This window comes from Sciurus carolinensis, chromosome 2 (assembly GCF_902686445.1).
Source record: "Sciurus carolinensis chromosome 2, mSciCar1.2, whole genome shotgun sequence".
Classification (NCBI taxonomy): Eukaryota; Metazoa; Chordata; class Mammalia; order Rodentia; family Sciuridae; genus Sciurus; species Sciurus carolinensis.
The window spans coordinates 45,684,167-45,972,524 of NC_062214.1; the positions used below are offsets into that span (position 1 = coordinate 45,684,167).

A 288,358-nucleotide genomic window follows, 5' to 3' on the forward strand; every position below is an offset into this window, starting at 1 on the left:
CATTTTACAGTTATATCTGAAGAACTTGGTCTTGTTTCTGTGGCTTCCAATTATCTGCAAACCAACAAAGCTGCTTCTTTTTGAACCTAGTATCAGGGATAGAGATGCTAGAAGGCTAAGTCCTGTTCATTTAAATATTAAAACAAAGGAAAATGAGAGCAGACAAGTTCATCTAAGTGAACCCGATCCATAACTTTTACTTGCTAACCTGTTTTTCTAATTCAATATTTTATAGAGTTGGATTTAAACTGGCTACATATGTAGTAATTGTATTTTCTTTAAGGACAATAGGAGTAAATGAATTGGTAGAATTTGTTTAATAGCTCTGCACTGTTCATATCTATCAAATTTAAAATAAAATATCCAGACTGGGGGTGTAGCTTATGGTAGAGCACTTAGGACCCTGGCTTTAATCTCCAGTACCAGGGAAGGGAATAGGAGAGAAACTTTATCCCACAAGAGATTACACTGAGTCTTTAGATCATTATTCTGTCCTGTGACCCTTCTTTAACTTTCCCCAAAATAAAAGGATGTATCTTTTCCAGGTGGGTCAGAAATCACCAAGGGTTATGTCATTATTGAATATTACCTATTATTATATTCTCATGTGTTTAGCGCATGTGAACATGAATAGCAGTTTCCTCTTATTTGAACCCTGTATGCAAACACAGGACTCTGGATGTTTTTTTAATCCAACAATTTCTGGTTATATTCAATAAATGAGTATACTCAATAAATGAGTATAACCAGAATATTCCTTGCAAATGTAGACCTTAGTCCCAGTTAGCAGATTGTTTTGAAAATATGTGTCTAATCACCAAAAAGCCAAGCATTTATCAGGATAATCTTTCTAAACTCATCAACTTTAATGGTATCCAGACGGCTTTTCTGGAGAGGGCTCATTAGTAGAAAAAAAAAATTCTCAAAATTTTCATGTTCTGTGGTTTTACTTACACAGTCAAAAATAAAACCAGAGTTCCCTGCCTTCTTGTTTAATAGCCATTTTCTGCCCATATACTGCTTTGAAAAATAGTCAAACAAATGTAAAGAAGATAAATATGGCGCATAAACGAACTACTGCCAAAGGGGGTAGGTTGTGTGCATAAAAATGAGTAACACCAGAGTTGCAGATTAAGAAACTGAATATGTTGGTGTTTAAAATTAGAATGGCTCCCAAAAGAATTGATAATGTTCCATTTAAGAAAAGAAATGTTTTCAAATCACTCTGCTGACTACAGAAGTCTGAATCAAAGTCAGAAATTAATAAAAGGGTGCAGACAGACCCCCCCATCATAAATAACAAAGATGATTTGTATGCATATAAAAGCCTACAAGGCCTGGCGGTATCTATAGTTCTATGGGGGGAAAATCTAATGAAATGCAAGAAGAAAATGTTAAATATAGAAATGAATATGCCTGGTAGAAATGCTATTGTCCTATTTGTGTCACACAATGAGTTGTTTTCTGGAAAAGCAATTCCTCAATTGAGCCCAGGCAAGCATTGTATTCATTGTAAAGTTGTATATTTAGACCTATAGACCGAAGGGTTTGCCTGTCTTTAAAGCTTGATGCTACCAAGGCTCATTAGAGTACAAGGACAAAACTCTATCATATTACTGGTTCAACCTTACTCAGAACTTCTGGGTAGTTTTCAGTAGCTTCAAGTACTTAGATTGTCAGCAGTATAGGAAATAGTAGAATATTGAATGCATGAGGTGTGTACATCAAACATGTAAGAATGTATAGACAGGGAGATAAAGACCCTCTTCCAACATCCTGTTATATTGAAGTCGCTGCAGAACAATTCCAGAGTAAACACAGATTTGCAGTCAACAGAGCTAAAATGTGCAGGTTGCAAGAATTAGAGCAGTCTGAGTCTCATTCAAGATCAAAGGGTTCCTTTCTAGACTTTATTTATATTAGGAATGGGCTCTGCTACTGGTGGCAGAAATATAAAAGACCATAATCACAGTCATGAAATCTTCAGTGCTAGAGACAGGGACAGCAAGGGGGATGTGTCTAAATTTGGGCCTGTTTGGACACAGGACAGCATCATTATATAAGTGCTCCTTCCCTATTTGGGACAACACAATATTTTGGCTGAAGTGTAGGAAAATGTATGCCCTCTCCACATGTCTTCCCACATATTTATGCTGTGTGGGAAGCTGCTTTCAGGATGAAGGTGCATCATCTGGGGGTGAAGGTAGGAAGGAAGGGAGTATGGCCAAAGAGGAGAATGGGCACAAATCAGTTAAGGACTACACCTAATGAAAATAACTTACCCCTGTTTTCTGGTCATTCAACTTATTTTTACATATTTATTCTTGGAATAAATAATACCTGCATATAGGGAGAAAAGTGAAAGGTACGGGAAGCAATACAGTGGAAAGTTTGTCTCCCTCTAGCCCACTAACTTGGTTCCATTCCAGTAGCTACCCCCAGAGCCCTTTCTTGCAGATTTTTCCAAGCACAGGTCTAGTCACTCAATTTCAAGAGTTAAAGAAAACATAAAACATCACCCCCACACACACACACTCGTTCCAACCAGTTCCTCCCCCCAACATCCAGGTCTTCCCTTCCTGGCAGGTTGTTCATACAGTTCACAACCCAGCCAATTTATTCATCTCAGAGTCTCTAACAGAGGACCTGCGACACCTTGATGACCCTGGTGGATTTTTTTTTAAGGGTTAGGGTTATTACTTAATGATAATGACTTATTTTACACATTGTGTCTGTTGATGTTTAAAAGATAAGAAGACATTTGTTAGGGCGGGTGCCTGAGACCCTCAGAGGACTCCTGGAGACCCTGCCAAAACGTTTCCAAACTGAATAGTCATTGGGCTGCCAGATAATTCAGAAACTATTTGTATGAGCTGTTTATCAAATTATTAACCGCACAGATGTTGTTTGGTTGAAGAGCAGCTGAATCCCCTCTCTGGCAGCCGTGGAGACAAAGGTCTCCAGGAATAATTGGAGATGTGCACGGAATATTAAATTAATTTACTGCTCTTAATTCTTATGCAAATTCTGACCTCTGATGGCGCCTATCAATTACCCCGCGCTCAGTGAAAGCGAAGGCGACAGTTTCTTTTCTTCGCTTTGCTTTCTTTTTTTTTTTTTTTAAGAACTCGAAAAAGGAAATATTTGCAATAAGCAGGCAGTAGGAGCACCGTGTAACTGGAATTGTTTAATTGAATCTCCTAGTTTTCTGGCATGTTCGTGGAGGATAAAACTCCAGGGTACTCGGGAGAAGGCGGGAGGGGTGCAGGGGGCAGAGGAATTTGTTAGTTTGACAGAACACCTGCAGTTTGCCGGAAAATACAGCCGAGAGCAGCGAATGGTGAAGTCAAATAAACATCGGTTTACCGGCGGACTCGCGTCTTAGTGATCGCGCGAGTTTGGTGTTAGCTGTGGGTTTCAGGGCGGCTGGCTATACCTATAAATTCTGAGCGTTTTGGCAAACCGAAAAGCTCAAGGTCCAACTTGGTAGCAAGCACCTTTGAGCAGCTTCCCTCTGTCGATGCCTACGAAGTCTCTATCTGAACACTGGCTTCCATTTACTTTTCTTTTAAGGGTTTTAACCTGTCTTTAAACCCCGAACCAACAAAAAATTTTGTTGTTGTTCTTGGAAACACAAACCACTACTCTGCAACCTCATGTTCAATTCTACTGAAATCCCGGGTGAGCCGAAATAAGATTTAATTGTCTCCTGCGTGGAGAAGTAACACCCACTCGTTTCCCTAAATTGAGCAAACGCCTGGCTTTGTCTGAGCTTGTGGCTTAACGCTATGCGGTTTCTGCGCCCGGGTGGTGGGTTCTAAGACTGGGGTTTCCAAGTCTTTCATCATTTTTCTAATAAGGGAAACCAAATCGGGCGCATAATGTCATCAGTCCCGGACCGACCTCGTCGGGACCTCAGCAGCCCGATGATGTCGCCAGCGGCCCCCAGCGCAGTCACGACGCGCCGCCTTTCAGCTCCGAGCAGTCTCCACAAAAGCCAGACAACAATATCAATTAATCATGCAGCGGGCAAACAAGGAGATTTATCCCGCGACAAACAGCCCCACCGAGAGCCGCTGAATGGGCGTGATTAGCATGTGAAAAGGCGAGCAAAACTCCGCGGTTCAACAGCTAAAGAGCAATTTGATGGGGCTGGAATGGGGAAATTACTTGATTAGCGTCCGTCGGAGAACAGCGCGGTTACTGCCCCTCGGCCAGGAATCCGACACGGGAACAAAACGCGCTGGTGAACTCGGCGACGTGGAGGGAGCGCGGGCGAAGGAGGGTAACTTGGGGGCCGGCACCGCGACGTGATCGAGGGTGGGCGCAAAATAATGGGCAAAGGGGCTGACCTGCTAGCCACCGCCGCCTATGCTGGTGGCTGGAGCAGACAGAACTGAGACAACTGGCTTCATTGCCCTCACTTAGGATTCCCAGGCCTGGACGGGGCGGACACAAGATTCTCCCACCCAGTGCTGGAGTTCGACCCTAATTTAAAGCGCTGCCCGGGTTCTGGCCCTGAAAGAGAGCGACAGAGACGCGCGCGGAGGGAAAGGCCCACCCACGCCGTTCTGGAGTCTCCTCTGGTGTCCTCAAGGGCGCAGCCCTCTGCCGCAACAGCCTCTGCCAACCCGCGGGCTCCGGACCCAAGTCAGAGTCGCTACGCTGGCGGTGCGGCCATTCAATCAGTAGTTCTGCGGTTTGGTTCCCAAGGGCAGTGAACTTTTGGAGCCCGGCAAGTCCCGATTTTCCCGAACTTCCGAATTTAACCATTCTGTTCCTGGCCTCTTGGAATAGTAGCCTTGTTTGGGCAAGAAAGGGTTCTTCGGTTGAGCCATCCACCAGGAGGAGATTGGGAATTAGAAGGAAGCGCCCTCACTGCATGCGGGTGCGGATGGAGGCACGCAGGTGGCAGAGTGTGGCGCTAGGTGAGGGCACCATAGCCTTGGGCTATCGACGAATGGAGCAGGCTCCGGGGCTCTCCCTGGGTTCCGTTGGGCAGTCAGTCACAGGCCTGCCTTGGATCTGGACAGGAGAGTCAGCTCTGGTGGCGTGGGAAGTTGGGCATCGTGTCGTTCTCCCCAGACCTAGGGTGCAACGCCAAAGTCCCGTGGCCCAGATTTTGGTTTGAGTACACTTGGGCCTTGTGGATAGGCTCTTATCTACCGGGTTTAAGAGTGTCTCGGAGAACCTCTACGGAGCGATGTAGCTAAGGGTCCGCAGGACAAGGACAAGAGTTGAATGAGGTCATGCTGAAACCTTCTGCTCATCACCCCCCCTCCCCTGTTGGAAGGGTGCCTAGGTCTGCCCAACAACCTTCGACCTTGTCCCAGGGCCAATGCCTGTCTGTGCCCATCCAAGAAAGGGGAACTTGGTTTCCTACTCTCGACGCTCCTGGACTCTTCCCTCTGTGCCTAGAACTCCCTGCTCCCTGGCTCCTCCCAGTGTCAAAGAAGCGGAAAAACCTCCCCCCCCCCACCCCCGCACAGCCCACCCCACCTCCGCCACCTTGTCCCCAAAGGCCCAGACTGACAAGCTCCAGTTCTCTAGACCAGCTAAAAGGGTTCTTCCAGCTCATGCCTCGAATAGGGGTACACCGGCGAGGCTCCGGCATCCGGCTTTCAGTTTGCTTAGGAGAGGGAGTTTCTTATTTGGCCTTCCTGAAGTGCATTAACACAAATGTAATAAAGACTTAACGGAAAGGGTGGGGGGCACTTCAATGGACAGATTTGGCTGTCTTAAATACATCCCGCCCCTTGGCACAAAAGAACCAAGAACCAAGGCGTCAAATCTTATTTTATGTATTAAAAAAAAAAGTGGGGAGTGGATCGCCCCCATCCAGCTGAACAATTGTCACTCAGTTGAACAGTGTCAATTAAACCACAGTAAGTGGTCGACTTCAAAAGGCTTAATTCTTTCTGAAATGTCTCTGGTGGCGGGTGTGCAGCAAACTGCAGCTTGCTGCTCGCCCTCTCCTCTTTCCGTCTTGGCGCTAATACCGCAATGCTGCTACCTCCTCCTTCTGCCCCCTGGTCCGACCCTCCGAGCCATGGCCCTCGACTTGGCGCCAGTTGTGAGAAGAAAAATGGGTGCCACGTCTGGTAGACCTTGAGGGCGCACCAGTAAGCAGAGCGCGACGACGGGACCCAGACGGTTCTGTGACCACCGCACACTCTGCTCTAGGAACCCGATACCCTGGAACTGAACTCTGGGGTCGCTGCTCCCCAGATCCGCGGCGCGGTCTCCGAATACGCAAACCCTGCAGGCAACTTAGCAAAACACAGAAATTTGTGTCTTTTGCGCATCTGCCTATCTTACTTAGCTCTACACGAATGCGACTTCTGGCTCGAAGCGCTTCCTCCGGGTGGCTGGTATTGTGCGTTTTAATGCCAAAGCCAAGTGGTTGAACCATCTCACAGTTCACGGGTGGAGGGGGCGGTGGCAGAGAACTGAGTAGCTGGATGCCTTTGCCTGCGGGGTGGCAGAGCTATTCCCACCAATAGTGACAGCTCGGGAGTGAGTTTGTAGTTATTTTTACAAGTTCTGCCCGGTGCCCATCGTATTGCCCTGAAAAAGCAAGAGAGGCCGCTGCAATTTATTCCAATGGGCGGTTTTTAAGAAGCTGGCAATTTGAACCGGCTGGGTGTTATTTAGTGCAATATGAAATCAAATGATCCTATTTCTCAAATAACAGTGTCTGTGAGGAGAAGTGAATCCTCTGAAAGGGTAATTGTCTGCTGATGGTGTTTCCCATTATACCCGATCTTGGCCTAAATGGTGTTCGGCTGCCCGGCGGAGAGTGAGGGGTGAAATCAATGCGCGCCAATTCCCGCAACTCTTTCGTCCTGGCAACGTCGAACAATGCCACCCAACGCACCACTGATTTCGATGTCATTTTACAGGTGTCCAAAATCATGAGAAGCAAATGTTAATGTGAATGACAAAATAAATCTCGGTCTTCCTCCTTTGCCAACTTTGGGAATCGTTAGTATCCCGGTCTCGATTAATCAGATTGACGATGATCTGGGAAATAAAAACCCTATTTTGGTGCCCCACACCTCCTCTACCCTCCACCCCCAGGTTTATTGAGAACTCGCAATCCTGCCTTGCAGGGGCACACTTAAGTCTACGACCTTCCTGGTCTGGTTTCTGGAACCCAAATTTAATTCCTGGAAAAGGTACTGTGTCCACCAGACGCACCTTATTTATGCTAAAGTGTGTGTGGGAGAAAAATATTAGCCTTGAACTTTTAAAATTGTCCGACATGGGTCCAGCACTGTTTTTCGTGGAACCAGGTATGGAGATCAGCTTGTGTCTGAGAGAAACACGGGTAAGGAGCAAATTGAAGGAATTACTTTAATAACAGGGACAAAAGTGGCACGCTGGAACCCGCTTTCGACCTTGGGGAGTGTGAGTTTCTCCGGGTCGAACACCAGCAGCCGGCACTCAGGAAATACCCCCAAGCGCCTCTCCTGAAAATTAGTTTTGGCTACAGAGGCGGGTGCCCGCAACAGCCTTGCGGGTAAATCCCACTTATTATTACTATCATACCTTGAGGGGAGTGGCCTCTTTAGATCCTGTGGACCAGGGCAGACGCGGTAAGGGTGGTGGCCTGGAAGAAAGGCACATCCAGGTTTTAAACCACCCCTTCTAGGAACGCAACACGGCTTCCGGGCACTTACCCTTTTGTCCCCTTTTGATTCCCCCCCCCCCCAGTAGAGTTTTCTGTGTGCCGAATATCCTGAAATTATAGTCACAGACTATATCCTGGATTTACTAATTTGGAGCATTTCAAGCTAAGCCTCTTAGAATCAATGTGGCTTGTTTCTGCTCTAGCTAGGCAAGTTTACTCAATTCTCTTTGGATATTTTGGGCGGTGTGTGTGTTTCTCCATACAGTGACCTCTATATTACAAGCCCATTCGGTTGTTCATGATTTTCCTCCTTCCTTGGTGCTATTTCCAAATATTTGAAGAAACTGACAAAGAAATGGTCATTCCTGCATACCCAAAGAGCTGGTCCTAGGAAGTTGCCATTCCCTTCCTTTCTCGGAAGAAGGTTTGGTCCATGGCACTTGGAGCGGAGGCCCAGGACTCCGGGAGCACTGTTCCTGACATTTTCTCCGGCCTCTGACTGAAGGAAAGCGCGCAGCCTGATCTTAGTCCGGGTGCATCTCCTTTTGGACACCATATCCCGGCTGGAAGTCCAACCAGGGGACGACCTGGACTCAGGGTACTCTGGGGCCCTAGTGATGAAGCTTTAATTTTCACCCTCTAGCTCCGGGTCTGGAGAAATCCCCAGGGTTCAATTTCTATGAACCCTACTGCTGGAAGGCCTACCGGTTCCCGGCTGGAGGTTAAGCCCTAAAATGGAATCAGAGTGTTCCCAGTGTCCCACAGTGGCCCCTCAGGTGCCACTCTGAGGCTGGGGTCCCCCGCGAACAGCCGGCGGCACAGTACACAGCCACCTACCTCGCTGGAGGTGAAACTGCGCGGTGGCAGCGGGGACCTGTGAGTGCAGCCGGTGGTTTACCTGATGCGGTTCTGCGTTCACATTTTTTCCCGGGGAAGGAATGGCCACGCCCGAGTCTCTCCTGGACCCGTACAGGAGGAAAGAGCGACGACCAGGAGTCCCTCCAGTAACATCAGTTTGCATGGGATTCCCGTGCCTCTGCCCCAGTGAGTTGAGCTAGAAACCGCGAAGCCTGCATCTAGTGTAGTCTTTTCTCTTCTGGGCAGCTTCGAGCTCTTGTGCTGCTTTATACGCTCCAGTTTTCCCCACAACGTGCCTGAACCCCGGCTGGAGTGAACCGCGTGCCACTAGATAGGGTTGGGGGTCCGCGGACTGCGGAATAGACGCGGCTTCGGGTGACCCAATCTGACCACCACCTGGGCCCTGTCTGCAAGAAAACCCTCTCTTAGTCAAGATAAGTGGGGACCAGGAAGAGACCGAGCTCGGCCAAGCCACGCGCCCCCTCTTCCTGGGGATTTAGGTGTCCCTGAAACTCTTTTAAGCCTCTGTGGCGGAGAGAAGTGGGATTTAAAAATCAGCTCTCCCCCTGCCTGGGGCCATTTTCCAGTCCATTCGGCTCCTTTGCCTGGAGAAAAGCCGGCAGCTCGTCCTGTCCTGTGGCTCAAACCCAAGCTGCCGGGTGCCTTACCCCTCCCCTCCCCCTGGCAAATCCCCCTTCTCCCATCACCCACCCCATGCACCCTCCCCTCCCCAGACCCACTGACCTTGGGAAGGCGCAGACTCGCGGTTGCCGAGTCTCGCCAGGCACTGTGCACAAGAAGAGCGCGTCTCCCTGCGCAGCCCAGACAAGCTCGCTGGTCGGCTTCCGCCGGGGCGGTCGAAGAGTGCAGAGCTCCCCTCCCCCACGCCTTATAATTTAATCACATGTGATATTAAATGATCAAATCGCTCATTAATCATCACGCGAGTTATTGGGACGGAACACGCCGCCCCGTGTTTTGACAGCCCAGAATTGTTCGCGGGACTCGGGGTGTGTCTGGGTTTTGGGGGTGGGGGGGCTCTCTAACCACTCCTGAGAAACACTGCGAGCCCCACGCAGGCTGATGGGGCCTGTTGCCTGGAAAAAGATTGGGAGAAGCACAGGCTAGGCTTTAGAGTTTGGTGGAGGGTTTGACAAAAGCCCAAACGCATCCCTCTCTGGCCCCTTTTCTTAATATTTGGATTTTGATCACGATCATTAAGACAGAGGTGGCGTATAATCAACATCTTAATTTGCAGTTTCTCAGGAAGGTGAATTTGACCCGAATCGGGTGCATCTTTATTACCCACTGTGGATGGTATGTTAATGCATTTGAAATACAGATGGAACCAGATCTCTGAAGTCATTTCGAAATATAACTTTTCCCGAATTCAAATGGGTCTGTCTTTCGCATACTACAAATGCGAAGAAAGGAAAATAAAGACCTTTTTCAGTTAAATGCTTAGTTTGGGTTTTTTATTTTATAAATAGTCGATGAGTTTTCCTCTAAAGTCGCTAGAAACTGGCTTTATTTTCTAGGATTTTCCCCCTCTCCCTGTTTCCATTAGATTGATCTTTTTCAGTGAATATACTAATTAAAATTATGTTTCTATTCCACAAAATACAAGAAGTGAGTGCTCATAAAAAGCTCTTGCTGATGGTACAAAGAAGGGTGATTAGCTCTCAGCATTCAGACACACACCAGCAGAATAAACAAAAAGGAAAGCATTCCCCACCTCTGGAAGAGGTAGTGTAGATATGAATCTGCCAACAAACATTTTTTTAAATACCTAATTTGAAATTGATCTTTGGAAGAAATGTTACTCCCATATTCAGTCTCTTCCCATCTTAGCATAAGCCTAGGCTGGATGTATCAGAAGGCCAGTTTCCATATGAAAAGGCCACAAATTTAGCTAAGTTAGTAAGCAAAGTTTTCTGAGAAAATCATAGTTCTAAATTGTTTTCCCTTTTTTTAAACTATAAAAAACAGATATCAACCCAGGTCATGTTCAAAATCTTTAGCAGTTAAATTGCATCTAATTTTCCTACCAGAAGGTGTGATCAATTTAGTAAATAAGTACATAAATCCTGGCCCCATGGTCATGTTTTATCACAGAAAATCATCAATAATATTAAACATGCCCCAGAGTATTCATGAGATGTTTTCTCTCCTATTAGTCTGTTGTCTGCATTTTTCTACTCTGTTCACTAACACACAAAGAGATAGGTATCAAAACTCAACATACACACAGAGGTAGGTAAAATGCATAAATCCTACAAAGCTAGTGTGGGGGAGAGTCATAATATGTCATGATATTTTTTCTTATGAAAAAATGAAGAAATAAATACCTTGACTACCTTTATCCAGGCAGTTCATGCCTACGTATGTTCTACAATGACAGGAATATTTGTTATCAGGGACTGACAGATCACTTTCCACCTTATGATCTATTTCTAGTTAAAATGGGCCATTGGCAACTGACTGCTTTTTTTTTTTTAAAGCATATGAACACTTTGTTTTAAAACTGAGAACTCTGAACACATCTGAATTATCCAGATGAGTTAGTGGAATTTTAATTGTCTGATTCTGAAATGTAGAATGAGGGTCATGACTGGATAAGAAACTCTCAAAAAATTTTTCAAACGAAGTTTCATTGACTGGAGTCACCAAAATGAGAAAAATTAATTCTTTCCATTCATTTGCCTATTTTTCTTCATCATATTGCTTTTACATACATCATCTCATTTGACTCTTGCTGGATTGGTAGAGGTATGAATGGGGGATGAGAATTTAATTTCTCTTCCTGAGGCTCAGGGAAGTTATGGCACTTGTTCACAACTCACAGAAGAGCAAGAACCTAAATTTCTTTACTCCTAGTCCAATGCTCCTTCCAAACAACGCTACTTAAAATAGCCTACATATGAACTTAGGAATAATTCTTTTTTGTAAGCCCTTCCCCATTAGTCTAGCTGAACACTTGGTTTTCTGGACCTCTTTCAGGCAAGTGCTCTACAATTGAGTTATACTCCCAGTCCCAGGGAAAAATACTTTTGACTTGGGGGTCATCTCATCTCAGTCCCAAGTCTTATTAGGTCTGTGACCTTGGAGAGGTCACTCACCAACTTGAATTGGATTCTCCCAGAAGACAGCCCTAAGCCAAAGATTTGAACACAGGTAGATGTTTTAAGATTCCATCTCAGGAAGCAGGAGAAGTAAAGAAACCAGGAAGGGAAAACAGCAATACACGGTGAATTATAAAGCAAGTTACCATTTTCTGCTTTGGAACTTAATCCTACTAGAGGAACTCTGGAAGGCAGTGTAGACACTTAGCTTGAGGGATAAGGAATTATATCCATCTCTTATCAGTCATTGGTTGAACACTACTGCAGGTAGGTGTTAATTTATTCTGCTCAGATTGGCACCACAGGAGGCAGAGCCAACTCTGGCCAAAGAAAGCCCTTTAAGCAAAGAACTGCAGGTACTGGATGGCAAACCAGTGTGCAAGGAAATTGCAAAAATCATTGTATTTTCCCCAAATGACCACATCTTTATCTCCCAGCCCATATGGTCTACAATGTAGCCTTGCCACTCTCCTTGAGAGGTGGAAACTACTTCTCTACGCACTGGAGTGTTTTAGCTTTTCTGCTACTGTGACTAAAAGAACCACCCAGAACAATTGTAGAAGAGGAAAAGTTTATTTGAGGGTTCATAGTTTCAGAGGTCTTAGTCCATAGAAGGCCGATTTCATTCCTCAGGCTTGAGGTGAGGCTGAACATCATGGCAGAAGAGTGTGGAAGAGGGAAATAGCTCACAGGTTGATCAGAAAGCAGAGAAAGAGGTCTCCACATGCAGATACATATATATACCCCAAAGCCATACCCTACCACTTCAGTTACACTCAGTTAATCCTTATCAGAGAATTCATTCACTAATTAGGTTAAGACTCTCACAACCCAGTCATTTCTCCTCTGAACCTTCTTGCATTGTCTCACATGTGAGATTTTTGGGGGACACCTCACCTACAAACCATAACAATGAGTGGGCCCAGTGATTGCTTCCACCAATAGAGCACAGTGGAAATGACATGGTGTGAATTCTAGGTGCAGGCATTAACTGGCTTCATAGCCTCCATTTCCTGTTTCTTGAAATACTGGCTCTTTAGACACACCCTTTCAGAACCTAGCACCATGCTAAGAGAACTCCAAACCAGTGGAGAGGGAACCCATAAGCATGCATGCAGTGCAGTAGCCCCAGTGAACTCTCAGAAAATAGTTAGTAGCAACCAGCAGCTTTTTGAGTGAGTCATCTTGGACTTTTAGTCCCCTTGAGCCTTTGGAAGACTGCAATTCAGCCCACATCAGACTAACCACAAGAAGAGTCACAGTAATATTTGATTTCATGTATCAATTTGGTTAAATTATAGCACCCAGTCACTTAATCAAATATTAATCTAGGTGTTGCTGTAAAGGTATTTAATGGATGTAGTTAACATCTAAAATCAATTGATTTTTTTTTTCTGGGGATTGAACACAAGAGTGCTCCACCACTGAATTACATATTCACCCATTTTATTTTTTATTTTGAGACAGGGTCTCACTAAGTTGCCTAGGCTAACTTTGAACTTGTGATCCTCCTGCCTCAGCCTCCTGAGTTGCTGGAATTTAAAATCAGTTGACTTTAAACAAAGGACACTATCCTTGATAAATGTGGGTGGGCTATATGGAATTAGTTGAAAGTTAAGAGAGGAAAATGGATTTCCTGGAGAAGAAATTCTGCCTCAACTGCAGGCAGCATGGATTCCTGCCTGAGTTTCCAGTCTGTCATATGGATTTGTCAACCCTTGCAATCACGTGAGTCAATTCCTCTACACAAACACACACAAACAGACACAATCATTTCTTGGTAGGGATGGTTCCTAGATCCTCCAAGGATACCAAAATTTGCACATACTCAAATCCCTTGTATAAATGGAATAGTATTTACATATAAATAATAATTTATATCCTCCCATAAATTTTTCTTTATATTTTGCACTAGAGATGGAATGGAGGGCTTTGCTTGTCCAGCTTCCCTCCAATATACTTTAAATCATCTCTAGATTACTTAGAATACCTAAAAAATAGAAAAGCTCTATAAATAGTTGATATACTATATTGCTTATGGAATAATGACAAAAAAAGTATGTATAAGTCCAGTATAGTTGCAACCTTTGTAGGCCTAATTACATAATATATGTAAGCAACAATGTCACATTTCTCCCCTCAAAATTTTTAATCCCCAACTGGTTGAATCCATGGATGCAATGTGAAACCCAGGAATTCAGAGGACTATGTTCGTGTATGTATACATATGTATTCATGTGTGTGTGTGTGTGTGTGTGTTTGTATAATTACTCTTGAGAACTTGATAAAGGCCCCAAATAAGAACCAGCAGAACCCAGAAAACCCCAAAAACCATAAAAAGTAATTTAAAATAGTTTATCATGCAGCAATAGATAGAACAGGAGGTGCCTCAGTTTCACCATCTTTGTAGTGAGTACATTGTCCTATACTGACCTTTTGAAACAATGGACATCTGTTGTGTGGATGAACAAGAGTTAACTTTGATTTCTCTGTCTTCTATGGGACTTTGTACAAGAGAATAAACTGTCTGAGTCTCAGGATAAAAGCGCTTATTTTGTGCTATCGTTAGGATTGATGGGATCCTGAATGTTAAAGGCCCATCTGGGAGCTGAATCTGGAGCTGAATCACAGCACTCAGTACACATCAGTGTCCTTTGACTCATATTTTAAGCTGCCTGTGAAACCTTTTTTTCATGTCCCCAAGTGCTAAGTAGTACCCTTTAGGCCCAAGTGCTCAAAAAGTCCATACTTATTGACCTATCATAAAGTGTTCCATTAAGGAGATAAGGGCTTGATTCTTAGCTAATGTATATTGTGTTTCTAAACAGCAGATTCTGTCAGAGTCCATTTTCTCTTGGCCCTCCCTGGAGGTTTCATTCATAGTTTCTGTGCAGTTAAGGGCATCCTGCATTCTTTGCTTTAGAGTATTCTTTGGGGCTAGAACTGCTTGACAGGAATACTTAGAAGACTGGAAATACCAAGAAGTTGTCTTAGTCCATTCAAGCGGCTAAAACAAAATACCTCAGATTGGGTAATTTATCAACAACAGAAATATCACTCATAGGTCTAGAGATCTGGAAGTCCAAGATCAAGGTGTCAGCAGATTCAGTACCTGGTGAGGGCTTCCCACTTCACAGATGGTGTCTTCTTGCTGGGTCTTTATGTGGCAGAAGGGCAAAAGGGACAAATGGTCTACCTCAGATCTCTTTTGTAAGGCATTAACCCCATTCATAAAAGTTCTACCATCATGACCTAAACTTCCCAAATGCCACACCTCTAAATACCAACACAGTGGGTGCTAGATTTTAACATGTGGATTTGGGAGGGACTCAGACATTCACACTGTAGTTGAAGTTAACACCCCAGGAACAACACAACATTGATGAGTGATGGGAGTGGGCGGAGAAAGCTTACTTTCTCATACTCAATCAGGATGATTCTTTTCCATTCTACATAGTTCCTTAGGGGTCCCCAGTTGAATTGATCCACAGCTGTGGTAATCTGCTCACTCAGGTCCCTGATATCTGCTTCTGTTTATAGGCGTTACTGTCAATTATAGATTAGTGGGCATTGTGCTACCATTGTTTCAAGGGTATTATTACACATCTGGTAAGACTAAAGGATATAGTCTACAGTCAGAATACCTGACTTCTTTTTAGTATACCTTTGTTATGAACTAGTTTGATCATTTGTCAAATGAGCTATCTTGGTTTCAATTCTCAAAAGTAGATCCAACACAATTATTATTTAGTACAATTAGTTCATTTAGGACACAATCCCAGGAAGTGATTGAGAGAGAGAGGGCATGAGACAGGGAAAGGAAGGAAGCCAGATACCAGGGACCTGAATTAGCAGGTTATCACTGTGAGCTGCTGAGACTTAGTTAATCTGAGGACCAATAAGGTACCATGTAGAATGGAACAGAAGCATCTTGATTGAGGGTAAGAAAGTAGATTTTTAAATCTACCTGCTCATCAATGTTGGGCATCTCACTGGCATATGTTTTACATAAAATGTATGTGTGTATGGCTGGTGGTAGGGGGATGGAACCCAGGATATTGTGCATGCTGGGCAGTGAGCTACAACCCAGTTCATTTATATTTTTAAATTATATAATAACTAGATATTGAAATGCACACACATACACGTGTATACACATAGATACAATACAGATATATGCTTAGAATAACTCAGGAAGGCCACATAAAAGAAGGAAGCCAGGCATGGTGACACACATCTGCAATCCCAGTGGCTTGGGAGGCTGAAGCAGGAGGAACACAAATTCAAACCAGCCTCAGCAAGTTAGCAAGACCCTGTCTCAAAATAAAACATAAAAAGGGCTGCGGATATAGCTCAGTGGTTAAGCGCTCCTGGGTTCAATCCCCAGCACCAGGAAAAAAAAAAAAAGTGGAAAAGAAGGGCTTGAGATGTAGCTCAGTGATACAGTGCTTGTTTAGAATGCTTAAGGCCCTGGGATTGATCCCCAGTAACACACACACTCACACACAAGTGGGAAAGGATACTGGACTGATAACAGGAATAATAAAAGGGACATTTTTTCATGGTGTTATCCTTTTCACAATTAAATTTTGCATGTTTTGCTTTAAAAAATAATAATGAACACATATATGTGAGCTCTTGGAAGCCACCACCAGAGAGAAGCTAAACCACAGAATGATACGGGACTATGTGGAAAGGCAGGTCAAGGCCTCTGACCATAACCTCTACCAACATATTCTACCAAGATCCCAAAGGGATATCCTTCTTGCTTCCTGACAAAGCAATGCTTGCTTGTGCTGATGAGGAGTAATTCTACTGGGTGTGATTCCAACAGCATCACACAGCTCACTCCATTTAAACCTCTCAACAACCCTGAGTGGAAGAGTACTGTTACTACCATTGATTTATAGGTGAGGAAATTGAGGTATAGCTAGGGTCATACAACTTGTGAGAGGAGGTAGTAGTATACCATATCACTGAGGCTCCTCAGTCAAAATTGTCAACCCCTGAATTCAAGCACTTCTCAAGGACATAATGGGTAAGTGTTCCTTTGAGCAAGGAGGGTGTTCTGTGCTGCTTCACCAGAGATGCCCAGGAATGAATGAAGCCAACATTTCTATAAAGACACATGAATAACTGTAGACAATGAGAAGTGGAACATTCTACACCCAGTGCCTTGACACTTTGTAAACATAAACATATCACTGTTGAATGAAATGGCATTTATTAAAAGTCCTTGGTTTTAACTTGCTTGTGAGTGAATCATAAGAGAATGGTCTAGAGTATCCCTTTGTTTCCAACCTTTGTAGTTAGGAGTACTTGTTGAACCCTGATGAGAAGTTCATCCAAGTGGCAATTATGAAATCTATCAAATGATTTTTGAGGAGAATCTTGGCACTGAAAGATTATTGATGTGTGAGATCAGCACCTACAGCCTGCCACTCATGTACCTAGGGATGCAAGTTTGCAGAGATGTACCTGCATGGCACATCAAGGGTCCAGTCCTGCAGGGAGAAACGGGTATAAGTATTTGGTGCTTTAAATCTAATCAAAAAGGCCAATTCCTCTTTGTCTACAAAGGGGTAATCCTGGAGATCTCAGGGAAGCACAATTCAAGGACTTGAGTAGAAATCATAGGTATACAAAGTCTTGAGACACAATGAGCCCATTTCATGTAAGCAGTGTTTCTAGTTAGCACAGGCATTAAACTATAACTGTTTTCTACTACTACTCTATTATTCTGTATTTGGGTTGTTATTTGACTTTCATATCATTGAAGTATTTTTAGAAATCCATTTATTAGCTGCTGGTTTATATGATTTGAAATAAAATGAGGAAATCTATGTTTTTATTTATTATTATTATTATTATTAGTGTTGAGAAAACTTATGCATGAGTTTTCATTTTATTTATTGAAATGTGCACTTCTTATCCTCATAAATTAGCTATTACAAATGTCACTAAACAAAATGGTCTCAGTAACCTCATGCCTTCCTATATTAGTCAGGGTTCACCAGAGAAAAAAGAACCAAAAGGAAATACACACACACACACACACACACACACACACACACACACAGATTTTGGGGATTGGTTCATGAGATCAAAGGGAATATCAGGCTTTTCTCTTCAATCCTCAATTTACTGAATGAAGGCCTACCACATAAGAGAAGGTGCTATGGTTTGGATGTGATCTGAGTGTGTCCCTCAATGGTTCATGTGTGGGAAGCTTGGTCCTCAATTCGGTGGTATAGAAGTGGTGGAACCTTTAAAAAGTAGGGCTTAGTGCAAGGTAATTAGGTCACTGCTGGTAGTCCCCTCAGAAGAGTTCAATATAGTTTTCATGGGACCCCAGTTAGTTTCTACAAGAGTGGGTTATTATAAAAGTGTGAGCCTGACCCCTGATTATCTCTCTGGTTTCCTGTCTCACCATGTGATTGCTCTCACATGTGCTCTACCATTCTGATGGCATCCTCTATTAGGCCCTAATTAGAGGCCCAAACAGTGGGACCACCTGATCTTGAATTTCCATGTCCAAAACTGTGTGCTAAATAACCTCTTGTATTTACCAAGTATCCAATTCCAGGTGTTTTGTTATAACAATGGAAAATGGACTAATATGGACTATAATCTGCTTTAAAGTCTACTGATTTAAATGTTAAACACATCTCAAAAATACTTCATAGAAACATCTAGACTGGTATTCAATAAAATGACCTATACAGGTTGATGCATAAAATTGACCATGTTTCCCTTCTTGACTCCATCACCTCCCATCAAGGATAGCATTACCCCTTCTAAATCCTGCTTTTTCACTTCCCAGTGAGTTATGTCCTCCCTATCTCCCTACCATGTTTATCCATCTTTCCATTTTAGATCTACACTGTCCAACACAGTAGATACTAGCTACATGTGGCCCTTTAAATTTAAATGTTAATTATTAAAATTAAGTTAAATTAAAAATTCAATTCCTCAGTTGCACTAGCTACATTCAGTTGCATAAAAGCCACATGTGGCTAGTGACTACCAAATTCATAAAGCAGAATGGAATATTTCTATCATTCTAGAAAGTACCATTAGATAGAGCTGCTCTAGATGGTTCTTCATTATATCTTGCCTTCATTATCTAAGCTTCTCCTCTCAATCTCATGATTTGTGGTCTCTCTTTTCATCTGCACAGTCACATAAATCCTCACTGAGAATTCTATGAAAAGACAGTTTGATGTGTTTTCATACTCTCCACAGACTGTTGTTTGTGTATGAGTCAGGATAAGCAATGCAAACTTCTGAAACGAAACTCCAAAATACCAGTGGTTCAACACAACTAAGGTTTATTTCTTGCTCAAGAGACACTCAGATCTTGTTTGCACTCTTCTTCCAGTGCCTGAGTTCTCCACTGGATCCTCTGCATTTAACCATCCAACTAATGGAAAACTGGTAAATTGTGCAGGATGTTTTGGGACCTGGCCTGAAAGTGTCTACATCATTTCTGCTCATATTTCATCGGCCAAACTTGATCACATAGACCCACTTAACTGCTATAGATAATGAAAAAGTGTAATCTTTCTGAGATACAAGGAGAAAAATTAAGCAGAATGTTGAACACATAATGTTGTATCATAGCATGTAGAAAAATGCATTCTAAGTTAATGCATATTATTCTCCAAATAATAAATCATATACATGTAAAACCTTAAGGGTCACATAGTATATATTTTATATATCTAATATGCAACTATTTGGATAAAGTTTGAATTTGTCCTCCCAGATTGAAAGTTCATCCTCACTGTGCAATAGTAAGAGGATGGAAACTTAATCTGACTAAGGTGTTTAGATGTAGGACCTTTGGGAGGTGCTCAGTATTAGAGAAAATCATTAGGGTGGAGTCCCTGTGATTGAATCCTGGTGGCTTTATAAGAAGAAAGAGAGACCAGAACAGACACACTTTCACATATGTGCTCCTTCTCTCTTGCCACTTGATGCTGTGTGCTACTTTGGGACCCTGCCCGAAAGAAGGCCATCACCAAAGACCAAACCAATGGGGATGGCTAAACTTGGGTTTTGAGTCTCTAGAACCATAGTCTAAAAGAAAACTCTTTTCTCTAAAACTTACCCTTGTTTGTGGTTCTTTGTTATTAGCAATAGAAGACTGATTAATATATCATACAAATAAATTTAAAATGTCAATGAGTTTCAAGGCCATACAAAGAAGGATAAGAGAGGGCTGGGGTTTTGGTGCAGTGGTTTAGTACTTGCCTAGCATGTGTGAGGCACTAGGTTCGATCCTCAACACCACATATAGATAAATAAAAATAAAGGTTCATTGACAAATAATTTTTTTTTTAAATAAAAGAAGGATGAGACAGATGGACTCTGGAGTAGGATTAAGCCTGTGTCCAAATACTACCACTAGCATTAGCTTGACAAACTACACTCACAGTGTGATCTTAGGCAGTTGTTTAATAGTGTGATCCTTAAAAGGCATGTCATAGGTTTAAATGAAGCAATAAATGCTTGCATCAGTTAAGTCCTCAATGCAGAAAGGGTTACACCTTTTATAAGTAGGGTTATACCTCTACTTATAAAACACAGAATGCAATGAATAATATTTCTACATAGTGATTACAAGATGAAATATTTTCCCATATCTCCTATGAGTTCAGTTGTATCACCTCTAAAATACATATGTCGAAGTCCTAACTCCCAATATCTCAGAATATGACCTTATTTGGAAACAGAGTTATTGCAGATGTAATTAGTTAAAATGAGGTCATAATGGAGAAGGGTGGGCCCTTAATCTGATTGATGCCTTTATACAAAGGAAGAACACTATGTGAACATCAAGGTAGGAGTTGGGGTCTATAAGCCAAGGGAACACCAAAGATTGCCTGAAAACTACCAGCAGATAGATAAGAGGTATGGAGCCTCTTCACAGCCTTCAGAAAGAACCAACCCTGAAGATATCTGGATCTTGCTTTCTAGCCTCCAGAACAGTGACACAATAAATCTTCTTGTTTAAGTCATCTAGTCTGTGGTGCTCTGATATGGCAACACTAATACAATAGAAAACTAATACAATATCCAATTAGTTGTTGATTCAGATATACAGGATTTATTGTGGGGAGAAAAGTATGTGGTAAATGCATTTTAAAATGTGTATTTCTAAAGTCAACTTTTTCATTCATTAATTCAATTGTTTCTGAGCTTCAAAAATGACAACTTCATGTGGTTTATCATAAGATCACATGATTACTGGGCTGAACCAAGGGTTTCCCTTTCTGTTTGCTTAATAGGGCTAATAGGGACACATATTTTAAACTAGAATTGTTACACAAATTACTAACTACATGACACTGGTCAACTCCCTCACCCTCCCAGAACTTTTTTCTCCTCTTTAAAATAAGGGGGTGAGGCTAGACTCCTCCTCCTCTCTGGCTAAGACATTCTGAGTCTTATAGAAAGCCTTGACAATCCAGCAGACTATGGCTCACAGTTCAGGTAGGTTAAAAGCAGAGCTGCTGACAGTAATCAACTCTGATAATATAAAGGAACCGAAGAAAACTATTAAAAGAGATTGTTCCAGCAAATTAAATATTCAAAGTGAAGAACTCTGAATTATTAAAGTCTTCACCATTTAGAATGCATATTAACATAGGCATTTAACATATTTTCAATTTCAATTAAAATTTGCATTCTATTTATTATTGAATTACACTTAATTTTAGATTCTCCTAAAAATGGCCTAATAAATGACTATTATCATCCTAATACATGATACTAAATTTGTATCATCTGCTTCCTCTATGCTATTTGCTGAAAATAATTAAAATAGTTACATTGTTTGTGGATTCCACCTCCCATTAAATAGCTAATCTAAGTGGGGGTGGACCTAAATAAAATATCCTAAAAATGTAATGCATATTTTTTTTTTTAGCAAGGGTTATAGTAAAATTTGGTCACACTAAAATCAGTAAACAGTTGTATACTACTACTCAATTTGATACAATGATTTGATATAGCAACTAAATAAAAGTCACATTAGTGCTACCCTTAGACTTGGGCAAGAGGATCTTGCCCCTAGCTTCTGTATATTATTAGCCTGTTCTGACCCTCCTCTGGCCACTTATATGAACAAGGCAAGGAGGCCCCAGGGACAGGGGACATGCCCATCAGGAGCTCACACTCACATATCCCCTTGTAGGACACATTAGAGGTCTCCATTCCCTGACATGTCCTGCTTGAAGAGGCTACTTTTCAAGGCCTTCAAAAACCTCTTTCCTGGTTCACTGAAGTGAACTTCAACCGAAAGTTCACCCTTAGGTGAAGAGAAGGTTGGTATCTAGACATCTGGGATTTGTGGGTAGGTGGAGCGGGAAAGGCACACATATCTTTTCCCCTTTGTGAGATCCTTCATGGTGCAAGACTGACCCTGGGGTGGGAAATTAGGGAGGAGACTGGGTAAGGAGTCAGAGAACAAAATTCCATCCTGGATTTCCAGGTTCTTATGAGAGCATATTGGTCAAGGAATGAGAAGAGGTAATCTTTTACTTAGTTTGTAATCTTGATTTGTAACCATTCATATTTAGGCAGATAGTAGGAGGACCTCCATCCCTATTCTTGCTCTGGACCCCAGGAGTGTGAAAGGAAGGCTAGCTAAGTAACATAATTTTATATTGTTTACTGTTGAGTTCCATTGTTCTAATGATCAATTTACTAGCTTAAGTCACACCTTGCACATAAGTGAAATTAATGACTGAGAAAAGACACCAAAAGAAGTGAACAATAAGGGATTAAAGTTTTTTTTTTTTTCTGCTCTGTTTTAGAATTGGTTGCCTTTCTTCAGAAAGCTTTTGTCACGTTGGTGATGGGTGATGATAAAAGCCAATGCTTCCTATGTGCTGGGCCCTCTTATAAACAATAACATATTAACTAATCTAATATCAAATTAGTCTTACTGTTACAGCCTCCCCATTTTACTATGAGGAAACCTGGGCTTCAGTAGGGTAATCTGCAGGTGACCACAGCTGGGCAGTGGAAGAGATGTGAGTCCAGGCCCTTCTGGGTCCACAGCTTCTGCTGGAGGATTCTACAGGTTGTCCGGAATATTGTCCATCAGAGCTATGTCTGCACAAATAAATGTCTGTTTCCCAAGCAACTAGTTAACAACCTTCCCCTCTCCACCCATGAGCTACAGCACCTGAAGCATTAAACACATCCTTGGAGACAGCACGGATTTTCAAATAAGGGGCAGAACACAGCTGTTTAGTGTTTGGTGTTCTGTCCTTTGTGTGGCATACTGATTTGCTTTTAAGTGCTGGTAAGAAAACAAGCTTACCACAGTGCTTGGCACTCAGCAAATCCTGAAAAGAAAAGAGGGAGCGGAAAGGGAAGGAAGCAAGAGAATGCATTTTGTAAAATTAATAACAATTTGTGAGAAGTCTGAAGGATGAAGGCAAGTGAGACACAGTGGAGATGAGGGAAGGGCACCTAGTGCTCAAGGCCGCTTACCCAGCCACCTACACTTAGTTTCCGCCCGCCGGCCCAGAGGCCGCGGGCCCAACACTCACCACGCCCGCGCTTGCCTGGCTCTCTGAAGACCTTCGCCCCGCCTTTCCGCGACGTCCCGCCTTCGCCCGCCACGGCACCCCGCCCCGCCGGGCGTCTTGCCACGCCCTCCACGGCGCCCCGCCCCCTGCGGACGGCCTGGCCGCGTGTTTACCCGCAGTGCATGGTGGGGCGGTCTCCTTGGGCAACCGAGACCCACCGGCTGCCCAGCGGCGAGGCGGAGAGGGCGGGCGGAGAGGCGGCAACATGCACCGCGCCCCCGCCTCGTCCGCACCCCTGGCGAGCCCCGACTACTACGAGAGGGTGGGCCACCTCCAGCACGGGCTACGGGACAGGTAGGGGACCAGGGGCAAGGGCGGGGAGTGGGCCGCGCCTCTGAGGGTCTTCTGAATGCCCTGCCCTCCTCCGTTCTTTCCCATTTCCCCCTGCCTCACCTGGGCCGGGGTCCGCCTGCGACGCCCCACAAGCTCCGGGTGGAGGCTGGAGTTCAAAGTTTGCCAAAAATACCCCTTATGTTAGAGGTGCGCGCGCGAAGAAGGTGAGATTCCCCTCCCCCTACAGCAACTAAAGCCGGGTACCCAGCTTGAGGATGCGACCGCGTCTCTGGATTTGCCCAGAAGTGAGAGTGGGAGTTCTCCTGCCTGTCACTCTCCATCAAGTCTTATGAATTTCTCTAGCCCCCTCTACATGCCCCCTCCTCACTCTCTCTTCAAATTGTCATCCCACCTTGACAGCTGCACTGCATCAATGATGACAAGTCTAGGAACGCAGGCGGGAGAGAGAGAGAGTGTTTGTCAAACATATGGCCTATTCAAATGCTGGAGACTTTTTTGGGGAGTAGCTGACCTGGCTAGATATCCAGGAAAAGGATGAAATTTCCAGCAAGAGAAGTTCAGCTTCCAAAGGATTCCTGTTGCCTTTGATTAAGACATGAAAGATGAGAACCACTGAAAACAGCTAGATCTAAGAAGCATAAAGAGGGAAAATTATAAAGCAATTGACTATTAATAACCAAATGAAAGATAAGTTGTTGGAACTCTTATTTAGCTACTAAATTAATTGGAGTTAGAAATCTCATTAGTTGACAAGAAAGGAAATAGATTTTTGGATCTCTTGATAAACAAAACGTTTAATGAGTATTAAAAGTTACAAAATCATTCTAGTGAACAGGAGAGCTGTATATGTCACAATTCTAAAATGATAACAGTACAGTCATTACATGTAAGGTAAAGGCAGAAGTGATTTTGAAAAGGAATTGCATTCATCTTATGCTGGATTTAATTTTTGTCAATTACAGAGCATCTACAGCAGGCTTCCTTAATTGTCCTCATCATATTTTATCTTCTTTTGAACATCCTAGTTTCTCTCTAACATACTGCTATTCACCTACTCCAAAATCCTCTTCATCACCAAGTTAAAAAAAAAAAAAAAAACTCATTCCCTATAGAGCCTTCCTGGCCCAAATTCATTTTTTGTACCCTCAGCATTCCTATAGCACTCTCCATAGAGGCTTAAGTGGCTTGCTTTTTGCCTAGACTGAGAATTCTAGAGACACAGCAAGCATATCTAGCTGAATTTTCAGCTGACAGTAGAGTACCTGTGGTGAAGGAGGTCCTTGATAAATATTTGTTGTATTTGTTGAATTTCATACTCATCCAGCTATGTCTCGGAGTTGTGAATATCTTATATAGAACTGAGCAGCCACATATTGTGACTAAATAATGACCATTTTCCGACCAGTCAGGTAGAGTGGTTCCTATGATATTTCCAAGATAATCTTGAGTGTTTGCATATACCCAATAATTAAAAAACAAGATAATTTATTTCAGTACAGTATTACAGTATTTTTTTTAAACTTGATATCTCTTCTATTAGAAGAGTGGCTTAGTTATCCCAGGCCTTAAGTTATTTGTGCCTCTCAGCCAAAGATCTGATCTTAAAAATGTTACTGATTTAAATAGCATTCTTTCTGAACTAAGTTAATTGTGAATTATTTTTGCTTCCTATGCTAGGAACACCTGGCTGTTTGTAGTATTTATGGTACAATAACTGTGAAATGATTGCCCACTTTTTGTTTAACGCTTATTCCTTTAATTATTAAGGTGAGACTGTTGAAATTAAGAAATTCAAGTTAAATTTTATGTCTTTATTCACAGTTCTGGTTTTAGAGATTTGTTTACTTTTAATTCAGTACAGATCTCATTTTTCATTTTAAGAATCCATAACTAATTCTAATTAATGCACATTACACACAAGATAGAGGCAAATAACTTTAAATACATAGAAAGCTACAGTAAAAGCATGGAAATCCAAGTTCTAGTCCATGACCAGTTGTGAGATATTGAGCAGGTCATTTGGCCTTTCTGAACCTTGGTTCTACCCCAGAAATAAGGGAACTTGACTAATAAAGTCACAGATTTTTTTTCTACCAGAGTAATGAGTCTGAAAGTTTTTTTTTTTATTGAAAACTATAATTTTACAGAACAATACATAAAGAATATCATTGTTCATGTCCTATTTGAATGTTTGGGTATACCTTTTTTTAAAAACCAATCCCAATGACCACAGGATTCACTCTGTCGCAAAATTTCCCAAAATTCTAATCATTTCAAAGGTTGCAACCTAGGTAGTAGTCACAGATACTTAAAATCAGAAACTTCTGGTAAGTGGGAGTTTAAAAATAAGACAAAAACAAATGAACAGCAATAACAAAACACCTTTTATCCTTTCTTAGCCCTGTTAGAGGTGGTCAGTGAAATGTTAGCTTATCTAATAATCATGCCTTTCCCTTTAACTTCCATGTTTCAAGCCCAGGTCATCTTATCTGTATCCTCCCATAGATGGTATCTTATAGTCTGAATGTTTTCCTGTGTGTATATACTATTTTCTTTGCCGTGTGATAACAGTCAGTAATTGAATTTAGAAGAGTCTAATGGAGTGACTTGTTATAGTATGTATGGTGCATACAATCATGGTAGAAACATAAGTGGAATTGACTATTAGGATTATTGTAAGTAAAAACATCCTTTTAAAGGGCCCATTAACCAGTTCATTTCTTTTCAATGCCAATATTGATTCAAGGCGGCATATTGTAGTCTAGAAATTGACACAGATCTTAGTTGAATAAAGCTGAAAACGATGGAGAATTGTGTTGTTGAAGCAAAAACAGGATAATGGGTGACTTGAAAGGATGAAATTCAGCCATATAGGACCACCCAGCTGTATAAAACTTCATACATGAGGAAGGTGTATAGGGGACTGAAAACGTGGACTATGTAAGTATCCCAGAGCAGGATGTTTCAAGATTCTGAAGTAGAAACTTAGTATGTAGGAATTATAAGGTAATCCAACAACAGACCTTTCCCTGCCTTTTCATTGGATTAAGTATCCAGTTTTAAGTCTTACATCTGAAACAGATGTAAAGGACTTAGCATTCAGAGGTGCTGCAGCACAGATGAGGGAGTTAGAAAATGGGTCATTGATAAAATTAGTAACATTTTGCCTAAAATAGAGAACAAGAGGGTTTGATTTTGTTTTTTTAGTATATGAAATGTTCTGATAGAGTGTGACCAGCAGATGTGTGCATCTACTGAAGAGACAACAGGAACAAAAGTTTTGCTTTCATTATTACAAAGAACTTGCTGCTTGGGAGCAAGTCTTGGATTTTCAGAGACTGTGATCATTTTTCACTCAATGCCATAGATTAATTTTTTAGAATTACTTTAAAGTAAGTTCAGGTTACAGAAAAGTAGCAAATGTGGGACAGAGACCTCCAGTATTCCCCTTACCCAGATTCTTCAACTACTGTTTTATTACATTTTCTTTTTTTAAATTTATTTTTATGTAAACAAATGGGATACATCTTGTTTCTGTTTGTACATGAAGTAGAGGAATACCATTTGTTACATTTTCATTTCTCTGTCTACCTATCTGAAATCATTAGTCTTTTTGGAACCATTGACAGATAGGATACCCCATTACTCCTAAAATCTCTAGTGTGTATTTCCATAAAACAATGATACTTTTATATATAATCACCATACAACCCCCCCAACCAGTATTCATCCATAGAGTACCAATCCATAGATTACCAGCAGATTTTACCAGTGTTCCTGACAATGTACATTTTTCTTTTCCAGCCCAGGATTTTATCCAGAAACCCAGACTGCATTTTGTTTACCACCTCTCTTCAGCCTCCCCCAGTCTGAAATGATTCCTCAGTTTTTCACCTTTCAAGTTTTTGATAGTTTCATAGAGTTCAATATTTGTTCTAAAGAGTGACCCTCAAACTGAATCCCTCTAATGGCTCCTCATGAGCAGACTCCAGTCATGCATTCTTAGCAAGAATACCACAGAAGTGAAGCATTGCATCAGAGGCACAGAGTCATACATAGATGCACTTAAAAGTCTCTTTGTCCTACTAATTTAATAACAAATTGCCCATACTACCCATTCATTCTTTTTTTGTTATCATTGTTCTTTTTAGTTATACATGACAGTTCATTCTTCATGAACTAAGTATTCAATTGATTTATGAAATCTTTGAAGGGGGAAGAGTGACTAATAAAAATTTCTAATGCTGAATTTGTTTTCACAGTCTTTAGTTAATGTTAACTTAGGTTAGCAATTTGTATTCAGTTAGGTGAGATTGAAGCTCAGACTTTGGTGGTAGTTGGATGGAACCCTCTATGGCTGAACCTGCCAAGAACCCTTCTTAGGAATGAATTACTTCCCATTCATAGTTTTGTCCTCCAGCCTCTTGGTTTTGGCTACTATTGCCTTCTTTGCTGCCCGTTTTCTCTAACTTCTTTCCTAGGCTTTCTCCTTTAGCTCACAGCCAGCACTCACCTGAACATCACAGGTTGAGTCTTTATTAGTAGTGGCTGACAAGTAAGAGTGGACATTAGAAAATTATAAAAAGAAATTTCCTCAAATTTGAAGTGATTATATTAAGTGACTCATCAACTATGAGGCCAGATTTGTTTTTCAGAATCCTCTTCTAAACTCAGCTATTTGGCTGTGCTCCAGCTTGTCTGGTTGGGAGCAGAGGAAGCTACCAATCTACAGTCCACAATGGATTTGGAGAAGAATCATGTCCAGGCCTATGTTCAAATGCTGCTGACTTGGAGAAAACTGACCATATTTTATTTTATTGATTTATCTTCATTGTTGTCTGTCCTTCCCCTGGAATGTCATCTGCCTTAGGGCAGGACTTTTGGCTGACCATGTTAGTCTCGAGACTTAGAACAGTACCTAACTCAGCATAGGCATGCAAGAAATGCTTGTCAAATTAATGAAATTGCTTCTCAGCCTTTCCTTGGTGCATTTTTCCCCGACTTTGGAGAATCTTGTTTTTGCTTCATATTGGTGTCTATTTGTTTTTTAGTCTTTCAAAACCATGTGATTTTTGAAGGAGATCATAGTCTAAATTTGTCAGTTTATTACTTATCAATATAATAATTTATAAGGTGTTTTCTTTTTGTATAATAGTGAAAAGAAGAGGTTGGACCTGGAAAAGAAACTTTGTGAATATAATCAGTCCGATATATGCAGGTAAGAGATGCAGTGGTGACAGTTTTCAAGCCAGTTTTCATATGTTAATCATTTATGTCATAAATTCTGTAGTTGAAATATTTTTACCATTTTTGTGTATGTAGCATGTAATTATTTGAAGTAAATGCTGCAATTTAATATGATCACTATCAGTAAAATTATTTTACTCTTTTAGTATTTGTGTTATTTTAAGACCATTTTGCTTAAGTATTTTAATGTGAGATACAGTATATAGTCTTATCTTTTTGGTTACAATTTAAACATACTGAGCTTCCATAGTGATTAAGGCATATAACGATTATAGCCAATCTTTGAAGAAAATTGCCATAGGCAGGATTACCTGGTGTCTCATTTGTTTATGTATATATGAGAATGACTATTAAAAGTATTATAAGCAGTAGGTAACATGTATATGTGTATTTATATACATATACATGTAATATATGTTATGAATAGATTTTTAATATTCTTATTTTATTAAACTTCATCCTTAAGCCAAATGGATAGCATTGCCTCCTATATAATTCATATGAAGAATTTCAGCTTTTTGAGCTTTTCAACATGCTGTTGCCCCTGTCTGGAATGTTTTCTCTATATCTCTTCATTGTTGCTTTTCCTCAGTTTGGGTTAACTTTATTCATCTTTCAGGTCTTAGCTGAAAACTTATCTCCACTGGGAAGGCCTCCCTGCCCCTTTCAACTAGGTCAGATTGCTTGGTCTAAAAAGTTTCTTTAGTTTGCCTCATAGCATTTATTGCAATGTTTTTACTTATTTTTTTTTTTGTTTTCCTGTTGACTATAACTGGATATGTGAATGATTATATGGATAAATGGATTATTTACTTATGTAATCAGTTTTGAAGGTTAATGAATAGCAGAAGGCATGGTTACTATTGTACCTACTCCAGGTAGATTCTGAATACTACCACCAGCTTACTGAAGTTCTTGAGTATGAAAGACAATATGTCTGGTTCTACCTCCATTACTGTCATTTGTGTCAAAAATACATGGGCAGCAATAGAACCAGTCTTAAATTTTTTGTTCAGTAAGAAAAGTGGAGACAGCCAACCATAGCCAGAGCACAGCATTATTAGCCCTATAATTTCTTGAAAATTGTTGGCTTAGTGTTAGAAGATTAAGGTCTGTCATTAATTTTGGAAACCTCCAGCATCTTTGCAAATTTGTGTTTTGAGAATGAATTTGTTTGTGACTTTTTAAACTATTTTGCTTGGTGAAAGAATATTGAATAATTTTTTGAAGCAACAGCATAAATGCTGCACAACAGGCACTCTTACAGTTTAAATATTTGTGAAGTATTAAGAATCAGAATTGGCAGTGTTGGTACCATGAAGAGTAGGCTGTGCAACTTGAGCTATCCAGTATGTCTTTTGATATTAAACTTTGAATAAAAGTCACTAAAAGTTTTTTTCACAGTTTAAGTAGCTTTATAATCCCTATATTATTATAAAATATTTAAAAATATTGTAATGTCTAAAAATATTTTTTACATTATCTAAATGAAACTTTTCTGGTATTTCAAGATTTCTTAATTTTTTTGGATTGTGTTTATAGTTTGATTCTATTTCCATATGACCAAGTAATTTTCAAATTGTTTTATAAAAAATGTCAGTGGGCTGTGCATCTGAAAATGACCCATAGACACCACTCTTGAAATCACATTTAATTTTGAGAAATAAATCCATATAAATCTTTGACTGTTATCGTATACTCTTATATACATTTCTCAGGAGAGTTTTGCCATGATGTAGCCTACATGAAATCTTAGTGATATAATATTCATTTTTTCTAAAAAATATACACATTCTATCCTTTGGATCTTAATGTTTGGGTAAAATATCTTAGAGTTCATTTTTTCATTAACAATTTTGTTAAAGAATACTCTTCTGCTTAGGTTTGTCAGAGTCTAACTCCCTTGTTAAAAACTTTTTATTTCAGAGTTAAGCTGAAATATGTAAAACTGAAAAAATACCTGAAGGAAATATGTGACTCTGAAAAGAAGGCTCGTACTCGAAACCAAGAATATTTAAAGCGATTTGAGCGTGTTCAAGCTCATGTTGGACACTTTTCCACAAATACAGAGAAGCTTCAAAAACTGAAGGTGATATTTTGTTTTGTTTTTTTTGTTTTGTTTTTGGTACTGGGGATCAAACCCAGGGATGCTTAACCACTAAGCTACATCCCCAGCCCTTTTATTATTTTATTTTATTTTTTTATTTTGATACAGGGTTTTGCTAACTTATTTTGGGCCTCACTAAGTTGCTGAGGCTGACTTTGAACTTATAATCCTCCTATCTCAGCCTCCCGAGCCTCTGAGATTACAGATGTGCACCATTGCACTCAATTAAAAAATAAAAAATAAATAAATAATTACAAAATTTAAAAAAAGTTTTTTCATATTGGTGGCAGTCACTAATATTCAGTTGTTTGTGTATAAGACTAAGTATCAGCTTTTTTTTGTAAATTATCACATGACCAATATTGATCAGAAACCTTTAAGTTGCATTTTCTAATATTCCTATTATAGTTGAAGAATTAATGGAATATTTCAACACAGGCAAGATCTCTAGTCAGTACAAGGTATAGGGTCTGACGTGCTATTTATTGAAGGAATGATTGAATGTGAGCAGCATTAGGGTTTCCTTTAGAAATTGCTTCCTTCTTTAAAGAATCCTATTTATGTGGTCTGGGCTCCTTCAGGTTAAGCATGCACTGGGGTAGTCCTGAGGGGTAGAAAAGGCCCTGGGGGTTCTTTGATACTCCTGGGCTATGTGGTCCAGAGGGACTGCTTTCTGAGACCATCTCAGATTCTGGCACCTTATTCCCCTCTGGTACTTGACTTCCTGCTGCTCTACAAATTAAGCTAAGTGTGGCAGGCCAAGAAAGAGACATTCTTCGTTAGTATTTGCCCTGATTAGGTTTGTTGCCCAAATTAACCAAATAAACACTAGTTACAGGAAGAATTGGCTTGTGTATTGCCCTTTCTTTTTGCTCCACCAGTTTTTCCGTAGCTTAATTTTATTGCAGAAATTTCAGATACCCTGAAAAATTGTAAGAATTCTTATAATGAGCATTTATATGTTCTCTACTTAGATGCAACAGTTTAAGTAGTTTGCCGTGTTGCTTTTTGTGTGCCATTTTTATTTTTTTCCCTGAGCCATTGCAAGTCTGTTGCATATATCATGGCACTTTTCTCCTGAGCACATGAGTGTGGATCTCCTGAAAATAAAAGTTGACTCCTACATAATCATAATGCATTGTCATATCCAAGAAAATTAATAATTCCATAATATGATTTAATATACAGCTCACATTCAAATTTCCCCAGTTCTCTCAAAAAGTATCTTGTATTTCCAGACCATGAGCCCACTATTGTTTGTTGTATTGTGTTGTTATTGTCCTTTTTAAGTTTCTTTTAATCTGATTTCACCTCCTGTGGCCTACCATTCCTCCTTTTTTTCTTTTTGCATGACACTGGGTGTTTCGAAGGTAGGCTAACTGTTGACCATTGTGTATTTCCCCATTTTCCTGTAAATTGGAAATGTGGTTTAGACCAGCATTGCCCAAAAGAAATTTCTACAGATAGAAATGTTCTATATCTTTGCTAAAGCTAATACAATGGCTACTACTCATGTATGACTACTGAATCATTAAAATGTGAATTGTGACACTGAGGACTGTATTTTTATTTCTGTTAACTTTAATTAATTTAAATAGTCACAGACAATATTATACTTACCACAGGATCCCATCAGGAGGCCCATCATATAAGGTCCTACCTGAGTGATACTGACTTTGGTCCCCTGATTAAGGTAGTGATCTCTAAATGTCTTTATCGCAAGTTATCTTTGTTCCCCTTTCTAAGTAGTAAATTATTTACGGAATGATGTTTTGGCACCACTGGACTGTCATGTTCCTCACTAGACTTTACCTAGTGGTTTTGGGATCTGTTGATGAATCTTGCCTGAATCAATTATTACAGTGGAGATTGTGAAATGGTGATTTTTCTGTTTTATCTTCTGGTAGCTTACTTTCATCTGTAACAAAGAGCATTTTCTTCCCTACCCTACTTATTCTCTTTCTTTTTTTTTTAATATCACAGTGGACTTGTGAATTCTTATTTAGTCAGCACATTATCAATTACTGTAATTATTTTTTGTTGTTCCTGTTGTCCCAAACTTGGCCAGTGGGAGTCTATTTTAGGGTGCTGGGTATGGTACCAGGGCTTTGTGCATGCTAAGCTTGTGTTCTACCACTAAGCTATACCACTAGCATGGAGAGTCTCTTTAGATTGGCTCCTGTGTCCTTTTGACACAGCCCCTTTACTTCTGAGCCTTCTTTGCTTTGGATATAACAACATATTCCAAGTTTGCCTAATATTTTCTCTGCCTTAGAAATATATCTAGCCTTTTGCCCAAGGAGCTATGGTTGCTCTAAGCAGGGAATGGTGTTTAGCAACCAAGCTTGGAGGCTAACTATGCTCAGTCCTTAGCAAGTTTTGACTATAGCACTCCAATTTTGTCTCTTAGTAATATTCAAGTTTAATGTTTAAATTTCAAAAGCCACTTTTTGGAGATTTCACAGAGAAAATAAAAGTGGTAGACAAAGCAGGGAAGTTTGCCTTCCCAACAGAATACAGGACAGAGTAGAAAATATCCTCTTAAACTTTCATATTGAGACTTGTTTAAATATTGATTTCTCATTACAACCAAATGTGAATCAAGGAATTTCAAAGATCATCATTTGTGTGAATCAAGGAATTTCAAAGATCATCATTTGCAAATTTTTTATAGTGAGAATATTAGTTGTGAATCATAGGCTAGATAAAAAAAGAACATATATGATGAGCTACTAAAGGATATGGGCGTAGGACACAATTTTAAAGAAAAGAATGACAAATGATATTTATAGAAATATGAAAAGCTTTATTCATAAACATGGTTCAAAAATTGCATAAATTTTTTGAATTTTGGATAGCAAATGCCTTTTTAAAATGATTCTGCCAATGGCATAAAAGAGCAGATTATGTAGCTACAGTTGTGAAAGACATGAGTTCCACGAAGAACTGTTCTTTAGCCATCACCCTGATTCCAAAGCCAAGTGCTTATTGTGGATATCTATAAAACCAGACAGTGGTGTCAGCAACGCAGCCAGTGATACCATTAGTTCAGTAGGCTGGACACTAAGCAGAGGTTCAGAGAAGGGGATGTTGGTCCTTTGTGTCTTCTCATTTCTTTCTGCTGCTTTCTTTTGTGCCGGTGTCTGTTGATGACCTTAGATATGATGGAACCACTTGTCTCCTGTTAATGTTTCTGCACTCAGGTATCAGATCTTCACCTCCTTTGTTGACCAACCTCAGATAAATCTTAGGAGAATGGTGTCCATAGTGCATTGCCTACACACTTGAAATGCCAAAGGTATTTCCTCTTGAGTAGTGTACACTTAATGCAAATGAACTTCAAATGAGAATTTGAGAAAGTGAAACAAAATGAAGCAGTGTGGGAAAGGTGGGTATTTTGCCCAAATTATACTAAGATTTCTCCCTCTTTGAACCCTCCTTATTATATGTGTAATGTTAAAATATTTTAAAATGGGGTAAAAGCTGAAAAGAATTTCAACTGATTTTATGAATCATAATATGTTTTCTGAGGGCCCAAAATAATTTTTAGGGCTTGCTAAGGATATTGATCTTTTAAATAGTTTTAAGAATATTGTGTGACTGTGTTGCTACTTGTCAGACAGTTGAAGAGACTGAATAAACTCAATACAAGGTTGTAAATTTTAGTATTAATAGCGCTATATGAAGATTGCATTTTTCATTCCCTCATTCTGCCCCCAGCTCCCAGCAATAGCTGTTTTTGTAGAGGCGACCCCAGTTGGTCTTAAGTTGGAGCAGTTTTTCCCAGGTGCCCTTTGTCCTTGTCTTAGGTTGGGTTCTTCCTAGGTAAACCCTGATATAAGGATTTGACTCTAAGTTGTTTATTTGTCAGATGAAGGCACATTAGTAGGCAAATGGGGAAATGAGGGCACAGGGCGTGTTATTGAGCCAACTTCTGCAGTAGGCACTGAAGCTTAAGCATACAGGGAAACTCTTTGGCAAGTGGTTAGAAGCATTTGGGATATGTATACAGTGATTCCTGAGCAGCATGGATTGAGAACTGATAAGTGGAGGTACAGGTGGTAGGGAGCCAACTGTATGCTCCTGTGGGCAGAGCAGCCTCCCTGGGTTCTGAGGAGCCTTAGGCACAGAGACCCAAATACTGGAATTTGGAAACACCCAGAAAGCTCCCAGGGACATATGTACAGCATTGCCAACATGCACATAACTCCCCTCACAGCAGCAATGCCATGCATGGAGCTGGCATATCAGGGCATTCAAGGAGGGTCCCTATACTAGGTGAGAGTCATCACCTGGGTGTATCTCTCCTCTGCCTGAAGTGCTATGCCAGTATTTTCAGGACAAACCCCAGATGCTGGTCTCTGCCTGCATACAGCCCATCTAGCCTCAGTCTTACATATAGTTTCTCCCTCTCTCTCTCTCTCTCTCTCTCTCTCTCTGCCTCTCCCTGCCTCTCCCTGTTTCTCTCTCACACGCAAATATACAGATGTGTACATTTTTTCTACCCCATCTCTCACTGACCTGTCACCATCTATTTATTCCCATTTTTGTGTCTCCTTCTCATTTCTTTCCCCTTCCCTATTTCTGTCTCCTTGACTCTCCCTGTCCACAATTCCCCACCTCTTTCTCCCCTACATCCTCTAGCTTCTTCACCTTCATATCTTCCCACTCTTTCTCTACATATTTTATCCCCTGTACACATGTGTACTTGCTTTCTCTCATGTGCTTTCCCTCTAATATATAGATACTTACATACTCATACTTACTCTCATGCATCCTCAGTATTTTAAACCTGTTGAGCAATTTAGATTTCTTTGAAATTTTCACATTATCTTATAACCTTTTTCAACTAGAAGACCTTTCTCCCCTGACCTGCCTTAGGTCTGTGTCATAATTAGTAAGCACTTCCTTCATGGTATTATAATTATTTACATGTCTGTTTTCCCACTTCGATGTGAGTTCCTTGTCTTGTTATTTCAGTGCTCTCAAATGTCTGACCCAGAATATGGCATACAGTAAGCACTCAGTAAGCATTGAGATTCCCTCCTTGACTGAAAATTAATTCCACCATATTTTTTGTCTCCTTCTCTTATAAACCATGAACAGCTGTGAGAGAACTAATGTGGAATTGGTTATACCAAATGTTATACCTTCCCAGGAAGCATTTGTGCTATTTTAATAGCAGAGGCATCCTGAAAAGATGTCACTATTAAAAAATGTGATTCTCCTTGACAATTCTGTCATTAGATTATGTGTGCTGAAAGGGGATAAAATTAAAGAACAGTTCTCTTGAGCTCTCATTCAGACCCCATATCTTTTGCTTAAAGTTCACCATTTGGAAGGAAGCACATATATTGGTAAAAATAAAGGAAGAAAAAAACTGAATTATAGTCTCAGGTTTTGTATTCACCCAAGAATCAAATTTACTTAATTATACCCATTTCTTCAACTGTAATATGAGGAGGCAAAGCCACCTGATCTTAAATATCTGTTCAGTTCAACTATTTACGTTTCTATAATTGAGAATTAACTGTGCAATCCCAAAGACCAAGTGAAAAAGGAAGCTTGTGAAAAAAAGGTACTGGTGGCGCCATCAGGCAAACAGCAGTGTGACAGAAAAAACTGGAAGGAGGGAAAGTGAAAATATGGAAGAAGGAAGCATAAAGGAAAATGGGAGTATGATGCTCATGGAGAGGTATCTCAATGATCTGAAACATCTGCAAGAACTTTCTTCTCCTCTTCCCAGCTCATTGTTAACAGATTTTTGTGATTAAGCTGAAATAAATTGTGCAGTGAGGAACTGAATGGGAATATCCTCTTAACATTTAGGTGGGCAGCATCAAGCCAAAACCATAAAGCAATACAGTAATGAGAAGAGTGAGTTACCAGGTGGGCTAATTCTATGCTCTTGTGTTTATTAAAACAGATTTTATTTCCCAGGTTGGAGCAAAAATGAGGGCATTATCCTTAGAGAAACCAGGCAATGCTACTGGGGCATGAGTTGTTTATCCCATGAAGCAACAAATCTGACCATGAAAAGTCTAGGTCACATGGCAGGAAGGGAACAGGAATACATTCCAAACCCTGATGTATTGTGAAAACAGGAGAAACACAAGAGGGGCCTAATTGGAGAAGAAATTAGGAATGGAACACGAAAGACTGACAATTGTTGATGGAGGTGCAAATAAAGTCATGTACTCTGATTTTGCATCAGACGTTTTTAACTGGGAAAGTCTTAGCAAGATTCATCTACATAGTATTTTCCAAACTTAAAAAAAGCTGTAAAGTAGTAGAATCCTTTGTTTATAATGCAGTTAGAGGAAAATGGGACTTGGTAACCTCTGGGCCCCGTACAGCCTAGTTGAAAACTCCGTCTCTCCAGCTTTTAGAAGGCAGATTTCATTGTTAATAACCAAGTAAAAATAAAATAAATATGTAAAAATAAAAGGCAAAAAAGAGAACAAAGTACTTTTAGGTAGTTATGTGTCTTCCTGGTGGATGCAGAGTTACAGTTTTATCAATTTGTCAGTAGTACAACTCTGGTTTCAAAATGCATTGTACAGTTTTTCTGTGCACCAGTAATTTAGAAAAAGAGTAATCTATAGTTCAGTAAAATTTTCAGATATATTAAGAACAATCTAAATTGGGTTCTTTAAGATACTTTTCTTACTCTTTTCCTTGGTACTGGGAATTGAACTCAGTAATGCCCTCCTACTGAGCTTCATCCCAGCTGTCTTTAATTTTTATTTTGAGATGATCTCACTAAGTTGCCCAGGCTGGCTTTGAACTTGTGATCCTCCCGCCTCAGCTTCTGGGATAGCTAGGGTAGCTAGGATTTTAGGCATGCGCCAAAATACCCAACCTTTTTTTTTTTAAACTATTCTTTAGGAAGCCTTTATGCTATTATCACTTCTATTTTTCTTCAATATAATGAATTGAATAAAACTCATGTTTCCATAAGAAAATGTTCTGTCTTTGGAAGGTATGACTTAAATGATCCCATAATGACAATATCAGGTACAAAGCCCACTGATCTCAAAGAGCAAAAGGAAAATTTTGTAGACAAAAGAAAAAATTTTTGTTTAATTTCTAATTAGATATCATAATCCATTTCCTCTCCATTTTTAAGGATACTTTCCTTTGAAATTTGTAAAGTATACCTGTTTAAGACTCTTGAAGTTAAAACTAAACATCTCTAAATTCAAAGGAGTAGATGTTTTACAATGTAAATTGTATTTTCATAATTGCCTTTTTTCTTTACCTTTTATTGGTTTATTGTATAATTTGTACTGACCTTATAAAACTTCAGTTAAATATCTGTTTTATCTATTTAGATTATTACTGCCCTCTATCATGTTTTTTTTGTGTGTGTTTGTTTTTGTTTTTTTTGCGTTGCTGGGGATTGAACTCAGGGCCTTGTGCTTGCAAGGCAAGCACTCTACCAACTGAACTGTACCCCAGCCCCCTCTATCATGTTAATAGCATTTTGCTACAGAAAAAAATCCCTGTTATTTAAAATGGGACAGCATATAATATCTTTTAAAATATTTTGAGAAAAACAAATCAGTTTTGGCTATTATTGCCTATGCATTTTTTATGTGTCAAAACAAAGCTCGAGCCTATTTACCATTTTGACTGAGAACTGAAGAAATAGCTTTCTAATTTAATTATCTCATAGGTGTGTTTCTTAATTTTTTAAAAAATTTATTGGTTCTTTTTTATTATCATGTGTGTTTCTAATTACAGTGAATAACTGCCTTATTTAGAAAATAAGTCTGATAGTTATCTGTGGTGGACCACAACTAGTGACTTTTTTAAGTCTTTGATTACTAGTGTACTGAATCAAAGTGCTTTTTTTATGCCTCGCATTTAAGAAACGTCATTTGATGATCGAATCATTTTCATCAATTACAGTGTGGTAATGATGCAGATGTTCTTTATGTAGTTATTAGTACCAGAACAAACTTGATTCTTATGATACTGATGACCATCTACAGTATATTTCTAATCCTAGAAAATGGAATTTAAGTTGATGTCTAGCAAATAATATGCATAATTGTTGTGATCATTAGGACTGTGATATGATGTAGATATCATGTAGATAAAAATCAGTATGATTTTTTTTCCCCTTTAAGATATAACTTTTCAAACACCGCACTGTCAAATGTTTTACTTTCATAATCAATAACTAGATTTTCATGATAGCATAATGAAGTATCAAGCTGTTAAATATATCAAGATTTTATCCCCTAAATAGATTTTAAAAACTAAGTAAAACTGCATTAAACCTTGTTTTATTTAAAAATATATGTAACATTTTATTGAATTCAACTTTTGGTGTATGTTACTTTTGAAATTATCTATTTTCTAAGAGATGTTGAATTTTTTGACAGCTTCAGCCTTTACTTTTTACTTCCCTGTTCTTTTATGTTGTTAAGACTGCAAGATATGAATAAGTTGTTGTTAATAATATCCAGCACAAAATCAATCTTTGTTTTTATTCAGATTGAATATGAGTCTCAAATTAAGAAGATGCAGCTACTCTCAAAAGATAGCCTGGGAATAAAGGGTGAACTGAAAGATGAAGACAGAGGAAAGGTAATAAATTAAAATGATAAAATTTCTGTTTGTAGATGATTTCGAGAATGTTCATATTTAAGATGTTATTTTAAATAAATAAGATCTTTTTTATTAAACTTTAAGTCATTAAAGATTTTTGCTTATATCATGTTGCTCTAATGTCTAATTTAATTACATGGGCTGAAAGGCAGTCACTTTGGGGTTAAGAATTAGATTCCCAAGAAAACCTCAGTGTTGTTAGTAAGTAAAATTGTGTTTTTCTAAATAATGCTTTGTAGCTACTTTTTTCTATTTGAGAAATGTTTTAAATGAAAATGTGGCATTTTGATTCTTTCCTTTGTGTATATAATTTTGTACATTTTAACCTTCTCACAGAGGAAGTGGCAAGAAAAGATTGCATATCTAAGCAATAGACAAAAAGACCGGCGAGGAATACTTAAATAAATTCTGCTATGTATCTGCCATAATGCAGGCTTCTAATCCTCCTGCCTATCTCCATATAAATGATTCTGTTCAAGACCATAGATGTTTTCTTCACTAAAAGCAGTAAAGCTCTTTTAGATGAAATGTCTAAAAACATCTTGTAATAACTTGGAGCATGCTGGCAAGAGTAGTCACTTGTGACTATATGTGAAACCCCCTCAGCCAGTCGATATTGTAATAAGCAAAAATGGTAGCATCACTCCATTATTCAGAAAAGCCAACAGCGTGCTTGTTCCTTAGGCTGCAGCATTCATTAAGAAAAGCTTACTGGGCTGAAAGCTGGAAACAGATGATAACGGGATATGATTTTCATATTTAATGCTTTCCTTGGAAGAGTATGTGTGCTACAGATTGATAGAAGAATCAACTGCTACTTTACTAAAAGACTTTCAGGTTTGCCCTATAGCTACCGATGGAATCATTCAGCCAAGAAATTAACTTTTTCTCCTTTTACCTGCTTTATATATCTGCTAAGCAGGCTGCCTGGCTGCCAGTGAATGTTATTATGCAGTTAACTGTTTGGTATTTAAGACTCTTATCAGAAAAGAAACAGAGGCCACACTATTTTGTTTTTATAGTAGGAGGAAGGTTTTAGTTTTTCTTTCTTCCGTGCATTAGCAGCATTAATCTGAGTTTATAGGAAGTTTTAGTTTTCTTTTCCCATAGATTAAAAAGTTAAAAAAACCTAGAATTTAGGGCATTCTTTAAACTGTAAGATACAAAATACCAAGCTCCAGCAACCTTGACCTATATAAAAAGGCCTTTAATGATAAATGATTTATATGCCATTAGATGTAGGCCAAATGTGGTGTGATGTGATAGACTTCTAAACCATTCAGGCAGTTTTCCTGTTTGACATTCAGTCATGAAATAATTGACATGTTTTTAATCTACAAACCAGCATGTTCTTTCTATGCCATTCCTGATAGACACATTCTTAGTATGGCAGTGTCAATGGTACTTAAGTAATGTGGGAGACTTTTTCTATTTGCACTACTGATTCCCTACCTTGCACAAAGTTATGGAGTTGTCTTTTAAATTATATTTAAACAGACAACAGACATAGTGCTGATAACTCCATAAAATGTTTAATAACTAGAATAGAAGTTTTTTCCTTTATATTGAAAGTTATCATCTTTGATTATTTAATCTTGGACTATTTGACTGTAAGAATCAATCAGGTAACATTTTGAGAAATTTATATCTTGCCTTTTCCAATTTTCCATTGATGTTCAGTCAATTAAAAGGTAAATACATTGCAACAAAATCATGACTTAGTCAATCCTTACTATATGCTAATTCCAAGATTCTTTAGAATATGAGTTATGTTGTATTTTTATTGGAAATTCAAGCTCTTTTTCTTTTGGTAGTCATATGAATTATCCTCTGAGTTCAGTGTGGTCTCCAGGGACTTACCTAATGCACATACAATCTCACTGATTGAATTCAGTATATAGTTGTTGAGCAACTGTTCTGTTTGAGAAGCCACAGTAGGCCCCTCTATAAATGTCAAAACTCTTGCTTGCAAGAGTTGGTGCTTTCTCACAAGGCAATACTCTTTCTAAGGCACAGGATAGTGTGTGATAAGTGAAAATTACAGGGAACAGGCATGAGCTACATGGAGAAAGGTGAAACTACTCTCTCTGCAGTGAGTAACTCAAGCCTTGGTTGAGGGGTTGGTATTTGAGCAAGAATTGAAGGATGAGTAGAGCAATGCCAGTGGAAGTGTGTAGATACTCTAGGAGTAGGAGATATTTTAAGTAAAGGAGTAGAAGCAGGAATGACTGGAGAGTAGTTGTCCAGTCTGGCTGAAATCTAAAGAGCTTGTGGAGATAATGGACAGATAAATCTTGAGACTTGGTACCTGGAACTAAGGCCCCTGGCTCAGGCACTAGAATTATCATTGTGCCTGTGGATGTGTGTGTGTTGGGGCAGATGAAGGAAGGAATTGTGAGCACAGTGATTTCATCATGTGGACTGCAGCTGAAGGAAGATTGAGGTTGGCAGTACAGTGCAGTATGAACCTGGGGAAGGACTGCATGGAGCTGAGGAAATCAGGAACAGTGAGAACATGAGGAACTAACCAAGGGCCTGGATTCTGGGTGGTTGTTGCAGAGGAAAGCACTAATAAAGGGAAAGGCTCTATCAAATTAGTGATGATTCTGAGTCATAAAAAGATAGTTTTAAAAATTCAACAATAAGTAGTGTCTTGCATGCCGGGAAAAATCATCAATTAGTGGTTGTCAGTTTTTTAAATGTAAAACTCTGACTGAGTTTTGTTGTAATGTGACATTCATTGTTTATCTGCATCCAGTGGCTACTCTTAAGAGTTGTGAATTCTCTTAAAAGGGTGAATAACTAGTCTAGGGAGCTGGGGAGATAGCTCAGTCGGTAGAGTGCTTGCCTTGTAAGTACAAGGCCCTGGGTTCGATCCCCAGCTCCCCCCCCAAAAAAAAAATAACTAGTCTATTCATCCCCTGAGTTTATTTCCACTCTTATAAATTTTTTTTTGTCCTTTTCAGTTATACATGACAGTAGAATGTATTTTGACATATCACAAATACATGAAGTAAGTATAACTTCCCATTTTTGTGGTTGTACATGATGTGGAGTTACACTGATCATGTATTCATATATGAAGATAGGAAAGTCATGTACAATTCATTTTACTGTTTTTTCCATTCCCCCTCCCTTCCCTTCATTTCCCTTTGTTCACTCTTAATTTAGTTAAAAACTTGAAAAAATAGTGAAAAGACTAAGTCACGGCCTCATTTGAATCCTCACAGATTTAACTATAATTTAATAATCCTTTCCTCTATTATATATTGTCAATTTTTATTTTGGGATAACCTTTAATTCTGTTTGTCTCTGGGCATGTTCTGATTGTTGAGTTTTTTGGATGAGCAGTGATTAGAGAATATATATAAAAATACATTGAAATGTTATGTTCTCATGGCCTTTTCAAATGAGAGTATAAATTTTCTATTGTGCTGTGAAAAATATTCTATTAGAAGTGAACTGATGATACTCTGTCAGGGTTGGAGAACAGTGCAGGATCAGGGAATCTTTCACAGGACTAAAGTCTCCTTGGGGAGTGTCCCCTCCATTATTGTAATCCTACCTACAGAGATTACAGGGAGAATGGCTATGCAGATTTTTACTTCTGATACCAGTACAAGCAAGGTTAATAGCCATTGTACTTTTCTGTGTGCCAGGTGCTGCATTCACATTTTCTGTGCATCAAATCTAACCCTTTCAACAATCCTGAAAGTAGATGCTATAGTTATTCTCATTTCATAAGGCTCGGAAAGGTTAGTTAACTTGCCCAAGGCTACACAGCTTAGCAGAGCAAAAATCAAATCCAGAACATCTGGCTTCAGTGTTTGTGCTATTAGCCATCTTGCCACAATGTCTTCAAGGTAGTATGAGGGAAATGTTTTCCAAAGTTTGGAGAAATTCCTATTGTGATAAAAACAATTTTAGGTGCTGCATTTTAACCTAACCATGGGAGGGAATGAAATTGACTCCCTTGGTGCTGTAAGATTCCATTTGAATCAGATGAACCGTGGCAAGCAGACTGCCCATCTCTAAACTGCCCACGTTTGCAATAAGAGGAGCATCCATCTAAGTTGACCCTGTCAAGCAGAAGAAGTACCTTCAGCTCAACTGAAGAACTTGAAGGAAGAAAGCCTGAATAGCCACCAGAAACAGATGTGTGCCTGCTGTGCAGGGATGAGCCATGCAGTAACTTTAGCCATGGATTTTAACTTGTCAGTAGAGTTGACTGAGCTATAACCAGGATTAGTCCTACTGCAGGAAAGGCATCAGACAGAAGGTGACACCCCAGTGTTAGATGGCGAGAAGCATTCTTCCATTCCTAATGGATCAGACTGCCTCTCTCAGGATCTGAGCACTATATATAAGATCAGGGCAGCCACTGTAGGGCCAGGGCCATTGCCTAGGGATGGAGGAACAGACACCTTTGTGTAAATATCAAGATAGATACCTGACTGATATAAATATCATTCATTGCAAAGGATAAAGATATCCTTAAACTGTACTGAAGTGTCCCCATTTAAAAAGCAATGACTTAGGTTGGAAGGTTGGAATTCCCTGAAAGTAGATCCCAAGACAAGAATTTGAGTGCAAGTAGTTTTTTTAGGAGGTGATCCCAGTAAGTACATACAGTGGAGGAGGGAGGAAAGTTGACACCAGGAAGGGAAAGCAGCCAGTGAGAGTTTGTGATTGAGTAGATTACCAGTCTGAGTACCTGACACGCAGACCCACTGGGGAACCTTGGAAGACTGTATAGAATGTGTTCCAGAAGTATCCTATCTATGAGGAAGGGAAGAAAGTTGTTTCCCTTGTAACTCAACCACCAGGTGATGCATCTGGCTCCACTACCAGCTGCTTCATGGCTACTGACAAAAGTGCTCAGGACAAGAGACACAGATGCTTGCAGGACACTGGGCATGTATTATAATGATGAGGGGCCAGGAATATGGGCCAGTCCCTCTCACACCTGCAGTGGGAAATAACTGAGTGGAGGAGGTAGAGATGAATTATTAGAATTAATCTATACAAGGCCAGTTTCTTGTGCTGCCCTCACAAACAGCCTCCTTGAATCATTGCTCAATTTTGAACAATACTAAAGCTCCCAAGTAAAGTTCTGAGCTGCTGCCTTCATGGGGATGGCAACCCTCAGCCCTCAAAGTTATGACTGTATTTGATTTTGAGCCATGACAAGAAAAAAGGGTATTCTTTTTTGTATTCAGCAAGATGTCTTCTACATTAATAGCATTTTTATTTGTATGTTTCTATTCAGAAAAAAGTGAAAAATTAAACTGAATTACACACATTGTTCCTCAAGTCCTTGCCTTAAAACTAGATGCAACCTTTTTTCTGGGAGAGAGTAGAAAATGTTTTTCTTGAAGTTCTCTAGATCGTGAGCAGCTGCAGGGCAGGGCAGGGCCTGGGCTGTTTCACCACTGCACCAACATGACCTACCAATTTGAAAGGAAGAGGAACTGAGAACTGTTTTCTTTGAACAAAGTTTGTGGTTTCAGTGGAACTAGAGAATAAATGAAGTTTGGACTCTTTTTACCTTGGTTCCTTTTGGGGATACCTTCCAAGTGGCTGTTGGGGAGTGTGACTCAAATGAGCAGGTAATATTTATATCAGTCTTCCTTTGTTTTGAGATATATATATCTCAAATATATATATATATATATATATATATATATATATTCCCTACAACAGTACCTAAATATGTATACCTGTATATATTATACATATATGTATATATACCTGTATATATATGTGTATATATTCTCTACAACAGTACCTGTATATATATACCTCCACGTCTATTCCAACAACTTTACAAAATATATACTATTTTAATACTCATTTTACAGATTAGGAAATGGGTGCTCAATGAAGTTAAGCAACTTGTCCCTAAGTCACACAACTGGTAAGTGGTAGAGTTAGCATTCAGATTTCAGCAAACTGGTTTGGAGGCTTTTGTTGTTGTTTATTTGTTTTCTACTTTTTGTCTTTTAAAAAAGTTTTTGTTTTGGTCCATGGCCTTAATTAATAAATTTGTTGGGGCCGGGGATGTCATGTGGTGGCAGAGTACTTGCCTTGCACACGCAGGCCCTGGATTCAAGCCCCAGCACCACAAAACAAACAAACAAACATCAACCCACTTTTCAGTTACTGGTTGAAATAATTTACTTTGGAAAATAGTAGGAGAGGGCATTTCTTGAAGGAATTTGTCTTCTGTCATAGTCTCAAATGAAAGAATAACAAATGTTTTAACAGCTTTTGTGGGAACATTTGGCTAGGCAACTATCTTCTTTTGCTCTACTCTGTTGTAAAATATGTGACATGTATGTTATATAACAGAAGCTCTCACAAGTGAGAAAGTTGTATTCACAGATATAAGTACATACCTTGTCCTGGAGTGACAGGGAAAGGAGAGGAAATGAATGAGAAGGTGAAAATAAACATAAGTAAGTTTAGCAAGAGGAAGATGCATGCTGTGGAAAATACTGTTTCTTCTTTTGATAGTACAAGGGATTAGAGAAGCTCCTCAGGAGAACAAATATTGATTTCTTGTTCTTCAGAAAACTTTCCAAATTTCATATGCTTATAATTTTTCACTCTATTTTTAGAAAGAAGTGTTCTTCATGAAATCTGGAAAAAAAAAAAGTATTAAACTGCCTAGAACTTTTTTGGGAGTAATCTGGCAATGACCATCATAATTAATATACACAAATTTTGTCCAAGTGTTCTGCTTTTGATCATCTGTTCTTTAGAAATAAAAGCTTTAGTTCAAAATGGCAACATATCCTTTGTTGTAGTGTTAGTCAGTCTCAGAAACTGGAAACATCTGAATGACCAGCCATAGAAGGTTGGCTGTGCTGAGGGTGGGGATGGTACGTCCTCATTTTCAAGTACTCTGCATATTATTAAACAGAATCAAGTGTATTCCTCTTGATCAGGGCAGAGCAGATGTCCAGGGTACATTGTTAAGAGAGAAAAGCAAGTTGCAGAGGGCTGTGAATGGTTGGTTGTTCATGCTCTCTCTTTTGCACAAATACCCAAACCCCTATCTGTGGGGAATTAGGTTCATGTGAATTTGAAGAAAAATATGAAGGACATGGTAAGTGGTTTGGCTTAATTACCTCATGGAGAGGGGGAGAGAGATAAATAATAAAGTAGAACTTGTTCTTTACATACCTTTGCATTGAGCCTTATTTCTATAACTATTAATGCTAATACAATTTGTAAAATTTGAGTAAGAAACGGGTAAGTTGGTTAATCCCTTTTAGGGAAAAAGAGCCTGCCTGAGGATAAACCTGCTCTTTTAATTGTGGTAAAGTATGAGTTGCTTATCTCCTTACTCAAATCTTCCTGAATTATAGAAAATGAAATTGGCATTCTGTCCTTCTGATGTAGTTCTGCACTTTTATTTCATGAACAGGGAACTCAAAGAGACATTTTTATATCCTGAGTTACCCTCTTTGGGACTCATGGTGCATATACATACAGGCCACATTGAATTTTATTGTTTTTAAAAAGGACTATTGATTTGACATTTTTAGATACTTCTTGAGTTTCTGTTGAAAACTGTGACTTTTGTTTTGGCCAAGGCAGTTGGTTAGACCTAAAGATGTTAGGCAAAAGATTAGTTCTGAGGTGTGTGATTGTTTTTTGAAAATCACCTACTGGTTCAATTTAGGAATGCTTAATCTACTTTTCTCCTACTCTTCCTGATTACCCCACATGGACCCAGTTTTAATGGTCAGATACAAGTTCCACTCAGAGTCTATAATAGAGAGATCTAATTTTTGAACTCACTGAATTTAGGAGGAAATTAGGCACAGATTTCTGATTCATTATTAGGTATTTTTTATGTTTGTTTTTCAAAGCTGTAGTTCAGTAGCACAATTTGAATTTAACTGAATATTGTAACACAAGAAAAAGGCATTGAAGTCCTAGTGGTAGGGTTTGAATGCTGTGACCACAGGCAAGTCACTCAACCTGGCTAATTCTTTTAAGAGAAGGGATAATAATAATGGTTATTTCAAGGATTAGAAAAACTGATTAGTGTAAATCTCTTAGCTTGTGCCTGGCACCTTTTAAGTACCTGAAAAATGGTCACTGATTCTGCTACCATGCTCATCATCTTTACCATCCCCACTGTCCTATCATCATGACTGCTGTTCTTTCTTTGGTCCTGGCTTCTTACCCCTTACCTGTGATAGTGGAGAGGCCACTGTAGGGGTAGAGAGTCTGTCTGTGAATTAAAGAGATGGGAGATAACACCACCTGAATGTAACAACTCATTGATTTTAAACTGACCTATTCTGTAAAATAATTCACAGAACATACCATTAAATCTGAATTTAACAGAAACATTTAAAAATTTTGGATAGTTCCAACAACTGTTGGATTTAATGGCCAGAGACATTGCTTTGAGATCTCAGTTGTAAGAATTTGGTGGTGACTAATCTACCATCGTGGCAAGATGGAAGAGGACTTACAAATCACAATGCCATGGTACATTAGTTCTCTTGATAGCAGATAGGTTGAATAAGTTATGGAAAATCTGTATAATATGCTGCTGTTAAAATTATAAGTATGCTACCCTTTACACACAGAGAGACTTATGATATATACATAGAATGTGTCTAGAAAGATCTGTAAGAAACATTAGAGTTACTACCTCTGGGGGAAATTCAAAGGGGTCGTGGAGAGAGAATTTCCTTCTTCCTCTACAGCTTCTGTCCTCTTGAATCTTTATATTCCCTTACTTTCCCCATAAGCACAGATAGACTATTCCTGATCATAAATTAGCCACATAATTATAATTTCTTTTGAAGATTTTTCATTCATTTGTTCCTTTATTTGTTCTTTGTGGGTTTTAATGTGTTCCACATAGTTGCATAACCATCATTATAATCAATTTTAGAATATTTTTGCTGCTTAAAAAGAAATCCTTTAGCAATCCCTCTACTTCCCTTGACTATTCCCACCCTTGCCATCCAGCCTCCAAGCCCTGGGCAACCATTTATCTACTTTCTGTATCTAAAAATTTGCTTATTGTAAACATTTCCTATGAATGGTATCTTATAATATGTCAGTTTTGGGTGGCTGCTTCTTTTACATAGCATAATGTTTTCAAAGTTCACCATAATGTAGCAGGTGTTGGTGTTTCATTTCTTTTCATGGCTAAATAATACTCCATTACATAGATGTATTAAATAGATATATCATATTTTGTTTATTTAGTTATTTCGTGATGGACTTTGGAGTTGTTTCCACTTTGGGGCTATTATGAATAGTGTTATAAACATTCTTGTACAAGATTGCTGTACCATTTTGTATTCCCCACAGCAATGGTATGGTGAGTCTAATGTCTCCAGATCCTCAGAAACATTTGTTATTGCCTATCTTTGTTTTGTTTTGGTTTTGCTTTAGGATTTTTTCTGGTACCAGGGATTGAACCCAGGGGTGCTTAACCACTGAGCCACATCCCCAACTCTTTTGCATAATTTAGGATCTCACAAAGTTGCTTAGGGCCTCGCTAAATTGCTGAGGTTGGCTTTGAACTCAAAATTCTCCTACCTCAGCCTCCCGAGCTGCTGAGATTAGAGACATGTGCTTCTGCACCTAGCTGCCCATGTTTGTTATTGCATTGTTATGACCTGAATATTTGTGATCCCTCCCCAAATTAGTATATTGAAATCCTAAACCCCAAGGTAATGATATTAAGAAAGGTAGGCATTGAAAAGTGATTGTGGAATTAGTGTCTTATAAAAAGGGCCAGGGAGTTTGTTTGCCCCTTTCATCATATGAGAACACAGCAAAAAGATACCATCTGTGGTAAAAGGGGTTCTTGCCAGACCCTAAATCTGCCCTTGTCTTTATCTTGTACTTCTCAGCCTCTGTAACTGTGAGAAATAAACTTCTATTGTTTGTAAGCAACCCGATATATAGTATTTCATTATAGCAGCTTGAATGGACTAAGACAACCATCCTATTGGGTAAAGTGGTATAATATTGCAGTGGGTTTTGTGTGTGTGTGTGTGTGTGTGTGTGTGTGTGTGTGTGTGTGTGTTTTGTGTTTTTGTTTTGTTTTGGGTACTGGGGAATTGACATTTTTGGTAAATTTATATATGGTATGAAGGAGGGATACGATTTTTTTCTTTAGTATGTGACTCTCCTTACATTTTTTGTTCAAAGGGACTGTTTTCCCCTTGAATTATCTTGACTTCTTATCAAAAATCAGTTGACTGTAGACACATTTATTTCTAAACAAACAATTCTGTTCCACTGTCTGTATATGTCTGTCCTTATGCCAGTACCACATAGTACAGAATTACTCTAATAAGTAAGTTTTGTGGTAAATTTTGAAATTGGGAAATGTGAGTACTCCAACTTTTTTCTTCTTTGGAAGATTGTTTTGGGCATTCTGTATTCATTGAATTTCCATATGAATATTAGTATCAGCTTGTCGATTTCTAAAAATGGCAACTGGGATTTTGTTAGACCTCTCCTACTGAATCTGTAGATAAATTTGGGTAATATTGTCATCTTAATAATATTAAGTTATGAATTTGGTGAACAGAGAATTCTATCTATTTAGCTTTTTAATTTCTTTCATCTCTGTTTCGTGGTTTTCATTGTACAAATCTTAGACTTCTTTGTTAAATTTATTCCAATGTGTTTTATTCTCTTTGGTGCTATTGGAAACAAAATTGTTTATTGACTTCTGTTACAGATTATCTATTGCTAATGTCAAGAAATAAATTATTTCTACTTGTATATTGGTATTTACATGTTTGTCTTGTATCCTGTAACCTTGCTGAATTTTTTTTTTTTTACTTCTAATAGTTTTTTTGTGTGTGTAGATTCCTGTGAATTTTCTTTATACAAGATCATGTCATCTTCAAATAAAGGTAGTTTTACTTCTTTCCAATTTAGATGTCTTTCTTTTTCTTCTTGCCTTCTGCTACTAGGATCTGCAAGTACATCGTTAAGTAAAAGTGATAAGAGGGGTCGGCATTCTTGTGTCAATTCTGATCTTCAGGGGAAAGCTTTCCATCTTTTACTATTGACTGTGACTGTGGTTTTTTTTCATAGATGCATTTTATCAGATTAATAGAGCTCCCTTCTATTTCTAATTTGTTGAGGAATTTTCATCATGAATATGCGTTAAGACTTTGTTAAATGTTTTCTCTGTGTATAGAGGTAATCATATTTATTCTCTTTATCCAATTAATAGAATATATTTCTTTAACTGATTTTTTTTAATCTGAGAAATGTTTTTTCTACTTTATCACCAGATTTATTTTGTTATTTTTTTTTTTTACATTGACAGGTGAAATTGTATGTGTTTGCCATGTACAAAATGCTGTTTTTGAAGTATATGTGCATTGTGGAGTTAATTGATTTTTGTATGTTGAATAAAGATTGCATTCCTGGGTAATTCCTATTTAGTATTAGTGTATAATCCTGTTTACATGTTGCATGATTTGGTTTGCTTTATTTCGTTGAGAACTTTTTATCCCTATGCATAAGAAATATTGGCCTGTAGTCTTGTAACAACTTTTGAGTTTGGTGTCAAGAACCAGCACGATAAAATGGGCAAGAAATGTTTTTTTCTTATCTATTTTTGGAATAGTTTGTGAACAATTGACTGTAATCCTTTAAAATATGGGTAGAATTATCAGTGAGCCCCTTTACTCCTGGATGTACTTTGTGAAAAGTTTTTGATTACTAATTAAGTTGCTTAACCTTTTATGAGTTAAGCATATCAGATTTTCTTTTTCTTGAGTCAGTTTTGATAGGAACTTTGTAAGATTTTGTCTAATTCGTTTAGGTGGCCCAATATGTTGGCATATACCTATTCAAGATTTCCCTTATAGTTTTGGCGGTGCTGGGGATTGAACCCAGGGCCTTGTGCTTACAAGGCAAGCACTCCACCAACTGAGCTATATCACCAGCCACCTTATAATCTCTTTTATTTCTGAAAAGTTGGTAACAAAGTGTCCCGACCCGCGGGACATCAACACGGGACCGCAAACCTGAGAGAGAAGGAATGAAGGGACAAGAGACGCAGGGAGAGGCAGCAAGACAGGAATTCTGATCAAGCTGCAAATTTTTATTGTTCACACAGGGGTATTTATACTGAGGGAAGGAGGGGTGTGACAAGGTGCAGGCTGGTTGGCTGTGTTCTTCTGCTGAGTTCCTGATAGGGTGCAAATTCGCGCCGGCCGGGAGGTGAGGTTCGCGCCGCCGGGAAGGTGAAGTTTGCGCCGGCGGGAAGGGAGGGGCGCTGCTGCTTATTGTAAAGATCAGAATGTTCTCAGAATAAGAACTTCTTGGTCCCTGACAACAAAGTACCCACTTTTAATTGATTTTAAAAAGTTCAGTCTTCTCTTTTTCTTGGTTGAGTCTAAATGTTCACCTGTTTGTATATCTTTTCAAAGAATTGACTTTTGCTTTTATAGGTTTTCCTCTATTGCATTTCTCTTCTCTAAATTGTTCATCTCTACTCTAATCATTATTTTTTTCCTTCTCCTACTTTGCATTTAGTTTTCTTTTTGAAAAGTTTCTTAACATGGACGATTAGGTTACTGACTTGAAATCTTTCCTTTTTATAAAATTTTAAAAATTTGTTCTAATTAGTTAATACATGACAGTATAATACATTTGTGCATTTTGATAAACCATACATAAATGGAGTATAATTTCTCATTTTTCTGATTGTACCTATTGTAGGATCACATTGGTCATGCCTTCTTTTTTTTAATTCTTTTTTTTTTTTATTATTGTAAACAAATGGGATACATGTTGTTTCTCTGTACCTGGAGTAAAGGCATACCATTTGTGTAATCATATATTTACATAGGGTAATGTTGTTTGATTCATTCTGTTATTTTTTCCCTTCCCCCACCCCTTTTCCCTCTATACAGTCCATCCTTCCTCCATTCTTGCCCCCCTCCCTAACCCTAACACTAACACTAACCCCTCCCACCCCCCATTATGTGTCATCATCCGCTTATCAGAGAGATCATTTGACCTTTGGTTTTTTGAGATTGGCTTATCTCACTTAGCATGATATTCTCCAATTTCATCCATTTGCCTGCAAATGCCATAATTTTATCATTCTTTATGGCTGAGTAATATTCCATTGTATGTATATGTATGTATGTGTATATATATATATATATATCACAGTTTCTTTATCCATTCATCAATTGAAGGGCATCTAGGTTGGTTCCACAATCTGGTTATTGTGAATTGAGCAGCTATGAACATTGATGTGGCTGCATCTCTGTAGTATGTGGATTTTAAGTCCTTTGGGTATAGGCCAAGGAGTGGGATAACTGGGTCAAATGGTGGTTCCATGCCAACTTTTCTAAGGAGTCTCCACACTGCTTTCCAGAGTGGCTGCACTAATTTACAGCCCCACCACCAATGTAGGAGTGTACCTTTTTCCCCACATCCTCGCCAACACCTGTTGTTGCTTGTATTCTTGATAATCACCATTCTAATTGGGGTAAGATGGAATCTTAGGGTGGTTTTGATTTGTATTTCTCTTATTACTAGAGATGTGGAACATTTTTTCATATGTTAGTTGATTGCTTGTAGATCTTCTTCTGTGAAGTGTCCGTTCATTTCCTTAGCCCATTTGTCGATTGGGTTATTTGTATTCTTGGTGTTGAGTTTTTTGAGTTCTTTATAGATTCTGGAGATTAGTGCTCTATCTGAAGTATGATTGGCAAAGATTTTCTCCCACTCTGTAGGCTCTTTCTTCGCATTGCTGATAGTTTCCTTTGCTGAGAGAAAGGTTTTTAGTTTGAATCTATCCCAGTTATTGATTCTTGCTTTTATTTCTTGTGCTATGGGAGTCCTGTTGAGGAAGTCTGGTCCTAAGATCAGACTTCAACATGTTGAAGATCTGGACCTACTTTTTCTTCTATAATCTGCAGGGTCTCTGGTCTGATTCTGTCCTTAATCCATTTTGAGTTGAGTTTCATGCACAGTGAGAGATATGGGTTTAGTTTCATTCTGTTGCATATGGATTTCCAATTCTCCCAGCACCATTTGTTGAAGTGGCTATCTTTTCTCCATTGCATATTTTTAGCACCTTTGTCTAGTATGAGAAAATTGTATTTATTTGGGTTTGTGTCTGTGTCCTCTATTCTGTACCATTGATCTACCTTTCTATCTTGGTACCAATACCATGCTGTTTTTGTTACTATTGCTTTGTAGTATAGTTGAAGTTCTGGTATTGCGATACCCCCAGCTTCATTTTTCCTGTGAAGGATTGCTTTAGCTATTCTGGGTTTCTTATTCTTCCACATGAATTTCATGATTGCTTGCTCTATTTCTGTAAGGTACATCATTGGGATTTTAATTGGAATTGCATTGAAACTGTATAGCACTTTTGGTAGTATGGCCATTTTGACAATATTAAATCTGCCTATCCAAGAACATGGGAGATCTTTCCATCTTCTAAGGTTTTCTTTAATTTCTTTCTTTACTGTTCTGTAGTTCTCATTGTAGAGGTCTTTCACCTCTTTTGTTAGATTGATTCCCAAGTATTTTATTTTTTTCGAAGCTATTGTGAATGGGGTAGTTTTCCTAATTTGTCTTTCCAAAGATTCATCACTTATGTATAAAAATGCATTAGATTTATGAGCATTGATCTTATATCCTGCTACTTTACTGAATTCCCTTATGAGTTCTAAAAGTTTTCTGGTGGAATTTCCTGGTTCCTGTAAGTATATAATCATATCATCAGCAAATAGGGGTAGTTTGAGTTCTTCTTTTCCTATTCGTATCCCTTTAATTTCTTTGGTCTGTCTAATTGCTCTGGCTAGACCTTCAAGGACAATATTGAATAGGAGTGGTGAAAGAGGGCATCCCTGCCTTGTTTCACTTTTTAGGGGGAATGCTTTCAGTTTTTCACCATTTAGAATGATATTGGCCATGGGCTTAGCGTAGATAGCCTTTACAACGTTAAGGAATGTTCCCACTATCCCTGTTTTTTCTAGTGTTTTGAGCATGAAGGGGTGCTGTATTTTATCAAATGCTTTTTCTGCATCTATTGAAATAATCATGTGATTCTTGACTTTAAGTCTGTTGATATGGTGAATTACATTTATTGATTTCCTGATGTTGAACCAACCTTGCATCCCTGGGATGAAACCCACTTGATCATGGTGCGCTATCTTTTTAATATGTTTTTGTATGCGATTTGCTAAAATTTTGTTCAGAATTTTTGCGTCTATGTTCATTAAGGATATTGGTCTGAAATTTTCTTTCCTCGATGTGTCTCTGTCTGGTTTAGGTATCAGGGTGATATTGGCTTCATAGAATGAGTTTGGGAGGGTTCCCTCCTCTTCTATTTTATGGAATACTTTGAGAAGTATTGGAATGAGCTTTTCTTTCAAGGTTTTGTAGAACTTGGCTGAGAACCCATCTGGTCCTGGACTTTTCTTTGTTGGTAGGCTTTTGATGACTTCTTCTATTTCATTACTTGAAATTGGTGTATTTAAATTGTGTCTGTCCTCCTCATTCAGTTTAGGCAATTCATATATCTCTAGAAATTTGTTGATGTCTTCGAAATTTTCTATTTTGTTGGAGTAGAGATTTTCAAAATAACTTCTAATTATGTTTTGTATTTCAGTTGTGTCTGTAGTAATATTTCCTTGTTCATTCTGAATATTAGTAATTTGGGTCTTCTCTCTTCTTCTCTTTCTTAGTGTAGCTAAGGTTTATCAATTTTGTTTATTTTTTCAAAGAACCAACTATTTATTTTGTCAATTTTTTCTATTGCTTCAATTTCATTGATTTCAGCTCTGATTTTTAACTATTTTCTGTCTTCTACTACTTTTGGTGTTGGTCTGTTCTTCTTTTTCTAGGGCTTTGAGCTGTAGTGTTAGGTCATTTATTTGTTGATTTTTTTTCTTTTATTGAATGTGCTCCATGAAATAAATTTTCCTCTGAGTACTGCTTTCATAGTGTCCCAGAGATTTTGATATGATGTTTCTTTGTTCTCATTTACCTCTAAGAATTTTTTAATTTCCTTCCTGATATCTTCTGTTATCCATTCATCATATAATAGCATATTGTTTAATCTCCAGGTGTTAGAGTAGTTTCTTTGTTTTACTCTTTCATTTATTTCTAATTTCAAACCATTATGATCTGATAGAATACAAGGTAGTGTCTCTATCTTCTTGTATTTGGTAACAGTAGCTTTGTGGCATAAAATATGGTCTATTTTAGAGAAGGATCTATGTGCTTCTGAGAAGAAAGTGTATTCGCTCTTGGTTGGATGGTATATTCTATAAATGTCTGTTAAGTCTAAATTATTGATTGTGTTATTGAGATTTATGGTTTCTTTGTTCAATTTTTGTTTGGAAGATCTGTCCAGTGGTGAGAGAGTCATGTTAAAATCACCTAGTATTATTGTGTTATGGGCTATTTGGTTTCTGTAATTGAGAAGGATTTGTTTGACATACATGGATGAGCCACTGTTTGGGGCATAGATATTTATGATTGTTATGTCTTGCTGATTTATGCTTCCCCTAAGTAGTATAAAATGTCCTTCTTTATCCCTTCTGACTAACTTTGGCTTGAAGTACACATTATCTGAAATGAGGATGGATACTCCAGCTTTTTTGCTGAGTCCATGTGCATGGTATGTTTTTCCCCATCCTTTCACCTTTAGTCTATGGGTATCTCTTTCTATGAGGTGAGTCTCTTGCAGGCAACATATTGTTGGATCTTTCTTTTTAATCCAATCTGCCAGTCTAAATCTTTTAATTGATGAGTTTAGGCCATTAATATTCAGGGTTATTATTGAGATATGATTTGTATTCCCAGTCATTTGGCTCAGTTTTTTTGTTTTTTTTTTTTTTTGTTTTTTTGACACGACTTGGTTTCTCCTTTATTTGACAATTCCTTTAGGATAGTTCCTCCCTTTGCTGATTTGCTTCTTTGTTTTTCATCTCTTCCTCATGGAATATTTTGCTGAGAATGTTCTATAATGCTGGCTTTCTTTTTGTAAATTCTTTTAGCTTTTGTTTATCGTGGAAGGATTTTATTTCATCGTCAAATCTGAAGGTAAGCTTTGTTGGGTGTAAGATTCTTGGTTGGCATCCATTTTCTTTTAGCACTTGAAAAATGTTGTTCCAGGCCCTTCTAGCTTTTAGGGTCTGGATTGAAAAATCTGCTGATATTCTTATTGGTTTCCCCCTGAATGTAATTTGGTTCTTTTCTCTCACAGCCTTTAAAATTCTCTCTTTATTTTCTGTGTTAGGTATTTTCATTATAATGTGCCTTGGTGTGGGCCTGTTGTAATTTTGTATATTTGGAGTCCTGTAAGCCTCTTGTACTTGATTTTCCATTTCATTCAGATTTGGGAAATTTTCTGATATTATTTGATTGAATAGATTGTTCATTCCTTTGGTTTGTTTCTCTAATCCTTCCTCAGTCCCAATAATTCTTAAATTTGACCTTTTCGTGATATCCCATAATTCTTGTAGATTCTGTTCATGATTTCTTACCATCTTCTCTGTTTGTTCAACTTTGTTTTCAAGATTAAATATTTTTTCCTCAGTATCTGAGGTTCTGTCTTCCAGGTGTTCTATTGGTTATGCTTTCTATGGAGTTCTTAATTTGGTTTATTGTTTCCTTCATTTCAAGGATTTCTGTTTGTTTTTTTTTTCAATATCTCTAACTCTTTATTGAAATGATCTTTTGCTTCCTGAATTTGCTCTGTTAACTGTCGATTGGTGCGATCATTCAATGCCTGCATTTGCTCTTTCATCTCCTCCTTCAATGCCTGCATTTGCTCTTTCATCTCCTTGTTTGCTTCTCTGATCATTTTAATTATGTACATTCTGAACTCCCTTTCTGTCATTTCTTCTGCCATGCTGTCATTGGATTTTATTGATGTAACATCTATATTTGTTTGGGCATTTTCTTCACTTGTTTTCTCATATTGTTCAGGTATCAGTGGATCACTGAGATATTGCAGATTTCCTCTATTGACTTATAGTGTCCCTGAAAAGTTTTAGTATATCCCCTCTTATCCTTCAGTAGCCTGAAGTCTTGGAGGAAATTGATAATGCAGTGCTCCACAAGGAAGCTGCCTCTCTAGGGGTGGTGGTCTTCAGGTGGGATATATCCCCTGCTAGTGGGCAGAGGTGCCTCCACTTGTTAACCAATGGTCATCCAAAGGGGAACTAGGCTGCGGGCTGAGGCAAGGCCTGTTGGTGCCTGTGTCTCTGGTTTTACTATCCTTGTTGGAAAACCTCACCCGGCAGGGAAGACTCACCCGGTGGGGAGGTCTCGCTGGTCAGTTCCCCTCCTAGAGGTTCCCCTGAATCCACAACTACCGCCTGGGCTGGGCAGCCTTCCTCTGCAACGTTCCCAGGGGCCCAGACCTACCTCCTGGGCCTGGGAGCCTCGCCCTTCACAGACGAGTCTCCTTAGGCTGCCCCTCCTCAGAGAACCTGACCTCAGTCCTGGAACCTTCGTTCCACCCCTAAACTTGTCTCTGTGCGGCTCTTCCACCAAGAAACCGCCTAGGTCCTGGGACCATGCTCTGCACCTAATCACCTGGCTGTGCAGCCCTCCTCTGAGCAGCCACCTGGAGCCCCGGTGCAGTTGCTCCGAGTCCAAGCGACCCACCGTACACCTCCTCCTCCGGGCAGCTGCCTGGAGTTCCGGTGCGGTCGCTCTGAGTCCAAGCTACTCGCCATGCGCCTCCTCCTCTGGGCAGCCGCCTGGGTTGCTCTGAGTCCTAGCGTTGTGCTGAGCGACCTCCTCTACAATGCTCCCAGTTGTCCAAGTTCACTGCTCCAGCAGGGGGAGGAGTGTCTCGTTGGGCAACTCTACTTCACAAATTCCCTGCGTTCTGGGACTACCGCCCCATCCGGGACGCCTCCCCAACAGGAGAGACTCACCCGGCAGCTTTGAGTTGGTCCCAAGTCTCTCAATATCTCCTCTTCTTGAATCCTGAGTCCTGGAGCAACATGAAATGCAGCCACCCTCTAGTCCTCCATCTTGAAACCCCCATTCCTTCTTTTTAAGATAGACTTCAACTATGAACTCCCTAAGTACTGTTTTCACTGCTTTCCATGGGTTTTTGTTTGTTGTGATTTCCATTTCATCTATCTCAAAATATTTTTTAATTCCACTTGTGATTTTTTTTTTTCTTTGACTCCTTGGTTATTTAGGAGTGTGCTAATTTTCACATATTTGTGAATTTTAAATTACCCCCTTACTGCATTCTAATTTTATTCCATTGTGGTCACAGAACATACTTCCAGTAATTTGAAGTTTATTAAGACTTGATTTATGGCCTACCTAAAACCCTAATGTTTCTGGATTAGAAATTTAGTTAGTTGTTTTATAATTATTTTTTCCTAGTCCTGAATCAATATCACATTGTCTTCTTTATGATAAATGCTAATATATGGTAATGTAGGTCTCCTTTTTTTCTTACAGAAGTTGCTTTCCCATTTTTTCACATTTCTTGATCCTTAGCTCTTCCCTCTGAATCTTAAAATTGGTGTGCTTTGCACATTCTTTATGAATTTTTTATTCAAGTTTCATTGGATTTATATTTTGAATTGATCAGAATGTCATTTAAAAATATTTAATATCCTAATCCATAAATATAAAATCAGTCAGGTGTCAATTCAGAAAGAAAAAACTCTGTAGGTATCTATTTCAACAGAAAGGAATTTGATACATGGAATTGACAGATGGTTGAGCTCCTGGAGTAAGCATATATTTACTTTTTAGTTTTCAATTTGTGTCAAATTCTTTTTGGTTTTTGACACTTTAATCAGAGAAATGAAAATAAATAACTAATATTTTCCTTGTGGCTTAAAAAATGCATATTTTGCTGGTGAGTGAAGGAATCTACTGTATATGTCTGTTAGGTCAGTTCACATTCTCTTTTTCCTTTTTGATCTTTGTCTAATTCTTTCCATTACTAAAAGTTGTATATAAAAGTCATCAGCTATTATTGAATTTTGTGTTTCTCTCTTGAGTTATCTCAGTTGTTGCTTCATGTATTTTAGGGCTCTGTTATTAGTTGTACACATTTCTAATAGTTATATTCTCTTCACAGGTTTATCCTATCATTATAAATTGTCCTTTGTCCCCAGTAACAGTTTTTGTCTTAAAGTCTATTTTGTCTGGTATTAGTATAGCCATTCCAGCTTTCTTTTGGTCACTGTTTCCGTAGTATATTTTTTCACAAGGCACTGTTTATATCTTTTTCCATCCCTTTACTTTCAACCTATTTGTTTTTGAATCAAAAATTAGTGTTTTGTAGATAACATATAGTTTGGTCATATTTGTGTGTGTGTGTGTGTGTCTGTGATTTGAACCTGGGAATGCTCTACTACTGAGCCACATACCCAGCACCACCCTGCTTTGTGGCTTTTTTTTTTTTTTTTTTTTTTTTTTTTTCTGTACCAGGGATTGAACACAGGGCTCTTAACTACTGAGCCACATACCCTTTTTATATTTTATTTTGAGACTGGTTCTTGCTGAGTTGCTTAGGACCTCACTAAGTTGCTGAGGTTGGCTGTGAACTCATGATCCTCCTGTCTCAGACTCCTGAGCCACTGGGATTACAGGCATGCACCATCATGTCTGGCTATTCCCCTGTTGTTTTTATTTATTTAATTTTTGGGGGAAAAGTTCTCACTACGCTGCTCAGGCTGACCTCAAATTTCTGATCCTTCAGCCTTCCGAGTCTCTTGGATTGTGGGTCAATCATATTCTTTTAAAACACATTCTTTTAATCTCTGTCTTTAATTGAAGTGTTTAATTCATTTACATTTAATAGAAATACTGATAAAATCTTTATCTGATATTTTATCTGATATTTAATAGAAATACTGATAAAATCTTTATCTGATAAAATCTTTATCTGTTTTCTGTATGTACCTCTTTTGTTCCTTTATTTCTCCAACACTACTTCCTTTTCTGTTAAACAGAATATTCTAATGTGCAATTTTAATTCTCTTGATGTTTCTTTTCCTATTAGTGCCCTCATAGTTCAATTAGCATGTTTTATAGTTTGGATATGTTTGAGTGTGTTCCCCAAAAGTTCACTTGCCTGGAAGGTTGGTCTTCAGCATTATGGTATTGAAGTGATGAGATCTTTAAGAGGTGGGACCTAATGGAAAGCAGTTAGAACATTGAGAGTACTGTCCTTAGAAGGGATTAATTGTCACTCTTGTAGAACCCTGGTTAATTCCTGTAAGAATGAGTTGTTATTTATAAAAGCAAGCATGACTCCTGGATCTTTCTCATTTCCTGACTCACCATGTGATCTCTCCCTCTTATACATGCTCTCACCATAATGCCATTTACCATGTAATGAAGCCAGTCTTCACAAGAGCCAACCAGATGGTAACACCATGATCTTGGGTTTTTAGAACTTCGATATATAAATAAACCTCTATTCTTTATAAAGTGTACAGCCTCAGATACTTTGTTATGGCAGTTTAAAATGGACTAAGACTACATTTCTAATAATCTAGTTTGTATTAATATCAACTTAATTTCAGTAGCATATAAAAACTTTGTATAACTCCATTCTCTTTCTACTCCTTTGTCATATTGTTATAATATAAGCCATAGTTTTGTGTCTTATATGTTGCATATTTTTTAAAAGTATTTTTTAGTTGTTGATGGACCTTTATTTATTTATTTGTTTGTTTATGGTGCTGAGAATTGAACCCAGTGCCTCACACATGCTAGGCAAGCGCTGTACCACTGGGTTACAACGCCAGCCCTTTACATGTTAAATATTAATACAGATTTCTAATTATTGTTTTGCAAAGTTGTCTTTAAATCATGTAGTAGAAAAAAGTTGTAAACAAAAAATACATATATGCCATCTTTTGTTTTTACCAGTTTAGTTCCTTTACTAGTATTCTTTATTTCTTAACGTAGATTTGGGTTACTCTTGAATGTTCTTTTATTTCGTCCTGATGTGTTTTCTCTAGTATTTCACATATGGCAGGTATGGTAGTAACAGATTCTGTCTTTGTTTATTTAGGACTATCTTAATTTCTCCTTCACTTTTGAAGGAAAGTGTTGGTAGCTATAGAATTCTTGATTGACAGTCTTTTACTTACAGTACTTTGAATGTGCCTACTGACTTCCATGGTTTCTGATGAGAAATCAGCTTTTAATCTTACTGAGGATTCCTTGGATGTGAGCATATCACTTCTCTATATTTGCTGTCAAGATTCTTTGGGGTTGGAGTGTAACTCAGTAGTAGAGCACTTTTCTGGCATGTACAAGGCTCTTCGTTGGATCACCGGCATCACACATACACCAAAAGATTCTTTGTCTTCAATTATGATTTGTCTAGATGTGGATCTTTATGAGTTTCTCCCACTTTGACTCCATTTAGCTTCTTTGATGTATAACTTAATTTTCATCTAATTTAAAAGTTTTATTCCATTATTTCTTCAAAACTTTCTGTCTTTCTTTCTAAGACTTTTAGTTTATGCTTATGCGTCCCACAGTTCTCTTGAGGCTCTATTCATTTTTCTTCGTTCTCTTTTGTTTCCTCAGACTGAATAAGCTCAATGGACCTATATTCAAGATGGCTAATTCTTTCTTCTGCCTAGTCAAATCTGCTCCTGTGGCCCTGTAGTTAACTTTTCATTCTGGCAATTGTACTTTGTGTGTGTGTGTGTGTGTGTGTGTGTGTGGTGCAGGGAATTGAACCCAGGGCCTTGTGCTTGCGAGGCAAGCACTCTACCAACTGAGCTATATCCCCAGCCTGCAATTGTACTTTTTAACTGCATAAATTCCACATTTATATTCAGTTCTGTTTTTTATAACTTATATTTCTTGTATTGATTTTTTTGGGATGTTTGTATGTGGTGCTGGAGAGGGAACCTAGGATCTTGTGCATGGTAGGCAAGCACTTTTAATACTGTGCTACCCCCAAACCCTATAATTAATATTTTTTTATTAATGATTTCTATTTGGACATTATTCTTATACTTTATGTTAGTTCTTTAGATGTGATTTCTTTTAGTTCTTGAACATATCTAATATAACTTAATGCCTTGAGTTAATTTAATTCCATACTTGGGCTTCCTTAGAAACAGTTTCTATTGGCTGCTTTTTTTTTCCTCCTTGTAAGACCCATAGTTTTTATTTATTTATTTATTATTATTATTTTTTTAATTTCTCATCCTTTTTTGTTGAAACAGATATTTTAAATAATAAAATGTGGCAGTTCTCCCCCTCCCAGAGTTGTTTTTGTGTTTTCTGTTTAAGTGACTTTCCGAATTAATTATGTAAAGTCTGTACTACTTTTTATGTGTGTTCACTGATGTTTGTGTTAAGTTTATTTAGTGAGTGTGGGTAATGATTAGAGCTTTCTTTAAATACTCAGAATTAGAATTCTCATAGTCTTTGCCAGGAGGCTCTGGTGTGTGTTGGGACATGCTTTTCACACTCATCCAGGAAGTTTACAGTCTCACCTTAGTCTTTACTTCCTGCTTGTACAGTGCTTCAAGGTGAGCCAGAGGTGAGAGTTTAGGAACTTCTTGAAACACTTCCTGAGCATACCTACATCCCTGAGCTTGTAGGTAACTGTCCAGATTCCCAGAAATAGGCTCAAGCTTTTCAGACCCACCTGCTGGCAGCTCTTTCACCAGCTTTTCCTTTAAATTTTTAAGCTTGTTATTGTTTGCAGCTGGTTTTCATTGTCAGTACAGGTTTTCAAATTTACTACAGACCTCTGGGAGAAGGGATGGGAATAAGATAAGTTAAAACACCATAAAGCTCTCTGTTCTTATTAAGATACAGCTGTTTTTCTTAAATAAATGCTCCCCCAGGTTGTTGCAAGCCTGGTTAATTTCCAGATTTCTGAAAAGTCATTCGGAAAATTTTTTCCCAGTGTTAACTCTTGAGGAGCAGAGAAATTAAAAGGTCCTGATTCTACCACTTTCTCTGACATCCCTGTCATTGGTTCACTTCAGAGTTACTTCTTTTACTTTGGAATAGAAAAGACAGTGCATTTGAAAAGAAGCAAGGTCTGGATTCTGTTTCAACTATGTGTATGACATTTTCTGTCTTAATATTTGGCCCTTGGTTTTTTCATCTACAGAGGGGTGCAGATACATCCCCCCATATACTCTATTTGTCTCTGTGAAATAAATGTTCTTATATGTGCAGAAGTGTTTTGGGCCCTTTGGAAGAAAAGCACTGAAACTTTCTCAGGGCTTCATGCTTCTTACCTCTAGTTTCTCTTCCCTCTGTGCATCCTTGATGAAGCCATCGAACCAGCTGCTTCAGTATCTGCTTGTGCTCTCTTTCTCTGTCTCTGTAAGATCATACTCATTCTTCCTATACATATGCCAATAAATGGAAACTGCTTTAAATTTCTTTAAAATTACTTGAAAAGATGGTCAGGAAAAACTGGTATTATTTACAGTTGGACTATAAATTATCAATGTTTTGTACATGATGCAATATATTCTAATGCTATCCTTAAAGTAATTATCAGAAATTTTTATATTACATTTACTAGAAATAGAGTTTTGAAACCTCCAAAAGTCTTTTGTATACCCCCTCCCTTGATGTTTTTTCCCTTTGGTCAAGTTACTCTGTAGCTCCATTGAATCTGAGCTTCTCCATGAAGTCCTTTTAGAATTCATAACTTTTTTTTGGTTTTTATTGCAAAAGCTATACATAACATAAAATTTCCATTTTAATTTAATTTTAAGCATGCAGCTTAATTATGTGAAATACCTGAATTTCTTTCTTTTTTTTTTTTGCATTTATAGTTCCTTGGCAAAAGTCGCTTTGTAAAGCACCATTGTTATTAAAATTGAATAGCATGGACTGTACTGTTTTTTCTTCATTCATTATGTAGGAAGGAGCAAGTTTTATAAATCATGATAAGTGGTGATTTCTACAGTTGTGCTTCCTTTCATTTTTAAAAACAACCTAATTGTTTATACATGATGTTTAACTCACATCTCTTTGCAGGTTACAGTGCAAGCAGGAATTAACTTGGGGACAACTATGTCAAAAGGATTGTATCAACCAGCAACAATGTTCATGGGCCGCCAAATGTCAGCCATCTCAAGCCTTGGAGATTTCAGTACAGAGCAGAAATCTCCCCAACCCACAAAGAACTTTTCAATTCTTGACCCACATTCACACCAACAGACAGCCCAGAGAAGCAATGTGACAGACAGCTATGTAGTACAAACTAATAGTGACACAGAGTGCTTAAATAAGTCTGACAAAATAGATGGAAAGACATCTCTTCAGATTGGTGAGAAAATGCCAGTCACAGCCAGTGTATTGTCTGAGGAGGAACAAACTCATTGCTTGGAGATAGGAAGCAACATACATCACAGCAAGAGTAATTTATCTGAAGGCAAAAAGTCTGCTGAACTTCATTCCTCGTTACAGGAAAGATTAAGTCCAGAGAACAGAACCACTGATTTAAAGTGTGACAGTTCCAGCAGATCAGAAGGATCAGAGGGAGAAATACTGACACGAGAACATATTGAAGTTGAGGAAGAAAGAGCCAGCCCGCCTGTCTCTGCGATATCAGTTTCAGAACACTGTGCATCTGAAAATAAGTGGTCTCAAGAGAAGCATTCTGCTTGGGAAGGTTTCTCAGGTGGGATGAGAGGCTGAGTGAGTCTGTAGATTTTTGTTAGTGTTTAGTTTTTCTGGGTGTTAGTGATCTTACATAAGGATAAAATATACTCTAATTTTGTTTCTTTATCAAAAACTCAAATAGTAATTATGTTAAGGAATTCCGTTTCATTGAATTCATAAATGTGTACCTTTTTTTTACAGTTAATTTTCTGATTTTCAAACTCACTGATTTTCTAAAAAATACTTTAAATTATTTTTTGAGGGCAGTAGTAGAATTCATGTTTAGCATACATGAGGTCCTGGATTTGCTCAAATCCAGCCCAAAAATAAAAAAAAAAATTAAATAAAAAGTAAGGTAAAATATTTTTGAGTTTTTAAATACTATAATTAGTTGTGGATTATTTCTACATATTTTTAACTGTTGAGTAATGCTGCTCCATGTTACCTTGATTCTCCCTGAAATTTGTGATCAGTAACCTATTTATATCCCCTTTTACAGATCATCTTGCCCATGAAGACCCACAGTTACAAAAAATGCAGGAAGAACAGGAGGAGGAAAGTTTGTGCAGTAGCAATGACCTCACAGTCTCTATAAGTGAAGATGATCTGATTTTAAGGAGTCCAGAACCACAACCAAATCCAAGTAACAAGATAGAGGGAAAAAATGGAACAGAGACCTTAAAATTAATCTACTCTGAGCAAAAAAGAGATGCCCTTTCCACTGAAAAAAATAATCATATTTTGCAAACCCTAAGCTTTCCTGATTCAGAAGAGGAGTCCTCTGCTAACTCACCAAGAAAGTAAGTCTTTTTTGAAAAAAACTATTCTGTATTTAATTATACATATTTTAGAATATCTATAATTAGATAGTCTAATGTTTTATTCAGCACTCAACCATGAATGTGTAAATTACTTAAGTTTCATAATTAGTCCTTTAGGTGAGATCTGATTTTCTTCCTTTTTTTTTTTAAAACAAAATAGCTTTTTAAAGTCTAAGTATCATTGAATTGTGGTGATTTGCAATTTATAATCATATCCAAACAATCTCTGGTTTGTTCATAAATCATTTCACCCACTTCCTGCCTTTAGGCCTTTTAAAATAAATCCATTTTGAAGTTTTGCTATGATAAAAGGTGACAAATGGGTAAACTTACTAGGTATTCAGCTGTAGAGACTAAAAACTTTAAAGATTTAGAGACTAAATTAATTACTTTATCCTCAAATTAATTGTCATTTTTTATCGTAAGATTAAATAAGCTAGTAAGTTTTTGCCATTGTATATCTAAGGTATATTTCCTCTTAGGAGTATAAATATGAGGATATTGGAGTCTCTAAGACAAGAACACAATTATATATTTTGTGCACTTACAATATCAATCTCATAATCAAATCTCTTTCAAGAGCAAAAGGAACCTAAGGTAAAGCTCACCTTCTACAGGTGTCACATAGATCACTGGAGCAGAACCCTCCATAGCCTTCCAATCCCCATGCCACCCCCAGAACTTTCAGTTACACCGTGATGCTGGTCACCTTTCATCCCAACCATCCTGACAACAGTGGAAAACTAAGTAACCATTCTTTTATATGAGGGTATATGTTATGTTTCAGAGCACCCTTGTACCTTTTAATACATTGCCTCTTGCTGGATATGGTGGCACATGCCCATAATCCAAGCTACTCAGAAGACTGAGGTAGGAGGATCCAAATTTGAGACCTACCTAGGCAACTTAGTGAGACCTTGTCTCAGAATTTTAAAAAAATAAAGAAATATAAAGAGCTGGGGATATAACTCAGTGTTAGAACACCCCTAGGTTCAATCTGTAGTACCACTTAAAAAAAATTTCCTCTTATTATTCATTGTACACTTACCACAAAAAGTTTATAGTCTGGCTTGGATGTTCAGGATATATTTATTAAGAGCATGTCCAAGTACAAAGCACATGTACTATGGATGAAAGAACTAATGTGGTTTCTGCTACTGGGAAATTTGATTCTTTGGAGAGGCAAGCCAAATGGATTTTTTTCTAGTAATAATACATCTCATCAAAGAGGTACAAGTATTACATCACAAATCATTACACCAGAAACTATTACTAGAAATAGAATTTATCTGTTTTGCATTTTGTGTTTGTAGGCTTATTTTTATGGCAACATATTGGAAAAGTTAGTACTGTGGTAGGCTAACTAAGGGACTACCATATTTACCCAAGAATTGGTGGTTAAAAAATCCTTGTGTAAGTATGTGGAATTACTGTTTAACATTTCTCTAAATGTCAAAAATGTTCTATCTCCCATTCTCCTCTATGAATGACCTTTTTCTATGACCTTAAATCCAAGGTCTTTGAATTTTGGAATGTAGTTTCAAATATGTATTAGAAAATACTGGCATTTGGTAAAATTTTGAATACTTGTGTTAATAAGACACACTGCAGATGAAAAGGTCAGTCAATAATGGTTGTGTCACTCTCATCATATTTGATTTTTTGTGGTGAAATAGGTTGAACATGGTTTTAAATAATGCTGGTTAACTTGCTCCTCACTGCTTTTAAAGATACATATTCTCTTAATTTACTTTTTAGCATGATCTCTTATTTTCTTTTGCTTTGAGAGTTATTAGTCTGGGACTATAGTATCATATTTACAGAGTTAATGCCATAATCTCAGAAGTTTAGAATCTCAGTTTACTTTAGAGTCTACCAGGGGCCTGGTTAAAAATCATGTGAATGAATTTTAGTTAGCAAAGATGAAGAAATGGGGCAAAGAAAAACAAAGAGGATGTAAACAGGAATGTGGAACCTCTGATTTGGTGATAGTGATAAAAACAATCATGATGGCTATTATGGGTTAGCACATCTGTGTGCCATCTGAGTTACTATGCTTGAACTTGGTCTTTCATTTCCTAGCAGCTAATGTGAGAAGGGATGTGCAATATTGTTGGATAATTCCCATCTAAGGAGACAGTTGAAACCAAGTGTTGTCTTGTTTTTTGCTTGTATTTTTAAATTTTTTAAAACAGCTTTACTGAGGTATAGTTCACATGCTATTCAACTCACCCATTTACAGTGTACAGTTTAAGGCAATTGAATATATCACATTAATTTTAAATGTTACAGTAAAGTATATGTTACACAGAACTTGCCATCTTTAAATACACAATTTGGTGGTGTTAGTTATACTCTAGTCCCTGGCAAGTGCTAATTTACTGCTCTGTGAATTTTCCTATTCTAAGTACTGATTATAAGTAGAATCATACAATATTTTTCCTTTTTATGTCTAATTTCAGTTAGCATAATGTCTTCAGGATTCATCCATGTTGTAATATATATCAGACCCTCATTTCTTTTTTATGTTGAACAGTATTTCATTATATGTATATACCACATTTCATTTGTCTATTCATCTGTTAATGGACATTTGGGTTATTTAAACCTTAAAAGTCAGGTTTGTTTGTTTTTGTTTTTTAAGTTTCATGATCCATTCCAAAGCATGCTTCCAGACATTGAAAACCAGACTGTAGTTCATGTGCCCTCCATCACAAGCTATATTGAACTCTTTTCACAAGAAAGCATACTAGAATTAAACTGAGTAAAATAAATGTTACTAAAAAGGATGACCTCGAATCTCTATTCTTTTCTTTGTGCAAATGTTGGTACAGAGCTGCATAACTTGAAGTACTAAGGTTTGTTATTTTTCATGTGACAGTTGGCCCAGTGTTAGTTGAGGCCACTAGGATGACTTGACTTAATGGCTGTCATCATCTGAGAAGGCTAGTCCGGCCTCTAATCTAGTGGTAGTAGCAAGGTTCCCAAGACAGCAAGAGAGCAAGCCCAAGCACACAAGTGCCTTTTAGTGTCTTCTTGCATCATATTTGCTAATATCCCTCTTTGTGAACAAAGTCGCAGGACCCAGCTCAGGAGAAATCCAGTTAATCTTTTTGGAGGAGGAGTAAAATTGCATTGCAAAAGGGTGCACACACAGGGATGGGAAGTTTATGGTTGTTTTTGGAAATCTACCATAGTGATCCAGGACAAATGCAAATGAAGAAAAGATTAGTGTGAGTCCAAAGAACCAGAAAAGGTTTTATGGGAGGGCCAGTGCAGCATCTGGAAGGCTGGGTGAGTTTTAAATAATGATGGAAATGGCAATTTAGGTCTGGAGGAAGAACACATGAAGGAATGCAGACACAGAGGACATGGGGGCATGGATTGACCAGAGCAAAGGGACCCTATGACTGAGGGCTTATTGAGGGGTCCTGTGGGAGTTGGGCTTTAGTGTCACCTGAGGAAATTTTGAGAAAGGCCTTGAATATCAGGTTTATGAATTTAGACTTCCTTTTTGTGTGTGTTTTGTAGAACTGTTGAAGGTTATTTTAAGAGAAAGTCAGATAATGAGTAGCCTGATTTAGAAGGATTAGTCTGACAATATTAGTTACATCAGGATTAATTCTCCATGTGGTAGGCAGAATTCTGAGATGGCCTCAAGATACCTGCCCCGTTTTGCATGTTCTGTATAATCCCCTCACTTTGAATGTCAGGGAATTGGATGGATTTCACTCCTGTGATTATAGCATTTTATATAACAGGTAAAGGTTTTATAGACATAATAAAAGTTCTGAATCAGTTGACCTTAAACTAATCAAAATGAAGATTATCTGGGTGGGTCTGACCTAATCAGATGAGACTTTAAAAGAGAATGGGCCCTTACTAAAATCAGATTGAAAGCAGCTGAGATAGTCTGAAAGAAGCCAAATGCCATTTTGTAGAAAAACTACATGGCAGGGAATGTTTTTTACAGTCTTGAAGGACTGAGTCCTCAGTCCTACATCTGCAAGAAAATGAATTCTGCAGTAACCATTGAGCTTAGAATTGAACCCCAAGCCTTAGATGAGTTTATGGCCCCAGCTAACACCTTAATTTCAGCCTGATGAGACCCTGAGTAAAAGACCCCACTAACTCATATCCAAATTCCTGTCCCATAACAGTTATAATGTTTGTACTAAGTGCCAAATTTGTGATAACTCATTATGCAGTAATAGAAAATTAATACAATCCAGTTGAAGAATTGGAAGCAAAGATTTTATCTTTGAAAGGACTGTATGGTTTATAATTGCCTACCCATAACAACCAGAAGCAGGCTCAGTCAGATGTGTTCAGGGCCCAGTGTGTGAATACATGGTAACAGGGAGTCAAGCAACAAGCAACCCAGCAGCCAAGGGAACCTGAGCTTTCCCTTGGTCTGTACTCTCATCATTTTAGCAAGTGTGTTTCCATTCATGACCACTTTCAGGTAAGCAGGGATAGAACATGGTAGGGAGATTAATAGGAAACTAGGAAAGTAGCTGTGCACATCTGCATTAACCAACAAGCAGTTTCTCATGCTAACATATTTCTCTGGCTCTTCTCTAGTGAATGCAGTAATATATTCAGGATTTTTGTTTGTTTTGTTTTGTTTACAAATGCATAATAACATATATCTGACTTTATAGCAGTATACAAAATAGTATAGAATAGTTTTACTGCCTAAAAATCCCTCATGCTCCATCTGTTTATCCTCTTCTCTTTCCTCAACCTGTCTCTGTAGCTTTGGCTTTCCCAGAGTGTCATATAGGTGGAATTGAGTCTTTCAGATTTAACTTTTTCACTAAGCAATATTTTTTTAGGTTCCTCCATGTCTTTTCATGGCTTGCTAGTTCATTTCTTTTTAGCTCTGAAAAGTATTTCATTTTCTAGATATAAAATGATTTATTTATCCTATTCACTTATTGAAGGACTTCACTTATTGGTGGCTTCCAAGTTTTGTCAATTATTTAAAAAGCCACAATCAACATCCATGTACAGGTATGTGGACTTAAATTTTCAACAAATTTCAAAATTTTCAACAAATTTCAAAAATTTTCAATTTTTGGGTGTATATCAGGAGCACAATTGCTGAATCATATGACAAGCTTCTGTTTAGCTTTGAAACTTACAAACTTCCTTCTGGATTGTTATACCATTGTACTAACAATAGTACTGGATGAGAGTTCTTGGTCCACATACTTGTGAACATTTGGTATTCTCAGTTGTTTTTTTAAATTTTAGCCATTTTTATGAGTGTGTAATATCTCACTGTTGTTTTAATTTGTAATTTCCTAGTATGGTGTTAACATTCTTTTCATATGCTCTTTGCTGTCTTTTTATCTTCTTGGATGAGAAATCCATTCGTATCTCTTGCCCATTTTTAATTCAGTTGTGTATTTTCTGATTGCATTTTAATAGCTTTTTCTGTATTTTGATTATAAGTCCTTTATCAGAAGTATAATATGTTTTGCAAAGACTTTCTCCGGGTCTGTGGCTTGTCTTTTCCTTCTTTTATCTGTGTCTTTTACACAGCAGAGATGGTAGAGAATTGACATAATTTATTCCTTAAATGTTTGATAGAATTCACTAATGCTTGAGGCTGGAGGATCACAATTTCAAGGCCAGCGTCAGCAACTTACCGAGGCCGTAAGCAACATAGGGAGATACTGTCTCCAGGAACTTGGGATGTAACTCCTCAGTGTTAGAACACCTCTGAGCTCAGTCCTCAGCATCAAAAAAAAATAATAATAATTAACTAATGAACCCATTTGAGCTTAGCTTTGGAAGGTTAAATATTGATTCAATTTATTAAATACATACAGATATTCAGATTATCTAGTTTTCTTTGTATGAAATTTGGTAAATTATGCCCTTCAAAGAAGTATCAAGCATAAGTTGTTTGTACTGTTCCTTTATTATCCTTTTAATATCTGTGGAATAACTAATAATGGTCTCTTTCATTTCTGATTTTTACATCTTCTGATATTTGTCTTTTTTCCTTGGTTAGCTTAATGTAATGGACTGTATAGTTGTGTCTCCACTAAATTGCTGTGTTGAAAACCTAACTTTCAGTGTGGCTATATTTGGAAATAGGTCCTGTGAGGAGGTAATAAAGGTTATATAAGGTCATAAAGATGGTCCCCTAATCCCTCAGGCTCTTGCCTTTATCAGTGGAAGAAGCACCAGAGTTCACTCTTCCCTACCATGTGAAGAAATAAAAAGATGGACACCTGCGAGCCTTATTAGGAACTGAGCTGGCTGATACCTTGATCTTAAACTTCCCAACCTCCAGAACTGTAAGAAATAAATTTTGGTTGTTTAAGCATTTTGTATTTTGTTTGCTCTGAAAGCATACTTCTATTCACAGTAATGATTTCATTATTTTAAATGTGTCAAGGTATGTTTTTGTTGTCCAGAACATGATCTTTCTTCATGTATGCTCCTTGTGAGCTTGAGAAGAATCTATATTTTGCTGTTGTTGGATGAAGTATCCTATAAATGTCACTTAGATCTAATTGACTGATGTTGCTATTCAGTTTGTCTCTTTCATTACTAAATGCTTGCTGGATCTGTCAGTTAGTGATAGAGGTATGTGCAAGTCTTCAACTATAATAGTGGATTTATCTCTTTCTACAGTTCTACCAGTTTTTGCCTGTGTATTTTGATGCCCTGTTGTCAGGCATATACACACTAAGAATTTTAATGATATTTACAGATACAATTTTTTGATATTTGTTTTCCTTGGTGTTCTCTGAGCTTTCCAGATTATGGTTTGGTCTGTCATTAGTTATGGAAAATTCTCAGCCATCGTTACTGCAGCTATTTCTTCTGCTCCTTTCTCTATTCATTCTTCTTCTGGTATTCCCATCGCATGTATATTATATCCTTAGTAGTTCTCCAACAGTAGTTCTTGGATATTCTATTCTATTTTTCTATTCCTTCTTTTTCTTTACACTTTAATTTTGGAGGTTTATTTTGACATGATCTTCAAGCCCACCAGGTCTTTATTTTTTTAAGAGAGGGAATCTGGCTACATTGCCCAGGCTGACTTTTCACTCCTGGGCTCAAGGAGGATAAAGGGATCCTTCTGCCTGATCCTCCTGAGTAGCTGAGACTATAGGCCCGTGTCACCATATCTGGTTACTTATTCTTTTCCTGATTATGTCTGTCTACCAGATGTTATGTATTAAATATTGATGTTTACCTTTTTTGTTTTGAAAGTATATAATTCTTCTTTTTAAGGCCCCATATTAAAGAATTAAGACAGTCTCCCTTACAAATATAGTACCTTAATGAATAAAATCCATCCTTTAATTCCATTTTGATTCAACCAAAATTTCCTGAATACTATTAGGCCCAAAGCTCTGTAGTGTAAGCTATGAGTTCTGGTAATTTAAAATATGATTGAAAATTCTTTAGCATTCCTCTTCACCTTCCTTTGAATCTGGGTGGACTTATAACTGTTTCAAACAAATTGAGCATGAGTAGAAGTTAATACTATGACTTCTGAAGTTGAGTTATAAAAAGTCATATAGTTTTTACCCCTGTTTGCTGGAACACTCACTCTTAGAACCAAGAGTTATCATACAAGAAGTCTGGTCATGCCATGGCTATTGTTGCTAAAGAAATTATGCTTAGATATTCTGGTCTGTAGTCCCAGTTGAGTCTTCTTCTTCTGTCCCCACCAAGGTTTAAGATGCATAGATGACTTTCCAGACTAGTCCATCTTCATTATCACCAAATGAACTCTCCTGATAACATGTGAAACAGGAGTATTGCCCAGTCAAGCCCTGCCTGATTTCCTAATCTACAAAACCATGAACTACTAATAAATTGGTTATTGTTTTAAGCTACTAAATTTTTTGTTTTTGTTTTGTTTTATTTTTTAAAAAATATTTTTAAGTGATCCAGGCGAGAGGTGCTGTTGTTTTGGACTAGGATGGTAGCAGTGGAATGATAAGTGAATAGATCCTGGGTATATTTTTACAAATACCAGGAGAATTCGATACAGATATAGATGTACATTGTGAGCAAAAGGGAGCAGAAGGATGACCCCAGTTTGGGGGCAGAGTTACCAGGTGAATAACCATTGAGTTATTTATTGAGATAAGGAGCATATAGGAGACATAGGTTTGAGGGAAAGACAACTAAGATGGAAGTTTGGGTTATGTTAACTTGAGATGCCTTCTTATCATTGAAGTGGAAATCCTGAGTAGACAGATGGATTTTATGAATCTGAAATTTAAAGAGAAGTCAGAACTAGAGAAATAAATTTTTAAATCATCTGACTATAAATGTATTTTAAAGCCATGTACCCTGAGAAGATTGCTAGAGAGTGAACCTAAATAAAAAAGAGGCCCAAGGCCTAACTACACAATCAAGGTCAGGAAGATCAAAAAGAACTAATGAAGAGTCTGAGGAACTATAGGGAAGTACAAGGAGAATCAAGTTGTTGCAGATGCCAAGTAGTGTTTCAGGTGGAATTTAGAAAGAGTAAATAACCTTAAAAAAACTGGTCAGTGGTACTGCCAGGGTCCAAACTGACATGTAATGTCCAAATTCATGCTCTTAATCTTTTATGCTCTACCACCCAAATCCCAGTCATAATGGTGATATACCCTTTAAAACACCAACCCTGCCAGGCAGTCTTGTAAGAGTTTTTGTTTTGTTTTTAATGATTAGTTTAATCCTGTCATCATCATCACTGTTTTACAGATGAAGAAACTGAAGCGCAGAGAGTTAGGTAACATACCCAGAGTCACAGAGTGTCTCAGTGCACTTTAAACTTGACCAACTGGGTCCAGAGTTGGCATTCTTAATTGTTATCAGTAACTCTCTACTCCTAGTGTACTGTCTCCCAGTAACACTCATAGCTGGTTTATCATCAAGGATATTTTGTAAGGTTAAATATGGAAGTTCAATAAACAATTTAGATTCTTTAATTAGAAAAAAAAAAAAAAAACTAAGCAGTGACAATTTGACCTTTTGCTCCATCCATACTGATTTTTGTGCCTTCTAGCCTCACATATGTGCCTTTCTTCAAGCTTAACAAAGTAATTACAAAGTTGCTTTGTTCTTTCTCTGCCTGGAGTGTGACTGAAAGCAGAATATAATGCTGCCTTTTAAACTAAGTGAAATGAAAGCCTTGGTTTCTCAAGGTCATAAAAATGTGATCACATAGATGGAATCCCATTCCAGTGATTTTAATTTAACCCCTCTTCAAAGGTAAATATAGGTAAGAAGTTATTGCATCTAGAAAGATTTGCTGCTGGAAATCATATCACCTAGAATAATAGGTTAGAATGATGTTCTCTTACAACTTAAACTTATAAGGAACTGGAAGCATATTTAAAAATTCAGTATTTCTTCAGATATGATGATGTGTTTGTATGTTCTTAGGTGGCTCGTTTCTTCAATATGTGTATGTATGTATGTATACACACACACACACACACACACACACACACATGAACACCTCTGCCTCCTCAATACAGGTGACCCCTGCCACCATACAGATTCTGGCCATTGTTCCCAAAGTTAGGTGGTTATGTGCTATACTTTTGGAAAAACAACCCAGTGCTGTTAGGTGCGGCCATCAGGATATTCCCTTTGTGTTCTGCCTGGCACTTCATTTTTCCCAGTCTGGCCTGTTCTCTCCTGTTAGCTGACCTATTTTCATTTGAAAAATCTAAGACTTCCCTTATCCTGATTTTGGTTTAAATATTCAAAATTTCAGAACTAGGTTTCCTGGAAAGGAGTACTGAGACCTGATCATTAACAAAGTACGTGATAATTACAGTTATTGTCACCAAGTGTCTATACAAGAGATGTTAAAAGAAGTCTCCATTATCCAACTTGAACCCAGTTCCCTGGCCTTTGTCAGCTGTCTCACCAAAGGCTGCTGGCCTTCGTTAGAGTAAGGGTGACTTAGAGCAAAAGGGATCAGGGGACTGAGAGGTACTTGTAAAAGTGCCAGGAGCATAGGTCACTAATCATTAGACTATAGAACACTCCTCTCTCGTTCCCCACCACCAACCCTCTTGCATACACACACCTGTGGGCACAGACACACTTTATCACCATGTCAGTAGGATTCCTATATAATAACCAGAATACAGCTAAAAGAATTGTCTGTCCAGATCTTATTTTAGAGTCTTGGCTGTTTCTCCCTCAAGATGACCTGCATTCTCCCTTGAATGTGTATTCTGTGCTCTCCTAAATAAATTTCTGTGCCTCTAAAATAAGTTTTTTTTATTAAAAGAAGACTCTCTAGGGAAACCAGAAGACAATAGGGAGACAAAAACAAGGGCATACAAACAAGTTTTAGCTCCTGGTTCCTACCTTTACAACTATAGCAAACAGTAAATACAGTTTTATTGCTAACCAGAGAACATAAAATCTCTTTCTGAAGGCCTGTTTACCCTAAAGACCTATTTACTTAGTATATCATGTCTGATTTTTAACAGAAAATTAAAAGGTGTACTAGAAAACATAAACTACAGTTGAAATAGACAAAGGAAGCATCAGAACTAGACTCAGACATGGCAGATTTGGGGAATCAGACTGGGAATTTAACAGTGGTAGAGGTAGAATAGAAAAAGTTGGACAGCATGAAAAACAGTTGAGTGATGTAAGCAGAAGGACAGAAAATAGGTTAGGGCTGTAGCTCATGGGTAGAGGTCATGCTTAGCATGTGTAAGGCCCTGGGTTCAATTTCCAGTATCAAAACGAAAAGAATCTAAATAAAATGCTAGATGTGAAACACAGTAACAGAAATTAAGAATATCTGATGGGCTTGTCATTGATTTGAACATGATAGAGGAACCACTAGGTTTCTATTGGAAGATAGAGTGTTTAGATTAGTTCTTCCAGCAGTGTCTTCAGGGTTCATCTGTGTTATGGCTCAGTAATACTCCAAAGTAGGTACTGCATTTTCTTTAATCTTTCATCAGTTGATGGGCATTTAGATTGTTCCTTACATCTTTACTGTTTTGCATAGCGCTGCAATGAGCGTTGGAATGCTGATTTGGTTTTTGGGTTTTTTTTGTTTTGTCTGTTTGAGATCCTGATTTATCCTTTTCTGGATAAATACTGGAAGTGGGATTGCAAGATCATATTGTAGTTTTATTTTTATTTTTTAATTAATTAATTAATTTTTAAAATTAGCTCAATTAATTAACCAGAGATTACACTCAGGCCTGCATAACCACTGAGCTACATCCCCAGCCCTTTTAATTTTTTATTTTAAGACGAGATCTTGCTAAGTTGCTTAGGGCCTCACCAAGTGCTAAAACTAGTTTGAACTTGGGATCCTCCTACCTTAGCCTCCCAAACTGCTGGGATTACAGGCATGTGCCAACACGCCCGGCTGAGATGTAATACTAGTTTATTCAAAGTGGAACAGGTTTCAGAACTTAGATCTGGGAGTCAGAACCTGGTTGTTCCAACGCAAATAGTGTAGAAGAGAGCAAAACATGGGCATTCCAAGAAAATGAGCTTAATCACAAACAGGCCTCAGACATGACCTTTTGTCCCATTGAACCTACAGTCATCCCAGATCAGGCCTCAGATGTGAGAGCAGGAACCTCCAATAATTCCTGACTCTGCATTTCAAGTCACACCAAGATTTTTAAAACTGAGAGTTCAGACATTATGAAACAAAAGACCAGCCACCTACACTGTGCCCTGCCCTTATCCAAATTCTTGACCCACCAAAGCCATGCACATTTAAAAAAAAAAAAAACCTTGTTGATTGCTTATACCACTGAATTTGTGTTATTTTTTTTATTATTATTATTTTTTATTATTGTAAACAAATGGGATACATGTTGTTTCTCTGTACATGGCGTAAAGGCATACCATTTATGTAATCATAAATTTACATAGGGTAATGTTGTTTGATTCATTCTGTTATTTTTTTCCCTTCCCCCCCACCCCTCCCACCCCTCTTTTCCCTCTATACAGTCCTTCCTTCCTCCATTCTTGCCCCCCTCCCTAACCCTAACTCTAACCCTAACACTAACCCCTCCCGCCCCCCATTATGTGTCATCATCCACTTATTAGCGATATCATTCTTCCTTTGGTTTTTTGAGATTGGCTTATCTCACTTAGCATGATATTCTCCAGTTTCATCCATTTGCCTGCAAATGCCATAATTTTATCATTCTTTATGGCTGAGTAATATTCCATTGTATATATATACCACATTTTCTTTATCCATTCATCAATTGAAGGACATCTAGGTTGGTTCCACAATCTGGCTATTGTGAACTGAGCAGCTATGAACATTGATGTGGCTGTATCTCTGTAATATGCTGATTTTAAGTCCTTTGGGTATAGGCCAAGGAGTGGGATAGCTGGGTCAAATGGTGATTCCATTCCAAGTTTTCTAAGGAGTCTCCACACTGCTTTCCAGAGTGGCTGCACTAATTTGCAACCCCACCACCAATGTAGGAGTGTACCTTTCTCCCCACATCCTCACCAACACGTGTTGTTGCTTGTATTCTTGATAATCGCCATTCTAATTGGGGTGAGATGGAATCTTAGGGTGGTTTTGATTTGCATTTCTCTTATTACTAGAGATGTTGAACATTTTTCCATATGTTTGTTGATTGCTTGTAGATCTTCTTCTGTGAAGTGTCTATTCATTTCCTTAGCCCATTTGTTGATTGGATTATTTGCATTCTTGGTGTAGAGTTTTTTGAGTTCTTTATAGATTCTGGAGATTAGCGCTCTATCTGAAATATGATTGGCAAAGATTTTCTCCCACTCTGTAGGCTCTTTCTTCGCATTGCTGATAGTTTCCTTTGCTGAGAGAAAGCTTTTTAGTTTGAATCTATCCCAGTTATTAATTCTTGCTTTTATTTCTTGTGCTATGGGAGTCCTGTTGAGGAAGTCTGGTCCTAAGCCGACATGTTGAAGCTCTAGACCTACTTTTTCTTCTATAAGATGCAAGGTCTCTGGTCTGATTCCAAGATCCTTAATCCATTTTGAGTTTATTTTCGTGCATGGTGAGAGATATGGGTTTAGTTTCATTCTGTTGCATATGGATTTCCAATTCTCCCAGCACCATTTGTTGAAGAGGCTATCTTTTCTCCATTGCATATTTTTGGCCCCTTTTGTCTAGTATGAGAAAATTGTATTTATTTGGGTTTGTGTCTGTGTCCTCTATTCTGTGCCATTGATCCACATTTCTATTTTGGTACCAATACCATGCCGTTTTTGTTATTATTGCTTTGTAGTATAGTTGAAGATCTGGTATTGCGATACCTCCTGCTTCACTCTTCTGCCAAGGATTGCTTTAGCTATTCTGGGTTTTTTATTCTTCCAGATGAATTTCATAATTTCTTGCTCTATTTCTGTAAGGTACATCATTGGGATTTTAATTGGAATTGCATTGAATCTGTATAGCACTTTTGGTAGTATGGCCATTTTGACAATATTAATTTTTCCTATCCAAGAACATGGGAGATCTTTCCATCTTCTAAGGTTTTCTTTAATTTCTTTCTTTACTGTTCTGTAGTTCTCATTGCAGAGGTCTTTCACCTCTTTTGTTAGATTGATTCCCAAGTATTTTATTTTTTTCGAAGCTATTGTGAATGGGGTAGTTTTCCTAATTTCTCTTTCTGAGGATTCATCGCTTATGTATAAAAAATGCCTTAGTTTTATGTGCATTGATCTTATATCCCGCTACTTTACTGAATTCACTTATGAGATCTAAAAGTTTTCTGGTGGAATTTCCTGGTTCCTCTAAGTATACAATCATATCATCAGCAAATAGGGATAGTTTGAGTTCTTCTTTTCCTTTTCGTATCCCTTTAATTTCTTTGGTCTGTCTAATTGCTCTGGCTAGACTTTCAAGGACAATATTGAAAAGAAGTGGGAAAGAGGGCGTCCCTGCCTTGTTCCAGTTTTTAGGGGGAATGCTTTCAGTTTTTCACCATTTAGAATGATATTAGCCATGGGCTTAGCATAGATGGCCTTTACAATGTTAAGGAATGTTCCCACTATCCCTGTTTTTTCTAGTGTTTTGAGCATGAAGGAGTGCTGTATTTTATCAAATGCTTTTTCTGCATCTATTGAAATAATCATGTGATTCTTGACTTTAAGTCTATCGATATGGTGAATTACTTTTATTGATTTCCTGATGTTGAACCAACCTTGCATCCCTGGGATGAAACCCACTTGATCATGGTGCGCTATCTTTTTAATATGTTTTTGTACGCGATTTGCTAAAATTTTGTTCAGAATTTTTGCGTCTATGTTCATTAAGGATATTGGTCTGAAATTTTCTTTCCTCGATGTGTCTCTGTCTGGTTTAGGTATCAGGGTGATATTGGCTTCATAGAATGAGTTTGGGAGGGTTCCCTCCTCTTCTATTTTATGGAATACTTTGAGAAGTATTGGAATGAGCTCTTCTTTCAAGGTTTTGTAGAACTCGGCTGAGAACCCATCTGGATCTGGACTTTTCTTTGTTGGTAGGCTTTTGATGACTTCTTCTATTTCATTACTTGAAATTGGTCTATTTAAATTGTGTATGTCCTCCTCGTTCAGTTTAGGCAATTCATATGTCTCTAGAAACCTGTTAATGTCTTCGAAATTTTCTATTTTGTTGGGGTATAGATTTTCATAATAGCTTCTAATTATGTTTGTATTTCATTCGTGTCTGTTGTGATATTTCCTTGTTCATTCCGAATTTTAGTGATTTGGGTTTTCTCTCGTCTTTGTTAGTGTGGCTAAAGGTTTATCAATTTTGTTTATTTTTTCGAAGAACCAACTATTTATTTTGTCAATTTTTTGTATTGTTTCTTTTGTTTCAATTTTGTTGATTTCAGCTCTGAGTTTGACTATTTCCTGTCTTCTACTACTTTTGGTGTTGGTCTGTTCTTCTTTTTCTAGGGCTTTGAGCTGTAGTGTTAGGTCGTTTATTTGTTGAGTTTTACTTCTTTTATTGAATGCGCTCCATGAAATAAATTTTCCTCTAAGTACTGCTCATAGTGTCCCAGAGATTTTGATATGATGTTTCTTTGTTCTCATTTACCTCTAAGAATTTTTTAATTTCCTTCCTGATATCTTCTGTCATCCATTCATCATATAATAGCATATTGTTTAATCTCCAGGTGTTGGAGTAATTTCTGTTTTTTACTCTTTCATTTATTTCTAACTTCAATCCATTATGATCTGATAGAATACAAGGTAGTGTCTCTGTCTTCTTGTATTTGCTGACATTAGCTTTGTGGCATAATATATGGTCTATTTTAGAGAAGGTTCCATGTGCTGCTGAGAAGAAAGTGTATTTGCTCTTGGTTGGATGGTATATTCTATAAATGTCTGTTAAGTCTAAATTATTGATTGTGTTATTGAGATCTATGGTTTCTTTGTTTGGAAGATCTGTCCAGTGGTGAGAGAGGCGTGTTAAAATCACCTAGTATTATTGTGTTATGGTCTATTTGGTTTCTAAAATTGAGAAGGATTTAACATACATGGATGAGCCACTGTTTGGGGCATAGATGTTTATGATTGTTATATCTTGCTGATTTATGCTTCCCTTAAGCAGTATGAAATGTCGTTCTTTATCCCTTCTGACTAACATTGGCTTGAAGTCCACATTATCTGAAATGAGGATGGATACTCCAGCTTTTTTGCTGAGTCCATGTGCATGGTATGTTTTTCCCCATCCTTTCACCTTTAGTCTATGGATGTCTCTTTCTATGAGGTGAGTCTCTTGCAGGCAACATATTGTTGGATCTTTCTTTTTAATCCATTCTGCCAGTCTATGTCTTTTGATTGATGAATTCAGGCCATTAACATTCAGGGTTATTATTGAGATATGATTTGTATTCCCGGTCATTTGGTTCATATTTAAAATTTTATTTATTTACTTATTTCTTTTTTGACACATCTTGGTTCCTCCTTTATTTGACAGTTCCTTCAGGATAATTTCTCCCTTTGCTGATTTGCTTCTTTGTTTTTTATCTCTTCCTCATGAAATATTTTGCTGAGAATGTTCTATAATGCTGGCTTTCTTTTTGTAAATTCTTTTAGCTTTTGTTTATCATGGAATGATCTTATTTCATCGTCAAATTTGAAGGTAAGTTTTGCTGGGTATAAGATTCTTGGTTGGCATCCATTTTCTTTCAGAGCTTGAAAAATGTTGTTCCAGGCCCTTCTAGCTTTTAGGGTCTGGATTGAAAAATCTGCTGATATCCATATTGGCTTCCCCCTGAATGTAATTTGGTTCTTTTCTCTCACAGCCTTTAAAATTCTGTCTTTATTTTTGTTAGGTATTTTCATTATAATGTGCTTTGGTGTGGGTCTGTTGTAATTTTGTGTATTTGGAGTCCTATAAGCCTCTTGGACTTGATTTTCCATTTTACTCTTCAGATTTGGGAAATTTTCTGATATTATTTGATTGAATAGATTGTTCATTCCTTTTGTTTGTTTCTCTAAGCCTTCCTCAATCTCAATAATTCTCAAATTTGGCCTTTTCATGATATCCCATAGTTCTTGCAGATTCTGTTCATGATTTCTTACCATCTTCTCTGTTTGTTCAACTTTGTTTTCGAGGTTAAATATTTTGTCTTCAATATCTGAAGTTCTGTCTTCCAGGTGTTCTATCCTATTGGTTATGCTTTCTATGGAGTTCTTAATTTGGTTTATTGTTTCCTTCATTTCAAGGATTTCTGTTTGGTTTTTTTTCAATATCTCTAACTCTTTATTGAAATGATCTTTTGCTTCCTGAATTTGCTCTGTTAACTGTCGATTGGTGTGATCATTCAATGCCTGCATTTGCTCTTTCATCTCATCGTTTGCTTCCCTAATCATTTTAATTATGTGCATTCTGAACTGCCTTTCTGTCTTTTCTTCTGCCATGCTGTCGTTGGATTTTATTGATGTAACATCTAGATTTGTTTGGGGCATTTTCTTCCCTTGTTTTCTCATATTGTTCAGGAATCAGTGGGTCATTAAGATATTGCAGATTTCCTCTATTGACTTATAATGTCCCTGAAGATTGCTAGTATATCCCCTCTTATCCTTCAGTAGCCTGAAGTTTTGGAGGAAGTCAATAATGCAGAGCTCCACGAAGAAGCTGCCTCTCTAGGGGTGGTGACCCTCAGGTGGGGTATATTCCCTGCTAGTGGGCAGAGGTGACTCCACTTGTTGACCAATGGTCATCCAACAGGGAACTAGGCTGCAGGCTGAGGCAAGGCCCGTTTGGGGCTGTGTCTCTGGTTTTACCATCCCTGTGGGAAAACCTCACCCGGCAGGGAGGACTCACCCGGTAGGGACGTCTCGCTGGTCAGTTCCCCTCCTAGAGGTTCCCCTCAATCTACAAGTACCGCCTGGGCTGGGCTGTCTTACTCTGCAACGTTCCCAGGGGCCCAGACCTACCTCCTGGGTCTGGGAGCCTCACCCTTCGCAGGCGAGTCTCCTTAGGCTGCCTCTCCCAGAGAATCTGCCCGCAGTCCTGGAAACTTCGCTCCGCCCCTAGGCGTTTCTCTGTGCGGCTCTTCCAGCAAGAAGCCACCTAGCTCCTGGGACCCTGCTCTGCACCTAATCGCCTGACCATGCGGCCCCTCTGGGCCGCCACCTGGAGCCCCGTACAATAGCTCCGAGACCCAGAGACCCGCCACACAGCTCCTCCTCCGGACAGTCGTCCGGTTTCCGACGCAGTCACTAGGAGTCCAAGCAACTCACTTCGCCTCTCATCCTCCCGCCAACCGCCCGTAGCCCTACACAGTCACTCCAAGTCCAAGTGACCCGCCCTGTTCCTCCTCCTCCTCCTCGGGGTATCCCCCTGGGTGTTCAGGAGCGGTGGCTCCAAGATCAAGTGACCCACCGTGCTCCTCCTCCAGGCAGGCCACCGGTGTTCAGGAGCGGTCGCTTTTAGTCCAATCAACTCACCACTCGCCTCCTCCCCTGGCAACCACCTGTGGCTCTGATGCAGTCACTCCTAGACCAAGCGACCCGCCGCACTTCTCCTCTTCCTCTGGGCAACCCCCCGTGTTCAGAAGCGGTCGTTCTGAGTCCAAACAGCTCACCACGCAGCTCCTCCTCAGACAGCTGCCCGGAGCCCCAGTGGTTGCTATGAGTCCAAGCGCTGTGCTGAGCCGCCTCCTCTACGATGATCCCAGTGGTCCGTGTTTACCGCTCCTGTGGGGGGAGGGGCGTCTCGCCGAGCAACTCTACTTCACAAAGTTCCCTGCGTTCCGGGGCTACCGCCCCATCCAGGACACCTCCCCAACGGGAGAGACTCACCCAGCGGCTTTGAGTTGGTCCCAAGTCTCTCACTATCTCCTCTTTTGAATCTTGCGTCCTGGATCAACGTGAAATGCAGCCGCCCTCTAGTCCGCCATCTTGAAAAACCTGAATTTGTGTTATTTTGTTACATAATAATAGACAAGTAGAATAGCCATGATGGTTAATTTGGCTGGTTGAAGGAAATCAGTCTTTCCAGATTATGTGGGAGTCTGCAATATGGCAAAGACCTGAAGACAAGCCAGTTTGGCCTTTGTCTAGGACTGTTGGCTGCTCCAGCCAAAGTGGTAGCTTATAAATCAACATATAGCACTACTGCAGGCCAATTGCGTTCAGGATCTGCACAGTCTTTTCCTCCTTTCTCTAGTCCCATGATGTAAGCAGTCACATAGTCCAGATTCATACTGGTCAAGTCACACCAAGGGCAAGAATTCTGCTCATTTTTTTTTTTCCAGAGAGGAGATACGGTAGGGGAACAGGAGGACAGAGATAGGTTGCCTATCTGTCATTTTAAGATAACCCCTACATTCCACTGAAAAAAGTGAAACATAAATTTGAATGACTGAAAAGCCTGCATCAGAGTTTTTTTCCAAACTCAGCCTTCTGGCCTTATTGAACATTCAGCTATTAATTATCTTGATGTCTCTGGATATGACTACAAATAACAGGAAAACTGCCTCAAATAATAAGCATATTTGTTATGTTTTATTTCTGTAAATCCAAAGGTAAAGCAGCCCTTTAGTTGGTTTCCTCACTTTTGTCATCAAAAGTTGACCTCATCCTAAGGCTATGAGCAAAATGGTAGCAGGAGTGCTATTATGAATGGTAACCTTAACTCCTAGTATGATGGTGTTTGGAGATGGGACCTTTGAGAGGTAATTAAGGTTGGATGAGGTCAAAATGGTGGGTCCTCATGCTGGGTATAAGTGCTTTTATGAAAGGAGATACATAAGAGAGCTCTCCCTTTCTCCACCATGGGAGTACACAGCAGGAAGGCAGCCATTTGCAAGCCTAGAAGTGGGCCGTCACAGGAACAAAATGGGTTGACTCTTGATTTTATTCTTTCTAACCTCCAAAAGTGTGAGCAATAGATTTGTGTTGTTTAAGTTCCTTGGTCTATCATGTTTTGTTGTAATATCCTGAGCGGACATACATGCCATGAATTTTGTCTGGATACCACAGCTTCCAAAGATAGAAAGAGAGTCTCATCTTGAGAGAGAACAAAAAAGAAAGCCTTCCATAGACTTTCTTTCATGTCATATTGACTAAAATTTGATCACAGGCCCGTTCCAAATATAATTATTGGCAATATGTATTATAATTGGCTTAGAGTAGAGAAGCCTTTTCTGTAAAAGTCTGGAATAATAAATAATTTAGGCTTCTCTCTCCTCCTCCTCCTTATTATTCCCCCTTTAAGTCTTACCTCAAGGGCTGTATAAAACAGGCTGAGGCTGGATATGTCACCTCTAACTTAGATTAATCATGATCTACTCCTGAACCAAGCACAGAATAACTTTGCCTGTAGAAGCAAGGGCACCTCTGGTTGTGTAGCTGGTATCACAACTTTCATTGATGGCCTTCAAGATCTTCCTGTAATGGGAATGCTTTTAATCCCCATTTTTAAAAACATCTGTACCCAGTATTCTTCATGCCATACAAAATATTTTATATTTTATAGTCAAATCCTTTGTATACTTACAATAAAAAATAAAACTGATACAGAAGTAGTAAATCATTGGATATTTTTATCCTTTTCATCTCTTTGTAAAATTTAATTTCATCTTTAGGTTCATTAGGACTCTGTTGTAAATAATATAGAACCAGATTTCAATAAGTTTAAGTCAAAGGAGACTCCACTAGCACATGTTAATGAAACCCAGTGGTCAAAAGTCTGCAAGGTGGCATTGCCTAAAGCTCAGTTGTTGCCAGTAGGCTCTGATTTCTGTTTCTTGGCTTTTCTCCTTCTAGATTGGCTCAGTTCTCAGATACAGTAACCAGAGGTCTTTGTCCTATCATTCTGAATCAAAATCTCTCAATGACTGTGACCATGTCATGTGCCCAGCCCCTATACAATCACTGTAGCAAGAGGAATTTATCATTGGTTTATACCTGGACCCTATGCTTCGTGCCCCATCCAGCGTGTATGGGTTCAGTTGGGGGAGTTGTGATTGATTCATCAGAGCAGCTGGCTTGTGTTTCTGGGGCTGGATGGCAAATCATAGCCCTGTCTTTCTCTCCATCCTTGGCTTCATTTCTCAGCCATACCCTAATGCCCTCAGTCAACCTGTAGATACTGATTTAAAAGAAATCCAGAAAAGCACAAATAAATTTTTCCAATCTTTATTTACCCTCCCAACCAAGAGAATTTTTATCAATGTACTGGTTAAGTGTAGGATGGTAGAGTTATCAGAGAATGGACAGAGAACACTTATCCATTTTAAGGGCATCTGCAGCTGTCACTAATGATTCTTAGCTACTAGAAACACATGACGGGTTCAGGCTGGTTATCCCTTTATGGGTGGAGGGAAGCATCCATTATAAATTCTCCCAGGCCTTCCAGCTCCTCATTAAGGAACTTAAAAAATAAATAAATAACTAAAAGGTGGTTCAGGCAGGGGCTAGTTCTGAGAATGAAAATGGAGCAGAATGATGAGCTCTGTTTGGAGGCCAAGGTGAGGGAAAGCCAAGGGTTTTGCTTGTGCAGTCACTGCTACAATGAAGAGGACTTCAGCAAAGACAGACAGTACCCTGCAAAATGTAACCCATAATTCAAGCTGTCAGCTTAATCACACTGTTTCCAGGTAAAGAGAAGGAGTCCTTGTTTCCTGAGTAAAGAGAAGCAGTGTTGTTTGCTGACCCCTGGTCCACAGCCTGCTACAGACCGCCCTGCTCTTTTGGCCTTTGTATCACTGTCCCCTCCTTCCCCCCTTTTGGGCATTGTACTCCCTTCAAGTGGCCCCCTGGAAGGGACCACCCAGGGAACTGCACAATGGGGACCGAGGTAGCCACCAAAACATAGGTTTTGTAAGACAGCCTGTTAAAAGGAAAATACTGTTTAACTATGTATGTGTTTGTCCTTTCTACAACCGTTTTGTGTGGCAAACAAAACCCTATATATAAACTTCACTGTGGCCTCACATACAGCTGTTCCAGCCATCAGGTATCAGGCTTGAGACAGTTGCCTCCAGTTTATTTTCCCAGGGCACTAATTCTTAATGTGGTTTATATTCACATGCTTGGATTTATGGCCAGGAAATTTGATATCAAAATGAATAAGTTGCATTGGCTTTATCAAGCTGTTTTATCAGTAGGTCTCAGAGTTGGAGTCTGGGCATTACTCTTGAGCGAAATTTGTCTGTAATACTACTTAACAAAAGCTAGCAGCCCAGAATTTTTTCTCAATAGCCATTTACACCTCTGTAAAAGGATTAGCTCCAGCCAATTGTTACACTGTTTAAATCTTAATTTGCATCCTTATTGGAGGTAGCATTTCTACAGACCTCTCTGTGGTCTGGGTTATATTTGTATACCTGAGGGTGAGAGGTCACTAGAGGGTTTCTCTTACTGGTGAAGGTACTAAATGGTTTCAGATGACCAGTTTGCCACACACAAATTGCATTAGTGTCTCAGGTTTTGACTGATAAGTCTACTTTGGTCCATTAGTTATACTTTATAGCAGTTGTGGTCCTAGTGTGTTTGGTACATGAATGTTTAAATCTAAAAATCTTTATGGGTCTTAGGAGTTTATAGTGTTAAGAAATCAACAGATTTCTTTCAAAATTAAATATAAAAAAATAGCCAGAACATAATAAAGTGATAGTCTCATTGGTAAAGTAATTAAAATAATTTCTCTCTCAGACCATATATTCTTATTTAAAACTCAGAGCCACCTTTCATATGATTGCTCTGTGGCAATATATGATATTGTCTTTTCACTAGTACAGCTGGAACAACATGTCAGAGTTTCAGATGCCTAGCCCTGGCCTGCATGAGTTCTAAATACAGCATAAGATAGCAAAATGTCAAGGGATAGAGGGCAAAGCAGTGGACACTAGAAGGTCATGACTATAGTTCAGAAGAAAGAGTTATGATTCAACTGTATTAAATAAATGAAAACTGAGTCAGGCATGATGGTGGATGCCTGCAATCCCAGCTACTCAGGAGTATGGCAAGTTTGAGGTCAGCCTCAACAACTTAGACCTGTCTCAAAATACAAAATAAAAAGGTGAAGTAGTAGTAATTCATTGGTAAATCTTCCCTGGGTTTAATCCCTATTACAAAAAGAAGGTGCAGGGGAAGGAGGAGTGAGGAGGGGAGGGAAAATTTATAAAATGCCTGGTTGGTATGGAAATAGAAAATTTGGGACATTTGAATGACCATTTCCACCATTTTTTCATCATGAAGTGTTTGTCCATTCATTTACCAGATATTTATTATTTCCATGCCAAACTTTGTGCTAGCCACTAAAATTAGTGATGTTGTGCATGGAGCAAAAAGAATTATTTGGTTACTGAGAATGGTCGACTTGGAAAATAAAATTTAAAAGGACCCTATAGTCTACACACTTTCTATGTAACAGACATGTGGACAGAGGGAAGATAGATGCATTTGTCTATTAGTAAATATCAACCTTTTAAGAAGTCTTAAAGAGAATTGAATGCATGGGGCTGGCGGGTATTTGAGGGCTCCCCAGGAAATGAAAGCAACATCTTGGTGTTTTCAGACCTGTGAGGAAAGACACTGTGACCATGCGTTGGGGGCAGGAGGTGGTGGATAGATGGGGAAGGTGGGCAACAGCAGGGCCTTTGGTATTCCAGGGAAACAACCACAATTGGATTATTTTTTGTTTTATAACTCTCAAAAATGTTGAGACAGTGACTGGACCTCACAGAGGCAAAAAGAAAGTATTATGATTTAAAATTGTAAATAATTATGAAGTAGGGAGACCTGTTTATTTTGCTTTTATGTGTCTGTGCACACATGCCAAAAGAGAACAAAGCGGGGGGGAAATCCAGAAAAGAACTCACTTTTGATTTGCACCTGAAAAGAAATTTTTAGTATAAGAGCTTGACCAGCAAGTTAATTTTAATTTATTTCTTTGTTAGAAAAAACAAAAAGCATGGAGCCACAGACCAAAGGAGTTAACTGTGAGAAAGCAGTAAAGCTGCCCAACACTTACTTTTGGAGAGCATTCCAATTTTTACATTCCTCTTCTTGCCAACCTGTGTTCCTACTGAGAGCAGACAGTCCTCCCATTCCCCCTCAACCTTACCCATTAGTAATCATGGCAGCAATATGGAATAAGGGGAGGAACACTGGCATTGGAAGAAGGGAAGCCAGAATTCTTGGGAACTGGCCCAGGAAGATAGGGCCAAATCTGTAAGAATGGCAAGTGAGTTTCCCAACCAGTTTTCAGCAAGAACTAGAATTGGAAACATGTCAGTTGTCTTGCCCCTTTCCCATCTCTGGATATGGGTGGTTCCTAAATTAAATGTTCTTCACATATGGGCCACCTCTCTAATGTTACCTTTTGTGTGTGTGTTCTTCATTTTGAAATAGTTTCCTTCCTTAAAACTTTGTTCTGGACGTGACCAACTATGCTTCTTACTGAAAATTCACCCACTTTATGATTCTTTGGTCTCATTAAAAACCTAGTAAAAATATTTTAGAAGTAACATGTAAATTATGCATTTGAACTTGTCACTATTTATAATCAGTAGTTACCACACTGTTTTGAGACTGTTGACCCTAGAGAAAATAATATCTGCAAGTCAAGCTTATTGTGCTGCAGTTGAAGCATGGAGTTTAATTCCCTAAAAGGTAACATTCCAGAAATATGCAGAAATTATCTGGTAGGGTTAAGGACAAGTTAAGTTTCTGTAACTCTTATCAGGTTATTTTTGCCATGATGTAATTCCCAATTGGCAATATCAAAAGAAAAAGCATAGAACCTTTTTCCTTTTCTGTTATTTTTTAAAAATAATTCCTTAATTTGAGTGTTCACAATGGCCTGGAGTGGAGCTGTTTTCTTTTAAGTTATCACCTAAATTATGTGTGACTAAAAGATGAATATAGTGAGAAAACAATTATTTTAAATTTGGCCAAAAATTTTAAATATATACTTTGATTGCTGCTGAATAAAAGAAAATATCCCTCTTTAAAGTGTCATTGGTGTTTCTAGGAATTGCTCACCATTCAGCAGCTTTGTTCACTTGCTAGACTTTATAGAGAACAAGTGGATGGCATATTGGTGACAGGCCAGTTCACATATTCCCGTAAAAGACAGGACACAGGTTCCTCAGGTCAGTTCCCTTCCAACTGGGATTATTTTGTAGGAATGCACATAGGAGATGAAAGAAATTGAGGTCTTGAGTTCTAAAGTAGTTATAGTGTTTTTATTACACATAATCTTTAATATTTAGCTCCGTTCAGTGTTGAAATTCTTTAGTAGAGTTATTTTCAACAAAAGAACTACAGAATATTTTACAATTAAAGTCTGGTGTAAAGGTTTGGTAGAAAAAATAGAAAGAAGACACAAGGAAGGACAAGGAGATTATAACCTTAATCTGAAAGCTTTTTATTAAATTCCTCATACCTTCATTCCCAAAGCCAGTTTTTCCCCAGGCCTGTCTACCATCAAATTTCTGGGAAATCTGCAGACCTTTACTCACCATCTTAAAAGTACACTGTTTATGAAAATTTCCCCATGCACCATTCATTATACCACTAATATATATATTTTAGAATAGATTGAGCAAAGGAAGATACAAAACCTATACTAGAAGATATTTTCTCAATGTTATCTATTGGTCAGAAAATGGAGAAGACATCAACCTAAGGATCCTGAGCTCTTCAGACCACCATAAACCTTCTCCTGATTACCAGACTGTCTTCCCCACATACATTCCCATGCCCAGCTTTCATCAATTTCCTTTAAAAGAAGGACGTAAAACCTCCAAAGTGCATCTCACTATCAAGATAGTCCACAATTTCCCTTATTTATGTACTCCTTGTTTTCCTAAACAAATCTCCATGCCTCAGCATCTGAAGTATGCTGAAATTCTTTTTTGTCATGTACCTTTTCTCTCAAGGACCACATTGTCCTGAATTGTGGTTTTCCTTTCTGGAACCTCCTTGGACCCCCTTGGGGGACAGTATCACTTGTAGAGAACTCTGTTAGAATTCCTCAGCACAGACCAAGTCATTTTTAGCTAGAAAAAATTCTAAGTTAATCTGCAGTAGATCATAAGCTTTGTACAGACAATTCTTATGGCCGTTTTATTGATCACCCAGTGCCAACACCGTAGGAAGCACTGAACCAATAGAATAACCGTAAAAAAAGGATTACTGTAAAAACAGATGTGTCATTCAATTCGTTTTATCTGGGTTTACATTTGGTCTGTCTTTCAACACATAGTGTTATTGTGTGTTCAGCCTTGTGCTGAGTTATGTGAGAAACTTAAAAATTCAGAAATTTCTGTTCTCAACAACTTTTTGGTCTTGTTGAAGAGATTAGGCAGACATGATACAACCAGAGAACCGTGCAGTATGGGATGTTGTCTACATTGTGCTAAAGGAATTCAGGGATAAGGAGATCCCTATGCATGAGGTAGTCAGGGAAACTTCTAGAGGGGCATCAGCCAGTCCAAGTAAGCCTGACAATGGAGTGATTAGATTGGAAAAGAACAAAGGTTATCTGACACTTGCCCTGGAGAGGCTGTTAGGTGTTACTGAGCACAGCATGCTGTGGTGGTGGTGAGAGGGAATCGGGGCAATTCAGATGCCTACAATAAGGGGATGCATTTTCTGTGGAGAATTTTAAAACGGTAACTAAACCACTAAAAATCAGACTGTATATTCTTACCACCGTTACTAAGAATGCCAGATAAAATTGTCCCCCATGGAAGAGACTGAACCCACTGCAACACTCACATTTCCCCCAGCATTATCGCAAGCCTGCCAAGTTCCACCATTGCATTCACATTTTAGAGGATGTGCAAAGATCCAGCCTGGGTGGAGAAGTGAACCTAAAGGCTGTTTAACCTGAAGATCGCAGCCAGTGATCCACAGGCCTGCCATGGGCTTCCATTTATCCAGTGCAGTTTTTATCCTTTTGAATTTGTTGCCACAGTTAAAAAATTAGGAGATTTTACATAAAAATAAAATTTGCAGTTGTTAATTTCTAGCTCCTCTTAAGAAATAGGAAGATCTCGCCTTACTGGGACACACAGTAGGAGCTGAGGGTGATTGACCCTTTGATGGGGGCACTTGCCCCAGCTCTCTGTAGCCCCAGCCCCACCAGCAGCCAGCCCGAGCTCCAACTCTAGCCTTCTCCATTATCTTCCCAATAGGCAGTGATCACCTGCCTCCTTCTCACACTTAACCTACTTACCTCTGCAAACTATCTGACTGCCAAACCAGAAAACCTGCCTGGATCCTGGTTGGTGGTAGGGTTCAGCCTCCACCCACACTAAGGAATAGGCAAACAATATGAAAAGGAAAATTGAATTTAATGCAGTTTTATCCCACTGGGGAGAAGCAGTCAGATCTCAGCCAGTCTTACAGAAGCAGTTTTAATTTATGGAAACAAAAACCAGGAGATATATGCATATGTAGATTTGACTAGGCTTTGTTAGTGAACATGTCAGATTTAGCTTCCTAGATGCCCGCTCCAAATGGGGTTGTTTTAGTTTTCATTCTCAGTATAAGGAAATTCAGGAGCTGAAACACTTGGGAGCTTTTAATTTCAAAAGGACTTTGTTTCATCTCCTCACCAACTCTGTCTGTGTAAGACTGCTAGGCTAAACCCTCTCAAAAACACTGCTTTCGAGAATCAAGAATTGGATCAGAAATCCGTGAATTTATTGCTATATTCTGTCAAAGTTTCATGTTAAAATTATTTCTGATACTATCCTATACCACCAACAGCAACTCCCACCCAGTCAAACTTTTCTCTCTGACTGGTCTTCACACCCCCTTACCCTGACATTTCCTGTCACTTTGCTTCACTTTACCTGTGTCATTCCTTGGCCTCAAATATTACCCCCCCTACTCTCCACTCTAAAATCTGACTGGCATAAAGTTCCTCCCTTTTAGTCAGATACTTTGGACTCCAGGGATCTTTTTTTTTTGTGTGTGTGTGTGTGTGTGTGTGTGGTGCTGGGATTGAACTCAGGATCTTGTACTTGCAAGGCAAGCACTCTACCAACTGAGCTATCTCCCCAGCCACTCCAGGGATCTTGACCTCTCTCTCTCTTATTTCATAACTCCTGCTAGTCTGATGGTCTCTTACCACTGATGATATGCTGTCATTAACTACTCTGAAATTGGTTTACCTCTTGGGAGGTAAGGGTAGGTATTCTTCTGGGAATTTAAGTTTTCCAGGAAGACTAAAGATGGCAGTTATCAAGGATATAAGCAATAGTAAGTGCTGGCGAGGATGTGGGGGGAAAGGCACACTTATGCATTGCTGGTAGAACTGCAAATTGGTGCAACCACTATGGAAAGCAGTATGGAGATTCCTCAGAAAACTTGGAATGGAACCACCATTTGACCCAGCTATCCCACTCCTCCGTTTATACCCAAAGGACGTAAAATCAGCATATTACAGTGACACAGCCATATCAGTGTTTATTGCTGCTCAATTCACAGTAGCTAAACTATGGAACCAACCTTGATATCCTTCAACAAATGAATGGATAAAGAAAATGTGGTACACAATGGAATATTATTCAGCCTTGAAGAAGAATGAAATTATGTCATTTGCCAATAAATGGATGGAGCTGGGGAATATCATGCTAAGTGAAATAAGCCACTCCCAAAAAACCAAAGCCAAATGTTTTCTTTGATAAACAACAGATGCTGATCCATAGTGCAGGGCAGCTGGCGGGGAGGGCAGGGAAGAATGAAGGAACTTTGGATTGTGCAGGGGGAGTAAATGGAGGTGTGGGGCAGTGGGGATGGAAAGGATATAGAATGAAACAGATATTATTACCTTATATACATGTATGATTAGAGTACTGGTGTGATTGCACCATGTACAGCTAGAGGAAAGAGAAGTTGTGCTCCATTTGTGTACAAGGTGCCAGATGCATTCTGTCATGTAGAATTCTACTGTTCTAATTAGAATAAATTAAATTTTTTAAAAAATCTAGATTTTACCAAAGTAGCAAGAGATTTTCATATGTAAAATAAGTCAGATGGGACTGGAGTCAGAAAGTTTTAGGGCAGCAAAACTCACAGGCAGAGGATCCATCACAGGGTCTGAGTCCACAATTGTACCTCACCCTCTTAGCAGATGGACCACATCTCCTCTGTCCTTTTTGTGGTATCAGACATATGACCATTAAATAGATTCAGTAACTTATGCAACTGTAATACTAATTAGCAATGAGGAATATTTTGTAAATTACTATATTGCTTTATAAGCTGATTTGTAAATAATCTTTTTGCAGCACATGTTGAATATTCCCAACTATGTGTATGTGTATAATCCTATATATTTTTAAAAAAATTTTTTTAGTTGTTTGTGGACTTTTATTTTATTTATTTATTTATATATGGTGCTGAGGCTCAAACACAGTGCCTCATGCATGCCAGGCAAGCGCTCTACCACTGAGCCACAAATCCTAGGTTCCAACTGTATATTGTTATATCATGTACAAATATGTAACAACAACTGTCACTATTATGCATAATTATAATGCACCAAGCCAAGTGTGGTGACACATGCCTGTAACCTCAACTAGTCTAGAGTCTTGTAGCAGGAGGATCACAAGTTCATGGCCAACCTGAGCTATTTAACAAGACACTGTCTCAAAATAAAAGATAAAAAGGGGCTGGAGAAGATGTAGCATAGTGGTAGAGCACCCCTGGTTCAATCCCTAGTACTGCAAAAACATAATTATAATGCACCAGTAGAAAATATGGAAAAATATTCCCAATGTGATCAACTCCTCTAAAGTAAAAACACTGTGTTGGTTTTTTGTTTTGTTTTGTTTTGTTTTGTTTTGTTTTGGGGGTTTTTTGTATGTGTTGTGTGTGTGTGTATTTCATACCAGGGATTGAGCCCAGGGGCACTTAACCATTGAACCACATCCCCTTTTTAATTTTTATTTTGAGACAGGGTCGTTAAGTTGCTTAGGGCCTCCCTAAATTAGTTAGGCTGGTCTCAGACTTTCAATCCTCCTGCCTCAGCCTCCTTGAGCCACTGGGATTACAGGCATGCACCACCATGCCTGACTCATTGTGTTGTTTTTGATACCTTTTCCCATAGTGTTTTAGAATCATGCTTCCCTCCATCAATACAGACCTATTTTATTTTATTTTATTTTATTTTTTATTCATTGTACACGAATGGGGTACAGCTTTTCATTTCTCTGGTTGTACACAATGTAGAGTCACACTGTGTAATCACACACGTACATAGGGTAATGATGTTTGTCTCATTCCATTATCTTTCCTTCCCTTTCCCCACCCCTCATTTCCCTCTACAGAATCCAACCTTCCTCCATTCTTCCCTTACCCCCTACCCCCAGTTATGTATCATCATCCACTTATCAAATAAAACGTATTCAACCTTTGTTTTTTGGGGGATTGGATTACTTAGCCTAGCATAATATTCTCCAGCTCCATCCATTTATCTGCAAATGCTATAATTTTATTATTCTTTATGGCTGAATAATATTCCATTGTGTAAATATACAACAGTTTTCTTTATCCATTCATCTGTTGAAGGGCATCTAGGTTGTTTCCCCAATCTAGCTATTGTGAATTGAACAGCTATGAACATTGATGTGACCGTGTCACTGTAGTATGTTGATTTTAAGTTCTTTGGTTATAGGTCAAGGAGTGGGATAGGTGAGTCAAATGGTGGTTCCACTCCAGGTTTTCTAAGGAATCTCCATACTGCTTTCCAGAGTGGCTGCACAAAATTTGCAACTCCACTAGCAATGTATGAGTGTACCTTTCCCCCGCATCCATGCCAACGCTTTTTGTTGCTTATGTTCTTGATAATAACCATTCTAATTGGAGTTAGATGAAACCTTGCGGGGGGGGGGGTTGATTTGCATTTCTCTAATTACTAGAAATGATGAGCACTTTTTCATGTATTTGTTGATCACCTATATATCTTCTTCTGTGAAGCATCTGCCCAGTTCCTTACTCCATTTATTGATTGGGTTCTTTGTATTTTTGGTGTAAAGTTTTGTAAGTTCTTTATAAATTTTGGAGATTAGTGCTCTATCTGAAGTGCATGTGGTAAAGATTTTTTCCAACACTGAAGACTCTCTTTTCACATTATTGATTGTTTCCTGTGCTGAAAAAAAGCTTTTTATTGTGAAGCCATCCCATTTATTGATTCTTGTTTTTATTTCTTGCACTCTGGGAGTCTTGTCAAGGAAGTCTGGTCCTAAGCCAACATGATGAAGACTTGGGCCTACTTTTTCTTCTATTTGGTGCAGTGTTTCCAGTCTAATTCCTAGGCCCTTGATCCATTTTGAGTTTTGTGCAGGGTGCGAGATAGGGGTTTCATTTCCTTTTACTGCATATGGATTTCCAGTTTTGCCAGCACCATTTGTTGAAGAGGCCATCTTTTCTCCATTGTATGTTTTTGGCACCTTTGTCTAGTATGAGATAACTGTATTTATGTGGGTTTGTCTCTGTATCCTTTATTCCATACCATTGGTCTACCTATTTTGGTGCCAGTACCATGCCATTTTTGTTACTGTTGCTCTGTAGTATAGTTGAAGGTCTGGTATTGTGATACCTGCTGCTGCTTCATTCTTCCTGTTGAGGATTGCTTTGACTATTCTGGGTCTCTTATTCTTCCAAATGAATTTCATGATTGTTTTCTCTATTTCTATGAAGTATATCATTGGAATTTTAATTGGAATTGCATTGAATCTGTATAGCACTTTTGGTGGTATATCCATTTTGACGTATTAATTCTGCCTATACAAGAACATGGGAGATCTTCCCATCTTCTAAGGTTTTCTTCAATTTCTTTCTTTAGTGGTGTGTGGTTTTCATTGGAGAGGTCCTTCACCTCTTTTGTTAGATTGATTCCTAAGTATTTTTTATTTTTTATTTTTTATTTTGAGGCTATTGTGAATGAAGTAATTTACCTAATTTCTCTTTCAGGAAATTCATCACTTATGACTAGTAATGCATAGATTTATGAGTGTTGTTTTTATATCCTGCTACTACTTTGCTGAATTCATTTATGAGTTCTAGAAGCTTTCTGTAGAATTTTTTGGATCCTCTAAATGAAGAATCATGTCATCTGCAATAGTGATAGTTTGATTTCTTCTTTTCCTATTCATATCTCTTTAATATCTTTGATCTATCTGATTGCTCTGGCTAGAGTTTCCAGGATGATGTTGAATATAAGTGGTGAAAGAGGGCATTCCTGTCTTGTTCCAGGTTTTAGAGGGAATACTTTCAGTTTTTCTCCATTTAGAATGATGTCTGCCTTGGTCTTAGCATAGATAGTCTTTACCTTGTTGAGGTATGTTCCTACTATCCTTATTTTTTCTAGTGTTTTGAACATGAAGGGGTGCTGTATTTTATCAAATGCTTTTTCTGCATCTATTGAAATAATCATATGATTCTTTAAGTCTGTCGATGGGGTGAATTACATTTATTGATTTCCGGATGTTGAACCAGCCTTGCATCCCCAGGATGAACCCCACTTGATCATGATGCACTATCTTTTTTAATATTTTTTTATGCAATTTGCCAGAATTTTGTTAAGAATTTTTGCATCTGTGTTCATCAGGGATATTGATCTGAAGTTTTCTTTCCTTGATGTGTCTTTGTCTGCTTTTGGTATCAGGGTGATACTGGCTTCATAAAATGAATTTGGATGGGTTCCCTCCTTTTCTATTTCATGAAATACTTTGAGGAGTATTGGTATAAATTCTGCTTTGAAGGTCTTGTAGAATTCAGCATATAGACCTATTTTAAAAGGTAGTCACAACCCAATCTGTTTGGAGACTACTATGATATAGTGGTACACCTAACCTAAAACAGTGACCAAATTATAAGGTTCTCTCACTTGTCAGTGGTTACCTTTCCTCTTAGCCTTACTTTTCTTTCTGAGTTCATGGAAAATCTGCCAGGTACAGTGGCAGACACTTTTAATCCTAGCTACTTGGGAGGCTGAGGCAGGAGATTTGTGAGTTTAAAGCCAGTCTCAGTAACTTAGCAAGGCCCTAAAGCAACTCAGCAAGACCCTGCCTCTAAATAAAATATAAAAAGCGCTGGGGTGTACCTCAGTGGTTAAGCACCCCTGGGGTCAGTCCCCAGTAACCCCCCCCCCAAAAAAGAATGTTACTGCAGTGGCATCTAGAAATAGAGTGTGTAACCTATACTTCAGCCATGTTTTCAATTTCTTAGTAGTGACAATTTAAGTAAATTTCATGTGAGTTGTAGAGATCTAACTTTGTTATGATTGACAATATGAAATTAACCTTTTATGCTGTTAAGATTATCTAGCATTCCTATCAGTTGTGGCATGTGAAATGAGATTGCCCAGCTATGGATTTGAACATCATTAAAGTCTTCAAAGGGTTAAAAGTTACTTCTTCAGATGGATTTAAAACTGCCACAGACAAACAAGTTTTTCAAACTGCCCTATTTTACATCTTTGTTGAGAGACAGTATAGTTGCTGCATTTTTATGTCTAGATTATATTACAGATATATTTCAATAAACCACAGCAAACCACCATAGATTCTAGAAGCTGGCAGTTTGTGCTTAAATAAACTCCTCCTAGCAGCACCTGTTTTATTTTATAGGCCCTGTAATCACAGTGACATTCTGAAAGAAGACCTTGAAGCTCACAGGGCAGCTGTCCTTCACTAGCTTTCCAGACTCTTAACTGAGGGCAGCAGCAATGAAAAGCAAGTCAGGTATTACTGGCATGTTATTGCTGCTGTGGTAGGATAGCCAGCCATTCTTGTTCCCAATGCTTCAAAATCAAAAGGATCACAAAGTGGCAGAATACTAGTCCACACTGCCTGCTGGGGGATACATACTTGTAGTCATCAATATAACGTTTTCATGGACTTCCCTATCCATTTATTTGTAAATGTATTTGTTTCTAATTGTTAACTGGACTTATCCACTCAGTGCCTGCTAGTAGCAGTGTTTGATTTAGATTTGTACTTAAACTAAGGGATACAGAAAAGCGCTTGCTTTGACTGGAGAAGCAGGGAGGCTTTTAGTGTATTTGTATGTCCTGGTAAATAACACATAGCTAGATGGAAGTCCTTAGCAAGTCCAAGTCCCAGATGTTTTCCCAGATTCTCAAGGTCAGCCTAGCTGATTCAAGTGTGATCTCTGGGCCAGCAGCATCAACAAGATCTGAGAGCTTGTTACAAATATTGAGTTCTTAGACCCCCATCCCAAAACACTGACTCAGGAACTTTGACTGTGGGACTTAGCCATCTGGACTTTAATGAACTCGTCAGAGGATTCTGCTTGCTCCAGTTTGAGAGCCACCACCCTAAGGGTGTACCTTAAATAACCATAAGACTGGATGAGATAGAGGGATAATGGTTTCCAGGGTAGCAGGCACGTATTAGGTCAAGATTCTTAGACCTCCTTTCTGTGTCAGTCAGAAATCTATTCCATACCTTCCACCCACTGTTTAGATAGTCTTGAGTTTCTATTCATGGCCTCAAAACTTTGTGGCATCTGGGCCATTTCGTGCATAGTATCACAAATGTGTCTGGGCACAGTGGCACAAAACTATAATCTCAGCTATTTGGGAATCTGAGGCAGGAGGATCACAAGTTCAAGACAAGCCTGGTGTAACCCTAACTCAAAATAAAAAGAACTGGGGTTGTAGCTCAATAGTAGAGCATAAATGTTATCAATGTCCTACTCCTGTTTTTGGTGGGAGGACTGACTATATTTTCTCTTATTAAAATATATGTACACTGCTTACTAGCAGAGAACAAATTATTACCCAGGAGTAGTCAGTAAATGCTTATCTCTGAAAACCCATCCTATGTGTTTGGCTAAGAGAACCAATGACTTTGGGTCTGCTCAGCTCTCATCTAACACCATCTCCACCTTTCATGTAAAACTTTGTTTTATGCTCATGGTACAAATAGGGCTGGACAACTGCATTTTCTTTACAGAAAGAAAAGTGATCTTAAAATGCTCTTCCACAAAGTGGTGGAAGAAGCTGTCATGGGAGGAGCTCCACAGTTGTTTGGGGATGATGCATTGCAAGGCTCTTTAACTGATCTCCTGCTTCTTTCTCTCTGCCTTTTATATCTGTTTATGTATTATTTGGCATAAACCAAATAGTGTGGTATGTGTCATAGAAAGCCTATTTGCATTCATAATTCTCTGTGGAAACTGACTTTTTATCCTAAATGATTCATCATGTGACTCTTTTAACTCAGGCTGCCAAACTGAGATTGTGGGTGATAAGATGACTAGACTAACAATTGTTCAAGTTTTTCAACATTCATTGTACAGCCTTGATTTCCATTATAGAAGGTTGCATTTTACAGGACTATTGATCTATAGTTACATATAAATCAGCCTTCCATAAGAAGCAATACTTCTTTATGACCAACACAAATTAAAATTAATATCTGGAGACTTCAGAACTGTTTTTTTACCACAGTAATTTTTTAAAGCCAGATAAAGAAGTCAGAAATGGTGTCTGCTGTCAGCATTATGTTCTGTTACGATTAGAATTGCCACATATGTTGTCTCTAGAGATGCTGTTTTATTCTGCACCCTGATTTTCACTTGTTCACTCCCTGGCCTTGGAATAAGTACCAACTGTGTTTGACCTATGAAAGATAATCAGTCAGGTTTTGAAATACAGATTCTTTCTAACAGACTTTAATCAGCAAGTGACCTCTTTCCCCCTCTCCCCATCCTCCTTATACTAGCTACTTGCTGAATCCCCTAACATCCAGGAGTTCTTGCTGGAAACTGCCCTAAGTGAAATATTCCTCTCTGGTTTGTGATCTTATCCTGAGTCCAGATAGTCAACCAGCCAATTTAATCAACTATTCCAGAAACACTGATTTGGGGAGAATGATCTATTTTTTATTTTGTCCCATTCTGGAGATTGAACCCATGGCCTCAGGCATGCTAGGCAGGTACTCTAGTGTTAAGCTAAATCACCAGCCATACTTTGATTTGTTAATAGTCTCTGATGTCATAGAATTCTAATCCAGGCAAGATGGAAAGGCTCTAGCAGGTAATGAAATCCTTAAAGCCTGTCAGATAGAGCCATGTTCAATGTGGCAGTGGCCCTGCCAAGCCCCTGACCAAACAACAGCAGTTGCATCTTTCTTTATCTTTACTGTAAAGTGGGGCATACTCTAGAATATAATGTGAAGATTTCTGAATTCATGCTCACAGAATGAAGAAGAAAAAAGTTCAAAACCACCGCTATCATTATTATTGATTTATGTTATGTCAAGGATTAAATGTTCAAAGACCTTCATATGAAAACCTTTTTACTGTCAGGTGGAGGACCATTATTACTTTAGACAGTTAAGAATTATTAAAATATGACCCATGTCATTTGGGTAATTGATTAAAAATTTTGTTCATTATAACTTCCAGGAAAACTTATTTTAACATTAGTTTTATCATGTGTGAAAAACATGAGACTACCCACCATCTGTTCATTTTTTTCCAGGTGCAACTAATTGTCTCTACTAGTGGCTACTTTCAGATATATTATGCTCTTAAACTCAGGCTTAAAATGAGTCTGCCTATGTTCAGAATAAAATTCAAAATATTTGCTACTTTTCATTAAAAACCTTGGTAAAATTATCAATATTATAAAACACTCGTAATTAGAAAATGCTGATATATTTAACTTGTAGTTTTCTGATTAGAAGCCGTATTAAGAATATGAAACTAATTATACATAATTTACAGTTCTTTTATTATATTTTAAATTAGAGGAGGACTGTAGCTAGAACTCAGTGGCAGAGCACTTGCCTAGCATGAAGCACTGGGTTTGATCCTTAGCACCACATTAAAAAAAATAAAATAAAGGAAGTCTTTAGATTTTTAAAAATTTAAAGAAGTACATCAATACCTAACATAAAACTTTTTTTATGGGGCATTCATGGCATTTTTTCCTGTTTTTTTTTGTGGTGGTGGTGTTGGTGGTGGTGGTGGTTGTCGTTTTGTTTTGTTTTTCTGTGAGGCATAAGTGTTACACATTTTCCAATTGTAAAATAAAAAAGAAAAGATCATTTAAATTCTTTGTACCACATTGCAGTTCCCGATTTGGTGTGTTTATGTAGAGTGATAGGCAAGACTCCATTCAAGGATAGCCATGATTCTTACACTTCTTGCCTACTGTGTATTGAAATAAATCTGCAGGAAAACTTGGTTTGGGGCTTTAAGGGTTGGTTTAGCTGTGCAGAAATCACAAATCCTAGATGTTGTATGTTCTTCTTTTTTATTTTTTTAATTTTTTTTTTACAGACTGCATTTTGATTCATTGTACACAAATGGGGTACAACTTTTCATTTCTGTGGTTATACACGATGTAGCTAGATTCACACCATTCATGTAATCATACATGCACATGGGGTAATAATGTCTGTCACAGTTCACTATCCTTCCCCCCTTTCTTTCCTTTCCTATGTTTATCAGAGATATTGGTCTGAAGTTTTCTTTCCTTGATGGATCTTTGTCTGGCTTGGGTATCAGGGTGAGTTTGGAAGAGTTCCCTCCTTCTTTATTTCATGGAATACTTTGAGGAGTCTTGGTATAAGTTCTTCTTTGAAGGACTTGTAGAACTCAGCTAAGAATCCGTCTGGTCCGGGGCTTTTCTTGGTTGGTAGGCTTTTGATGGTTTCTTCTATTTCATTGCTTGAAATTGATGTGTTTAATTGTGTATGTTGTCCTGGTTCAGTTTGGGAGGATCATGTGTCTCTAAAAATTTGTCAATATCTTTGAAATTTTTCTATTTTGTTGGAGTATAGATTTTCAAAGTAGCTTCTAATTATGTTATGTATTTCAGTGGTGTCTATCATATTTCCTTTTTTCATCACGAATTTTAGTAATTTGAGTTTTCTCTCTCTTTGTTAGTGTGGCTAAGGGTTTATCTATTTTATTTACTTTTAAAAGCCAATTTTTTGTTTTGTCAATTTTTTTATTTCTTTTGTTTTAATTTCATTGATTTCAGCTCTGATTTTAATTATTTCCTATCTTCTACTTTTGGTGTTTTTCCGTTCTTTTTCTAGAGTTTTGAGATGTAGTGTTAGGTCATTTAGTTGTTGACTTTTTATTCTTTTCTTGAATGCACTCCATGCAATGAATTTTCCTCTTAGTACTGCTTTCACAGTGTCCCATAGATTTTGATACGTTGTATCGTCATTCTCATTTACCTCTAAGAATTTTAAAAAAAAATTCTCCTCCCTGCTGTCTTCTGTTATCCATGCTTCATTCAATAGCATATTATTTAGTCTCCAGGTGTTGGAGTAGTTTCTATTTTTTATTTTATCATTGATTTCTAATTTCATTCCATTATGATCTGATAGAGTACAAGGTAGTATCACTATTTTTTTGTTTTTACTAAGGGCTGCTTTGTGGCATAACACATGGTCTATTTTAGAGAAGAATCCATGTGCTGCTGAGAAGAAAGTGTATTAGTTCGTTGATGGATGGAATATTGTATATATGTCTGTTAGGTCTAAATTATTGATTGTGTTATTGAGTTCTATAGTTTCTTTGTTCAGTTTTTGTTTGGAAGATGTGTTCAGTGATGGGAACCGTATGTTAAAGTCACCCAGAATTATTGTGTTGTATTCTGTTTGGTTCCTGGAATTGAGGAGGATTTGTTGGACATACATGGATACCCCGTTGTTTGGGGCATAAATATTTATGATCATTATGTCTTCCTGATTTATGGTTCCCTTAAGCAGTATGAAATGTCCTTCTTTATCACTTCTGGCTAGCTTTGGCTTGAAGTTCACTTTATCTGATGTAAGGATGGAAACCCCTGCTTTTTTACTGATATGTGTGCGTGATATGTTTTTTCCCATCCTTTCACCTTTAGTCTGTAGATGTCTTTGTCTACGAGATGAGTCTCTTAAAGGCAGCATATTGTTGGGTCTTTCTTTTTAATCCAGTCTGCCAGTCTATGTCTTTTGATGGATGAGTTTAGACCATTAACATTCAGGGTTATGTTGAGATATGATTTGTTTTCCTGGTCATTCTGGCTTATTTTTGGTTTTTAACTTGGCTTGGTTTCTCCTTTGATTGGCTTTACCTTTAGGGTAGTTCCTCCCTTTGCTGATTTACATTGTTGTATTTCATTTTGTTCTCATGGAATATTTTGTTTTTGTTGAGAATGTTCTGTAGCACAGGCTTTCTATTTGCAAAGTCTTTTTTTTTTTTTTTTTTTTTTTTTTTTTTTTTGTGGTCTTGGGGATTGAACCAGGGCTTTGTGCATGTGAGGCAGGCACTCTTATCAGCTGAGCTATATCCCTAGCCCTATTTGCAAAGTCTTTTAACTTTTATCATGGAAGGATTTTATTTCATTCTAAAATCTGAAAGTTAGTCTTACTGGATATAAGATTCTTGGTTAGCAATCATGTTCTTTCAGAGCTTGAAATATGTTGTTCCAGGTCCTTCTAGCTTTTCGGATCTGGGCTGAGGAATCTGCTGATATCTGTATTGGTTTCCCCCTATATGTAATCTGATGCTTTTTTCTCATAGCCTTTAAAATTCTATCTTTATTTTGAATGTTAGGCATTTTCATTATAATGTGCCTTGGTGTAGATCTGTTGTAATTTTGTACTTTTGGTGTTCTGTAAGCCTCTGGTATTTGATTTTCCATTTCATTATTCAGGTTTGGGAAATTTTCTGATATTATTTCATTGAGTAGGTTGTTCCTTCCTTTGTATCTCTGTGTCTTCCTCAGTCCTCATAATTCTTCAGTTTGGTCTTTTCACAATGTCTCATAGTTCTTGGATGTTCCATTCATGATTTCTTACCATCTTCTCTGTTTGGTCAATTTTATTTTCAAGGTGAAATATTTTGTCTTCATTGTCTGGGATTTTGTCTTCCAAATTATCAAGTCTTTTGGTGATGCTTTCTATTGAGTTTTTTTATTTGGTTTATTGTTTCCTTCATTTCAGGGATTTCTGTTTGTTTTTTTCAGAATCTCTCTTTATTGAAATGATCTTTTGCTTCCTGCAGTTGCTTTTTCAACTGTTTATTGGAGTGATCATTCATTGCCTGCATTTGCTCTCATATCTCATCCTTTGCTTCACAGATCATTTTAATTATGATGTATATTATGAACTCCTTTTTTGACATTTCTTCTACCATGCTGTCATTGGATTCTATTAATATAGAATCTTGGTTTGTTTGGAACACTTTCTTCCCTTGTTTTTTCATTGATCATGTATCTTTCCCTCTAGCAGTGCAGATCCAGGGGTATTGCAGATTCCCCCATAGGTTTACAGTAACCCTGCAGGTTTCCAAAACCTCTTCTTTAAGGGGAAGATCAATATTAGCACCACCCAGTACAGACAATATGCACCCCTAAACCAAATAGCCCCTAAGAAGACATTAATAGTATTGTCATAATAAACAGAGAGGATGAGTTTGATTATTATCCGTAGTATAACAAATAGATATGCAGTGAGGTCTACAGTTTCTAATGGTGGACAAAGAGGATGCAGAGGGTTGTAGGATATAACTGTTAATGGGATAAGAAAAGAGTATATAGCAGTGCTAGACTGTAGGAAGTGTGCAAGTAGAATCAAAAGAAGTTGGTTTTTAGCATGAGAAAAGTGAGAAAAAGACTGTGAGGAAACAGGTAAACAAAAGGAAAATAGCAAGAAAAATAAAGAAATAAAAACTAAAAATCTTTCAAAATGATGAACAAAAAAAAAATCTACATTATAACAGTCATATACTATTCAAACCTTCCAGTCTTCAGTAGCCTGATGCATGAGAGGTACCTGACAATGAGCTTCCAGTCTCCAGCAGGCTCTCAGGATAGGATTTGCCCCACCTAAAGCTGGCGGCTTCTGCTTCCAGTATAATCTGAGATGGCTGCATTGGCTTCCAAATGTTTTGGCAAATGGGGAGCCACAGCACGGGATGCAGATTCCAAGTCTGCAAGGGGCACAGACAGTCAGGCCAGGGACCTTGAGGGTGGGGTGCATTCGTCAGGCTGGGGGTCCTGGAGGCTGGCCCCTGTCAGTCAAACCAGGGGTCCTGCAGGTCCTGGCTGTTGTCCCCAAATGGCGGCAGCCACATGTAACCAAACCTGCAGGTACTGTGACAATGGACTTCAAGGCAGCAACAGGCAGCAGGTAATCCTCTGGCTATCTTCAGGCAGCCTGCAGCTAATGGTGGACCATCGGCAGTGGGCCTTGGGTGGTGGGTGATGGATAGGTGAAAGGCAGGCAATGGTCAGGCAAGAGGCAGGCAGATGAGCCAATAGTGTATGATAGGCGGCAGTCAGTGAGAGATCTGCACTCAAAAAGTAGGCGATATGCTGGCAGCAGCAGGTTATCTTGGTGGACGAATTGTGTGAACAGCAGGGGATGGATGAGCTGCAAAGATTGCCTCACAGAGCAACAGATTTTCCTCTGCTTGAATCCCAAGTTAAGGAACACAACCTCTCTCTTGTCCACCATCTTGGTTCTGTTATACATACTTTAACAGCTCATTTGCTATTTGACCATGAGCAAATCAGTTGATTAGTTTTGTCCTTTTGTGGGAAATAAGTATAATAATTGAAGACCTTAACTAGTTCTTGGATGCTGGCATCCAAAGGGCAGTTGCAGTTGGCTAGAGTGATAGTAAGCCAGAGTCTCACCTTGGTTTGCTTCTGCAGAAAACCACAATTTAAATTTGCTTTCAGAAACGTAAGTGACTTATGAGAAATATAACTGCTGAATAGACTAGCATTTGCTAGAGACTAGTCAGTGCATTTTCTCAGTAGTGGAATCTAGTGAGAAACTAAATATAGATGTAAAGCTGTCTTCATCTCTTGCATGGAGTCAGAACAAAGGAATTGAATGTTATTTTTTATTTATTTATTTATTTTTACATCATTGAGGTATAGTAGGAACCAGGAAAGGCAAGTTGCTGAAAGGGCTTTCTATCAAATGAGAATCCTTAGAATCATCTTTGGAAGCTTTTCCATAAGTTAAAGGATTCCATTGATTTATCCCACTTTTTTCAAACCTTGGTAAAAACTAGAGTGGGGTCAGGCAAATGTTATAAGAAGATATATTTTTTTAAAAATTTGAATTGTACCTATCCTTACTTTTTTTCCCCATTTAATTAATTTTTTAAATTGATTTTTCTTGGTGTTGGGGATCAAACCCAGGGCCTTACACATACTAGACACATGTTATACTACTGAGCTATACCTCCAGCCCTTCTAAACATTTTTTTTGAACTTTATTTCTGTTCCAAGGAAGCTGATATTAATTATAATAGTAAAATAAGGGAAAGGGTCTCTGACACTTGGTTTTCAGAGCATGTGTGAGACTGGGACCTTAATCTTGATGAGGGCAGAGCCCAGCATGGCCCTGTGGTGACAGGAAAACCATAACCCTCCCCATTAGAGGGCAGTGAGGACAAAGGAGTCAACATACCCTCGAGGAGCATAGGCAGTGATACCAAATGACAATGAAGCAACTTAAAACATTTTACTGTGAAAAATTGCAAGCATACTGAAAAGTGAACATCTACCACTCTGATTCTGCATTGATGTTTTAATGCACCCTCATATGTATCTTTCTATCCATCATTCTGTCCATTTATCAGTCTCTTACTTCTGTGTATTTCAGAGTAAGTGTCAGATATTAGTACCCTTTTTTAAACTTTTTACTTGGAAATTTTTTAAACATTTGAAGCCCCACATACCTGTCACTCAGCCCCATCAACTGTCCGCAGTTCACCAGTCTTGTTTTATTTCTTCCCTCACCTCCATTCTTCTCTTGAGTAATTTAAAATAGACATCATATCACTTCACTTACAAATACTTATATTGCTAGCATATAAGGACTTGATATAAACAAAATTCTTTAGTTATCCAAAGACTAGATATTAATTTAGTTATCTAATTAGATTTCAATTAGTTTACCTAATCCGTGTCTTTTTACATTTGTTTTGTTTGAATCAGATACCCAAATAAGGTCCTCTTGTTACAATTTGTTGGTAGGTCTCTTAAAATCTCTTTTTAAAAATTTTGTAATATTCTCTTCTTCTGTTTTTTTCATACCCTCAGTTTGTTAAAGGAGTTTGGTCATTTATCCTGGAAAATTCACATGCTAGATTTGGCTGGTTACGTTTTTGTGGTATTGTTTATTAACCAGTTCCTCTCTCTCCCACTATTACCTCTAAACTGATGGTTAGATCCAGAAATGTTATTATGTTCCAGACTAAGTGTTTTGACAAAAGGATGTTGTAGGTGACACTGATACTTATCATTCTATCTCCTCAGGCAGCATATGACTTCTGATTATCACATTGTTAGTGATGTTGAGACTGTGTTGGCAGATTGTCTCTTCCAGTATAAAAGTGTACTGTTATATAATTTTCACAAAATGTGATCCTTTCCTAGATGCACTTCATTTGGGCTTAAAAATTGGTGACTTTTCTAACTTGAACCTTCTTTTGCGTTTATTGGAGGAACTTTTCCTCATCAACTACTTAGTAACTTTGAACTGCATTTTTTACTAGAGAGTCAGGATTAATGCTTGATTCAATCCTTTTTTAGACCAATTTCCAGAATAATAAGTTGCTGCTTTCACAGCCTCCAGAAGTTTTTATTATTTCTTTGGTTCTGATTTCATTGCTAAACAAGCATTCTCAAAAATTTTAACTCTGTAATTTGGTAGTTTTAAGCGCGTGTGTTTGTGTGTGCGTTTGTCGTTGTTGTTGAGCAGTTTTCCAGATCTTATAAAATTCAATGTCTATTAAACAACTCTCCATTTCCCCTCTCCTCAGGTCTGATTTCTCCTTTTTCACTCTACAAATTTGACTACTCTAGGTGTCTCATATATGTGGATCATATGGTCTTTGTCTTTTTTTTTTGTCTCAGTTTATTTCTTAAAACATAATGTCCTCAGGATTCATGTATGTCATACATGTGACAAGATTTTTTAGGGCTGAATCCAAAGGTTTATTATTTTTTAAAGTTTTATTTTTATTTATTTTAAAATGAACTTGTGGATTTTTATGAACACACTATGTTTCAGTTATTATTCTTTTTATGGCTCAGATTGTCCCATCTTTGCCCAGCGAGAGCCCCTTCAAGATGATAGCTCCTAAGTCTTTTTGACATGACTCAGTAATCTTTGAGAGCTTCTTTATTTGCTGGTACAGCAGGGTGTTCCAGGTTCATCTTGTACATTTCCTGCAACCATAGAATGGGACATTTCTTTAAAGGATACTGGTTGCTTTTAGTTTAATAATATCACTGGCTGCATAGCAAAATATAACTTTATGCTAATAGTATCTCAATTTTTTTCTTAAATTGTAAGCAGCCCATAGTGAAAGTGTAACAAATGTGTTCTAGTTCTCTTAAAAACACTTAGGAGATTGGCCATTCACACAGTACTTCCTACACTGCTTATAGGAATGTGTGAAATACTTAAAAAAAAAAAAAAAAAAAAAAAAAAAAAAGTCTTTCTACTTTCTTTTAATTATAGGGGCTTCCAAAGTTCATGGCTACACTTTAGAATCACCCCATGAGTTTAAAAACCCAATGGTCAGGCCACACCATAGGCCAATTCCATTAGACTCTGTTTTAAGAATATTAGGCATCAGATTTTATAAAGCTTCCCAGGTGGTTCTGTGTTTAGCCAAAGTTGAGAATGCTCATTTAGCAATGAAATCAGAACCAAAAACTTTAAAATAAAAAAAAAAGATACTTGAACTTAAAGCTCAAAGTTTCTTTAGTCCATGACTGGGGATATAGCTCAGTTGGTAGAGTGCTTACCTAGCATGAAAATGGCCCTGGATTCAATCCTAGCACCACCAAAAAAAAAAAAAAAGAAAAAAGTTTCTTTAATCCAGAATTTGTTTGGTTCCAGACTTTTCTGGATAAACTTTCTCCTGCTAACTTGACTTTAAAAATATGGGAATATCACCATTTGACCCAACTATCCCACTCCTCAGTTTATACCCAAAGGACTTAAAATCAGCATACTACAGTAAAGCAGACACATTAATTGTTTATAGCTGCTCAATTCACAATAACTAGATTGTGGAACCAACCTAGATGCCCTTCAGTTGTTGAATGGATAAAGAAACTGTGGTATATATACACAATGGAATACTAGTCCGCCACACAGAAGAATAAAATTATGGCATTTGCTGGTAAATGGATGGAGTTGGAGAATATCATGCTAAGTGAAATAAGCCAACCCCCAAAACCCAAAGGCCAAATGTTTTCTCTGATAAGTGAATGATGATACATAATGGGGGGTGGGGTGTAAGAGAAGAGTGGAGGAACTTTGGATTATGTAGAGGGAAGTGGGTTGGGAGGGGTTGGGGGAAGGAAAGATAGTGGACTGTGACAAACATTATTACCTTATGTACATGTATGATTACATGAATTGTGTGAATCTACATCGTGTTCAACCATAGAAACGAAAAGTCGTACCCATTTGTGTACAATGAATTGATATGCAGTCTGTAAAAATAAGAAAATAAATAAATAAATGTGGAAATACAATGCTACAAATCTATGGTGTATCTTCTATTTCTGTTTTACAGATCTGAACAAGTCCCAGACTCAGACTTACTGAGGGCGCATTTGGGTCAGTATATTACCACCTTGAAAGAACATGATAATCCTCTGGAAGAAGAGGTGAGTAACCTGTTTTCTTCATCAAAATTGTGGACCAGAGGAAAAGGGTTAGTCATTTTTTTTAAGTTTCAAGATTATACAGTTACACACTTGAGGAAATATTATTTTCTTAAGAATGGTTGACATATTTGAAACAATAAAGAAAAGTAGCAAATGAAGTTTTGTGCTTGATGGTGCATTTTTAAATTTTCTTATCCAAGACCTTTTGCATGATATTTTGTGGAGTAATTCCCAACTTCTGACATGTTAATTTAGGTCATAGAGGTAACCTAGTACACATATTTACATAACATTTTCCAAGGAATTTAGAGGTATCTTATAACCTTTTGGTTTTCTGTCTTTATTCCAAACTTAAAAAACTATAAAGTCATTCATGTTAATTCAGCAAACACATATTGATCCATTAAAATACAAAGAAACCAGCCCAGATCCTAGAAAATATAGCCCCCTCCTAGGGGATGACCTAGCAGGGTATGTGTAATAAGAAAATGGCAAAGAATATGGGCCTTCAGATAAAGGAGCCAAACCACTTGGAGAAGCAGTGAGGCCAGATTTTAAGATGGATGAACAAGTGAGGTGACCCTTAAAAGAGACAGCCTTTTGATAGGATAAGAGTAGGAGAGGATGACTGGGGCAACAGAGAAGAAATATTAGGAGCCAAAGATTAAACAGGAAATCCAATACATATGCAGGTAGTATAGCCATGTTTGTGGCTGCATGTAGGCTCAAGGTTGGAGATGGTGGAAAGGAGTCAAACATGTTGTTGTGGGCCATATTGTGCACCACTGTGGCCCCAGGCTAGAGAGACTTTGTTCAGTTAGTAGATTTTAGAGAGCTACTGGAAGTGTTTGGGCAGTGCTATAAAATGATTTCTGTAGTCCGTTAGGGAATTTTATCTAATTATTTTGGGATTGAGGCAGTAAAAGAGGGAGCCCTGCCATGGTTTGGGCAAGAGAAAGGAAAAGCCTTACTTATGAGCTGGTGCAGAGGGAGAGTTTGAGCGTGCTAAATAGAAAATGGAGCAATGAGCAAATTCCTGAGGAAAGCACAAGAAGAGGAACAAGAAACCCAGATTGAGTGTTTCCATCATAGTATATATCATTCCCTGAAAAGTCTCATTCAGGAAAACGCCTTTCTTCTCCAAAGTTGAATGTCATATGACTAGGTCTTGTTTCAGTGTATGATTTTTTCCATTATATATAACACAAGATTTTCTGATTTCTAAATTGGTTGTTTGGTTTGTTTTTTGTATTGTTTTGTTTGTTTTTATCATCCATATAGTTCAAGGATCCTACATGTGTCCCTCCCAGAGCAAGCCTTGCTACCCCTTATCTCGAAGTCACATACCCATGTGACTATGCCTTCTAAAGCATCTGGGATCACTCCTCAAGCCTTTCAGAGCACCTTCTGTCCTCCTCAAGCCCCTCCTTTCCTTACCCTCCAATTAAAAGAAAGTAGAAGGACTTTTCTTTAAGCATTTTCACACACATCTGTATACAGAATAGGATGCACCCACCAATCCATGCCCATAACCCACCAGTCCTTCCCCCATTTCTTCTGCCCTCCAACTTTCACTCATCATTTGTTCTTTTCTCCTGTTCTTTTTCTAGTCTGACCCCTCCCCTCTGCTAATCCTTCCCCCTACCTTTTCCTTAGGGGGAAAGAAATAAATTATTGCAGATATAGATAGAGCCCCCTGTGTGCCCTTTAATAGATTACATGCCCATCTTCAGAGATAATCTTGTGCATATCCTTCCTGTGAGTTTTCATTTACTGCATTGTATGCAACTAAGTAAATAACCTATCAACTTACTGAGTTACCAAGACTGGCCTCAAATTTGCAGTCCTCCTGCTTCAGCCTCCTGAGTTGCTAGGGTTACAGACTTGACTCCACTGTGCACAGCTGATTTAAGAATATTGTTTCCATTTTTCATTTTAGCACTCTTTTGTAACAACGTTGCTTTCCATTTTTGTTCATTCTAAGTAAATCATATCTCAGCCATGTTAAGGTTGACTTCCCTTTATTATCTAATTTTTTAAAAGGCATTGTTTATATTAGAAAACATGCTCCAACTTCTAAACAACCAACCTACTCATAATTTTTTCAAATAATACCTTCATTATTAGTGGGAAAGAAGGCTGCCCAACTAATAACTAATGAATCAAATAATATTCTGTCTCCCCCAGTAGATTTTTATTCCTTTTTGAATTATTGTGATCTCATCTTAGTGACAATCATAAAATGTACTAACAAATTCATCCAAAACCTATCTTTAAAAGTGGAAAAGGCAGTGGATGGAGTTGCAGCTCAGTGGTAGAGCCCTTGCCTGGCATGTGTGAGATCCTGGGATCGATAGCACCACATATAAATAGATGAAATTTAAAAAATCCATTGAAAACTGTGTGTGTGTGTGTGTGTGTGTGTGTGTGTGTGTGTGTTTATATGTATGCATATATATATATATATATATATTTTTTTAATGGAAAAGACAGTTTCTCAAACATTTAAACCTTTAGAGGTGGCTGAAGAAATGCACAGCCCCAAAGAAACAATGTTACCAAAATGATAGAAGCAAGGCAAGCCTTGTGAACTTCAGAAATTTTAAAAATGTTTTTCTGGGGCTGGAGTTGTGGCTCAGTGGCAGAGCTTGCATAGCTTGTGTGAGGCACTGGGTTTGATTCTCATCACTACATATACATGAATGAATAGAATGAAGGTGTATTAACAACTAAAAAAAATATTTTAAAATGTTTTTGTGAACTCTCAAACTGTTTAGGTTTACACTGTGTGTGTGTGTGTGTGTGTGTGTGTGTGTGTGTGGTGCTGGGAATCAAACTCAGGGCCTCACACATGCTAAGCAGGAGTTCTACTACTGAGCTGCATCCCCAACCCTCACCATCCTTTTATGAGTAGCAAAATAAAGTATCTTTTAGTTGTTTTGTGTATTGAAACAATATACAAATTTAGTAAATACTTTGGGTGAAATATCTCTCTTTTAGATAAAATCTTAAAAGTAAGTGATTTTCAAAATTTAAGAAAGCTCTGTTAGAAATTACTTGATTCAGAGTTTAGTAAAGATTAAAAATATTTACTCTGATCTCTTGGGTAAATGACTAATTAAACAGCCACATGTAAATGATGTTTACTTGTGGGTCCCTGTGCTGTCAGCTCCAGTCAGTTCCTTCTCTTGAGTAAATACATCATCACAGCCACAGAAACTCAGGATTATGTCCCCTTGAGACCAGATAAGATCCAACAGTGCCCACATAAACTGTTAGGCAATTACATAATTGAGCTGCATGCTTTCAATTCAGAAATACATGTAATTACTTTATTTGGAAAAAAAAATGTGAGTTGGATGCTTTATTAAAATACAAATTGGCTTAGTATTCCTTTTTTTCCCAAGTGATATTTATTTCCAATCAGGAGAACTTTAACAAGGCAGAGCAACTCAGAATAGGTGAAGTCCTTTCCCCCATCATACACATACCAGTTTTATTCATCAGTAAGATTTGATCCGTAAATGATGGACTGTTTTCTTGTTCTTATTTCCTAAATATTCATTTGCAGACTTCTATGAATATTTTCCCCTTTCTTTTAATCACTAAGTGCACAAAATACTTTCCACTCCTTTCACTTAAGTATAATTTAAGTGATGATGTTGTTTTCCTTTTAAACATTAAATAATTCACTTCTGATGTCCAGGAAGAAGGTTCTTGAGGAAAAGTCAATTTAATCTGTGTGCCAGGGGAAAATGTCATCTACTGTTTATAGCCATGGATTTTAATTTCCTTGCTTTTTTGCAGCTGTGTTAGTAGCACTGGTTTACATATGGAATGGAATTTAATTTTATTAGATACTTTCATATTCAGTTTCTCTTTATATTTGTGTCACCCTTACTGAAATCAGATTCCTTAGGACTATCATGTGTTTTCTTTAAAAAACAAGCAGGTACAAGAAAAGAAAAAAAAAGACTTTGAAATACCAACATAAACAAATATAATCCACATATAACTCTGTTAACATTGAGGTATATGGCCTTTAACATTTAATATTATTGGCAAACATGCATTCCATTTTTTGTATACATAACCTCCTTTATTCCCAACTCACTTCAAAGTGAATTTTCTTTCTTACTGTTCTAAATAATTTCAAATGAATTTACCCAGGCTCTCTGTTCACTCTCTCTTTAATTACCTGTTGTTGAACAAATAAATTTATTATAATATTTCCTCTAGTAAGAAAACTTCAGAGAACATCTGTACAATTCAGTTTCTTCAAATATCTATGATATTTCCCTAAAATGAATTCCTAAGTATAGATTGTTAGGTCAAAAGACAGGTATATCCTTTAGACTTTTGCTATGCATTGCTAGATCTCACTCTAAAAGCGTTGTAGAATTAGCCATAATAAGTGAAAATATCATTTCTCTGAGTTCGTTATACATACTAAGTACTATCAATTTTTTGGAACCAATTTGAGAAGTGAAAATGACATTCTTTTTTTTTTTTTTTTTTTTTTTTTTTGTTCATTTGCCCTTTTTATTACAATTGAGGTCAGATTTTTTTCTGACCTAATTGTAAGCCATTTGTATTTCTCCTTTCATAATTTGCCAGTTCATGCTCTTTGCTCATTTGCCCATTAGATGAGTAATACTTTTTCTTACTGATTTATAAGAACTTTTTAAAATATAAATTTATATATTTCGTTGAAATATTTTAGCAGTCTTTCATTTTTCTTAATGGCCTTAGGATACAATGTCCTTTCCATTAATAGCTTCATCTATTTATTTATGCATTTGAATATCAATTGGTAGGTTGTTTCTGGGTATAAGTTAAGTCAGCCTAGATGACCCTTGTGGTTCTAAACATTATAGGATCCATATTTAAACTGAACTTTGAGGAAAGTTCTAATAGAATTGAGTCAATAATTCTAGAAATATTACTAAGTATAGTTCATATAGTGACTTACTTGCTACAAGATCTGAAATATGGAGGTGTCAGCATCAGTCATTCATAGATGTATGCCCTGGCAATTGATTTCCTAGTCTTGTTTCCTGCTCCTGGAAAGGCAGAAAGGTGAGGAACTTATTTGTTGGTATTGACTTAGGCTTGAGGATACTGAGAACAGTAAAACACTCTTCAGTTTCCCTTCCTGGAATCCAAAAGTATTTAATTCAAAGAGAGCCTTTATTAGTAGCAGACAAGTTTAAAAGCTATGCATAGTTCATTCATAAGCACTATCAGAAGGCCCTTGGTAGATTGGCAGTATTTTTTCAGAGGGAGCTCTAATTTGAAAAATTTATTCAGTCCCAGCGTGAGACGTGTAAAGCAGCTTGCTAACCCTTTTCTGGGCTTTTGTCCCTTTGCAGGCATGAGTTTGTTTCATTCTTAGATAAGCTCCTTCAAATTGGGGCTTCCTCAGAAATACCTATTTTTGAGACATCTGCAAGCATTGCATGTGTTACAGATGTTTTTCCTGACTCTGCAGAAGTTGTTTTTAACTAGAATCCTTATAACTTATGTCTGAGACTGACTTTTGTTTCTGTCCCTTCCCTTATTATTTCTTGCTTGTTAGGGACTTGTATTGTGGATTCCTTTACAGATGACCAATTGGGCAGATCCATGGCTCTCTCTGTTTTGGTTCCATGGTCTAGTAGAGTCAAATCATTCATTCTTATGTTGCAACTTGACCATCCACCAAAATCTTTATGGATATAAATGACTCATTGAGAAATTTTCTATAGAAGTATCTTAAAAGATGACTGCTTTTATAAATGTTTCTATAAAAAAAAAAAAAAAAAAGAGAGACATCCTGGAGATGAACATTGAGTAGTGAACATAAATGGGATAAAATAGATAAAATCAATTAACCTATTAAGTCCCATCATCCCAGATGAGCAAAACCAATGAAAGAAATTGGGCAGTAAATACACCACTTATGGTAACTTTTGAAATAACATTATGCTTTTACAGTTCTGTTCTCTTGAGAAAAGTAATAAATAGGTGAGTGATTTGAGCATTTGGAAAAATATATTTATTTCATATATATATATGAAAAATTCATAGGATAAATAAGGATATATAAACTTTAGATTATGATTTTCAACCTATTTTAAGTGTCAATTTTATTGAAATAGTCACAGAATTGAAAACTTGGGATTATAATGTGTTAAACTGGTGGAGTGGTATGCCCACCACATTACTTACCTCACCATGGAGTAGAGATCTCACCATGGAGAAGAGATCTCAGCACAGAACTAGTGGCAGTGGTGGTATTCTCATCTAGCATATGAGGACATATTAGAAAGATATGTACAGTATTTTTACAGCATTTTATTCTGTATTCTTTTGAAGTCCAGTTCAAATCCACTTAAAACAAGAAAGGGTCTGTATGAAACAGACACATAAAACAGTGAGATCAATTTTGTGTCATTGAGAGTATCAGCCTAAAATGCCTAACATGTTCCAGCTCTCCAAAGCAGGGTTTATTTGTAACTAGCAGGTACATGCAATCCTGAATGTACATGCTGTGGTGAACCATAGGTGCTTCCAAAGTGGTTAAGGCAAAGGGGAAGTTTTAAAAGAGTAGAAGTGTTAGAAAATGGAGAAGTCCACATAAGCTATCTTGAAACAAAGACCTTGATTACAGGAGCTGGTGTTAATGCATTGATGGAGACAGCCATTGTTATGCAAATGTCCTTGTGTAAACAGCATACCAGGATTATTGCAACTGGCTTGTGTGGAATAGTACAGTTTTAAGGAATTCCTTGCATAGATTCTGTCATAAGCATGTGTATGAGGACTTTTCCTTCATGGCCTTCTGGTTCCAAATTTGTTAATTTGATGTGACTCCATTTTGATTCTGATAACTTACATGGGGATGAGAGATATAATCTTGAGTCATTGATAATTTAAAACATTTTCAGGATTAAGGGGAGGAGAACGATGATAAAGTTGTTTTATTTTAAATTACTTAAAAATGTACGAATCTGGGCTAGGCACAGTGGTGCACACCTGTCATCTGAGCAGCTCAGGAGGCTGAGGCAGGAGGATCCTGAGTTCAAAGCCAGCAATTTAGTGAGGCCCTAAGCATCTCAGTGAGACCCTATCTCAAAAACTAAAAAGGACTGGGGATGTGGTTCAGTGGTTAAGCACCCTTGGTTTCAATCCTCAGTACCAAAAAATCAAAACCAAAAAACAAAAGGGATGGGGGTTGTAGCTCAGTGGTGAAGTCCCTGGGTTCAATCCCCAGTACTAGGGGGAGGAAAAAAAAGAACTATGAATCTTTACAAATTCTATAGGGAAAAAAATTCAAAAAATTTCAACATACTTTTAACAATTTATTCTTAAAATGTGTGCTAAGACAGTGATTACTGCCAGGCATGGTGGCACAGGCCTATAATCCCAGCTACTCAGAAAACTGAAGCAAGAGGATCACAAGTTCAAGAGGCCAAGCCTGGGTAATTTAGTGAGATCCTGTCTCCAAAAAATAGGGGTGGAGGTACTGGGGATGTAGCTCAGTGGTAAAGTGCCTCTGGGTTCAGTCCTCCAATCTGTTAAAAAAGTGATTAAGAGGTCATGTCAATAAATTTTATTAGTTATAGCTATTATATAAGGTAATATAATTTAGAAATACAGATTTGAAGGTCTCTGAAAATACATCAATTTTTTTTTTAACCCTCAGCAAATGAAAATTACAGCTTTTACTACAGGATTTAGGCCAGTTCTTTTTGTTCATATTTTTAAATGCTTTTCATATGCCCAGGATTACTAGGCATATGAAAGACTATATCAGGATGGGTGGAGACCCCTCAGGACAGTTCAGAGGGCACATTGACAGTTGAGTGATGGCAATTCAAAGAGGCAGTATCTACCCTTTCCCTTTCTTTTTCTGGGCAGATTTTGGAAGCAGGGCCATATATGCTGCTGAGAGGGAGGCAGTATGACATTTAGTGGTGGGAACCAGCCTGAGCTTCAAGGGCCCAGTATCCCAGTCTTCAAAAATGAGAATACTGAGCAGGCTATTCCACAGAGATTTATCTCAATTAGAATAAAATCTAGGAACTAGTTTATACAAACAGAGTAAAAGCCTCTGGTCACTAGAACTGTACTGCAGCAAGGTCCTGCCTACAAGGTTAACTTGACCCCAAGTCCTTTGACCAATGATTAGATTTCCTTTACCCTAACTCCCAAACCAGCCATTCCTTCTCTGGGTCCAGGAAACCAGTCAGTTCTAGGAGAGCAGAGGGCAAGAACCTTGAAGGGATGTCAGGACCAAAGACAGTGGTTTAAAATATCTTCAGAGCCAAATGAGCAAGACTAGGTCTCCCATGCTCTGCCTCAGTGATTCTCCCTGCCAGAGCATCTCTGTCTTCTTCCATGTTAATTACAAGTAAAGATTATTCTTTTCCTCATTGTTTGCTGAATAATTGCTTTGTTACTCATACACTCATGGACTAAAGATGACCTGTGAGGCTTTGGCCAGTTCTTTTTTTCATACTGTAAAGTCTTATGTCCATTCCTCACATGTTGAGTTGGACACTGTCCTGTCTTTTTGTCATTTTCAAATAGCAGTGAAAGGTCACCATCATCACCCAAATTTCCTCTTCAACTACTGGAGCAAATTGCCACTTGTTAATAGGATGTGGGATGATGTGATCAGTGGTTGTGTACCAAACTTTAACCTTTGTTACCAGCATATTTATATGTCTTTGGGGGAAGGTGCTGACTGCGAAATTGGGAGATGTGGGTTCTAACCCAGGTCCTTTTTTTTTTTAATTTATTTTTATTGTAAACAAATGGGATACATGTTGTTTCTCTGTACATGAAGTAGAGGCATAACATTTGTGTAATCATACATTTAAATAGGGTAATAGTTTTTGATTCATTCTGTATTTTTTCCTTCCCCCCACCCCTCCCACTCCTCTTTTCCCTCTATACAGTCCCTCCTTCCTCCATTCTTGCCCCCCCTCCCACCGCCCATTATGTATCATCATCTGCTTATCAGCAAGATCATTTGTCCTTTAGTTTTTTGAGATCAGCTTATCTCACTTAGCATGATATTCTCCAATTTCATTCATTTGCCTGCAAATGCCATAATTTTATTATTCTTTATGGCAGAGTAATATTCCATTGTATACATATACACCACAGTTTCTTTATTCATTCATCAATTGAAGAACATCTAGGTTGGTTCCACAATCTGGCTATTGTGAATTGAGCAGCTATGAACATTGATGTGGCTGTATCTCTGTAGTATGCTGATTTTAAGTCCTTTGGGTATAGGCCAAGGAGTGAGATAGCTGGGTCAAATGGTGGTTCCATTCCAAGTTTTCTAAGGAATCTCCACACTGCTTTCCAGAATGGCTGCACTAATTTGCAACCCCACCAGCAATGTATGAGTGTACCTTTCTCCCCACATCTTCACCAACACCTGTTGTTGCTTGTATTCTTGATAATTGCCATTCTAATTGGGGTGAGATGGAATCTAAGGGTAGTTTTAATTTGCATTTCTCTTATTACTAAAGATGTTGAACATTTTTTCATATATCTGTTGATTGCTTGTAGATCTTCTGTGAAGTGTCTGTTCATTTCCTTAGCCCATTTGTTGATTGGATTATTTGTATTCTTGGTGTAGAGTTTTTTGAATTCTTTATATGTTCTGGAAATTAGTGCTCTATCTGAAGTATGAGTGGTGAAGATTTTCTCCCACTCTGTAGGCTTTCTCTTCACATTGCTGATAGCTACCCAAGTCCTCTTTATTGCCACTTTTTGTTCATCTCTCAAGCTGGCTGTGATAAAATCTGTGACCCCCTACTTAAGCAAGACAGTCAAGTGCACTTTGAAAAAACATAGGCAGTATGGCAGTTAAGTTTCCCCATCTCACCAGCAGACTTAAAGGCAAAGTGCAGATCTTCTTTATCCTTGATTGAAGATCAGAATTTAGAATCAGGTCACTTATCTTTTTGCTCAATGTTTCTTCCTTGGCCACAAAGTTTTTCTGCCATCTTCCTATTTGGAGGGAGTTCAGGGGTCACTTCTAGGAGGTTGGGGAATACTACAAGATCATGTTTTTTTTTTCCAGATCTCTTTCTCAGTCCAGACCAACTCTGTGTTACATGCCTGGAAAATAGGATTTGTGCAATGGAAGTGTAAATCTTTTCTTCAGAAAGGAGGTCAGGCACTCTGACTTTTGTATATTTTGAAGAAAGGATAAAACCGCTCAGATTAACAGAAGTGATCATATCTCATACACATACTTCACAAGTAAAACGCTTCTATACTACAGAAGATTCATTCCTCAGAAAATATATTATTATAAGTGTAAATTGTTGTAAAGAATTAAGTTATGCTGGAAAATAACAGATGTTATTTTAACTTGAGGATATTTTAATTTCAGTTAATGTCAGAAAGCAAGCTAAATCCTAAGTAAAGCGTAATCCAAATTATATTTGAAGGCTAGGTCTTTGAGACCAAGGAGAATGTGGTTACAATTTGTTTTGATTTCTTTGTGCTTTCTTTGAAACACTGTAGGCAACAGCATTATTGAAAAAAGCCCTTACAGAAGAGTGTGGCCATAGGTCAGCTATTCATAGTAATGAATCATCTTGCAGCTTGCCATGTACTCTGAATGACAATAGTGGAATAAAGGAAGCAAAACCCGTTCTGTGGCTCAACAGTGTTTGTACAAGGAAGCAAGGTAATTATTGTTAGTCTGTCCACAGCAAAAAGACATTCAAAGTGGATGCAGCATTGTCTTTCTCAAGGTATACTTATAAAATACCACTAGCGGCTCTCTCTGACTTTAAGATGCAAAATGTTCTTTGTTTTATTTTACCTTACAGTAGATATATACATTTTTGTTTAGTCTAACAGGACTGGGAAACTTAATTGTATGTCTGTAGCTCTGTTGAATTTCTAATGAAATAAGAGTTTATAAGTTATGGAATCTTAGCAGTCAATTGGCAGTGGATAATTTTGATCCCACAAAGATAAGATGATTCCATTAAAATGATTCTATAAAGTAGTATGAAGTTTTTGATACCACTTAATAGAATTTACTCATAATTTTAAACATGCTTTTAAATTGTATAGAACCTTATCAAGGTCTATACAGATGATTAGAAATCAGTGAATTTATGCCCCAAAATTTAATAACCAATTGTTACTACCCAGAAATTGTGATTATTTTAGCATTACTGGTAAGGCATACTAGTAAACCACTTTAATGATATTTCTAAGACAGGTGTTAGTTGCTTAGAAAATATTCAGAACTCAATTTACATGCAGAGAGTTTGAGACTCACTTGTTTTAAGTCCCAAATTTGATAGATGTCAGGCTAAATTATTTTGCATGAAATCAGCAGAGACACCTTAGTTTTAGAATAAGTTTCTTCTTACAAGCAGTGCGATTTTAGACAAGAAATAAACTAACCAAAAATAGGAATGAAGAGGCAATGAAAATAAAAGAAATAGAATTTAAAAGCCCAAAATGGAGCTGGGAGATAGCTTAGTGGTAGAGCACTTGCCTAGCATGTGCAAAACCCTCTCTGTTCCATCCCTAGCACAATAAAAACAGGAAGGAAGGAAGAGAGGGAGGGATGGAAGAAACAAAGATCTGTTCCATAACTTCAAAATACATTTCTATTATCTTGTGTTCAACTTTTAGAAGCTTCAAGTGGCAGCAGAGATGAGAGAAAGGAAGAAAGCCTGACTGCAAAGGTCCCAATCACAGGTAAAATTATGGTTGCCTGACATTTTCAAACATAAACTGTAGTGTTTTTGTATAACCAGAACATTCTAATTAGTGGTTTTTGAATCCTGCTAGGACCAAGTATATTCAGCTACTGCATGCTGGAGCATTAATTTTAAGACTATAACCAAGTTTACATTAGCCTAGACTAGGGTGGCAGATGACCGTGTCCATTGAACTCTTCATCATGATGTTATACATTTACGCATGTAAGCATCCTCCATCATGCAGCCTTTTAGCACCTGCATCTGCGTGAGAACGATTAGACTCCCAGAGGAACACCCAGTCATTCCATGGTGAACTACATACGTTTCTGATTTTACTCTTTTCTTTCCTATTATAATTGTAGGAGTACCAGATGGAAAACTTGCTTGTGCCTTAGTTACAAATCCCACCTGGTAATTTAAAAATTTCACCTGTCAGCCTTCATCAGGACCTATTAAGATTTCTGCACATGTTTTAGGTGTGTTTAGATGGAATCTGAATGATATAATTACTGTTTTTAGGTTTAGAATATCAACAGCAGCAATTAGTATTCTGAACAGAGTTCCATTTGTTGTACATCTAAATTTACTAGTACCTTATTTTGTAAAGTGGCACACTACTTCATTATAAATTCAAAGGTCTGACTTTAAATATTTATACGAGTAAATACACCACTGCACGGAGGTACTGAGGCATGCATTTGCATATGTGGTAGTTTTGTTCTTGTTTATAAGCAGAAAAGAATGGTTTGTTTTTATGGCAGTACAATTCATGGCATGATGATTAATTTTTAAACTCACGTTTCTGTGATGAACTGTGGTTTTCAAAAAAGGAGCTTATTATAGAGCAATTATTATTTATTTTGTGTATCAGATAGTATTTCACTCCAAAATACAGAGATTTTCTTTTCTTTTAATTTTTTTTCTTTTAATTTTTTTTCCAATGATGTTTATTGTTTTGAGAAAACCAGTATGGTCCCCACTTGATTATTTTTATTAATAGGAGAAAAGTAGAAGATCCTAAACTGCAAATAACCAGAAAATCATTTGTATGCCTTTTCCTTGTATTTACCTTTGAATGTAGAAGTATGTAAGGAATGGTCTCTGGATTTATTTCAGTTCAAATTATTCAGGCTTGTTGAGGAGAAACCAGAAAATGACCTCATTGCCCATTCTTATTTCTCTTTCCTGTACTTTTTCCTATCTCCCTTGCTTCAAGTAGGTAATGCCCCAAAATTAATGCAAATATTGTTATCTCACAGACTTTCTTTTTAAAAATTTTTATTGGTACATTATAATTATGCATAATAGTGAGGTTCATTATGCCATATCCTACATGTACATAACATAATTTGATCAGTCCCATTCCCCAGTACCTACCCTTTCTCTACCTCTTCCCTCCCCCAACTCTCTTGCTCTGCTCTACTGATCTCCTTTCTGTAATCATTATTATTTTAACTAGTGCATTATAGTTATGTAAGCAGGATTCATTGTGGTATATTCATACATCGGCACAGCATTGTTTGGTAGATTTTGTACTTTCAGTGCTTCCCCATGCCCTCCCCTCCTTCCTCCCTCTTGGTCCCCTTCCTGTTGTGAGGTCTCTTTTTTTAGATATCACTCTCCCTCCCTCCCCCACCCCTCTCAGTTCCACATATGAGAGAAAACATTCAATTCTAAGTCAAGCTTAGTTCCATCCATTTACCAACAAATGACATAATTTCATTCTTTGTTTTGTCTATATCTCATAGACTTTCTTTCTCAGGGAAGAGATGGTTAAGTACAGTGTTTTAAATCTTTTCTTCTTTTCATGCAGAAAGAAGCATGATATGCCTAGAACTAATCAAGGCTATTTGTCATTAAGACTTTAAAAGAAACCATAATTCCAATAATCTCCCAGACATGAAAAATTTTTGGAAAGCCACTTACTTGTTAGAGCATTACTGTTCTGACCTTGCCACCACACTTTCATTCTTCTGTGCCCCGCACCCTTGAATTTCCCACAGAGTTCATATTTGAGGGCCTCTTGCATTTTGGCTCTGCTTAATACTGTTGCTATGTCTGTCGTTGCAGCCACTTTGGTCTCTCAAGTTCCTGTCCATTATTAAATTTTTGTGGTTTTGGCATAATTATTTAGAGATTTGTCTTTTAGCAGAGTAAGGCAAGGTATATAGTTTGATTTAAGACAGAGTCTACCTACCACTTTATAATAGTTGTATTGGAGTTTTATGTTTGTGTAGGTGCTTACTGGTTATGTTTGTATGGTCTCAATTCCTTCTAAAATATTCCAAAGAAAAGGAATATCAGAGACTCTCCTCTCGAAGTTGAGGCAGTGTAGCAGTTGAGCCTGGGCTTTGGCATCAGCCATCAATGTCTTTCACTCCCTCCTCTGTTTCTCCACCCACTGAGCCTTTGTATAGAGAAAGCAGACTTAAAATGATTGTCTTCAAGTTCAAATGCTGCCATATATATCTGCCAAGTGGATACTAGATGCTCAATGCATATTATCTCTGATGTGTAGTAATAGAATAATAGTAGTGTTGTTGGTCTTCTTTCCCTGAGTAATAGTAGCCTCTTGAGACCAAGACTAGCTCAAACATCGTTCTATTGTGATTTAATACTACTAAATTAGTTCTTGCAAAACATTTCCACTTGAGAACATAGTTGATGATTTGAATCGAGAAGGATGTTTAACTTATCAAAAAGGAATCTTAAAGAGAGTTTTATGTTACTTTGGGACTTCTAATTAGTCCCATGAGGAAACCTGTAGAGAAGAATCTTAGAAAGCTGATGGAGTAGCTCCTGGGTTCTCATTGATCAAAACTGGATCTCTGTCCATGAATGCCTGCCTGCCTCCCCAGCAACCCTCATGTGCTCACAGTTGAGGGCATTGCAGAGCACCTGATCACCAGGCAGCAGGCCTCCCCTGATATGCAGCTTCATAAGTGTTTATGGACAATGCAGCATTTTCCAAAATGTCTCCTATGCAATGCTCTACCTAGAAAACACTCCAATAATGTGTCATTTTTTTGTGGCCAAATCCTGCATAATCTGGCTCCCTCTGCATTATACAGAATGCAGAGGCATACTGAAGATGTGCAGAAAACCTTCAGTGGAGAAACTATTTTAAAAGTATGAACCTAGAGTTTACACTAAGTTATCTATTTGAAAATGGAATCCTTCCTATTAACAGCCAATAGAATTAATGTTTCATGGAACATGGAGTGGGAAGTACATACACATGTGTGGAATTTTTTTGAAAACAACCAATCTAATGGGGGCAGTTTTTGTCAGTAAAGTTATCTTTGTTGTTTTCTTGTGGTTCTGTTTTGTGGGAACCTCCCTGGTGGACAAGATTGCTTTCTAATGAGACTTTGGATTATTCTAGTATAACTACACCCAAGCATTTGAGTTCAAAGCTACTTGTTAAAGCAATTCCTCAAATTTGACCAGAAGGTTACAGTAGTAACTTTTTTTTTTTTTTTTTTTTTTTTTTTTTTTTTTAATTAGGCATTGAACTTTAGGGCAGTCTACCACTAAACTACAATCCAGCCCTTTTTATTTTTTATTCTGAGACAGGGTCTCTCTAAGTTGCCAAGGCTGGCCTTGAACTTGCTATCCTCTGCTCTCAGCCTCTGAATACCAAGATTACAGGCATTCAGCATCGCACCTAATACTAGTAACTTCGAATAGTCCAGAAGTGCTTTTCTTCAGTGTGAGTCCCTCTGTCTGTGTCTGTTAGCTTTGCAGCCATTACACAAGACATGTAGTAAAGAAAGAGGCTGACGTGGGATCCAGGGCAAGTACAAGAGGTTCGGGTATGAAACTCTGCAGTTATACCATTTTCACAATGATGAAACATCCTGCTGTGTTTAACCTGGGAAGTGCACAATTGCTATCTTTAAATATTTGAGAGACTGCCATATACAAGGCAGAACATTTAGAGCACAATTATAGAGTGTAGTTCTGAACAAAAAAACTTTTAAGCTCTTCAGTTCAGCAACAACTAAGCTATGTCTTCCAGGTGTTAAGATTCTGTGCTGGTTATTTAACCATGACAGGAATCATGGCTTTCTAAAGCGGGCAATGAGGAACAAATTCCTGTTTCTGGAAACTTTGGTATCATTCTAATGCTGAGATCATAATTCTCATTCTATACTAAAGGAATCAATATGCCAACATTCTTTTATATTTATTTCCCCTTCTTATTTCCTGATCACCCCAAAACTTGAGTCTTCTTGGCAGAGGGGCTCATTCTTAAGGATTTTGCTGTCATTCCAAAGGCATCTGCTTTGTTAATCACCATTGTGGAAAGCCTGAGTTTTCTATCCTAAGATGTACATAGAAACCCTCCTGTACACAGATCCATACACAAAACCAGAGTAAACATTCCCATAGTCTGAATGATCCAATATTGTTAACACAATCTACATCTTTTATTTGTCTGGTTTTTCTCATTAAAGAATCCAGGTAGAAATTAAAGATGAATTTTGATATCTACATGTAGTTTTCTATTTATAATAAATAGTATCATTTGCTTTTATATTACATCTTTTGCTGAATTCTAGGATACCAAGGACAGCAAAGACTAGGCCCCTGTCCTCAGTAAGCCTCCATCATTTCTAATCTTCATAATAATCCTGTAAGGTAAATATTAGTAACTCATCCTACAGTGGTCAAACAGAAACTTAGAAAGGATGTCTTACTCAGGGCTATGTAACTAGTGTGTTGGATCAGGAATCAAACTGACTTTAGGATCTGAATCTCAAATTCCTTTTGTTCTGTCACCCTGTCTCTTGTTTTACTGAAAAGGCAATTGCAACAGGATATCTGGTTCAATCAAATATCAGTGTATATCATAACAAAGGTGAGCTTCACAAGAATGCTTTTGAAAGCAATGATGAACAAAGCCACACCTTTTCTTTCTCTTGGGCTATGTCTAGAGAAGTGAGCAGCTCCCAACAGTTTCCAAATACAGGTTATACTGAGAGGAATGCCCTTTCCAAAGTGGGGCAAGTCAGCACAGATAGGCCTCTGAGATCGTGTGCAGGTAAAAGGAAATTCTGAACGGTGTTTCCCAGAAATACTCATACCAGGAGGAAAGTGAGGGTTATCAAGATTTTGAGAGAATATCACCTTTTGAACTATTTATACTCTCCAAATTCCCCGTGTTGGCAATTTTATATGTACACTAAATTGACTTTTTAGCAATGAGTTTTCGTTGTAGCTTACACTAAATGTCATAAAAATCCAGCACCCAACACAATGTTTCCCACATAGTGGGCACTTCATTTGTCAAACAAATGAATAAAAATGGGGATATTAAGGAGTTTCCTTAAATGCTTGTTGATTCAAGCCAGAATACTATCTCTTTCAGTCATTTACTCCACCAACACTTTTCCCACCCCACGTGCCCATCCTGGCAAAACTCATCTCCTTAAGCTCCATGTGAAAAGCCCTCTCAGCTTTTATCTCAAGAGGATTAAGCCTCTAAGAATGTCCATTCAGCCTCTCATTCTTTTGACACCAGTTCTCTTGGTCAAGCTGTGTTGAAAGTGATTGCCTCACTGTGCTATTCCTCACTGATATTCTTTAGCAAGCTGAAATATTTCAGGTCATACTAACACATCCATTTAGCATCTTTCCAGGGGATCAGCATAGATTTGCAGGGTGCCACTTGGAGTTCTGGAAAACTACCTCCCCAAACATTGTTATTTGAGTTTTATACAAATTTGAAAAGAGTTGGAAACGTACAATGGCCAGGTTGTCATCGGTGACTAGATCTATCTTGGAAGAAGAGACTTCACTGACAACTTTGGTCCTCCAAAGTATAGTGGCATATCATCTCCAGTACCAAGATTTTGCTAAGAATGTACTTCCCCTGTTTTGTCCCAGAAGTACTTTGCTAATTAGAATCAGTGGAGACATATTACCTGCTGTGCCTGGGACAGGGAATCCACAACATCTATAAAACCAGGGCAGCCATCATATGCTGTGGGTTTGTCCCTTGCTGTCCATATGGCCCTATCTCTTGGGCAGGAGTCAGCCTGCTAGGGCTTCTCCCATGGGACCTTCTCTCTGCTACTTCCAATAACCAACATTCCTTATTTCATTGTTGGGTGGTGGTATTTAGTTAATGGGGTCATTAAAGAAGAAGACACCTTTCTGAGGAGTACTGTTAATTGGATGCTTCTGCATTTAAAGAAATTAACTTCTAAGTGCTTCTGTGGAGAGATGCTCCACAGTGGTTGCACAGTAGAATTCCATGTGGAATTCCCATGACATACCCTTGACCAATTACATCAGAACCTTTGGGTTGTGGAACCCAGGCATATGCATTTTCTAACACATCCAGATGAATTCCTAGGTTTGGGAATACAGCAGATGTCTCAAAGCTATCATAGTCCCTTGTAGGTTTTTTGTCCCTTATGGGTGTTTTGAATCACCCACATTTTGCACAGGAGACAAATTAAAAGACAAAGGAAGTCACAGTTTAGATATTTTGATAAAATCAGGGGTCAGAGGGTGTATTATTTGCCTAGAGCTGCTATAACAAAGTACCACAAACATAGTGAGGCATAGTGGCACAAACTTGTAGTTTCAGTTGCTCAGGAGACTGAGGCAGGAGGATCTCTTGAGTTCCAGAAGTTTGAAACCAGCCTGGGCAACTCTACCTTGAAAACAAAACATAAACTTGAAACAACAGGAATTTATTCTCTTGCAGTTCTGGATGCAGAAGTCTGAAATCAAGGTGTCAGCACAGTTGTGCCCCTTCTAGAGACTTCCAGAGACAGGGGTGGGGGAGCATTCTTCCTTGCCTTTTTCAGCCTCTGATGGCTCCTGGCTTGTGGTGGCATAACTTCAGTGTTTGCCCCCATCTTCACATTATATTCTTTTCTGTCTCTGGGTCATTTCTTCTTATTAAAGGGACATCAACCATTGGATTTAAGACCCACTCTAAGTGCATGATGATTTCATCTTGACCTTCTAGCTAGTACATCTGCAAGAACCTATTTCCTAATAAGAACACATTCTGAGTTTCTGGGTGGACATGAATTGAGGTGGGTGAGTAGGGGTGGCTACAGCCAGTGGAGGGGGTGGTCCGTATTTGACATTTCTAACATCTAGATTATCCCATACAGATTATTCCTGGTCTTCCTTTAGATTATAAAGATAATACTGGTGTTGTCATTATTTCTGATTCATCTTATGAATTATTGAATATAAATTGATTAAAATATTGTTTTTAAAAAGTTATTTAGGACTGGGAGCATAGCTCAGTGGTATAGCACATGCTTTTCTTGCATGAGGCCCTGAGTTCAACCTTAGCCCCAGAAAAAAAGTTTTAGCTTCTGATCAAGATTACTCCAGCTTTGAAAAGTTAAGGGTTCCATGAGTTTGAGAGATGAAAAATCACCTCCCATGAACAGTGTTGGAAGTATATTCCTTGATACACATAGGGCATCAGTTCCAGAATTCTCTTGAATACCAGAATCCACAAAGACTGCAAGTCCCATATATAAAATGACTTGGTATTTGCATATAACCCACACACATACTTTAAGGTATCTCTAGATGTCCTTGGATATATAATACAGTGTAAATATTATGTAAATAGTTGTTATACTGTCTTGTTTAGGAAAAAATAATAAGAAAAAAGTCTACATATTCAGTACATATGCATTTTTTCCCCAAATATTTTCAATCTGTGTTTGAATCTGGTTGCAGAACTCGAGGATAGAGAAGGCTTAATGTAATATCCCCCAAACTGTCTCAGATCATCTTGGGAATGTTCATTAGAGATCAGTTACAAGCCTGGCATATATTTTCAAGTTTCAGTGTTGAGTTGCTCCATAGAAATTAAGGCTGTAATGTAAATCTCTGTTTTGTGGGGCATCCCCAGCCAGCTCCTATGAATTAGGAGTTTCTCATCTCATGCATCAGCTCTCTTGGTGAAACCGCAGAGAGAAACCTCCACACTAAATTTGCAGGCACAGGTCTACTAGAGGAATTGAGTTTATCGTAGAAAGTCTATATGTGAAAAATAATTTCTGTTTTGGACCAAAACTTCTATATCTCACACTCACATAGACTTAGTTTTATTTAAAGTCCTAAATATAGGTGAATTTTCTAGATTTTAAGAACTGAAAAGGCACTATAGCCTAATATTTTATCATTTTCTTTTGAGCAGATTATAAAATAATTTCTGGATTTTCAGTGATGATGTTTGTCTTTTAAATTAATTTAAGAAATATATCTTAGATGTTTTACTTTATTTTGCAAAAGCAAGTAATAGCACTATGGAATCCAGTAGACGAAAAGTATTTTTCAAGTTTAATTTTAAAATTTCTACCCACTTCATGTAGGAATAGTGCTTATTCTTACTCGAAAATGCCCAGTTCTTCGTGGGTTCCAGGTCATTTTTTTCTTGTAATAGTAATAGTAATAGTAATTGTAGTAGTATTGTTTACATTTCCCTTTGTTATTCCTTTCTGGGCCCAACTTTTCTTTTTTTCATTAAGGATTTCTGCAAAAGCAATGGGCAGATTCTCTACCTCCAGACACCCCTTAGAGGCTGATGAACCACGCCTTTATCTGGCTCTTGTAATGGGTTGCAAAAAGCACTTGTTCATCAGATATTTTATTCTTCTTTTTATTTGTAGATTTAGAAGTATTTTAGCAGGTGTACATTTGCATATAAAAGAGAATAAAAGATAAGTTAGGCTTTTTCTTTCTCCTCTCTTCAACATCATCTCTCTCCTACGTCTCTTTATTCAGCAGGTTTTTACTTTCTTTTTCTAGCTGTTTCTATTTTCTAGGCACAAAATGCATATCAAAAAGGAAAAAGAAAATAGTATAAGTGATCCTTTAGCACTGTGCAGGAAGGTAGAAGATTGGCTTCAGTCAGCTTATGTAACAAAGTTGGGGACAATATATTTATCTTATTGTGCATCAGTCTGGAATAGACAACGATAGATTTTAATCTCCTGGAGCTAGGTACTGCACAGGATGGAACTCCTTGCCTTGTTTTAGGATTGAAACTGCTGTATTTTCCACTTTCTAAACTAAATCTTGACACTGATTCAAGTATATAATAGATGCTTAACTGTGATTCAGAACTGCAGGCTTGAGCACATGTGTATTTGTTTCTGTGTATATGAGAATATTCCTTCTGAAAATAATTGAATCCTCTAGAAATGTTTGTTTTATCTCATTATTTTCACTACTTAATAGTTTTTGATAGTTTAATATTATTCATGGGAGAAAATCTTTTCCTGGAGTTCTAAGTCACAGGCCATGAGAAGTGAAGCCTTTAATGATCACCCTGTTCTCAAATTTTCAGACTTATGATTTACTTGGAGCTCATGTGTATTTTACATCACGAAGTTGGCATCCTGGCTGGTCTTCTAGGCTGTTTGAGGATGTCTGAATTGTTTGAGAACCCCTAGCAAAAAGTATTCTCTTCAATCCAAAGAATCTGCAACCTGGTCCCTTTAATATTGATAGCTACTTTAAAATCTTCATACTGCTGTTGTAGCCTCCCTTGAATAATATTCTACGGTTTCAACCCTTCCAACAGGAAAGCTTTTCTCAGCATCTAGCTAATATCCTTTGGCTGCAATTTTCCTAAGTGTTCTTGTGCCACTTTTAGAAAACATAAAATTTGTTCACTAACATCTAGTTTCTAGGTTGCTAATATGTTTCTTGTATCCCATGCAGTGTTTCATGTAAAGGGGGGCGTGGGGGGAAAGGCCCAAATCTGGCAAAGCTAGGCCCACTTTCCCACTTGGCAACAATAGGCTATAGCCAGGGACCAGCTAACCCTGTGGACAGAGGTGTGCCATTCAGCCTGCTACTCTCCCTTTTCATTGTGTCCACCTGACTAGAGTCACTTCTTTGTGTACTTGCTTGGCCCCAAAAGGTATCTGCAATCATAGAACCCTTCCTGTCTACTCCATTTGCAATATCTATGTCTTTGAGCTCTCCCTCCCTTACCCAACCTTGTTTCTATGCGGGCTGTTTATCCTTTAACTTTTCCTGATTTTTAAAAATCAAACCTTACTAATTTTGGTTTTCTTCTTTGGATCATCTCCTGATCCTTTATATGTTGTTTTGTGCAGCAGTTATGACTAAAATAAGTGATACATGCCTTGGGGAGAACTGTTTTAGTTCTGATACATCTAACTCTCCATACAGAATGTCCTGTTCCTGCAGCTGGTTTGTGTCTGTGGTCCTGCCTCAGTTCATGTTAATTCCTCCAAGTGTTTGCACTTCATCTTTGTTCCTTTTAAACTTCACTTTGTCCTTAAATCATCAGAAGAAGCATGCACTGAGCAGGTAATAAGTGACATGCCCAGTCCTCAGCCTGATTTTATCAGCCTTTTATTCAGGTCAGGGCCACTGCATCCTAGATGAAAATTTTCTCCAGGCAACTGTCAATGACTCTCTGATTGGAGAAGGGGCACAGTAGGCTTATAGATGCAATACCAGAGAATCATGGTTGAGAAAGGGTAGTCCTGGTGGGATGTGATAGGAGAGTGAGCCTTCTTCCCCCACGGCTGTAGGTCAGCAGATAGCAGACTTGGGCAGCCTTGAGGGGAAAACCTGATGACAGAACCTAAGTCCTTCAAGAAGGAAAGGAAAGCAACCAGATAGAAAGTGTGAGGAAAATGAATAGGGCCCATCTTTTTTAGAGTGTTGTTTAAAGTCATTTCACTTTACACTGATAATCTTCTCCCTTCTCAGACCAGTAATAACATCAGCATTGACTTATGTTTGGGCAGAATGCTTAATTCCCCCCAGTCTGAAATTATTTCATGAGCCTGGTATTTCTCCCAGAAATCCTCTTCTGAAAGTCAGTGACACAATCCAGTTTCTGAAAAGCAGAAGAGTCTCCCTGGAGTCAGATGATTATTACCTTGAAATAGTAAAAAGGAATTGACATTGACTTAGCTTCCAGGGGCCAGGAACCAGGAACCTTTTTTAAAATAGCTACTTCATTTTTTATTCTTTTTTTAAAATTTTAATTTTTGCTGTCTTTTTTTTTTTTTTTATTGAATAAATTTAATTGAATACTGTAATAAACTTGTGGTCATTAAGATCTGAACTGGTATCCTAAAAGCTGAAAAACTTTCTGGTTGATTTTTATAAAATAAAACACCTTTTTTTAAATTCCTTTTATATTGATTTTTTACCTTTAAATTCAGACACTCTGATTTTCCCCCTCCCCAAATCACTTAGCAACATATAGGCAGTAATACAAATATTAGGATTGCAGAACCATCCCATTGGAGCCATTCTTCCACCAGGAAATACTTTCTGCCCTAGGCCAACACACATGCACACTATAAAGCACAAAGCAATATTTTCCCTAAATCTCATGGTTTCTTGATTAATGTTTTCAAAATGCTAGTTCCATCACATCAAATTAATTTCATAATCCAGTAGCCTAAAAAAGTGTTGCCTTAGGATTTCTTATCTTCAGAGTTAAGAGTACCAGATCTGTACATATTTTAATTATGTGACATTTAATATTTCCAAGTATGGTGCTCATTTCAAAGACTTGTTTTTTAACTTGAATGATTCTCATTAAAGCATGATTGTTATACTTTATTCTTCAGTGTAATAGTAGTTTTTATTTAGTAATAAAGAGACTGCACTTAAGTTCTTAAATTGAGCCAACAAAAGCAGGAATACAACTGATTCCTGACCCTGTCAGCAGTGGCCATGTTGAAGATGTGGACAAGGATGCTGCTTGTCTTGTCTGTGCTAAAACGCTTAACTTTCTGTTCTCCATTTCATGCAGATGTCCTCAAGAGGTAAGGTAATGGAAAAGGTTATATCACTGGGGTCCTTTACATAATTTTTGTTTTCTGTTTTTCCCAACAACCTTCAATGTAACTTGCAGGAAATGCTGTTAGAAACCCTGCATGACCAAGGGCATCCTGTGAACCTGAACCAGGTTTAGACTGCTACTGATCCCTTGGAACATCTGGTTTTGCTCTCTTCAGATATTTCTTTCTTCTACCACATGGGGTTAGATTTCCTCAGCTGTGGAACTCTGAGCTTACCCTGCTATCACTGTCCTTCCTGACCCTCTCACCACTCACCCAGCCCTCTCCCAGAACTTCCCAGCTCCTGGGCAAGAACCTGAGATCTGGAGCAGGGAGCATTCCTAGTGATCTGACCACCTAGGAAGTCAGTGCTGTCTCTTCTAGTTCATTCCTGGGGGTGCTTCTGCAAGGTCTGGTTGAAAGAGATCTATTTTAGTGTGATGTTTAACCTTTCCATAGACCCACCCCCCAAATAACTGTCATTTGCTGCCTCAGATGTTCTCTTACAACTCATCTTTGAGTCTTGAAACCTGGATTCAACTAAATTGTGTTTGTTGTTCTTTTCAGAATTTCTAAAAAGGTAACATTTCAAAAAAAGTAATTTTTATGCATTTGAAAAACTAACATTATGGGAAGCATTTAAGAAACTTCTCTGTGCAGTAGAAAATTTAGTATTTCTGTGCTTTTCTTAAATTATAGAAACAAAAGCCTACAAGTTACTGAAGAAGTCTACCCTTCAAGATAATACAAATCAAACTGAAGACAGATTTCCAAAGGCGCGTGCTTCTACATCACAATTTTCAGGTAAATAAGGGCAGAATCAGCATTCAAAGCCACAGGGTCCTAGGGCAGCAGCCAGTACTGGATTCAGGGAAGGGTGGTCATTCTTTGAAGGTTTCTAGAACTTACTTTGTAGCAGTCTGTCCCTGGATCGGAGTGAATGAGCACCTTTTCATCTTAGAGAAGTAGTCATTTGGAAGTGTTCCCTTTTGAATGTGCACTGACCCAGTGTGGCAGTACCCCATACAGACCTTGGATTCTGCCTGCCGTGTCATGGTGGTAGCTTGTCACTAACCACTAGAGGAGATGCCCCAAATTCCTTCTCTACCTCTTCTCATTCTTTAATCATCAAATGGGCAATGTGCTGGGCTGCCCTCCATCACTAGAATGTTTGCAGGTTTTGAGTTCTTTTAACGAAAAGACTATAAATCTTGCTTCGAGCATGACAGCTGCTTAGCAAACACACATAGTGACTCCACAAATATTTTTGGTCAGTGTATTTTGGTACCTAATTGTACAGGTACAAAAGATGAATAAATTTGGCATAATTGTAGTCCCTTGGATATGTATCAAAAAGTATAGTACTATTAATATACTAATAATTAACATTTTATTAATATATTTATAAGTAAAATGATACTTTACAAATCAGTTCCCTCACTCCACACTGCAAATTATACTACATACTTTGCAAAATTCCAAATGTTCCAGCATTGGAATCACAAGTGCAGCCAGGTTCCTAGCAATTTGGGAGGTTGAGGCAGGAAGATCACAATTTTGAGGTCAGCCTTTGCAACTTAGACTCACAGCAACTGAGTGAGACCCTGTCTCAAAAAGTATAAATGATTGGAACTCAGAGGCAAAATGCCAATGGGATCAATCCCCAGTATGTATGGAAAGAAGGGATGAAGGAAGGTGGGCAGGCAGACACAAGTGCTTCTGGTGGCCTTAGCAGTCATTATAGTTAGATAGGGCCTCTGGTATTCGTTTTTACGTGTGGTCAGGAACTACCTTTTTATCCCTCCTCTCCTCTGAGCTCCAATGGGAAGCAGAAGGCCAGTTGGGAAGGTAAAGGGGAACTTCACAGCACTGTTACAGGTAGTAATGGAAATGTGTGCTCTGAATTTAGATCCTACCTCCAAATCTAACTGTGAAAGAAGCAGTGTATTTTTCAGTTACTTTCTGAATCAGATATTTTAGGTCTCTGTCTCAACGTGTCACTGTGGAAAGCCACTTAAACTTTGAGCCTAGGTTTTCATTTCCAAAAGTCCATCTCCTATTAAGCTTGTTGGAAACTCTGATCAGGCTTAATGTGGACAACTTGGTTCAGAGAAATGCTTTGCTACTGAGGTTACATAAAGGCAAACAGGTTACAGACTAGAAACTTAGCAAATCCTTTGCTAAGATGCCCATGCACTATCAATCTGGGATCTCAAGTGACTGCCATCTAAGAACCAGACATGTAGCAAAATATCCAAGGCTGAAGACACCCAGGAAGCAGAGATCAGGGATGCTGGGAACAGTGGAGACAGTTCAGTTCCTCCAGCCCTAGGAAAGAGGTGGATTGTGCATCTTCTTCCTCCACCTTTTCGGACTGGGAAGAGTGGCCTTGATGGTTTTCAATGGAGATTCATTCTCCTCTGTGGTGTGAAAAATAGAGGATTTGGCAGAGGGGCTTAAAAGTGGATGGGGTAGGTAACTGTCATCCAGGACTGTCGATTATTTCTGAACCCTGGCTCCCAGCACACGATACTTTGGTGAGTTGTCACTGCCTGTTTGTCATAACATTTTGAATTATCCAGTACTCCATCCCATCATAGAGACTTTTGTGCTTATACCTACATTCATCTTTGTCATTTAAAATAGAGTTCTTTGGGTGGCTTTATTTTTTACATTTTGTGGCTTCTGTTTGAGTATCATTTCTTTTCAGTATGTTAGCAACATTTCAGTCCGCCCCAGAATCTCCCATGACTTCTTTGGCTTGAACAACATTTTTCTCTGTTGGTGTTTGTTTTACCTAAATTAGTGGGAGGCCGCTCATCATTCATTTGTTCCATTGCTGCATAGCCACTAAGGCTTGCTCTCCATGTTTTGTGCTTACCACAGGTTTGAATATTGGCAGCAGTACACTCAAGACAAAGACAACTCACAAAATCGCTTCACAAGCTAGTTTTTCATCTAGTGAAGGAAGTCTTTTGTCAAGGTAAAGTCGTGAAAGCCTCTTTGAATAGCAGCAACAAGATGAGAAATGTCACCGTGCAATGAATTAAACTCTGGCCACATATTATTTTGTTTTGTGACTTGATGGAGGGGTGATGGTTTGGGGTTTTGTTCATCTAAAATAACAGTTGAAACTTTAGTCTACCTTTGAAAATATTTGCACCAGAGCCAAGTATTGTTTTGCAGCTGTTGTTTCCTTGGTTTAAGACTCAATTGACACCTCAGTGAACCACAAATTAGCGTCTACAGCTGCTCGCAGTAGGACTGCTTAGAGACCACACAATGGAGGTTGTCAGAAAAAGGGCAGAGAGAAAACATCAGGCCTTAAAAGAAATAAAGTGACATGTTTCTTCTTTCTGAGACCGCTGATATATAAACTAGCAATTGTTGGATATTAGATTTTGTATTCTTCTTTTATGTCAAGTATTTAGGCTACAGTACTCTTGCCTTTACTGGCACTTTCTTATTTTACTTAAAGAACAAAATTTTTCTTTTTACATTTGTTAAACAATGGCACATCTTGTGTAAGTTTTTTGAACAATGATAAGTGAGTTGTGTGCTGAATTTGTCATCAGGATAAATATTAAGCATTCAGTGCCTTCAAGTCATAGAAAGAATTTATAGATGGGAATATAAGCAATTATCTGCCCTTTTACTTAGGCTAAATGCCATTAAAACAGCATAGCAAGTTTCCTTTTGTAATAGCATTGCTCATTAAAAAGATGACCTTTAGATGATTGCATTACATTTGAATTTTGTACTTGACCCTAGTGAAATTTTAAAACAGGGACTTTACATTTCTAATGTTATATAGTATGTCCCGTAATATAAAATGATCTGATCCAGAAATGTCATATTGAAATAAAGTGAAAATGAAAATTTTTAAAAATCTGACTTCCATTTATATTTTGTAAAAACATAATATTTTAGAACTTGAAATATAATAAAATGAGGGAGTTTTTCTAAAATTCTTGTTTTTTAAACTTGACAGGCATCCAGATTGCTCATTTAATTATCAGAAATTATTGTCTTTAATATTCAAGTTTTTATCCATATTGTTAAAGTGGGAGATAACTGGGTCAGGAAAAGTGTTAAAGTATTATATTGTTATGACTATATTATAAATTCAGGTTGTTAAAGGACAATAAATTTATAGATAGCTTTCAGAGTTAATGATACAGTTTGGCTTAAAGACACTAAAAACCCAAATTCTTCTTAAACTTACTTTATATATGATCTTTGGGTAATTTTTAATATATTCAAAAGCAATTGGGTTTTACAGAACATTTTCTCAGCTTGATAATTTCACATCATGTCTATATTTCACAAAACTAAAATTGAACTTCTTTGTCCTACAAATTAAGGCAGGGATCTTTTCTTATTACTATTGCTTCTTCATAAAATTATTTTCAAAATGAATTACAAGTAATATCATCACCTTTAAGAAAAAAAAAAAAAAAAACTCAAAAAGACCTTCAATGAACCCTTGGTTTTAGACACTTGATAATAATCCAGTGATGAAAAGACTTGGCCATCAAGTGCCTGGGTTTGGTATTCTGTTTGTCACAGTTTGGTTCTTGTGCTGGGTTTGGTATTGTTAATACCCCACCCTGGGCTTTGGAGAGCTCTGGTTTTGCTGTTTGTGCCTGGGTTCACTGAAATTTCTTAAAAGCTTACATTTAAGGATCCCACTTACTGCAGTCACTCCTTGTGCTTTATTGCTTTTACAAGTGGTCTCGAAACCTAGTACTTGAGAATAAACATAACAGTGCAGCGCTGCTGTAGCACTTTTAAAAATTCTTCTTTGCTCTATTTTGTCAGTGAGCTGATGAGCAACCTCAAAAAAAAAAAGACCCTGCTGGACCTAAAAAAAAAAAAAAAAAAAAAAAAAAAAATGGCTTCCTCTGATGTCCTAGAGACAATAATTATGATGTGCTAGTTAAGCCCAAACTACAGCTGAGGGATTTTACTTTAAAGCAGCAGCTTGGGTGCAAAAATGCATTTATAGCTCTTTGTCTGCACCTCATTATGTGTGGGCCTGATTCATTAAGTAATTGGTTTGCAGTTGTTTACATGAGTATTAAGGCCTTCTTTTCAGCCGCCTTTGAGAGATACATTGTGCAAATGTTGCCTGTGATGAATGCAGAATGAAGGCCAGAGGGTCCGTCCTATTGGCTAAACAGTGCACTCTGTTGAAAAGCCAGAGAAAGGGATTGGGTGCTGCTTTGCATAGCAATGACTTTCTTAATAAGCGTTACAGATTAATACACACAAGCTATAAAAGATGCAAAGAGATACTCTTAGCACATTTATACATGCTCATTTCATTGTGATGGTGGTGGGGTCTGGGTGCTTTCATATTCCGTTTTCAGAGCAGCAGCTTCAGTGCATGAGCCGTAATAGAATCCGATGTTTATTGTATTATAAATCACGGGCAAGTAGGCAGATCGGCAACAGTTTATTATTAAAGATTCTTTCAGTGTAAATCTTTTTCTACCATTGTATTTGCTTCAGCAAATCATTTTGTGGTTGAGTGGGGATGAAAGGCATAATGTACGAAGGAGTGAGTCCTAATAGGAAGCTGTTCTCCAAGTAAAGACCACTTGTTCCCTTTTGTTCAGGGGTGCATGCCAGAGCTTCCTCTCTTCTGCAAACATTGTCTCGCTTTACCTTCCCCAGGAAGCGGTTTTCACTCTCCCGGATCCATTTATTCAATGAAGAGTACATCTTAACTGCCTGCCTTGTAACTTCAGCTTACTGGTTCCTGCCTTGTAACTTCAGCTTACTGGTTGGTTAGAAATGCCAGGTTTTGCCCAAAGAAAAGGGGTTTGTGCTTGCAACATAATTGCCTGGGGGAAAGGTAGCAGAAGTCACCCAGCCAGTGCACACTGGCAGGGCCGCTGTGGGTGGCATTCTATGCCAGCCCTGCAGCAATGGGAGCGGCCAGTGGAGGGCGCCAGCCTGCTGCTGATGCTCCATTCTCCAATAGGGGCCATGGATTCCTCTTGCCTGGTCATTGTGCTGTTTTCCCTGGGATAATATAAAGATCACAAAGAACCAAATTTTCCAGTAAAATAAAAATAAGTTTTTTCCTGGAAGTCCTTTAGTTTCTCTTATAAAAAGAAGTGCCCATCTCTGTCTCTGGCTTAGCAAATTTGCATTCTCTTTAAATTCTACTGAATTAGTAGCTTCCAAAATATCCCACACTTCTTATCATAAACCCATATACTTTGATTTTTTTAATACACACAGCACTTCTGTAATAAGAACAGTTCACTCCATTATTTGAAGGGAAGAAGTTAACAAGTTGTCCCCAGGCAGCTGAAAATGGTATCTGTTGTAGGATCCTCAATTAACCATCAGGGGGCACTCAGAGTTTTCAAATCAAAACTGCCTCCAACTTGAATGGGTCTTTAAAACTTAAAATTAGTATTTACAGAAATTTGTTGGCATGGTCACTGGAATTTTTTTCTTTCTATATTATTTTCTTCCTTCTGTTTTCAGAAACATATGTCTGCTTTAGGAATATTCTAACTGAAGATGCTATTTAAGAAATTTAATATTGATTTCAGCTAGCAGTCATTAAATTTTTAGAATTCAAAGCCTAGAGACCACAACATGAGTTAGTTATTTTCGGTCATCATTATACTAAGTCCCTAGAACTAGAAGGACACTTTCTACTTGGAGCCATTCCTTGTCCCCAGCACAAACTACAGACTGTTCTCTTGGCAGAACCCTCAATTTCATTGCCAAACGCAACTGACATGTCCTCAAAGTGGCAGTAACTTGGGTATGTTTATTAATAGACTTGGGGTATATTTTTCTGTTCCAAAAAAAAGAAAAAGAAGATAGTGTTCATGCAATTGAGAGTCAATGTGTTATTAACAGAACTTTCCCCAGAGAAATTTCCAAATTCCCCCTCCCCTGAGAGCCAGAAACAAGAATCTGAGTCCCCATCCCAATATCTTCACCTCTGTTGCTGCATGTCTTTCAGGAAGCCCTTGTCACCTGAACCCCTTCCAGTATAGAGCAGCCATACATGGTATGCCCTTGCCAGCCTATCTTCTATGTCCCTTGCTCCCAGAATATGCTGCACAGCACCAGGCTACTTGTCATACCGGGATACAACTTGTGGTTCCATGTCCATGGCTTTTATACCTGTTCTCTTGCTGAAATGCTCTTCACCAGGTTTCGTTCAACCTTCTCAAAGTTTCTTGAGCAAAGGATCTGGCTGTACAGGATGCCCTTCCTATGGCCCCTGGGGCTGTTCCTACCATCATCTAATACAGGCATCTTCTGCTCCCTCCCCCCTGTGTGAGCTTTCCATTGGGGTGGCAGGTTTCTGAATCTCCAATACATCCTGAGACAGTGAGCATCAGTATAGAGCTTCACCATTTACTCAAGTGTTATTCCTTCCAAGAGTCAATTGTATAAAGTGCCCTCATCTCCATATGGTATCACATGTAGAGATACAGAGAGTTGTGTATTCTGTACAATTATCTGCATATGTTTGCATGCACATGTGTGCATGTACACATGTTTAAAGAGAAATAATCATGGTCAGTTTTGAATAGTTTCTCTCTGCTCTGCAATACATTTTCACAGTTTCAGGAAGCAGAACCTGGAAGAATATACTTACAGAGAGCCTTATTGGGTTCCTTCCTGACTGCTGTCCTGTTGATGGAAAGGTTATCTGCCTTCTGGCCCTGACCTTGGCAGGGGTGTACAGACTTTTGGCACATGTCTGGGACCTGAAATGTCATCCTCTAGTTCCATTGCCCTAAATTATCTGCCAGCCCCATAGTTTGCCTGTATCACAGTTAGTATTTTGGTATCTGTCTTCCCCAATGGAGCATGAGCTCCTTGAGGGCAGAGATCAAGTCAGTTTTGTTCACTGTTGCCTCAGCACAGAGCCTGGCTCATGATGTCCTATTTATCATTTTTTTTTTCATTTGCTCAGAGAGGAAATGAATGAAAGAGTGCATGAACTCAAACTAGATACTCTGCCCACCCTTGTTTTAAGGCCCAGGTAAGGCACGTCTCCTCCTCTAGGAACCTAACAAGTCATCCTCAGTGTTCCCACCTGTCAGGCCCCTCAGGAAAACATACATATAGGCTTGTCTCCTCTCAGTCTGCCCCAAACCTTAATTTTCGTTGGCCCTGTGCCTGATGGCTGATCACCACCACCTGCACATCACCAGCCAATTATGTGCCTTTGTTCATGCAAATCCTCTGATAGTGCAGCACCTCTGTACTGAAGTCTACTGCTCCGTGCTCTCATATGGCATTCTTTTAACTACTCAGAACATGTTAAGAAAGAAATTACTATTCCCATTTTGAGACAAGAAGACTGATGCTCAAAGAGGTAGGGAATCTGCCCATAACCACAAAGTGAGCAGAGTTGGGCATTAGAAGCCAAGACCATCTGTCACAGAGCAGATACATCCCAGTTCCTGAAAGCAACTCACACAATCAGTTCCACATTGGGGTAGGGGCCCAATGGAACTGACACAAGGTTCTCCTTCACCTTGGTATTTTATTGCTTCTCACAAGGCTGGTGGAACAGGTGCTTGCAACTTGTACATATATCTTATAAGAGTCAGTATACCAGAAGAACTTTTTGTTCCATTTCTATTCTACTGTTGGCTAACTTCATTCTGGGACATATCCCTCAACCCCTTTGGACTCAGTATGCCCATACATTGAAGGATCTGGATTTGTAGAACATAAATGCTCTGTTTTACTTTAATGTGGATTTCTTACCTTTAGGTTTTCTGCATCTCATTTTGTATTCCATTTGCCAGCTCCACAAAGCAAAACCTAGTACTTGAAATAATTTTTACCATCTAATTTTGTGTTTATGTTGATTGTGTAGACTTTTTCTAGCTATGTTAGCCTTTTGCTCATATAAAATGAACACCTGATGCATATAATTTCTCCTATTTCATTAGTATGCTGTGATACTGTGATTACTTAAGTAGGGGTGTTCATCTGTGCCAGGGTTGCGTTTAAAGAAAACTGTTACAAGATCATGACTGACCTTAACTTCTTAAACTTAACAAGGGTTGAGCACAAAGAAAGTGGCTTTGAATTACAGTCCTTCTAATCTGATTTATCAATAGCAGAAGAACTCAAATAGTTACCAAAAGTCATCAGAAAATGGAAAAGTATGGCAAGATGTTAATTATTGAATATCCCCCTGATGAGTATGTGGTTGTTCATGATACAGCTGGGGGAAAATTACCAAACCTACTGAGAAATTCTGCAGATAAGTGTCTAATATAATGCAGTTATATTATAATTTACTCAGTTGTCTGTGGTTTGTTTTGAAATGGGACCACTGGTCTAATTGTAAACTTTTAAGGAAAAAAAATTCAAGTGGTCTGTTTTAGGTTCCAAGAGTTACCCTTGAGAGAACATGAAGGGGAAAGATGGGCTCTCTGTTTTGCTGCACATGTGTCACGCATTGGCAGTGCTGGTAACAGGTTCAGCAAATAACAGCCCTTGAACCAAGACCAGACTTGGTTTTGTATGGCCTACAAGCTAAAATTGATTTTTATACTCTGAAGTGATTAAAGTAAAAGTCCAAAGAAGAATGTTTCATGATACCTGAAAGTATATGAAATTCAAATTTCAGTATCTGTAAAATGAAGTTTCTTCGGAAAACAGCCACTTCTATCAGTTTAGGTATTGTCCATGGCTGATTTCTTACTACGACCACAGAATTGAGTAGCTATGACAGGCCACATGTTCCACAAAGCCTGAATTGTTTACTATCTGGTGCTTGCTTTCTTCTTTAATTAACAGCAACAATTGTACAAATCGATGAGTTTCACTGTGACATTTCTACACATATATATGTCATGCACTTATCACATCCACCCTCCTTTTTACCTTTTCTTGCCCTCTTCTTTCCCCTTCCTCTGCCCCCATTCCCAGACCCTAACAGTCCCTCTTCTACTTCTACTTTTGTTGTTGTTGTTGTTAATGCCTATGATAGAAAATATGGATACTCTTCTTTGTGTCTGACTTACTGTACTTGATATGATGTCCTCCAGTTCCATCCATTTTCCTGCAAATGATAGATTTCATTCTTTTTATGGCTTAAGAATTCTCATGTTTGTGTGCACGCCATATTTTTTTTTATCTGTTCATCTGTTGCTGGGCACCTTGGCTGATTCCATATCTTGACTACTGTGAACAGTGCCACAATAAACATGGGTATGCAAGTGTCTCTTTTGTATGCAAACTCCATTTTCTTCTGATGTAAACCAAGGAGTGGTATAGCTGGTATAGTGGAATCTCAGTGTAGTTCTTTTGTTTTGTTTGTTATTGTTTTGAGATGGGGTCTCACTGGGTTGCTCAGGCTAGTAACTCATCTTCCCACTTCAGCCTCCAGAGTTGCTGGTGTTACAGCTGTTACAGATGCATGCCACCACACCTGGCCTCGATGTAGGTTTTTTTGTTTGTTTGTTTGTTTTGTTTTGTGTTTTGCGGTACTGGGGATCAAACTCAGGGCCTTGTGCTTGCAAGGCAAGCACTCTACCAACTGAGCTATCTCCCTAGCCCCGATGTAGTTTTAATTTGCATTTCTCCGATGGCTAAATTAGAGCATTTTTTCCTAAATGTATTGGCCAGTCATACTTCTTATTTTGAGAAGTGTCTATTTAGGTCATATAACCATTTAAAAATTGAATTACTTGGTTTTTCTTGTTAAGTTTTATAGTCCTTTACATATTCTGGATATTAATCCTTTGTCAGATGAATTGCTGGTTAAGATTTTCTCCCATTTAATAGGTTATCTTCTTCATCCTCTTGTTTCCTTAGTTTAATTTGATGTAATTTCACTTGTTAATTCATTTTTCATATTTTTTCCTGAACTATTGGAGCCCTATACAAGAAATTATTACAAGAAATTCAGTATCTTGAAGTGTTTCCTCAAGCGTTTATATCTCTGGTTCACTTTAAGTTTTGTATAGGGTGAGAGGTGTCTAATTTCATTCTTCTTTGTGTGGATATCATATCATCAGCAAATAGGGATAATTTGACTTCTTTCTTACCTATTTGTATACGTTTTCTGTCTTTCTCTTGCCTGATTGCTCTAGCTAAAATTTCTAGTACAATATTGAATGAGAGTTTTTGAGAGTGGTCTTTTTCCCCATTTGGTAAGATGTTGGCTATGGATTGTTGAGATAAGATCCTTCTGTACCTAATTTATTCAGAGCTTTTGTCATGAAGGGATGTTAAATTTTATTAAAGACTTTCCATATCTATTGAGATGATCATGTGATTTTTATCCTTGAATCTATTTATGTGGTGTATTACATTTTTTGATATGCATATGTTGCACCATCCTTACATCCTTGGAATGAAATGAACTTGATAGTGGTGAGTGATCTTTTGAATGTGCCATTGAATTGGAATTGCAAGTGTTTTAGTAAGAATTATTGTTACCTGTATTCATCAGGGATATTGGTCTATAGTTCTCTTTTTGTTGTATCCTTATCAGATTTTGGTAGCAAGGTAATACTGGCTTTATAGAATGAAATTGGAAAGTTTCCTTTCCCTTCTATTTTATGGAATAGTTTGAGGTACATTGGTGTCAGTTCTTAAATATGGTAAAATTCAGCCTTGAATCCACCTAGTCCTGGGGCTTTTCATTGTTGGGAGACTTTTTATTACTGTTTCAGTCACATTACTTGTTGACCTAGTCATCTGTTTAGATTATTTATATCCTCTTTGATTCAATCTTGACAGGTCTGTGTATCAAGAAATTTGTTTCTTCTAGATTTTCCAATTTATTGCCATATAATTTTTCAAGGTATTCCCTAATGACCCTTTGAATTTCAGTGATACCTGTTGTAATACCTTCCTTTTCATTTATAATTTTATTTATTTGGGTCTTAATCTCTCTTTTAGTTAGTTTAGCTAAAGGTTTGTCAATTTTGTTTATCTTTTCAAAGAACCAACTCTTTGTTTCATTGATGCTTTGTATTGTTCTTTTAGTCTCTTTATTTCTGCTCTGATCTTTATTATTTCTTTCCTTTTATCAATTAGGGATTTGAGGTTTTTCTTGTTTTCCCAATTTCAAATATGTCATTAGGTTATTTATTTGAGATATCTATCTCTTCCCCTACCCCATGTCTCTCTGTCTATCTGTCTGTCTATCTGCCAAGGTTGGGCAGGGCTGGATCATGACTGGAGTTAGATGCAATTCCTCTCACTCAGTGGCATAGCACCCACCCTATGTGTTCAGATTTCTGGTCTTGATCCCCAGTTGCTGTTTTGACTTTCTCACATGGGAAAACAGGAGAATACTAGGTGCCTCTGATCTACCATCTTGACTCCTTACTATGTGATTCTTTACAGAAAATCTTTGCCAACCTCTGCCATATGAAACAGACATATTACTTTCACCCTCTCAGAGATTAGGCAGTCAGATTCCAAGCACATATGATGGAGTATGGTGATCATATCCCCTAGCCTGTAACTTTAACTCTTCCATTTCTTTTGCTTTCAGAAGTGAATTTGGTTTTGTTTTTCTCTCATTGACTGTGGCAGCTAACAAGTTGGCTCTATCCAACACTCCAAGGGAAAGTTTCCCTCTTTTCTATTCATCCTTTCCATAGCTTTACTTATTAGGTATGACCCAGAGAAAGAAATGTTGACCCTAAGAATTGTGTTTAATAAAAATTGACCTTGAATTGCAGTGTCACATTGAGTCTTAAAGATGGATTCCCAAAAGAAAAAATAATTGCTGCTTAGGTGAGGGTGGAGTAGAAAACACTTAAAAAGTGTCCTCCACCTTTCTCAGTGGGTGAACTGTGGTGCATTGTGGTTCTAAAATATATTTCTTCTGAAAAATCTAATAAAGCAGACAATTAGGAACCTTTGCACAATTAATTCACATTTCACTGAGATGTTCACTGGATCCCTGTGACTTAAATGTTCTCAAAGTCACATTGTGTAACTACAGGACAAACAGAAAATGTAAGTTCAAGTGGCCTCACAGACACATGGTAAACTTAGAATGCCCTGTGCAGAATGAGAGTCCCTGACATACTCTGTGGGTCACCTCTGTGGTAGCACTCAGCATTGCTAGCTCAGTTGCTTTTGATGAACTGTGTGATTATGAACAGTTACTTACATAGATGATTTCCACTTAGCCATGATGTGGCATTGTGCAAGACTTTTTCTTTTTTGTCTTCTCTGGGTCCCCCCTACCCCCACATGTCACCACTTGCCAGCATATAAGCCAAAAAAGGTGAACAAAATTTAATTAATATGTAGCTTTACTGATTCTAAAGCTACATATTAGTTTAAAACATGCAAATCAAATATTATATCATTGATATTATATCATTAAACATTGATCATGTGCCTTCAAGCAGGGCCCAGTGCTAAGTGAGGTTCATTTATTCATTCCATCCTGAGCACCTACTAAGTGCTAAGCACCAGATTACCCAGGTGAACTGAGCAGATATGGTTGCTACCATCATGGAGCTTATAGTCTAGTGGGGAAGCAATCAGTGACACAAACGGGTATAAAGCAGCAACTCTGATGAGGACTTGGTAGTGGGATAGGGTAGGGCAAAGAATAGGAAAGTCTGTAGTGGGAGAACTCAATGTCATTAGGGAGATCAATCTTGGAAGCACTGCTCAGCATTTAGGTCTTTGTGCCAAAAGCATTGTAGAGGCATTTGAAGAGTTTTATGCAAGAAAGTGAATGATCAGATTTATGTTTCAAAAGAGCTCACTCCTTGCTACTGAGTAGAAAGTGGATGACAGTAGGACAAGGTAAATGTGACCAGCAGTGAAGAGGTTTTTGCAGATATCCAGGGAGGAGATATTGATTCATTTACCAGTATGGTGGCAGTATACACGGAAATGATGAAGACCTGAAAAGTATTGGGAGGTCAGCTTGGCAGGACAAACAGGCTTGGGATTAAGTGTATGTCCTGGTGTGGCTTGGGAAGAAATGGAAAGTTGTGGATCATTTACCAAGATGAGATGAAAGCTCTGGCTTGACAAGGGAGGGGACCACACTGGAAGGATGGTGAGTTTGTTCATGATGGAAGTATTGACCACAAGGTGCTTTGGAGGAGACCAAATGGTAATACCAGATGGACACTGGACATGTTTCTGGAGCTCAGAAAAGTGGCCTAAATTCTAGGAACCTGACCTGAGCTTGCCTGTCTCTGTGCCCTTGCTCCTGTATCAAGGCTCCTTACTGCCTCCTCCTCCCACATCCTATCTTGTGACATCCTCTCCATCTTTAAAATCTCAGTCCAGAGGCATCTTGCCTCCTTGGGGACTCTGTAATCACCTACCCATCACTCACCACTGAGCACAAAGTTCTCCCAGCCAGCAGCAAACTTGCCTTTTCCCCATGAGGCTTATTATTTGAACCATACCTGGCAAATTTGCATCCTTGAATGCCTACCAGTATTTTTATAATCCACCCCTCCCCTTGAACACTTAGCCCAATATCTTCAGTTGGGTAAGTAGTAACTCAACCCCCAGTTACATTTACTGTCTACATGTACACACACATATGTTTATACTTTATGTAATATGAATTCTTTTAAACTCCCTTCATTGGTGCCCACTTTCATAGTAGCTTGACTACTGGTTAGCTTCTAGGTCTTTGCTGAGGGTCATAGGGGTTTTCTGCTCTTCATGGAGAAATGACACAGGCAGTATTTGATTATGGCAAATAATAGGCACTAAATTTCAAGGGAATATTGACAGTTACTGAACCTAGAAAATTTTACCTCATTGGAACTTATTTTACTGAAGGAAAAACATAAGCAAATTATGGCAGCTATGGCAAAAGGCAGATTTTTAAGCCATAAGTTAACCAGGCTTGGCCCAAGGGAAAAGAAACTATGAATTTTTAGGGTTTTCTGCATCAAGAGGAAAAGGGTCCCAGCCATGAGAAGAGCAGTGGTGGCCCCATGTGGGGAGAATAACTCACCCTTTCCTAATACCTCCTTTGAGCACTTGTCCATTCTATTGAAATTGCAAAAGCTCCTGAAAAGGCACACTAAGCTCCTGTTGTCTTCAGTTAGTGGGTACTAACTAGATGCCACCAACTCTAGCATTTTTATGTATTTGATACATAGAAACCTAAGCATGTAAGTATCCATGATGCTTGTGTTTTTCTATTATGTTTGTTGGTGACCTCCTTTGTTAAACTGTTAGTTTTGCTGTCACTGGCAGTAGGGAGATACATATTTTAACTCCCTCACTAACATCTCTTTACATTTTAACGTCTTGAATTCCCTACTTCAGGTAGTTCACTTTATGCTTGCCTAAAAGCAATAAAACTTTATACATCAGTGTTTCCAGAGAACTGTTGGATAGAAACCTTCCTCTGCCTCCCTTCCCATGTAACCACCCTCCAGCAAGAACTTACAGTGCCCAGTACACACATGGCACTAGGGCAGATGGGATGCGGGCAGAGCCTGCTGAGGGAAAAACACAGAGGTCACTGGTGATGCTGTTAGAGTAGCAGTATACACCAAAACACCAACAAATACCTATAGCCACAAAGAGTCTTGACATTTTCTTTGTGCTTTCTTTGTGCTTTTAAAAATCTGGGAAGTATACCAAGTTGCAGGCCTTCTAGTGAATAACAGTGCTTCTTCCCCAATGTACTCTGTAAAACTATTAGTCTGTAATTTTTTCAGGCTCTTTCTTTATTTTACAGGCATGAAAACAAAAAGAAAATAATGACCAATTTAAAGTCAAATGGTAAGAGAAATAACTAGACATGAATTTTCATTTTTAATTTTAATCAAAACAGTTGTATGTGACATGTATTAGTCTTGTACATCCTTATGTGAGGACTGTGAAGTGTGCCTGCATCCTTGTAGTACCCATAGGGTGGGATCTGAGGACTTCTCAAGACATGGTTTTTCAAATCCATTGCTTATGGTGTGGCAGGGCTCTTGCAGTAACTCTAACTGGTTTCTTCACATTCAGTCCTCTCCTCAGCCCCAGGTATCATCTACCTGATTACCAAGAATCCAAAACCTGATTTCCCCTTTTTACCTTCCTAAGAATTGTCAGTGTTTCCCCCTACCTGCAGGATAGAGTCTAACCTTTCTCCATTTGTGGTGTGGCCAATCCCACTTTCCAGCTCAATTCCTCCCAATTTCTGTTCTCTTTGGGTCAGCCACAACCAGCCTCTGTGCCTTTGCTCATGCTGTTCTTTCTGTGAAGTTTCTTTCCCCTCCTCTCAGCCTCATGAGCTCCTGTTTATCCTTTAGTGCCAACATGCAGTGAGAGTCTAATTCTCTTCTTACTCTAGCACTGTGTGTGGCACCTCCCCTGCCAACCTTGGACTCTCTCTCCTCTTGTCTCCTTAACCCCCATTCCCAACAGGTGGTAATGGAACGTATGGGTTTGAGTCATGACCCGGGTGGGACATTCAGCTTGACACCCACAGCCTCAGCTTAGTAAAATGGAGATATTAATACTTCCTTACCAGGTTGATGCAAAATTAAAACGGAATCATCTATAAGAAGTCAGCAAAAAGCTGCCAGGCCATGTCATATAGATATCAGTAGTCATGCAGTTGTCAGGGTAGTAGTCACTATTGATGACCCTACCACATCCTAACAACTGTCCAGAGGTTACCTCAGCTCCAGTTCATGGACATGCCTGCTGCCTTCTTTATCAGGCAGTTGTGAATCTCTGTCTAAAGGCTTTCTCTGGCCACAGGATGCCCCATGTCCAGCCTTCACAAGGCAGCCCAAGTGCAAAGAGTTGATACCCTGAGTTGAGAACTCTCAACCAGGAGATGGGAGTTGATAGATCAATAACTCTACCTCTTTACTCTTCACTGGAATAATGTAATAAAGAGAGTTCTAGTTATTTTACACAGGCTTTCAGAGCAGAATTGAGTCCTTTTTGTGCCCTGCCAGCACCCACTTGTTAATATAATTTTTACTGGCTTCCTCTCTTCCCTGTGGCACTCCCCCACTCTCCTCCACATGGCTCATAAGATCACCCCTCAAATAAGTGATGTGTTTCCAAGTCCTCTCTTAGGCTTAGCTTCACTGCTTATTCCTCTACCATGCCTTTTCCTTCTCTCTGCTCTTAGAAAGAACAGAAGAAGGTAGTTAGTATCAGACCTGATGAAAACCCCTGGCAGCCCTGCGTCCTTGTTAAGCCTATCCTTGTTAAATCCCTATCCTATAGTAAAAAATTGGGCACAAGAGAAGGGAGAAGGAAAAGAATTTCCTGCAAAAGAATTTTCATAACAATGCATAGAACATAGTGTGAAATATCTAGATTTTTACAGTACCAACATCCATTCTGGGTGTATCTGTAAGGTACATTATGTGGTATACTTATTAGACCTCTTGCAGGCCAGTGCTCTAATTAACCAGTCCCACTGTGCTGTTTCATAAACTTTTTTAATTTGTTCTTTTTAGATATACATGACATAGAGTGCTGTTTCATAAACTCTTAATCAGAATGCAGAAAACATTGCATAACTGCCTGCTTTTCTTTTCCAGCCTTCTGGGGAGAGTCTGATGACAGTAACTCAGAAATTGAAGCTGCTTTGCGTCCTAAAAACTACAACACATCCGCTGATGATTTTGATGATTTTTACGACTAGTAAGCTGTAACATCTGTTGGAAATAAAGGCTTTAAATAAACTGAAACCCTGTATTTATATGTGGTATCCAAAATAAACACATCCTTTTAAATTTGTTCAAGAGGAAAACATGGGAACACATTTGCTATTCAAGTGAAATTTCATGATAGAAATATGAACCAGGGTATTCATTTATAAGTGTCATCAAGAAGCAAAGTGATGAGTTCAATGCCCATTAAACTCAAGTTGGCCACTGTTTCTCCCTCTGGAGATGGCCCATATTCTCCATTGAATGTCTGTTCCTTGCTTTACTGCCAAAGCTTCTTACTCTCACGATAGCCCACGTTTTTCCTTGAATGTATCTTTGCTTTCCTAAATAAATCTTTGTGTTTCTGAAAATAAGAATTCAATTTTGTTTCTCTGTAGAAATTGACAAGATGAAATTCAAAGGACCTAGAATAACCAAAAACAATCTTGAAAAAGAAAACGTTGAAACACCTGCACTTCCTGATTTTAACATTTATAAAAACCTACAGTAATTAAGATGGTCTGGTCCTGAATAGACCCGGATCAATGGAATATTGATTCCACTGATGTATAAGTAATCTAGAATTGAAAATTCAGAAATAAACCCTCACATTTATGGTCAAATAATTTTCAACAAGCGTGTCAAAATTATTCAGTGTGGAAAGAACAGGCTTTTCAACAAATGATGAGGGAACAACTGGACAGCCACATGCAAAAAAAGGAAGTTGGATCTCTACCTTATGTTATACACAAAAGTTAACTTTAGACTGGACATGTTGGTGCACACTTATAGTCACAGCTACTTGGGAGGCATACCTTCAGTGACCTACCTCCTTTAGCCACACCCCACCTGCTTACTCATTTAATTCATATCCGTGGATTAATGCACTGATCATTGTAACCTTACAACTCTCACAATCTATTTTACCTCAGAACATTCTTCTGGTGTCTCACATGAGCTTTTGGGGAAGAACTCATATTTAAACCATATATAACAAGGTTCACATGTAGTAAAGGTAAGAACATGCATAAGGGATTCATGAGATCTTCAAGAAAGTGATTAGCTCTGAGGAAGAAAAGAGAAAAGGATGAGCAAAAGTCTGGAGTACAGTTTAGTGATATGGTGCTTGCTTAGCAAGCCCTGGATTTGATCATAAAAATGAATGAATGCAAAGAAGGGGCAGGAGGGTGGGTGGGATAAGAATTATTTCAGTGCATCAGTAGCAACTTATTTCTTTTATATATATATATATATATATATATATATATATATATATATATATATATTACACACACACACACACACACACTGGTCAAAATATTCCCTCAACTTCATGTACTTGTGAGTATAAAAAGACAAGGCCATATTCTTCACTCATTGATAACCACTCATTTCCTAACAATTTTCCAAAGATTGATTACTATAAAAATGTACATTTGCATTTTGTCATTTTCCTGTAGGATCATCCAGCCTACCCACTAATGAAAGTCAAGAAAAGCATTACCATGTTTCTTTGCTTCTGCCACATTTTTTTCTTTATATTTTAACAACCCTGAAATAAAGACAGCACTCATAACATGGTTATTGCAGAATGATGTTAGCTGCTCAGGTGAAGTCCCAGAGACAGTGGAGGAGTCAAAGGCTTTAGAATATATTACACGGTAATTTTCGGTTTTGTCTTTCTAGAATTTACTAGTATACATTGGAAAATTTATATTTTTCAGGATTATTTGGGGGGAGGTGGTGCCAAGCATTGAACTCAGGAGCACTTAGCCACTGAGCCACATCCCCAGCCCTATTTTGTATTTTGTTTAGAGACAGCATCTCTCTGAGTTACTTAGCACCTCACTTTTGCTGAGTCTGGCTTTGAACTCCTCCTGCCTCAGCCTCTGGAGCTGCTAGGATTGTAGGCACATGCCACAGCACCCAACTGGAATGGTTTTATTATTATCATTTATCCTGAATTTTAAGATCTATTATAAATGTTATTTATGTTTACCATACAAAAATATATATTCTAGGCAAATATGGCAAAATGTCAAAATTTATCAAATATTTGTCAAATCTGAATGGTGTCTACATGTTTTATGTTCTCTGCATTTTTCTGTTTTTAAAATAATTCATAATTTTAAAAAGATAGGTCATGAAGTGCTTTGTGATAATAAGAATTTGGACTTTATTCTGGAAGCCATTAAAGGATTTTTTTAAATTGGAGATTTCCATTTTGAGAGCACATTTGCATTTTGTCATTTTCCTGTAGGATCATCCAGCCTACCCACTAATGAAAGTCAAGAAAAGCATGTTTCTTTGCTTCTGCCACATTTTTTTCTTTATATTTTAACAACCCTGAAATAAAGATGTGTCCTTTTGGTCAGACAGCACTCATAACATGGTTATTGCAGAATGATGTTAGCTGCTCAAGTGAAGTCCCAGAGGCAGTGGAAGAGCATGCTACATCACCAAATGCACTTAAGGGTGCCATGGAAGACATGGTGTGGCAAATAGTGACATCAGCCACTTGGAATTCAAAAGTTATTTATGAGAGGCAGCTTCTACATGTGGAGGAGTTTGGGGAAAGCATTAACTTGTTTAGTGGTGTGAATATTCTTTTCTATAGGTGCACAAGACAGATTTTTTTAATTGTTTTTTAAAAATTTGGTAAAATACACAAAATTTACCATCTAACCGTAAGTAAATGTACAGTTTGATGGCACATTCACATCGTTGTGCCACCATCCACCTCCACAAGTTTTCATCTTGTAAAACTGAAACTATACCGTTAAACACCAACTTCCATACTTCCCCATATTTCCATTCCTCTCTTCTCCAGTGCCAGGCAACTATGTTTTAACTTTTTTTTTTTTTTTTTAACAGTACTAGAGATTGAACCCAGTGGTGCTGTACCACTGAATTACATCCCCAGCCCTTTTTTATTTTTTTTATTTTGAGACAGGGTCTTTCTACATTGCTCAGGCTGGCCTCAAACTTACAATCTTCATTCTTCAGTCTCTTGAATAACTGATATTATAGGTGTGTGCCACTGTGACTGGATAACTTTCTGTCTTCATGAATTTGCTTACTCTAGGTATCTCACATAAATGGAATCATACCATCTCTTGTCTTTTTGTGTCTGGCTTATTTCACTTTGCATAATGTGTTCCAGTTTATTTATGTTGTAGCATATTAGAACTTCCTTCCTTTCTAAATTAACTGAAGAATTTTCCATATTCCATTGTGTATATGTATTACATGTGTGTGGATATATTTATAGACACAAATGCAGGACTTAAAATATATTTAAATAATTATTTAATTATTTGGATTATTTCGAATCCAAATATTATAGTAAGTGAACTAGAATAATTGAATTGGCAACAAATTATCATAATTTTACTTAGGCAAATCTGGGTTTGCCAAAAAAGAGAAAGAGAAATAAAAGGAGACGGTATGTCAGTGTGTGTTTGTTTTAATGTTATTTCCTTCACAGGAAAAGAATGGGGGGTTGCCATCTCCTTAGTGACAGGAGACCACTTAGAGTCACACAGAAAACTCTACTTCTCTTCTAAAAGAACCAAATCAGATCTATCAGAATTGGTCTCAGGAATACAATTGTTGGTTGCTATTGTAGAAAATCCTTAGATTGCTCCTCTCTCTTCTACTCCTTTGTCACTAATTCCTTTCATTGAATAAAAAGTCTCAATTTTGATTCACAATGAGAGACATTTAAAATACGATTGCCTGATTGCAGTAATCACTCCCAATGGTCAGAGTCTTTAATTGTGGGCAATGGTGTCCACTCTCACTGAGATTAGGCAGGAAGGGATTTACTGAGGAACAGTTGATAGCTTCTAAAACTTCAGGACACTTGTGTCCTGAAGTGTCCAGCCACTACAAGGAAAACAGGAAAAATGTCCAAGTTACTGTTGTAGTGAAAATGCTTCCACTTCCATTGCCTGATAACTGTGATATCACCACTCTACCTGAACTCTTGGGGAACCTGTTGCCTCTGCTACCATGTTCTCTAGAAGGCCTTGCTTTCACACCAAGCTGCAGGGTTACCCCATGGTTTACTTCTGCATCAGAGTTTGTAGGGTTATGTCTGATTGTAAGGTCCTAGGTCATCTGCCTGCCTCACAGCTGCAAGGGAATCTAAGAAAGTTCATTTTTCACATTCTCACCTTCATGACATAGGAAGGCAAATAAAAGGGGTTGGAATAGGAAATGTGGGTTAGGTTGATAAATTTAACAGTAGCTGCCAAACCCCTGGACTGAAACTCAAGTTGAAATATAAATAATCAATGATAAATAGTTAATTTCATATCTTTACCAAATGCAATAAAACAGGAGCTTGGGACCTATGGGGCATATGAAGTAGACAAGGTGTCAACATCAGAAGAAGAAAAGCAATCAGATAAGGCAGATGAACAAGACTGGAACAGGCAAAACCCCAATCCATCATTTGTAACCAGTAAGTCCTATTTATCTTTAATAGGACAAATAGGAGTTATCATCAGTCTCAAATGCTTGCTACGTTGCTGAGTTTTTATTATGAAAGTTTTTTCCCTCTGTCTTTGAGGGGAAAATGTATTGACTCCATTCCAAGGAATTTGTTGAATGAATACCACACAAATATAGTATGCGGGACTGGAGTTGTGACTCAGTGGTAGAGCATGTGCCTAGCATGTGTGAGGCACTGTGTTCAACTCTCAGCACTGCCTATAAATAATTAGTTAATTAAAGGTCCATCAACTAAAAAAAAAATTTAAAAAGAGTATATGATCATAATAAAACAGGTTGAAAGATTTTTTCCCTAATTTCTGATAATGTACAATATCTGGGTTCCACGAAGCCAGGTATCAGACACATCTGTAGAGGTCACCCCCTTACCTACCTTTTAAGACCTGGGGCATGGATAGATCTCCAGAGAGCTGACAACTTCATTCAAATCAACTTTATTGAGGTATAATTTATATCCAATAAAATCCTCCAATATTAAGTAGAGTTTTGATAAATGTGTACACTCATATTATCACCAGTACAATGAAAAGTAATTAACATGGGCTCTTTGGAAGGACACCCAAAAGGCAAGTATTTGTGACGTGACACTTCCATTTTCCCATCCAGTACATAACATAGATTCATGGGGCATGGAAGTGAGCTTCAGTGAAGAAGAGCACATCAGACCATCGCAGAAATATCATCCACTCACTCCCCTTGCTCTCCTTCTTGCTCAGCAAGTTATCTCCTGACCATAGTTGGCTTCCCATGTGGTTATCTTGGTCTTCTTCAAAGCATGACAGTCTTAAGCAAGACTCAAGCCAAGTTGGATTCCCTACATAGAAGCTCAGTTCTTTAAAATTGAGCATTCCAAGAGACCCAGGAAGAAACTACAATGAATGCTTCTTGTGACCTACCCCCAAAAGTCCCAGAACATCACTTCCACTGCATCCTATCCATCAAGCAAGTTACTAATGCCAGAAAGGGGAACGGGGATTAGATTTCACCTCCTACTAGGTGGAGTTGCCTTTGTATATGAGAAGGGAAACAATTGATGAAGCCCATCTTTGGAAACTCTCTGATACAATAGACTATTGAATGGTTTAAGGAAGTGGTAAGAAGACTGAAAAAACAGACAAAGCCACACACCACAGAAACTGGGACCATCAAAGGATCTGTTGATTGCCTTTTGTTCAGAGGAAGCCACTCACCAAACTAGAAAGCTTCTCTACAGCTTCCAGTTTCAAAAAACATCCCCTTTGCCACAATGAGAATGCCACAGTGATCAGAAAACTGCCCAAATCAGGAAACCACCATGATCATAAATCCCCATTAAAACTGCCAGTTTCTGAGAATCAAGTTCCCTTTCTACCATCTACAACAGCAAAATGGATGTCTTGTGCTGTGCCTCAACACCCTGGGACCTCCACTGATATCTCCACAAGCAAGTTTGCAACCCAAGAAGCTGTAGCACAGCCCTGCCTGCTTCTCATTCTCCAAATCATCTGCAAGTACATCTGATTAGTGAGGCCTACCTAAATCACAATAGAACTCTAGCTACCAGAGTCTAGAAAATACAGTATTTAGTTGGGCATGGTGGCACACGCCTATAATCCCAGCAGCTCGGGAGGCTGAGGCAGGAGGATCATGAGTTCAAAACCAGCCTCAGCAACTTAGCAAGGCCCTAAGTAACTCAGTGAGACCCTGTCTCTAAATAAAATACAAAAAAGGACTGGGGAGGTGGCTTGATGGTTAAGTACCCCTGGGTTGAATCCCCAGTACAAAAGAAAAAAAAAAAAGAAAATAGTCTTTAGCTTTCAGGCTCTGCAAAATAACCAGACATACCACATAAGGCTAGAATGGATGTTAAGTGTTTTTCTACCATAACTTTTGTAAATATCCACCAGTCCTGGCCTAGAAATGCAATTTAGAAAGATTGCTCTCAACAGGGAAACCAAATTCCAGAGGTAAATTATCAGAGCTACTAAAATCAACTGTGCTAAATCCCTATCCTAGGAATCCACCCCTGTGATTTCCCACACTTCATCCAGACATAAACCCTAACAAGGCAAGTCTTGACTGAAAACTTTACACAGATAAGCCCCATAAAACTTCCTGCATTTGCTGTGACTGGGACTTGGCTGTCCTTTAATTTTTTTTCATTTCAATGAATTATTTTTCTAATTTCACATTTTTTAAATTATTTTAATGGATTGATTGTTTGATACAGTTCTGGGGATTAAACCCAGGAGCACTCTATTACTGAGCTACATCCTCAGCCTTTCTTATTTAGTTTTTGTTTGTTTATTTTGAGAAAGGTTGTCCTTGAATTTGCAGTCTTCCTGCCTTGAAGTTGCTGGGATTACAGGTGTGCACCACTATGCCCAGCTAATTTCACATTTGTTTTTTTTTGTTGTTGTTGCGGGGGGGCTGGGAATTGAGCCCAGGGGCACTTAACCACCAAGCCACATTGTGTTTTATTTAGAGACAGGGTCTTGCAAAGTTATTTAGGGCCTTGCTAAGTTGCTGAGGCTGGCTTTGAACTCATGATCCTCCTGCCTCAGCCTCCTGAGCTGCAACTCAGACATGTGCCACCACATCTGGCTAATTTCACACTTTTAAAAATGATCAACATACTGTCACTGACTTTACCAGTTACCATGTGGTTTGATATGCTTAGCATTTAGCTGTGTTATTGATTGATGAGCTTTTATTAAGACTCTGTTTTAAGACCTTGGTTTTCATATTTGTGACAGTTTTGTGAACTTCTTCCTTCTTTCCCTCAACATCCCCCAGAAAAAGAGAAAATCAAACAACTACAAATCCTAACAGCTTTTATCTGATTCTGAAGCTTTCGTCCACTTTCAATATTCCTGTCACTGATGACTGTGTCCTCAGCACAGTGCTTCAGTGACGGTCAGATTTCAATGGATCAAACTAGCAAAAATACATTAAAGATGGTCACAATAATTCCAGCCCCAAATCCAAGCAGATAAAGACGATATGACTGAAGAACTTGCCTCAAGTGACAGGAACTGAACTTGTCCAATGGAAAGACTTATTAGCATTCAGCAGCTAAGATTTCAAGTCTAACTGCTTTTGGTAATAGTTGCAAATACTTATTTCAAAATCATCTGGAAATCTCTGGCTCCTTAAGGTAGCTCCCTTTAAATCTTTTTGAACAACTCGGTGTCATCATTTCCTTTCCTCCACTGATGTTTTCCATTTCCTCCATCCAGTCCAGCCATTGACACAAAGACTAATATTTGATGACAGATGGCTCTGTGAGCTTCTGTTAAGGCCATATCTCACTTTTGGAATGCAAGTGATAACTGAGTTCCTCTAGAGCCTTATTTATTATACTATTATTGCACACAAACTCATTAGATGTAAAACATTCTGCCAGTCAACTTGATCCTACTCTTCCCCAGCTGTCACATTGGCAGCTCAAAGATGACAACAGATGACACCATTGGACAGTACCACACCATCTCTTGCCTTCCCAAATTTAAAGCTGGGTGCTACTCAACCCAGGGAATGTGCTAGAGAAAAGAGCTAGGGAGCCATTCTGTGGCATCCTGCAGTTTAATCACCATGGTAGTTTACTAAATGGCATTTGTAGGGTACTGCTGGCTGGGTTTTCCTAGCCCTTGCAAGCACACTTAGAGCCACTGTCTGAAATCAACTGAATCAGAGTGCATCCCTCCCTGCATTCACATAAGAATGCTGTCAGTTCTGCATGTGGACTGGATTCTTGCTTAGACCAGTCTTTCTCCTTTTTCAGATATACCTCCATCCGGTCTCAATGCACAAAGTTCTCCTAAGCATTTTTGCTATGATATTAGAAGTAGCCTGTGTTAGTCAGTTTTTTGTAGTTGTGACCAATATACCCAACAAGAACCACTTGAAGAAGGAAAAAATTTATTTGGGCTTTATGTGTTCAGAGGTTTAGTCTGACTCCTCCATTGCTCAGGGCCCAAGGTGAGGTAGAACATCACAATGAAAGAGAGAGAAAGAAAAGGAAGGTGCTGCAAGAAAGATGAATGGATCCTTTTAGGGCATGCGCCCAGTGACCCACCTCCTCCAACCTTGTCTCATCTACCTATAGTTAGTACCCAGTTTGTCCATCTTACTATAGTTGCCTTTTTTTTTTTTTTTTTTAAGTCATTGATTTGGGACATCAGGACCAGAAAGGCTCCAGTCTAGATTCTTATCCTCCAGATATGAAGTACTAGTTTCTCATTGGATTATAGTCCTGGCTGTTTTGCTGCCTGTCCTTAGTGTCACCATGACACCTGTGATTCTCAAAATGTGTGTTGATAATCTCTCTTTTCCCACATCCTCCCAAGGGATCTTCTGAGGTTCAGTGTCACCAAGGGCCAGAATGTGAATCTTGGGAGTCTGATACAAGCTCCCTTGGTATGAGAAAATTCTAATTGCTTCACAGAGAAAAGTGATGTCCTGATTATGCACTTGCTTTACCCAGGCAGAGAATTACTAAACCCCTAGAGGTCACATTGATGAACTTCTGTTGGGCTTTTGAGACTCGGCTCAAATGTTATCTTCATATCCAAGCCTATTAGACTACCTCACAGGCAGTCTCTCTAATGCATTAAGTGCAGTTTGATGGAATGGCAAATAATGCTATTGTCAGCTAATATTTACTGGATTTGCTATATGTATATAATATTTAAGTACTGGGATTCAAGTATAGGCTTGCTAACTACTGAACTTAAATGTTTAACCATTGCATGGTTCAGTTTCTCTTTGAATATTCCTCTATATTTAGCATATAGTACTGGGGAGCAAAGACTTTCAGTTTTTCATCAAAATTGACTTTCCTCTTCTCTCTAGGAACATGGTTGCCTAGTTGGCAAATGTTTTCCTACCTACTTTATGGCTAGGTGTGGTCAAGTAACTAAGTATTCACCAATGACATGTAAGAAATTCCCAGGTCACTCCTGAAAGAGAAATCTTTCTTAGGATTTCTACTCTCTTCATCTTCCAAAGCCTGGAACGAAGCATGACCACACATACCAGGATGGTACTCTGGGCGATAGTGGAGGAACCAAAGGGAAAGGATCTGGGCTTCTGAATACAAGGAACAGAGTCATCTGCTAATTCTGGGGCTATTGCTGTTGCGGAACAAATGTTCATATTCCCTAAGCCACTGTATTTTGGGGCCTGTTTTTCATAGCAGCTGAAACTTCACCCTAAACAATTCATATTGAAATGGTCTTTTTATATTTTTCCTTTGATATAAAAAAGTCCTTGAGGGCAGAGACCAAGCCAAATTCATCTTTCTATATATCTGACCTGGCATAGTGCCTAGCAGTTCCTCAAGAATTAATGTACCTATAATGAGGGTTTACATAAATGACTTTGCTATGGTTTAGATATAAGGTGTCCCTCAAAAGTTCCTGGGTCAATACAGGAAAGTTCAGAAGTAAAATGATTGGATTATGAGAACTGTAACCCACTCAGTTAATCCTAGTTTGAATGGACTAACTGGGTGGTAACTATAGGTAGGTGGGACAAGGCCGGAAGAGGTAGGTCATCGGGGACATGCCCTGGATGGGAACTGCTTTTCATTATATCCCCAAGCACATTAGCTGAAGTTCCTGGAAAGTTCCTGCAATAAGGAAACTCTTATTTTCCCTTTTTGTCATGTAATGCTTTGACCAGTGCTTTTCAACTGAAGTACACTGGTACAGACAAAGAGATGAAGAATTTTGAAATTCTCCCTTTGGGTACCCTATTCCTGTGGTTGCTGACCTCCAAGAAATTTGCACTAACCACAGCTTCTCTTTCCTACATGTGGTAACAGTCCCTTCAGTGGTCTACCATGAGCCTTTTCACCTGGTATTAAAGTCCTTTGAAGCTGACCTGGCCCTGTGACCTGCAGCAGAATTGACATTGTGCCCCTTTTAGGCCTTAGCCTCATGAAGGTCTGGCAACTTCCTCTTTTGCACATTATGGGAAGCCAGCTGTCATGCAAGAAGTCTGATCTCTGATACCACCATGCTGTGAGGAAGTCCAAGCCAACCACCTGGAGAGGGCACCTGGAGGAAACCAAGGAATCCAGTCAATGGCAGGTTATCCCATTCAGCCACAACCTTTTGAGCATCACAGGAGATGCCACATAAAGAAGAGATGAGTGTCTGTTCAAAGTGCAGACCAGGAGCAGCAAATAAGCTTATGTTGATTTAGGCCTCCACTACACTCAAAACAGTGTATTTTCCTTCTGACTGAGTGAACTCCTGAACTAATATGCTGGGTCCTCTGACGCCTTCAATCTCCATTCTTTTATGGTGTCTGCTTCTTTCCTGGTAGCCTAAACGTTCCAGCAGGCATCTTCAAAGAAAAAGAACGTCTCCTACCTGATTACAATACTAATATCCCATTTAAGACCATATCACCAATTCAATAAAGCCATCCAAAAGATAGTTCTTATTCACATTTTCTTATTTGTACAAAAAAATGTTCTCTCAGAGTATTTTTTTTTTAACTAAAGGAGTCTCTTAAGACTCATTCATTGCATTTGTTTTTTATGGACATGAAGAATTATTCCTCCTTGAAGAATTATTGAAAGGAATTTTATCAAAGAAATAGGTTATAGCTAGAAATTCCTGTGCAGTTATTACCTAGGCAATTCTTTGTTCACCTCAATTGGGAATTCCTGTTCTACATACTTCTCGGGTTATAGATTCCAGTAAAAGCAATCATTTATGGTGAACCCTATTCCAAACTAGACCTTTCTTGGTTATAAGTGCTTTCACATATGTTATTTTCATTTATAGTCACATCTAAACACCTAATGTACTTACTATTTTCACATATTGGCTTCTTCATGGGACCTTATCCATGTTCTTACTTTATTTCCTGATGGATCATTTATTTCTCTATAGAGTAATTCCATCTGCGCATCTCCCTATGGAAATATCTAACTCATTCAATGTACCATTTTGGAGTTAGAAATACATCACTCTGAAGAAGGTTACTTAGAGAGAGTGAGACCTGGGACTAGGACTGTAGCTCAGTGGTAGAGTGCTTGCCTAGCACCTGCGAGGCACTGGATTTGATCCTCAGCATATAAAAATAAATAAATAAAATAAAGGTAGTGTTTCCATCTACAACTAAAAATATTTTTAAAAAAGAAAAAGAAAAAAGAAAGAAAGAAAGAGTGAAACCTGGTCCTAGGAACTCAGGAGGCTCACATAGCAGGATCACAGGTTTGAGGCCAGCCTTACAACTTAATGAGAACCTCTCCCAAAATAAAAACTACAATGACTGGGATGCAGCTCAGTGATAAAGCATCCCTGGGTTCCTTCCCCAATGCCAAAAGGAAAAAAGAAAAAAAAAAGTGAGCCCTGGGGGTAAAGAACAAAGAGGAAGGCACCCCAGCAGTCTTTGCAGTGTGGTGTTGAGAGAAGAAAAATAAACCCATGGTATTCCAGTCTCTCTTGGTAGAAGAGGTGACAGGACATCTCTAGAAATAGAACCATCAAGATATAGGAGACTATAAACCTTAGTCACAACATTCAAACTCAAAATATTTTTGCATGAAAAATCATACACGCACCAATTCTTCTTCGTTGGTACCTTAACTGCTCCAGAACCAAATGAATTCACACACTTCATATTCATGTTGCATGAAAGGATCCTGAAGGCTCCTAGTGAGTTGATCCAGACTTTATATCAAGTGAAGGAGTCATAATTTTATTTTAATACAAGTTGTTTACAAGGATGTTCAAAGGTTCTCTTTGGTCTCAGGCCCTTTTGGTGTGAGCCCTTTACCGTGAGTACTCTGCCTGGTGAGAAAGGGACCATATCCTCGTGCAGACAGTTCCCCATGTCCGCCTCTTCCTTTGGAAGCTAAGAAAGCAGAATTCTGTAGTGAACCCCCACAGGCTATAACTGGGATCTTGGGAGTCAGGTGTAAATGTTTACCCATTTCTTTTTAAAGCTCTCTGCCAGATTGAGAAAGGACTTCAGAGAGAGAAGGCAAAAGGACAGATTGCAGTCTCTATCTTCTGTGTAACCTCTAGGGAAGAACCACTGATTAAAAACAGAAGGTCAATATTATTCCTGATGGGCAAACTTGAGATCCTTGAAGAGCCTCTCAGCCCACTAGGACTCTCAAACCCTGCTCTGGAGTGAGGAGAAAAGAGACTTAGTAGGTTTTCCCTCTGTGGTTAATCTTGGCCTGAGTTCATCATTAAATAAAAAGCATTTGGGGACTGGGGTTGTGGCTCAGTGGTGGAGCGTTTGCCTGGCATGTGTGAGGCACTGGGTTTGATTCTCAGAACCACATATAAATATATAAAATAAAGGTCCGTCAACAACCAAAACAAACAAACAAAAAAGCATTTGGATCTCAATTTGCCGGTGCTGCCCTGGTCCAAACAGCACTCGTCATAGGTAGTTCCTGGCTTTATAATTTCCTGAAGGAGCACAAGGTTGAAGAAGCACAAGGTTAAAGTCACTCCTGTCCTCCCTTTTCAGAAAATGGAAGATGACCTTTGAACTGCCTTGGAACAGCTCCTCCACAAGGCTTGTCTGTGACCTCTCCTGACCCTTCCATCCTAACTGCATTCATTTGCTAAATGCAATGATCTACCTCTTTTCTAGGGCAGCAGAAAGTTTTATCCAGAGATGTTAAAGTAGGTGTCAAATATTATTATAGCTGTGCTTTAGGATCAGAGCCACCTTCTCCCATCCCAGCAACTATAAAAGGGAACTCTGAGGTGACCATATTACCAGTGCAGGATGGGAATAAGGAATTGATCCCTGGCCCTCAAGAGGCAAAACAGATAAGAAGGTCAGAGGAAATTTCTCTGACCTTTGCTCCCACCCACCCATCAGCCTTAAGCCCTGGCCTTGACCTCTCTGTTAAGAATATCCTAGTATAGCCAGGAATAATGGCACATGCCTTAAATCACAGGGACTTGGGAGGCTGAGACTGGAGGATTGCATATTTGAGACTAGCCTTAACAATTTAACAAGACACTGTCTCAAAATAAGACAGGAATGTGGCTCAATGGTAGAAAGTCACTGGGTTCAATCTCCAGCACTTGAGCTTTTGTAAGAAAGCTGGGCACAGTGGTATATGCCTGTAAACCCAGGGGCTCAGGAGGCTGACTGGAGGATCATGAGTTAGAAGCCAGACTCAGCAATTTAGCAAGGCGCTAAGCAACTCAGGGAGACCCTGTCTCTAAACAAAATATGAAAAGGACTGGGGATGTGACTCAGTGGTTAAGCACCCCTGGGTTCAATCTCTGGCACCCCCCAAACCCCAAAATAAAGAAAAGAAAAGAAAGACGAGCTCTGCATTGATTTACAGGGAAAGGTAATCCTAGATGAATAGAGGCAATGAAATTTCAGGAGTGGAGGAGAATTTAAACTTCATCAGCTAGTTCAACTACCTTTGATTAAATTTTACAAATATTCTTTCAAAGTTAATTCACAAATTGGTTGTTTCACCCTCAACGCATTTTCTCATGACAAGTATTCTTTGTGGTGGCTAAGTTCAGATCAGCCTATCAAAGCTTATGTGAGTGGCTTAGGTGTGGCTGCAATTGCTCATTTTACACAAAAACTAAAGGTAGCAAATCATGTTATATTTTCTCCTAAATTTCATACAGCATATAAACATAGAGTACACCAAAAGACTCTTATTTATTTGTTTTTATTTTTGGATGCTAATTTTTATTTCCTTTTAATTTTCATTATGGAGAATTTCAAATGTACACAAAATCTTGCTTCACTTATATTTCCTTTCATTACTCCATAACCCCCTATATTATTTTAGAACAAATGCAAGGTATCACATTATTTTATTGGTAAGTAGTTTTACATGCATATATAAGCAATAAGCATTCTTTTTAAAAATTTGTTCTAATTAGTTATACATGACAGTAGAATACATTTTTACACAACATACATAAATGGAGTATAACTTCTCATTCTTCTGGTTGTACATGATGTAGAGTTACACAGGTCATGTAGTCATAAATGCACATACGGTAATGTCTGATTCATTCTACTATCATTCCTAACCCCACAACCCCTCCCCTCCCTTCATCCCCCTCTGTCTAATCCAAAGTACCTATATTCTTCCCTAGTCTCCCTCTTTATTGTGTATTAGCATTCATATATCAGAGAACACATTCAGCATTTGGTTCTTTGGGATTGGCTTATTTTGCGTAGCATGATATTATCCAGCTCTATCCATTTACTGGCAAATGACATAATTTCATTCTTCTGAGTAATATTTCATTGTGAATATATCCCACATTTTCTTCATCCATTCATCTGTTGAAGGGCACCTAGGTTGGTTCCATAGCTTAGCTATTGTGAATTCAGCTGCTATAAACATTGATGTGGCTGTGTCACTATAGTATGCTGATTTTAAGTCCTCTGAGTATAAACCTAGGAGTGGGATAGCTGGGTCAAATGGTGTTTCCATTCCAAGTTTTCTGAGGAGCACTTGGCTGAGAATTCACTTGGTCCTGGGTTTTTCTTAATTAGTAGACTTTTGAAGGTGTCTTCTATTTCATTGCTTGAAATTGATCTGTTTAAATTGTTTATGTCCTCCTGATTCAGTTTGGGTAGGTCATATGTCTCCTGAAATTTGTCAATGTCTTTAAGATGTTCTGTTTTATTGGAGTATACGTTTTCAAAATAGTTTCTGATTATGTTCCATATTTCAGTGGTGTCTGTTGTGATATTTCCTTTTTCATTACAAATTTTAGTACTTTGGGTTTTCTCTCTCATTCTTTGTTAGCATGGCTAAAGGTTTATCAATTTTATTTATATTTTCAAAGAACCAACTTTCTGTCAATTTTTTGAATTGTTTCTTTCGTTTCAATTTCATTGATTTCAACTGTGATTTTAATTATTTCCTGTCTTCTATGCCTTTTTGGTGCCATTTTCTAGGACTTTGAGATGAAATGTAAGGTCATTTATTCATTGACTTTCTATTCTTTTAATGAATGAGCTCAATGCAATGAACTTCGTCTTAGCACTGCCTTTATAGTGTCCCAGAGATTTTGATGTTGTGTCACTATTTTCATTTAACTCTAAGTATTCTTTTTTTTTCATCCCTAATTTCTTCTGCTATTCATTCATCATTCAGTAGCTTATTATTTAGTCTCCAGGTGTTAGAGTAGCTTCTACTTTTTATTCTATCATTGATTTCTAATTTTATTCTATTATGATCTGATAGAATGCAGTGTATTATCTCTATTTTTTTTTGTATTTGCTAAGAGGTGCTTTGTGGCATAAGACATAGTCTATTTTAGAGAAGGATCCATATACTGCTGAGAAGAAAGTGTATTCAGTCATTGATGAATGAAATATTTTATATATGTCTGTTGTCTAAATTATTGATTGTATTATTTAGTTATATAGTTAATTCGTTTAGTTTTTGTTTGTAGTGAGAGAGGTGTGTCACCCAGTATTATTGTGTTGTGGTCTATTTGATTCTTGAAATTGAGAAGGGTTTGTTTGATGTACATAGATGCTCCATTGTTTGGGGCATAAATATTTACGATTGTTATGTGTCATTGATGTATAATTCCCATAAGCAGTACAAAATGTCCTTCTTTGTCCCTTCTGATTAACTTTGGCTTGAAGTCCACTTTATCTGACATGAGAATAGAAACCCCTGCTTGTTTATGCAATCCACGTGAGTGATACGTTTTTTCCCATCCTTTCACCTGAAGTCTAAGGATGTCTTTGCCTATGAGGTGAGTCTCTTGGAGATAGCACATTGTTGGTTCTTGTTTTTTTTTTTTTTTTCCTTTCTTTCTTTCTTTTTAGTTTAATATATTTTAATAGCAAACTTACAGGAACAGCACAGAAGACAGACAACATTAAAAACATGTACTTGCATATAGGACAACTCAGAAAAGTATAGTGAATGGATGGAATCTACTGTATGATAAAAATGCTACAAAAACCATTTAGTTGCCATCAATAAGAAATTTACTTGTTTAAAAAAATTCAAATGCTGGCATTGTCCAGAAAAATTTAACAGTTTTATTTATAATTGTTATAAAGTTGAACTGCTGAAACTTGTTCACTGAAACATTTTGACTTGCATTAATGCTTTACATCCCCGAACTTATATTAAAAATTCACACACAAATGAAAATGGGAAAACGGACAATACCTGATTTCTGTCTCCTATTTTTCCACTTGCAATCATATACTTAGGTACCTTTTGACCCCATGGGACAAAATATCTAACTTTCAGAACTACCAATAATAGGAAGAAGAGAAAAAAAAATTTTTTTTTGAGAATGAAATGTTTCATAGTGAATTCATAGTGAATTCTTAAGCACGTTCTCCACGTATGCGGCGTGCTAGTTGGATGTCTTTTGCCATAATTGTTACGCGTTTGGCATGGATAGCACACAGATTGGTGTCTTCAAAAAGGCCAACCAGATAGGCCTCACTTGCCTCCTGCAAATCACTAATAGCTGCGCTGTGGAAGCACAGATCTGTTTTGAAGTTCTGAGCAATTTCTCACACCAGACTCTGGAAGGGGAGTTTGCAAATCAAAAGTTCAGTGGACTTCTGATAATGTCTAATTTCACAAAGCACCACAGTACCAGGCCTGTAACAAAATGAGGTTCCTTCACCCCTCCAGTAGAGGGCGCACTCTTGCAAGCAACTTTTGTTTCCTGGGTGCTTTACCACCGGTTGATTTGCGGGCAGTCTGCTTTGTTTGAGCCATGGTAGAAAGACCTTCTTACTTACCCCTCTTCTCCTTCTGCTGGAGCTCGGAGCTAGAGGCAGTACTGGCCTTAGAGGCGAGCACTCTACCAACCCCTTTAGTACTGGCCTTAGAGAGGGACAGCTGCTGTGAACACAATTCTCTCTCTCTTTTTTTTTTTTTTTTTGGTGGTGCTGGGGATCGAATCCAGGGACTTGTGCTTGCCAGGCAAGCACTCTACCAACTGAGCTACCTCCCCAGCCCTCTCTTTTTTTAATTAAATTCTTTTTTGTTTTTACAGACTGTATTTTGATTCAATCTGCCAGTCTCTGTCTTTTGACTGATGAGTTTAGGTCATTAACTTCAAGGTAATTATTGAGATATGATTTGACTTCCCAGTCATTTTGGTTTATTTCTAGTTTTTAATTTGAATTAGTCTCTCCTTTGATTAACTATTCCTTTAATGTAGTTCCTCACTTGACTTGTGCTCACTTTTTTTTTTTTTTCATTTCATCTTCTTGGAATATTTTGTCAAGAATAATCTGTAGTGCAGGCTTTCTAGTTGCAAATTCTTTTAACTTTTATCATGGAAGGTTTTTATTTCATCATCAAATCTGAAGTTTAATTTTGCTGGATTTAAAATTTCTGGTTGGGGGCTGGGGAGATAGCTCAGCTGGTAGAGTGCTTGCAAGCACAAGGCCCTGAGTTCGATCCCCAGTACCACAAAAAAATAAATAAATAAAAATTCTGGTTGGCATTCATTTTCTTTCAGAGATTTGTATGTTATTCCAGGACCTCCTGGTGTTGAGGGTCTAGGTTGAGAAATCAGCTGAGATCTGAATTGGTTTCTCCGTATAGGTAATCTGGTATTTTTCTATCATAGTCTTTAAAATGCTATTCTTATTCTGTATGCTAGGCATTTTCATTATAATGTAACCTGATGTGGGTCTGTTGTAATTTTGTACATTTGGGGTCCTGTAAACCTCTTCTATTTGATTTTCCATTTCATTCTTTAGATTTGGGAAATTTTTTGATATTATTTCATTGAAAAGATTGCACATCCCTTTGGTTTGTATCTCTGTGCCTTCATCTATCCCAATCAATCTTAAATTTGGTCTTTTCATGTTATCCCATAATTCTTGGAAGTTCTGTTCATCGTTTTTTGACATCTTCTCTCTGTGGTCAAATCTGTTTTCAAGATTATATATTTTGTCTTCATTGCCTGAGGTTCTGTCTTCCAAGTGGTCTAGTCTATTAGTGGTGCTTTCTATTGAATTTTTAATTTGGTTTGTTTCCTTCATTTCAAGGATATTTGCTTGGGTTTTTTTTGTTTTGTTTTGTTTTTTTCAGAATCTTGGCCTCTTTATTGAAGTAATCTTTCATTTCCTGTATTTCCTCTCTGGTTTCATTCTTTATGCCATCCTTTACTTTGCAAATCAGTTTAACTATGTACATTCGAAACTCCTTCTTTGATATTTCTTCCGCTGTAGTGTTGATGCATTCTGTTATTGGAGTATCTTGGTTTGTTTGGGACAGTTTGTTCCCTTGATTTTTCATGTTGTTTGTGTGTCTACCCATCTAACAGTATGGATCTGAGACAGTAGAGTTTCTATCCTGGGGACTTATAGTGTCCCTGAATGTTTCTAGTACCTCACTCTTTAGGTGGAGACAAATAATAACAACAATTGATGCAAACAATACACAGCATTAAACCAATAGTTCCTACTATGACATCTACAATGTTAATTATCACAATAAACAAATGATATGATCAGTTATTATCTAGAATAAAAGCAGCAAGTTTGTCAAAGGGTTTATAATTTCAAATGGTGGACAGGGAAAGAACAGAAGTGACACAGGATGTGATAATTATGAGGGAGTAGTAGAGAAGACAGAAATAAACGATTAAAGGCAGAGTGAAAGAGCAATAGAGATTGGCTGTTGGTGGAAGAAAAGAGAGAATCAAGGGAAACAGGTAGAAGAAAAAATATATAAAGTAAAAATTTTTTTAAAATTATAAATAGAAATAAAGGGATACAAAACAAAACCAAAATATACTAATCAAATATCCTAGTTCACAAAAAACTAATCCATGAAACATAACTGGCTTCAAAAATGCTAGAAATGAGAAAAAAAAATACAAAAATGTATAAATGTCCATGTACTATCAAGGTCACAATTAAATGGAAAAAAATAATTTTTAAAAAAGAAAGAAAGAAAGAGAAAAAAGAAAACAAAATATTGATGAAAAGTTAAAGAATTCTTTCCATTGGAGTTAAAAATATCCTCAGCTTCTCTTCTCAGAAGTTTAGATGGGGTCATCAGGAGCATGATACTCCACCCTCTGGATTGCTGGAGTGAGACAGGTAATCCCGTAAACTGAATTCCTGGAGGCAGGGTTTAGGCTTAGGTGAGCTCCAGGTTATTTGCTGAATGCCAATGGGTCTGGAGATTTTAAATTAGCACACCTCCAGCACCCAGTACTTGCTGATCCAAGCTGGATCTCCCCTGGTTCCACTCATATGTTTGTGGGGGGCGGTGTAAGAACCCAGAAAACACTTGCCGGACACGGGAAATTGACATAAGGGGTTTTATTAAGCAAATAGAGTGTCTCCCTGCAGGGTAAGAGAGAAAATGAGTGAAAATGAGAAAGGGCGTGCTCAAGAAAGAGTATGTAAGACAAGGAGGGAAAGAGAAAAGTGAGTACGAGAGGGAAAGCAAGAGAAAAGATGGCCTCCAAGCTGTAATTCCGTGGGGCTAACAGGGGACCAATAACGGAGAAGGATACTTGCAAACTGACTGATGAACCAATAGCTAGCTAGGATGTTCACAGACTGACAGGAAGTTGGGAGGCTGGAAAGTGAATGCAAGTGAAGGGCAGGGGAGCAGCTTTATCTTTAGGGGGTCAATTCTTAGTCTCTTATGTCCCCTATGTCACCTGTAGGCCCCAAATTTCCTAGTCTCAGGTTCAGTCTCCCATCTCTCCTGCCCCTCAACTCATTCCAAGTTCCTGGCCAGATGTCCCAGCAATTCCTGCAAGCTTTCAGATTGGAGGGGGAGGAATAGAGCCAGGTGGATTTCTGTGACCAGTTGTTCCCTGTGTAAACCTCTCTCCATGTTTGATTTTCTCCTGCTCACTTAAGCTCACTCTATGTGGTGTGGTGTGTGTTTACTGGGCCTGTATTTCAGGCCAAACTAGGATTTGCCAAGAATCGGCTCCCTCCATTGTTGGCCCCTGTGCTGAGGCTGCAGAATGGTTCCTTCCTTTGTCCTCTGCACACCCACCTGGAGAGATGGCGGTTTCTTTCCCTGTACATGGATATCATGCAGCACATCTTTCAGGTTTGTTGGGCAATGTTCTTGATCTCCTTACCCAGACAAGCCTCAGGCCTCCCCACAATGTAGGTTCCTTTAATTTCCTTATCCCTCTACTATGCTCTTGCAGGGACTGCTCTGACTGGTGCTTGTGGCCTGGCTGTGGAGTGGCTGTGCCACTGGGGATTTTTTCCTCATTTTATTATATCCAGCCTCCTGTGTCCCCTGTCTGCTTTGAATGTCCAGTTTTAAATTCCAGTAAAGTCTCCCCCACAACCTTTTTTATGTTCACCCGCCTCACAAGAAGCTGCCTATTTGCTTTTTTGGTTTCATACCATGGAGCAGCCAGGAACTTGACCTCCTCTATTCCACCATCTTGAAAAAAAACAAAGCCTTCTTTTTTTTAAAGTAATGTTCTTATAATTATTTCGCCCCCCAAATGTTGGCATATTCCAATTTCTCTTTGTGTTATTGATTTGTAGTTAAATTTTATTGTAATCTGAGAGCAGATATTGTGTGATTTGTATTCTTTGTTATTGGTTAAGATGTGTTTAGGACCCAGAGTATGGTATATGTTGGTAAAAGCTCCATGTGAGCCTGAAAAGAACGTGTTTTCTGCTCTTTCAGATGAAGTAATCTACAGAGGTCAATTATAGCCAGGTGATTGATAGTGTTATAAGTTCAACTCTGTCCTTACTGGTTTTATACCTGCTGGATATGTCTATTTCATTTTTAAATTTTCTTTATTTTTTATTAACACACATTGTACAATATTAATAGGATTCACTGTGATATTTTCACATATGCATACAGATCATATCCATCTAGTCTTCTTGCACCTTCAATCTCCACCTGCTGAACCCTTTCCAGTCCCTAATAATCATTATTCTAAAAAGTTTTCCCTTTTAATAAACAGCCATTTTGCAATGTGTGGTATTACAATAGGTCATTGCCACTGATGAGACATATCAGCATATGACACACTAAGAAGAGAATAGCTTTGTGTCTGTGATATTGCTCCCAAATGTGTGATCTAAAATGAATCAGGAAGAAATATCAGACAAGCTTATAAAGGGGGACCCTTTATAAGAGAACTGGCTTGTGCTTCTTAAAAAATTGTAAGAAAGCCTGTTGCAAGTGCGCACCTGTAATCCCAGCAGTTTGGGAGGCTAAGGCAAGAGGATCACGAGTTCAAGGCCAGCCTCAGCAAATTAGCAATGCCCTAAGTAACTTAGGGAGACCCTATCTCAAGGAAAATACAAAAAAAGGGATAGGGATGTGACTCAGTGGATAAGAGGCCCTGGGTTCAATCACCAGTACCAAAACCAAAACGGAAAAAAAAAAAAAAAAGGTAAGGTCAAGAAAGATAAAAACCAGTACCAATTGAAAGAGGTTAAACTAGAATCATGGAAACTCAGTGCAAATGTGTGATCATTGGTGGACCCTGGACTGGAAAAAAATGCTTTTGAAGATGCCATTAGGACACCTGACAACATTTGAATGTGAAATATTTAATAATGACATTGTGCTGGTAATTTTCTGAATCTTGATAATTGAACAGAAGTTGTGAGAGTGAGTTTCTTTGTTCTTACAAAATGTACTCAAATATTTATGGATAAAGGAGCATTGTATCTTTCACTTTACCCAAATGGTTCAAAAAAATTGTGTGTGTGTGTGTGTATGAAAGAGAGATTGAAAGAGAATGATGATGAAAGAAGGCAAAATGTTTACAATTCCTGAAATCTGAATAAATAGCATACAGGGGTTCTTTGTACTATTCATACAATTTTTCTGAGAGGAGTTTGAAAATATTTAAAAATAAAACAAGTGTCTGAAATCATCAGTTGTCTTCTTTCCTAATGTAGGGCACCAGTAATCCTTGTTGGTACCTGTAGGTTATGTCACTACTGTCTCACTCCAGAATGTACAAAGAATTTTATTTAGACAGTAAAGCAATTTCCTTGCTTCCCCCTACAGCATTATTTGTGCTCTTGTCTTAAAGCTTTCTAGTCTTGAGTACCAAATCTTTTCTAATCTCTTAGGATCTCTTTCTCATGTTCACAGTCTTTGGCCTGAAATAGGAATCAGGTCCTAACAAATGTTAATGTTCAACCTCATGTTTTGTTTATACTTCCCAGAGACACACCACACTCAGGTTTCACACCTGACCTCTGAGCTCTGCCAAGATTCAAGGTCCTTGGTCAATTAACATGCAACTAGGACCAGCAGAATCCAGAGGATGAAGAAACCAGAGATGGGAATGGGAAAGTGTGGACCCTAAACTAGTGCTAGTGGTTAAGTGAGCAACCTTTGCTCAAGGGAGGACTATGGTCTTAGAATATCAGCACTATGGGAGAGAAAAAGGGAGACATCCTTGAGCAGGGGCAGGCAGTCTTTTGGCTGGCAAACCACCCCTACCAGTTTGCTGCCATTTGAGCAGACCAGCAGAAGTAGAGGCAGAGGGAGAATGAAGGGAAATTTCAGTGTCTGGCAGTTGGTAGGAATGCAATTCCATCCAGTGAAGAAGATATGCATGGTGGGGTTGCTGGCTCTGCCTATGGCAAACAGCTTTGCCTGGTAGTCATGCAAAGCTTGTCTGTGGAATCTGTTTTCTCTCTGGAGCAAGAAAACTGTGCCCACAGAGATGCCCCTACTACCTGGTCACAATAGGCTTCTGTTCCAATTATGAGTCTCTAAAAAAGAGTGATTCCAGAAGTTTATCAACCTTTCTCCATCCCCACTGCTATATTCAGTCCTCCCTGGGGAGGTTTAGGCCCAATGGGGAGAAGATTCCTGAATATACTCACTGTGTAATTTCAAACATCCTTTAATGAGCACATTCTATGTGTGTGTGTGTGAGGGTCAGGGAGAAGGTATCTCTTTTCTGAATTCTATTATTATTTCAACATTGTCTTTTTTTCCCAAATAATACCCATTCTAAAAATGTAATAAATATAAGAATGAAAATGCAAGGAGATAAACATCAATCTTACTCTCCTAAGAAAGCACTAAAATATTTAGCTTCATTCACTTCTAATTTCTCTATAAAGTTTTGTTTTTAATGTCCAAGTAATTCATCTATAATACTGAAACCATAAATAGTTAAGTATCCTTAGGAGTGTTTTGCTGTGTATTTACAAACATATACTTACATTTAGAAATCCAAATTTTTATGGTTTTGATTACAAAAGTGCTATGAATTATAAAATATGACTAACCTATAGTTTTACCTTGGTATTTTAAAATTTCTACAAGCCAGATACAATGGCACATGCTTATAATCCTTGTGCCTCAGAAGATTGAGGCAGGAGGATCACAAGTCTGAGACCAGCCCCAGCAACCTAGCAAGACCCTGTCTTAAAATAAAAAATAAAAAGAGCTGGAGATGTAGCTCAGTGGTAGAGTGCCCTGAGTTCAATCCCCAGTATAGAAAAAGAAGAAGGAGGAGGAGGAGGAAGAGGAGGAGGAGGAAGAAGAAGAAGAGGAGGAGGAAAAGGAGGAGGAAGAAAAAGAGGAGAGGAGGAAGAGAAATAGGAAGGAAAAAATGGTAATTTTCCATTTGCATTGTAAGCATCCAAATATGAAATTGGTTAAAGGAAAAGTTTCAAAAATAATATATCTGAAAGGTATCAAAAGAAAGCTAATATAGTTATTTTAACATCATATGAAATTAATTTCTACAACAAAAACATTTCTTGAGATAGTCACTTTATAAAGATGTGACAATTGTAAATATGAATACCTCTAATAACATAACCTAAAATATGCTAAGAAGAAATCGATGAACTTCAAAGAGAAATATATGAAATCATTGATATTGTGGGCAAATTTAACATGTCATTTAGTAATGGCTAGATCAAACAGACAAAAAAATCATGAAAGAGAGTATGTGAACACAATTAGCAGGGACATAGATAGACATAGACAATTATCTGACATACACAGAGTATCACACCCCACTGTTACAGACAACACCTTAATAAGTCAATTGCCTATTTAGCCACAGACCAAGTTTCAGCAAATATCAAATAATTGGTATGAATAGTGATTGAATAGTGCATTCAAGGAGTGGGTCAGCTATATTAGACACAGTTGTTTACTCCCTCCTTGAAATATGTTCTTCTCTTGGCCTCCAGGACACTCTTGACTTCTTTCCCATCTCAGTGGAAGCTCCTACTCAGTCTCCTTTGAGATTTTTCCCCATTATTTTGAGTTCTAAATATTGGAACACTGTATTAGTCAGCTTTCTGTTACTGTAACAAATATCTGAAATAAATAGACTTACAAAGAGAAAAGATTTATTTTGGTTCACTATTTCAGAGATTCCAGTCTCTGGTTCTCTGGTTGCTTGACCCCATTGCTTTTGGATCTGAAGCAAGGCAGTACAACATAGTGGAAGTATGTGGCATAAGAAGCTGCTAATTGCTGGGTGCAGAGGCACACTCCTGTAATCTCAGCAGCTCAGGAGACTGAGGCAGGAGGATTGTGAGTTAAAAACCAGCCTTAGTAAAAACAAGGTGCTAGGCAACTCAGTGAGATGCTGTCTCTAAATAAAATACAGAATAGGGATGGGGATGTGACTCAGTGGCTGAGTGCCCCTGAATTCAATCCCTAGTACCAAAAATAAAAAGAAGAAGCTGCTAACCTCATGGCAGCAAGGATGTAATGAGAGAGAAAGATGAGGGACCAAACTCCCACTATTCCTTAAGGGCACACCCCCATACGACTTAATTTCCTCCCACTGGGTCCCATCTCTTAAAGTTTCCACCATCACTCAGTAATGTCACAGGCTGGGGACCAAGGCTTTTTTAAAAAATATATTTTTAGATGTTGATGGACCCTTATTTCATTATTTATATGTGGTGCTGAGGGTTGAACCCAGTACCTCAAACATGCTAGGCAAGCGCTCTGTACCACTGAGCCACAACCCCAACTCCAGACCAAGGTTTTTGAGGGACATTTATCCAAATCATAGTGAGTACCCTTGGACTCAGTCCTCATAACTCTCCTCTTCCTTTTTTAAAACTAAGTAATCACATCCCTTGGTAACTTTAAATACCTCTTCTATGCTGCTGTCTTCCAAATTTAAGTCTCCAGCCCAAATTCTTTCTGGATTTCAGATTCACATATCGACCTAATTACTCAACCTCTCCACTTAAAAATCTAGCCAGGGGGCTGGGGATATAGCCCAGTTGTTAGAGTGCTTGTCTTTCAAGCACAAGGCCCTGGGTTCAATCCCCAACGCTGTAGATTATCAGATTTAATATGTCCAAGTCTGAATTCCTATTTCTCCCCCAATCCTGTTTTTGAGTTATTTTTACTGACTCAGTAAATGACAATTCCATTCCTTTAAGTACTAGGCCTTAAATTCTTGGTATCATCCTGTTTTTTCTTTCTTTCTTATGACACAGTAACAAATCCTGTCATTTCTCTTTCCCTGCTTTTCTTCTGCTATCCTAGACAAAGCCACCTTTATCTCCCATCTAGAATAAAGAATAGTTTTCTAACAGATTTTTTTCAATTATCTATTGATATATGACAAACAACCCCAAAATTTGGTAACTTAAAGCAACAACAGTTTATAATTTTCCATGATTCTGTGGGTTGATCAAGTGGTTCCACAACTTCACACAATGTCAGTGGGGTTCGAGGGTGGCTAGAAGGATCAATACAGCCTCACTCCCATAGCTGATAGTTGGTGACAGCTACCCTGTCAGAGCCCCACTGGAGCCATTGGCCAGGGTCCTGGTTTTTCTTCCATCTAGCCTCACCTCTCCACATAACTGCCTGGGCTTCCTTACAGCATGGTGGCTAGGTTTCAAGAGGGAACACTCCAAGCACTGAAAGGCAAGCTGAAGATTTCTTTAATCACAGTTGTGAAAGTTAAATAGAACCACTTCTGTGCATTGTGTTGGTTGAAACAGTCATAAAACCTGCCCAGATTCAAGTAGTGAGAAATATAATCTACTTCTCAAGAGTGGCAATGAACTTGTGGTCATCTTTAGTCAGTTATACAAGTCTTCTTGCTTCTACCCTTGCCACCTCAAAATTTCCCACATAACTTCCAGAAATCTCCTTTAAAAAGATAAGTCCTAAAAACTCTCCAACATTGCTCCCTTGTTTCCAGAAAAAACATTTTAATTCTGCACAGACTGCTTATTCTGACCCTTTATCTTTCCCCCAGCTCCTTTCTCTGCTCACTCTATTCAGGTCACATAAGTCTCTGTCGTTTCCCAAACTCACCAGTGCCTTTCCTGTCTGGGGCCTTTGGATTGGATGTTCTCTCTGCTTAGACCCTGCTGCTAGATGGGATTTCAGAAATGAAATTGATTCTGTGAATTGGACCATCAAAGTCAAGTTCACACTTTACTGGTTCTCCTTGTGCTAGACAGAAGGGAAATGCATTTGCTTTGGAGTTTGGGATCATTTCGTTTACCTTTGGTGGTGGAATCAACCACCCAGAAAATATTCCTGGTCTTTTGATGTCACTGAATCCCCTATTTTTTTTTTTTTTTTAAACCATAGGCTAAAGTTTTCTCTGTAAAAGGTAGTTCTCTCTAGTTCTCCTTAAGCAGGTGATTCCATGATAGAACTATGTTCCTGCCATTCACTGGAAGAAAATGTTTGTTTCATTTTTGAGAGTACTAATTAATTTAAGGCATTCTCCTATTGTGCTGTGCTAAATCCTGGAGTGTGCGCAGTTCCCAAATTGTGTAGCTACAAGCCAGATAATGACTCATTTTTGTGTAACACAAGTGCCCAATTCTGTGTTTCAGTGCTTTTTTTTTTTTTTTTTTTTTTTTCCAATACTAGGGATTGAACCCAGGGCCTCTCACATGCTAGGTAAACTCTCTACCACTGAGCAGCATCCTTAGTCCCATGTTTTAGTTTTTATTCAAGTTTCTTGAATGACCCTATTTGAACAACCTGTGTTAGGACAAAGAAACACACTACTAGTTCAGGTGGAAGATTCATTTCAGAAAAAAAAAATATATGGATTTGCAGAACAGTGCAAATCAGGTTTGAAAAATAGAAAAAATGAGAAAGGGGGCTTATACACTCTGAACACCAAATTACTAATGCATTTTCTCCTTCAAATTGCTATCACCTTACTGAGAAAAACTGGCTAGTAGTGACTTTTAAAATGCATAATTTTCTACCCCCATTCCTCTCCCATCTCTGTTTTCATCTTTATGATTAGCATTACCTTGAAGAAATGACAAACTGAACCCAGGAGACATTATGGGTTCAAATCTTGCCTGATGAGGCTTCTAATAGTCTGTAGACTTAATTCAAATTCAGCATCACCAAATGGATGATTTACTTTTATTTGCTTAAGTAATGAGTGAATAATGAGGCAGGATGGGTTGCATTTTTCTTTATTTTTTCTTCCTCTTTGTAATTGTCACAAACCTACATTCCAATTTTCCAGTTTGTGCTTCAGTTAAAATCTCATCAGTCCCCTTAGTCACTTCGGGTTCTCTAAGAGCCATCTGCTAGTGTCCCCACTCTTTGATGGCTGCAGTGACTTTCATCTTACAAAGACATTATATTACTTGTATCTCTGTAAAGCTTTGCTCATAGTAGATGCTTATTAAAAGTTTATTGACTGAATCTGTGAAGAGAGAATGCTCTTTGTATTTCCTTCCCTTCAAAAACAGGATTTCTAAAATCCTAGAAACAGGTTTGGTATGGTTTTCCTTAGAGACAAATTAAACATCAAGATTAATAATGTCTGGCCAGGCACAGTAGCAAATGTGTGTAATCCCAGTGACTTGGGAGACTGAGGCAGGAGAATCACAAATTTGGGACCAGTCTCAGCAAGTTAGTGAGATTCTGTCTCAAAATTTAAAAAAAAAGAAAATCAAAGTTCTGGGGATGCAGCTCTAGAGGTAAAGCACCTCTGGGTTCAGTCAAACATTAACATTGGTGCCTAACCAAGTAGGACTGTTGAGCCCTAGCCCTGAACCTTTTGGTTGGTAACTGTGTTTCATCAGCCACATAGACAACTGCATGGTTAATGTAAATCCATTTGTAGTCCTGGAAGAACTGCCACTCAGGTATGGCTCAGTTATGGATGGGCAAGTAGTTTAATGTTGCATGATATAAGCACATAAAAGAAACAGTGGAAGGTGCAATCTGAAAAGAAAATGAAGGCAGATAGATGGTGGAGAGCAGAGATGATAGACTCAGGACTGTGAATCCCATTCTGTAGGAATCAGGGATAGTGGTATAGCTCAATAGTAGAGTGCTTGCTAGCATGTGCAAGGACCTTGGTTTGATCCCCAGCAACACACAAACACACATCAAAAACTCCCGCAGTTTTTGACGAGGCCATTAAAATGCTCATAAGGCCATTTCTATAATCATCAAACATTATATTTAGGTAAAATAGTACAAGCCCATTTGTACACTACTTCGCAATTTCTTACAAAGTTAAACATTCGCCTATCATGCAACCCTTATTCCTAGGCATTTGCTTCAAAGACATGAAGACATGTTTTCACAAAAAGACATATATGTGAATGTTCGTAGCACCTTTTTTCCAAAAAACTAGGAAGAGTCCAAATATGCATCAACAGGTGAATGGGTAAACAAGTTGTGGTATATCCATGTGAGATACCACGCAGCAATTAAAACAAAACAAAAAAACTGGACTGAGAGTATATCTTAGTTGTAGACACTTGGTGAGATCCTGAGCTGGATCCCCAGCACTGAAAACAAAACAAAACAAAACAAACAAACAAACAAACAACCCTAAAACCCAAAACTAATGATTGACACAGCATGGATGCATTTAAAAAAACAACAACAACAACATTGTTCTAAGATAAAAGAAGCCAGACAAAAGACCATGAATGGAATGATTTTGTTTATAAGAAATTCTTGAAAAAAAACTGAAGGACAAAAACCAGATCAATGATTACTCAGGGTCAGGGGTAGGGAGGAAGCTTCTCCCACAAGCTGTAGATTATCAGATTGAATATGTCCAAGTCTGAATTCTTATTTAGACTATATTTTGATTATACTGGTGATTCCCAAGTATATACATTTATCAAAACTTATTGAACCCTACAGTTAAAATGGATGAATTTTAATGTGTGCAAATTATACCTCAATAAAATTGGTTTTATTGTTTTAAAAGGACTATAGCTAGGAACAGCTATATACAAGGTAAAGGGGAGAAAACAGAAGAGACTCTCCACACTATGATCTAGGGTGAGGCCAAGGGCAGAACCATGACACAGGGCCCTTAACTGAACAGAAGGCAGAATGAATTATGTGGTCAAAGAAGCATATGGACAAGAAGTAGAGATGGAAGTGGGGCAGGAAGGAGGGGAGAGAGGGAGAGGGAGGGAAAGAAGAAGAAGGAGGAGGAGAAGGAGGAGAGGAAGAAGAAGAGAAGGAGAAAGAGAAGAGGAAAAGAGGAGAGGAGAAGAGAGGAGAAGAGGAAGGAGAGAGGGAGAGAGAAAAAGGGGGAGGGAGGGGAGTGGGACCACTATGCCCTTCAGTTAATGACCCATCATTTTAGTGAAGGTTTTCTCTCTCTCTTCCATCAAGTCCTGTTTCAAGTCCTCACTTCTTTCATAAGTTCTTGCTTGACTCCTACCCACATTAAACTTTTCTTTCCTTTGAACTCTTATAGTAAATTCTGTTTATTTGTGAATAGCTGTGGCCTCCCCCACCTTGAACTGCTATTTGACTTAATAATTTTAGATGTGTTTATCCTTCATCATCCAAGACTAAGCTCATCAAGAAAGTATTGGACCCTGGATTCCCATAGTTTCCTTTACTATGGACTGTTTTGTAGATGGTTTTTGATTTGTCTTGATTTTCAGTTCCTGAAATTGGATTGGGTTACAATTTGGGGTAAGGAAGGAGCACCTGCAATTCTATTAGGATTCTATTCAGAGAATTGGTAGGGCGATATTGAGTCTTACGAATCCCTCAGTAATTCATTCCACTCCTACTTTAATTGACAAACCATAATTTCTATCATAAAGTCAAGACCCACTTCAGAGATTGTCCCCTCTGAGGCAAAATTAAAAGGAGTTACACAGTTAGTTACCTGATGATTTCATATCTCAATGATTTCTTTTTTTCCAATCAGGAATTTCAGCCAAGGCAGTCACATTTGTATTCGAAGCCTGCCAACTATGACCAGAAATCAGGTCTCCATTTAAGACACACCTTGACAAGTGGATTAGATGTTCTAGTGAAGGCAGATAAATGTCACTCATGTCACTATAAATAAAAGTCTGGGTCTGCTTATCAGCTTGTAGGGTTGAGGTCTTACCTTCGACACTTCTCAGAGTGCTTTATACTTTATTATCCTTTAAACAAGGTCTTTTCCATCCAGCTTCTTCCATTTATATTACCAGAGGGAATTATTACTGTTCAACTCTTTGAAACATATGGCTTCTGTCAACTTCCTGTCTTTTCCTTTAAGAGACAATACAACCTGTGGCCTTAAATGTAAATCTGCCAGATTTCCTCAAATGTCATATTAAGTTATGAAATGTAGCGGGATCCTTTCACAGTGCTGGATACAGGATGTCTTATACCTGTTTTACAAGTGAATCAGGTTCTAGAAGCTTTGATTGATTGGGGTTATGTTTTAGAGCACAGAATATGTAGTCTAAGTCCATGTTATAACAAATATGGATTTAGTTCTGTAGTTTTCATCACATTGTGTTCCCTTCAGCTGTATGTATACAGCTGGAGCTTGTTAAACATGTCAGTAGCAGCATGCAGACATTTCTACATGTGATCATCATTTCCTAATACATCTACAGCACCATTTCTTAAAGTATCTGAAGGATACGAGGTTTATCATTTTGCAAAAAACGGATTCTCCCAGTTAAGAAATTTAGAGTTGGGATAACCAAAAAGGATCTAAGATGGTCACAGAAATGCAGTCAGCTCAGCTCAACTGCAGAATTCCTAAAGTCACTTGACTGCAAAATCTCTTTCTCAAACATTTTTGGGTACACTACTCATTGTTATGTTTTGAGTACTGAGAATGTTATGTTTTTGGTAGACTTAAGATGTGGCCACAAGCCGGGCATGGTGGCGCATGCCTGTAATCTCAGCGACTTGGGAGGCTGAGGCAGGAGGATCACAAGTTCAAAGTCAGCCTCAGCAAAAGTGAGGTGCTAAGCAATTCAATGAGATCCTGTCTCTATATAAAATACAAAATAGGACTAGGGATGTGGCTCAGTGGTCAAGTGCCCCTGAGTATCAAAAAAAAAAAAAAAAAAAAATGTGACCAGACTGAGAATGTTTAGAATTAAATAATCTTTCTGACTTTATCAGTTTATACTTATTGATGCCTTAAAAATTCATCTTTAAAGTCTTGGGATATATAGCTCAGTGGAGTGCTTGTTTGGCATGTGTGAGGCCCTGGGTTGGATCCCAGCATCGCGTACCAAAAAGTCTTTCAGTTATCTGCATTTCTGTATCTACATTTTGAGCTAGATATAAAGCATGTTTGCTTATCAATGCCATGTTCATTTGTATTTGTGAATTACATTTCCTGATAATTACTGCAGATGGTTTCAGGTAGCAAGAAGCATTCGAGGTCTCAATATATCAAAATTCTAGAAACTTGAAAATTAGTTTTGAATGGGTTCTAGGAACAGAAACTTGTAGACTCTGTCTAGTTTAATGTTCTAAAATAGGTTCTTGAATTTTTTTGGTCTCAAAATTCCTTTATACTCTTAAAAATTATTAAAGATTCCAAGGAGCTTTTATTTCAATGAATTAGAACTATTAATATTACTATGCTAGAAATCAAACCTGAGAAAACTTAAAAATACTAACTTAAGGGCTGGGGTGTAGCTCAATGGTAGATCATATGCTTAGCACGCATGAATGGATTCAATACCCAGTGCTACCACTATAAAACAAAAAACAGAAAACTCCACTAAATTGTTGATTCACTTAATAATAACACACAAATAACAATAAGAGGTTCATAACATGTTAATACAACAAGACATTTTTATGAAAATAACTGCACTTTCTCAAACAAAAAACATTAGTGAAAAGATTGACATTATTTTGCATTTTTGGAAAGCTTGTCCATATCTGGCTTGACAGAAGATAACTGGATTGTCATATCTTCCTCCAATTCAATTTGTTGCAATATCAAATATCACAGAGCCTCTGAAAAATTTCACCATACTCTCTCTTAAAGAATGAGTACAAAAGGTAAGTATAAACCTAATAGTGCTATGAAAATATTTTGACCTCATGGTCCCCACTAAAGAATGTCCAGAACATTCTTGAGTACCACTGCTCTAAGAATTCAATTCAGTAAAAACATTGAGAATATACCAAAAACCCACCATAAGATGAATAAAAAGACATGTCCCTGACTCCAAAGTCTTCAGTTTCTTTCCACACAAGTTTCACAGGCTGGCCTCAAATTTGCAATCTTCTTGCTTCATCCTCCTGAGGAGCTGGGATTATAGGTATGTGCCACTATGTCCACCTTTGACAAAATCTTTTTATTGGTACATTATAATTATACATAATAGTGGAATTCATTATGCCATATTCTTGCATGCACATAATTTGATCAATCTCATTTCCCAGTTTCTTCCCTTTCCCTGCCCTCCCCCCTCCCCAACCCTCTTGCTCTACTCTGTCAACTAAATTTTTTTTTTTTTTTTTGTACCAGAAATTGAACCCAGGGGCACTTACTACTGAGTCACATCCCCAGTCTGATTTATTTTTTATTATTATTTTTAATTTTTAATTTTTAAATTTTTAACTAGTTTTACATGACAGTAGAATGCATTTATACATTTTGATAAATCATACAAAAGTGGAGTGTAATTTCTCTTTTTTCTGATTGTTCATATTGGATCACATCAGTGTTGCAGTCATATATGTAAATGAGGTAATAATGTCTTTTTCACTCTATCCTTCCTACCCCCTCCCCTCGCCCCTCCCTTCACTTCCCTCTATCTAATATAAACCATTTGACCCAGTTATCCCACTCCTTGGTTTATACCCAAAGGACTTAAAATCAGCATACTACAGTGACACAGCCTAATCAATGTTTATAGCAGCTCAATTCACAATAGCTAAACTATGGAACCAACTTCCATGCCCTTCAACAGATGACTGGATAAAGAAAATGTGGTGTATATTATATACACACGCGCGCGCGCGCGCGCACACACACACACACACACACACACAATGCAATATTACTCAGATTTAAAGAAGATTGAAATTATAGCATTTGCTGGAAAATGGATGGAGTTGGAGAATATCATGCTAAAGGAAATCAAGCCCAAAAGGCCAAAGGCCAAATGTTTTCTCTGATATATGGAAGAATAGAGTTACTTTTTTTATTTTGAGACTGGGTCTTGCTAAGTTGCTCAGAACCTGGTTAAATTGCTGAAGCTGGCTTTGAACTTGCAATCCTATTGCCTCAACTTCCCATGCCAGTGGGATTACAGGTGTGTGCCACTGTGCCTGGCCCTTGACTAAATCTAATATAAATATATATATATATATATATATATATATATATATATTTTAGTTGTAGATGTACACAATAACTTTATTTTTTTATGTGATGCTGAGGATCAAATCCAGTGCCTCCATGTGCTAGGCAAGCCCTTTACCACTAAGCTACAACCTCAGTCCAACTAAATCTTAATACTATTCCAAGATTCAGTGAATATTTCCTCCTCCCTATCATTTTTATGATCCCTTTGAATAACAAAATCTCTACTTTTCCTAAATGTCTGTACCAATTATTATTTGTGTGGTTCATTTGGAATTTTAATCAGATACTGTGCTGGAAGGTGGAAGACTTTTTTTTTTTTACTGTCAATTAAACTGATATGTAATTATTGATATTTCATTCTGTGGTTGTATCATGTTCTTGTTACTGATTGTAGGCTCTTGAGGGCAATAACTTTTTTTTTTCCTTATGGTGCCCAAGATATGTAGCAAAGATTATGGATCTCATTTAGTAATTTGTTTTACCACTAATTAAATGTGACATAGATGGTGCTCACTAATCCTATTTTCTTTTCCAATTCTTGAGCACTTAGGAAGAATTTATTTCCCTGTCTCTTCTGCAGTTGGTCTGGGACCATGTGACAGGGATTGGGCTACCACCAAGCCTTCTCCTTGAAAAGAATCAGTGTAGCTCTTCTTCCCTGTCTCCCTTTTGGTAGTGACTGTGGTGGTCATGTGTTAAGCTGGAAGAACCAAAGATGAAAGCAGCAAGATCCCTGAGTCACCATGTGGAGGACAGCCCTACAGTCTGACTTTGTAAGCTTTCAAGCATGACTTGTTACTACAGTAACATCATAATAGCATACCTTATCCTGATAGATTTCAGTGAAGAGAATGTACACAAATGAAATAGAAAATAAGGTGAGACATAATACCATGCGTAGAAGAGTTGAAGTGATATGGAAGATGAGCATGGGTAGGAACCAGGAGAGAGGAAGAGAGAATGAATAGAAATACAATTGGCAGAAAGGTGGTGGGAACACTAGCAGGGCATATCCAGTAAGGTGGGAATGAGCAGGAAATACAAGTGAGAGAGGATGAAGTCAGACCTGACATTAGAACATTTCCAGTCACATATGCTGCTGGAAAAATAAGGTTCTGCTAGATTATTAAATTGTTCAAACTCTTTAAAAGTGGAACATACTAATTAAATTATGAGGTTTCTTCAAGGCAAATTATGCAGAACAGGTAAGCACAAAATGGTTGACACGTGCTTGTGTTTAGCAGGTTTGGGACTGTTCCCTAAGCACCGTATCACTGAATTGTCACAGAAATTCTATGATGTCTCTAATCCTCATTTTACAGTTGAAGAAACTGAGGCTTGGAGAGGTTAAACATCTTGCCAATGTATTAGTCAGGGTTCTGAATAGAAACAGAACCAAGGACATAAAAGAATGATTTATTTTAAGAAATTGGCTCACATAGTTGTGGAGGGTTGGCTTACCAAGTCTACTGTCTCCCTTCCCTGGAAACCAAGGGAAGGGTTGCTGTCAGAGTTCAAGGGCAATCTGCTGGTAGAATTTTTGCTCAGAGGAAGTCAGTATTTGTTCTACCTAGACCTTTGACTGGATGAGGCCCACCCACATTATGGAGGGTAGTTTATTTAAATGTATACCAATTTAAATGTTAATTTCATTTAAAAAACCACTTTCACAGAAACTTATGGAATAATATTTGAACATCTGGGCACTGTGAACCAGCCAAGTTGACATGTAAAATTAAGCATCACGTTCAAGACTCCAAGACTAGGCCCTGAATTTCTCTAATTCCAAAGCTGAGACCAAAGCTCATTTGTATTTGAATTGAGATCATGTTCCCAAATGTTAGGTCGGAATTTAGGCGACTGTAGGGGGCAGAGCTCAGCAGCTGGAACAAAGGCCAGTCCGCCAAAAGGTGACTGATCAAGTGGGCTAGAAGATTCCACTGACCTTAACATCCACCTGTCACTCAGCCAGACCCCCTCCCACTCCGGCCTATAAAAACCCTGGGCAGCCGGGGCCACTTGCAATTTTCTCTGGGTCCCTACTTGAGCTGTACCCTGGGGGTCTGAGAATTTCACCCGAGAGCCAAATTCCAATAAAGCTTGCTCCTGCTGCTTTCTGTCTGGTTTTATTTGGCTGCTAACTGTGCCTGCCGAGCTTACACCAAATTTCTCAACTTTGAAAGAAGACAATGCCACAGAATTCTGCTCCTCACTCTAGGCCCAAGTGTGCAGATTTTTTTTTTTTCCTGAAATATATTCATCATAAAGACAAAGTACTATTGATACCGTGTTTATCAGTGATGAGTTCTGCTTCCTCAGATGTTGAAGCATAACACCAGAGAAGCACGCCAAAGCAAGCAAGCATGTTAAGCAGGTTTTATTTAAAGGTAGTAACATAGACTTCTGGGAGGGAGAAGGGGACTTTGACTGGTGTTCTGAAATCCCAAGAAGTGAGTGCACCTGCATCTTTTATACATTAGAATCTCCTTTGTTCTCCTTCTCTCTCCCCCCTTTATCTTTCTCCTTCCTGCCTACATGACTAGGCCCAGGAGATGCCAGTGAGATGGCCAAAGGTGAGAAGCAGATGGGGGATGGGGGAAGGGTCACAAGGAGACATTCAGGCAGGCAGGGGCCCAGGGGGCATTAATTAGCAATTCCCTGCCTGCAGCTTTTGGGGAGCATAGTATAGGCAGGTATCCTTGATGATCAAAATAGCTCTGGAGACATTGACATTCCAATCTCCCAGGAGTGGTCTCCATTACACTAACTGACTGTCCTCAATTCTGGCTTCATTATCACTAAGAAGTTGAAACTAAGAAAAATGATGTAACTATGGTTACTTCAGCAGTATACTGAAGAGGTATTTAACTGGTAAAATAGAAACAGAACTTTTTTATTTAATCATCTAAATCTGGACTTTTCTAGGAGATGAAATTTTTACTAAAATGTTGTAAGAGATTGACATTAGGTTTTCATAGTGTGACTCAAAAAGGGCAGCTTTCAAAATTGATAGGCCTTTATACAAAAGAATGAAAACCATCAATATATTTCAGAACAAAGTTAAGATTCTTACTTTTCTGGGTATTTTTGTGAGAGAAGCTGAGATAAGGCCAAATAATCTATAAATATTAGTTAATAAACTCTCTTGAGGTAGGGTAGAGAGATGGAAAAGCAAGAATGATGCCAGTCCTGGGCCAGAGCATGGTGGTGAAAGTATGGAGAGGCATCCTGGGAGGTGTAATCCCCTCCCCTCCTTATAAAAAAAAAATCTTTGCATTTCCAGTGGCACACAGTAGATACTCAACAAATGTTCATCAAGGAATGACTGAGTAGCAGTTTATTTTTTTAAATTTATTTTTATTGTACACAAATGGGATACATCTTGTTTCTCTGTACATGAAGTAAAGGCATACCATTTGTGTAGTCCTACTTTTACACAGGATAATAGTGTTTGATTCATTTCGTTATTTTTTCCTTCCCCCCCACCCCTCCCACCCCTCTTTTCCCTCTACACAGTTCCTCTTTCCTCCATTCTTACCTCCTTCCCACCCACCCATCATCCACTGATCAGGGAGATCATTCGTCCTTTGGTATTTTGAGATTGGCTTATCTCACTTAGCATGATATTCTCCAATTTCATCCATTTGCCTGCAAATGCCAGAATTTTATCATTCTTTATGGCCGAGTAATATTCCATTGTATATATATATACCACATTTTCTTTATCCATTCATCAATTGAAGGGCATCTAGGTTGGTTCCACAATCTGGTTATTGTGAATTGAGCAGCAATGAACATTGATGTGGCTAAATCTCTGTAGTATGCTGATTTTAAAGTCCTTTAGGTATAGGCCAAGTAGTGGGATAGCTGGGTCAAATGGCGGTTCCATTCCAAGTTTTCTAAGGAATCTCCACACTGCTTCCAGAGTGGCTGCACTAATTTGCAGCCCCACCAGCAACGTATGAGTATACCTTTTTCCCCACATCCTGTTGTTGCTTGTATTCTTGATAATCGCCATTCTAATTGGGGTGAGATGGAATCTTAGGGTGGTTTTGATTTGCATTGAGTAGCAGTTTACGTGCTGAGAAAAATTCAAGACAACACGTACAGCCAGCCCTGCATGTCTGAATCTGTGTGAAGAATTGGAATTCACATTTTTTGTGTACTTCAGTTCATTGTGGTATTCTTCTTTAGAATTTTGGTTCATTTATCCATTCTACTGTTGAACAGTAGGGTGATTTTGTTTTAGCCTTGCCAGAGCAATGGTGCTATGAATAGTCTTGTATGCCTATCTGGGAGTAAATTGCTGGGTACTAGAGTAAGTATATCCTTAACTTTAGCATATTACATTAAACTTTTTCAGAGATTCCATCAATTTTCATTCCCACCAGCAGATGAAAATTTCATTTCTTCATTGTTAGCCGACAAGATTTAAGACTCAGGAAAGCCAATGGATAGATGACTCTGAAGGCAATTGTTTGGCAAAATCTTTCTTGCTTGGGGGCTATTACTTTTGTTCTATTCTGATCTTTCACTTATTCCAAGAGGCCCACCCACATTATGGAGACCATCTGCTTTACTAATTACAATTTTTAATCGTATTTTTAAAATGCCTTTCCAGAAATACCAAGAATGTTTGATCCAATATCTGGGCACTCCATGGTCTAGTCAAGTTGACCCATGAAATTAGCCTTTGGTACTACTACTTTTGTTTTTCTTTTTTTTTTCTTGTAAACAAATGGGATACATGTTGGTTCTCTGTTTGTACATGGAGTCAAGGCATATCATTTGTGTAATCATAAATTTACATAGAGTAATGTTGTTTGATTCATTCTGTTATTTTTTTTCCTTCCCCCCAACCCCTCCCACCCCAGTACTACTACTTTAAATACAACAGGTTATATGAATTTTGTGAGGATCAGGAGGAAAAAGAGGAACTTGATAATTCAGGTCAATAGTAGGCAAGAAAATTTCAAAATTTCTTTTCTAATATGTTAATAGTGCTTAAATGAATTTATAGAAGTTTATGAATATTGTTTTCTATATATTATGCATTTTTCATATTATTCTTTACATTAATATAATCCTGATATCAGCTGGAGCCTTCTTTTGCCTCCTTTAAGTGTAGGCGAAAATGTCCCAAAATCTCTGGGTTCCCAACCTGCAGAAGCTCAAGGTCTGGTTCAATATTAGTAATTCCCAACACTCTTTCTCCTCTCTTCTGCTTCTTGAATTTTCTATTGGCTAGTCCTGTGATTCTAGACCACAGTCACCTCAACATTAGACTTACTCTCTTTTTCAATTTCTTCCAGTCACCTCAACATTAGACTTACTCTCTTTTTCAATTTCTTCCATTCTGAATATAAGAGTAGGATTTATTGAAGAATAGAAACAGGAAAAGAACTCTCAGAGTGCAAGAGGGACATAGCAGGTTTTCTCCCTTCTTTAATTATTATAATAAGAAAAAAAACCATCCTAGGCCTGAGTCTGACAGACTTTTACAGGACACACAAGAGCTAGGGAAGGCATCACAATACTTGGTCCATATACTCCTACCACCTTTGTTTGGTCTTCTCTCCAACTTTTACCCTTCCCTTTTCTGAGCACTAATAACTCCAATTTTTGTACCTATTCAATTTTACTACCTGGGTGAATTGGATGTGCACGCCCCAAATATGATTAATGGTTTGTTAGGAATTGAAACTTAGTTCAAATCAGCTTAGGGCAAAAGGAGATTTTTGAGTTTTTTTTTTTTTGCTCATGGAATCAAGGGACAGACTTATCAACCACACTGCTGAAAGAGAGGGATTTAGCAAGACCTCAAAAACCACTGATACCAGGGAATTAAACCTACTGGTAACAAGTCCCAATTCTTATCTTACAGCTTTTGACCAGCTGGGAGGGGCTGTCTTACAATGTTTATAGTTCTAAGTTCAAAAATGCAGGCAAGAACTTCAAATGGTTAAATTTGGTCACTGCCTTAACCAGTGCCTGTGATGTGTGTGTTCTTATAAGAACAAAGCACCTCTCAGGGAAACCAAATACTTGAGGAGGGATCTTTTCCAAGTAAAATGAAGAATTTCACCATAGACATAATACTCTGGAGTAGTTTTGACTATCCTTAAGTAAAACACAAGATAACCACTTCTCTAAGTTCCATACCAGCAGTTTAAACAAAGTGTCATCAGACCACAGAGGAGGGGGCAATGATTGACTGCCGGGGAGTGGAAGTGAAACACTTCCACTGAGGCCTCTTGAGGAGAGCCTTTAGGATTGAGTGTGATTTGTCAAGCCAAGAGGGGATTCAGTGGAGACAGACATCCAGGCTTGAACAAATGGACATAAATACATAAATACCGCCTCTTCCAGACCCTCTCCTTTCATATGCTTGAAAAAAAAATGTTATTTTAAGTCATCAGAAAACAAGGATAAAAGCATCATGTTAATGCAAGGATAGGAGATTCAATGATCATTGCTTGAAGTTAAAGAGAAGTTGTGTGAACAAGTAAGTGATTTAACCCTTCTAAAACTTGACTTTCTAATATGTTACACAGGATGGTATGGTATCCTGAGAAGGCTCAAATGATGATTAAATGGGACAAACCTTTAGCCAACGCCTTAAAACAGTCTAAGTGCTCAATAAACACTAGAGTGATATTAGGCATTTTTAATACACTTTTTAATACAGTCGGATGGTTGTATTGGATCCTATATGCTGGCTAGATTCTATACCTATTTAAAGTGAGTTATTAATGAAGACCAGTCATGATTATTATGAAAATACTTTAAAAAGCTCCCTTCTAGAGTCCGGATATGTACTGTGGGCACAAAACCAAAAGAAGCCACGAAATGGAAATGAGCGTTTAAATGCTTCAATTCAACTGTAGATTAAGACGAATGAAGGAGGGTAAAAATAAGGCACGCTTTTCCAAAGAAGTGTTCAAAAGGGCAAGGAAGAGGTCCTACGAGGCCTGCAGAGCGCGGGGATACCGTCCCAGGGGAACCCAGGTCAGGGAAAGTGAAATCTCCGCGGAGCCACCGCAAAAGCGTCACCAAGAAGCCCCCGCGACTCAGACGAGCTACACCTCGCGCTCCGGGGCTGTGAACACCAAAAGCAAGCTCGCCAAGCGAGGCCAGCTACAGACTTCACCACTTGGTCAGCCACCGGATGCGGCGTTCCCAAACCGCCGTCACCAACAGAGCCAGTCAGTTCCTTCACCTAGCCTGGTCCCCTTCCCGGCTTCCTCGGCGCGGCGCCGTGACGTCACTTCCGGTCTCCGGAGCGCACGTGGGAGGAAGTGCCGGTGCCCGCGGCTGCCGCTCCTGTCTCTCTGGTTACGCTGGTCCGCTGGCCCAGCCGCTGACTCCAGGTGCGCTGCCGCTATGGGAGTCCCAGCGTTCTTCCGCTGGCTTAGCCGCAAGTACCCTTCCATCATTGTCAACTGCGTGGAAGAGAAGGTGAGCAGGCGCCAGGCTGCCGCCGCGGTGGAACCCGAAGCCTTGGCTTCTCTAGGCCGCGGTCCACGGGTCCAGCCGCCGGGCCAGGAGCAGCCGTCTGGAGCTCGTGCCCCGCTGCCAGTCCCGCAGGCAGCCGCTGTCCGACGCGCTGTTGGTCGCGGGCTCAGGGATTCGGGATCCCTGGGAACGGCCCGAGAGGGGCGGGGGCGGAGCTGGGTCAGAACTCGCGGGAGGGCCGCTCCTCCCCTGTCGGCTTTTCCCGGCACCGGAAGGCTCCGCCCACGGCTTTGTTTCCTCCCGGGACCGCGCATTTTGGGTCTCCGTACAGTCTCAACAGCTAGCCTGTTGAGCAGTACTTGCCATTGGTAAGGCGTGCGCGGATGCCAATTCTTGCTTTTAACAATCTTTAAAGTAATTCTGGCGGCGAGCCTTCTGTTGTTTACTATCCGAGAGAGGCCATTTGTTGCTGTTGTTAAATCTTAGGCGAAAGTAGTATGTGAGAAAGGTCTTGGACGAGACAGAGGTCTTATGAGTGCTACTTTCTCGGTGTGTGCCAGCTGCTGGACAGCTTGCTCGTTGAAATTTTCAAGATTCTTAGATGCATCCGAGCAATACATTTTTTGTTGTTGGTTTGTTAATATTTGGGTAGATTTGAAGCCTTTCTTGAATTCTGTGTTTAGCGATTCTTTCCGAGTTCGATTTTGTACTCTTAATCAGAATTTATGGACTGGGAAGGCTCAGGTTCACGGCTGTCTCTCCCCCTCCTTGATTTTTGAAGTCAGTACCTGTTTGTTACTGTGAGCTTATTTATTTTCCTTAGATTGCTGAGATCTTGGATTTTTACTTTCTTAACCCACTAGAAACCAAAAGCTTTGTTTTGGTGACATTCCCAGTATTTCTCGTGTTATTTTTTCAAAAGAGAAACTGCTAAACTAAATGCTTGTTTCCTTTGTAAAATTTTCATCAGACTTTACATTCTCGTGGGCTAAAACGACGACGACAACAACCACAACAACCAGTTCCTTGTTCAACTGTTCCCATCCTATTCTCTCCAGAGGCAGACAGTTACTATCTCAGTTTGTTTATACTCTATCAGTTTTAGCCACATCTAATTAGTTCTGGCTAAGATAGGAGAGGATTTAGTCACTTATGCAGCCTCCCTTACTATCCTCCTAATGTAGTAAAGCACTATCTTTATTTTTTTCTGCTGGCAAAGTTTGTAACTTCAAGTAATACACGTTAAAAACAAAAAGTCCATCACCTGTGTAAAGTGTCCTTGACTGACTGGTTTCTAAGATTAGTATTAGCTTTTCTGCTCCTACTTCTCTTACCCTTCACCTCAAGTTTATCAGAAGCACTTTTTTGTTTTTGACTTTAGCTATACAAGTTTGTTTCTAAAAACTGATGGTATTGTTGATTGTTGTCATGTTGTGTGTTGTGTACTGCGATTCTGGTTTTTATGCTCCTTTTGTCTTTTTCATATTGCTGCTTTTCTTTTTTTTTTCTACTTTACACCTTTCTTCACCCAAACTGTATTTTTTTTTTTTTTTTTTGGTTCACTCAAGTGCTAATGCTTTTTTTCTTGGAAAAAGAAGTTTAAGTTTTATTTCGGTTGCATTCAGACCTGGTTTTCCTTTTTAATAGATGCAAAATTATTTACATATAATTTTTATTAACAAATAGCAATTACACATTTTTATGGGCTTCCATGTTGTATGTTAGTACTTGTATACAGTTTATAATCAGATCAGGGCAACTGGTATATCAACCCCCTCAAATATTTTGTTTTCATATGTTTACCATTTCTTTTTTTGGGAACATTCAGAATCTTCTCATTCTGGAATGTCTATCAGTTGTTGTGAACTCTAGTTATTCTACTTTGCTATAGAACTTTGGAAGTCATTGCTTATATCCCACTGTACCTTTGTACCTGTTAACCCTCCCCTTTATCCCACATCTTCTGAAACTCTCTTTGCTACTTTCTGCTCTCTCCTCCTATGAGATCAGCATTAGCACCCACATGTAAGTCAGACTCATACCTGGTTTTTCTGTAGGCTTGCTGGAAAGCTGCTTCCTGAAATTTTTAGTGGAAGGTCTGTTTTCTCGATTATCTGTGTTTCTTGGATTAAATCCTTCCTTGGTTTTTATTCTCAATTGAATTCTTAGGAAAAGCTTTGTAGGATGTGATTTTTCAGTCATTTTAGTCTCCCCATTCTACCCCATGCATGTGCATGATCTTAAACTGGGTCTAGAGTTCAAGTTTGCAAACTAGTTTTCCTCAAACTTTGAAAGCATTTTTTGGTCACTCAATATTGTTGATGACAAGTTCAATGTTAAAGTGATTTTTATTTATTTAACCAATGCTTATGTAGCATTTACCATATATCAAGTACTATTCTGAGCACTTTACAGATATTAATGCTGTATATATTAATATATGACTGCTGCTATTACATATAACAAGGTAAGAAAACTGAAATGGAAGGGATGAGTAACATATTTTAAGATCAGTCAGCTAATACATGTCAGAACCAGTGTATGGAAACCAGAAAGGCATATTCTTAATTTTTATGTGCTTCAGCTTTCATTCTCTTTTGTTCATCAGTTTTTCTTTCTGAATTCTATTTGATTTGATTTTTTGGGGGAGGGATACTGGAGATTCAACCTAAGGATGCTTTGCCATTGAGTTACATCCCCAGCTCTTTTATTTTGAGACAGGGTCTCACTAAGTTGCTTAGGACCTTGCTAAATTACTGAGGCTGGCCTTGAATTTGTGATCCTCTTGCCTCAGCCTCCCAAGTTGCTGGGATTACAGACCTGCTCCACTGGTCCTGCTTCTTTCTTTCTTTCTTTCTTTCTTCCTTTCTCTCTCTCTCTCTTTCTTTCTTTCTTTCTTTTTTTCTTTCCTTTCTTTATTTGTTTCCTTTCTTTTCTTTTCTTTCTTTCATTTTTTTTTAGATAGCATCTGTCTATGTTACCCAGGTTCACCTCAAACTCCTGGGTTCAAGCAATTCTCCTGCTTCAGCCTCCCAAGTAGTTGGTACTGTAGGCACACCCCACTCACCTGCTGTTTTCTGAATTTTAAACTTCCATGATTATGTACATAGGTACAGATTTCATTTAAAATTTAAATTCATTTAGATCAGTACGTGGTAGAATCTTTGAGTCTGAAGTCTCTTGTGTTCTTTAGTTTTCGGGAGTGCTTTGATTATTTTTTGACCTTTTTTTTTTTCCCTTCACCAAACTCTGTGTATTAGTCCTCGTAAACAGATTTTTCCTTTTCTGTCTCTTCTGTAGCTACACTCCTCTCTCTTTGCAACTTTGTTGAAGTATAATTGACATAAAATAAATATGTATTAAGGTGTACAATTTAGTACAATGTATATATCCATAAAACCATCACCACAATCAAGATGGCAAACATTACCTCTAAAGCATTCCTTCTGTTCCACTGTAGTTCCTCTCTACCCTCCTGGTGGCCCATCTTTTGTCAATCACTGATTTGTTTTCTAACCTTATACAGATAAGCTTTCATTTTCTAAAATTTTGTATAACTTTTATACAGCATATACTCTTTTTTACCTGGTTTACTCACTTTCATGTAGTATAATTATTTTGAGATTCCTTCATGTTGTTAAATGTAGTTCATTTCTTTTTATTTTGGGATAGTAGTCTAGGCTGTGAAATATACCACAGTTTGATTATTCATTCTTTCCATTGATGAACATTTATTGTCTGTCGTCTATAAAAACCTGTGAACATCTGCATACAAGTCTGTGTGAACATATGCTTTTATTTCTTTAGGAGAAAAAATAAGAGTGATATAATTGGTGTAATGTACAAAGCTGCTCTCCCCACCCTTTCCGATGCAGCCATTTCCCTGCCTCCCACCTACTATCAGTCTGTGAACATCTTAACTAGCTATTGGTTCATCAGTCAGCAAGTATCCTTCTCCGTTATTGGTCCCCTTAGCCCTGCGGGATTCTTAAAGATAACTTCACTGCCATCTTTTCTCTCTTGCCTTTCTCTCCCCGACTCGCTTTCTTTCTCCTCCTTGCTTTCCACTCTCTCTAGCGTGCCCTTTCTCTTTCCTTTCTCTTTCCCCCCTCATTTTCTCTCTTACCCTGCAGGGAGACAACTCTGTTTGCTTAATAAACTCCCTTATGTGATTTCCTGTGTCCGGTGTGGTTTTCGTGGGATTCCTTACAATTGGGTTGTATGGTAGATGTATAATTATTTAAAAAGAAAAACCTACAGGACTCTTTTTCAGATTGTTTATGCCATTTTATTTTGACGTTAGCAGCACGTGAGAGTTCCAGTTGCTTCACTTGCTTGCTTGTTATAACAGTTAGTGTTTCTAGTTTTAGATATTCCAGTGTGGTGTTAGCTTTTTGTGATTTTAAACTCGCATTTCCCTTATGACGAGATTTGAGCATCATTTCAGGTGCTTATTTGTCTTCCATATATCTTCTTGGGTGAGGAATCTGTTCCAATTTTTTGTTCATTTTTAAATTGGGTTGTTAGTGTTATTGTTGAATTGTAGAAGTTTGTTGTATATTCTAGATTGAAATCCTTAAACTGATGTAGTTTTTTGCAGATATTTTCACTTTATCTTTAGTTTGCAGTTTTACTTCTAAATAGCATATTAAATTTTAAAAATTTAATGAAGTCTGATTTATTAACTTTTTTCTTTTATATTCCTGCTTTATTGTGTTGTATTTAATGTCAGCCACAGCCAAAGACACTAAGGCTTCTGTTTTCTTAGAGAAGTTTTATGGTTTTAGTTCATTTTAATGGTTTCTGTTTTTAGTCTTTTAATATGGTAAGTTACCTCGATTTTAAAATGTAAAGCCTACTTTGCATAGATTAAACCCCATGTGGTCATATTGTATTGCTTTTATATATTGTTGGATTCAGTTCACCAAAGTTTTCTTGAGAATTTTTACATCTTGTTCACAGAAACATTCGCGTTGCAATATTTTTCTTCTTCAGTTTTCTGAGTTAGAATTTTTATTGTTTCTTCCTTAAATCTTTAGTAGAATTCACCAGTGTATCCTCCTGGACCTGGGGTTATGTGGGAAGGTTTTTAGTAGATATAGAACTATCCAGGTTATCCATTTCTTTTTGAATGAGCTTTTGTAGTTTGTATGTTTCATGGATTTTGTCCATTTCATCTAAGTAATCGAATTTATTGACATAAGGTCATTCATAGTATTTATTTATCCTTTTAATATCATTAGAATCTGTAACAATAGCACCACTCATTCCTGATATTGGTAGTTTTATCTTCTCTCTTTTTTGTTCCATCTTCAGTCTGACTAGACTGTTTCTCAAATAACTAGGTTTTTGTTTCATCAATTTTTCTTCATTGTTTTACTGTTTTATGTTTCTCTGACTTCTGGTCTTTTTATTTTCTTGTTATGCTCACTTGGGATTTAGCTTGCTTTTCAAGCTGAGGTCATTGATTTGAGACTTATTATGTGTGGAGTGTTATAAAGTACCCTTCTAATGTTGTTTAAACTATTGCCACAATTATGGGCATGTTTTCATTTCCCTTGTGTATATACCTAGAAGTAGAATTCCTGGGTCTTGGGGAAATTCTGTGTTCAATCATCTGAAGAACTTCTAGACTACTTTTCAAAGTGGCTGCACCATTTTATGTTCCCTCCAACAGTATATAAGGGTTCCAATTTTTCCACATTCTTGGTGTGAAGCAGTTATACTGTGTAGTGGTTACCAGCTTACTTGAGTCTGGTGAAATAGAGCATCCTATACAATAAGTTACATGAAGCAAATTTATTATTTACAGACAGGCAGTGAAGGACAACATATAAGCAGGCATAGGAAAGACTTAAGTCTTGATGTTGATTAATTGTGGGCTGTTCACCTGAGGCTCCCCTAAACTGCCTAGGGCAAATAAAATCTCAGCTGCCCTACATGCACTGCAGCTGAGGGACCCCCTAAAGGCAGCCCACCTGGGTCATATATCTCTGAGGCAATGCGATTCACTATGTTAAAAACTTGGACATCAGGCTTCTGAGAGAAAAAGGAACAAAACCCAGATTGTCCCCGGCAGTTCCCCCTATCTCAAGATGTTACATTCCCTGGGAGGGACAGGAAAAATGCCTGGGCAGTTTCAGACAGTTCTTTCCTATTTTAGGATGTTGCATGCCCAACATGTATATTCTCCAGTTACTCTTGAGAACTCATAAGCAAGAAAAAGTAGGAGCAGCGGGGGTGGTGTGGGAATAGAGCTGTATTGGTCTAAGGCCACCCAGAGAACTGTCATGCACTTGCAGACACTTGTTGACATTTTGATTCTAGCCTTCCTACTGGGTGTGTGAAATAGTACCTTCTAGTTTTGACTTATAGTTTCCTGATGACAAATGATGTTGAATATCTTTTTGTATGCTTATTATCCATTTCTTTTTTTTGAGTAATGAACGTGGGAGAGAGAATATTTTTTTTCTTCTGGATATAAGATCCTTACTGGATATATGATTTGCAGTGTTTTGACTTTCTCTCAGTGGTGGCCTTTGATGAGTAAAAGTTTTAAATTTTGGCAATGAAATTCATTTAATATATTTTTATTTTAGACTTTTGATGACATATCTAAAAATTCATTGTCAAATCTAAGGTGACAAAAATTTGTTTTCCTAAGAGTTTTACAGTATTAGCTTTTAAATTTACGTTCATGGGTTAAGGGTTCAATTTTATTCTTTTGTATATGGCTAATTGTACTATACCATTTCTTTTTCTTTCTTTTTTTTTTTTTTAGATTTTTAAATAAATTCAATTTTTTTAAAATTTATTTTTATTTCTTGAAAAGATAATTCTTTCCCCCATTCGGTGGTCTTGACACCTTTTGTAAGAAGTCATTTGACCACAGGGATGTTGGTTTATTTCTGGACCCTAAATTCTCTTGCATTGATCTGTATGTTTATCTTTGTGCCAGTACCACACTGTTCTGATTTATGATAACTTTGTAGTAAGTTTTGAAGTCAGGAGATACAAATCTTTTTATTTTATTTTTTTCAGGATTATATTAGGTATTCTCTTTCCCTTTCAATTCTGTTTGAATTTTAAGATGAGTTTGTTAGTTTCTATAGAGAAGTCAGGGGGATTCTGTTAAGGATTTCATTGAATTTGTGAATCAGTTTATGGAGTATTACCATTTTAATGTAGAGTTTTCTGTTCCATGAATATAGGATGTTTTCCATTTATTTAGAACTTCTTTGATTTATTTCAACAATGTTTTGTAGTTTCTAGAATATAGGATTTGAATTTTTTTGTTAAATTCATTTCCCCCTTTTTTGAATACTATTGTAAGTGGAGTTTTTTTTTTTTTTTTGAATGTTCATTGCAAGTGTGTAGAAATTCAGTTGATTTTTTTTTTATATGTTGATCTTATTTCTTGCAACCTTGTTGAACTCAGATTTATTCTGATAGTTTTCTAGTGTACTCTTTAGTATTTTCTGTAGACAGAATCACATCATCTGCGAATATAGTTTCATTTCCTTTCCAACATGGATGCCTTTTATTTCTTTTTCTTGACCAGTTGCCTTGCAAAATGTGGAATACAAGTAGCAAGACTGACATCCTTATCTTGTTCCTGTTCTTAAAAATAAAACATTCAGACTTTTACCATTAAGTAAGATGTTAACTGAGGGTTTAGGATTAGATGCCCTTTCTGTTTAGGGACTTCACTTCTATTCATAGATTGCTGAGTAGTTTTTCTTTTTAATCATGAAATAATATAGGATTTTATCAAATACTTTTTCTACATGTATTGAGATGATTATATCATTTTTGCTTATAATTTACTAGTGTGCTATATTGCATTAATTGCATTTTGGATTTTAAACCATATTTGCATTTTTTAAAACCATACTTGGGATAAATCCCACTTGGTCATGGTATATAATTCTTTTTTTATTTTTCTGACTTTGAGTTGCTAGTATTTTGTCAAGGATATTTTTATATATTGCTGGCTTTGAGTTGTTAATATTCTGTCAAGGCTTTTTATATTCATATTCATAAAAGATATGGTCTGTAGTTTTTGTTTTCTTTTTTGTTATGCCTTTGTCTGGTTTTGTACCCTGGTAATATAGGCCTTAAAAATGATTTGGGAAGCCAGTTGTGGTGGCGCATGCCTATAATCCCAGCAGCTCCAGAGACCGAGGCAGGAGGATCGAAAGTTCAAAACCAGCCTCTGCATCTTATCGAGGCCCTAAGCAACTTAGTGAGACTCTGTCTCCAAAAATAAAAAAGGGTTGGGGATGTGGCTCAGTAGTTAAGTGCCCCTGGGTTCAATCACTGATAGCAAAAAAATGAGAAGTGTTGAAAGAGTTTGTGAAGAATTGATATGAATTTGTTCTTTTGTATGTTTGTAAAATTCAGCACCGAGGCCATCTGGGCCTGGATTTATCTAATTTGTTGGTGTATGATTATTCATAATTTTTTTTTGTAATTCTTTCTGTTTCTGTAAGGTTGGCCATAATGTACTCACTTTTGTACCTGATTCTAATAATGGGAATTTTTGCTGTTTTCTTGGTCAAACTCTTTTTTTTAGTTATAGATGGAGACAATACCTTTATTTATGTGGTGCCGAGGATCGAACCCAGTGCCTCACGCATGTGAGGCGAGTGCTCTACAACTGAGCTACAAAATTTATTCCTTTTTTTTTTTTTTTTTTATTATAAAATTGTAAACAAATGGGATACATGTTGTTTCTCTGTCTGTACATGGCGTAAAGGCATACCATTTGTGTAATCATAAATTTACATAGGGTAATGTTGTTTGATTCATTCTGCCATTTTTTCCCTTCCCCCCCTCCCCTCCCACCCTTCCCCTCCATCTATACAGTCCTTCCTTCCTCCATTCCTGCCCCCCTCCCTTCCTTTTTTTTTCTTTTTTCTTTTTTCTTTTTTTGCGATGCTGGGGATTAAACCCAGGGCCTTGTGCTTACAAGGCAAGCACTCTACCAACTGAGCTATATCCCCAGCCCCAAAATTTTATTCTTTTTAAAGAACTTGTTTTTGGTTCATTGAGTCTTCTCTTTTTAAAAATTATTTCATTAATTTTTGCTGTAATCTTGATTTTCTTCTTTCTGCTTAACTTAGGTTTAGTTTATTCCTTTTTTGATATCTTAAAATAGAAGAGTTAGGATATTGATATGAGGGTTTTGTTTTGTTTTGGTGGTACTGGAATTAAACCAGGATGCTCTATCACTGAGCCCCCAGCCCTTTTATTCTTTCTTTTTTTTCTAAGACAGGGTCTTTTTAAATTATACAGGCTGGACTAAACCTGAGCTCCTGCTTCAGCTTCCTGAGTTTGCAATTATAGGTGTACACCACCACTCCTGGCTGAGATATTTCTTAATTTAGGGATTTGCAGCTATAAGTTTCCCTCTGGAGTATGTGTCTTCATTCTCATTGATCTCAAAGTAAGTAAGTAATTTTTGATTTCCCTTTTGATTTCTTTTTTTGACCCATTGGTTATTTAGGAGTATGTTGTTTAATTTCCACATTATCAAATTTCCTTCTGTTGATTTTTTTAATTTAATTTCATTGTGGTTGAAGAATATACTTTGTATTATTATTATGCTTTGAAGTGAGAGACTGTCTCACGTGCACTTGAGAATGTACATTGTTCTATTGATAGATGTCTGTTAGGTCTAGTTGTTGTGATGCTGTTCAAGTCATTTATTTCCATATTGATCTCCTGTATAGTTGTGCTACCCATTATTGATAGTGGATTACTGTCTTCAGTTGTCACTTGTTGAATTGTCTCACTCATTTTTTATTTCATGTATTTTGGTGCACTGTTATTAGGTGCAAAAATACTTCCAATATCATTTTCTTGATGGTTTGTCCTTTTATCATCATAATATATCCTTCATTATCTCTAATAATAATTTTGTTTTAAAGTTTATTTTGTCTGATCTCAGTATAGCCATTTCAGCGCTCTCATGGTTGCTCTTTGCATAATTATCTTTTTCCATCCATTTACTTTTACTTCAGGTCTTTTAATTTCAAGAGTGTGTTCTGTAGATAATATGTAATTGGGTCATTTTTTAAAATCCGTTTTGATAATCTGCCATTTTGTTGGATTATGTAATCCATTCACAATTAGTGTAATTACTGATGTAGTTTGTTTTACATCTGCATATTGCTTTTTGTTTTCTCTGTCTTGGTCATTTTTCTTTCTCTATTCCTCCTACTTTCTTTTGCATTGAGGGAATATTTTCCAATATAGCTTTCTAATTTCAGTAGTAATTTTCTTCACTGTTTTTTGAGTGTTTTTCAAAGTTATTGCTCTGGAGTTACCATATATACTTATCAGAATCAACTTCAGATTTATATTATCTTAAATCTAGCAATTTGTAGAACCTTTACTATTACATAGCTTGATTCCCACTCCCCCTTTTGGTATTGTTGTTTTATATATAATAAGATTATAATCCAGCAAATACATAAAATTATTACCCTCTAGAATCATTTCCTTAGCACATTGCAATTTTACTTCCTTCCACCTCCTTTTGTGCTGTTATTGGCAAATACATTACACATAGATTACATTTTATTGGTAAACCTAACAATGTAGTGTACAATATTTTATGTTTACAATATTCTATACAGTTTTTTTTTTTTTTTTTCAGTTAAGAGAAGTAAAGAGGAAAATACATAAAATTACTGGAGTTCTTTGAATGTGAATTATCAAATGTGTCACCACCTCCTCTCGGCGTAAAGAACTTCCTTTAGGACTTCTTGGAAGTTCAGTCTGTTGGCAACATATTTTGTCCTCTCATTGAAAAGCCTTTATTTCACCTTCGTTTTTGAGTGATACCTTTCCTCCGTTTCTTGGTTAACAGTTTTTGTTTCTTTTTTCTTCATTGCTTTTTGTCATCTACTGCCTTCTGGCCTCCCCACCACTACCCCCATCCTTGCCCTTAGTTAGCTGTTGATTGATTTGTTGATTGATTTTTGGTACCAGGGATTGAACCCAGGAGCACTTAACACTGAGCCATATCCCCAGCCTTTTTAAATATTTTATTTAGAGACAGGGTCTTGCTAAGTTGCTGAGGCCAGATTTGAACTCACAGTCTTCCTGCCTTGGCCTCATGAGCTGCTGGGAAGCTGTTAATCTTATTGGGGTTCTCTTGTAAGTGCTCATCATATTTTCCTTGGTTCTCTCAGTATATTCTCTTTGTATTTTAGTTTCAGCATTTTTACTGTGTTGTGTCTGTCTGTGTGTCTCATTGTATTCATCTTACTTGGAGTTCATAGAGCTTCCTGGATATGGTGATTTTCTTTTAATAAATTTGGGGGGTTTTCAGCTTCTCTTTCTTTGAGTGTTTTTTTGTTGTTGTTGTTTATTTTTTCTACTCTTTTCTCTTTCTCCTTTCCTGGTGGACTTAATTGTGTCCTGTATTTCTTTTCAGTTGTGTTTATTTTTCTTCATTCTTTTTCCTCTTGTTTTTTGACTTGCATAATCTTCTAATCTACAAGTTTGCTATTTCTTTTGGCAGTTCAAATCTACTGTTGAACCCTTCTAGTGAACTTTTTATTGTTCAGTTATTTACTTTTAACTCCAATTTCCATTTGGTTCTTTTTGTATATAATTTTTAAATCTGTTGACATTCTCTACTTGATGTGAATTTTCGTCGTACCTTTGTTTTTACCTTTAGTCATCCTTTAGTTCTATATCTCACTAAATGACTTACAGGTAATAATGGCTAATTTTAAATATCTTTCTGTTAAACCTAACATCTGCTCATGCTCACAGGCAGCTGCTTTTGCTTCCCTCCCCACCCCCCCAGTGTATTGTTCATACTTTCTGCGTACTTTTGGTTGCAAACTGAATATTATAGCATCCTTGGGGTATTGGGCTACCTCCAAACCCTTCCAGGGTTTGTTATTACCGTTCGCTTATTTGTTTATTGACTGCCTGGATTATTAAAGTGAACTGTGTTCCTCCCTATTCTATTATGCCTTCGGTTTTACTTTTTATGGAGGTGTGATTTTCTATATACCTGTAGTTACCCTTGGAAAACAGTGGCACAGGTAGGGTTTCCTTCTGCTCTGGTCATATCCCATTATTGCCCTGTTATTTTTAACAATGTACTGGGGCATAAATTTCTCTACAAACTAATGAGGTTGAATTATGGCTTGGCATGAGTTTCTGAGGTCAGTGTTTGGTGTTTGTGCTAAATCTAGGAGGGCTCCTTCCAGTTCTCTATTCCCCAATTTTCTTCTGCAAACTAGCTGCCCTGTGATCTAGGTTATTTCTTCAGTAGACCCATGGATCTCCTCCCAGTAACTTTTTACAACTTTCATCATTCTTGAGAGCACCTTTAAGTTTAACTTTACTGTACTCTTCTGCAATTGAAGTAATTTTCAATATTTTCATAGGTTTTCTTGATTATATTGCTGTCTTCCCTTAGGAACATTTCCAAAATTTTAGATGTTTTTGTTTTTAAAATAATTTTCACCAGCTTCACTGGGGAGTAGGTAAGTGGACCTTTTCACTCTTGTGTTGCAAGTTGATCTCTCCCATATGTTTTAATGTCTAGAGAGCAAGAATCAGTTTTACACATCTTAACATTTTGTGTTTTCCATAGTATTGTCTTTAGTCTTTGGCACACATCCTGTTGAATCTAGTGAAATTACAGTTAATCATTTTAGCATAGTGGCAAAGATAACAGGTTCTAAGGTCAAACTATCAGGTTAAAATCCTGGTTCCTAAATCTGGTACAGTGTAACTTTGGAAAAGCTACCTAATTATAAGCATAAGCATTTGTAAGTGGAATGCCTCAGATCTCACAGGATTGTTGTGAGGGTAGAATGGGATAATCCATGAGTAAAGGCCTTTAGAACAGTACTTATCATATTTTAAGTGCTCTATAAATGTTAGTAATAATTATTAGTCTTTGTTCACTAACGTTGTATAAAAATGAAGCTCTAACACAACTTGAAAAAATAGTAAGCACCTACAAGTGTTCAAATGCCCCATTTGGCAATAAAATCAAAATGTATAGCTTAGGACTTGACTGGGAGAGTGCTTGCCCAGCTTATGTGAGGCACTGGGTTATATCCCTAGTACAGCAAAACAAAATCAAACACACACATGCACACACACAAATACACAAATTTATAGCCTCGTTTTCTAAGGCATACTAAATTTGACATTTTCATTAGCCCTTTGTATATTTCTCCCCAAAATATAACCCACATTTTATATTTCTTTCCTATAGTTTCAAGCTGCTTTAAGGGAAATCAAAAACTGAGTCATATAGTTTGGTGTGTGACTTTCATCTTGGAGACACACTCATTACTTTAAACGTGATTCATGATTTTTCTAATGCCGTCGTTAAATCTCATGTAGGCTTACACAAAAATGCATCTACTTAGCTGTTACCAGCAGAAGTTTCTGTTATAAAGTTGATTGTAACAGTGAGTTTTCATGAAATTGATTTTAGGGGCTTACTTCAAATCCTGTGGAATGCATTTTTATACAGTAGCCCTCCTTATTTGCAATTTCCCTTTCCAAGGTTTCAGTTACCTGTGGTCAGCTGTGGTTCTAAGATGTTAATAGAAAATAAACTTCATAATTTTTAAATTGTGTGCTGTTCTTAGTAGTGTGATGAAATCTTGCATGGTTCTGCATCAGCCAGTCTGGGATGTGAGTCATCCTTTGTCTAGTGGTATTTACTCTGTACACGCTACCTGCCTGTTAGTCACTCAGTAGCCATATCAGTCATCACATTGACATATTATTGCAGCATTATTGCAGTGTTTATCAACTGCTTATTTCTGGAATTGTCTGTTAACATTTTAGAACCACAGTTGACCATGGGTAAGTGAAATCTTGAAGAGTGAAACTGAATAAGGGGGAACTGCTGGATAAGAATACATTCCACACTGCATCGCCACTGTCAAGTAACCCTTAGTTTACTTAATAAGGGCCCCAGAATATAAGAGTAGTGATGCAGGCAATTTTGACATGCTGAAGAATAACTGTAAAATGCTTCTTTTAATTGAAAAGGTGAAAGTTCTCAACTTGAAAGACTACCCCCCCATTGTGTTCTGAAGTTGCTCAGATCTATAATAATGAAACATGGTATATATAGTGTTCAGTACTATACACAGTTTCAGGCAGGCACTGGAGACCTTAGAACATACTCTCTTTGTATAAGGAGGAAAATTACTGTGCAGACATCATTATTTACATATTTGTATTATCTTTCTTTAAATGCCTTCTTTATCTTAATTTATTGGCAATTTTGTGCCCAGATACATTGATATTTGAATTTTTGGTTTGGGATACATGTATCCCTTCCTTTTTCCATGAAGTAGAGGAGTTGTCATCATCCTTCTTAAGGCAGAGCTACCTTGACTGCCAGCCTTCTGGTTAGGGATGCTCCATGTTTCTCCAGGGAATTGTTAGTTATTCAGGCATTGCCCTACTTACCCAATCTCCCATATTCTCTGGGAATGCATGTCTCAGGTTGTCTTAGACAGTGGGTCCTGATGGGAAGGAGAAGAGCAGGAGAGAACAGGGGTTGGCCTTCGCAACTGGTTCTGTTCTGATGGGTCTTCCAGAAGCTGTGAATTAGCGTCCACATGTCAGAGAAAATACTCAGCCTTTGGTTTTTGGGGATTGGCTTATTTCGCTTAGCATGATATTCTCCAACTCCATCCCTTTACCAGCAAATGCCATAGTCTCATTCTTCTTTAGGGCTGAGTAATATTCCATTGTGTATATATACCACAATCTCTTTTTCATCTGTTGAAGGACAGATGTGATCCCACAACATGTACAGTCAGAAAAATGAGGAATTACACTCCATTTATGTATGATTTATCAGAATGCATAAATGCATTCTACTGTTGTGTATAACTAATTAGAACAAATTTAAAAAATCTTAAAAAAAGAAATTAATTGGTTTTAGGATTCAGAGTGACTCTTATTTTAGATGCCCAATGATTAAGGATATCTTTTTAACCCAACAGGAAGCATGTTGATACTGTATTTGACCAGGTTTTTGAGTAGTCAGTTCCTTTATTGAACATCAAAATCTTTTCACGAAAAAAGGAGTTATAAATTTATGTAGTATGTGTTGAATATGTCTGCAGTTCTCTTGAGGGAAAAAATATATTCAGTTTTCTTTTTGGGCTCTGTTTCTCAAGATCGAGATCCTTATATACCATGTTCCCCATATTGTGTTTTTTTCCTAGGTAGTGGAGATAGAAATTCTCGTGCAGCTATGTTCAGTATTCATTGAAGAGCTACAATACCTAGTGCTCTGCTAGCACTAGGGTAGGAATTAACCTGACAGTGACCTGTTTTGTGACTAAAGTTTTATTGGAATGTTAATATCCCAAATAAAAACTCTAGGTCCTTCTGAAGCAAAAGACAAAGGATTTATTCTTGCCAGGACTGGGGAAGCAGAAAGCAAACAGTTCTGCAGACTCCCTGCAGTTCTGCACCCACCTGGGGGTTGTCTGCTGCTTAAAAGCTGGAAAACCACAAGGAAAGGGGGAGAGAGGGTGGCAGTTAAAACCACAGGTTATATAAACAAGTTTCTCAGAATTATCAGTACCTGTTCAGAGGGGCAAACTTACATTCTACAAGTTCAGAATATTGTGGGGATGCAAGTGGGGGAAGATGGAGGTGTTAGCTGCTATGCAAGTGGGTTCACAAAGAAAGAAAAGGGAGGCTGATTTTTACACAGGGTGAAATGTGTGAACAAAATGGAGTTAGCTTAGCTTAGCTCAGCTTAGTTCAGCTTAATCTTTAAATCAGCCCCTAACAGGAACACAACCACACCCATTCATGTATATCTCATTTTTGGCTGCTTTCACTCCATGAAGGCAGAGATAAGAGTTTGCATCTGAGATCATATGGCCAAGAATAAAATATTTACTTTGTGAGGCTCAAAAGATGAGTATTAGTTTTCCTGAGTGTGGTGACTGCTTGGTGCAGGAGAAAGGAATATGTGGATTCTGAAGTGTAGGGGTTAGGTAGAGAGGCAGATAGCCTCTTGACTGAACAGAGGTTGTTTTTGTTGGGTGGTCAGGTTTTTTTTTTTTTTCCACAGACTGCCAAGAATTAACTTCCTACTTTCCTTGCCACTTACCCCCCATGCATGTGCATGTATGCATGTATGGGCGCGCGCGCACACACACACACACACACACACACACACACAGTTTCTTATCAAGCTCCTCTTCATTCACAGCATTTATGTACCAAACACTGATTAACAACTTCTTCTCTGTTCTATCCTTAAATTCCTTTCACATATCCTTTTTTTCTTTTTTCTTTCTTTCTTTTTTTATTGTAAACAAATGGGATACATGTTGTTTCTCTGTTTGTACATGGAGTCAAGGCATACCATTTGTGTAATCATAAATTTACGTAGGGTAATGTTGTTTGATTCATTCTGTTATTTTTTTTCCTCCCCCCCACCCCTCCCAACCCTCTTTTCCCTCTATACAGTCCTTCTTCCTCCATTCTTGTCACCCTCCTTAACCCTAACCCTAAACCTAACCCTAACCCTAACGCTAACCCGTCCCACCCCCCATTATATGTCATCATCCGCTTATCAGTGAGATCATTCGACCTTTGGTTTTTTGAGATTGGCTTATCTCACTTAGCATGATATTCTCCAATTTCATCCATTTACCTCCAAATGCCATAATTTTATCATTCTTTATGGCAGAGTAATATTCCATTGTATATATATATATATATATAACACAGTTTCTTTATCCATTCATCAATTGAAGGACATCTGGGTTGGTTCCACAATCTGGCTATGGTGAATTGAGCAGCAGTGAACACTGATGTGGCTGTATCTCTGTAGTATACTGATTTTTAAGTCCTTTGGGTGTAGGCCGAGGAGTGGGATAGCTGGGTCAAATGGTGGTTCCATTCCAAGCTTTCTGAGGAATCTCCATACTGCTTTCCAGAGTGGCTGCACTAATTTGCAACCCCACCAGCAATGTATGAGTGTACCTTTTTCCCCACATCCTCGCCAACACCTGTTGTTGCTTGTTTTCTTGATAATCGCCATTCTGATTGGGTGAGATGGAATCTTAGGGTAGGTTTGATTTGCATTTCTCTTATTACTAAAGATGTTGAACATTTTTTCATATATCTGTTGATTGCTTGTACATCATCTTCTGTGAAGTGTCTATTCATTTCCTTAGCCCATTTGTTGATTGGATTGTTTGTATTCTTGATGTAGAGTTTCTTGAGTTCTTTATAGATTCTGGAAATTAGCGCTCTATCTGAAGTATGAGTGGCAAAGATGTTCTCCCATTCTGTAGGCTCTCTCTTCACATTACTGATAGTTTCCTTTGCTGAGAGAAAGGTTTTTAGTTTGAATCTATCCCAGTTGTTGATTCTTGCTTTTATTTCTTGTGCTATGGGGGTCCTGTTAAGGAAGTCTGATCCTAAGCCAACAAGTTGAACATTTGGACCTACTTTTTCTTCTTTAAGATGCAGGGTCTCTGGTCTGATTCCGAGGTCCTTGATCCATTTTGAGTTGAGTTTTGTGCAGGGTGAGAGATAGGGGTTTGATTTCATTCTGTTGCATATGGTTTTCCAGTTTTCCCAGCACCATTTGTTGAAGAGGCTATCTTTTCTCCATTGCATATTTTTGGCCCCTTTGTCTAGTATGAGAAAATTGTATTTATTTGGATTTGTGTCCATGTCCTCTATTCTGTACCATTGATCTACCTGTCTATTTTGGTACCAATACCATGCATTTTTGTTAACTATTGCTTTGTAGTAGAGTTGAAGATCTGGTATTGCGATACCCCCTGCTTCACTCTTTCTGCTGAGGATTGCTTTAGCTATTCTGGGTTTCTTATTCTTCCAGATGAATTTCATAATTGCTTGCTCTATTTCTGTAAGGTACATCATTGGGATTTTAATTGGAATTGCATTGAATCTGTATAGCACTTTAGATAGTATAATGGTATGTAATTTCATAATGGATTGAAATTAGAAATAAATGACAGAATAAAAAACAGAAACTTCTCCAATGCCTGGAGATTAAATAACACACTATTATATGATGAATGGATAACAGAAGACATCAGGAGGGAAATAAAAAAATTCTTAGAATTAAACGAGAACAAAGATACGTCATATCAAAATCTCTGGGACACTATGAAAGCACTACTTAGAGGAAGATTTATTTCATGGGGTGCATTCAACAAAAGAAGTAAAAATCAACAAATAAACAACTTAACACTATAGCTCAAAGCCCTAGAAAAAGAAGAGCAGACCAACACCAAAGTAGTAGAAGACAGGAAATAGTTAAAATCAGAGCCGAAATCAACGAAATTGAAACAAAAGAAATAATCGGAAAAATTAACAAAATAGTTGGTTCTTTGAGAAAATAAACAAAATTGATAAACCCTTAGCCATACTAACAAAGAGAAAGAGGGAGAAAACTCAAATTACTAAAATTTGGAATGAACAAGGAAATATCCCTACAGACACGAGTGAAATACAAAACATAATTAGAAGCTATTTTGAAAATCTATATTCCAACAAAACAGAAAACCTCGAAGACATCAACAAATTTCTAGAGACATATGAATTACCTAAACTGAACAAGGAGGACATGCACAACTTAAATAAATCAATTTCAAGCAATGAAATAGAAGAGGTCATCAAAAGCCTACCAACAAAGAAAAGTCCGGGACCAGATGGGTTCTCAGCCGAGTTCTACAAAACCTTTAAAGAAGAGCTCATTCCAATACTCCTCAAAGTATTCCATGAAGTAGAAGAGGAGGGAACCCTCCCAAACTCATTCTATGAAGCCAATATCACCCTGATACCTAAACCAGACAGAGACACATCGAGGAAAGAAAATTTCAGACCAATATCCTTAATGAACATCGACGCAAAAATTCTCAACAAAATTTTAGCAAATCGCATACAAAAACATATTAAAAAGATAGTGCACCATGATCAAGTGGGTTTTATCCCAGGGATGCAAGGTTGGTTCAACATCCGGAAATCAATAAATGTCATTCACCATATCAACAGAATTAAAGTTAAGAATCACATGATTATTTCAATAGATGCAGAGAAAGCATTCGATAAAATACAGCATCCCTTCATGCTCAAAACACTAGAAAAAATTGGGGTAGTGGGAACATTCCTTAACATTATAAAGTCCATCTATGCTAAGCCCATGGCCAATATCATTCTAAATGGTGAAAAACTGAAAGCATTCCCCCTCAAAACTGGAACAAGGCAGGGATGCCCTCTTTCACCACTTCTATTCAACAGCATCCTTGAAACTCTAGCCAGAGCAATTAGACAGACCAAAGAAATTAAAGGGATACGAATAGGAAAAGAAGAACTCAAACTATCCCTGTTCGCTGATGACATGATTATATATTTAGAGGAACCTGGAAATTCCACCAGAAAACTTTTAGAACTTTTTTTCTGATTGTAATACAAATTGAGGCCCCATCTCATGCCTGTCTTTCCTCTCAAAGACAATCACTCTCCTGAAATTGGTGTTTAAACTTCTTTTGCTTCTCTCTGTATTCATCCCTGAGCAGTATCTAATATTATTTCATAACTTTGTTAAATGGTATACTGTATGTAGTCTTATGTGCCTTGCTTATTTTGGTTCAGCAGTATATATGGCTCTTGTTCTTAAAATAGCACTTTTGTCTGGCAATCTAATTTATGAACATACTAATTTATTATTTTTGTTGTCTTTATCTTAGTATCATAGAAATGTACCCAGGGGTGCATAACTACTGAGCCATTCCCATACTTTTTTATTTTTTATTTTGAGACAGGGTCTTGAGAAGTTCCTTAGGGCCATACTAAATTGCTGAGGCTGGCTTCAAAGTTAGGATCTTCCTGCCTCAGCCTCCTAAATTGCTGGGATTATAGGTGTGCATCATCATGCCCAGTCCTATTATTCTCTTCTTGATAGGCCTTTCCTTCCCTAATTAAGTTGACCTTTGATTTTTTATTCTTTCTTAACATAGTTTTGTTAAGATTTAATTTATATATCATGAAATGTACTTGCTTAAAGTGTATAGATCAGTGGTTTCTAGTATATGTGTAGAGTTGTGCAGTTACTACTGTTATCTAATTGCAAACACTTTGATCACAAAGCAATGTCCTATCTATTTGAAGTCACTTCCCATCTCCCTCACCCTTCTTCCACCCTGACCTTGAAATAGCCATGAATTTACATTCTGTCTCTCTATATTTGTCTATTCTAGACTTATCATATAATTGGAATCAGTACAGTATGTGATCTTTGTGATTGGTTTCTTTCATTTCACATGTTTTGAGGTTTATGATGTAGCGTGTACATGACAGACTTTTAAATTATTTTCAGAATTTTTGTTCTATTTGTGTTTGAAAAACTATTATTTTTTAAATGATTTAATAACATTAAAAACTAAATCTCATGTTCTTAATCTTTTGTTGAAGTTCTGGAAGGAAAAGACAAAGGTAATACCATTTATAAAAATATAATTTGATACCTCTGGAAGTGAGTAGGCCTTCCCTTTTGAAGAGTTCATAGTATAGTTGGGTTAGAATAACAGGTTAATTATACAGCTGTGGAAATACTACCAGAGACTAAGCACAATTCTAAGGAAATATTGGAGAAGAAATGCAGTTAATTTCTTTAGAGATGTGTACAGGTGTTATAAAGTAAGTGACATCTGATCTGAGTCTAGACCTTGGAAAAATTAACTAATAAGATTTCAGGAAGTGAGTGCTGGTAGGGAGGAAGAAGCCTTTCTGAAAGGAGATGCATTAGGAAAAAGGCGTTGAGAGATGGAAGAACATTACCTGAGAACTTTTGAGAGATCAAGTGGACCTCAACATTGTGGTGGCAGGACAGGAGACTGATAGACCAGGCTCATTGGTTAGCATCTGCTCTGGGAATCACTGGAAAAATTAGGCAAGTTTAAGACAGGCACATTTCTTTTTTAAAAGGAGGAGTCTGACAGTATAGCAGGTAGACTGGAGATGAGAGTCTACTGGGGAGGCGATCCACAGGAAGGTTGTTGTGACCTTTTAGGTGGGATGTGATAACCTAATGTTCCTGGTAGTGGGAATAAAGAAGATGAAATGGAAAGGCGTTTTTTGGGTTAAATTTACAGGACTTATTAATGTAGATAGAATTAATTCTAAGATGAATCCCTTGATCTCTCACTAGGACAGTTTGAATAATTTGGGAATTTGATAAAAATTTCCCACATTGTCAAAATTAACTTGTGTTAGAAGCCCTGTACTTTCAACAGATGAGTTTTCTGCTCTAGTTTGTTTTAAGGAATAAAATAACTCCATATTGTACAGGTTATTATGTGAAGTATTTTATTTTGGTTTAGAAATGAAACAGGTTCATATTGAGCCTAGTCATTTTTAGACTTTAACAAACTATTATTATCACTTCCTCATAGGCAAAAGAATGCAATGGTGTAAAGATTCCAGTTGATGCCAGTAAACCTAATCCAAATGATGTGGAGTTTGATAATCTGTATTTGGATATGAATGGAATCATCCATCCCTGTACTCATCCTGAAGACAAGTATGTAATCCATTTTTGTCACTGCTATCACAAGTCACAGAGGAAGTACTATATTATATTATATTGTTTGCTTATCATTGTAGACCAGCACCAAAAAATGAAGATGAGATGATGGTTGCAATTTTTGAGTATATTGATAGACTTTTCAATATTGTAAGACCAAGACGACTTCTCTACATGGCAATAGATGGAGTGGTAAGTGCTAAAATAATTAACTTAGAAGCCTCTATTTTTGTTTTTGCTGTGTTCCCAGTGTCTAGAATGAAAGTCAGCTAAATAGTGAAAAATGTTGACTGGTACATTTGATAAGGCCTATTGCTTTGGTCTTTCATTCAAGCATTTTTTTAATGCTTACTTTGTGCCAGATACTGTGAAATTCTGGGAATATTGATGAATGCCTTCATTTTTGAAGGTGTTGCCATTAAAAGGAAGGAGACATAGATATGTAAGTGAGTTTAGTTGCAGGCACTCAATAATACATGTAAGATGTTGAGGAAGGGGGAAACCAGGGCTACTGTAGAAATTAGGAGATAGAGAAGATGACTTTTGTCCCATTCCTTTAAGGATGAAGAATAATTGGAGATTGTTAGTCATTGGTTGAGGGATGAGTGGGAGTTGTGGAAGGGAGGGTTGACCTTCCAGATTCTTAAATGTTCTAGGTAAACACACATGCCTTTGACCATGCTGATGCATTTGAATAAATGCAAGTAGTTTGAATTGAAAAGGAAAGTAGAGCAATAGTTCAAGAAAGCCTCACATGCCACTCTTGGGAGTTTGGACATTGATCAGTGATCAAAGTGACTTAAGGGGCTGGGGAAATAGCTCAGTTGGTAGAGTGCTTGCCTTGTAAGCACAAGGCCCTGGGTTCGATCCCCAGCACTCAAAAAAAAAAGTGATTTAAGAACATAGTAGCTTACTGACCTGTGATAATTATACCAAGCAGGTTAGGTTATAAATGACCACTAATTATACATTGGGATATAAAAAAATTAGGATAAATGATAACCCTAAATTTATTAACTATAGGCAACTAAATTTTCTTTTAGATTTAGTGCATTCTAGTAATTAATGGAATGATTTTGAAAATCCAAAGAACATTGACTCCCAAGAAAATTAACTTTACTCTGTGGATCTTTTTACTCAATGAAAACTCATAGCTACCTTTTAACTTGCAATACAATGGAGTAAGGGAAAAAAAGAACAGGAATACATCTTGTTAAGAGCATATTTCAATTCACATTCAGCAAAACTTCTTGAAGAAAGTCTTTAATTGGTTTTGCTAGATCAAGTACAAAATATGTGCATATTTATGTGCACATATATATGCGCATGTATACATGCGGTTTTTTGTTGAAGTGTAAATTTAGATCATCCACTTGTTATATGAGAGGACTACATTAGGTAGTCTAGTTTTACAGAAAGAACTTTTTAAAGGAATATTATATAACTTACACTTAGATGTTGTCAGAATATTGCAAAGTTCTTTTCAACCCCAAAACACCTCAGTAACTTCAAAAATCTTACAGTCCATTTCACTTCATTTGAGCCTAATCAGTGATTTAAATTATATTTGGTTAGAATGATTTAAAAGTACTTTGGGTTAAAACATTATTCCCTTTCTAATTGTTGTGCTGTATTGAAAAGACAGATAGTAATTATGAACCTTATGGTGGGAATACAACGTAGAAGTACTTTGAGGTCTTGCAGGTCAGAAAGTAGTAATTCTCTGTTGCTTTTATGGGAAATTGTGAATCTGATTTGGAGACTGTTTTTTCTTTAAGTCATGGACATAGGGAAGCTCTCCATGACCCTGGATCTTTAGTAAGTACTCCCTTAATGCTGGCTGGGTCTTGGCTACCTTGAAGCACCCTAACCCAAGAGAACTGGCATTAGGCTGTGACCTTTTGTAATATGAACTACATAGAATGTTTGTTCATTTGTCATATCACTCACTCATCTGATAAAGCTCAGCTCAGGTTCTTGGTTCAGGATCTGCTGTCTTGTCATGAAAAGATTATTAGACTTAGTACCTACCTTTCTTCCATTTTAGTGTGCTCTTTTTATAAGAATGATTGATTGAAAATAATGTACAGATTTATTTGTGAATAGTATTATGTAAATGTATAATAAATGTTTTTAGGCACCACGTGCTAAAATGAACCAGCAGCGTTCAAGGAGATTCAGAGCATCAAAAGAAGGAATGGAAGCAGCAGTTGAGAAGCAGCGAGTCAGGGAAGAAATACTGGCCAAAGGTAGAAAATATATATTTTGAAGATGGACTTTTTACTGATGTTCCCAAAAGCCTTGAAATTCCTGGTGGGTACAGAGATAGATGCTGAGTGTCAGTGAGGAGGAAGGTCAGAGGAAGCTGATGCTTATTGGTTCTCTCCTAACCCGTCTGCCTATGTGTGAGGTGAGGTTTTAGCAAGGCGATTTGTTTGGTGTCTGCTATATAAGACAATGATGATAGATCAGGAAAGCCACAATTTATTGGCTTAAGACAATTGTACTTTACAGTTGAAGAAAAGATATCATAGGCCTGCAGTTATAATAAATTTTATGTTAATTTGCTGAAAGTGTGCAGATATATAGTTACTTTATTGTGCAATACTTTAGCCACAGCTTATAAATAAGACTTAAAAACCTGTTTGTATTTATGATGGAATGTGTTTTATTTTAAAGATGTTTTCTTTTTGAAGATGTTATAGAATATATTGCTAATCAGAGATACAGAGGAAAAAACAGTATTTTCATATCCTGTTAGCTCATAATTTTATTTCTTACATAAAGCTTTGATAAACTCAGAATTTTAATTTCATTTTTCTATATCACCTTTATCCCAAGAACTGTTATCAAAATTAAAACCCTAATCCTGGGCTGGGGATGTGGCTCTGTGATGGAGTGCTTGCCTACTCCATGTGATGCACTGGGTTTGATTCTCAGCACTACAGAAAAAAATAGATATTGTGCCCTCTACAACTAAAAATACAAAAAAAAAAAAAAGACCCTAATCCTGTGTGTGTCTGTGTGTGTGTGTGCGTGCACTCAAGGAAAGAGCTTCATAATTTTTAAGTTTTTTTTTTGTGGTGCTGGGGATCGAACCCAGGGCCTTGTGCTTGCAAGGCAAGCACTTTACCAACTGAGCTATCTCCCCAGCCCAATTTTTAAGTTTTAAATAACAGTATAGTATCTTGTATAGCATATATTGTTCTACAGTCTTGTGAAAGGTTAATTTAAATTTGAGGGGAGCAATCTTATTTTCTTCCCCCCAAAGAGCAACATTTTCCTTAGATAACTGTGATTCTCCTTCTTTTGTATTTGAACTTTGTCTTATTGTTCTGTCTTAATATTGATTAATTTACTTCATTTTTTATGGGGAAAACAAAACATTGCCTCTTTTCTCTAGGTGGCTTTCTTCCTCCAGAAGAAGTAAAAGAAAGATTTGATAGCAACTGTATTACACCAGTAAGTAGTCTCATATTTTGCTAGCTATTGCTAACTCTTAAATGATAGGTTAATTTATTTCCTTCTGTCATTTTAGGGAACTGAGTTCATGGACAATCTTGCTAAATGCCTTCGCTATTACATAGCTGATCGTTTAAATAATGACCCAGGGTGGAAAAATTTGACAGTAAGTTTCACATTTTGGTACTTCAAAAAGATTAGAGTGCTCATTGAGACTGTACTTTGATATGACTGATATTATTTATCCTTTTTTCCCCTCCATAAAATGTTCGTGGACTGTCAGGGAAAAGAAGCATCCAAGGTTATTGGAAGTGGGGTGCCTTGCATGGTCAGATTTTAGATAGCTGAATTTTCTCTCAGTGCCAATTTTGTTCTTTTACCATCACTGTGTAGCCATAGAAGGGATTCATAATTTAAAAAAATATATACGTATATAATATATACTTATGTGTGTGTGTATGAGAATATAGTTTTTAAGTACAAAGTTCTGTAACTAGATGGCAAAATATAGCCAGATTAAAGTTGTAGAGCTGCCTTTAAAAAATGATTGTTCTCATAAGTAAAATGTAAATGAACTTTTATGTCATTTTTAAGTTCATAAATGTGTTTTCCTTTAATTAGAAATGATGAGTTATAATTGGTATCTTTTATTGATTATTCTTGGACTTATAAGATTTGGTACTTTATCCTCTGATTGTAGTGAAAATAATAAGAACTCATGAACTGATCAGTTTTCCTAAGGCTGTTTTACTTAAGACATTTCCATCTTTTCCATTCCATGTAGTAAGTTAATGAAGTAATTTTTGGTGTTTAACATGCACCTTATTCAGAAAACTTTCCAACTAGTATTATTGTGTTAATTTAATTATCTCAGTTTTTTTCTTATCCTATTTAGTTCTTCTGATTTTGTTGCTGGTAGAAAACTGGGAATGACCTATTAAAAACTTCTTTTTTTTTTTTAATAGGTTATTTTATCTGACGCTAGTGCTCCTGGTGAAGGAGAACATAAAATCATGGATTACATTAGAAGACAAAGAGGTAAAACTCACTTACAAATATGTGTATGTTCTATGAAGAAAAGATGAGCCAGACTGGGGTGGAAGAGCACTTGCCTGTTGCATGCAAGGCCCTGGGTTCAGTCCCTAGCACTGCAAAACAAACAAATAAACAAACAAAAACAGGAACAAGAAAAGGAAAAAAGCCATTGACTAGAAAATATTTGGCAAGATGTAATATTTTGTGGTACGTAATATGTTTATAAAAATATATGTTTCTCTCCTTTTTAGCCCAGCCTAACCATGACCCAAACACTCATCATTGTTTATGTGGAGCTGATGGTAAGTTTCTTCTTTGGGATTTGCTTTTTTTGGATTAAACCATAGCAGGTTGATAGATTGGTGTGTAGTAATGGATTATTCAAGATTATCTATGATGCTTGCTTTTTTTAAATTTCAGAGGAACTACTGAGTTGCTGTTTAATCTGATTGGTGATCACCTGTCATTCTTTTCTTTTGGTACTAGGGATCAACCCAGTGTTTCACAAATGCTACTCATCCCCTGTGCCACAGAGTTATATCCTCAGTCCTTTCTAAAATTTTATTTTGAGACAGGATCTCAAATTGCCCAGTTAAACTTGCTAACCTGTGTAGCTGGGATCATAGGTGTATACCAACATGCCCAGCTTCAGCCTTCTGATCTTGTTAGCTATACATACTTTTATAATGAAAAATTCTTCAAGCATTTATTTCATAGTGGTAGTCTGTGTGGTAGGACCACATATCTGGAGGACATGGTGACTGATAACTGCTAGAAAGTTTTAGGCTTTTGGCTTTCCTGACTTTGCGTACTCATTAGAAGTTTTCCTTATGTTGGTGTCTTATAATATTTCACTTATAAGAATCCTCTCAGTGTTCACTGTTCAATACTTTCTTTTTCTCATTAATTGAAAGCTGATCTCATTATGCTTGGCCTTGCTACACATGAACCCAACTTTACCATTATTAGAGAAGAATTCAAACCAAACAAACCGAAACCATGTGGTCTTTGTAATCAGTTTGGACATGAGGTCAAGGATTGTGAAGGTTTGCCAAGAGAAAAGAAAGGAAAGGTAAGAACTTTGAGATGGTAGTTTCCTCTTTTGAAAAAAAAAAAAAAAAAAGTTGTTATTTTGGTAAAAAATACATAATAAGAATACACCATTTTAACCATATTTAAGTGTGCAATTAAATAGCATTAAATGTATTCAAGTTGCCTCATTTTTAAAATGCTAACCCTCATTGAAATGTATCTTTTAAAGCATTTTATTTTATTTATTTCATTTTTGGTACTGGGGATTGAGCCCAGGGATGTTTAATGACATCCCTGGTCCTTTTTATTTTTTATTTTAAGACGGTCTTGCCAAGTTGCTTAGGTCCTCAGTAAATTGCTGAGGCTGACCTTGAATTTGTGATCTTCCTGCCTTAGCCTCCTGAGCCACTGGGATTATAGGCATGCGCCACTGTGCCCGTTCTGACTTTTAAAGCATTTTAAACCCACATTCAAAAGCATGCACACACTTATTTTCTAACATACCCTATATCTATGTGAGGTAAGTTCTCATAGATAATAAGGTCCATTATATGTGCTTTGTAGAAGTTTCTTGCTACAAATAATTACTCCTTTTAAAAGTAACTACAAATTAAATATATTAAACTTCTTAATACTTCTAAATTACTCAGTTTCTGTGTATTTTGGGTTCACTTGTTTATAGCAAGTTCTCTTTAATTGAATTTCTGTTTAAAAATATGGCATGGGGGAAAGTGAATAAAAGCAGATAGGAAATATGTATGGTATGATTTCACATATGCAGTAGGATAAAGGCAGTATACATGTATTGAGGTACATATTTCATAGAGAAAGAATTAGAGGTATTTACATCACAATATTAATATTGTTAGGTGTGGTATGATTGTTTATGGGTAATTGTATTTTAAAATGATCGGTGAGCTTTTTAAAAATTTGTATTTGTCGTATTAAAATGATCTTTCTTTCCAAAAAGCCTTAAACTTTCCTTGACTGGGAAAAAATGCAGAGTTTAGATTAAATTTTTTACTGTCTATTCCCATTCTTGCAGCACGATGAACTTGCAGATAGTCTCCCATGTGCAGAAGGAGAGTTCATCTTCCTGCGGCTGAATGTTCTTCGTGAGGTTTGTATCAATAGTCACTGAAGCTGGAGTTCCTAAAAACCTTTTGATAGCTTTAATGGCAGCATTCCTTTTTTGGTTATAGTATTTGGAAAGGGAACTCACCATGGCCAGCCTACCATTCACATTTGATGTGGAAAGGAGCATTGATGACTGGGTCTTTATGTGCTTCTTTGTGGGAAATGACTTCCTTCCTCATTTGCCATCATTAGAGATTAGGTAGGTGTTTTCGTGTTTTTTTTTTTTTTTTTCCCCAACTACTGTTTTAGCCTTCTTGACTTTACAGAGCCTGCTGGTCCTAATGCCTGTTTGTCTCCTGGTGGCAGGGAAGGTGCAATTGACCGTTTGGTTAACATATACAAAAATGTGGTACACAAAACTGGGGTAAGTTTTACTCTTGAATAATTTCAAATAGAAGTATTTGCTTTTTTAAGAAGATCATTTTTACATGTATTTTATCACTTACAGGGTTACCTTACAGAAAGTGGTTATGTCAATCTGCAAAGAGTACAGATGATCATGTTAGCAGTTGGTGAAGTTGAGGATAGCATTTTTAAAAAGAGAAAGGATGATGAGGTAAAGTGTTTCTATTGTGGTAGCTAAATTTGCTCCTATCTCTAATAGGCTTTAATGATCCTGTTACTGTACTTTTAACATCTTTGAGTGTGTTGTTATGTTATTATAGTGCACCAACCCTAATGTAATCACGAGCTGTCAGCACTTTGATTATTTTATAATGTGATGCTTGCTTTGCTTTGTGCACACCATTTGAGCAAAATTTTAATTTTTTTCTCTGTTCATAATCTTAATTAGGATATGAATCCAGATGCCGCTCTAGCCAATAAAACATGGAATTAAGATTCTAAGCCTAGAATGATGCTGGTGTTGAGCTACTGGCCGCCATGTTTTATAGGGTAGGGAATACTTATGCTCTGTAAGACAGGTCAAGACCTAAGAACTTGGTATTCTAGGAATAGAATATAGGAATCTGTCTGGGTTAGATTGTATCAGCTGGGGAAGACAGCTAGAAGACTGTAAGATCTATGGAGGAATACAGCTCTTAAGTAAAATATTGAAACAGAAAGGAAGGAAATAGAATAACAAAGCACTTGAAATTGTACATATGATGGGTAAATACTTAGAGGATAAGTCCAGGTTTCTGGTTTTGGCAGTTAGGGGTTTGCTGTTGCCACTCATTGAAATAGTGTACACTAGGGGTGCCAGGGACAAAGTGGGAATGAATTTCATTTTTGAGATGTTGATTTTGAGGGGCTATAGGATTCCTGAGAGGAAAAATGTCTTGAAAAGAGATTTGAGAACTGTTGGTTGATGGGAGGAACTTGAGCCATTAGTGGGAAATCCCTTGGGAGCTTGTATGAAGTGAAAGTGCCTCCAACAAAAGCCTCAGGAAGCATGAACATTTAAGGAGAAAGAGGAGTCAGTTCTAGAGAGATGGTGGGAAATCCAGAGGAGAAGCTATTGGTCCTACCTAAGGGGTCAGAGTGAAATGGTCAGGCAACAAACCCATGGCTAGGGCTTGGGAGGCCCTGGGGAGCTGGTAGAAGTGGAAGGGACAGCATCCTGGAGGCAGAGTGAGTTGGACAGTAAATGGGGTAGCAAAGGAAGTTGTAGTGGGCAAAATGAGCAGATAGTTCTTTCTTTCAGTGAAGGAAATTCTTTCACTAATTCCTTTTATAAGAAGTCATACAGCTGTTTTGAGCTAATAGCAACTTAATAATGTTGTTCCATTGCTTCATGATCTAACAGATTAAACATGTCATTGACTTGGACAAGATTTTCTGTTTTCTTCAACTTAGCATACTATAGTCTAGTGATCTCTTGTTTTTAGAACTTTGAACATTATTCTGTGTAATAGTGTTGACTTTAAACATTCTTTTCAAAAACTCTCAGTACTTCGGCAATCTTTTTTTCTGTGATGGCATGAGTTTTCATGTATGCAATTCGAAGTATAGAAGTAGCAATTCCTGGGAATATCAAATATCCCTTGAGCTGCTGTTTATAACTCAGGCTTTAAAAACAACAGTGTTTTCATTTGACTTGTTGCCATTTATGCTTTGCAAAAACTGTACATACTGTGTTCTGCTTGGTATAAAAACCACATGTTAGAACAGTGGCTGACACAGCTGGTTTTACGTGACTTTAGCAGACTCTGTACCATATTGGTGATAACTTGGCATTAGAAGGGGAAGTATGGGATTTCAGTAGTGTTTCAGATTTAGTTAGTATTGTTTCCAACTGACCTGGAAGACAGGCAGTTTTAGAACTTTGGTTCTTTTTTGGTGTCCCTTAAGTCATCATGATGTTCCTCAGTGTGGTTGGGCATTAGGGAACACCCTCAGAAATTCAGTATGAAAGCTTGTGAGTCTGTGCACTTTTCTGGGAAGTAGTCCATGACTTTTGACAGATTTCTGAAGGAGCTCATAGCACAAAAAAACAGTTAAAGGTCGATAAGATTCACCCTGGTAGTCTGCTGTTCTGCTTGTGTGTTATTGACACCCTTAGAAATAAATATTTAACAGAAATAAATATTTAACAAAACAGGTGGTAGGAAAGGAACGTGTCAATATTCATTACTAAAATTGAACAGTAAGGACGAGCCTGGTGGCACACTCCTATAATCCTGTCTATTTGGGAGACTGAGGCAGAAGGATCACAAGGTTGGGGCCATTCTGGACAACTTAGCAAGACCTTGTCTCAAAATAAAATAAAGGGGCTGAAGATACAGCTCAATAGTAGAGTACTTCCCTAGCATACATAAGTACTGTCTCCATCCCAACAAAAAGAGCAGGTTAGGTCAGAAATATGATGCTTTTTATATTATGAGTTTTGATGGTTGCCTTTTATCTTAAAAATGTTGTTCATTTATTGACTCAGCAAATATTTGGTGTTAACCATCTGCCCGTGTTCTGAGTGCTGGTGATATGGCAACAAACAAAAATCCCTGCCCTTATGGAGCTTACGTTATTCTGGGGGGATGGACAGTTAACACAGGAACCAAATAACCTTGTAATGTGTTAGTGATACATGCCTTGAAGGTAAAGCAGGTGAGGAAGCATCTGGGAAGGGTGGCAATGGGGAGATTGCAATTCGAGTAAAGCTGCCCAGGGAAAGCCTCATTGACAGATGACTAAATAAAGACCTGGAGGATGTGCGGGAGGGAGTATGCCATGCAGATGTTTAAAGGAATAGCACTTCAAACTGAATAACCAGTGCCAAGACTCTGCAGGAAGTGCACATACAAAATGTTAGCAGAGTAGCAAGAAAAGCAGAGGAGGCAAAAGGAGGGTGGTATAGATGAGATCAGAGGATGTTGGAGGGCCAAATTTGGTAGGACCCTGGAGGTCATTTTAAGGTCTTTAACTTTCATTGTATATCACTGGATAGTTTTGAGTAGAAAAGTGACAACATCTGACACACATTATAAAAGGATTACTCCTAATTGCATAGAGACAAAAGTAGAAACAGCCCAGTGTAGCAGAGGCTTTTTTTTTTTCCTTTTTAATTTTATTTCCCTTCCCCTCCAGTAATCCAGGGGAACCCAGATGATGGCAGTTGAGATAAAGGGTTGCTGGATTCTGAACATGTTTTGAAAATAGTACCAGTGGGGTTTGCTAATGGATTACTTGCAGGATGTGAGAGAAGTAGAGATGTTAAAAATGACTCTAGACATTTTGTCCAAGCAGCTAAAAAAATGTGCTGAGCAATCCTCATGAGAAAGACTGTGGGAGGTGCAGAGGTGGGAGTGGGGGTTCTGTGGTGAACATGTTAAGTTTTGAGATATCCAGATGGGGATGTTGAATGGGGGGAGGTCCTGGTTGGAGAGTCATCAGAAGGTAGATGTATTTAAAGCCAGGAGACTAGGTGATTACTCTCTTGGGAGGAGAGACATGGAGAGGTCCAAGTACTGGACTCAGAGCAACACCACTGGGGCATTGAGCACAGGCACAAAGCTAGAGAGAAGGAGGGAAAGCCTAGTGAGTGTAGTGTCCTGGAAGCCAAGGGAGGAGTATGATTCAAGGAGGAGAGAGTCATGGTCAGAAAAGGATTAAAAACTTCCTGATGGGTTTCCCAATCTGCAAATGAATCCTAGGTGACCTGTTTAAGAGAAGTTTCATTGAAGATGTGGAGAAAAGCTTGATTAAAGATATCGGTGGTTCCACATCGTACGAGGTTTTCGGGTAGTCAGTCACCTTTCTGGACTCCACTTTAGAGAAGCAGACATCTTAGGGTCCGGTGTTCACCCCTTTCCTGACAGAATGCACCAGTTTCACATCTCATTGACAGACTGACTTGGAAGTTTCAACAAGTTAGGGTAGCCATTAGTACAGAACCTGCTGGTCCCTGTTTTAGGGCACAACAACAGCCATGGCCACTTTAGCTATTATTTCAGTCCCTTGATACTCAGGGAAACTTTAGTGTGGACATGGATGACCTTTGAAAGATCCAGAGTAAGTGGGAAGCAAGATCAATCTCAAATTCTGTCCAGTTGAAATCATGGCTGCATTTTGAAAATGAGTGGAGGATAAGAATCATTGTGAAACTGAGCCTCTTCCTGTGAATTAAATTGCCCCAGAGTAAGAGTGTGTACATCTGAATTTCCTTTTTTTCTTCCATTGGATTGACTTTTTGGAAGCTACATGTTACTGTTATTTAGAGTCCCATGTCTCTCTTTTCTCTATTGTGCCATTCGCGCTACAGAGTTAGGAACTGCCAAGCCTTTAATAATGTAACTGTTTCTTTATTGTCTAGTAGGATGTAAAAAAACAATAAAACAATTATTTATTTACTACATTCAGTGAAAACTTAAGAATTTTTGTTTTCTTGCTTATTTTTGTTTCCTCCATATTGACAACCTGTTCCATTTAAGGTAAAACCAAGGGTCTTTGTCATGGCTTTTGCAGTTTCCTGAAATGTCAGAAGTATTTAAAGAAAATTAAGATGGACGATTATCTAAATTCAGTCTTTCTACAGTTCTGATAAACAACACTTTGAACATATAGTCCTTTGCTTAGTTTAATCTTATACCTAGATTGTTGGGGTCTTCCTTTAAAATTTAAATGGTATACCAAATCATTCCTGGTAATGTTTAACTCTTTTGTGTAATTATTTGACAGAATATGTGGATTTTATACTTTTAGGACAGTTTTAGAAGACGACAGAAAGAAAAAAGAAAGAGAATGAAGGTGAGTTTTAATTAATTTTATGAGATTGGAAAAAGCATAAGTTTATAATCTGTGAGGAAGGTGTTCATTACAGTAACTTTATTCCATATCTAGTAGGAGTTGGTTAGGAACATAAATGTCCAACTGGCTGCCTTTGTACCTGGAAAAAGAATCCCAATGTCAGTTTTTTTTTTTTTTTTTTTTTTTAATCTTTAACAGGTTCTGTCCTTTATTAAATTTCTATATACCTACACTCTATAAAACATAAAGACTTTCCTCTTTTCTCTCATTGATCCATTAACATGAAGTCACTTTTTAATTCAGTTATAAGTAACTGCAATTAGAATGGATTTTTTAATTAATGAATATTATTATTATTAATTACTCTTTACTACACAGCATTTCACATAATCCTCTCTGTAACTTTTTCTTTTTTAAAGAAGCATTTTCTAAGCTCTGGAGTTAGGGCTTACATGGGACAGGCAGGAGGTGGGAGGCAAGTGATACTTAGCTATTAGAATTGTTTACAACAATCACCACTGACTCCCAATTCCTAAGAAGCCAACTCTTAATTGGGTGTTCATAGCACACTATAATCTGGTCCAATTGTAGCCATACAGTTTACCCCCTGCTGTCTTCTAAATACACCATGTCTCTGCTGAGAGTGTTTCCGTCATTTGGTACTTCCCAATAGATCCCTTTAACCACATCTTAGTTTTCCTCAAAGCCTAATTTGTTGGTTTTGCTCCTAGTACTACAATCCTTCCTTTTATTTCTACTGCTTTCTCCCTGTGATATTTGTTTTCTTATGTAATTGCATAATGTTTTATAGTCATTTAACTTTTTTTTTTTATTGTAAACAAATGGGATACATGTTGTTTCTCTGTTTGTACATGGCGTAAAGGCATACCATTTGTGTATCATTTAACTTCTTTAGCTCTCATTTTTCTTGTCTTTCCAATTGCATTTTCAAACTTGTGGAGTTTCAGAACTACCTTTTATTATTATATTTTATTAAAATTAAAAAATTTCAGGAACGTAGAAGGGAAAAAGTTGAATTATTTATTACTTGCATTTAGTTTCAAAATCATTGATATTGGGAGGGACATTTGATTTCTACTTGATTATTTTCTTTCAGTTAGTATCTTTTATCATTACAACTGTAATAGCTCTATAATTAGTTGCATATAAAGAGTTAAGTTCTAGCAAGGTGAATGGTAAATATTTCTTACGTATAACTCAAACTTTACTTTTTGAACTTTGTTGTTACTTTCTTTGCCTGAAATTATGCCTTGAATGTTCTAAAGTTGTAAACACAACAGTGGTTTGGCAAAATGAGACCTTTTAGTCAATTCTGTGTGTCAGAACAGTGACAGATGTGTTAACTATTACAGACTTGTTTATAAATTATAAGTAACCATCTAGTCAAAATATAGACAATGTAATGTTAGTGGAAATCTGTTTGGTCTTGTAGTGAGTTTACCTATTAAGCGCTTACTATAAGGACTACTTTTGTTGTCCTTTTTTTCCTGTTATATGTGATGTTGTAATTTAATCTCTATATTTATTTCCATTTATGTTAGAGAGATCAACCAGCTTTCACTCCTAGTGGAATTCTAACCCCTCATGCCTTGGGTTCAAGAAATTCACCAGGTTCTCAAGTAACCAGTAATCCTAGACAAGCAGCCTATGAAATGAGGATGCAAAATAATTCTGTAAGTGGCTTACTTTTATGTAGCATTAAGAGTGATGAACATCAGATTCCTCTTGCAGCTAGTTGTGTGTGTGTGTGTGTGTGTGTGTGTGTGTGTGAGAATTCTTTTGCATGGCCTAGAATTGTTTTGTTTTACAGTTTTTTCCCCCCCATTTCTTTTGCCTTGAGGCAGTTTTAACTATTAAATCCATCTTTATCAATATGAAAGTATCTAAATGATATGAAAGAAAAAGAGATAGCTAAGTGGCTGCAGTGTTCCTGTACTGCAAATAGGCTGCAGTTGCTTTTCCCTTTCCAAAAACCTGGATGGGGGATGGTGCTAGAAGCATGACTGGGACATCCAGATGCCTCACAGCTGGATCAAGAAAGGAGGGCAAGTTTTGCTCCTGTATCTCCTTTCCCATTTTCTCCTAGGGATCATTTATGGGTGTTCTGCAATGTAGTATTCCTTAGGTTATCAAAAACAGGTCCTCCAACCCTTGCTCTCCAATTTAGGAATGGAATTGTTCTGAATAAATACTTTAAGGTAGCCCTCACTATCCAAACTCTGGTTGTAAATTTTGTAAATTTACAAATGTAAAATTTGTAAATTTTGAGAACTGAATGAATTTGCGTCATGGGTATCACTCCTTGCTTGAACTTTATAATTCAAACTGCAGAAATAAATCAACCCACCCAAAAAGGCTGTTCTCTCTCTGTCAGCTTCCTAGGGTAGTGGCAGTGATCCCAGCTCAGAGCCCTGGCTGTGGCAGCAGTAGGGATAGGGAACAGGCTGTGAACTAAGAACCAACAGAAGGGGAAAAAGAATGTAGAATGTTCTATATGCATGATTTTGTTATGATATATCCAGGGAAATTATATAAGTGTAGATATTTACATTTTATTCTAATAGTTTTTCCTTTTAAAAATAAAGTGCTGATTCTTATATTCCTTTACAGGGCACCTCTTTTATGTGGAATTTTGCTTTATCAGGGGATTCATTCAAATTGTATTCACATAAATTCACACTTAGAAGATTTTAGATTTGGAATTTAAGAAGAGATTTTGCCTATCCTGAGAGAAGCAGCTTGGGTTTCTGTTGTATTTGTTGTTCTATTTGTTTTTTATTATTTTGTTCCATTAACATGGGATGTGGAGGGTCAGGAAAAGGGGTTGTAAAGAGATACCTGAGTTGAACATAAAAAACTAATGTCTATCATTCAAGTTTATAAGAGTACAGTCCCCACAGAGTAAAACTGAGAGTGACTGGTATTCTCACATGTCCTGTTGAGAGAATGCTTTTTTCTTAATCTTTCTCAGGGGAGGCAGGTAGCTTTAGACTTTGCCAGCTGTGATTGCTTTGAGAAAGATTCCAGTCTTATATTCAGGCTCCATAGGACTGTTGATCAATAGTATCTGTCATGGGAGTAGGAATGGGGAAATTGGTAATTAGGTTGCTTATTTGATCCTGTCTTAACCCCACCCCCTTGACGTAATTATTCCTATATAGAGAGGAGGTATGTAATTGGAGTCTTTGCATAGAGAATTTTCACCCTGTGTTCCCAACTTAAGGAAATCATGAGCCATATTATCAGTTCATTTATAAGGAGCCTTTAAGTTTTAGATTTTTTGCTACTTTATTTATCCTTAGCTGTTTGGCTTGGTCTGTTGGTGGTCAGTATTTGGTCTATTGATGGTCAACATTGTTAATTTATTAGGTTACTTCTGTTTCCTCATATTTGTGGTTTTAAATTTTGCATTCTGAATTCTGGTTTTATTATATCTGAGAACATATTAATAGAATTTGTCTGGTTCCAAAAAGAGTATTTTAAAAAGAAAGTTTTTGAAATGAATTTGTATTTGGTATGTTTAGAAAAGAATACATTTATTGGTAGAGGGAGAGCAGCAGAATTAGCATTAAATGGTGTACAACATTTTTTTTTTCTTGAAAGTATAATATTTTTTGTTATGTAAAGATGGCGTTTATATCCTGTTGTGAATCAGTTTGGGAAAGTTTGCTTCTTGTTCAACTTCTTTGTATTTATATAGTTAATAGCAATGCCACACTCATGATCTAATCTAAATGTATTAGTGTAGGATTTAAAAAATAATAATGTAGTCATGATTAGCCGAATGTTTAAAGACATTGCCAGGCAAGCAGCATCCTAGTTAATAATCTTTCACATATATTGTTTTATTTAATCCTTGCAATAACCTGTAAAGAGAGTATTATCATCCCCAGTGAGGCTTACAGACATTACATTTCTCGAGGCCATGAATTCAGTAAAGGTCAAACTTGGTATTTCAGACTCAAATCTGTCTGACTCAATACGTGTATCATTTTCCAAGTACAACTGTTGCCTTTTTGGACTAATAACTTTTATTGTGTTTTTTTTAAATTATTATTTTTACTTTGACAGTATTGGTTATACATTTTCATGAATAAAACTGACATTATACATTTTTACAGGAAAAGAGGTTTTTTTTTTAAGCTCTCTGAAATATAACTTTTTTTTTTTTTTTTTTTTTTAAACCTTTGCCTGTGGTGTGAACTGTCTTCATGTTAAGGTTTAGTTCTGGTATCTTTAAAATAGCCTCATGGACACTTAATTTTAAGATGTTTGAGTTTTCTAAAGATATCTAATATGCTGTGAATAATAGAAGGAGAGCTTTATTGTGAAAACATTTTCTGCCACTTAGGTTTTTGGTCATTTGAACGTTTACCTTAAATAAATTACAAGTTTTCTTGCAGTTTTTAAATTAAATATCAAAATGTTTTGGTACAAAGAGGAGCTAGTATTAAATTTAACATGGCATCCAGTTCTTTGCACTACTAATAAATGTGCAGTTTTTCCCCAAGATGATTAATAGATTTTTATTATCATTAAATTTTAAAACAGTACATAGGAAACAATCTAACTATTATTGGGTCAGAGTCTCACTAAACTGTTGCCTTACTATTTAACTGCTCTCTTGCCAGCATTGACAATATTCTACATGTTGTTATATACTATTGTTAAATATAGTATATATGTTATAGATGTAACCTAACATATTTTTTTCCTCAAAACTTTGTTATTTGACAAATTGAAAATGACTGAATTTATGACATGAGGGAACCACCAAAGGAAAATAATCCAAGACCTATAATTTTAAAAAATCTATAAAATTGTTGGTTTTTTATTCTGAAACAATTTTTATTCTAATGTTAATTCTTTTGAATTTAAGAATAGGAAGCTTAGTGTACTTTATTACTCTTTTTTGAGGAAGAATGGAATGGTTCAAGATAAGTCTCTACTTTCTAAATAAATTTTCCCTATCTATTTAATCATTTAAAGGTAGCGGTAGTTAGATATACCTTCTTATGTAAAATGAATAATGAAATCCTTGTTCTGTAATGTCACAATTGTCTGCAGAGTCCTTCAGTATCTCCTAATACAAGTTTCACATCTGATGGCTCCCCATCTCCAATAGGAGGAATTAAGCGAAAAGCAGAAGACAGTGACAGTGAACCTGAGCCAGAGGATAACGTCAGGTGAAGCCACTTTTTGGTAGCACTTTGTTAGCAAATTGCGGACATAGATTGTGGTCTAATTAATGTTATTTAGCTTAGAGCAATAGTGCCTTCAGATACTTGCCTATGATCTTTTTATCCACCAGTAATTAATGTGGAGAGTTAGAATAGTCAGTAAATTCCAGTGAGATGTGTAAGCTATAGCTGTTAAACCCAAGTATCTAGATTAGTATGCGTACAGGTTTTCATCTTCTAAGCCACTTTTCCCTCTGAGACCAGGCACTAGATCTGCTAGACATAAGGTGTTTAGCTCTGATGGTGTGATCTGAATGTTACTATTTGGAGATTAAATTTTCAAGCTGCTTAACCTAGAAAGTTTAGTACATTTGGACGTAATACAGTTTGTTTTAATCTTTGCAACTGAAGAGGTTCTTCCTTAAAGTGAAATGTGCAAAATCCATTCTAAGACATAAGTATTTTTTTTAAAACCACATAACTTGGGTATGCCAGAGTCCTGCTAGTTGTATACTTAAAATTATAGTGGAAAAATTATTTTTTAATTGAGTTAAAAGTTTGGGATTATTATGTAATAAGATTAACAGCCTTTAGGGCTGGGGATATAGCTCATTTGGTAGAGTGCTTGCCTCACAAGCATAAGGCCCTGGGTTCAAATCCCCGGCTCCACCAAAAAAAAAAAAAAAAAAAAAAAAAGATTAATAGCCTTTAATATAATTAAGTCCACATTTGGAGCATGGGCTCTGGGTGCAAAAGGCCAACATTTTAGGGGCTGATGATATAGCTCAGTGGTACAATGCTTGCCTATCATGCATAAGCCTTGGGTTCGATCTCCAGAACCAAAAAAATAGGCCAACAATCTAAAAAATTGTAGCTCATTCAGAATTTAGGAGAATATTTTTCAAAATTAAACAGGACAGTAGTGGCCTCCAGCTCTTGCTTCTTTTATGGGATGTGGAAAGTGTGTGGTTCATGATTATGTTCAAAAAACTTCACAAGGGTCATATATATATTCTGCATTTTTGTTATATCCTTTGCTGTCAAATCCATGTAGACTTGTGATAAAACATGTACCTGATCTGTCTTTAGTTTCTGTCCTTTTCTTCTTTAACTCTGGATTTCCCTCTTAGAGCATTTTTTTGTTGTTGTTGTTTTGTTTTTTTAAATTTACTATTGTAGCCATCATAGTCAATGCTAGTTTAATAGGTGACTGGATTTGTTTAATATTTTATTGTTTCGTCCTGGTACTAAGGATAATCAGGGTAAAAATGCTTCTACCAAGAAATCCTTTGAGCTCTTAGCATTTATCTAATGAACATTTTCTTATAAAACAGTGATAAATCTACATTGTGGATAGAGGATTTTTTTCATAATTATTTTCTTTGACTCCTTTGTGTGTGGGGGAAACATAAAATTGGTGTGGTTATTAATTAATTGACTACAATTAATATGTGCAATCTAGCACATGTGGAAAACAATCCTTAATAGAGAATCATCTTGTTGCTCTTGATATACCCTGGTTTTTTAAAGTGTTTTTTTTACTTCTTAAATAAAACATTAAAATCTTTTGGAGAATGAAAAATGGGTACTTAAAAATATGTTTTGGGTGAAAATGTCGTTCTTTACATTGTCTTTTCAGTGAAAAATGATAATTAGTGGATAAATAAACCTGCGTCTAGGTTTTACCAGAACAAACATTGTGTGTGTATAGATATATGGAGATGTAGAATGTGTATCTCTCTCTATATCTCTATCTCCTTCTTTTAAGCCATCAACAACTCTTAGCTGAAAGAGGGATGAGTCCCAAGCAAGGATAGAGAGAACAGGTATACACATAATTTCTGCCTGGTACCTAGGTTATTTCATAAACTATTTTTTGCATTAAAGAATGCCTCTTAAAAGTACTTTTCTTTGCATAGTTTAAATATATTTTAACAACTGAAGAAGTTGAAGTATGTAAAATACCTTTAGTATTTGAATCTTAATGTGTAGTTTTAGAATTACTGCACAAAGAAACATGTAAAACAGTATTAAAATTTGAGCAAACAGATGTTTGGAGTGTACTTAATATATAGTTATGCTCTCTTTTTTTAATGTAGTTTTATAATGGTTTTACTCAATTAGTGTTTTAAATTTTGTTGACTGTCTAAGTTGATAAATTCTATACAAGTGGACTTTTTAGAAATAATTAAATGAATCTGTGTTCACATTACTGTTTAACTCATCCTGTTTTCTCTGGGTATTAAATGTAAGTTGATTTGGGATATAAATCAGTAGATAATCTGTTATCAAAAGTGTGTTAATTCAACATAAACTGGCTTTCCCTGGTGTTTAGGTTATGGGAAGCTGGTTGGAAGCAGCGGTACTATAAGAACAAGTTTGATGTTGATGCAGCTGATGAGAAATTCCGTCGTAAAGTTGTACAGTCTTACGTTGAAGGACTTTGCTGGGTTCTTCGATACTATTACCAGGTACCAAAATAAAATTTTTTTCTTATGTATCTCTAGTTAATCATTTTAGAAAGGTAGTGATTTTTATAATAATGTACCGAATATCCTGAAATAATGTCCAGATTCATTTTTCTAAGCTTTCTATTCAGAAACTTGTTATCATAAATAATATTTATAAAGACTTCAAAACATTTGGGTTTATTTATGTAGACAAAATTAGATTTTGTTGTGGTAATAGCCATTTATCATCAAGTTATGTGGTTAACATACTTTGTCTTTAAGATGATTAAAGTTTAGAGTTTTTAAACTGACAATTTTAAAATAATTGGGTTATTAATTGACAGTTAATAAATGACTGAACTAAGGATAAAGCCTGGAAAATACCAATCGGAATTTGAAAAGGAATTTGAATGATACTGTTTCTTCCATAAGATAATGATATTATATGAAGTGAATTCTAATTGAACTGATCTGTATCTGACTTAAACCTTGATAATTGAGATGTCAGATTGATGAGTAGATAGACATACTGGTGTACACTGATAAATATCTGGTTTTATGTTCAGAGAATCAATCAAGTTAAGTTTGGTGTGACCTGGGACTAGATCAAGTTTGTCTATAAGTAGAAAGTAATAATTTTCTCTTTGGTGTGTTTACTGATTTTTGTAGTCATGAGAACATTGTCACATTAAAATATAATAGTTGTAAAGTGAAACTTGACTGTTGTACTCCAAACCAGTGTTCCAGTGATTTCCCCAGCCACCTACTACTCAGGAAATGTCAGCTACAACTGCTCTTGGTTTTAATTGATGACAGCTCTAAAATTGGAAAGAAATGTCACCAAATATATATTCAGGATGAAAATCTTCACCAAATTGTGTTTGTGAATATAAAGTTTGGTGTTAACTACTGATTATTAAAATACTGCTTTGCAGTATTTTTTAAGTCAGAAAGCCACTGATAGGAAACAGAAAGTTCAGATTTAATCAAAACAAATTTTAGGATTAATGGAAAAAAATGAATATATGAATTATATACCAGGAGTCAAGTGTTTTATAAATAGAATATTGTAGATGAAGTCTAATTTTTTTCACTATATCTATCATTAACATGGGTTTTTATTTTTTATTTGTTTTTAATGATTGTAGGGCTGTGCTTCTTGGAAGTGGTATTATCCATTCCATTATGCACCCTTTGCTTCAGACTTTGAAGGTATTGCAGACATGCCTTCTGATTTTGAGAAGGGCACTAAACCGGTAAGCTTGATTAATTAGAATCAGTAAAATAAATTTTGGATTAGATAATAATTTGAGGTCTCAACTTTTTTTTTTTTTTTTTTTTTTCCTCTTTTCTCTCTCTTGCAGTTTAAACCATTGGAACAACTTATGGGAGTTTTTCCTGCTGCAAGTGGTAATTTTCTACCTCCATCTTGGCGGAAGCTCATGAGTGATCCTGTGAGTCTTGGTATCCTCAGTGTGTTGTTTATTTTTTCCTTCCCCAATCCCCACCCTCCCCAATACTGGGTATTGAACTCAGGGCCTCATGGATGCTAGGCAGATGCTTTACCACCGAGCTACATTCCCAGCTCTATAACTTGTTTTTATCATGTATTTAATTAACAATAGTTGCAATTACTTTCGCATCTTGTAGTTAAAAAACTATGCAGAAAATCAAGTATTTGAGTTTTTCTGTGTATTTTTCACTACATATATTTTTTTCCCTACATATATTACTTCCCTGTTTTCCTTATACATGAGTCATGAGTATCCTATCTAGTAAATAAAATTGGGTGGTTCTCAGCCCACCTATAAGTCTTTTTTTTTTGTTGTTTCAGCCTTATATTATGACTTCTAGAAGCTTAAAATCTGGCTTACCTGAAATCACCTCTGAACTTGTTTTGTATATTAGTTAGAAAAAGTGAGACCCAGCCAGGAAGTAGGAATTGTTAGAGTAAATAAACTCTTTGCTGCCTGCCTGCCCGTGACTCAAAGTTGTCAGTTCTAAAATTCCTTTCCTTTTATCTTTTTAGTAAAATTGTTAATTTTGCTTTATTGCACTTGGGATTGATGACTTTATATCTTAACATTTTAAAAAGGGGTATATCTCATTTCCTTATCAGGCCTGATAAATTGAACAAAAGTCACATCAAATTCTTTGTAACAGAGGTGTGTGGCTTTTGTTTTGATTCTTTATTTTTCTCCCTGATGTAGGATTCTAGTATAATTGACTTCTATCCTGAAGATTTTGCTATCGATTTGAATGGGAAGAAATATGCATGGCAAGGTAAAGTTTAGATATTATTTCTTTTTGTTAAAGCTTTTTGTTAAAACCGAGCAATCATGACTAATGGGATTAAAGAATTCTTGAAGAGGTGTTTTCAGAATTACATATGAAAAAAATATTTGTCCATCATTTATAATTAGCAATAATTGATAGTATTTTATTTTTGGTATTGGGATTTGAACCCAGGGATGCTTTACTATTGAGCTATATCCCCTGCCTCTTTTTATTTTTTATTTTGAAACAGGTTGTCACTAATTTGCTGAGGCTTCCTTTTAACTTGCAATTCTCCTTCCTCAGCCTGTTAAATTACTGGGATTACAATGCCCAAGTGTTAATAGTAATTTTAACAGTAACATTCTGATAAACACATTGAGTTGGAATAGGTTAGTAGTTATATCTGTTGTCTCCTTTGTGATTAATCAGTAATATTTGTTACATTCTATCAGTAATTCATTATCGCCTTCTGAGATTAAGAAAGAAACAAGGTAGTGTCCCTTCAGAGATTCCTTATACTTCATGGAAATTTTTGAAAAATTTACTAGAAATTTTTATTTAATTTAAATACTTGACATTAGTCATTACCTACTAATTTTTGTTCTTTTTATTAACATATTTTGTAGGAATGGTAGCTTCAGCAACTTATGAGACCCTGTCTCAAAATAAAAGGGACTGAGGGTGAAGCTTGGTGATAAAGCATTACTGGATTCAATCCCCAATACTAAAAAAAGACCAAAAAAACCAAAACCAAAAATATATCTTTGTACGTCTTCAAATTTTAGAATGTGTATACTTATCAACATTGTATGTATTTTAATAGCAGTATTGTATATTTGTAAAATTTATTTAGTATAGATACATAGCATGAACATTTTGATTGCTGTATGTTTTATTTAGAAACAGGAAACTTAAGTAATTTGATCAGAGGGTCTGACTCTAGATCTAACATTTGAAGTGATTGTTTACCTGAGCATACCCACTATCTGGGCTGTCTCTGGGTGATTGGGAGAATTAGTTACATGATTAATACATGTAAACATAGTACTCAGAACAGTAGCTGCTGTTCTCATTTTTACTATCAGCGTGCCCTCAAGCACTATTTGTAATCATACCTGGATGTAAGATGTTCCTTTGTACCTGACCAGTAGGGTTGATGTATTGCTTTTAAACTTCATTGCTGGCAGTATCACTGTGGGTTGCTTTCTGATTGGATTTAGCCTCTGAAGTTAATAGTATAAGGAAGCCTTATTGTAGTAAAGTCTTACAAGTGATCTTTCTTTTCTTTTCTTTCTTTCTTTCTTTCTTTCTTTCTTTCTTTCTTTCTTTCTTTTTTTTTTTTTTTTTTTTTTTTTTGACAGTGCTGGGGATCGAACCTGAGGCCCCAAGCACTTTACCAACTGAGCTATCTCCCCAGCCCTGATTTGTATTTTAGATTTTAAGTCTAATAGGTAGAAAATAAAATTCAGTAATGTTGTTTCTCATTGATACATTTATCTTAAGTGTTACTAAATAAAACTAGAACAACTCCTTAAGGGTTTTTCCATGGAAGTGTGTTTAGCAGTAATTGAAATATTCTTACTCAGATTATTTTTACTATTATTGCTGCTGCTGCTGTTGTTATTGCAGTGCTAGAGATTGAACCCAGGGCTTCTTGCATGCTAGGCAAGCTAAAACACTGAGACACATCCCCAGCCCTTTTGATAGTAATATTTTTGAAATCACTTTTTAGCCTCTTCAGAATTTATAGTCAACTTAAGTTTCTTTGTAAGTTAAAAATTTCTCCTTACTTGGTAGTAAAATTAAATGTTTCCTTAGTTTGAAAATATGGTAGCTAATGGACTGGGAATGTAGCTCAGTGGTAGAGCACTTGCCTAGCATGTGTGAGGCCCTGGGTTCAGTCCTCAAACCAACTACCAACACATAAATACATAATATGTATATGTATATATAGAGAGTAACTAAATAATGACAATTTTGGGAACCTTTTTTATGTTTCATAATTTTCAAATATGGCACTTTTGAATGCCAGTGGTTTCAAAATTATTTAGTTCTTTCAATATTTGTTTTTGCTCTTTACCTTAAACTTTTATTTAGCCCAAATGTAATTTTTTTGATGCATAATAGCAGAACATACATAAATTTCAATAACTTTCTATTTACTGGTAATAGATGTTTTATTAGTGATACATTTCTCTGAAAATTATGCACATAGATCCAAATAAAGCATTGCCCTTAATTCTGTCATACTCTAGGGAACCATTTTCAACCCCTAAATGAACAGCCTCTGTTCTTTTCTCCACCTCAAGTTATTAAGGAAGCTTCTAAAGAATTTTTGTACATGAATTAATTAGTATGCTTTAAAAAGCATAAACTGGAACTGGGGTTGTGGCTTAGTGGTAGAGCCCTTGCCTAGCACACATGAGGCACTGGGTTTGATCCCTAGCACCACATAAAAAGACTAAATAAAAAGCATAAACTGAATACTAAAGAATTTTGGACTGGAAGATACCTTCCTTATGGTGTAGTTGAACAGAACTTCTGAATATTTTAGTTGAATGATCTCATTTTATAACAGAAGACACCAGTTACTATATCAAACTCAAGCTCTAGATGATTAGTTGGATTTCCTGAGAGCATCTTAGGAAGTAAGGCGAGAGCTTAGATTAGTTTCTAGGTGGCCATTTCTTCATTTCATTTAAACACTGTGTCATATGCTAGATGTGGTGGCACATGCCTGTAATCCCAGGGGTGACTGAGGCCATTCTGACCAACCCTGTCTCAAAAAATAAGTAGGTTTGTGGTTATAGCTCAGTGATAGAGTGCCCCAGGGTTCAATCCTCAGTACCTATCCCCCAGATAAATAAATAAATAATAAAAATTGTATCACCACAAAGATTCAAAAAACATGATTTTCTATATAAGCCTCTATGGAGAGTTTTTTTTTTTTTCCTTCTACTGCCACATAGAAAATTGTTGTATCTGAGTTTTGGCTAAATGACAAAATAGAGTTCAGTTCCAAAATGTCTTTTTTATCAGGAGGGGTATTCTAAAAGCATTTATTTGTTGAAATTAGGTGATCCTAATAGCTGGGCTGATTTGCGTCTATTTCCTCAGGTGTTGCTCTGTTGCCATTCGTGGATGAGCGAAGACTGCGAGCCGCCCTAGAAGAAGTATACCCAGACCTCACTCCAGAAGAAAGTAAGATTTTTCACTGCCAGTTGGTCAACTTTGAGCCTGTGAAATGCAGACTTCACATTTTCTTATAACATTAGATCCCCCAATTTGTCGTATTTCCTATAAAGTCAGCATAAATCACTGATTTTACTTCTTAGATGTTAACTTCGTTTATTAATCTGTTGTCTATAAATTAAGTAGTACTTAAATAAAATTTATTATCTTAGAAGGCTTTGTTAAATTTATTAAAAAGTGACATTTCAAGAATATCCCTTGAGTTGGGCAAAGTGGTGCATGCCTATTATCCCAGTGACTTGGGAGGCTGAGGCAGGAGGATCATGAGTTCAAAGCTAGCCTCAGCAAAAGTGAGGTGCTAAGCAACTCAGTGAGTCCCTGTCGCTAAACAAAATACAAAATAGGTTTAGGGTTGTGATTCAGTGGCCAATGACATTTTGATTGTTACATGACATGCACACAAAAATGTCTGGTGGGAAGGTTTTATTCATTTCCTCTGTCTTCCTTCCCCCTTCATGGCTTCCCAAATAATAACTTTACTTGAAAGATTAGGGCAAAACAAGCATTTGCCCTTAGAGTGCTAGCTTGAAATATTATTTGTATAAAAGTGGCATTTTGTAATTAATACAGTAGAAAGTATTTAAATGGGGAAATTATAAATTCGATTGAAAAATGTATTTAATACCAGTATAATAAAAGTCTGTAAGAAACAATTTCTTCATCAGGTATCTTTAGAATAATCTTTATACTCAGATAATATAGTTTGCATTTCCTTATGTTAAGAAATTGAGTTCTTTATGAATAAGAAAACCTTGCCTTTTATCTTACAATATATTCAGTTGTCTTTCAGTGATATCTTTCTGATACTGATCTTGGGAAATATTGTCAAAATGTTTTTTTCTTCCATAGAAATGCATCAGTCATTTCTATCACTTTAAAACTATTTTTTATAAACTTTTTACTAGAATTATTTTTAAAATTGAGATGCTTTCTTTTGTTGTGTGCTCATAAAAATGGGTCTTGTAGGTATGATCGCTTAATACATCATCTTACTCTTTTCTTAATTTCCCATCAGATAAAAGAAACAGCCTTGGAGGTGATGTTTTGTTTGTGGGGAAATATCACCCACTCCATGACTTCATTTCAGAGCTGTATCGGACAGGTTCCACTGAGGTATGGTATACCATTTGGTTAATTAGAAGTTTTTCTTAAATGTACATAACATGAGATTTACCATTTTAACCACGTTTTAGTGTAAAATTTTGTGACATTAACTATATTCATGGTATTGTGTGATCATCACCACTATCCATTTCCAGAACTTTTCACATACCCATATGGCAGTTCTGCACTAATTAAACTCTGTCTCCTCATTCTGCTATTCCCCCACCTCTGGTAAACTCTCTTTAATTTCTTTCTCTGAATTTGCTTGTTCTTGGTACCTCATTTAAGTGAAATTATACTTATTTGTCCTTCCTGTCTGGCTTATTTCACTGAGTGTATCTGTAAGGTTCATCCATATTGTAGTACATACCAAAATTTTATTCCTTTATATTACTTAATAATTTTCTGTTTATATTTATATTTCTCTTTTCCATTAATGTGTATATGTCCATTTATCTATTGCTAGATCCTTGGGTTATTTCTCCCTTTTGACTCTTATGAATAATACTCCAGTGAACTTTTATGAATAATAGTCCTAAGAACATAAGTGTACAAGTGTCTGCTTATTTCCCAATTTTTCATTCATTTGGGTATATAATTAGGAATGAATGCATTTTTCTACAGCCAGTGGATGTGCCACCTGAACTTTGTCATGGGATTCAAGGAAAGTTTTCTTTGGATGAAGAAGCCATTCTTCCAGATCAGTAAGCATTCATTTGTGTATAACTGAAGTGACTGGAAGGAATTTAGTTAGCATTTTTCCTTGTTGTCTAACATTTTATTCTCTAGTAGTAGTGAGAAAATAATACTTAACACAGAGCCAAACCTTGCTGGACTGAAAAATGAATTGGATTCAAGGCCCAGCTCTTTAACATATAGTAGACCTCACACTATGCAGGGAACTCCAGGGTACCTGAAACCCTATTAGTGCACCTACAAGACCATAATTATTTTCATAATAACACTAAGATTGTATGGTATTACTTGTTTTTCTCACTTTATTTTCTTCTTGAGTGCACAAAGGAATTTTTCAGAAGATAAATGTAGTGTGATATTTTAAGATATGAACTGAAAAGCAGAGAAGAGAGTCTGACTTACAGGTATTAAGCCAGATACTGGGCTGGGGAGATAGCTCAGCTGGTAGAGTGCTTGCCTTGCAAGCACAAGACCCTGAGTTCGATCCCCAGTACCGCAAAAAAAAAAAAAAAAAACAAAACAGATACTGAGATTTTTCAGAACTGTAAAACAATGACACTCTTCTCATTTATTTTTGTTTTGCTCTATAAAAGGTAGTTGTTGTTCATTAAAATGTTATTTATGTTAACATGTAATAGATTTTTCATTATCTTTAAAATGTCTTAATTTTTAAAAATTAAAGTTTTAATTTTCATTCAGTAAATTTTGATATAATGAATATAAGCAAAAGCTCATGGAGGTTCTCAGTAACTTTTTTAAATTAATTTTTACAGTCTGCATTTTGATTCATTCTATACAAATGGAGCACAACTTTTCATATCTATGGTTGTACACAATGTAGATTCACCATTCTTATAGTCATACATGTACATAGGGTAATGATGTCTGTCTCAGTCCACTGTCTTTCCTTACCCCTCCCCTCCCGTCCCATTTCCCTGTACACAATCCAAAGTTCCTTTGTTCTTCTCTCACCTCCTGCTCCCCCACTCAGTAATTTTTAAAAGTGTAAACAACAAAAATAACAGAAAACTCTGAGATCAGAGTTTGAGACTATGAATATATAGGTATGTATTCAGAAATGGAATTGCTGATCACAGAGTATGTGTGTCTTCAACTTTTCTGGATAACAGTGGAGTGTTTTTCAAAGTGGTTACATCATTTTGTAATCCCAGTGGCCATTTGTGAGAGATCTGGTTGGCAGATCCTGGCATATTCTTGGAACATTGTTACATTTTAATTTTTGTTAGTCTGGTGGGTGCTTATTGACAGTGGTTTACAATTGCATTTCTCTGATTAGTAATGAGGTTAAATAGCATATGGTTAATGGCTAAACATTTTGATTTTTCTCATTTATAAGGTGCCAGGGGTTTTTTTTGTTTTTCATTTTTGTTTAATTTTTTTTTTTTTTGGTTGCTCTTTTTGTTTTACAAACTCTAATGTAAACCTTTTGCTCATAATTATTTTCTGTTCAGGAAATGATAAACAAGGAAGGTAGGGTCATTTTTTAAAGATACAAATGGTCATACTGTTTTTGTTTGTTCCTTTTAATTATTTTGCTTTTCTATAGCCTAATAAACATATTAACATTTTACTTCCTGTTATCTAAAAGTTTACAGTTTACAAATGGATGGTTCTTTTCTTCTTATCCTTTAGAGTAGTATGTTCTCCTGTTCCCATGTTACGGGATCTGACACAGAACACTGCAATCAGGTAGGTTTTCCTAAATTCATAGCATTCACTCCGAACACAGCTCTGCACTTGCAAATAAATAAATTTTAAAAGAACTCTGATTCACAAGGAAATGGCAACTGTTAATCCATCAATGCTTTGAGATTGGTGGAGTCTCTGTGTTGCAGAACTCAGAGCAGGGCCTCTTGACTTTAAATTATGTATATTGTTAAGGTTACTGATTTAACAAGCATGCTTATCTGTTTTCTGGTTTCCCCTGACAACTTCTAATTCTTCCTGGATTAGGAAAGTGGGAGGTAGAGAGTGAGTTTCTAGTAGTATGCCATGTAGAAGCAAATAGACTTCTACACCCCAGCAACTCACATAACTTCAGTATATTATTTTAACTATTTTTGTAGTTGTGGTCCTGCAGAGTTTAAAAACAAAGACACATTATATGATATGTTTTATTAGATGAGATAGAATGTTTGTGAAAATTTTTATCACAAACATGGTAGAGCTGGGGATATAGCTCAGCCGTAGAACTCTTGCCTAATATGCATGAGTCCCTGGGTTCATTCCCCAGCACTACAAAATAAGTAAGTCAGTAAATAAATAAATAAGGTTATCATAAACTTAAAGGGCTAATTTCTCTTCTCTGGAAAATTTATTTATCCTCCAGTTATTTAGTAGTGATGGTACTTTCTACTGAGTAAAAAATAATGTAAAATATAATATGACTTTAAAATAAAAAACCAATAAACTTACTTATTTGTGTAATATAAATAGTAATCTTGACAGCAGAGTTTTTATTGTCATTTTCTCCATTCTTTAGGCAAGACTAAAGCAAATACATCTCAGACACTTAAGAATTTGGTAAAAGCCTTCTAATCCTGATTCTTTCTTTCTTACCTGTTTTTTTGATTTCTCTCCTCAGAAAACATTTTAGATTTTGTGTAGATTTCTCAAGTATAAATATGTTTATTTCCTATCTTTAATGGATTTAGGTAGTAAATGATTGACATTCTAGAAATTCCAGGTTTTTATTTATAGAAAGTTGGGAAAATCTTGCTTTCATTATCTTTACACATAATTTTTTGTTTATTTTTACACATAATTTGTCCTGGGTCTTTGTCTTTGTACTCCTTTGTTAAGGATGAAGTACAGACTTTAAAGCCATGCTCCTAAGCCCATCACAAACAATCTGGCTCTGACAAATTCATGTGGATTCTGTGTATTTACCCTTGTGTTCTCTGACTTGCATTGTCACTTCAGGCTGGTTAATTCCACCAGTTCTCTCTTTGAATTGTCACATTTTTGCTTGTGCTCCTCAGTTTTTCTGCATCTTTTCAAGGGCCTTCCTGCCCAGCCCTCTAGAAATAGTTAATTCTGCTTAACTTTCTAATAAGGATAGAGAGGCTTGTCCAAAGGAGAGTTAAAGAATTAATGGATAGATCTGGAGTTTTCGTTTGGTTGATGATGATGTTGGTTGGTTGTTTCTGTGCCTGAAGGGGTCTTTGGTACCCACTATATTTTCACTATGTTAATTAGATTTATAAAATGAGTCTCAGGTCTGTGTGCTTATTCAGGTGTATGTTTAGAATAATTTCAAAATAAAACTGATTCTGAGTTAATTTCCTAAAGAATTTGTGAAAGATTAAAGTTAACTTTTACCTTATGAGGTACTTTTCAGTGTTTCCTCTGAGGAATAATTTTGAGGCCAAGATCCATTTTATTGCTGTGTGTGTGTGTATGTGTGTGTGTGTGTGTGTTGTGTGTTTTCCCCCAGGGCTTGTTGTGCATCTTGGCATTATATTTGCTTTATAAATGAAAATCTAAAATGCAGCCTCCATTATTAGTTTTTTCTGTTTGACTCTTGCCATCCCCCCCTTTCTCTGTTTGAATGCATTCATTCCATATTTGAGAATTTGTTTTCTTAAGCTGAGTTTGGGTTGGTTATTCCCATCATATTCAAAAATATATCACACAAGTTCTTAAGTTTTTTGTTAGTATATGTGTGAGGGGATTATTGGGGACTGAACCCAGGGCCCTGAGGGGGTTATTGGGGACTGAACCACTGAACCACCTCCCCAGCTTCTTTGAACTGTCTCAACTCTCTTAAGTTCATAGAAGAACCCTTAGGGAATACAGTCAGTTGTGACTTAGGAGATCTTTTTCAGTTCTAATCTCATATGTCATTCATCATATTAATAGCATAACTGAATAGAACTAAGCTGTCTCCCTTAATTTTCCTTATCCTGGTCTTCTTAGACATAGTATTATTTGAGTAGTTCTTTGTTAGCCTTCTGTGGATGACTTTAAAATGACAGAAAAGTTGTCTTCCCAGTATAGCAGCACAGTTTTCTGTTCCTTTCAAGGGGTAGGTATATACATGTACTCACATACATGTACCCTTTTGTTTTTTTGAGACCTGTTATAATTTGGCAGAGCAATAGCTCTGTGCCTGCATCCCTAGTTCTTCAAGGACGTCTCCTTGCCACCCAGGCTGGTCCCTTCAGCATCTCTTTGACCTCTCTGTCTTCCTCCCATTGTTTGGAATGCTCTTTTTATTTTTTCTCTGCCTGTCCATGGCCTACCCTTTGTTGCTTTTTTCCCCTTAAAACACAGTGTATAATTTATATAATTTTGTGCATGTTATATTTAGTGTTGTTAGGTTTTTCTTTTTTCTCTTGTGGCATCTAGCATAGTTCTAAATCTTTATAAAGGTTCAGTTGTTTGTAGTATTGGAAGCAGTGTTTGTCAGATTGTTCCAAGAGCCATAAACTTTTTTCTCTAGAGGAGTGTTTCTCAAACTTCGTTTTCATCTTTGGGTAAATGAGGGACAGAATAGAATTTTCTTTCTTTAAGAAATTTCTTAAAATTTTCTTTCTTTAAGAAGATTCTTTTTAAAAAATGTGATTATGTGTGGAGATGGAGTTTTTAATGTAACCATTACTGCAGCATTTGTAAGTTTCATTATTGGCAGGCTAATTTGAAATCAGAAATGCCTGGAGAAAGTGGAATACATGAAATCAGCAGTAGACTTGATGGTAGAGAACATTTGGGAGGTTTTAACTTCCACTGCCTGTAATACTTTATAGGACACTGAACTGATTAACCTCTTCTGATAGAATGTCACAATTCTATAAACTTTAAGTGTTTTAAAATGTCAAATATATGAATCATGAAATTTTCCCTACAAGAAAGTTTGCATTGGTGTGCTGATTTAGCATTAATTACAGAACGTATCAGGGAAACGTAGAGTAAAAGTGAAACCTGGTATTTGGAATTTTCTGCTTTCTTTGTAAAGTGGTGCCACTACTTTCAAATGTTACTAGTACTTAATGTAGCATTCCTAAGGATAATTCTTAGAGTGAATTAAATCAGGGAAAAGTGTTCTACATTCCCTTACTTTTCTATTGAGACTTTGCTATGTTTTCTTCTTATGGTAGTACAGGTAAAAGCACTGTTCAGTTTCCTTATTTTCAACCATGTTTAAGTTTTAAATTTCTGTTTATTTTGTACTTGATGTGCTTATGAAGACAAGCAGGTAATGAAAATGTGAAAGAGGTCACTTATTAAGGAAGAGATCCATTATATTGCTCTTAGGGGCTGACCTGGTAGGTAGAGGCTAATGCTGGGTAAGTTAGCAATATTGTTTCCATGTTTGGAAAAAGTAGGTGAAAATATTTCTGCAAGTCACAGAATTAGGCAAAATAGTATCAATTCAAATACAATTTAGCTGGTCAGCTTGTTGAATCCATTGGCTGTTCCAGGGTTTTTAAGGTTTTTTTGTTTTGTTTTGTTTGTTTGTTTGTTTGGCTCTGCTTGAAATCAATCTTGGGACCTCATACTTCAGGCAAATGCTCTACCACTGAGCTGAATCACCAGCCCCCAGAGACTGTTCTGTTAACTATTTGTTTCTTCCCTGGACCTGAGAGATTCAGGCTGCTCCTGTCCTAATCTCAGTGTTACTGTTTTCCCTCCACATGGTAAACTCTCCACGATTAATGCCTTAGCCTCAGATGGTAGAAATTGTCAAAGGGTAATCTCTGGGTTTTTTCCCCATCAGTGCTCTACCTATAAGAATTTAAATTATAAACCTGAAAAAATAAAGGAACTTTGAGAGTTTGAATTCATATAAAAAGTTACCCTTTGGCTCTTCCCTTATCTGTTTCATTTTTAGGAATTTTGTTTCAGCTATCACTTTGGAACAGTGAATTTCTAACAACATAGTAGATCTTAGTATACATTCTTAGGAACCAATTAAAATACTAAAAATCTCTTTACCAGAAGTTTAGCTCATTTTAGGAGAGAGTATAATTTCATATTGTTCTCAAAGACCCAAGGAAAAAGAATGCTTTAATCTTTGAGGGCATAAATAGCGTCTTTGTTCCTTCAGTGGAGACCTCCAAACTAGGTACTCCTTTTGTCACTTAATGGTTTGTACTATATTAAGTGTATAGACTACTTTGTTATATGTGGTTCTTCTGGGGGACAATGGGGAATATCTTGGAAATTATTTTCTTAATGGCTTGGAAATTTTTTATCTTTTAGAGCATGTGTATGAAAAATGGGATTTTTAAAAAAAATTTTATTAAATAGTATATACAGTGAATTGCACATATTGAGTGACTAGATGGATTTGTTTTCCCAAACTTTACTTTCAGTTATCTTATTAAATCTTTTGTTAACTTCCTTCAGAAGAGATTATCCCTCCAATCCTGGGATCGTTGACTATTTCCATCATTTTCTTAGCCTTAAGTCTGTGTATGACTAGCAGATAAAATCTTAATCTTGAGCCTTCATCTGAGTCTGATCTTCATTCTAGTTCCAATCCTGCCATTCCATGTAGTTTCCCAATATCCCCCTCTCAAATGTATGTTGAAGACTCTTACCTAGATTATGTCCGTGACTTCTTTATAGGTGTCTCCTTCTGCTCTCTTTCACTGTGCTGCTTGCTTCTTCTTTCTGAAATGTATCTTTGATTACTTTTATTTCCTTACTGACCACTTAAAATGGCTTCAGGTTGTAGTTAAGCCCTTTGTGACCATAACCCAGTTCAGCTAGCCTTTTTTCCTGCCCGCTTCTGTTTCTGCACTTTGCACTCCAGTTCAACCCATTTCATTTGGGGTTCCACATGAGAATTAAGTCTCAAGAGGTTAAAACATATGTTGTATATAACGAGTGAATTGTGTGTCCTGTGCCTCTAGAATGGAACTTGCTCTGTATATTCCTTGGGAGAATTGAGAATGTAGGCACTTGAATCGTTTTTTTTGTAGGGCTTCTACTTTGCCCTATTCTAATACCTTAAAGTGTTTTCCCATAGTAGTTTCATAGTTTGGGGTCTTAAATTTAGGTTCTTAGTCCATTTTGATTTTTTTTTTTCCCCACAGAGGTAGGGGACTAGTTTCATTTTTGTGCATACATCTATCCAGTTTTCCCAGCATCATTTGTTGTAGGGACTGTCCTTTCTCCAGTCTGTGTTCTTGGCCCTTTCATCAAAAATCAGTTGTCTGTAAACACATGGATTAATTTCTTTTATTCTGTTCTCTCTCTCTTTTTTTTAAAAGATGCTAGTGTTATGCTGTTTTGATTATCACAGCTTTGTAGAATGTTTTGAAGTCAAGCATTTTGATGCCTCCAGTTTTATGTTTTGGGGTGGCATTTGGTTTAGTTTGGGTTTATTTTTGTTTTGTTTTGTTTTTTCTTATTCTGTGAGGAATGCCATTGGTTTTTTGATGGAGAATGTATTGACTCTGTAGATCACTTTGGGTAGTATGGATTTTTTTTGATAATTTATTTATTTTGATTGATTATACACAAATGGGGTAAAACTTATTTCTTTGGTTGTACATGAAGTAGAGTCATACCATTTGTGTAATCATACATGTACATAGGGAAATGATGTTTGTCTCAATTTGTTATTTTTCCTTCCCCCACCTCTCCCACCCCTCTTTCCTCTATACAATCCCTCCTTCCTCCATTCTTCCCTCCCTCCCAACCCCCATTATTTATCATCATTCGCTTATCAGAGAGATCATTTGTCCTTTCCTTTTTTGGGATTGGCTTATCTCACTTAGCATGATATTCTCCAACTTCATCCATTTGCCTGCACATGCCATAATTTTATTCTTCTTTGTGGCTAATATTCCATTGTGTATGTATACCACAGTTTCTTTATCCATTCATCAATTGAAGGGCATCTAGGTTGGTTCCACAATCTAGCTATTGTGAATTGAGCAGCTACGAACATTGTTGTGGCTGCATCACTGTAGTATGCTGATTTTAAGTCCTTTGGGTATAGGCCAAGGAGTGGGATAGCTGGGTCAAATGGTGGTTCCATTCCAAGTTTTCTAAGGAATCTCCACACTGCTTTCCAGAGTGGTTGCACCAATTTGCAACCCCACCAGCAATGTATGAGTGTACCTTTTCCCCCACATCCTCTGCAGCACCTATTGTTGCTTGTATTCTTGATAATCTTCATTCTAATTGGGGTGAGGTGAAATCTTAAGATAGTTTTGATTTGCATTTCTCTTACTAGAGGTGTTGAACATTTTTTCATGTATCTGTTGATTGCTTGAAGATCTTGTTCTGTGAAGCATCTGCTCATTTCCTTAGCCCATTTGTTGATTGGATTATTTGTATTCTTGCTGTAAAGTTTTTTGAGTTCTTTATAGATTCTGGAAATTAGTGCTCTATCTGAAGTATGTGCGGCAAAGATTTTCTCCCACTTTGTAGGCTCTCTCTTCACATTGCTGATAGTTTCCTTTGCTGAGAAAAAGCTTTTTAGTTTGAATCTATCCCAATTTTATTGATTCTTGCTTTTATTTCTTTTGCCTTGGAAGTCATGTTAAAAAAGTCTGATCCTAAGCCAACATGATGAAGATTTGGACCTACTTTTCTTCTATAAGGTGCAGGGTCCCTGGTCTGATTCCAAGGTCCTTGATCCATTTTGAGTTGAGTTTTGTGCAGGATGAGAGGGGTTTAGTTTCCATTCAGCAGCATATGGATTTCCAGTTTTCCCAGCACCATTTGTTGAACAAGACATTTTTCTCAATTGTATGTTTTTTGCACCTTTGTCTAGTATGAGAAAACTATTTATTTGTTTGTCTCTGTGTCCTCTATTCTGTACCATTGATCTACCTGTCTACTTTGGTGCCAATACCATGCCTTTTTTGTTACTGTTGCTCTGTAGTATAGTTGGAGTTCTGGTATTGTGATACCCCCGTTTCACTCATCCTGCTAAGGATTGCTTTAGCTATTCTGGGTCTCATTTTTCCAAATGAATTTCATGATTGATTGCTCTATTTCTATGAGGTATGTCATTGGGATTTTAATTGGAATTGCATTGAATTTGTATAGCACTTTTGGTAGTATGGCCATTTTGATAATATTAATTCTGCCTATCCAAGAACATGGGAGATCTTTCCATCTTCTAAGGTTTTCTTTAATTTCTTTCTTTAGTGTTTTGTAGTTCTCATTGTAGAGATCTTTCACCTCTTTTGTTAAATTGATTCCCAAGTGTTTTATTTTTTTTGAGGCTATTGTGAATGGGTAGTTTTCCTAAATTCTCTTTCAGAGGATTTTCATATGGATATTTTAACAATATTATTTCTATGAGCATGAAATATCTTTCCATTTTTTTGTGATCTCTATGATTTCCTTCATGAATGTTTTATAATTTTCATTGTAGAGATCTTTTGCTTCCTTGGTTAAATTTACTGCTAGGTATTTTATTGTTTAAAAACATTGGACATTGTGAATGGGACTACTTTTTAAAATTTATTTTTCAGACAGTTTGTTTTTGGTCTATAAAAATGCTATCTTGATTTGTTTTTGTTGTTAATTTTGTCTTGGAACTTGACTAAATTTATCATTCTCACTAGTGTTTTGGTGGAGTCCTTAGAGTTTTCTTTGTATAAGATCATGTCATTTGTAAATGGGGATCATTTTTTCCAATTTGGATGCACTTTATTTCTTTATGTTGCCTAAATGCTCTAAGTTTTCTAGAACTGTGTTGAATAAGAGTTATGAAAATGGACATCCTGCGTTGTTCTAGATCTTTTAGAGGAGACACTATCAGCTTTTCCCCATTTAGCATGATATTGTGAGTTTTTCATATGTAGCCTTTATTATGTTCAGGTATATTCCTTCTGTATCTAATTTATTGTACCATTTTTGCATCTCTGGGTTAAATCCCAATCGGTCATGGTTTATGATCTTTTCAATTGGCTGCTGGGTTTAGTTAGCTAGTATTTTCTGAGAAATTTTGCTTATGTGCTCATCAGTCTGTGGTTTTCTTTTTTCCTTTTTTTAAAAAAATTTAATTTTAGTTTGGTTTTGGTATCAGGGTAATACCTGATACCAAATCACTGCCCTATTTTTCCCTCCCTATGCTACCTTGCCCAGTAGGGAACATTTGAGGTGAAAACAGATGCCAGTAAAGGATGAGTTGTTAGAAGAAATGGTTGAGTAAAAAAGTGGTGTTCAGCTGTTCTTGAACTTATGGTATTTTTATTAATAAATGTAAAGCTAATGTACTACACTTAAATAATTAAATCCAACTGCAAGGAAATTTTCAGTATAACAGAAAAGTTGTTAAAGTGGCATTGTTCAAAAAGGAAAAAAATCAACTATCTAAATATGTCAGAAAGTTCATTAAAACCTTTTTCAGTAAAATCATTTAGCTTGGCTATAACTAAAATCTGTAATCATTGGAGAAATTTTGGAAAATATACAAAAGAATTAAAGGAGATGATTGTAGAAAATCACTGATAACCTTTTTAAAAAATTTTTTTTAGTTGTAGATGAACACAGTACCTTTATTTTATCTATTTATTTTTATGCAGTGCTGAGGATCAAACCCAGTGCCTCACACGTGCTAGGCAAACGCTCTACCACTGAGTATACCCCCAGCCCACTGATAACCTTTTGATGAATATATGTTTAGTTGGTTGTATATGTTTTCCCCATGTTGTTAAGTATTCTGTTAACTAAAAATTTAAACTACTTGAGGATTCCATTTTTAGAAAGAGCACTGGTTATCTTTAAGTAGTCCACTATTATTTGTACACTTGGGTTTACAGTCTTTAACATTATGAATAAAGATGTTATTGGTACCCTGTAGTATAAATCTGATGCATAACTAACTGGGTCAGAAGGAAGATCTTGTGCATGTGTCTGCTAGCATTTGAGATAGATACACATACATGCTCACTGCCGTTAACACTCCCAGAAAAGAAATTTGACCTAGCTTTTACTAAAAGATTGAGTGTATAGTTTTAAAAAACAGATATTGGTTAGTGTACTTTAAATTGTGACTATTCCATTATTTTAAAAACACACTTTAGGAAAACAGGGTACAGAATTCCAACCAGGAGGTTTAGTGGTTTTTTTTTTTTTTTTTTTTTTTTTAATGCCCTCATAGGTTTCTTAGCTATTTGTGTACATATTTTTACTTATTTTTTGTTGTAAACCTCTTCATCCTGTCTCTAGTATCATACTGAAGTTTCTCAAGAGTAATGTGTAGTGTCCTTATTATCCACGGTTAGCTACAACATTGCTCTTCCCACAGAGAAAGTTACAATAAGGCTGTGTGTTAGGAATCAGAGGCATTTTGATGAGGAAGATATTTAGTCATTTGGTAAATCATTGACAGAAAATTTTTAGACTTTTGAATTTTATTGTTTAACCCAAAAATAATGTCAGTTCCCATGGTAATTAAGCCAGGAATTAATCAGATCATTATATTGTTTATTGTTCTCTTTCAGCATTAATTTTAAAGACCCACAATTTGCTGAAGATTACATTTTTAAAGCTGTAATGCTTCCAGGAGCAAGGTAACAACAGTAAATTATCCAGGTTTATTTTGTGTGGGTGGTGTTCATCCTTGTAACTAAATACTGTATTTTCAAATTTCAAATGGTCAGAAAGCCAGCAGCTGTACTAAAACCTAGTGACTGGGAAAAATCCAGCAATGGACGGCAGTGGAAGCCCCAACTTGGGTTTAACCGGGACCGGAGGCCTGTCCACCTGGATCAGGCAGCCTTCAGGACTTTGGGGTGAGTGGTAGGTTTCTGTCCCTTGTATGGTTTGCTTTTTTTGAATTATCTGACAAAGCAAATTAGTATTTTTGATACCGCTATCTAAGAGATTGTAAGATACATCAAGGTTATAGACATTTTAATGACTGATGCTTTTCTGCTTTTCTTGGCTTTTAGAAATCCACTTCTCTTGTCTTTATATATTGTATGAGAATTGTATTGTTTCTCTAAGAGGTCTCAGTTCCCCCTTCCCCCCCATAGCACTAGGGATTGAACCCAGGGCCTCAAGCATGCTAGGCAAGTGCTGTACCACTGAGCTCCATACCTAGCCCACTGACAGTTATTTCAAAGGAATAAAACATTGTCTTTACCTTCAAGAAGTTTCAACTGAATTACTATGACAGAGAATCTGTATAAAGGGTTAATCGGTACATTAGTACATAAAAACAACTAGTCTCTCAAATTTTTGTTTACCCAGTACTTGAACAGTGGTGTTCATTGTTGCTTGAATTGCATTTTTGGCCTATTCAGATTATCTTTTAATATGTTCAACTAGCCATTTTTTTTATATTGGCCATTTATATTTCTTCTTTGTAAATTTCTGATTTTTGTCTTTTGCTCTTTTTAACTGTTGAATCATCTTTTTCCCAGCTGTTGAAATGACAGTAAATAGAGAGGACTGTGAAACAATTACAGGTGAAGCTAGGATAAAAAGAAAAACAGGCTGGAGGAAATAGTAATGAGTCATGATTAAAGAATTAATGATAACTCATAAATAGGTATTTCTAATTAATGGAGAAGTCTTTAAAATTAAAAAAAAACTTTAAGGCAGAGTCACCATCAGCATGTAATTTATACCCTACATAGTAAGAGACACAGTGTGGCATAGTGATTAAGAGAGTGATTAAGAGAGTGAGCTTTGGACCTTAAATATTTGGATTTAGTAGACTTTTCTACAACTTAATATAATTTTAAAAGTTATTGGACAACACTCTGCCTCAGTTTAATTATGTGTAAAATGGAGACAATAATTACACCTACCTCTTGAAGTTGTAGGAATTAGTGAGCTAATATGTATCATGAACTTAGGATAGTCCCTAAACCCTGTGTAAATGTTAGCTGCAACTGTGGTTGTTTTAGAAAGCCTTCATTCTCAGTATTGAAAGAAAGAGAAATTTAGGGTGCACACCTGTAATCCCAGATGCTCAGGAAGCTGAGGCAGGAGAATCTCAAGTTCAGAGCCAGCCTCAGCAATTTAGCAACTTGGTGAGACTCCATCTCTAAATAAAATACAAAAAGGGCTAGGGATGTGGCTCAGTGGTTAAGCACCCCTGGGTCCAGTCCTTGGTACCAAAAAAAAAAAAAAAAAAAGAGAGAAATAAATTTAGAATAGTCTTATAATATCTTGTGCTGTTGTGAAGCACACCTGTAATTCCAGGGACCTGGGAATCTAAAGCCAAGGGAATCACAAGTACAAGGCACACTCAGCAATTTAGCAAGACCCTGTCTCAAAATAAAAAGAGCTGGAGTTAATAGCTCAGTGACAGAGCACCCCTGGGTTCAGTCCCAAGACTGGGGGAAAAAAAAAATTTTTGCATTATTCCACCTATTTTGGAGAGCCACATAAAAGTGCTTTTATTTTGAGCCAGGGTTTTGCTAAGTTGCCAAAGCTGACTTTGAATTTGGAATCCTCCTGCCTCAGTCTCCTGAGTTGCTTGAATTACAGGTGTACACCACCATGCTCAGCTCTGAAGACACTCAGTCTTTCATCCATAATCTTATGTTTTGGAATTTATCTTGAGGAAATAATTTTAAAGGAACCCAATTATATGTATAAATATTCAAGTGCATTATAATCTGTAATACTAGCACTAAATAGAAGAAAGGCTTAAAAATATGAGCTATCATATCAGTGAATTATTCTATGATTCTAAGGTATACATAGTATATAATTATGAAAATTAAAAATATAGGGTAATATTTGATATAGTAAATTGAAAATAGCAAGATATAGAGGAGTAATGTGTATAGCGATAGCAACAGCATGGTCCTAGATGAAAAATGATGAAATATGGTGTGTGGGGGAAGTAAGACATTATTGTTTTGCATAATATAATTTTATATTTAAATGATTACCAGTTAAGAACCTTGATGTAACAAATGAACATTTGCTGTCACCATTACCATCAAATGCAGTTTTAAACTATAATAATAAACTTGTTAATTATTTTTAGCTTCATCAGGTCTAGTAGTAAAGAGGTGGCTCCTAGCATTTAATTTGTGTCAACTTAGTGGGCTGGATATATCTCTATGTTTTTTTCTGATGTGTTATTGGGGTCTTTTACAGTCATGTTATGCCAAGAGGCTCAGGAACTGGCATTTACAGCAATGCAGCACCACCACCAGCTACTTACCAGGGAAACTTATATAGGCCACTGTTGAGAGGACAAGCCCAAATCCCAAAACTAATGTCAAGTAAGTTTTTACTAATTTGTTGTTTTCCATTCTAAATTAAATCAGAGCAAAGGTTAATTTCTAATCCCTATTGCTAAAAAAATTCATGTATCAGTGCAGAAATATGGACTTTAAAAACATGTAATTTTTTAAGAGTTATAAGATAATACTTTATGCAAAATCTTTCAAATACTTTTTATCTTGACTGTATAGTTAATTGAATAAAATGAACAGAATTTCTTCCTTCTCTTTACTTGTAAATCTGGTTTTTAGTTAACATGTAGAAAGGCATGTGGAGGTGATTGGTGCGTATTCCATTAATGAAACTATTCAGGCAGTTAAATCAGTGCAATAGATTGTCAGTCAGTGCATAGATTTGCAGTGCAGTGCTGGGGTTCAAACCCAGGACCTTAGGCATGTTAGGCAAGCACTCGACCACTGAGCCACATTCCAACCCAAAAATATTCCTTTCTACCGAAAATAAAGCTAGGTAGGAATGTTCCTTTAACCTTGTGGTTCTATTAAGATCTTGATCTTCCTTAACCCCCTCATAACTTTTCTTATGGACAATTTTGAAGTGTTAACCACAAAAATAATTAACATGGTATTTTGATTACATTGGGAAAGGTAGAAAGTAGTATAATGTTAGACTTTATAGATTTTGCACTAACTTTAACTCTGTTTAATGTTATCTTTGAACTCTTTGGCTTCACTCATTTATCAAGGAGATATAAGTCTTGTGCCAAATTCTGAAAACCACTATCATTGTGAGGGTTTTATTTCTCTAGTTCCTGTTATCTGATTGGTACTGAGCTAGACAGAGGCACCATGGGGGAGAAGAAATAGGGTAGCAAGATGCTAACATTTGTTAAATCTGAATGTATACTCATTTGAAAATTTATTTTCTAAATGTTTGAAATGTTTCATAAATTTTTTTTTTTAAAAGAGTCTACCACAATACAGATAACCTTCACCGCTCTTTAAACCAGATTCATAGTTATTAAGTTGCTGGGTTAAAGTGAATGTTAGAAAATATTTATGCTCTGTGCCTACCACTGTTGTAATGCTGAGTAAATTATAAACCACTTTTTAACCTAAAAGTCAGATTTTCTGGATGTGATACCCAAGAAAAAAATGGATTCTGAAGATCTTATTCTCTCAGGGCCCTCTGTTTCCAGGGTATGCTTTCTCTTGTGATGTGACTTGGAGTGTTCTATGCCTTAAAGTCAGTGAATGGAGAATTGTGAGAGACTATCTTGTAAACTATAGACTTTAGCAATTTTATTTTATTTAGTGAAGTGCAGAAAGGGTGCAGAGTTTAATGAGCCTGTGGGAATTTTGTGTGGTACAGAGGTTAAATAACTGCTTTCCTCCTAAGATTTAGAAAATAAAGTTTCTGAGTATTTCTATATATTCAACATCAAGTCATACTTTGGACAACAGGAGAGTCTACTCACTTTTAAAGAGCTATTTAATGTCTTTAGATTTTCCCTATCAGTGGTAAAATCATGTCCAGCTTGGTTTTAGAGCCAACTTATTGACACAGTTCTGATAAGTTCCCTTTTTCTTATGGCTCTTTGACTTTTGCTTTCATCTGTATGGCAGCACAGCTTCCAAATAGGAAAAAGAATTGAGATGTGGAAATGCTGGCGATGGCATGTCTCAGCTTGTTTAGCTATATGTATATCATCTCAAGATGATAATTATGAGGAATTTCTGAAGTTATTACATTGATTAAACAAAAGATTTTTGAGTAGCAAAGGTGAAAGCATGAATTTCCCATTAATCAGCTTCTCTTCATTCCACATGTATAAGTTCATTTTGTATAATGAAATACCTAGGACAGGCTAGCCCATAAAGAAGTTTATTTTGATTCAGAGTTCTGGAACTGTGAGGTTGAGGGGGACCCATGTGGGGATTGCCATCTTCCTGGCACAGTCCTGAAGCAGTGCAGGGCATCACATGGTGAGACAGGGAGCATGAGTGTGTGTGTGTTCTCTCTTTTATAAAACCACCAGGATTTAATCATGAGGGCTCTGCCCTAATGACCTTATCTAATCCTAATCATTTCCCAGAGGCCCCACATTGAACCTTGTAGTCAAATAAAGTTTTGACCCTCTTAATGCCTCACAGTGGGGATTAAATTTGAATATATGAAGCCTTGAGGGACACTCAAATTGTATCCAAACAGTAGTACTGTATTTCCTTAGGTCCAGTAATCATGGGCCTACCACCACCATGGTCTATCTAGATATTGCCTAGTTACTTGTTTATTTATCTTTACTTTTTAAATCTTTATTTGTTTTAACTCACATTGATTTAAGTTTATAAATTACATCTACTGCTCTGATAATATGGATTTGATGTGCTTTTTATTTTTTTCCGCAAATATATATCAAAAGGGAGTATGGCTTACTGGTAGAGTGCATACTTAGCAAGTGGGTTTAATCCCTGGTGCCCATTCTCCCCCCCCCCAAAAAAAGAAGAAAAAAGAGTCAAATACACATCAAAATGAATATATAACCATGTACATAAAAAAATTGTTCACAGACTTGTTCCCCCAAATCCTCTAGCATATCATTCTTTGAGAAATGTTACTCTAGGTCAGTAATCCTTAACTTTTGGGGAAATCATAGGCCCATAATCTAACATTCATGGGACTAATCCCCAGAAAGTTACTCAGTGTGAGGTTCATGTAAATTCATGTACCCCATCTCATTGTCTTTCGATTTCAGACCACTGGGTCCTGCTGTAATACTAAGTGGCAAAAACAAGGGCTGGGAATGTAGCTCAGTGGTAGAGGGCTTGTCTAACGTGTGGGGTTGGGTTCATCCCATGCACCACAAAAATAAATAAATAAACTAAAAGTTTAGTTTGTTTATCAGCATCTTCATACCAAAGGAAAGAATTTTATACCCTTTAAGGGGCCTGCAGTTCTGTAGTTCTTGGTCTGCTTATCATGGAAATAGCCAACACTTTTTTGCACCTATGCATTTTATTTCAAGTAGTGGGCACTTCAGGTAAATAAATCCTCACTTGCCATTTCTGTAACTGTTATTAGATATAAGTTGCACCTACAAAACCCTTATTAGGTACATATGTATTTTTATTTTTCCTTTCAGTCTTTTTTTTTTTTTTTTTTTTTTCTCGTAGTATTGGGGATCAAACCCAGAACCATGTACATTCTGGGCAAGCCCTCTACCCCTGAGCTATTTCCCCAACCCTTTGCTTCCTCTCCTAATTAGCTGTGTGTATTAATGTCAGTTCTATACTTTAAAATTTAAAAGTATTGAAAATAGTTTTCAAATCCCTAATCCTGCCTTCTTGAAACCCTAAGCTTCTGAGTCTTCTGATTGAAAAGCACAGAACTTGAGGGTAGTTCTTAATGGTCCTTCTATAAAATAAAAATCACAAAAAGCATCAGCCAACAGCACAAGTCTGTGAAACTTGGAGGTTGTATGGTGTGGTGGAAAGTGGCTAAGAGAACACAGCCTGTGACATTCCTCTGCCCCTTAATAATCCTGTTACCTCAGCAGATTTTGGTCAGTGCCCCAATTTCTTGTCTCTAAGATGTTACAGAGAATATGAATATCTGTGTCACAGAATATTGAGACTTAAGTTCGTTTAGGTTGTTAAATACTTAAAACAGTGCCTTACACTTATTAAGTACTATGAAAGTATTAAAAGGTAAAAGATCAACTTTCCTTTTTATAGAATTTTGAACTTTAAAACTTGATCAGAGATTGTTTTTATAAAATTGAAATTTAAACCATTTAATCTTTTATAGTGTTTTCAGTATCCTATTTTCTTCATGTAGTGTAAAATTAACACTCAAGAAGGGCCATTTGGTCAAACTACCAACTCTATCAAGTGTCTGCTGCAGGTGTTTCTTATTGTTGGTCTTTGATTTGTCTTCGATATGTCAGTTTTTGACTGATGAGTAATTGTCTGGATACTGATAACTTGTTGGAGTCGAGTGCAGCCCTGAGTACTCAGTATGAATAAAGGATTCAGTTTCTGCAGCCCTGAGAACCTGATATGTGACTTCTTTTTATTTTAGTCAGTAAACTTGTCAATTAGCTGCATTTGAAAAGTGATTTTTGATTAGTGCAATCAGTAAACATAGAATCTTTTCTGTGATTGCCATGCTGATTAGGTAAATTGTCACTTGAGAAGCTATCGGTGAAGCCTTGGTTTATGTGGCCTTAGAGCTCTAGAAAAGGAATAAGTTTTTAAAGACCAAAGGAAAAAAATTAACCATCATTTTCCTCTCTCACTATACCTTCTGAAGTGCAATTCACTAGCTCATAATTTTTTTTTTCTTCCTCTCAAATGGATCTTCTGTTAGAGCCATACAAATGAATGATAATAAGTTTGTTTTACTGTCTACTTCATTACTTATCAGCCAGGAAATATTTCTGCTTTATGAACACTTAAGAGTTATATATATATTACTCAGAGCCACATCAAGAAATTTGTTTAAAGATAACCTTGAAGTTTTTCTTTGATCTTTTCCATTTTTCTTTTGGGATTGAAGGTAAAGGATGTTTTATATAACAGAATTATTTAAAGTTTTAGAAAATTTGTTTAGGTTTTTAGCCAAAAAAAATCTGTTTGTGCACATATTTTCACATGTGAAAAAAAATGTTTTGAAGGTAAGAAATAGTAAATGTGAAATAGAGAAGACGTGCATACTAGAAATGATGGAATAGGAACTTTTGGCACCTTTCTAGATAGGTAAACTATTGAAGAGTTCACTTCCTGCCCCCACCCCAAACATTTATGCTTAGTGAACCTTACATTCCAGTTCTACTTGGATATATAGTTCTGTTTAACATGTAGCATGTTTGAATCTAATGCATTTGTATAACTGGTGGTGATGACTTTCCCTCCATTCATTCTATTTCTAGGATAAATGTGAAAGCTTTATTTTTCATAAGTCTTTAGGATAAATACTTTGAAAGGTTTCTCTTAAAATAGATGTATTTTTTATTGTCTTCATTTGATTTTAAATGTATTAGGAATCTAGTATGAAAGCTTTTTTAAGTACCGTAGAGAGTGTATTCTGTGGTTACAACATACATAAAGAGATACCCTGAAATCAGAATCCCAGAATCGTTTTAGTAATAAAAAGTGTGTTACGAGGGTGACCACAGCAATTCTGGGCACGTGAAGTACAATTGAGATAGAGGTCCTAATGAAATTCACTATATTTCTTTGTACTCTTTTCATATTAACTAAGTTTGTATATGTAAAGGCACTAAAATAAAATTTGGGAACATTTGAACTGATTCTGATTTTCATACACTGCATGAATAGACCAGTAGGCTTCAAGTTTAACAAAGTAATATGAGAAAAAGTGGCAGAGATATTGATTTAACTTTCAGTAGGTTGCTTTCTCATAAATAATAACTCATTAAAAATTTAACAATATGCTGAGCAAATGAATCTTAAATTTATCCATACAAAGAAACTACACAATTGAAATGATTGTTGTTTTTCTAAGAATGTTTGGATTTTACCTCTTCTAATTATGGTTTTCTGGTTGCTTTCAGTATGTAGTAGTAGTTCACTCTGGACCTTCTTATAGTAGAGTACGTCTTCTCCCATTTTCTGTAGATTATGTAATGATTAGCTTTCTGAACTTCCATTCTAGTTTTGAACACGCACTACCCATCTGATGACCACCATAAAATCTCAGTGTTGTTACTCAGTTTGACTTGTCTTTGGTTTTTAGAAGGTTAAAACAACAACAAAAAAAAAGATTTTAATTCAGACTAACTAAACATACTATTTTTCTTCCTATTCAAAGTGGGATACCTGTAAGTAATGGTGAGGGGCTTCCCCTTCTTTTCTGAAAGAGTCATTTCCAATTTTACTACTAGAAACCTCTGCTAGCCATGGACCAGCAGGGCAGTGGGTTGCAGATGGCCATTCCCCTTCAGATTATCATGTCCACATTTAGAAAATTCTCCTAGTCTAGCCATCTCAGTCATGTTGAGATGGGAAGAAAGTTCAGAGCAGAGGTAGCCAGTTGTGTCATGCTATAGTCATGAATAGACAGATAATTTTACTTGTTTCCATGTTCTCCTTTGTACTGTTTTTAAAAACACAGTTCTGCTCCCCCCAACCCCCCGCTTTTCCTTTTCCACCAAAAACCAGATTGCATTTTTGGGTCTTAACCAGAGATAAGCTTTTGTATCTTCCCTTCTTTAAGATAGTAATTTTGAAAAGCATGTTTCTAGTTTGTGTTTCCATTAAAATGTGAGCCTGAATACATTATAGTAAGCCTTGTTGTCCTTGGTCTCGGGAGTATGGAGTAGGTTACTGTCCTCACACAGTGAACTCATTAGACAACTTCTGGAACCAGCTGTTTTAATTAGGTCACAGCAAACCCTGCTGAAGGCTAGAAGCCAAGAGCTGTGGTTGGTTGATAGCCGGTCTCCTGAACTGCTGAATGCCCTGACTGACTGGGTGTTGATGGGCTTTTCCTCCAATTTAATGTTCCGTTTATATAGAAGAGCAGCAGCCATTTATTTGTATCTTGTAGTTAGACGTTGCTAGTTCAGCTTTGTGTTAACTGGAGAGGCTTGACTATCAAAAATGAGAAAAGTGGGTGGTCCTTCATTAGCATGCCTTCCTGGTTTGTGTTGGAGAGAGATTATGTGCCCTGTGCTTTTATGTTATAGCAGTTTACATGTTTAGGAGGAAAATTATAGTGTTTCTTTTAAAATTACTGTTTATTCAGTCTGCATTTATGGAAAAAGACCTTACGTCCTTTCCTTTTGTACAGCATTTAAAATGTATATATTAAAATATATTGTTTACACAGAGGACAAATCATAAAACAAAACTTATAGTTGATTACTTTTTATACCTGTGTGTATAATTATGATACTAATTTACTTGATTTATGTTCTCAAATTTTTTTGTCCAGAAACTTTTAATTATAAAATATGTGGATAGCTGAATAATGATTACTTTTAAAAATCTTCTGTTTTTAACTCTTCCCTGCTATTTTCCAGATATGAGGCCCCAGGATTCCTGGCGAGGTCCTCCTCCCCTTTTCCAGCAGCAAAGATTTGACAGGTAATGTTAAAACAAACATGACTTTTAAGTATTTTTCCACATCAGCATTTGGGGTTTGTTGGCTTTTTAGAAACTAAATTTCCATGGCTCAAAATGTACTTTTTCCTACCAAAAATAATTTTTCTTGCACCTGTTCTTTAGCAAAATATATAGTTAGTACTTGGAATTAAAGTACTCAAGTTTATATACTTTCCTACTTTCTTGGTTTGTGGTCTTTATTTTATTGAAGCTTTTGAGATGCCCTAAAAAAAAAATGCAACACAGCTTAAAACTGTGTTAGGTTTTGGTTAGGCTAAACAAATTTCTTTTTAGAAGGGTTGTGCAACTTAATGAGGCATAACTAATGGTGTTCCACTTTTATCATTTCTGTGCGGGCAACAGCGTTAGTACAGACCAACCATTGATCCTTGCTACAAACCTCTTGAAGTCCTAATCAGCTTCTTTGGTACAACTTTTTCAGGGCTGACAAGCCTATTGTAGGGCAGTGTCACTGTAGGTCAGTAGTTATTAGTTGCCACTGAAAACAGTTTCTTTAACTACTTAAGACTGAACTGAATTAAACGCAGAAGGGACTCAGAAGAGGATTATGGGATCTGCAGTCTAATAAGTGCCATGGACTAGAAAGAATGTGACATGGTTTAATAACAAGGGATGTTTGACATGTGTTCCTTCATTGATAAGTTGTGTGCTCCTAAATAAGATGGACAACAAGACATCTAGGCATGCTATGAATAATTATATTAACATATAGAATAATTTTTTAAAGGCAACTTTAAAATGTATGGTTCATGCTAGTTTTGCCAGTGTCATTAAATGCAAAAACAGATGGAGCCCCATCATAGTAAGGCTTCCTTTTTTGCATTTCCAGTTCTAATCTGTTTTCCCCTCTCCTTTTGCTATTTTAGCACTCTCTAATCTGTTCACATCTGAAGTGAAGTGTTTTTATAGATGCTGTTCCTTTCAAGAAAATTATAATTAGACTTCAAATTTTCATTGTTTTCTTAAGAAGATAAAAGGGATTGTGTTATTCATTTATTTATTGATTATACCAACTACTTAGTGCAAGTCACAGTTTAAATTTAATACAACTGGAAATATGTGTATTTATGTTTTATTTTTGGTATAAGTGCTCAAAGCACACAGTATATGATGCTATTTCCTTATCAAAGTAACACCATTTTTAAACAATTGGGTAATTTTTCTAAATTATATATTAGTTTCTACATTTTTTTGCTTGCTTTCCCCCCATATTAATAATAATTGCTAATGTTTATTATCTGCTCATGAACTCTCAGCACTACGTTAACATCCTTTCATAAAAATGACCTTATTAAAAAAAAATGACCTTATATATTCCTCCCAGTAACCCTTTTGTGATTATTTTTACATTTTTACTGATGAAGAAACTTAGGCACATAGTTTAGGAGCTTACCTTTCTTCATTTTTCATCACTTTCTTTACCAGGAAACTTTACTAAAACAAAACTCCTAAGAATATTTACTCTGAGCATAATATAAAGGCCACAGGGACTTCAAAGGAAGTAAAGGATCTACTTGTACTCTGAGACACTCTTCAGTTCTAGCAACTTTCCTTCCTCTGTACACATTACAATTTTCCCTAGGATCACCATTATTGTCCCTTTCCTTGCCCTGATGTTCTTATTCTACCCTAACCAAGTACCAGTATTATCCTGACTGACTTTGTGAACTTGGTGAATTAATGGCAAATTTTGTAGGGTATTTTTGGGGGGGAGGGTTCCATTTTAGTCAGGTACTTTAAAATCATGCCTGAAAGCAAAAGTTAAATGTGAGTTAATTTAAAATTTAAATAGAATTCTATCTTATGAGTCTTAAATCATGTCATTTAAGAAATATGCTGCTTTATTTATAAAGAAAGCTAAGTTTGAATTCTGTTATCCTAGGTTTTCCATTAATTGATAAGTAGGTATATTACATCATTTCCTAGTACTTGTCAGTCCAGCCATTCAGACCTTGTAGGACATAGAGGATAAACTGTTTTGACTTTACTAAGGTATCACAACTAGTAAGTAGTGGAATTCTTTTAAGAACCAGGTTTTACAAAAGATCCTTATTTTGGTACATTTCTACTGTACTATTTTGAGGTTTGTTGAGAATCCTTAGAAAAGGGAGTTTTGAGTGCCTTTTTTCCTAAACTACACTGTGTTGTCTCAAATTATTTCCTACTTATATGTATCATGTATAATACATATATTCATTTGATTTAAAAATACACTAGGAACATCCCTGCCCCCTACCCTGCTCCCCACACAAAGACAACCTAGTGTTCATATTAAACAGAAATGTCTGGCATTTGAGTTCTCTTTGCCACTTGAGTTCTGCCACATTGTCTGGGTTCTTATTACTAGAGTCGTCTTGTCTTTTCTGGTCCTATGCAAAGCAGCCATTTAGTTTTTAACCTATGGGTGTTAAGCTCAGATAGTCATGAGAAATCTTTAAAAAACTAATTTGCCATATGTCTAAATTAAAATTATCCAAAGTGGTAGAATTCACATTGCCAGTTATTTTTCAAAGCAATAATTTGGAAACTTAAGAATATTGTTGTCACTGTGATGCCAAATGCCTTTAGATAAACTAGTTTATAAAAGCTAATTTTGAAAAGTTAAGATATGCTAATTTCAGTACTTCCATCTCAGATCTTAAAGACCAATTTCAGTTTATATATACAAATTTATGTAATCAATATAGAAATATGATTGTCTTGTAAAAAAATAAAGGCCTTTCTTACAATAAACAGCAGAAAAGGTAGTATATGTCACTATTACTTTATTTTTAATTAATGATTTTTATCATAAATATCATGTAAAAATATCATTAGTAATAATTTTCAAACAAAAAGAATTGTATGTTTTTAATCTGTGACTTTGTTCCTAACGTGTTTTTCAAATATAAAATATTTTAAAATTACATTTATAATGTATATTATCCATGCCAGCAGATTCTCCTGAATGTGAATGTGAATTTTATCATTGTAAAACTAAAAAGAAAAACTGGTCACAGTAAAGTGGACATGAGTTCATTTTTGACTTGTGGGGTTTGCACGAATGGCCAAGATGATGAACCTCCGTGGTCACAGTGCAGATCTGAGCCTCTTACCTCTGCAGAGACCAGAAAAGACCATTCCTGTCTCTGCACATGGTGCTGTTCTTGCTGAAACAGATGAAGCATTCTTGCTAGAATTTATTTGTTCTTTAATGGACCTGAAAAATAATTATAAGCTCCAAACACATGCGTTTCTTTCTGAGATACAGACTTTTAATCTTATTTTGAATCACTTACAGCAAGTTATCTTAATGGAACTCTAATTTCCAACATTTAACTGTAAAAAAAGATTTGACCTTCTTCAGAGAACTGTTATTCTGTTTGCGTGATCACACAAAATAATTAACTATGGGTTTGTTTGTTTGTTTGTTTTAAAGAAGGTGAGGGGAGCAAGGTGGAATGTAGAGAGGATGGAGTCAGTCTTGAATAGCTTTGAGAAGAATACATTACCCAGTGAGCCCAACTTCGGGCTTTATTTTTTCCCCTAAAAAGTGAAATTCATGTGCCTGTATGCTAACAACTAATAACCCACTAGTCTGCTCTTGGAGTGAATTTAAAGTTAATTCTTCCTAACATCCTCAATAGCCCCAAGGCTTCTAATTTTAAATATACTGGAGAATTTGCCTTTTGTTTATTCTTTGTAGTGACTTATATAAAATAAAAGTTGTGAAAAGTTATTCAAGGAGAAAGTTACATCTTGAATGGTGATTACCTTTAGAAGGTATATGTGTGCTACATTGTTTATGGGACAGCTTTTAATTAAGTTATGGCTTAATACTTTATACCTGTTGTTTTGTATCTGCAAAGTTAAAATAGGTACTTGAAGACAATTAAAACATTTCTTTTTACTAGTAATCTGGGACAGCAAACTGGGTTATAATAGCTGTTGAATCTGTGTTCCCATGTAAACTGTACACCAAATGCCAGTCAGCCCATGCCAATTAGTGCTCATGTTGCTAGGTCACCGTGGTCAATTGAAAGCTGCATCAATAGAACTTGAAAAGGTTTCCTCCCGATCAGACCTTCTGACATATTGAGCAGAATAATGGATGGGAAAAAACAGCCAAGTCCCCTACCCTGGATTCAAAATACTCAGCAGTAAGAATTCATTTGCAACCTGCAATTAACTAGAAAGAATGGATTCCAAGAACAAGTCTGGACATTTTTAAAATAAAGCCTCATTCTCCTGTCTTGTACATGTCTACTCTTTGGATAGCATCATAAATGTAGCCAACTTGGTGATCTTCGATCTATATCTTAAATGACTAAAAGGAAATTTCGCAATTGAAAAATGAAAAAATTTTTCAAAGTTAGATCTTCTGATCAAATGTAAAGATTTTTTTAAAGCATGCTGATATACATGGTGAAATATGTTGACTATATTGGATATAAATAAGGGCCATTCTGATACTCTGTATTGCATGTGACAAATCCAGGCAGATTTGTTTGTCCCGAAATTTGGAGATGATATCTGCCACTTTTATGCTTTGTATAGTATAACAGGCTTGACTTCTAATGCAGACATGGTACCTTTCCACAGAGGTGCTGGGGCTGAACCTCTGCTGCCATGGAACCGGATGCTCCAAACCCAGAATGCAGCCTTCCAGCCAAACCAGTACCAGATGCTCGCTGGACCTGGCGGTTATCCACCCAGACGAGATGATCGTGGAGGAAGACAGGTAATACTTACCATGAACTGGGCGGAAAGCATACTGGTCACTTTGTATTTAAACATGCCTTTGAGGACTCTGTACTTTACAGTATTTCTGGAGACAATATTATATTGATAGTGTAGCTTTCCTGAACTGGTGTCCATCATTAAAAATGTACATAAGGGAAGTAGCCACCTTGTTAACCTGGTAATACCTTGAAAGGTACTGAAGAATTTCCAGCCTGGAATCCCTTTTAATAATAGCAGTCAGTGATAAAGCACAAATACAGTCACCAGAACTTTTTTTTTCCCTTTAAGAGTACTGTTCTTTAATAGAAACTCAAATTTTCTTAACAACTGAGAATTTTTTGGCTGAAAGTAAGAATCCATCTATTCAGTGTTGTCTTTATTCTTTTTGGAAATATCCTTTCTTGAGTCATCATCGATATCCTTCTGCATGAAAGAAAATCTCATCTTGAAGATTTTCCACATTCATAAACAAGTTTAGTAGATGCAAGCTTCATTTTCTTCTCTTGATAGCATCTAGTTTTAGCACCATTTAAGATGGAGGTCTGTTTAACATAATTTCTCCTAGCAATTTGACATCCTGGTCAGTATTTACATGTTCTTTAATCAAATTCTTGCTAGAGAACAGGATTGGAATGCTGCAAATCAGAGTGTGTGGTGTTCATGGAGTTTGGCACCTGCAGTGATATGAAGTGGTTTTTAAATTGCTTACCTGGTGTCGCCTGCAGGACTTTTGCAGTGCTTTGCATATTAATTTTCTAACTCAGATTTTTGATTACAAGTCCCTTTTTTATATAAGACCTCTATTCTGATAACTAAGGAAAATCTTTTTTAATACTACTTTGTGTATTCTTACCTTTTGAGAAAATTATCACCTTAATTGGCAAATATTTAATATCTTTGGAGAATTCGTTATAGTTCATTAAAATCAGTCCAATTGACTGAATTCTTTCTATGCAAAACCTTTAAAAGTCACATCAGTAAATATAGACTATCTAAATATAGTCACATAGTAAATATAGACTATCTGTGCTACTAGAGTTGAGAAGGCACTAGGCAATTTAAATAATGAGCATTTTTGAAATGAGGATGTAACTGAAAGAAGCTTAGAGGATTAGTCCAGTCACCTCATTTTTCAAGTCAGTAACTGAAACCCTGTAACCCCATACAGTATGGCAGCAGAACTGGGGAACTGGCTGCCTGCCTGGCTTGTTAGCTCCCGTGCATCTTCTTCCTACTTCCTGTAGAAGAGATCTTCCCATTTAGGGAACTCTCCACCGTTAGAGGAGGTTATTCTTATTTATCTGTGAGATATAAACCAGTTGGTAAATTTATGGTCCATTTGGAGAATACATTCATTCTCTTTTTTCTCAGTCTTGTTTCCACTGAGATAGTTTTTATTAAATCGTGATTGTCCAAAGTGCTGTTAAGTTGCAAAAATTCCTATTAAAGTCATGCCTTCGTTATCTTTTTAGTGAAGTTTATGACTAAAAAGGCCTTACACTAAGTCTGCACTTAGTATAGTTCAAGTTACTGAAGTGCTCTGAGTGGGAAAATAGAGGGCGTCGGATTTTAGAACCCTGGAGGCCTAGAAAGGAAATTCTTCTCCCCAGTGCTGGGGATCGAACACAGGGGCTGTATACATGCTAGGCAAGCATTCCACCACTGAGCAACAACATCTCCAGCCCTTACCAAAAGGAATTATGATGGAAGGGTTGTCAGGTTTATCTTTTATTATACAGAAATGTCATTTGCAAGCTTACTAGTTATGTTACTACCATTGATTATGTAATAACTTTATTACTTAATACTCTACTATTTATAACCAGACTAAAAACCCCTAAAATTAATTGCTCATTAGTCCTTAGCTGACTCAGCAAACTCTTTCCTTGTGAAAAGTCAATGACTTTAGTGAAAAGTCATTTCACTAAAATGACTTTTAGTGTAATATGTCTAAAGATGATGTGGACACCTTACACAAAGTGACTTGAATTACTGCTTGAGATGGTGGGAAAATGAGAACATGTTTACCCAAACACTTTACTGTAATTCATTTGTATATATTTTGAGGAATTTCTTAGGTGTAGTAATTGAGGCTTATTTGGTTAGTTTTCAGTGACATCCTTTGTGCTACAGTCTCCAACTTTGCCACAAGCTTGTGTTAAAGCTGGATTCAAAGCACTTGTTTATGGGGACTTTCCATGTGCTGTACCTTAAGACACACTTAGCTTTTTTATGATGTGTTTTTCCACAGAGGCGTAAAATTGATTTCTTTGCTAGGGTATTAATCCAGAAAATAAATTCTCTCTTTGTTTATTTTCAGGGATATCCCAGAGAAGGAAGGAAATACCCTTTGCCACCACCCTCAGGAAGATACAGCTGGAATTAAGCTTTTGTAAAGCTTTCCCAAATCCTTTCATCATTCTACAGTTTTATGCTATTTGTGGAAAGGAGATTTCTTTCTCAAGTAGTAGTTTTTAATAAAACTACAGTACTTTGTGTATTTCTTTTAACTGTGTATATTTCTATAGATCTGATCTCACTGTTTTATGTTGCTTTCCAAAGATGTGTTGTTGCATAATACAGTGGGTCTGAATTTATTATTGCTTGTAAAACACATTTGACGGAATTAGGAGTACTGTTTTTCATTATGATTAAAAATCAAACCAGCTGTGGATTTCAAAACACAGTGTATTCTTATTCTAGATCATCTAAGATCCATGCTGATTTTTAATGCACAAGAATTAGGTATGAACTCTTGAGCTGGAACCCTCAGCAAACTAGAGTATATATTGTTCAGTATTTCTTTGGAAACATTTCATTAACGTACTTGTCTTACAGAAATTTCTGGACTTTAGTAAAAAAAATAAAATAAAGTTAAACTTTAAAAACTCTGGTCTTGTGTTTTATAGGATTTCAACTTTTGAGAATCTTGACTAAGCATGTTTTTTCTAAATCAACTTTTGCAAAAAACAGTTTATTTCTACAATTAGATGTTAGAAACAAGTCAGTGAAGAAGTAGATATTAAGGGGATATGGTCAACATAATCCAAGAAAAGTTTTTATATTATTAGTATGTCCATTTCTGATAGTCTTTGTAAAAGTAAATTATTTACATTTTTATAAGTTTCACCTAGACTCGTGTTCCAGTTTTAAGTACTTGTTTTGAATCTTTAAGAAAAGTTGAAAATTTTAATTCATAGCTAAATAGTCTGTACTCCTTAGCATTTTTTTTATTTCACAGATTTTCTTTTTCTTTTTTTTCTTTTTCTTTTTTTTTTTTTTTGGGGGGGGGTGCTGGGGATGGAACTCAGGGCCTTGTGCTTACAAGGTATTTCACAGATTTTGATTTGTATAATTTATTTTCCTCACAGTGTATTTCCTTAAATATATGTTTGGAGCTCACCCACAGCATTTTTCCATGCATTTTCATTTGATTAGCAAAACAAACGTAGACATGACTCATGTAGACTCTGGTTACTTTATCTCAATTTTTTCTATCCTAGCCAAAGATTATATGATTTCTTTTTAACCTTCTGACTTAGGACGTTTTTGCTTTAATACTCAACCAAAAGCACATTTGTTAATCTTAAGTTTATGTGGAAAAAAAATTCACCTTAACCTTGAGTAGGAAGGTATTTTGAAACTATTGAGTTCATTGCTAGTGATGGGTGAATGAAGTAGGATCCTTTTATTGTTGAGTGCATTAAGAATTGCCAACATAAACATTATGTGTTACCTTCTACATTAAAGTGATAATGCAGCCTATTAAATATCTGCCACATACTCAAAATGTATAGCCATCTAAATGAAGTGTTGCATATTGCAAAGGTGCCACCTAAATGTCTTATCTTGAAGTATGTGTAGCTTAATAGGTACACCAATCCCACATTTTTACCCTTTATATATTCCCCTAAGTTTGTTTTATTTTAAGCCTTTATGAGGCTTTCTTAATTCAGCTGACTGAATGTCAGCTGACTGACTGAATGTTTAAGCAAAAGGCTTGATGGGCCAGTGATGATAGTAAGGTTCCCTCTGCAGAACAAGTGGGTGTGCCCCAAGGGCAACCGCCTGCGAGTGGAACCCTCCATTGTTTCACCCTGGCTTCCTTCTCTCCCTTATTCTTAACTCATCTCATTCCGTCTTGACCCCACGTTGGACTTGTCCAGTTATCTCAAGTAAAATGCTTTTTGTAGTTTTTAAAGTGGAATATTTACAGCTATAAATGCCGCCTCAAATTTTTAATGTCAAAGGATCAACTTTAAGTAGTTAATTATATTCCATTATATTTTAAAATAGGGCACTTTTTTTTCAGGGTCCCACATTAACAATTTTTAAATCTTAGAACCTGCAAACACCCTATTGTAGCGCTAAGGTCCCCTAATGAACAGCTGTCTTCCCTTTAAAGATCAAATGGGGTAATACATGTTAAAGTGCAAAGCCATCTACAAACTGATATTAGATTGCCAGTTAGCGTTACAAAGGCAAATTGGGTGTAATGACCCATAAGCTAATTTTCGCACGGTGACCAGAACAAGCCGAGGTGGGTGTGGGGTTCCCGCCCTAGTGTTTTTCGCTAGGCGCCTTGGATGGAAGTCGGGTGCGCCTGGGCTGAGCTGAAGAGTCCGACGACGCTGCGACTTCGCAGTCAGAGATGGGGTGGTCCTCAGAGTCCTTGTTCTACTGAGTAGCTGGCCCAATTCTCCTCCCGCCTGGGTCGGCAAGCGCCGAGGCACCGCTGCACGTGGGGCGCCTGTGTCCGCATTCCCTGCCCGGCCCGAGTGTCTCAGTAACCCGGCCGCTCGCCCCGCCGCACCAAAGTGCTGGCAGCGTGGAACAGGATGAGCGCGGGAAAACGCAGACCTCTGACCCTCGGGGTGGCATTGTAGCATCATTCTTTCGCTCCCGGGATGCGGCGCCGCGACTCCTCAAGCTGCCCAGTTTCCTTAACTCACCTCCCTGTATAAATGCAGGGCTGAACCTAAAAGAGAATATCAGAAATGACCCTCCCCCTCCGCGAGGCTACCATTTTAAGTTCAAGTCTAAGTGTAGCCAAACTTAGCTATGCTTAGAAATCTAAAATATAGACATCCTTAAAGTAAATTTACCATTTCCAGACTGCAGAGTGGCTGTCTAGCTCCGTCCCAAACGTTAAGACACCTCTTGCCCACCCCAAAAGGATCAGGGAACTGAGATCCCGCCATTCTTTATGGTGATCGTCCGCTCTATTTTCAACCTGGAAAAAAGGTTAGCCAGCGAATGAAATAACAAAGGGTCAGTTGTAAATGTATGTTGCCGGTGTATGTTGCCTCCACGCACAGTTTAAATCGAACACTGGCTTGTTTCACTATACCTTACTTATAGAATGAAGATCAAGAGAGAATATGATTTAATCTGTGTGGGTGAACTGAGATGTTCACTGCTGCAAATTAGTTTTTACAACTTAAAATTAGGCAAAGATAGTAGTTAAAATTTTATTAGACATCACCTAAACAATTATTTAAATGAGAGGTTACATAGAATTTTTTTTTAAAGGCATTCAACTTCAGGTAAAATGTTCTAAAGCAAAAAGAAAACAAAAAGTCTCTCCTAGAAACTTCCATTCTCTCTAAACTTAAAAATTATATAAATGACCTTGAAATCATAGAGCAATCTCAATACTTATTGGAGAACAAATTCCTAATGGAATGTAGGTGCAGTTCCCAGTCTGGGCATCTTCTTTGAAATATTCCCAGATGCTAATTCTCACTAGCAGTAAAAGGTACTTATGTTTTATAGAATATATCCTGGTTCCTTGTTTCGCTGGACTTGGGATGGAAAGTGAACAGCATTTCAAAAGAACTGCACTCAATTAATATACAGGGTTTTATCCACATACCTTAATGGTATTAAATAGCTGGGGAATATCATCCATGCTCTAAACTGCATTTGAAATTTATGTTGCCACCACATAATGCATTTTCTACTATTCACAAATTCATATCTAAAATTTTGGTTGGTACATCTTTATATAATTATGGTTCACAAATTTATTTTACAAGTCCTCCTAAGTCATCACTATTCCATGTAGTTAAAGCAAGTCTATGGAAGGTGTTTGCATTTAGTGAACAGGACTGAGTCTCTGATTTGCTTTAAACTGAAAGTAAACAGTCACTAGCAGAATGGAGTTTGAATACATCTGTGTTGATAGAAGTCTGATTGACTACTTGTTCTGACCTTTAGGTTGTGGTTCTAAGCAAAGCTTTAAATAGAAGACAACTGGGTTACACTCTCACCCTTCCATATACAAAACATCCTTCTTATGTCCTTCAAAATTGCATACACTCTCATACACAACACTTCAATTTACATCCCAATGCAGATTACAGAAAAGTACCTGCAATCCCTGCCGTTCCTCTCTGCAACTTTGATTCTGGGTTTTGGTTTCTCTGCCTCTGTTGGGAAAAGATATGTTAGACCCCCAAAACTGAAGGAAAATGTCAGATCTCTAGAGTTAGCATTTCTGAAACTAAGGTTTGCTGTGGCCTCTGCTAAACTTTGAGGGGGCTTTGTTCCACTCAGACCCTGTGCCAGTTCTCTCTTGGTTGTGGAGACACTTATCCTCCTCTTCAGTTAATGAGTTTCACCTAGTCTGGCCGTTTGTGTTTTTATAAAAGATCTGCAGAGCACTAACTGCAAAAGAAAAAAAGCTTTTGCTTTGCATTAATCAAAAGGTGGAATTCTATAGCAAAAACATTTTTTTTTTTTAATGTTTCAAGAAGCAAACCTTTTTCTAATTTCAGAATGTGCACACGAAAACTCAGTAAATTTCTGGGTACAGAATGTTAAGACTTCTGCAGCAATTACTTCTGGTTTGGGTCTTTTACTATTTAAAGGAATGCTGAAAAGAAAAAGATATGGCTACACTAAATACACTTTCAGAACATATTGAATAAAAATGCTTTCTTTTAATAATGACTTTTTTTTTTTTTTTTTTTTTTTAGAAAATAGAGTTTACTTCATCAGTCCAAGGGGTTCTTTGTTCTAGAAATAAATTACCAAAGAGAAAACTGTCCAGGAAAATTCCTTTTTCCTTAAAGATTTTACCAGGTGCCCTTAGGTAATAAGGAATTATTGCTTTTTGTAGGTACTGGGCTATATGTGTGTATACACACGCATACACACACACACACACACACACACACATACTGCAAACCATGTGGACTTCAAGAACATTTTCTAGAAACAATATGGGATCAAATTTGATATAAAGAAGGATTTTGAACTTTGACACATCAGTAATAATTTTGCTGGCTTGGTTAACATTTACTTTTGTAGTTAAACCATTAATATGTTAAAAAACAGCAGGGAGATTTTTCTGTAGGTTTATTATACCATGTCAACACTAATTTGTTGAAATTATTTTTTCTCATGTAGAAAGTTTTCAAAATTAAATGTAATATTCCAAAATGTATTCACAGTTCTTTGAAAAAGGGATGATCTCTTTGCTTCTTCCTATGCCCCTCTGTGACAGAAACTGGGGTTATTAAAAAACAAAAAAAGCATTTAATATGTAAAATGCAGCTTAGAGAAAGTGCAAGTTTAACTTCTATAACACCTGCTTATGGATTCACTTTGCACATTCAGAAAAATGTTCAAATGATGAAATAGATGTTTCAGGTCCAAATTGTAAAAACCTTAAAATGTAGAAGAGTTTTGGGATCGCTGGTTACTATTTGTTTGGTCCATTTGTAAGTCACATTTTATCCATGTTTAACTTTCATTAATATATCAATTCACATTATTCAGCTGTTCGAGTATTTTTACAATACCAGTTATTTAAATCATGAATAAACTGAGTTGTGTTGTCACATCATTCCAACTAGTGTCTTAAAAACAAACAACAACAAAAAACCCTATACACTTAATGAAAAAGAAATGACCACTTGACTTTCAGAAAAAAGTACTTAAGGTTCTTTTAAGTTATATTTAAATATCCATTTGAAACATAGGAAATATAAATCAGCATATTAAAGAGTAAATACATTATTATACAATAAAACACCAACAAAATCGGTGCAACTCCTATTAAATTCTAAATATGATGGATAATTAAATATTTTTATTTTTTCTTTGTATCTTGATGACAATTCAGTAATTCACCTTAATCTTTCTTCTTGACATACTTTGAAGTAGACTGATGTTAATTTTAGCAAATTTATTTTTGTTCTAGTACTTTATCAAGATTTTCAAATTCAGACCAAAAAAAAAAAAAAAAAAAAAAAAAAAAAAAAAGAACTGAAAAGAGTAAATACCATGTCTATGGAAGATAGGGTGTATTTATTTTATCAATTGATTTGGAGAAACCAGACGCCATATAAAAAGTAGTTTATAATCTTTCTTATGGTGAGCTGCATCTGGAGAAGGGGGGGCAAGAATTCTCTTCTAGGATAATATACAAACACTGGGGTGCTAGATAATGATCAGAACATTTTGAAATCAGCAATAAATTTAAAAAGCTATATAGATTCATATACTCAGTACTTTGTTTTTTTCCCCATTGCTCTATTTTCCCTAAATGGCAATAATTCCTTTTAAATAATGTTGCTATGTGTACGATCCACCTTGAGCTACAATTCAATTTACTTTCAAACATGAATGCAATTGCACTTGGGGGGGGGCTTTGAAAATTTGTCTCCCAAGATAAACAAACTTCGTTTGGAAATGGACTCATTGTTAAAGTTGGATTGACTTTTAGAGCTACAAACACCAACAAAGTTTCCAACTTTTAAAACTCTTGAGAGCTTCGGTTAAGAACATGGTGAAAGAGGATTCAGCCAGCTTTTCATATAATTTAGGAACTTCTGGAAGGAGGAAATCACCACCTCTAAGTGTGGTGTTACGTTACTCGGTCCTGGGGCTGTCGCTGTCTCCCACCCTCAGCAAAGATGTTCAGAGCTGCCCCTCTCCGTGACCCGTTAGTTTTTGATCGCTGTGCACACCAGAATCAGCTTCCGCACCTTTCCCCCTTCGGTTCTTGTAGACCACTGCCGCAGGCAAGACCCCTTCCTGGGGTGCCCGCACGGTCACCACGTCCTGCCATAGAGCAGGTTGGCGCCCAGCACGCCTCCGCCGTAGTCCCCGGCGGCCGCGTCCAGGGCTGCCAGGCCACCCCCGGGGCCATGCAGCGCGGGCGGGCTGGGCGATAGCTCCTCGAGCTCTGGCGCCGGCGTCTGGGCCTGCGGCTGCGAACCAGCCTGGCCAGGCGTCGGCGTGCCAGCGCCGTTCTGGCACGGCTTGCCGTCCTTGACCAGCACAGGCACTGCCACTCGACGCGGCGACGGCGGCGGCGGCGGCGGCGGGCCCAGGCCGCCCTCCTGCTGTAGCTGCTGCGCTGCCTTGTCCTTGGCCTGCCTCTTCATCTTGTAGCGGTGGTTCTGGAACCAGATCTTGACCTGTGTGGGGGTCAGGTGGATCATGCTGGCCAGGTGCTCGCGCTCGGGCGCCGACAGGTATTTTTGCTGCTTGAAGCGCCGCTCCAGCTCATAGACCTGCGCTTGCGAGAAGAGCACGCGACGCTTCCTTCGCGGCGCCGCCGCCGCCGCGTGCAGAGGCGCCAAGGTCTTGGCTGCGTCTGCGATGCCAGTCAGCGACCCCATGCTGGCCACGTTCACGCCCGCCGACGGTCCCATGAACCTGGAGACTGGGGAGGGGGCCCAAGGAGAGGACCGATGAGCTCCAGGCCCTCGGAAACCTCTCCCGCCGCCGCTCGCACTTACTTCACACCGCAGCAGCCGCGACGGCGCGGGGCCTCAGAACCGGTCCCAAGACCCCTGCGCGCCGCGGCCCCGGCCCCAGCACCCCTCGCGCGTCCCAGGACCCCCCGCGCACGCCGACCCGGAACTCAGGGACGACAACCCCGTGCGCCGCGGCCCCGAGCTTCAGTACCCCAGAGCCCTGGGCAGTGGCGGGAAAAACCCGCGCCGCCCGCCTGCCCTCAGTCCCGCGCTCCTGGCCCCGCTCACTTGACGAATAACGCGGGTCCGGGTTGGCGCCGTACCATCCGGTGGCCGCGGCGGCCGCACCGCCCCGCATGCCGTCCGTATAGGAGGGCAGCTCGCCCATGTTGCCCAGGCCACCGTTGCAGTAGCCGCCCATGGCGCTGTGCGGGAACTGCGAGACCCCCGGCGGCATGTGGTAGGTGGCGGCCGCGGCGGCGGCCGCCGCTGCTGCTGCCGCCGCGGCCGCCGCGTTGTGGCCTGCCATGGCGTGAGGCGGCTGCATGCCCGCCACGGCCGCCGCCTGCGAGGAGGGGCCGGGCGGCGGCGCGCGGTAGGCGGCGGCCGCGGCCCCCAGGGGCGCCCCCAGGCCGGGCGGCGCGCCGTCCATGGCACCGCCGAACTTCTTGTAGTTCTCCTCGATGGGGCTCAGGATGTCGGACACGGAGAAGGGCGTCGTGTGCTTGGGGCTCAACGACATGGCTCGGCGGACGGCCAGGTAGGGGGGCCCGGGGGCGGGCGCGGGCGGGACGCGGCGGCCGCTCGTCGCCGCCGCCACCTCGGCCGCGGCGGCAGCGCCTGTGAAGAGTAGTCGGCGGCGCAGCGAGCCCCCGGAGCTGCAGGATCTGGGGTTTATTTTAGTCCGGCGCCAGGTTTACGACAGACTCGGGGGGCGGAGCAACATCCCAAACGAGCAAACAATGGTCATTGACATCTTTTTCTCTCGTTCCCCACTCCCCATAACGGAGGCAAAAAAGGTAAGGGGACAGTTGGGTGTTTCTTGAAAAGATCACCCCCCTTTGCTTTCTCCATCCTTGGCGCCTCTGTCCGCGCCAGTTACCCCAGCACCAGAAATAGAAGCGGGTGTTGAGGCTAGACGTGAAGGACTCCACACTTGTCCTCATCCAGACCCAAGTTTTCCTAAAGTGACTTAACTGCAAAGTCCAGTATAACTGGGGAGGGGGCAATGTTCTGCTAAGTTTGGGAGGGGGCGGTTTTCAGGGCTTGCCTCTTCCTTTCTAGCGACCAGCCCCTTAGTTGCTCCATCATCTAAAGTGTTAAAAAAAAAAAAAAAAAGAAGGCTCTTGGGTCCCACCACGAGAGCGCATAAAGAGAAGAGATACAATGACCATCCTCTGCCATTGTAGGGCTCCCTAATTTATGCATCTTTAGATCCTTAAGCATCATTTTGTGGGCAACCGAACAGACACTTTCCAAATTAGCTCAAAGTATCCAAGTCCAAAGAAGAGTGAAAACACAGACACTGACAAATACAAAGATGCTAACTTGTAAGTATTGTGTTTTTACTCTGTGTGGATGGAGGTTGAACAAGGGATAGAGGGCACCTTTTTTTTTTTTTTTTTTTTTTTTCTAAAATGTTTCACGGTCAGTTTTCCATCTGTAAAGTTTTTGTTGTTGTTGTTGTTTGTTTGTTTTCACTGTTCTTTCCCTTTGTTCCTCCCTCTCTTACTCCTCACCCCTATAGAATTTATTCTATGACTACACTAATCAAAAAAAAGTCTTAAATATTTCTAGTTGTACGCAATGAGTCTTTTTATTGTTAGAAAAAATAACCTATTCAAGAAATATGAAAATGCAGAGATCAGGTGAAAATAGTTTTTCTTGAAAAATGCAAAACCACAGATAAGCTGATTAGAACATTTTGTTTTGTCATCTTTTGGTTTGCAAATTTACCTGCATGGCAAAGAAGAACTTAGACGTTATGAATTCTCCACTAAATACTGAACAATACAAAGAATAAAACAAAGAAGTGTGCAAAACATATTGACTGGATTTTGAAAACAGTCTTGCAATTAAAAAAAAAAAACATGATAACAGGGAAATGAAGATACAATTTTAAGTTTTCCTGGAGATTGAGGTAGGAAAAAGAAAAGCAAGGAGAATGCTTTTGTAAGTAAGATTTTGTGTGTGTGTGTTTTAAAAAAGAAGGAAAGGATATGTGAAAACAATCAAAGGTTAACCTGATAGCACACATCTTGAAGGCAAGAACAATGTTACATATTGCTTTTTCTGTTTGGTTTTGGCCTGAGGTTGGAATCTCCTTCCTGGTTTTTTCTTATTTTTTTAAATCATTGTTCTGCTCATTTCAGTGTACTTTGGCAAAGAATATGCCCCATTTCTAGGGGAGAAAAAGCCAGATGGTCATCAATGGGAAGAAAGTGCAACTAGATGAGTGTTTAGAGTAGTATTTATAAGTGCATAGTAAAGAACAAAATTCAGGGTTACACAAGTTATTTACAGACATCAGTTATTGACTTAGCAAGATTGTTATTGCTACAGTTTTTAATGTGATGCTACTTTTACAGGTCTTCCCTGAACTTGAAACACCTGGGCTAGGTCTTCATCTTCACCTGTACAGGAATTGCCTACTTATTTTTCCTTAATTAATAATATACAAAGAAGCCTTTATTTATGTATTTAAGCAAATACTGGGATCCTTCTGAAAACTCCAGCTTGGCTTTTAAGTTTTTGTTTTAAATTCATATTGCTTATATTTATTACTTAAATAAAAATAATAGAAAGTTATTTTAAACTTTCATCAAAGAAAAGGTAAGTAAAAATACTTGTTTTGTAACATCGGTGAATATAAAAGTCACCTTGTAAACCATTATATTTTATTTTTCAAGTCTAAACGTATTTAAGAAATGAAATTATTATCTTCAATTCCATGTTGATTTATTGTCCAAATTGAAAAGGTATTTACAAATTTTCTAAATTAATATTATTTACCCTGTTTTCAGGCCATACGTTTCATCTCACATTATTTATAGGACTTCAATATAGCAATTTACAAGTGATGACACTACAAGTTTTGCTTATTTTTCTTTTTAACAGTATTGGGTCCTATTATAAGTGCATTAACATCTGTTAGGCTCCCATCTTTAAATAAAAAAGCACTTTATTATATTTGAAGGATCTCTGCAAAGAGTCACTTTCTGGCTGCTTAGGAATACAGTGAACCAAATAGTACTTCCGCATTGGAGGTGAATAGTTCTGGGGGAACAAAATTTACAATCTTGAATGTTTCTTCCTATGACTTATTTGTATCTATGGAAATTACATGCTTTCATCTGTCAATACTATTTGGATGAGTACAAATGGATGAGTACAGATGATTTTAAATAGATATAGTTTGGAGATGTATATTTAGAGACAAAACAATTTGATATTCCATTGAAGCTTTTTATCAAATTAATTTCATCAGATTATTGTCTGCCCAAATTCTGAATGGAAATTTATACTTAGGGTTTTAAAATACTTTTGACTAAATTGAATTTCACAGGAAACATATTTCTCAGGAATGTTTTCTTGGTGTTTCCCTCTTGCCCCCTTAAAAACAATGCTGGCACTCATAAAAAGAAAAGAAAAGAAAAGAAAAAAAGCCAATACTCTGAAAGGGAATACAGTAAAAAGAGAAGGCTCCTCTCCCCTCCACCCTCCCGCCCTCCCTTTTCCCCTTCTCACACTAAATGTTACCTGTTTCTTCTGGGATTGTTTGATACCTTGCTTTTTTCATAGTTAGGTTATTGTGGTTTCACACTTCACACTTAACACTGAAAATTTGGTAAGAGAGCCTGTGGCAGATAAATTTTTCCTAGATAAAAAGATTCAGTGGCCTTTCTTGGCCTCTTGACTAAAATGTGGTATTTATTGAAAACTTCTGATGTATTAATTAACCTTAGGAACAAAAACATTAGGCAAAGAAATTCTGAAAAAGGTGCCCTTCCCAGAGTTTAGATTTGCTGTTGTCATCTCAGCACAAGGGAACCTGGGAGGAGCCCAGAAACCTTCTGATAGATCCTCTTTGAAGTGGAGGTCCAGATCAGTGCTGAGAGGGAAAATTTGTCTTTCTAGAGTAGCAGATAGATTGCCAGTGGGTCCTGAATTTCCTCATCAGTGTTAACTGTGTTTGAAAATATAACTCAGCTAGATACTCAAGAGTGCCTTTTAGAATTGAGACCCTTGCTGCATTTGGGGTTAGTTTAAAATAGTTGTGAAATAATTCAATTAATGAAATTTTCATGTTGTAGTTTTAAATTATCATCTTTACAATTAAGAAGGAATAGAGATTCATGTCAAAGACACGACTATTTTGTGGTAAAATTGGAGATTATAAGGAGAAAACAAAACTGCCAAGGAGCTGAAATATAATGTTTTAAAAAATTTGCTAATTTCATCAGTTTCTGAAATCAGGTTACTCTTCCCCACCTTTTTAGTGCACCTAAATACTTTTTGTTTTCAGTGTTTATTTCAATTATTTTAAATTTATTTTGAAAATGTTATGCTTATGTTAATATGACTATTTCTCTATGTACATTAATCTTCACATTTTCTTCACAAAATGCAAAATCCTTGCAATTTAACTACTCTTGAAAATATTTTGACTCATTCTTTCCTAAGATTCAGATGTTTTAGATTGAAAGTAGTTTTCTGTGTTCTGAATGTATTTTAAATTGGCTCAATTATTAGTAAAACCTAAGGCTAAATAATAGGTGTTAAAGACATTATCCTTGTCCAAATCATCATAATAATGAAGTCCAATTAAATGATTCCTAAAAACAAAAAAGAATCCAACCCAAACAAAACAAGAAACCTTCCCTTTTACAGGCAAGCTATAATTTTAGTTTTTATGTTCATGGCAGAAAATAACATTGGGTTGTAACAGGGAATAAATATGAAAATTGTCCAGTATATTACAATTCTCTCATCCTAGAATTGTAAGCTTGAAATTTGATTTTTTTTTTTGTATCTTAGAGTAAGTGATACATGATATGGAAAAAACAATGACACCTTTGAAACATAACTTTTATTTCTAAATAACATGTTCACTTGTGTATCTTGTTTACATATTTCCATTGAACAATATCTTTGACATCTTTTACATGTTTTAGAAAGTCACTACTTTTTTATAAGAATAAAGAATCCTTTGACTTTTAAGCAAAATCATAAAATCATATTTTTATGTACTGTTCTGAGGAGCTAGTTATTTAAATGTTCTACCCTTTCACCACACATTGATTAGAATTACTATGTAGAACTTCTTAAAAATATACTTTTATAATGTTTTTCTTACATGCTATCAATTTTTCCAAATTTAAGAGGTTGTATCTAGCATTTAGTGCTTTTAGTGTAAAATCTTTTTCTCTACCATGTCTTATTAAAGATGTATTGCCTTACATTTGCAAATTAAATTGTAATTATCAAGGAAGGTATCAACTTTTACATGAGAACTAGGTAATTAAGTTATTTATTGCCATCACTCTTTTGAAAGAGAACTCTAATTTTTGATATTTTGGCAAATTTTATTATTAGGTTATTGAAGTTATTAGGTTATTAGGTTAATAAAATTGCACCATGTACATTTTAAAAGAAATAGGTAGAACAGTATTATTAGAGAATAATTTGTCCAATTTTGCCCTTTTTATGTATTGCTAATGTTGAGGTGATATTTAACATATATAGAGTTTTACATATATATAGATATATGTAGATAGATATAGATATCAGTCTGAATTCTAGGTTGAGAACTGTGCTTAAAAGGAAGCAATAAGCTAGTGTTCACCTCATAAATCAGTAGCAGTTTTAGTAGATTTTAAGCGATTTAATTACTGGCTCAATAATTTACATTACAAAACCTAACATGAAACAACTTAATTGCTCTGTTCTATCTATGAGCATTACACGAATACTCTGATTTATAAAAGTTTCCTTATTAGAGTTCCTAAAAAAATAATGTGTGTGTGTGTGTGTGTGTGTGTGTGTGTGTGGAGAGAGAGAGAGAGAGAGAGAGAGAGAGAGAGAGAGAGAGAGAGAGAAAGAATGAGAATGAATATGAATGTGTGGTGGCGGAGAGGGAGAGTGGTGCTGCCAATGGAACCCTGGGCTTTGGGTATGCTAGGCAAATGCCCTGTACCCCCAGCACAAAAAGATTCTTACACCACTTCATCAAATGGAATTGAAAATTTTTGCCCTAAAATATCCAGTTTGTGAAGTAATATAGTAATCGGTCCTGACCTTTAAGCAAATCTGGTGTTTATTGTAAAGTTTTTGCAGATGAAATGCTAGATATAAAAGACAATTTGATCTTGTCACAGTGTAGGGATTTATGTAGTAATAATACTGAAAAGGTGATTTGAACTAGTTTTTGCTTTTAGGTAACATTGGAAATTTCACTTAAGTGCCATAAAGCACAGGTCATTGGAATTCAGCCCAAAATACCATGCCAGAGAAATGAGAATTGCTGGAAAAAAAACTATGCTAGCTTAAATGAAAGCAGTTTATCGTTAGTTTGAAATATGTCTTTAAAAACATATAATTATTTCATAAAAGAAAAGCAAAACATTTGAAATAGATTGCCTCTTCCAAAATAGGTTTTTAAAAAAACTAAATCATAAAATGACAAAACTTGATGAAAATAATTTTTTTAAAATTATACAATAAAGGAGAATAAATTAGAAGTTTTAATCTTAGTAATCTTATGAATCTTAGTAATCTTAGTAATCTTATGAAGTTAACTTTAATGATCTAAATAAATGTTAAACTGTGAAGTGTATATTAAGATTGAATGTTACACATACATTTTTCTAAGATTTGGATAATGTAATAATTTATGAGAAATATTTTAATACATTCTTTATATATTTACCATTATAAACATATGAACATAAAATATTTTGAAAGATTTGAAAGGAAAACATTTCACATAAAGTTTTGCTTTTCTGTAAATAGTCTGGTATGTATGTACTCTAGAGTTGATTCTCTTAAGTGCAATATTTCTTTAGGATAATCAGTGGTAGTTCATATATGATTGAGCTACTATTGGCAGACTGCCTTGACAGCTTTTACTAACAATTTGCAGAGATTAAAAGGGCAGTGGAAATGGTGGTTTAGAAATTGCTTTCTAAAGACACTGGAGGATCAAAGGGAAACCTGGGGTTTCCAATGCTCTCTGAAATCATCTTTATATAAAACCCAGTTTAGTAGGTGCAAGTGTCATTTAAATGCTCTGCTCGTGAAAAAAATATTCATGCAGCCAAATAAATGATTTGGTCATGGATCCTAAATGAACAAATTGGGCAATGTCATAAAGAGAATTAGAGAATATTCTGTATCTTCAGCTTATGATTGTGTGATTGTACTTAACTCCATAGGTAATCAATGAATAAAGGTAAACACTTACAAAAGTCTAACACTTTTCATACCAGTTATTGCCACTTGAAACTTCCGATATTTTGCTGTCCTTATAAAGAAAATATATACAAAACAAATATCCAGTTGAATAGTGAGTTTGTAAACTTTTTCCAGATAGCCATCAAAATCATCTAGCAATGAAATAGTCTCACTAATAATAACTACTTAAAGAGAACATAAATCCTGATCTGTTGAACTTGTAGAAAGGCAGGAAAGCAGCCATACAAAATTCTCTTGAGATCTAACCGTTCTTTATTCAGAATATTTGTGTATTTGAAATTAATGCTGTAGGTAGCATACATGCAGATCTTTGTGGACCACAGGATAAATTTCTAGAAGTGAAATTTGATCTGAGTGTAAGTTCATTGCACATTTTGATAGAGATTGCCAGTTGCCCTCCAGAAAAGACCATATCAGTTTATTTGTTGCAGTATATGACTTTTCTCCTCACATCTTTTTACAAACACTAGATAATCACTAAAAATTTTTGACAGTCTATTTCAGTGTTATATAATAAGCATTTTAGCATCTCTTTAGCGTTTTCCCATTTACAAAAATACTATTACTCATATAAAACAGCAAAAAGAAAAGATATATAAAATGTGTGTGTGTGTGTGGGGGGGGAAATTCCCTAAAATAATCTCCAGAAATACCACTATTAAGTATTCACACAAAAAAATTTAGCCTAGAATGCTAATATATTTTCATTTTCATCCTTGTTACTTTTGGAAGAGAATAGTATAGTAAAAAGCAATTATGATTTAGAATTAAATGGACTACTGTTGAATCCTGCTTTACCACACTATAAAATTTTGGTGTAACATAAGAATTCTGAATTTCATTTTTCTCAACTATAAAAATGTGACAATTAGATGAAATATGTTTGAGATGAAATCATCTATCATAGCAGTTCCATAAAATTTGTTTTATTTCTTCCTTTCATTCTTTTCTTTATGAGGACAACAAAAAGATATGTTTCCTAAAATACCATGTTTTATTGCAGAAGTTGGTTAGCAGTATGTCAATGGAGATGGCCAAGAAGTAATGTTAGTACATAAGTGAGTTGGTATCTGCACCTATACAAAGAGTTATTCCTTGGAGTGCTGAGTCATCTTCCCATGATACTCTCTTTCACTTAACCTCTTCTTGTCACATAGCATTCTATAGCTAAAATGTTGAAGAATATCCTCCCTGTTGGGAAAACATGAATCTTCAGGTATAAAGAAGCACCTTCACTTTTTGGAAGAAAATCAACTGGATAATCTTAAACAGAACAATTCTTTTCTTCCTCTCTTCCTCTTTTGCTTTTTTCCTTTTTTGTTGTACTGAGTATTGAACCTGCCAGAAATGTTTCTTAAACACATAGTTTTTCTGTGGAAATATCTTGAGAGTTATATCTTGGAGAACCCTAATTGGAGGTGATGAATTTCATAGATTCGGGAGTTAGAAGGTAGAAATGGTATTTTAGACAGAAGAACATTTAAAGAGCATGCACAGAAGTAAATAATTTAAATGAATGAACATTTAGTGAATGTCTAAGCCCATGGTTTAGGTATGAGTTTGACCCCCAAGTTCATGTGCTAGAAGCTTGGTTCCAATGTATTGATATTGAGAGGTAATGGAGCCTTTAGAAGCTGGGGGCAAGAACTGGGGATGTAGCTAAGCTGCAGAGTGCTTCCCTAACGTGTACAAGGCCCTGGGTTCAGTGACCAGCTCTGGAAAAATAAAAACTGAGACCTAGTAGGATGTAGTTAGGTCATTTGAAAACCTGTTCTTGGAAGGGATCAATGTAGTTCTCTTAGGATCTCATTTAGATCTTATCAGAGTGGGTTGTTATAAAGCAAGGTCACCCCACATTCTTGGCCTCATCTGCATATGGCAGTTTCCTTGCCATGTTGTAATACAACCAAGGGGGCCCTTACAGAGGCCAAACAAATCAAACACTTGATCTTGGATGTCCAGCCTCCAAAACGGAACTAAATAAACCTCTCTTCTTTATGAGTGTTTAGCTTCAGTTATTTTGTTATAGCAACAGAAAATGGACTAACACATTTATCATATACCAAATCTTGGACTTGGCAATAGCAAATTGTTACATGTGACTGGAGCACAAGATGCAAATTGAGAATCAATGGGAGATGGGATTGGAAAGATTGGCAGGAGCCATATGATGAAGAATTGTGTATAATGTTAAATAACTTGAACTTTACCACAAAGAGCAACAAGACTGGATTTATGTTTTGTAAAATCATACTGGTGTCAGTGTAGAGAATGAATTAGGAATATTAATACTGGAGGAAGAACATCCATTTAGGATTTTATTATAAAAATCCATGCAAGAAATGAGTGACAACCATGAGAATGAAGAAGGAATGTGATAGATACCCAAGGGATGGGATTATATAGGTCTAAAAGCTTAGGAAAATGAATCTCTCCCTTTTATTACCATTTAACAATTTTTATTCTCTATAACCCCAAGTAGAAATTTAGGCCACTGGTTTGCTTTTAAACCCATGTTATAATATTCACAACTGGTTTTGGTTGATGATTGCAGGAAACTAACTTGAAGTAATTCACATGAAAAGAGGTATGCATTTGAATGCTACTGGGACTAGTCTCATAGACCAGAGAAGTGTAAACTTGCAACTGCGTGTCAGGAATGAATGGAATTAGACTCAGATGCCACTAACATATTTGTCTCCTAATTATCTCTCTAGATGTTGGTATCATTTCTTCACTTTAAATGGCTTTTCTCTTTGTGGCAAGAAGCAGGGCTAGCAACCCATTCTGTGTGCCCTTCTTAGAGTGGCTTCTACTCTAATCCTATAATGGACTGTTTGTCTCAGCTTGGAACAAGGGCTCACCCCTGTGGCCACAGTTCTGTGATAGTCAACTACCTGAAGTAT

General features: G+C 37.3%; 3 protein-coding genes and 1 pseudogene across 6 annotated transcripts; 2 read left to right on the plus strand and 2 right to left on the minus strand.

The window, feature by feature from the left end:
* Positions 1–23,321: 23,321 nt before the first annotated feature.
* On the plus strand, positions 23,322–152,303 carry Kiz (kizuna centrosomal protein). 3 transcript variants are annotated; one of them, XM_047540089.1, is made up of 13 exons: positions 23,323–23,513; positions 28,669–28,731; positions 30,687–30,849; positions 39,373–39,465; positions 64,510–65,155; positions 65,636–65,936; positions 110,994–111,087; positions 121,624–121,789; positions 122,758–122,823; positions 135,359–135,463; positions 137,546–137,642; positions 150,372–150,415; positions 152,188–152,303. In XM_047540089.1, exons 1-13 carry the CDS (start codon positions 23,425–23,427, stop codon positions 152,289–152,291), a joined length of 2,031 nt encoding a protein of 676 aa, XP_047396045.1. In that variant the 5' UTR covers positions 23,323–23,424; the 3' UTR covers positions 152,292–152,303. The 3 variants fall into 3 exon arrangements, with proteins under 3 accessions (XP_047396046.1, XP_047396045.1, XP_047396047.1); XM_047540090.1 differs by lacking the exon at positions 137,546–137,642 and having other exon boundaries at positions 23,322–23,513; XM_047540091.1 differs by lacking the exons at positions 23,323–23,513; positions 30,687–30,849 and having other exon boundaries at positions 28,676–28,731.
* A 16,829-nt stretch (positions 152,304–169,132) lies between these two features.
* Positions 169,133–169,537, minus strand: LOC124976737 (histone H3.3A-like; annotated as a pseudogene).
* Positions 169,538–193,641: 24,104 nt separating this feature from the next.
* On the plus strand, positions 193,642–271,152 carry Xrn2 (5'-3' exoribonuclease 2). Of its 2 annotated transcripts, none has more exons than XM_047539965.1 (30): positions 193,642–193,817; positions 215,288–215,415; positions 215,499–215,610; positions 217,556–217,667; positions 218,822–218,880; positions 218,957–219,046; positions 219,846–219,918; positions 220,167–220,217; positions 220,830–220,987; positions 221,993–222,067; positions 222,150–222,283; positions 222,391–222,448; positions 222,533–222,640; positions 227,224–227,268; positions 228,831–228,962; positions 232,357–232,475; positions 234,805–234,940; positions 236,068–236,175; positions 236,284–236,373; positions 237,130–237,202; positions 240,314–240,397; positions 241,464–241,561; positions 242,177–242,256; positions 243,902–243,958; positions 253,690–253,758; positions 253,849–253,980; positions 256,310–256,437; positions 263,442–263,505; positions 268,126–268,264; positions 270,587–271,152. In XM_047539965.1, exons 1-30 carry the CDS (start codon positions 193,743–193,745, stop codon positions 270,650–270,652), a joined length of 2,853 nt encoding a protein of 950 aa, XP_047395921.1. In that variant the 5' UTR covers positions 193,642–193,742; the 3' UTR covers positions 270,653–271,152. The 2 variants fall into 2 exon arrangements, with proteins under 2 accessions (XP_047395921.1, XP_047395922.1); XM_047539966.1 differs by lacking the exon at positions 193,642–193,817 and adding an exon at positions 194,127–194,182.
* Positions 271,153–277,328: 6,176 nt separating this feature from the next.
* Nkx2-4 (NK2 homeobox 4) lies at positions 277,329–278,733 on the minus strand. The gene is made up of 2 exons (XM_047533847.1): positions 278,268–278,733; positions 277,329–277,945 (listed from the first exon to the last, which is right to left on the minus strand). Exons 1-2 carry the CDS (start codon positions 278,719–278,721, stop codon positions 277,329–277,331), a joined length of 1,071 nt encoding a protein of 356 aa, XP_047389803.1. The 5' UTR covers positions 278,722–278,733.
* Between the last annotated feature and the right edge of the window lie 9,625 nt (positions 278,734–288,358).

Bases quoted from the DNA above. Each gene is read 5' to 3' on its own strand.
- Xrn2 (XM_047539965.1), top strand. From the start codon at position 193,743: ATGGGAGTCCCAGCGTTCTTCCGCTGGCTTAGCCGCAAGTACCCTTCC. The intron at 215,416-215,498 runs GTATGTAATCCA...TTATCATTGTAG, and splicing joins TGTACTCATCCTGAAGACAA to ACCAGCACCAAAAAATGAAG. The intron at 215,611-217,555 runs GTAAGTGCTAAA...AAATGTTTTTAG, and splicing joins ACATGGCAATAGATGGAGTG to GCACCACGTGCTAAAATGAA.
- Nkx2-4 (XM_047533847.1), bottom strand. From the start codon at position 278,721: ATGTCGTTGAGCCCCAAGCACACGACGCCCTTCTCCGTGTCCGACATC. The intron at 277,946-278,267 runs GTGAGCGGGGCC...CCCCCTCCCCAG, and splicing joins GGACCCGCGTTATTCGTCAA to TCTCCAGGTTCATGGGACCG.
- Kiz (XM_047540089.1), top strand. From the start codon at position 23,425: ATGCACCGCGCCCCCGCCTCGTCCGCACCCCTGGCGAGCCCCGACTAC. The intron at 121,790-122,757 runs GTAATTATTGTT...TTCAACTTTTAG, and splicing joins TGTTTGTACAAGGAAGCAAG to AAGCTTCAAGTGGCAGCAGA. The intron at 135,464-137,545 runs GTAAATAAGGGC...TGCTTACCACAG, and splicing joins TTCTACATCACAATTTTCAG to GTTTGAATATTGGCAGCAGT.